General features: G+C 52.6%; 6 protein-coding genes, 2 long non-coding RNA genes and 1 pseudogene across 36 annotated transcripts; 5 read left to right on the top strand and 4 right to left on the bottom strand.

The window, feature by feature from the left end:
* Window positions 1-26,115: 26,115 nt before the first annotated feature.
* On the bottom strand, window positions 26,116-29,856 carry CRYAA (crystallin alpha A). Its single transcript, XM_033856390.2, has 3 exons — window positions 29,357-29,856; window positions 28,089-28,211; window positions 26,116-27,198 (listed from the first exon to the last, which is right to left on the bottom strand). The coding sequence occupies exons 1-3, from the start codon at window positions 29,666-29,668 to the stop codon at window positions 26,989-26,991; spliced, it is 645 nt and encodes a 214-aa protein (XP_033712281.2). The 5' UTR covers window positions 29,669-29,856; the 3' UTR covers window positions 26,116-26,988.
* A 32,887-nt stretch (window positions 29,857-62,743) lies between these two features.
* Window positions 62,744-75,736, top strand: U2AF1 (U2 small nuclear RNA auxiliary factor 1). Of its 3 annotated transcripts, none has more exons than XM_019922833.3 (8): window positions 62,744-62,900; window positions 66,363-66,450; window positions 68,955-69,021; window positions 73,258-73,307; window positions 73,460-73,558; window positions 74,121-74,254; window positions 74,333-74,425; window positions 75,455-75,736. In XM_019922833.3, the coding sequence occupies exons 1-8, from the start codon at window positions 62,857-62,859 to the stop codon at window positions 75,591-75,593; spliced, it is 714 nt and encodes a 237-aa protein (XP_019778392.1). In that variant the 5' UTR covers window positions 62,744-62,856; the 3' UTR covers window positions 75,594-75,736. The 3 variants fall into 3 exon arrangements, with proteins under 3 accessions (XP_019778392.1, XP_019778391.1, XP_073660657.1); XM_019922832.3 differs by lacking the exon at window positions 68,955-69,021 and adding an exon at window positions 69,837-69,903 and having other exon boundaries at window positions 62,745-62,900; XM_073804556.1 differs by lacking the exons at window positions 62,744-62,900; window positions 66,363-66,450 and adding an exon at window positions 69,837-69,903.
* Window positions 75,737-91,729: 15,993 nt separating this feature from the next.
* Window positions 91,730-122,174, top strand: CBS (cystathionine beta-synthase). 3 transcript variants are annotated; one of them, XM_033856162.2, is made up of 16 exons: window positions 91,730-91,860; window positions 95,507-95,714; window positions 98,900-98,997; window positions 100,956-101,090; window positions 102,456-102,535; window positions 102,615-102,749; window positions 103,290-103,359; window positions 104,614-104,705; window positions 105,477-105,602; window positions 106,243-106,327; window positions 106,633-106,738; window positions 114,439-114,516; window positions 114,680-114,814; window positions 115,522-115,630; window positions 119,343-119,427; window positions 121,322-122,174. In XM_033856162.2, exons 2-16 carry the CDS (start codon window positions 95,515-95,517, stop codon window positions 121,465-121,467), a joined length of 1,680 nt encoding a protein of 559 aa, XP_033712053.1. In that variant the 5' UTR covers window positions 91,730-91,860; window positions 95,507-95,514; the 3' UTR covers window positions 121,468-122,174. The 3 variants fall into 3 exon arrangements, with proteins under 3 accessions (XP_033712053.1, XP_033712051.1, XP_033712052.1); XM_033856160.2 differs by having other exon boundaries at window positions 98,900-99,006; XM_033856161.2 differs by lacking the exon at window positions 91,730-91,860 and adding an exon at window positions 91,972-92,102 and having other exon boundaries at window positions 98,900-99,006.
* Window positions 122,175-137,672: 15,498 nt separating this feature from the next.
* PKNOX1 (PBX/knotted 1 homeobox 1) lies at window positions 137,673-187,890 on the bottom strand. 3 transcript variants are annotated; one of them, XM_019922873.3, is made up of 12 exons: window positions 187,763-187,886; window positions 168,632-168,700; window positions 167,573-167,679; window positions 163,957-164,084; window positions 161,771-161,942; window positions 159,810-159,980; window positions 155,985-156,084; window positions 155,001-155,098; window positions 149,294-149,422; window positions 145,534-145,610; window positions 143,214-143,386; window positions 137,673-140,867 (listed from the first exon to the last, which is right to left on the bottom strand). In XM_019922873.3, exons 3-12 carry the CDS (start codon window positions 167,621-167,623, stop codon window positions 140,656-140,658), a joined length of 1,311 nt encoding a protein of 436 aa, XP_019778432.1. In that variant the 5' UTR covers window positions 167,624-167,679; window positions 168,632-168,700; window positions 187,763-187,886; the 3' UTR covers window positions 137,673-140,655. The 3 variants fall into 3 exon arrangements, with proteins under 3 accessions (XP_019778432.1, XP_019778433.1, XP_033712040.1); XM_019922874.3 differs by lacking the exon at window positions 168,632-168,700 and having other exon boundaries at window positions 187,763-187,890; XM_033856149.2 differs by lacking the exons at window positions 168,632-168,700; window positions 187,763-187,886 and adding an exon at window positions 167,930-168,583.
* LOC141278627 (small ribosomal subunit protein eS26 pseudogene) lies at window positions 167,661-187,341 on the bottom strand (annotated as a pseudogene).
* Window positions 187,891-188,465: 575 nt separating the features above from the next.
* On the top strand, window positions 188,466-208,691 carry LOC109547883 (uncharacterized). Of its 7 annotated transcripts, none has more exons than XR_012331646.1 (7): window positions 188,466-188,605; window positions 188,793-188,886; window positions 189,511-189,564; window positions 202,651-202,780; window positions 204,205-204,515; window positions 206,678-206,822; window positions 207,012-208,691. It is a non-coding gene; the product is annotated as an uncharacterized lncRNA (long non-coding RNA). The 7 variants fall into 7 exon arrangements; XR_012331651.1 differs by having other exon boundaries at window positions 188,793-188,895; XR_012331645.1 differs by having other exon boundaries at window positions 188,470-188,609.
* Window positions 208,692-218,178: 9,487 nt separating this feature from the next.
* Window positions 218,179-228,498, bottom strand: NDUFV3 (NADH:ubiquinone oxidoreductase subunit V3). Of its 3 annotated transcripts, XM_004314111.4 has the most exons (4): window positions 228,349-228,498; window positions 227,005-227,125; window positions 220,941-222,032; window positions 218,179-218,418 (listed from the first exon to the last, which is right to left on the bottom strand). In XM_004314111.4, exons 1-4 carry the CDS (start codon window positions 228,400-228,402, stop codon window positions 218,255-218,257), a joined length of 1,431 nt encoding a protein of 476 aa, XP_004314159.2. In that variant the 5' UTR covers window positions 228,403-228,498; the 3' UTR covers window positions 218,179-218,254. The 3 variants fall into 3 exon arrangements, with proteins under 3 accessions (XP_004314159.2, XP_019778589.1, XP_019778588.2); XM_019923030.3 differs by lacking the exon at window positions 220,941-222,032; XM_019923029.3 differs by lacking the exon at window positions 227,005-227,125 and having other exon boundaries at window positions 228,349-228,476.
* A 75-nt stretch (window positions 228,499-228,573) lies between these two features.
* Window positions 228,574-234,081, top strand: LOC117312192 (uncharacterized). The gene is made up of 2 exons (XR_004526462.2): window positions 228,574-229,605; window positions 232,384-234,081. It is a non-coding gene; the product is annotated as an uncharacterized lncRNA (long non-coding RNA).
* Window positions 234,082-237,489: 3,408 nt separating this feature from the next.
* Window positions 237,490-269,064, top strand: WDR4 (WDR4 tRNA N7-guanosine methyltransferase non-catalytic subunit). 15 transcript variants are annotated; one of them, XR_012331644.1, is made up of 12 exons: window positions 237,490-237,648; window positions 239,323-239,388; window positions 240,385-240,528; window positions 241,041-241,202; window positions 247,156-247,312; window positions 247,897-248,009; window positions 248,464-248,575; window positions 250,479-250,539; window positions 256,504-256,602; window positions 258,010-258,093; window positions 258,826-259,009; window positions 259,689-259,742. XR_012331644.1 is itself a non-coding variant. In XM_073804545.1 (12 exons), exons 1-12 carry the CDS (start codon window positions 237,560-237,562, stop codon window positions 260,804-260,806), a joined length of 1,407 nt encoding a protein of 468 aa, XP_073660646.1. In that variant the 5' UTR covers window positions 237,490-237,559; the 3' UTR covers window positions 260,807-269,064. The 15 variants fall into 15 exon arrangements, 14 of the variants coding, with proteins under 14 accessions (XP_073660646.1, XP_073660653.1, XP_073660645.1 ...); XM_073804545.1 differs by lacking the exon at window positions 248,464-248,575 and adding an exon at window positions 260,610-269,064 and having other exon boundaries at window positions 258,029-258,093; window positions 259,689-259,758; XM_073804548.1 differs by lacking the exon at window positions 248,464-248,575 and adding an exon at window positions 240,703-240,938 and having other exon boundaries at window positions 237,617-237,648; window positions 239,323-239,396; window positions 258,029-258,093; window positions 259,689-260,752.
* Window positions 269,065-280,915: the final 11,851 nt, after the last annotated feature.

Below are 280,915 nucleotides of genomic sequence, written 5' to 3'. Positions count from 1 at the left end.
GGGCTGGCATCTCCCGTAACTACAGTCACCCTGGCGCCGAGAGGCAACACCCCCTCTACACGGTGCCGGGTCTCCACCGTGCACCCGGCATCCCCACCACTCACACAGGACCCCTGTGCCTTTGGAGACCCCTCGGGGCTGAATCGTTGCTGCTAGGGGGACAGAAGCTTACACAAACCTGAGAAATCAAGCAAAACACAGGGAGCCTAGGAGATACTGCCCCTCCGTGAGCCAAGCCCAAGGTCCCAAGGTCGGACTCGAAAGCAGCCAGATGAGGGTGGAGTGAGGCCCCGGGAGTCGCCCTGCTACAGGGCTTGGGCTGTGGGCTGAAATGCACATGTTGAAGCCCTACCTCCCAGGGTGACCACGTGAGAAGGCAGGGTCTGTGAGGAGCTGATAAAGGGTGGACGGGGCCCTGAAGGGGCAGGGCCGGGCCCACACGAGGAGGCAGAGAGCGATGCTGTCTCTCTGCCACGTGAGAACACAGAGAGCGGAGTGGGGCCCCGCCGGACACCGGAGCGCTGGGCTCTTTGATCTCGGACTTCCAGCCTCCAGAGCGGTGACCCGTCGATCGATGTCTGCTGTTCAAGCTGCCCAGTCGTGGTATTTCGTTAAGGAAGCCCAGGCGACTGAGACAAAGGGGCAGGGGGCGGGGAGGGACCCAGCTGGCCATGGCTCCTCTCGGGGCCCTGCAGCTCTCCTCACACCACTCACCGCCACCGCTGCGGCTCCCTGGAGGATCCCCAGAGCTGAGAGGTGGCCCTGGCAGAGGAAGGCGCAGGGGACATCGGGCCCACAGCCTGGGCTCCCAGACACTCCGGCTGGGTGGACAGACTCCGGGGCTCCCCCAGGCCCAGTGCCCCGCCCCCATGGCCATGACTGGTGGAGACAGACGCCGGAAGACCAGCCCGAGGCAGGAGTCTCTCCATCCACAAAGGATGAGGAGCCGCCCCGCCCTCTGCTTTCACTCACTTGCACAAAATTGAATTGGGTGGCAGTCTTATACGGTACAAAAATTAGCGCTTCTCACATGAACATAGAACTAATTGCCGTTGGGAGGAAATTTACGGCTAGTGACTCAAAGGTGTAAAAGAAAACATTGAAGGCACTGCTGCCATTTCGCAGACGCAGCTCGCTCCGCGCCCGTGGGACAGGGCCCAGGAAGCGGGGGCTCGTGGGTGGTCCCTAGAGCGGAGCTGAGTCACCTCCCCCGGCAGCGGAGCCCTTCCCCTCCCCCACCCTGGACCAGCACATGGGCACCTTCCTCCTGGGGGCTCCGAAGGCCTCCCCTCCCGCCAGCACGCGGGTGTGCCCTGTGCCCACTGCCACCTCCTCTCCCACCTGCCAACCCTGCTCCTTTCTGCCACCCCTCCCCTTATACGTCAGGACTCTCAGTGGATTGACATCCATGTTCCTGCCATAGCCTCCTCACTCCTCGTTGACCTTTGGCTGTTAAGCAGAATGACGTCAGAAAATCCATGTTTCAAAGCAAAATTCTCTCGTTTACCGACAGGTCTGTGACGGGATGCCTCTGAATGCTGAACTCCAGCATCTCATTCCAAATATGGTTTGATTGACAGGAGCGGGTGTGGACCGCCGCCCTCCCCCACCCCTTGGCATCTCTGAATCAAAGCCTCATGGGTCTGGGCAGTGACGGGGCGAGGAGGGGGGCTGTCGCCATCGTGGTTTACAGGAACTACCTGTATTTTCGAATTTGCTGTTCACAGACTCCTCGGGAGGTGACAGTGGCAACACAGTCCCCAATCCACAGGTAACCCACAGGTAATCCACAGGTAGGTAATCCACAGGTGCCAGCCAGTCTGAGATCCTGCCGGCGCTCCTCTGGGGGGTGGGCACGGCAGGTCACGGTGGGCAGACCCCTTTGCTGGGGAGGAGCGCCAGCGTTTGAGCAGTGACACCTGGGCAGGTCCTTGCTGCCCTGAGGGACAGAAGGACAGATTACAGGGGGCCTGTGCAGGCTGAGCTAGTCTGGGAAGGGGGGAAGGACATCTGAACGTGGCAATGACCCTGGCCAAGACCCCTTCCATTTAGGGTAAGAACTCAGCCCAAGGAAGACACCAGGAGGAGGAACCCTGACCAGTGGTGACCCAGGGCCAACTCTGGGCTTGGATCCCCCAGGAAAGGGGTCACTGGAGCCAGCCACTCAGCCGGCAGCCACAGTTGGGGTGTCCATGAGAAGAGCTGCAACCTGAGAGCCAAGGGGGTGCCACAGGGACCCCGACCAGCAGGAACCACCCTGCCAAGTGTCCCCTGGGGGACACAACTGCCTCTGTTGAGAACAGCCAATATAGGGAAGCTTAGAAGTCAAAGAAAAAGGCCAAAACAGAGGACAAGAGCAGAGACTTCAAAATGAACCAACGGAAAAGGATACAACCTGTGAAAAGAGACTTGGCCTCGCAGTATTAGGGGACGCAGATCCTCGCAGCACTCACATCCCTCGTGACTGCAAACAGGACTGAAGCGGAGCTGCCGTTACCTGGTGCAGTGGAGCCAGCGAGTCCTGGGGCACAGCAGTGCCGTTCCCGGGGTCCAGGACACGGAGACCCAGGCTCACGCAGCATTTTCCGTCAGAGCCACAAATCAGAAACCACCCGCTGTCCATCCGCAGCAGGATGGGGAAATGGATTGGGTGTTTGTGGTCACAGACGTGAACGCCGGCGAGCGACACCCACGTGACGACAGGACGCGTATCACAGATGAGGACAGTGAAGGGGCAGGACCACCAGGCCAGGCACACAGTCCCATTGACCTAAGGTTCCCAAACGGGCAAACCCGCACAGGACATCGGGGACGCAGCCGGGCACACAGACTCTGAAGGGCAGCGAAGCCACGACCATCAAAAGGCCTTTTACCTGAGGGACCACGTCGGGCTGTGGGGCAGGGTTTTCACATCCTATTCACTGTGTATCCCAGACATGCAGAACGATGCCTGGCACATGGCAAGGGCTCAGAGATGTGCCGAATACATGGACGGATGGATGGATGGACGGACGGATGGAGAGATGAGATATGACCACAGACGGCACCCAGGCAGCTTCAAAGGTCCTGGTGATGCCCTATTTCTTCATCTGGGAAGAGGCCACACAGCCTTTAAAAGCCACACAGGTATTGTACACACGCCTCTGTATGTACTCTCTATTTCACAATAAAAATATAAAATTGTTTTAAATCACAGAAACATCTGGAAGAAAACAGTGTTGGGGGAGAACTTGTATTTATCGATGTAGAATAACTAAATCTACTAACACTACTGAAACTATCGAAGTAGAAGAGCTGAAGCACAGGGGTTCTGGTGCAGAAATAGACAAAAGTATCAGAAGAAAATGAGGACAGAAAGTTTAGGGAAAAAATATGGAATCATTATTTTTCTTTTCCGAGTTCCAGAAGAGCTCAAGAAACTGAGCTGGATTTTGCTACATGTTTGGCAAAAGTGGAGAAACGTCATGGGCTTGCCAAGGGAGGTCGGCACGTGCCCTCTTTGAGATATGCGGTCCTCCCAGACCTGGACGGGCAAGGAGGAAGCTCTGGCACACTGAAAGTCTCCAACTGCCAAGCTGCCCACTGGGATGGAAGCCAGTTTGCTAATTAGTGCCATTAGCAGAGAGGTTGGGACGGGCCCCTCTGGCTAACGTTTCTGCAGGGGGGAGGGAAAGAGGAGGGGGAGGGACGCATGGCTAGAGCACATGTGAGCGGGGTGCAGCCCTGAAATGAAAGGGTGATGAAACTACACCATTTCCACTCCACTCTATTCTGTTTCTTTTTTTTTTTTCTTTTTTGGCTGCGTTGGGTCTTCGTGCTGCATGCGGGCTTTCTCTAGTGGCGGCGAGCGGGGGCTACTCTTCGTTGCGGTGCGCGGGCTTCTCATTGCGGTGGCTTCTCTTGTTGCGGAGCACGGGCTCTAGGCACATGGGTTTCAGTAGTTGTGGCACATGGGCTCAGTAGTTGTGGCTCGCGGGCTCTAGCGCGCAAGCTCAGTAGTTGTGGCACACAGGCTTAGTTGCTCCGCGGCATGTGGGATCTTCCCGGACCAGGGCTCGAACCCATGTCCCCTGAATTGGCAGGCGGATTCTTAACGACTACACCACCAGGGGAGCCCTGGTTCTTTTTTAAGGAATGCTAGGAAGCTCCAAGTTGAACCCCAGCTCTGCCCTGGCCCAGTCGTCTTGGGCTCTGGGAGCACATTCTCAAAGTGTGGATGGTGACAGTGACACCCGCCGTGGCGTATTCACGGCCTGGCCAGTCCAGCACCTGGGGCCAGTGTATGTCAGGCCCCTGCCCCTTCCCTGTGCTCTGTCCACACCGAGCGTCCCTGAGCCCTGCTGCGGCACCTTCAGGGTTCAGCAGAGGGCTCTGAGGTCAAGCCAGTGACCGGCCACGTGGCCGATCCAATTTCATTATTTCATCATTGTTTCATCACAGTGACTGGACTTCACAGTGGGCAATCCTCCATAAACCCACGGTCAGGCCCAAGGTCACAAGCACCTAAATGCACCTGCCATGGAGTGATGAAAACGCTACTTCACTTCCACACCATGTGCCAGGTGGGAAGCGTTCGGCTTCAAGGAACAGGAAATCAGCCCCACTGGCTCACGCAGGATGGGGATCCGGGGGGGAGAAAGGAGACGCTGCTCCTCTGAGGCACCCCAGCTCTACCCTCTTCCACCTCACGCCGGTGGTCAGGTGTCTGCTGCAAGCCTGGTCCATGAGATGATGCAGGAGACGGAGGGAGCAAGGGGGCCTCTGGACACGCTCTTCCAAGGGCGAGGGCACCCCGTGCACCTCGTCCTGCAGCTCAGGGGTCTTCTGATGACGGGGTCCTCCCCGAGACATGGACCCCTCCCTCAGATGCCCCAGGGACGGGGGAGGCAGGGAGGCATCTAGACCATGCAACAGGGCCTCACAGAAGGAAGGCGTGGGTACCCAGAGGGAACCTCAGCACAGGCTCTCGACCTGAGCGCGCTGCTTCTGCGTCCAGGAGGGCCTCAACCTCCTTCTGCGCCAGGTGGTCAGCCCGCCACACCAGTGAGGGCTCGTCTCTCCCTCCCGCCATCCAGAATCAGTATAATTAATAATCGCTTTATTTCCGCACATGGAAGATTTCACTCCATGTCAGGGCTTCTGGTGAAAAGCCCAAGGTGTTTGCCACGTTCCTCTCACCTGATGGACGTGACCCCAAACCGGTCTTCCCAGCACCAGCTGGACACCCTGCTTTCTCCACTGTCCGGCGAGCACTTCCTCCTGGGCTTTCTGGAGTCCTGTTCATCCAGGCTCACTTCGGGGCCGGCCAGGGATTTGAGCGGAGATTGTGCCCGGTGTAGGGGCATCTGCTCCGTGGGGCTTTTCTGAGATTTCTCCCTAAACCTCCAGATCTTCTGGCAGCCCCGGACCTCCCAGCCCGACGGGACTGCCACTTCGGCTTGGGGTGTATCCGCTCTGGGGCCCAGAAGGGGCCCTCCTTTAACAGCTCATGCTCCTCTAGGGCTTTTCTCTCGCTTTATGCCACGTTCCAATGCCTTCAAGTACTTACTGCTTCTATTTCGTCCAGAGTTTATAATCAGCGGGAAGACAGGGGAAACAAGACCTTCTCCGGGAGCTGGGAGTCCGCGGTCAACTTTGTTTAACCTGGAGCGGTGCCACGTGGCACTCGTCAGAGCTGAAGTGGATTCAGTGACCTTGGGGCAGTGCTGGTGTCTCCAGGCCTCGAGACAGGGGGGCGGCTTCCCCCCGTCTTTTCTTCCATCTCCTTGCTGCTTCCCTCTCAACGCCCGGTGCTTGGAAAGGACCAGCAGGTCTCCCAGGAAGTGATGAATGAGGAAAGAGACACTTTATGTAAAGGAGACACAGACCTGCTGAAACATAGCTGCCACCTCCACTGGGGAAACCTTCACATCTTCCAAGAGTAAGACATGGCTCCTGGCTACACGTGCACCACCACCAGGCACGAGAGCAAGCAGACAGTCACCCCCACATGCAAACGCGAGTCTGTTCTGCACAGAAGATGCTCCTACAGCTTCACAGTGGGCGTTCTCTCCTCATCCAGGATGTGAGGTGCTTTGGGTCCGATCTCCCCCAGGGTCCCAGGGTCCCAGTTTTCTACTTCAGCTCTATAGGTGGCACAGTGGGTCCCTCCAACCATGGCGGTCACCTGGGAGGGCAACTTGAAACTCCAAGCCCCTAAACACAGGATGCACATCGCAGCAATTCTGCGTCGTGTGATGTTACTGTTGCTGTTGTTGTTTTAACCTCAACTTACCTGCTGTAGGACCATCCACATAGAACGTGATGGGGACTGTTCCGTGTCTACTTGATAATTAGCTACATTAATCTTTCTGTGATTTTTTTCCACCTCCAAATTCCATCCCAGGGGGAAAAAGTGCTGGATTCAGTCCAAGCATCCACGAGCGAGACTGTTAACGTGGCCAACCCCACGACCTTGTTTGCGGCAGGGACACGCAGGTGCAGGCCAGCCACGGGGACGTCGCCACCCGATGCCTCCGTCTACACAAAGGCAGCTGTTCTGGCAGCCCCGCCAGCCACAGGTGTGCACCCTCGGGGGCTCAGGGAAAGGCTGCTTGTTGGCTTGTCCAGAAACAAGGGTGAGCCGCAGAGCTTAGTCGAGTTCTGAGATCAAGAGGACAAACAGTGATGCCATCTTAGGGATCCTGCCCACGGGCCAGCCAGCCCTCCCGCCCCTGTGTCTCCCGCGATGCGCAGATGCCCAGGCTGCCTTCCTGCCACTCTCAGCCGTTCAGAGACAGCAGCGGACGCCTCACCTGGGGACCCACCCTGGATGAACAAGGGCGAGCTCAGCCCCCCAGCACTGCGTGTGCAGTGACCTTGAGGGCAGGAGGGAGAAGGGGAGTCAAATCACAGGAAGGCGCAAAACAGTCCTTTCCTCGGACGGGGAGTTACGAAAATGCACTAAAAACAAAAGGGCCCCATTAGTGATGGGGTGGGAGTGTTAGGGGCATCCAGAGGAAGGATGGGGTCAGAGAGAGCTGGAGTAATGTGGGATGTCTCCTCACCCACCTCAAATGACAATGCCATGTCCACTGTCCCCACTGGGCACCCCAGACATGCCTTTGGCCTTGGCCTGATGCTAAGTTATGGTACCCAGGTGAGGAACTGGATGCCAACCACACGTCGCCCCGTTCCACATGAGGGCCCGGTATCGTGTTACCACCGGTCCTCTTTGCTGACGTGACCCCCGCCCTGTGTGCTCACCCTCAGACGGCTGACACCTAACACCATCTCCGTGCAGCTGCGGTATTTAAGACATCACGGCATCACACACAAACGGAGCCCGACAATTGCTTCCTACACACGGATGACCTCAGACTCAGGGCCCTGAGTGCTCCATCTTCAGCAAGCGTAGCCCAGATAACCCACCCCGTAAAACATATTGGGATCCTATAGCCTGTGATCAAAGGCTGACCAAGGAAAATCTCCAGACGCTTAGCGTGAAAAAGCTTTCCCAGTTTTACCCATACAATGGGGGAAGAAACCAGCAGGGGAATATCTTTTCTTGGCCTTTTTAGGCAACCTTGGAAAACTAGAAGATGTAGCTGAAATAATTCCCCCTTTAAAAACGCTCTCACGGAGAGCCCGCTGTCTTAATTTGACCGCCTGGATAATTAGTCAAACGGGGCGAGCTATTCCCTTCCAGAGCAATCCTCGCCTCCGCCCGTCTGCATGCTAATTTGCCCAAAAGCTCCAACTGTATTTGCATGTTTTTCCATCTAATTTAGCCGGATCACAATTTAGAGCAGGTGCAATTCCAGCAGGCGACCGGAGCCATCCGCCAGGTCCCGCCGCAGGGTGCGCAGGAATTCGCTTAAAGGGCCTCTGCCTGTCTGCAGTTGGCACAGATCGCGCAGCAAGGCCATCCATACACGAGACGTGCATGCCATGGTGGTTCCCACCATCACCTCCACTGGGTGGGCACTGGGCACCAAGGACCCCTGAGGAGCTACGCGTGTACGAGGGACACCCTCTGCCCTCCACATCCTTGGATGCCACCGCTGGCACGACGTCATGGTAGGGCGTATGCTGAGATGCCGCGGGGGCCCTGGGGCCACCGCTCTACCTGCGGGCTGTCCGCCGGGGCAGCCACAGACCGCGCTCAGCGCGACTCCGCATTTAACCTGCACGGGTGTTGCTCAGCCCACAGCCAGTGCCACGGAAACCAGCCGCACGGAGCCTGTCCACCACAGCCCACCCATCCCAGGGCCCCGGCGCCCCCCTGCTGCTCCACCTGCCAGAGAAGACAGCCACCTTCCCACCAAGGTGCCCTGGAAGGAGTCCTCACCTCCTACCAACCTGCATGTGGAAATGACCCAGAGACCGGGGACCGGCCCAGAGGGGACCAGCTGCTCCGTCGAGACGGGAGGCCGACCCCTGGCTGCGCCCTAGAAGGGAAGGAACACTGCAAGCAGCCCCCTAGAAACCTTCCCAGGCAGCTCCGGGAAGCTGGGTGTTTAGTTAATGTCGGATGTTTGCCACCTGAGGGCCCACAAGCGCGGTGCTTTCCCTACAAAGACCAAGTGCCTGGGTCCCAGAGCGGTGCCCACTTCCTATGCTGCAGCCGCTCCCAGGTGCAGCGACACACACGCACTCACACACACAGTCACGTGCTCGTGGACAGGTGCACACACACACACACGCCCTCACGTTCATACACACTTGCACACCAATGCACAATCACGTGCTCATGGACACGCTCACACGTTAGTGGACACACACACACACCCCCCACCTAAGGTGCGTAGCTAGTGCGAACCTCGCTGTGGGGAAGCGCAGAGTCGGGCTGAGCTGACGCATAAACACAGCCTCAGGCTGTGCAGGCGGCTTGGCCGCGGGGAGGGGAAGCTGCTGAACGCTGGCACCTGCGTGGAGCACGAGGCGGCCCCCACCCCCAGTGTCCGCCCCCCTTGGACGTCATCACCCAGCTCCCGGGGGGGGGGGGGGGCCGCCCCCGCCCCCGCCCCCGCCCAGGCCGGCTGCCCCTGTGTCTCCAGGTCAGAATTCCCCTGGGACGCTGCTGAGCAGCCAGCGCTGCCCCAGCCCCGGCTCTGCCCACAGGGCACTGCGCCAGCCTTCCTCCCGGGACGCACCCCGCGTACACATACACACACCCCACATACGGATACACACATACACACGCTGAGATGCACATGCACACATAAACACACACACATCTATATATACCACACACACACAGGTACACACACACCACACACACAGACACACACACAGCCAGTTCACTGTGCTCTGAGTCCGACACTCTCTGAACTGAGAACTTCATCACAAAGGACGCTTAACCCTCTTTCCCATCAGCCTCACCCCTGGGCAGCCCAGGGCCCCGGACCCTCCTGACTCCCTGTTCCATGTCAGGGAGCCTGAGTCTGACGGGCCTGCCCAGCACGCTGTATGTAGCACCTGAACTTTCAGAAGGCCCACCATAGATCCCTGCTGGGTGAAGGAATTCAGAATCCACTCTCATGTTAATCCTACCACCACTTCCTTCTTCCTCATCTCCACCCACCACACCCCACACCGCATGAGCAATCTGTGGTCAGATTTTGTAGAGGCCAGTCTTTGGTCCCACCCCCTCTCTCTCACTCTCTTTTTTGCACCCTTGCCTAGACCACCAGAGGAGTACTAAGCGTTCGGGCAGACTGACCCAGCAGTGATGGCCATGGTGGTGATGATGGTGGTGGTGGTGATGGTGGTGGTGATGATAGTGATGGTGATGGTGGTGGTAAAGGTGATGGTGATGGTGGTGGTAATAACGATGCTGGTGGTGATGATGGAGATGGTCGCGATGATGGTGATGGTGGTGATGGTGATGGTGGTGATGGTGATGATGATGATGGTGGTGGTGATGATGGTGGTGGTAAAGGTGATGGTGATGATGGAGATGGTGGTGATGGTGGTGATGGTGGTGATGATGATGATTGAAGGTGATGGTGGTGATCATGTTGTTTCAATTCATTGAGAACTTAACCTTAAATTAAACCTTAAGTGTTTTATCAATATATCTTCTTTTAATATTTAAACAATTATCTGAGATAGACATTATTAGTGTCATTTTGCAGAAAAGGAAACTGAGACTTAGAGAGCTTCGACAACCTGCCCAAGTCCCATAGCTAACAACCATGGAACCCAGGCCCGTGCACCCCACAGTGTGTGCTCCTACCACTGCCCCTGCTCAGCGGGATGGAAAGAAGCCAGGATATTTCATTTAGGGCCCAAAGAGGAGTAGACTGGCAGGGCGCCTGGGGAAAACGTGGGTGGTAGCAAGGCGGCCCCCTCTCAGTGCTGTCCCAGTGCCCTGGGCCTTCCAGACTTCTCTGCAAGGAAACCCCATCCTTAGGTTCTCCTGGTCCTTCACCTGCCAGCCCCCGTGGAAACGTTTTATCCAGAGACCCATCCCGCCCACCCCTGTCCCAACCCCATTCCAAGGTGCACCCTGCTTTTTTTTTAATTAATGTATAATCATCATATAACATTGTATAAGTTGAAGGTGTACTGGCCTGTTGATTTGACACGTTCATATGTAGCAGTATGCTTGCCACCATAGTTGCTAACACCTCTATCCCTTCACATAATTATCTTTTTTTTTTCTTTTTGCAGTGAGAACAATTAAGATGTGATCTCTCAGCAGCCTTGAAGTTCATAATACAGTGCTGTTGACTCTAATCGCAGTGCTGTGGATTGGCTCCCCGGGCCTTATTTATCTACGAGAAGCAAGTTTGTGCCCTTAAACAGCACATGCTCAGCTTTCAAAGGCTTCAGCTCGGGACCTGCATCCTCTCCTGGGCCGTTCAGCATCCTTGGGACCGGGCTGAGCTCAACGCTGCCAGGATGGAGCAGGCCGCTCTCACCTCCTGCCTCGCAGCTGGTTTCCCCAGCTCCCTGTGTCATTTTTCTTTTTCTTGTCAGTTCTTTTCATCTGAAAAGGTCAGGGAGGCTTCAGGGGGTTCTGGCCCAGCAGGCCTCGCTCCGCGCTGTGGGGATGGAAGCTCAGGGGCAGAGCCCTCGGCTCAGCTCTCCCAGCAGAGGTCCTGACACCTGGAGAGCCACGCCGCCCCCACACCCCCTGGGCATCCTGTCGGTCCTGGGGGGCCCAGCTGGTGAGACACAGGGGTGGGGGTACGGTTCTGTGGGGAGCTCACGCTGCCCCCACAGGGGTGGGGCTAGGTGGTCTGGGTGACGGGGTGTCCTGCAGAACGGAAGGTCTCTCCCACCCCCGACGCTGAGGTCCTCCCACACACAGCCCATTTCAAAAACAAAGGAGCTAACACACCATTGTAAAGCAATTATACCCCAATAAAGATGTTAAAAAAATAAATAAATAAAAATGTCTGGGAGAAAAGGAAAAAAAAAGCAAAGGAGCCAGCCAGTTCCAGAGATCGAGGGTCCTGCCCTCACCCCAGCAGCAAGTTCTAGCCCCCCAGGCCCCCACCGCTGGGCACCCGACGAGGGCTGCCCCCTCGTCGCCCTTCCGGACGTCTCATGGGGGTCTCCCACACGAGAGCGAGTGCAGGTGTCTGAGCCAGTCTGCGGAAGGGGAGGTCAGATGTTCTCCAATCAGCCTTGTGCCCCCAGGGCTCTACCCAGAGGCCAGGGACCAGGAGGGCCATCGCCCCTTTCCTCCCGACATGTGCTCTCAGCCTGGAGCCAGGACAGGGCCCAGAAGGGGAGGCCTTGGCCCGAGAACCTCCCCCCTGGGAAAACTGCCCCCTGGGGCCTACCTCGAGGGTCCCCAGAGGTACCAAAGGCCCCACGCAGGGGCTGGGGGTCAAGCTCAGGAGGACTCCCTCTGGACCGGAGCTCCCCACTCCAGCCCGTTTGTCCACGGTGCCCTCCCTCCCCCACGCCCGGCCGTCCACACATGTCACGAGCACAGACAGATCACCGTGGAGAGAACACCCACAGGCCCTTGGCCAGCGGTGACGAACAGAGCAGAGAGGAGATGGGCTGGGCTGCAGATTTCAGAGCCAAGCCCACCAGAGCCCTGGCACCAGCTGCACCCTCCACCACCCACAGGTGACTCGAGAAGGAAAACCCACCCTGCACCTCCCAGACGCAGGACTCTCCTGTGTTGTAACAAGCATGGGGCGAGGGGAGGGCAGGGAGAGCCTGGAAAGCCCTGACAAGGGGCTCAAAACTGAGTCACGGTACCCCCGGGGCAGAGAGAAGCACCTTCCCTGGCTGGGCTCCCAGCTCACGTGCAAAACTGAAGGAGGGGAGGGGATAAGGGCCCCCCTCTGCAAGGAGGGTGTAAAGAGCCCTGGGGTGGGTAGACTGTGGCCCCAGTGTCCCAGGCCTTCCTGCATCTATGCTCTCTGAAGCGGGACCCTGCAGCTCCTCCACCAAGAGACGCAGGCTGGCCCCCTTCCCCTTGAATCTGGGCAGGCCTTGCACGGTGCCAGGCTGGGGCCGGAGACCACAAGCCCCATGTCCCTCTTCTTCACTCATGGCCCACCTCACAACAAGGGGCAGAGTCCGTTTCTCAGGAAGAGGTGCTGAAAATGAAGGGATGGACATAATGCCACCCTGTGAGGTCAGACAGCAACAACCAGAACTAAACCCTCGGCCCCTGTGTCGAGGCTGCTCTGAGGCCCTGAGATTTGGGCCTTGCTTGTTATGCAGCACAAGCAGTCTCTCCTGACTGCTGCAGGAAAAGATGCTGGAGGGCACATGGCTCCCTCCTCCCCAGCTCCGGTTAAGGCATCAGTTCCCACCGTAGCTGTATCTTTCCATCACTTCCCATGGTAGCTGCCTCCTGCCTCCCCCCACCACCTCCTTCCCTTCGTAGTAGAGCATTTTCCAAGGACAAGGACCTGCCTCCCCAAACCAGGCCAGCCCAGAATGCAGTAAATGCTCAATAAATCACTGGTGAACCAATGAATGGGTGAATAAGTGAACGAATCCAGTATCCTGCCTTGGGCGGAACACGCTACTCACAGCATGAACTGTGTCGGAGACCAAGGCACACATCCCCTAGCTGACCAAGCCCTGTGTGTGTTGAGCACACGGTCTCCTACACATAGGCTCACCGCACACGTCTACACATTCATAGGTGTGCTCACACACACACACACACACACATGCATGTACGTGTGCACGGAGGTGGTACAAATGCATGTGGGCACACGCGTACACACAGATGCACACACACTCAGGATCCCAGGCCCCATGGACTGCACCTCAGTGGACATGAAGGTGTGGCACTGCCCCTCCCTACTAAATGTGGCAGTGTGGGCGGCCTCAGACTCTTCCTGAGACGCTTCCAGCCTGTTTTGTTGAACCAAACGTGGGTCTGTGACAACTTAGTCAAGCGACAAGCGACACGGATCTTGGTGGCCAGGGCTCAACGGGCAGCAACGGGTGACTTCACCCTTTGGTTTCCACACACTTGCACACGTGTAGTGGGCACATGCGTGCCTGTGTCTACAGGCCAACAGACCTCACCCGGGCTGCACCCACAGGAGGCCAAGGACAGGCGTGGCTAGGGGACTGAGTTTGCAGGAGTGGTGTCAGCCCCCAGCACTGCCCCCTCAGGTGTGAGTTAAATGTGTCTACACTGCAGAGACGCGGGTGTCCTGGGACAAGAGAAAGCACAGGAACGGCCACGGAAGCTCTGCCAGCTCCTCCCCTGTGACAGGTGAGGGCACATGTGAGCCCAGGAGAACCAAGCCTGCTCCCCAGAAGTTCCTACCCTGTGTCCACACCCCCCTGCAGGTCTGTACCCCTCCCTTCCTGGCCCCAGGAATCCCCCAGGGCTAAGCCATCTCCACGGACCTGCCGAGTTCTGTCTGATCCCCCGAACCCCACGACTGTATTGGGATTCCCATTGGTCAGATGAAGGCACTGAGGCCCAGAGAGGCCAGACATCTTGGCCAAAACCCGGACGCCCCCGCTCGGCATGTGGAATAGGCTGGGTCCCCACAGCAGAATCCTCAACCCTCCCACGCCGGAATCCGCTTCAGTGGCTTTGCCGGGCAGCCAAGCTTTCTATTACCCAGGCCAGGCACTGGGCCCCCAGCCACACTGCTTTCTCCCCAGCGAGCAGGGCTCAGGACCCCCTGCACCCAGGCTGACCCGCCCCAGCAGTACAGGAGAGGGCCGTGCACGCAGAAGTCGTGTGCCGACTGCCAGGGCCGTTACGTGAAGATAGGGGACACCCTAATTAAGTAACGTTTTATTGAACTTTCAAATGGCGAAATGCATTAAAGTCACCACCTTTGATTTGTCACTTTCAGACTCAGTTTAAGGTTGTCACTCTTCCCCTTTCGAGGTGCAGGTCTAGGGTCTGTTCGCTCCTGCACAGGCTCCTTCCAACCTCCCGTAGGTCTCAGATTTGGCTGCTGCTGACAGTGACCTTGCAGCTTGCTCAAGGTCACCGGCTTCTAAGGCATGTGGTCCACAGACTCCCGAGGCACTGAGATGGGGCTGTGGGTCATCTGTTCCCAGGGGCCACACGGGGAGATTGACCTGGGCAGCAGCTGTGGCGTGACCAGGAGGGACTGGGCATAAGCGGTGTCTCCGAGCACTCGGGGACCATGGGCTGTGGGGATGAGCCACGTTTCAGCCCCCATCTTCCCCTTCTGCGATAGGGTAACCCCGTCTCTTGGGCACAGTTGTGAGACCAGCGGGCACGGAGTCACCTGGAGGCTTCGTTAGAACGCAGCCGCACCCAGCAGTTTCGGGGCCGCCTCAGACTCAGAAATCTCTGCCAGGGCAGGGATCTGCCTGGACACCCAAAGCTACAGGTCACTGGCAAGGTCAAGCCACAGGTGGGGAGGGCACTGTAGACCGAGAGCCGCAAGTGGGGATTCCCGTGGTCCCAGCGGTCAGAGCGTAACAAGAAGCCAGCCAGGCCCCGCCCCCAACCCGACTGTCATCACGGGGTCATCAGCCTCGGCCTGGAGCCCCCAGGTTCACCAGGCTGGGCAGGAACACCTGCTCTGCTCTTGGGGAGGGGGCCGCATCCTAAGTCCGGCCCTGAGAAACACCCAGAAAGCAGGAGCACCCTCCCTTCCGGGTCCCAAATATCGCCCCCTTTCCACCTCACCTCCAGGTCCTCAAATCACCCTCCCCGACCCAGACGTGCCCCCCAGGGACTTTCCTGGTAGTCCCAACACAACCTTCTTCTTTTCTCTCTCCCACCCAGGAAACTTTCCACTCCCTCACCTGCCTAACCCAGCACAGTGCTTGGAAAAAGAAGCAGTCTCCCCCACTAATTCAGACTCAAGAGTGAATGGCTGATGGGACCTGCCAGAGCTGCCGATGAACCTAAATGCCTCTCTAATTGGTCGAGGATTGAAATAAAGCCAAACCAGGGTCCTTGACCCCGCCTGCACGTGGCATCGCCTGAGGGTTTTTACCTGTGGAGGCCCGCCCAGATTATGTCCTAACGGGGAAGCCGGGCGGCGGCCCGGGATCAGTGGTTTTAAAAGCTCCCCAAGTATTGAGGACCAGCCGGGGCCGAGAACCGTGGGATTGGGGCAAGTTTCACACACTGAGGGGAACGGAGCCTTGTGGGGCTGACCTTCCCATGGGGATTTCCAGGACTCACCCAGCTTCTGGTTCTACCACCCGTCCACCCCGACCATCACCCCATTCATTCATTCATCCTTCCGGTCATTCGTTCCCAGCATTTATGGGGCGCCTTTGTGGTGCCAGGCTCTGCCCGACGCCCTGGAGGAGCGGCAGTGAGTGAGACGGACCCCCTACTGTGCTCGTGGGCTCGGGTTCTGCGGGGGACTCTGGGCTGTCAGAGCACGGGGTGCTGTGACGGGGTGGGAAAGGTGCTGTCTAGATGGGGTGCCCAGCCAGGGCTGTCCACCGGGGGGCTTGGGGCCGGGGGCGAGGGAGCCGTGCACAAGGGCCCTCCAGCCAGAGGGGCGGAGTGCGCCAAGGTCCTGGGGCAGGAGCCTGCGGTGAGGGGCAGGGCGGCTGGTGCAGAGTGCGACTGGCCCAAGCCTGGGACAGGAAGGAAGTGGGGACCCTGTAGGCCTGAGAGCAGGCAGAGGACGCTGGGCCACCCACGTCCAGCAGCCCCACAGGGTCAGTGTCAGCGTCTCACTTGACAGATTCAGAAACTGAGGCAAGAAGCCCAAAGCTCCAAGATTTGCCCAGACCTGCTGGCCCCGAAGGCAGGGACCCGGCTGTCCCCTCACGTCCTCACTGCGAGCACCCCAGCCCCCAGGTCTCCCCCCACAAGGCCCAGCAGCTCAGACTGACGCAGCGTCTGACAGCCTGCAGCCTCCTGGGTGACGGAGGCCGCAGATAAGGAGACCCCGGTGTGGCTAAGGGGCTCTGCTCCCCTCCCCCAGCCCCACCCACCAGGCACAGAGCTCGCGGGAGGGGCTGGCGGGGGGTGTCCGGGCAGGGTATGTGTAGGCGGCCGTGTGGCCGTGTCCTCCCGTGTCGCGGAGCCACAAGAAACCACTCCTTCCGGCAGCTTCCCTCTGGGGAGCCCCTCAGGGATCGGGGAGCAGGCAGAGGAGTTTCTGGGTGAACCCCCCGCCCCTTCTTAGCTGGGGCTTTCCCAGCTGGCAGCTTCGGGGGGCCCGGGCCCATTCCCTCCCTGCAGTTGGGCCCTCACCTGTCACCCCCACCGGCGGGGCCACGGGGATTTCTCCCCCAGCCCAGGGCTACGGCCATCCAGCTGCCCAAGTTCAGAGGAGAAAAGGCCCGGCCTGAATGAACTGGGGCCCCCAGGGCAGCACAGGCCCGCAATGCCCCGAGGAGCAGGGAACAGTGACCAGGAGCCGACTGGGGGCTCAGACCAGGGTTCTAGGGCCCCTGCCTCTCAGCAGCCAGACGCGACCTAGGAAGTTCCTTGACCCCTGGAAACCTCAGCTGGTGCTGTAAAGCGGGGCTGGCAACAGGACCTGTCCCCCGGCTCGGGCTTGAGGATGAGTGGACGCATTTGCAGAGCTGGCCTTGTGGGGACAGAGCCGTGAGCCTGGTCAGCGCAGGACTCCGGTGTCCCCAGCATCCTCCCTGCCCTGCCCCCCCACCCCCCCTGAGGATCATTGATGGGGGAGGGCATCCGGGCCCCACGGCAGGCTGCGTGTGAGCCCCAGACTTCCACAGTGCCCCCTACACCCGGCTGTCCCTGTAGACGCCCCGCATCCTCTTCCCAGCTGCACGGTCAGAAAGCAGGCCCAGGGTGACTGGGGGCCGGGACCGGGGAGGACCCCCTGCAGCCCTAACGCCACAGACCCGACTCAGACGAGACCCCTCCCTGCTAAAGTGCTGTCCACTGCGGCTCCTCCCCGGAGCTGGTTACAAAGCAGGGCGCAGCCTCCACCTGCCGGGCCAGAACCTCATTCTCAGGTGATGGCCAGTCACGTCGGGGAAGCGCTGCTCTGGAACGCAGAGTCCGGATCGAAGATTAAGCAGCTTAAATTCAGAAGCGCAAGCCCAGGGCAGCGACAGCCAGGAGGGAACTGAGGCGGGAGAAGCCGCGAGGCCTCAGACGCAGCGCCCCAGCAGCCGTCACGCCCGGGCACGTGGGCTCTGCACGCGGGCTTCCACGGGGGTGGCCCCCAGGCGGCAAGGCGCAGGTCCACCCCCTCCCGTCATGGCTTGCCCTGTGGAGCCTCGGCCCCAGCACTCGCTGCCCCGTGGGCCTCTCGGGATGGCAGAGCCCCTCCCGTGTGGTCTCTGGTCCAAGCCGAGCTCAAGGGGTGTGACACCAAGACGGGCACGGGAAGCAGCCAGGGGTCGTGGGGACACAGTGGCCGTGAGGCTGCCCCAGCCATTCACAGCCACTGCTCGTTTCCCACGGCCAGCACTCCTGCCCGCAGGTGGTGGGCGGGGCTCAGGACAGGTGAGCCGCTCCTGCAGGCCACCTGGGCCCGAGCTGCGCTCTCACACCACCTTGGCGCCTGGCTGTCCCATTCCCTCCCCGCGGGACCCCCAGGAGGAGGGGCCCATGCCCCTGCTCCACCCGGTGGGGGCAGCCCAGGGGCAGGGCAGCTGCGCCCCTGGTAGGGGCCCCCGTCTCTCACTCCCTGTCCCGCAGGCACGTTCCCGCCAGACCCAAGGGACAGACGCTCACCTTTCCCGCCGCCCACCTGCCTGGGGATGGGCTACGGAGAAGGCAGCTTTGGGTGAGGATTTGCACCTCCTTGTTTTCCAAAACGGAAATCCTCCCTCACACTGCGTCCAGAGGCCTGAGTTTATCCGTTAGCCCTGAGTCGCGTTAATTAGCCAGAGGAGAGGGAGTTGTGGAAGGCGCCCAGCGTGGGCAGAGGGAGGGGGCCTGGCCTGGAGCTCAGGGAGTCCGGTGGGTGTCCAGGTGACCTGGGGAAGAGGACCCGCAACGCCCGGGGGGCTCTCACGAGAAGGTCCAGCGCGGCGGGGGGCTGGGACCTGGTGCCGCCAGCTCCCCCAGGTTCAGCGCGCAGGAGAGAAGTCGCCAGCCACACGGGGAGTCACTTGGGGGCTCCCACAGCTCCCCTCCCCCAACCCCACCCCGACTCCATCACCCACTAAACCCCGGGCTCAGGGGTGGCGACCAGTGCAGCCAGGGGCAGGAACTGCTGAGGCGGGCTGAGCCGGGGGGCCTTGGGGCAGAGGGAGAGCCGCCCAGCAGGGCCAGGGCAGAGCAGGGGGTGGCCCCAACCCCTCCCCAAAGTGGGGCTCTGGGCGCCCCACTTCTCATCCTTTTCACCCCAACTGCAGGGCCGCCTCTGCTGCCCTCCGGGGCTTCCCTAGTCACGGCCCGGCCAACACACCATAGGGTCCCCGCGGCCGTCAGGCAGGGTGTAGGCTCCTGGGGCTGGCTGCTGCGGCCCAGGCCAAAGGCCCGGACGGCGCTTCCCCACCTGCTGAGGCGCGCTATGGAATGTTCTCTGCCACCCTGCAGCAGGTCTCGGCCCGTTCCCGGAGACCCACATTCCCCCCGCCAGGCACATCCAGCCCCGAAACACCCAAGTCCTCAGAGCACTGGAGGAAGCGGTGTCTGAGGGGCACTGAGTTTACCACGTGGGCCCTTCCCCATCTCCCCTTGACGTCAGGCCCCGTATACAGACACACACACAACCCACACGCCACTGCTCCCCTCTCCTCCGTTCTCACCAGAAGTGGGGAGCAGGGTTTGAGCCCCCATCACCCAAGGCCTGCTTCTCCTCTCTGGGTGGACTGGCCGAGGGTGGAGGTGTGTCAGGAAGCCCCCTGGGAGTGTCCGCCCCGGGGTTAGAGGCGACCCGGAGTCCCCTGGGCCTATCCCGGCCACCTGGGCCCCAGGCCTTCCCTCACCCTGCCCGCTCCCCAGTGCCCAGGGCCTAGCAAGGCCTCCTTTGCACTTGGCCTTGGGGGCCACATCCCTGGGCAAGGTTCCAGACCAGGTCCAGGACCGTCTTGCTGGCAGGGCGGGGATGTTCCCTGAGTGGCGCCCGCCGGTCTCCTGGTTCCTGGCAGGAATGTTTGGGGCCCCGTGGGCGGCAATAACCGGGCCCGGGTCAGCGGCTGCCCCACAGGTCTGTTAATAGGTGAACCATTGCCAGACACAGGACAGTGGGTCATCCATGGCTGGGCAACAGAGGGTTGCCATAGCAATGCCCAAAACAGAACCCCAGGCCTCCGAGTGTTAGGATGCAGGCTGGGCCCTGGGGGAGCCAGGGTGGGGGGCACCTCAGACGTACACATCCAACCCCAGCTCTTAAAGCAGAGGCGCGGCTGCTGAGATGGAGGCCACGGGGCAGCCTGGCCTGCGGGGGGCATCGCAGACCCCTCACTTTCCTTCACCAAGAAATCAAGGCATCACAGCATTTCCTCACAGAGGGACCTTAGGAGACCGCCCTTCCCTTCACAGCTACATCACCTCAGGTTAAGCCGGCCAGTGGCCAGGCGGGGCCCCCCACCCCAGGCCTCCTGCTGCCTGGCTCTACGTTCCTGAGCCTTTAAAGTGGGCTGGTGCCAGTCCTGCCAACCTCAGAGACTCCCTTCCTGCACCAGGAGGAGTGGTGCACCTGAAGAGCCCCAGCAGGTGAGGGCCGTGTGACCTGGGGGAGTCAGTCCTGGCCACGGGCAGAACAGTGACCCCTAAAGAGCTGTCTCAGTTCTAAACCCCAGAACCCGCAAACGCAACCTTATTTGGAAAAACCTTACATCTGTCTTTACAGATGTCATTAAGGTAAGGATCGAGATGAGATCATTCTGCATTACCCGAGCAGACCTTAAACCCAATGACTGGTGTCCTTAAAAGGAGAGCAGAGACACAGACGCAGGAAGAAGGCCACGTGACCTTGGAGGAGACGGAGACGGGACGGATGCGGCCACAAGCCAGGGATGCTGGCAGCACCGGGAGCTGGAAGAGGCCGAAGGACCCCACCCTCGAGCCCCCTGAGGCAGCGATGACCCGCCTACACCTCGATTTCACACTTCTGGCCTCCAAATAAATTTCTGTAGCTCGAAGCCGCCCAGTTTGTGGTCATCTGATACGGCAGCCCCAGGAAACCAGCACAGCCCTGCGGGACATGAGCTGCCCACCATGGGAAGCAAGTTCTACACTGGCTGCCGGACAGGCAGTGGAGAGAGTCAGGAGCACAGGAGACAGCTGGGATTCACACCCCTGCACCCCCCGGAGGCCAGGCGTCCTCAGACCCTTCGTTTAACTCGGTTTTTGACAGGAAACAAGCAGGAGCGGAAGCAGCAGCCTGGTGAGTCCCCACAAGTGAGCCCAGGAGTGAGCTCTCAGCACACAGCGGCACCAGAAAACCCCAAACATCGCTGTTAGCAGCCGTCGGGAGGAAATCGGCCCCCAGCCCCTCCAGGAACCGTTCCCTTTCATCATCAGCCAACCGCTACCAGGTCAGCGTGGGGCCGCCCAGGTCCCACCTCCCACCTCGGTGCCCCAGGTCTGACTGGTGTCCTTGGCCGGTGCCCGGCGTCCCACTCCCCAACTTAGCAAAACTCCGCAAACCCACCCTTGCGTGCAGTGAGGCTCCGTCTGAAAAGTCTTCAGAAAGCTACGTTGTGGAGCCAGATCTTTTTGTTTTAATTGATTTCCGGCTCCTGGCAGGTGGGGTGGGAGTGGGAGTGGGGGGAGTGCAGGAACGTGCTCACGGGGCCCCGAGTAGCTGACAGCTCCAGGGAAGGAGCAGGCGCCCCACCCCTCACACTGCTTCCCTGTGACCTTGGGGTGCCCTTGAGCGCACCACCCCACCTTCTCTCTTGCTAATCTCTAGCAGCAGAAGGTCATCAGGTATCTCGGGCCACACAAAGAACGTCGGGTCACCCTAAGAGCACCTTGATGGGAAATGGTCTGCTGACCAGAGCACACGGGAGGGTTCTCCTCAAGGTGGAGAAACAAGCAGGAAATGTCTTTGTGTGATGTGTCTTCAGGTACAAATCAGACACAGAGGGAAGCCAGTGAGATGTAGGAAACAGAGCCTAGAGCCTGCTCGTGTCTGTTGCAGGCACATGGGGGTGGGGGTGGGTGTCCTCTGTGTGCACATGTGTGTACATGTATGTGCAGGTGTTGTGCGTGTGTGTGCATGCCTGTGTGTGTGACTTGCTGTGTGTAATTGTGTGTGTGCGTGTGCGTGTGACTTGCTGTGTGTAAGTGTGTGTGTGACTTGTTCTGAGTGTATTTGTGTGTGTGCGTGTGTGCACATGACTTGCTCTGTGTGTGTGCGTGTGCACACGTGTGCGTGTCCTCTATTCAGTTCTGTCTTCCTGACAGCGGTCTGCACACACAGGTGTAGGGCCGGCTCCACTCCCCTGACCCTGCAGACTCAACCCTCCGCCCAGGACCGTGGGGTAACCCCGCAGCCTGGCGAGCTCAGCATCAGGGAGCTGACCCCGACGTGGGCCAGGTAGGGGCTGCAGCCTTCCACAGGCCACCCTCATCTGGCCCTGGCCTGAGTGGGAATCCACTTCCCGCACCTCCACTCCCGTGCTGAAGGCCGAGGCAGGTACTGGAGGCAGCCACCGGCCCCTGGAAACAGGTGCAGGCCTCATCCCTCAGGTCTCACCCCTCGGGCCCCCTTTCAAACTGAGGCCTGACACGTAAGCATGAGCCTCTGGGTGTCAGCCCGCCTCCAGGCGGCCACATGCAGCATGTGGCTGGCGGGACCTCTGACCCCGTGATCCGGCCGCCTGTGTCAGGCTCTGGGGCTGCCTGCCAAGCCGAGTCCCTTCCCGGGACGTGGCAGGACCAAGGCTGCTCTGAGAGTCTTCCCAGCAGAGGCCGCGAGGGCCCGGGAGGCCGGTGGCCTGGGAGGGCTGGCATACCACGTCATTCTGTGTGGGAAGAGATCCCGCCAGAGCCGCGGGGACCCCCCAGCACAGTGCTGGCCTGCCAGGCAGAGACTGCCTCTCTTTCAGATGATTTTGCAAACGAGAAAATGAAACAAAAACTGCTTATTATAAAGAAATACCACTGGCTCCCTTTGGGGCTCTTTGTGTCTGTTTCAGTGTCCCCTGCTGGACACTGGCTTCCTGGGTCAGGATGGGGCCTCCCAGAGCGCTGCGTGGCCAGCGCAGCCCACACGAGCGAGGCCCTCTGCGGATGTGCGCTGCGGTGCTTCCCGAAGGCTGGACCCCTGAAGGTGACCTTTGAGACAAGATCTGCGCCTCCTTCCGGCGAGGTCTTGGCGGCCAAGGGAAAGCCTCTGCTGCCATCTGGTGGTGAGTGTTGGAATCGCAGGACCCCTGGGAGACTCTAGCTCACCACCCTCGTGAACCGGTAAGGATGGGAATCTGATACTCAGAGGGCTTGATAAATCTGCCCGTGTTCACGCAGCGAGCCGCCTGCAGAGCAACCAGCCTGGCTTCCTCAGCGCCTCCTGACTTACTGGTTAGGGGTGGGGATAGGGGTTCCGAGGTAGGGGTTCCGAGTCCCGCCTTTGAGGTCAGGCAGAGGGGGTGGGTCCTGGCCAGGCCCTCACCGATGGGGAGCACCGGGCAAGGGACTCAGCCTCCAAGCCTGGGTTTCCTCCCTAACAGTGGAGCCTGTTACAGGCGGCTGCGCTGCTTGAGGGCTGCCAGCTGCCAGGGCGGTTGGCACAGTGCCAGGCACACAGTAGGTGCTCAGTGAATGCCCTTGCTGCTGCCGCTGCCGCCGAGGAGGACCCAGAGATCAATGTGACCTGAGCCCTGGGATGGGAGAGGCGGCCTCCAGCGAGACTGCTCTCCCCGCACTCGCCCCACCCACGGAGGCGACCACTCTGGCACGTCCCGGATTAGCCCGGTCGTAGGTGTCTCTTGGAGAATTATGGGACACACAGACTCCTGGACTCCAGCCCCGCACGGTGCGATTTGCTGGGTCTGGGACAGGGCCCAGGAATCTGTATTCGTGCAGCACTCTGGGTGGGTCCCAAAGGCCGACAGGTTTGGGGGCTGCTGACCCATCCCACCTTCATGGTTCTGGTAGAGGGGAAAGACACGTGTCCTAGAGCGGGCAAGGCCAGGCTCTGGTGGCCCAAGGCTGTCTGGGCAGTGTCCCCCCCAGGAGAGATGTGGCCAGAGGTAGACCCTTGTCACCTAACCTGGGTGAGGAAGGGCCGGCAGGCAGAGGCACAGCAGCAGGCGGTGGGGGCCTGGCACCTGCACAGGTGATGAGCTCCAGGCCCTGCATCAGCAGACGGACACGAGCTTGGGAGGAGCTTGAAGGGAGGGGGAGCAGACGGTCCTCTGGGTTCAGAAGTTCCTCCTGCAACAGCCCGAGGGACTGATACCGGTGGGAGTACCACGGTCAGGGATCTGGTGGCCGTCAGATCCCAGAGCGCGGCCGGGCAGCCGCAGCCCAAGCTGTGCTCCCTGCTTTGCATCAGTGCAGCCTCCGGTCCGGCAAGCGTCAGGCAGACTCGCCCTCAGCTCTGCAGAAGACGGCGGTCAGCTGGGTGCCTGCGCAGAGTCCGTGTGACTTGGCTGACAGCAACCATGGTGGGTGGGCCGTGCGGGGAGACTGTTCCAGAACAGACCCTAAGACGAGGAGGCTCGGACGCCAGCTGACACGGCAGCACCAGACGGGCGAAGGCCACCGGGATGCAGGCTGGGCCTCCCGGGCCCAGGAGGGGCCGACCCTGGCCCTCTGTCAATGGCCTCAGGAGCTGGTCGTGCCCCAGAGTCCCGGGCGTCTCTGAAGCTGCAGAGCAGCCGAGGGCCAGCCCTTGGGCCCCTTAGCTTGAGAAACGCCCAGGCAGGGAGGAGAGCAGGGAAGGGGCGTGTACCGCCCGGGGCCCTGGGAGGACAGCGGGACGAGGCTTTGCGTCAGGAGTCCAGGCAAGGTGGGGTCTCCCAGCGAGCTGCCATCAGGGAGTCCTCTCAGCTCCCCGCCTGGGCTGGGCCCCAGGGCTCTCTGCAAATCCCCAAGGAGCTCCATCCCGGATTCCCTGGGCCGGCTGCGTGACCTCACACCCCTCCCCAGAGGGCCAAAGTCTGCGTATTCAGGTCTGCATTAGTCAGCTCGAGCCGCCGCGAGGAATGCCGTAGACGGGGAGGCTTAAACAACGGAGGCTCATTTTCTCACGGTCCTGGAGGCTGGAAATCTGAGATCAAGGTGCCACAGGCGTGGCTCCTCTGAGGTCGCCCTCCTGGGCATGCAGACGGCTGTCCCCTCCCTGTGACCCCCTTGGTCATCCCTCTGTGTGTGTCTGGGTCCTAACCTCCCCTCCTTGTACGGCCACCAGCCCTATGGGGTTAGGAGCCACGCTCATGACCTCATTTTAACTTATTCACCCCTTTGGAGACCCTCATCTTCAAAATAATCACATTCCAGGGCTTCCCTGGTGGCGCAGTGGTTGAGAGTCCGCCTGCCGATGCAGGGGACATGGGTTCATGCCCCGGTCCGGGAAGATCCCACATGCCGCGGAGCAGCTGGGCCCGTGAGCCATGGCCGCTGAGCCTGCGCGTCCGGAGCCTGTGCTCCGCAACAGGAGAGGCCACAACAGTGAGAGGCCCGCGTACCGCAAAAAAAAAAAAAAAAAAGTCACACTCTGAAATGCTGGGGGTGAGGACTTACATATGGATTTGGGGATCACAGCTCAGGCCGTTACCAGGCCTGGGCAAGAACCACAGTGAACTCAAGACCAGCAGCATCTAATGACAGGTCAGTTCTGGCTGCGGCCAGACCGACAGGACCCCTCAGCCCCCCAGACCCGGTGCAGTGATAGGCCAGGCTGTACAAAATGGAAGGCGGCCTCTGGGGTACCCGGGAGGAACAGGGACCTCAGAGACTCTGATTTTCCAAAGTACCTGCCCAGCCCCCTAGTGCAGTGGCTGTTTACGCTGCCTACCCAGGGCATGCCCTTCTCCACGGGTGTGGATGCAAAGGCAGGGCGGCGGCAGGGGGGCTTCCTGTTGGAAGGAGCCTGGGTGGGGGGGTGGAAAGGAGTCTGGAGAAGCTCCCACGGGGTGAGGCCCCTTCCCTAGATGGGGCCAAACCCAGAGTGACCCCAAGCTACAAGGGCGCAAGTGTGTGTGTGTGTGTGTGTGTGTGTGTGTTCTCACACTGTGTGTTAAGCAGGGCTCACTTTTGGAAATTCTCCCATGTGCCCTCCCTGCTTGCTGTCCAGTTTCTCCCGGGAGGAGAAGCCTGGGCACCACCACAAGGAACATCCCGCTGGGCCCCATCAGGGCGCCCAGGGCCCCTGGCCTCCGCTGCCCGGGAGAGGGCCCTCCACATGGCCTGGCAACACCAGCAGTGCCCGTCCAGCCGGGACATCCGCTCGCTTCCCACTCCCGGAGGCCACATCCGGCCGCCCACTGCCCTCTACATGGTCACCGCGCAGCTGGCAGCCCCTGACTGATCGCCCGCCCCCTGCTGGCTCCCCCGGGAGGCTGCTTGTCTCCTCCCATAGCGGGGGAGTCTGGGCACACAGCACGAAGGCCGCCCCTCTGTGTGGGGAACACTCAGACCTGGTTGCCAGAAACCCCCGAGGGCCCCGTGCCTGTTTCAGGAAGGGGGAGCCAGAGTGAGGGGGGCCCCCAGGGTGTGGTACCTAACAGAGATGGACACTTCTGATTTCCGGGGAGCAAAACCCCAAGGGAGCTGGGACAGAAGTCCCCAGGGGGAGGCCAGCGGTCAGGAAATCCCCACCTGGCACCCCAGTTCCCACACAGGGTTAGAGAAGCGAGCCCAGATCCTCTCCCTCCCAAGTCCCCCGCCCCTCCCCCCCTCCCTCCATCCCTCGGGGCTCTTGGAGGAGTCCCTCCTTCCTGCACCGGGTCTGGGAGCCAGGAGGCGACCCGGTCACTTAGAGGCAGCCGGGGCTGAACAGGGACAGGCGGACCAGTCTCCCCCGCCCCTTCGTCTCTCGCATCCCCATTGCGGGTCCCCTCGCGCCTTCTCCATTGCTCTCCAACCCCCCCCTCACCCGCCACGAAAATAGTACGGCCAGCACACAGCAAGTTGCTTGTGTCACCTGCTCTTTATTGACTGCCACGGGCTGCCTTCTCATGGGTGACCAGATGCCCCAAGAGCGGCACTACATAGAGAAGGGTTGGAGGGGAGGGGGTCTGAGAGGTGCAGCCTGCAGAGAGCCCGGGCGCACGGGAGCCCCGCCAGACGGATCTCACGGCACCTGGCTCGGCCCCGGTGAGGGCGCCTGCCACCAAGGGCTGAGACGCACCTGGCTGGCCCTGGAGACCAGAGGCCACCCAGAGATTGCTCAGCGAGGGGTGTTCTCTGACCTCCTGGCCAGCCTGGACGGCCCGCAAGCCCGGGAGGATGGGGATGCCGTCTGAGAAGCTGGGATGGCGGTCACTTCCACCGACTGGCTGGTGTTGGAATCTGGGTCACTCTGAGGTCTGAGCACCTCAAGCCAAGGCCCCGAGCTCTCCAGGCTACTCTCTCAAACCCTCATGCCCTCGGAGAAAAGGAAAAGGAAATGGAGAAGGGGGAGGCAGGGGAGACAGACGCCCCACTTTCTAGGGTTCCCCTGGAGGGATGGGTGGCGGGGCCGCAGCGGGTGGCAGCCGAGGCCGAGGCCGAGCTTAGGAGGAGGGCGCGGAGCTGGGCTTCTCCTCCCGCGACACGGGGATGGCCCGCTCGCTGTGGCCGGCATCCATGCCAGACGTGACCTTGGGGCCGGAGAAGGTCAGCATGCCGTCCGCAGACAGCGAGCAGGAGAGCGCGGACTGGTCCACGTTGGAAGGCAGGCGGTAGCGGCGGTGGAACTCGCGGGAGATGTAGCCGTGGTCATCCTGGGGGGCCGGGGGAGGGCGCAGTCAGAGACGCCGCCACAGTGGGTGGCGGCCACCTCTCACAGAGGAGGGCATCCTGGACCGCACGAGGGTCAGACCCACGATACCCTCACAGGGCGTGGGCTGGACCGTGTCCAGGGCTCTGGGACCGCGCTGCATCCCTGCATACAGTCTGGGCTTGCCTGGGGCCCCTGGCTCTTCACGATAATGTCACCCCACCGTCGTGTGAGTGGTCCTGCCCCTGGCCCGGCCCTTGGGTCCAGCTATCCCTGCACCTCTGGCCTCACAGACTGCTTGGGCTCAGGTCCCTGCCATCCATCTAGCTGAGTCAGAAAGCCATGCCTCGACGTTCCCTTCTCCTGACGCCCTGGACCCAGCTTAGCCCCTGGCCCGACTCCCTCCCCTCCAGGTGGAAAGACCCAGAGCCTCGGCGTAGTGTCCGGGCATCTCCAGGGGCCCAGGAGGGGAGAACAGCAGATGCAGTGGGGTCTCTCCCCCGCCTCCAGCTTCCCCCCTACTGGACAAAGCCCTGATCTCTGAGCTGTCCTGGCTGGGCCCCTGCCCCCTCGAGATAACGGGCTCCGGGCACTCGGGCTCCGACACGAGTCAGCTGTACCGTCCTCCCGGGAGAAGCTGGTGTGAAAACCTACGTGGCTTGGAGCTCGCTCCCTTGGTGCTGGTGTCTCCTGGGGTCTTTCCTAATCCCACCCCGTGACCCAGGGGATTTGGACAGAGCCCGGGATGCCGAGTAGCTCCTGAGTGGGGTTCCCCACAGGCCCCGCCGGCCGTTCACCTGCTGCCCAGGCCTGCTGCGGGCCCGGGGCGGCCTCCTGTCACCAGGACGGGGCCTCGCTCGGGGGTGCAGCCCCTCCCTGCGGGCCCAGGCTCACCTGCCGCTCGTTGTGCTTGCCGTGGATTTCCACGAAGTCCTCCTGCACCTTCACTGTCAGGTCCTCGGGAGAGAAGTGCTTCACGTCCAGGAAGATGACAAACTTGTCCCGGTCGGATCGCACCTGAAACCAAGTGTCCGTGTGGGTCTCCACGGGGCTGCGGCTCAGGGAGGGGGGTGGCCGGGGCTCAGTCCCCAGTCATCAGAACAGAACCTGCAGTCAAGGCTCTAAGCTCTCCGTCCACGTGCCCGGGGGGCAGAGGGACCTGGGACTCAGGCCTCTGTGGCCACTGGGCTGATAGCCGGAGCCCCGGGGCTCTGCGGCCGCCTGGTGGGTGAGGGGCTGCCTGGGTGATGGGTGTGGGCTGCGCGGCCTGTTACACATTGGTTGGTTGGCTGCTTACGTGTTGTTTGGCTGGTCGGTGGGACTGAGCACTTGGAATAAGGTCGCGGCCCTGGGGCTCTGCCCGCCTCTCTGTGAACAGCCTGGGGCTTTGTCTCTGCACACGGACGTGCATGTGACATGCCGGCAGCCTACGCAGGCTGCCCAGCTCCTCGCACAGAAACTGCTTTCGGCCGCCTCCCCTCCCACTCCCCTCGCTGGGGACGCTCCCTTGGGCTCCGTCGGCCCCAGAATGGTCGGCGTTTCACCAGCTCCGAGCAGGCCTCTGTGTTTTAGGCAGTGGTGACCCCTGGCACCTCCAGAGCACTGGACCCTGGGAGGGAAGGCCGGTGGGCTGCCTTGCCTGCCCTCGGGGCCTGGCCTTGGCCCCCCGGGCGAACTCGGGAAGAGCCCACACTCCGCAGCTCCATGGCCGCAGAGGGCTTCAGACAGGAGGCCTCCTGCCAGACCTCGCTGCTGGAGGGAAAGTGCAGCCCCAGGCCACACAGAGCTCCGTCCACCAGCGCCCGTGCCCTGGGCTGTTCCGGGGGCTCCCGGCACATGGAGGGACGGCACCAACCACATACGGGCCGTGCACTGATGACAGGCAGCAGGCGGGCTCTTCCTCCCAGCACCCCGGGGGCACGCGAGGCTCTGCTGCGGGGTGGTCTGCCTGGCCTCTGTGCGTCCAGGACGGACGAGGTGGGCTGAGGCGGGAAAGTGGCCCCGCGGCGGTCACCAGCCGCTCCATGAAGCAGGGCGCGGGCACGCAGCGCAGGGGTGCCGCGTCTGCCCCAGGGCCGGCCCTCACAAGCCCCCGCTTCTCGCCCGGCCACGGCCCGGCCCCCGTGCAGCCGCAGGAGGAAGCAGCGCGCAGCGGGTCTTACCTCGGAGATGCCGGAGTCCAGCACGCTGCGAAAGAGGGACTGGCGGTAGTAGGGGCTGATGGTGGAGGACAGGAAGGGCAGCAGGTCGTACTCGAAGAGCCCCTCGCCGAAGAACTGGTCGAAGAGCCGGCTAGGGTAGAAGGGGCCCAGGGCACGTTTGAACCAGGGGTGCTGGATGGCGACGTCCATGGTGGGCGCGGACTCTGCAGGGACCCGGGGCCGGCGGGGAGTCAGGGCAGGGGCCTCTGGGCAGTGCACTGAGGACCCGGGGCGCACGCCCTCCTTATATACGGCGGGACAGAATGGAGGCATCAGGGGGATTTGTCTGGAAGGCGTGAGCTCAGGAGGGAGGCCGCCCAGTCAGCAGAAACGTGGGCTGGGCTGAGCGTGCACGTCTCCCAGCCCCGGGCTGCAGCGCTGACAGCCCAGAGCTCGGGGCGCCAGGGGAACGGCGTCCCCAGGGGGCTTCCCTGTGCGTGGCTCTGTGCCCCCCAACGCTCAGCAGGTGCTCAGCAAAGGCTCGCATCTCCCCTTTCCTGGGCGGGGGTGCTGTGTGCCAGGTAGCATGCCCGTGTCTGCATATGTGGTGCCCTGTGACCTCACGGCCACCTTACGAGAGGGAGCTCGTACCCCTGGTTCACAGACGAGGAGAGTGAGGCACAGAGGCTAGACAAGTGGTCCCCGAGTCCCACCGCCACGAGGCGAGGCTGCACTGTGTTTCAGAACAGAATTACCTCCATGACTTCTTCCTGATTACAAACATTATACGTACTTGTAAAAACTCTCAACAAAGACAGAAAATGAAGAGAAGAAACTAGAAAGCGCCCGTAATTCCAGCACCGGGGGGCCCTGCTGTGGCGTCTGTGTGCATCCTGAGGGGGGCAGCTTTGGTTTCACAAACATGGAAACCCTGCATCCCGGGGTCTCCTCTGGACACCATCCCTGAGAAGCTCGAGGCCTGGGAACAGACAGAGCCAGGGTCCTTAGAGCAGGTGCCCTGTCCCTGTTACTGGCCTGGTGACTGGTTTGCTCCCGTCTCTGTGGCCCATCCAGCTATGGCCCAGGATGCGTTCCGGGGGGACCGGCCACAGCTGGGGCACTCCTGGCTTCAAGGCTTTCATACTTTTCAGTGGCTTGGCCTCCGGGAACCTTAACTAACTCACCAGCCGCTCCACACCCGCAGCGCAGGAGGGAGCCGGGCCCGCGCCCTACCCGAGCCAGCTTCTTCATGCACAGTCCAGACGGTGAGATGCTTCTAACTCACCCTGCGTCTCCCCAGGTCCTCGTGCAGCTTCTGACCAGCGTCCACCTCCTGTTTGTGGGGTCGGTGCACCTTCAAAGCACTCAGGATCTTTGCAAATTGACCTCCAAGCCCTGGGCCTAGTGGGCCAGGAAAGAGCACTCACCTCGTACCTAAGTGGGATTTTGTCTCACACACCTAAGAAGCAACTGGTGTCAAAAGTGGGAATTTTGGCGCCTCCCTCACACAGCCCCTCCCTAACTAGCGGTGCACAGTATCAAAGCCCACCTCCCTGCCTTTCCGAGCACCTGTGATGTGCATCCAGCCAGTGGTAAAGGGCCCAGAAAAAACTGGAAATGCCAACCTTTGCCCTGCAAGTCTACGATTTCGGCAGGTAATTCCCTAGGGTGTCAGGCAACAAGGGCCAAACCAGGGGGCAGATAATCAATACTCTGAGGGGCGGAGGGCACTCTCCCTGCCCCAGGCCTGCCTGAGCCCACACTGATGGTGACCTCATGGTTCCTTGCAGCCACCCTAAACGGCATGTAGGTGCCAAGCCTCCCCCACTTCATAGAGAGGGAAAGTGGGGTACAGAAAGGTTAAACAGGTCACTTAGCATGGAGGAAGGGGGGGGGGGCTCTAGCGCAGGCTGCCCACCCAGGCTGGGAGTCAACCGGGGAATGGGCAGGGCTGTGGGCGACCCCACACAGCATGGGCTGCCTGCTCCTGGGCGTGGGACAGGGGGAGGAAGGGGCACAGGCATCCAGCTGGCTGCTGAGGAGAGGGTCCAGCTGGGCCAGGCACATGGTCCGTGCGGGCCAGGGCCACACTGAAGCTGCAGACAGAAGGCAGAGGCAGCAGTAAGGGTCCCGTCTTTATGTACAATTTGATATTTTGTTCATCATGGACTTTTTGCACCCATTTTGATCTGTTTAAACATCACATTAAGATGTGATGTACCCTGATGACTGCGTTTGGTCCCTCTGACACTTGGTACGTTCTCACCTGCACCTGGCTGTCTGTGTGGTCCTTCAGACACACTGGGTCTGCAGGTAGGGGCGGGGTACAACCTCGGCCCACGGGGTGCACGGCCCAGGGTAGCTGAGGGTCCGCCAAGGTCCTTCAGACACGTAGGGATGCCCAGGCACTCACCCATGCCCCCGACCCGTGGGCTGCAGCCAGCGGGAGCCCAGAGCTGGCCTTCAGAGTGAGCCAGCAGCAAGGTGGCAAACCCAACCACGCAGGCCCCGGACAGGGGGCCCAGGATGGCCGCAGAGCCCTCGGGGGCCTTTCCAACCCAAGGTGACGGTGCTGTACCAGTTTCCTGCAGCTGCTGTAACAAAAGACCGCAAACTTGGCGACTGAAAACAACACAAATGTATTACCTCGTCGTTTGGAGGTCAGAAGTCCCAATGGGTCTCACTGGGCTCAGATCAAGGTGTCGGCAGGGCTGGTCCCTCCTGCAGGCTCCAGGGGAGACTCCATTTCTTGCTTTTTCCAGCTTCCAGAGGCTGCCCATCCCTTGACCCATGTTCCTTTCCTCTGTCTTCCAAGGCAGCCGTCACATCACATCCCTCTGGCTGCCCCCCTCTGCCTCCCTCCAGTAAGGACCCTATGATTACTGAGCCCACCCAGGGAATCCAGGATCACTCCCCCAGCCTTACGGTGTGCTCTTTAAGGAACCTTATTACCCCCTTGCCATGTAAGGTGACACATTCACTGGTTCTGGAATCAGGGTGGGGAGGCCATTAACCATGCGCTGCAGGGAGGGAAGCACTGTGATGACAGGCGCCCTCCCTCGGGGCAGCTGGAGGGACCCTCCACTCAGGAAATGCCCACCACTAACGGCCAATACGAGCTCACATCACTCAGAGCCACCACCTCGTTCCGGTCAACTTACATCTCCGTCAGGTGTCTGAGCCCTTCCAACTTCCTCTCCGGTTTGCTGACCTCGCCTATCGGCCAAACCTGTGACTCACAGGCGCCATGGCAGGCGGTCCAGAGCTCTGCAAAGTGGCCACAGGGATGAGAGGTGATGCGGGATGGAGTGATGGGCGACCGGCTGTTTCCAGCTCACCCGTGTGAACTCACCCTGCCTCACACCTGACCCCACACAGCCCAGACCCTCCCACTCTGGATTCTTGGAAAACAAGACCCTTTTCCTCCGGGCCTGGGTTCCTCCTTGAACTCACGGCCATGTGCTAAGGGTTGCGCTGTCTGCATCTGCAGAGATTTAAAACAATAACAACCACCCAAAAGTCCGTTCTAATCATGCAGGTGGAAAATACGCCTCCTCTTCTGTTAGTCTGAGGTCTGAGCAATCTCTACGTAATAATACGGTCCATTTTCCTTATTGGAGGGAGTGATGTCCTATAAAGTCGCCGTGAACAGTGAGCTGGTAACTACGGAGCCATTTCTCCCAGGGGAACACAGGGTCGGGTCCTACCAGCCTCTGGTCACAACATTTGCATCAGTCACTACGTGAGCAACAGAATCTTCATCGATCGCTACGTGGGCAGCATCTTCACCGATCAATACGTGAGCTTCTTTGGTGTGTGTTTCTGTACAAACACAGCTAATGTCACACGTGTGGTTGATTCGTTGACACTGAACACACGCCAGCAGCCCCATAACTCACTCCTGTATCGAAGCTCACCTGACACATGTTTTCTCCGGGGAGGCACATCCCAGCCCTCCTGCACTTGGGACACTAGACAGCCCTTCCCACTGTGCTTGGGACCATGCAAACAGTGAAGCCACAAAAAGCAGAAAAATTGGGAAACGGGATACTAAACAGACCCTGGAAAGGACGCTGGTTGCAGCACGAGCTGAAACAAGCAGGCGGAGCCGCCCTGCCACCCTCGGCTGGGGACGTGCACGTCCGGCCACTCAGATATTTCACTTCTGCCGCTCTGCTCAGTGAATGACTGTGAAAACGGCCGTGAGCATGGATTTGAGGTCAGATTTCACAGAGCAGATATTATGGACTGAATTGTGTCCCCCTCAAACTCTTATGTTGAGGTCCCAACCCCCAGTACTCAGAATGTGAACTTACTCGCAGAGGGGTCTTTTAAAGAGGTGATCAAGCTAAAATCAGGCCGCTAGGGTGGGTCCTAGTCGAATCTGATGGTGTCCTTATGAAAAGAGGACATGAGGACACAGACACACACAGGGGAAGACCTTATACAGGAGGGGGCTGGTGTCCTTATAAGGGGGGAAGAGACACCAGGGGTCCCCAAACACATGAAACACCGTGTGAGGACACAGGAGAAGACGGCGTCTACACGCCAACAGGGAGAGGCCTCAGGGGTTCCAGCCCTGCCCACACCCAGATCATGGCTTCCAGAGTCCAGACTGAGAAATAATTTCTGTTGTTTAAGCCACTCGTGCGTGGTTCTGTGGTGTGGCGGCCTGGGCACCTAACGCGGGAGACATCCTCAAACGCGGGATCCGCAAATACAAGGAGAGCCTGCATGTGTGTAGTGTTCACATAAGCAGAGTGTTCTTTCTTCTCCTTCTCTAAACACGCGCTAAGTGGAGATCCCCTGGAGAACTCACGCGACACGGCCAGCTCGAGGCTGGCCCGCCCTGCTCCATGCCTTTGCTCTGGAGCCCGTTTCCAAGGTCAGGAACTGCTCAGGCTCCCGGGGCGCTTCTCACCTCCAGCCTCTGACTTCTGTGCTTAAACACGGGGCTTCAGGTTGGCAAATGACAGCCCACGTGAAGACGCAGCACCGGAGTTATCCCAGTTCTGTCACGCTGTGTGACTTCTCGCACTTTTATTGCGTGTTTAAAATATGAAACTGTGGGCTTCCCTGGTGGCGCAGTGGTTGAGAGTCCGCCTGCCGATGCAGGGGGCGCGGGTTCGTGCCCCTGTCCGGGAAGATCCCACATGCCGCGGAGCGGCTGGGCCCGTGAGCCATGGCCGCTGAGCCAGCGCGTCCAGAGCCTGTGCTCTGCAACGGGAGAGGCCACAACAGTGAGAGGCCCACGTACCACACACACACACACACACACACACACACACACACACACACACACATATATATAAAACTGAAACAGAGCACAGGCTGTGAGGTGTGATGTTTCAGTGCAAACGATAGTTCTCAATGGAATATTTCACTGATTTTGAGGAATACCTTTAAGATTGAAATATATTATATTTTATTGTTAATTGCTTGTTTTAAAGAACAAATCAGGAAACTCATGATTATTCATGATTATTCCCTGATTACACTGGAAATAACCGTCTCGTGTGGAGGAGGAGGGTCCCAGAGTGACCTGCTCTGGGTGCCACATGCACCAGGCACACCAGTGGCCTTGAGCTCTCTGCTGGCATCCCAGGAGCACCTTGCAGATCTGCAACAGTGACGTGGGCCCCGCAGCTGTTCAGGGCAGACCTGAAGCCCACCGTACACGCCCCGCTGCCTGCAGCTCTCCAAAAGCTCTTGGGTGGACACACACACGGAGCCCTTTGGCCAGGACCTCAGCTCTGCCTCTGTGAGCCCCAGGCTGCAACCCGCTTGGTCACCAGCAGCCTTGGGACCCCCCCCCCCCGGGCGGAGAGGATGCAGGCGGAGTTCACACCAGCATGTCACAAGAGTGAGGTGCCGCCGTTCCCTGCCTCTCGGTGGGAGGGTCACCTGCTAAACCAACCTGGGGCAGCGGCTCCGGCGCCACAGCCCTTAATGGCCAGACTCGAGCTCTGAGGACCACACAGCCCCATGGACGTCCCCGGGTGCCCGAGGCCCCTCTGCACTGTCCTTTCTATCGTTCCCACACACAAAGGAGACTGTTGACGAGGAGATGCTTTCTCGAGAAGGTCTTTGTGTACTAAGTTTTTAGAAGAGGATTGATGAACCCTGTGGTGTTCATTCTATTTCAAATAACATTGCTATTATAAAAGTGATCCGTTGTCATTCAGAATTTGGATAAATCCAATAAACCTAAAAGTGGGGGGATACCCATAAGCCTACCAAACCCCGAGTATTTATTACAGGCTGTCTCAGAGGAGATGGCGAGTCTTCCCCATTTTGGTTGTTTGGCTGTTTATCAGGGTCTTGGGAGCCGACCAAAAAAGTTGTGCCCGAGGGAAGCCGGAGCCACAAAATCCCAACGACGTGCTCCTGAGACGTGGAGGGGCCAGCGGCTGAGGACGCCCCAAGGGGAGGGGTTCTAGGGGCCTGACCACCCATCCTCTGTGTGACAAAGACACCCCCTCATGTCTGTGCAGGGACCCCCGCTGCCCTCGCGCTGAGCCCTGAGCCAGGGCCCCCCGGCGGCACCCTGCCTTGTGCAAATCCCTAGTGACCAGGACAGCTGTTCTCCAATGCTCCCATCCCTCCAGCCTGTCCTGGAGACACCAACAGAGAGCTTCCCACCCGGCCCCGCCATGGCATCTGGAAGGCCACAGAGCTGACCCCAAGGCCACCTGCAGCGCAGGCGAGGGAGCAGAGGGAGTGCACAGGTGTGTGTCTGACCTGGGCCAGGTCTGTGCAGGGACGGCCCCAGAGCTCCCGCCTGGAGAGCCTGGACCAGGCCCACGGGGGCCGCGGCGGGGGGCGGGGGGCGGGGGCTGGACCCTCAGCTCCCGAGCACGTGGCTCTGTGTGTGTCTGTGTGTATAGAAGGGGTGCACTGTGTGCCTGTATGTGCATGTATGTCTGTGTGTGTGTGTCTGTGTGGGGGGTGCGTGTGTGGTATGTCTGTATCTATGTGTGTGTATGGGTGTATGTCTCTGTGTGTGTGTGTCTTATGGGGGGTGCGTGTATGTGACTGTATGTGTATTATGTCTGTGTGTGTGTGTGTGTGTGTGTCTGTAAGGGGGGCTGCACATGTGGTGTGTGTCCGTATGGGGGGTACGTGTGTGTGTCTTTGTGTCCGTGTGTGCTTGTGTGTATGTCTGTGTGTGTGTCTATATATCGGGGTGCACATGTGGCGTGTGCTTGGGGGAGCGAGAGCCCCAGTCCCTGAGACCATCTTTCGCTAACATCTAAATGGATCGGGACCTGTCGGGAGTTTGGTACAGGACGCTGGCTAAAGCCCTGCGCCGGCAGGAAGTGAGGCTGGAGGGTGAGCCCCGGAGACGCGCCGGCCCCTCCCGCATTGTCTCCGTGGCGGGTCAAGCCTGATCTCAGCAGTTTTGCACCCCGCTGCACACCAGTTGAACGCCGGCCCTTCTCACACAAAGGCTGGTATTTGCTTTATCTACAGGATTCCCGGACGTCAGCAGTCTGCAGGCGCAGTCACAAAGCCCCGGCACCCCAATTTTCCACACCAGGGCCCAGCGGGGCTCACCCACGAATCTGCCCAACTCAGGCCAACAGGCATTGTTGTGGGTCAGCGGGCTGAGCCCTCGCTCGCCCCTGACCCTCCGTGAGGCCAGCAGGCTGGACAGACAGTCAGTCCCCTGCCCACACCCACTGCGGCCCCAGGGAGGGACGGGAGGGCCGGCCGTCCTCCTCCAGCCCCTTCCAGGACACCGGCATCGGCAGACCCCGCAGAGGCCCCCCAAACACCGCCTGAAGGGGAAACGAGCAAAGCTGGGGCCTTGAGACAGTTCTGTTCCAAACACACCAGGTCGTGTTTGACCCAGTGGGTCACTCACTTCTGCCCACGACACTTGGCATTTTCAATAATTTTTGTCATGAGAGTAAAGTACTATTTCAGTGAGTTTATTCTTGTTACAAAATTTTTCATACATCTAAAAAGTAGAAAAAACGGTACAATGAACCCCCACATACTCACCAGGCAGATTCAACAGTTGCGAGGATTTGGGCCCCAGTTGCTTCATCTTCTTTTTCTTTCCTAAACTATTTTATTTTATTTCTTTAATTTTTATTTTATATTGGAGTATAGTTGATTTACAATGTCGTATTAGTTTCAGGTGTGCAGCAAAGTGACTTAGTTATGCATATACATGTATCTATTATTTTTCAGATTCTTTTCCCATATAGGTTATTGCAAAATATCGAGTAGAGTTCCCTGTGCTGTAAAGCAGGTCCCTGTTGATTATTTTATATTATTTTATATTTTATATATATATTAGTGTGTGTATGTTAATCCCAAACTCCTCATTTAAAGCAGAGCCCAGGCTTCCTGTCATTTCACCCCTACATACTTCAGTAACTTCTCTTAAAAGATGAACATTTCCTTGTATCGGCACAAATTCCATTTCATATTTGATAGTCATCATTTCTCGGTATCATCTAACACCTGGGCCCTAATCAAACATCCTTATCATCTCAAACATGCTATTTTACAATTGATTTCTTTAAGTCAAGACCCAAACCTAATCCACTCCCTTCTTTGGTTGTTGGGGAGGTATGTTTTTTCCAAAGGTTTTTCTGCATTATGGAGAAGGTCTCATGTGTTTTCCTCATTTGATCTGTTAAATGGTGAACCATATAGATTCACTGTCTACTGTGAACCAGTCTACTGTTAACCAATCTTCCAAGGCTGGAATCAATCCAGCTGAGTTGTCTTAACCCAGGCTTCCCAGAAAACCAAGCAGGGGCAAAGCGTGGGTATTAATACTTCACTGGGAGGTGCAATCCCAGGGAAGCAAAAGTGGGGAAAAGGAAAGTGGGGAATGAAGGGATGCAAAGAGGGTGTGATATGGTACATGATATAGAATAGGATAGGATAGGATAGGATAGGATAGAATAGAATAGAATAGAATAGAAGAGTAGAGTATATGGTGGTACTCTCTGGGGCTGGCAGCAGCTCTCACAAGAGCACAGCTGGTAGAAACTCAGAACAGAATTTAACTGCCGGTTACTTCCCGTGTCATCGCTCTCATGGGCCAAATCTACCTCAAGGGGCACTAACTCCCTGAATTTCTGACCTGTCTTCCCTGGGCCCCTCTGGGCAGCCTCTGGAGAGCCCAGCCCCTGATCGGGGAAGTCGGCCTGAGGGCCAGAGCTCCCGCAGCCCCACTGTGTGGAGATGGGGGCCCAGGCCCAGCCTTGCCCCCTGGGCTCTTAGGAGACGGCCAGTGGGTTTATACGTTTGCTTAGTATGTTTATGACTTTGCATCTATGCTCCAAATGCAACTGGCCCATAATCTCTCTTTTACTCTCCTTACCCGGTTTTGATAAAAAGGTTATGATTCATAATAAAATGGGGGACAGGGTCATGTTTTCTATTTTTCTTTTCTCTGGAAGAGTTTCCTTAAACGTTGGCAAACTCACCTGTAAACACCTGGGCCTGATGCTTTCTATTCTGGGGACGTGTTTTCTACCTATTCAATTTTTGTAATTGTTACAGAGGACTTCCGATCTTCTATCTGTTTTTCCCTGAGTCAGTTATGGAACTCGTGGTTTCCCTTCTTTTTACACACAGTTTTGTGTAGGTGTCCAGAGTCCCCGGCATTAGGAGCTCCTGCTGGGCACGGACGGCACCTCCTCTGGGCCCCATGAGCACGACGGGGGGCCCTGCCCCTTTTCATTCCTCCTGCTGTGTACTTAGGTCCGCTTGCTTTTTTCCCTTGTTCATCTGGAGAGGTCTGTCAATTTTGTTTGGTTTTTCAGGAATCCGTTTCTGGCTTTGTGGTTTTCTGTTGCATCCGTTCCTGCACCTATTATTATATTCTTCCTTCTGTGTTTTCCGGATTTACGCTGCTATTAATTTCCTTAACGTTACGCGGTTACTTAGGTATTTGGTTCTTCCCTTTTCTTCGTCTCTCGTGTGGGGTATCAGCGTCCCCATCCCCTCAGCTGCATCTCGCAGGAGTCGGCGGGTCAGGCGCATGTGGCGGCAGCCGCGCAACCCGGGAGCCCAGCACACCGCCCAGCTCATGACACTCAGACGAAGCGCGAAGCAGGCCAACCAGAGGAGCCTCCGTGAGACCCCTGGGCCTGACTGGACGCCCACTTACATGTTTACCTTGATTCCACGCTGACCCCAAAATGCTCGGAGGCAGGTAATGAGGACTCAAGTCCTGGCATCCGCTCTGTTCAGAGGAACTAGCAATTCTGGGGGAGATGCTGAGAGGAAGGGAGAGGCCTTAGGAAAAGGCCCCGTGACAGTGAACTTAGCCACCCTTCCTTCGGGGTAAGTTTCCTATTTGAAGAGCGTGTGTGCACGTGTGAATAGCAAACGTTTCCCCATGTTGCCCCCACGCCTGGGGTGGACTCAGCGCTAGCATGAATGACGCGGCAGTCCCCATCCGCAGGGCGGGAGCCGAGGCACGTGGATACCAGGAGGCCCTTGGGACCCACAGGCGGGTTGTGTGTCTCGTGGTCCCAGCGTAAAACGCTCTGCTTCTCTGGATCAGTTATGCCTCTCTTACGCCAGTCATCACAATCGGATAGCCAGAGCTCACGCCACCCAAACCTTCACTTGACCTGCCCAGACTTTTCGGTGGACAATCTTATCGTTCCCTCCACCTGGATGGGAGCGATCGGGCGGCCGGCAAGAAGCAACATGAGCGGCTATCGGCCTGGCCGCGGCCGAGGGGCTGCGCGCGGCTGTGGACACACGTGGGTGCTGGCGCTCAGGGATGAGAGGAAGCGGGCACAGGGACTGGGCAGCAGCGTCCCAGGGTCAGCATCCGGGGAGGGAGGACAGGGCCGGGCGGTCAGCCTCTGTTTCCTGAGCCACAGACACAACTTCCCTAACCAGAGACTCTACCCCGCTGACTTCACACGGCAACCAGACGCAAAACAGGAGAGGAGTGTCTGCAGCTCTGTGTCTGCTTAGAAGAAGGAGGTGGTCAGCCGCGCACAGCATCTCCCAGCCTGGACGCTGCACCCGGAGAGCGGCCCTGACCCCTCCGTCTCTGTTGACACTGTCACGGAGAAGCAGTGACACAGGAGGGGGTCTCTGCCTGGCCCCCCAAGAGCAGACCCTGAGGGAAGGTACAGGTGCTGGTCCCTTAGCCAGGGGTGTCGGGGTGGGGGTGGGGACCCAGGAAGCAGAAGTGAGGCAGGGCAGTGAGACAGGAAAGGAGGGAAACCAGTAAAGTGTCCCCTGATGAGAGGGGCGCTAAGGTGGGGGGCTGGGGCTCAGGCCCCAGGGAATCATGTAGGATACACATCAGTATCTCCCCCTGACTGCGGGACAGAGCCGGGGCATTTATCCTGACACAGCCCCTCCTGGCTGAAGGCTGCTCCTGAGGACATCGACTCTGGGAGTTTCAAATGGGCTGAGTGGATGCGGGGGCCCTGAAAACAGAGAAGCAGGGGGGCATGCCCACCCCCCAAATGGTCCCTTAGCTGCGGTGGGTTCACAGGCTGCCAGGGGTTCTGGGCAGGGCAGCAACAGGATCCACCAATGGTGTGAACAGTCAAGGAGTTAAAGACCATGAAAGAGACCAAACCAGGTGTGTAAGTCAGGGCTCTCCAGGGAAACAGAACCAATAGGATGGATGGATGATGGGTGGATGGATGGATGATGGATGATGGGTGGATGATGGATGGATGGATGATGGGTGGATGATGGGTGGATGGATTGACGGATGGATGGATGGATAGATGGATGGATGGATGGATGGATGGATTAGGAAACTAATACACCTCCCATACCTGACTTTTCAACAAAACTTGTCACTTCTCCCTGCAAAGATTATCCAGAATTCACCTACTCCTCACCAGCCCCCAGCCCCCCATCTGAGACACTACCACCTCTTGCCTGCTTTTTCGCAGTTACATCCTCACTGGGCTCCCCATTTCTGTGCTTATCCCCCCCAGAAGCTCTTCACCCAGCGGCCAGGGTTATCCCTTAAAGTCACATAGGCCACTCCTGTGCTCCAAACCTTGCTGACTTCCCGTCTCACCCGAGTAAAAGCCCAAGTCTTTACCATGACCTGCAAGGCATTTCAGGTCTGGCCTCACCCTCCCCTCATTCCTGAAGCTCCAGCCACGCTGGCCCCTGGTTGCTCAGATGTGCTGCTGCCTCAGGGCCTTTGCACCTCCTGCCCCCTCTGCACAGAAAGCACTTCCTTCAGTTTCTGCATGGCTGGTTTACACACTTCCTGGAGGTCTTTACCCAAAAGCCACCTTGTCAGGGACAGCTTCCACTGTGACGTTGTCATGGTCCACTGCAGGCAGAGCTCACTTCCCCACTCCTCCAACTTGCTGCTTGGCATTGTGACTCTCTCTGGGTAATGAAGTGTGAGTAGACATAACTTTGGCCACATCCAACTGGAGGCTTTCGATGTGCTTGTGTGGTTTGATGCTGCACCATGAGAAGAGGATGTCCAGTGGCCACTGCTCCGTCAGCCTGAACCCCAGCAGAGAAACACTTGGAGCAGACCTAAACCTAACCTGAGGCCTGAAGCAGAACCCAGCCAAACCACAGGCTCACGAGCAAGAAATAAATGTCTGTGGTTGTAAGCTTGGGGTGTTTGTTATGCCGCATCACCACAGCAGTAGCTGACGGATACACAAGGGCTTCCCCCTCCCAGTTCAATTGTTTCTCAACACGCATTATTCTCTAATGTGCATTATATGCACCTTATTTATCTTCATTGTCTGCCTTCCCGACTGGAAGGTAAGCTCCATGAGAACAGGAATTTTCACCTGTTTCATTCACCACTGGATCCCCAGCACTCGACAAGAGGCACTGGGCAAATATCACTGAATGAGTGAATGACTATGATGGGTCTGACACTAGAGCTAAGTCCTGGGTGCACGGGGAACATATAAGGGGACCTGTAACCCAGCCCTGGAGATCAGGGCAGTCCTCACAGAGGAAGCAACAGAAACCCTAGATGGCCAGGTTGACCTACCAGATGAAGAGTTCCTGGAGATTACTCCTGTCCCCAAAGTGAATAAAACCACTGGGAATAGGTAGGGGAGGGTGACATTAACAAGGAGAGAGGGAAAACGTAAGGTTCCATGTGCATTATCAAAGGACACTCATCGGGCCGTCCGTGCAGCCAGGAGCAGCTCTCTCCCATGTCTACGTCTACGTGAACACTGTGAAGTCAGAAGGTGACTACACTTTAACGAAGCACCTACTGTGTGCCACACCAATTGAACACAACTATGAAAAGGACAGTCCCTGCCCTCAGAGAGTTTAGAGTCCCGTGGGAGAGACAGACATGCAGACGGCCTATCAGTCATGGAGAAACAGAAGCAACGGGACAGAGACGTGGGTGGCGAGTCCAAAGTCTGCAGGGCAGGCTGCTCAGCTAGAAACCCGGCAGGAGCTGATGCTGCAGGCTTGAGGCAGAATGTTTTCTTGCCCAGAAAGATCTCCACTTTGCTCCTAAGGCCTCTCAGCTGATCGAATGAGGTCCATCCAGATTCTCTGGAATAATCTCCTTTGCTCCAAGTCCACTGAGGGTAGATGTTACCCACATCTACAGAACACCTTCCCAGCACCACCTGGGTTACCGATGACTGAATCTCCGGCGTCTACCTGACGCACAAAACTGACTGTCATGTGCTGGTGACAGTCACACTACAAGGTGAATGTGCTTAACGCCACAGACCTAGACACTTAAAAAAATATTTTTAATCACGAAATTTTTTTTATTTTTTATCTTTAAATTTTTTAAAATTATTTTTAAACGACTAAATATTATTATATATTTCATTAAAAAAAAAAAAACCTGACCATCACAGGCTGTGATCAGGGTGAACGCTGACGCCTGGAGACCACCCAGAAGGTGAGACACACTTCACCGGGAGCCCCAGAAGACACCCCCGAGCCCCGCCGGCGATGGCTACGGCCAAAGGAAGTTCCCATCAGCAAACTGCATTCGGCAGCAGCGGCTGAGCTGTTTCTCAGGCTGAGCCTCAGCCCTGCGCGCACAGGGTGAGCTGCGCGGCATCCCTCCTGCTCGGACCCCAGCGTGTCCCTGCCTCTCCCTCACCAGCCGAGCAGCAGGGGCCACTTGGCTGCAGAAGCTGAAAGAATCGTACTGAGGTCACGGCTGTCTCTCCTTCCCAGTTGTTTTCGCTTAGCCGTTGTGGTCGGCAGAATAACGCCTCCTCCAAGATGTTGGGTCTTAATCCCCAGAACCTGCAACTGTGCTGTCTTGTCTGGCAAAGCAGGTGTGATCGCATTAAGTGGCTTGAGCTGGGGAGGTTACCCTGGGTGATCCGGGTGGGCCCAGTGTCATCACAGGGGAAGGGGGAGGAGGTGTGACGAGGGAAACAGGTAGGAGTGAGGCCGGGGCCATGAGATAAGGGATGCGGGTGGCCCTCAGGCGCGGGAGAACATGAGGACTCTTCCCGAGAACCTTGGAAGGAAGGCAGCCCTGTAAACACCTTGATTTCAGCCCAGCGACACCCATTTTGGCCACCTCACCGCTCCCGTAAGACACCACAGTCGTGCTGTTTTAAGCCACTAAGTTCGCGGTCATTTGCCACAGCCGCCACGGGACCCAGGTGTCGCTGCGCATGAGACACACTCCGGCTCCGTCTGCGAAGACTTGCAAAACATAGCAACCACGTTCAAGGTGTCGATCCTGATTCCAGTCAACTCGCTGTAAAAAGATAGCTGTGAGGCGATTGGGGAGATCTGGACACAGGCTAGCACGTGTCGTTGAGAAGTTATTGCTGATTTGGTCCAGTCTGTCGATGGTATCACGGCTCTGCACGTGGGGGAATATTCTGCAGCAGGGAGGCAGCGGGATGGCATGATGTCTGGACTTAGTTTGAAATACTTGAGGGGCGGGCGGAGTAAGAAAATGGGGTAGATGAAGGGGATATAGGCGTTGTGATGACTATGGAATTGCGTGACGTCCCAGGGCTTTTCCAAACCCTTCTGAGAGCCTACAAATGTGTCTCAGCGAAACGGCAGCCTGAGATTTCCACGGTTACCCTTTCTACGTCCCCAAGTGTAGCGGCTGTGGCCCTTTGGAGCCAATGACTGTCTACACCGACAGCTCACTCATGCCTGACACCTGACAGTTCGCGAGCCCCTGTGTGGAGTTGAATCACGTCCCCGCAAAGGCTGTGTTCACATCCCAACCTCCAGAGTCTGTGAATGGGCTTATTTGGAAATACGGTCTTTGCAATGTGGTCAAGTTAAGATGAGGTCAGACCGGGCTCGAGTGGACCCTAAATCCAGTGACCGGCGTCCCAGTAAAAAAAGAGACATTGCAGCAGAGACACACACAGAGGGAAGAAGCCACGTGAGGACGGGGCAGAGGTTGGGGTGAGGATGCTGCCGCACGCCGGGGGATTCTGGGCTTTGCTGCCACCACCAGAAGCTGGAAGAGGCACGGAGGGTGTTCCCCTGGAGTCTTCAGAGGCACCAGCCCTCCCCACACCTTGAATTCGGACTTCGGCCTCTAGACTGGGAGAGAGTGAACGTCTTGTTTTAAGCCACCCCGTCTGTGGTTCTTTGTTACGGCGGCCCCAGGACCCTCACACACGCCCCTTTCACTTTCCCCTGCAGGGTGTCATTGACCCCGTCCTCCCCGAGGCCCTAAGAGCTGGGTCCAGCACGGTGAGGGGTGAGCTCTGCCGGGATGGCCAAGTCCACACCCCGGGGGCTTCCGCTCGCAGCTGGCTGGCCTGGGCAGGCTCCGTCTCCGTTTCTGGGTCTCCGTTTCCTCTCCATAAAGCAGGGGGCTGGACCACCGCCGGGAGGTCCCTTCCATTCCAGCAACCCCAGTTCTGAGCAGGTCCCGCACCTCTGTGTGTTCCGACCGCAGTACCCCTCCCCCACCCTCCCCAGCGACGCCTGCAGGGAGGCACAGGTTAGACGGAGAGCACGGCCCCAGGGCTGCCCCAGCACCTCGGGTGGCTTCCGGATGGGGCGAGGTGGGAGCCACAGGCAGAGTGGCATGGCGGGTGGGGTGACGCCGCAGCCAGGGTGGGTTGGCTGCATCTCCCTGGGGCAGGGCTGCTGTGCAGTATGGGGCGCACGGCCCGGCAGTCGGGCCAGTGCCCAACACAGGGTGACGGGGACCGAGGGCCACCAGGCAGGCAGGCCTATTTGACAGAGTGACCTTGCTGCAGGGGGCGGGAGCAGGCAGAGCCGCGGCATCGCCACCAAGTGCAAACCTGCCGAAAGACAGATGGTTCCGGCTGCAGGGGCTGGGGCTCTGGTTCACATGGGCCGTCAGGACGTCGTCCTGGGAAGGAGGAGAGAAGCCCACTCTTGCTAGGGGGAGAGGGTTGTCAGAGGGGCAGGTTTCCAGCTGGGAGGCTGACGGCCTGAGACCCACGCGGGCAGCGGTACAGCGGGTGGGGGAACTGGCTGGGGGAACTGAGGAAGGCCTCCCTCTGAGCACAGCCCGGGGGCCCTGCCAGCCTCCACGCAGCCCCCAGCCAGCCTTTCTCTACCCCACATCCCACCCTGGAGGCAGCACAGCTCTGTACCAGCCTCTCTCCTGCTGGCAGCCCCCCAGTCCCTCTGGGCTCCTTCAGACACCCCGAAACCTAGGCTCCCTTGACACCCGGCATGGGACGGTGGCCCCTGCACGTGTGTTGGCAGGCGGCGGAAGGGAGGCTGCACAGGCAGTGAATCCCCCGCCACTGACCCCCACTAACATCCAGGGCGGGGAAGGACCTGGTGCCGCCCCTCCTGCAGCCCCCATCCCCACCCCCAAAGGCTGTGGCCCACGGCAGGCATCCCACTGGGGGTTCTGACCCAGGGCCAGAAGCCACCTGCCCACAGCGAGGCGGGGCCGTATGGCCCATCCAGGTCAACGGCCAAGAGGAGGTGAGCTGTGCCCTCTGCCACTGAAGGCCAGGCCACTGGGTAAATTAGACGATAAAGAGATACACCACTATCTGTTTAAAAGAATTGCTAGTAGCAACCTTGGGCCCTGTTTCCGACAGGGCCTAGGGCACGATGCCCAGGGAGAGGCAATGGCTGGAGAGCCCGTGCTGGGCCGAGGCTGGGACGGAATCACAGGAATCTCTCTGTCCCCCAAGTCGGTTTCCACCTTCAATACTTCTTCTCTACCCAAAACCCGAACAACCAGTCCTGTGCAGCATCTCTTTAGGAAACACCGTGCTTTTTTTCCCACTCGAGTCCTAAATAATCGCCTGCACAGCTACAGAAGCAGAGCATCGGGCTGAGCCTTCTCGCTGCCTAAAAGCAGGTGAATAGCTCCCCCTTGTGTCCATTTGCCGCAGCAAGCGGGGAGCTTCCGCTTCCGGGTGTCAAAGGTGCGGCGCCCACCGCGGCAAAAGTCTGAATTCTGTATGAAAGAGTCTGTCCGTGACTGCTGCCTGGTAAATACTCCCACGACCGTCACGCCATCACCCACGAGATTTGGCGCATCTGAAACCAGCTTCCAACAGCAGCCAAATGGAAAGAGTTCAAAGACACAGGTTTACAGAATTACAGAACCCCCGTCCGATGCAGCACTTCACCCGCAGGAACGCATCCTACAACGTAGAGTCGCACAGGTTCGCAGCAGCCGGTGCACGAGGTCACTGGGTGCAGCTGTGTTTGCGACAGCAAAAGCAGACCGTAGCTAAAGGCACATCAGTAGAGGGCAGGTGCAGGAAATTCCACCGCCAGGGATAGTCTGCAACCATCTAAAACAGCAAGGCAATCTGCACACCATGCCCACAGCAGCATATGCACAAAGGGAAGAGGCGGAAGCAACCCAGATACCCATCAGCAGACGAATGCATGAACAGCATGTGGTCTGCTTACATTTCTCAGCCTCAGAAAAGAAGGACATTCCGACACCTGCTACAACATGGATGAACCTTGAGGACATTGTGCTCAGTGACATAAGCCAGACACAGAACGACAGATACTGTGCGATCCACTTACTTGAGGTCCCTGGAGGAGTCAGATTCATAGAGACAGAAAGTGGGATGATGGGTGCCAGGGACAGGGGTTGGTGATGGGGAGAGTGTTTAATGGGGACGGAGTTTCTGTTGGGGAGGATGGAAAATTCTGGAGATGGATAGTTGCACACCAATGGAAATGAGCCTAATGCTGTAACCAGGCAGGAATCTGTGGGGTCTTCCTGGGACAGACCACCCCCCATGTCCTCCGCCTGCCTCTTGTCTGTAGAAAAACTTTAGCCTCCTGGGCCTTCCCCTGAGTTCCAAAGAATGAATTTAATCAGAGAAGTGAGAACATGTAGAAAATTCAGTCAAGCAAGACAAAGTAATAATAGTTTAGCCGTTAAACAAAGTCAAGGACCTTTAGTTCCTCCTCAAGGGCTATAGATAATATTCTGAGTCATGTCCTTTGAGCTGTTGCAGACACGGAAACCCCCATGAAGTGGAAGAAGTTCACTGTGTGCTGTCCACCAGCACGGAGACCCCAGACCAGTTGGAACCAGAAGGTTGATGATGCTGACTCCTGATTACCTCACCACCAGCCAATCAGAAGAACGTCCACGAGCTGATCACACAAGCCACGACTCCCTTCCCTCACCTTGTCTTTACAAACCTTCCCTGAAAGCCATCAGGGAGTTTGGGCCTTTTGAGCACAAGCTGCCTGGACTCCTTGCTTGGCGTCTGCGATAAATGCTGCGCTTTCCTTCACCACAACCTGCTGTCAGTAGATTGGCTTTACCGTGCACGGGCGAGCGGACCAAAGTCTGGGTCGGTAACAAGGCCTCTGAACTGTGCACTTCAACACGGTGAAGGTGGTAAATTTTATGTTATGTACATTTTACCACAATAAAAAAGTGAGACAATTCTTTTATGTTGTGATAGGGAAACATCTCCAAGTTATTACCCAGAAAACACGGTCGAGAGCAATGTGCATCGTGCGCTAACATTTATGTCAAGGAAACGCACGTGCAGCCACTGCATAGACTGTCTCTAGGACCCGCTGGAATGGGCGATGGGGCTGCCCTCGGTGAGGGGGATGCAGGGGGTCTCACTTCTGAATTTTCTACCGTGACAAGAGCACCCACACATAAAGTCACTTACTAAAGTACAAATGCAAGGAGTGAAGATGCAGGGCACACCCCAGAAAGCCATGGGGGCGGGGCGAGGTTGCGTGTGTGACGGGGGGCAGGCTGGGTGTGTGTGGTGTGGTGTGTACGTGTTGACCGTCTTTACTCTGCCAGAAATACTGGTGTCCCAGAGGCCCAGGTGCAGACCTGAAGACTTCTTTTTTTTTCTGTTTTCTCCCTCAAAAAAAAATTTTTTTATTGAGGTATAGTTGATATACAATATTATGAGATTTCAGATGTACCACACCCGAAAGCCTTCTTAAGGGTCCAACTACATGGTCTGGTCTATTACACATGCTTATAAAAGAAAACACAAACGTGCTTCTTTTGCTGAGACCAGGTTAACTGATTCCCCTGGACCGTTCAGGAGCTGGTGGAAATGAAGTTCTCGCCATCCCACTCCCCGCTCTCGGAGGCCCTGCTTTGCTTCAGGGCCTCCAGGGAGATGGACTCTACCTCCTTAAACATGACTGGGGGGTGAGGTTTCATGGCTTTCCTCGGACCAGGGAGGGCAGCTATGTTCCATGTCACAAAAACACTGAAGGAGGCTTTGAGAGGAGACCTCAGAAATCCAGCCCCATTAGACAGACCAACAAACCAAGACCCAGTGGAAGGAAGCAACTTTTCAGAGGCTCCCAGCTGGAAAGGCCCTGTCCCACCCACCACCACCACCCACCACCCACCTCCACCCCCACCCCCACCCCGCCCTCCGCTCTCACCAGGCCTGTGCTCAGCCTCCACCCACCTTTTTGCATCTAACCTAACCACAGCCTTGGAGGAGGAAACGTCATCCCCATCTTACACATGGGGAAACTCACCTGAGAAATGGACTCCTTCCACAGCGGAGCCAGGATTCAGTCTGGTCTGAGGCTGGGGGCTGTGCAGACACAAGGCCCCAGGACATTGTCCATCCTGATTCCTCGCACAGGTGCCCACCCTCCTGCCTGGGGGAGACACGCAGGCCAAAAACCTCTTCCTTTCACACCCTCGCCCTCCACGTCCAACCCATTAGCCTGGCCCAGCACCCCACCCCCGACTTGCTTCCTGACCCCGTCTGCTTCACCCCCCCTCCCTGCCCCCACCCTGGGCCAAACCAGGTCACCCTCCTGGGATCAGCGCCCTAACCAGTCTCCCCGCTGCCCTACCCCCAACACTCCAAGCTCTACTTTTTAAAGAAACAGTTTTACTAAGATATAATTCACCTATCACGAAGTTCACGCTTCTGCAGTGTACAATTAAGTGACGTTTAGAGTAGTCACAGAACTGCACATCTATCACCACTGGCAAATTCCAGAACATTTGCTTTACCCCAAAAAGAACTCCCATACCCATTAGCAGTCACTCCCTATTCTCCCCTCCCCCACCCCAGCCCTAGGGAACCACTAATCGACTTCCTGCTTCTACAGGTTTACCTACTCTGCACCTTTCACATAAATGGAATCTTACAATATGTGGTCCTTTTGTCTGGCTGGCTTATTTTACTTAAAGCCGTGTTTTCAATATTCATCCATGTCGTGGCATGTATCAGAATTCCCTTCCTTTTCGTGGCTGAATACTATTCCACTGTATGGACAGACCTCATTGTGTGTATCCATCATCCGCTGATGGACATTGGGTTGTTCTCACTGTCAACTAAAAACAGAACAAAACAACACCACAAAAAACGCACAACCAGGGCTTCCCTGGTGGCGCAGTGGTTGAGAGTCCGCCTGCCGATGCAGGGGACGCGGGTTCGTGCCCCGGTCCGGGAAGATCCCACATGCCACGGAGCGGCTGGGCCCGTGAGCCACGGCCGCTGAGCCTGCGCGTCCGGAGCCTGTGCTCCGCAACGGGAGAGGCCACAACAGTGAGAGGCCCGCGTACCGCAAAAAAACAAACAAACAAAAAAAACAAACGCACAACCTAAAAGCTGAGAGTTACGTTTTATTCATTACTGAGCAGTACAGTCTGGGAAGGCAGCCTCTCAGCTCTGAGCAACTGCTCCAGAGAGGTAGGGGATGAACCAGGACGTGCAGGAGTTATTGCTGAAATAAAAGTCATGTATTTGAACATGAAAAGATTACTGCAAATCACAAAAACCAGACGTCTCAAGTTAATGACTTCAGTGCTTTTCTCTGTATGGGAAGACGCAGGAGTCCGGGCTCCCTGAAATCACTCCTTGATGTGCACCTCAGCTCTCTGGGGCCGGCGTCCTGTACCTTCTCATCCTGGTCTCCGCAGGGCGCATTGCTGTGGGGATGGGCGGTGAGCTGCAGCGGCCAGCGGCTTGATGGCGGGCACCTGCCTCCACCCGACTTCTGGCTGCCGCGTCCTCTGTCTACCGATATGACAGAGGCGCTATTTTTCATACGCAGCAGGCAATGTTTTCTGTGCGCATCACCTACAGCTACTGTGAATAACGCTGCTGTGAACATTCAGGTACAAGCTTGTGTGAGACTAGAGGTCATTCTGAAATCAATATGTGCCCCTGGGGAGTTTGAATGATGTGCTCCACCCTTGATGCTTTTAAAAAACATGGATCAAAAAAAAACAAAGAGAAAAAACATGGATCGGGTCTCAGTTCTCCTCCTTCATCCTCCCCGGTGACACCTATCGATTTTGTGGGACTCGAGGGACATTGTTCCAGCTAATGATTAAGAACTCTCCAGACAATAGGGGCTTCTTAGATAATGGGTGAATTTCCAGGATGTCCGGCCCCCTTCCGAGAAGGAGGGAGATAAACAAAATGTAAAAAAGGTATCTGTCAAAGACCAATCAGGAAGCTGGGGACAAGTTCCCTCTCTGGTCCGAGCCTAAGCCGGGACCAATCAGCAGGAAAACACAACCAAATCTATAATTTACATACGGGGAAGTGGGAACCTATAAAACTGACATATTCGCGCCCAAAAGGGGTTCCTTCTTCGACCTCCTGCGTGAGGACCAAGGAACCCCGGTGCACCGGCCTTTAATAAACCTCTTGCGTTTTGCGTCGGCTTCCGACTCTTGTTGTTTCCTGCGCGAGTCGAAACTCCTAGGAGACCGCGAAGGTCTAACAATTTCACAACGACATTCAATCTCGGGGTTCCGGCCACCTGGCCTGGCCGGAGCACATCTCCAAACTCAGCCAGCCTCGCCTTGCCCTCCGCTCCCTCCCCAGGTCCAGGGACGCTGGTTGTCCGCTGAGCACCCCCTCACCAAACTCCCTCCCTCCCCGGGTCTCTGCGGTCACGGTTCCCTCTGATGCTCATTCCAGCTCTCCACACCTGTCAGGTCTCAGCTAGAATATCAGGACCTCAGAGGCCGCCCTGACCCGCGCAGCTGCCGGGGTCCTCCTCCCGGAGCCGGGCCTCCAACCGCTCACTCCCTCTTAACTCCCTTCACAGCTCTCGGCACGGTCTGAAGTTAGCTCGTGCTTTTTCTTCCTCGTCTTCTCTCTTCCCCTGAATGAGGGCTCCCTGACATTTTTTTAAAAAGCAGCAACAGGTCCCAGATGGGGCCATTTACACACCCTCGACGCCACACCCCACCCCCAGAGAAAGGAACCAAGACTTAACTGCAGTTTCAACCCCTCCCAGGAATGTGACCATTAAACAGGTGATCGGAAATTTCCGGATCAGCAAGAGTGAGGCAGTCCTCAGGGTACAGACCCTGCCGTTCCCTCCCCCAAAGAAGGTGGGGGGCCAGAGAAAATCCTTTCTTTTCTCCTGCTAATACCTTCTTGCCCTGCCCTTCCTCTGTGTATCAAAAACCCCATTTCCTACAACCCCCTCGGGCCCTTCTGTTTACTAGACGGGATACTTCTCGACCAGGAGTAGTTGAACAAAGCCAATTAGCCCTTCCAATCTACTCAGGTGAGCTTTGTTTTTTAACCCTGAGGACAGGACCTGCTCTCACACGCCCTGGTGTCCCCAGTGCCTCCAGCAATGAATGTGTGGTCCTAGAGGTGCCGGGAAAACAGGGGACTCTGATGAAGAAATGAAAAACAGAAGGACTGGAAGCTCCTGCAGTCCTAGCCCCGCGGAGCTGCTTTGACCGTTACCGAAGCCCGCTGTCCACTTCCTACCCCGCCTGGTGTGTTTGTATGTGGTCTTGCTTGCTGGTTCGGTGGTGATTTTGATTTGGGGGCTTCCTCCTGTGTCGTGAGAGCACATCCGTCCTTCCACGCAGAAAGATAAACTCTCCTCCGTCAGGCCTGTATGACTTGTAATGCAGCAGGATACGGGTGCTACCAGCATGTGCACACAGCGTTTTCTACTCCGTTAAACGTAAAATGAGAAAGACACGGCTTTGGGATGGAAATGACTGCCCAGCAGACGCTGCGAAGGCACAAAGCAGCCTGTCAGTTCTGCCAGGGGGTCATTCCCACCCAGGCGAGAGAACGTTTGGCTGATGTGTTCAAACTCCATCCCCCTGGCAGCTGTGGGCGCCAGCGCCCGGTCCACATCTGCTGCATCAGCTCCTGATGTGTCTGCCATCACGGCCAACACACACTGTGTTATTGTCTCCTCAACAGTCACAGAGGTGGGTGTCAGTGGTCAGGTCAAGCGGACACCAGTCCCTGGGTAGACCTATCATTACCACGATGGAACTAGGGTTTAATTCCATTTGAAAGGCCAGATGTGGCCAAGAGCCTGTATCAGCTATCTTCTGCCACAATCAACGCTGCGTAACAAACCACCCAAACCAACAGTGCTTTTATTAGCTCATGATTCTGGGGATCGACTACTGAAGCTGGTCCACTGGGGCTGTCCACTGGCAGCTGGGCACCCTCACATCTGCCATTGGTGCAAGTGGGCATGGCTGCCCTGGGCTCCGGGCTCCAATAGGGTGGCCCCCACGCTGGCAGTCCCTAGAGCGTAAGTGTGAAGTCCTCCAGAGGACTTGCCAGGCTGGGAACCACACCGCACCCCTTCTACCACGTTCTACCGCATAGAGCAATTCTCCTGGACGTGCCTCACTCGCGGAGAGGGGACACAAGACGCCACGGCTTGATATGAGGAGTCATGGAGTCACATCTCTAAGTGACGGAGTCCGCACACAGTCTTGCAGAGGCAGAGCACAGAACCAGCCTCAGGTGCCGTCAGGAGGCCTGGAGCTTAACCTGCAAACTCCTCTCTCCCACTTCTGATCCTGTGGGGTGAGGCCCGGGAAGCTGTGTGCTTAGCAAGTGCCCAGGCCGTTCTGACATGAGGGGTCCTTGACCACACGTTAAAAGACATGGACCCAGGCTGATGTTTCTTAACCCAGATCCACAGACCTCAGGATGCTCGTGAACCCCCAGAAATGTACAAAGTTTCATGCTTCGGACCAGAGCCTTTATTCAGCGTGGGAAAGGGCTCGATGACCCGAGAGAGGTTAAACTCGCCCATAATCCACAAGTACTCACTTTCACCCTGGTCTTGACCCTCTTGCCCAAGCCAAGGTGTGACACCCCAGCTCCCCCTGCCACACACAAAAAGGTGAGGACGGTTTGCCTGATTTCACACGCACGCTTTTGTAGCCAAATGCCTCAGGTGTGTGGGAAGGAAAGGGGGTGGCTTCAGGGCACGTCCAGTGGGGCTGTTCTGGGGGGGGCATGGATGGGCAGAGGGGCTGCGGCTGGGGACCAAGGAGCAGCCCCTGTAGACGGCTTACAGAACACGCTCAGGTGGACGAAAGTCTTTGTAGAGATAAAACCCTCCTAAGGAAAAAAGAGGCCTGAGGATTTTGTTTCCTCATCTAAAATGACCCAAGGCCTTCGGTTTACTGTCCCAGCCCCACTGCGGCCATCTGGTGGGGCTGCCGGGGGCGCCCTCGGTTGGGCCAGACGGAATCCACGTGGGTGGAGCCGTCATGAAAGGGGCGTTGTCTGTCCACACTGGGGTGAGAATCACGTGACTTCTCCAGCACCCCCCCCCACCTTAGGAATTGAGTGGGGTGTCTGAGTCTCTAAAAAAACCTCTGTGTCACCAGATTGTGACCTGTAACCTGAGTAGGACATCCCTGGTAAAATCGGAAAACAGACCTTCTGGGGAGTTTTTGCAACAAGTGTGGGCTCGAAATGCTCCCGTTAACCCAGACCCTGGAGGGGTCAACTCAAAGGCCGACACACCGGGCAGCTCCAAGGAGGGGCTGCCGAAAACATACAGACTCAGAGGCCCCAGCATGGAATATCGGCTGAAGCTGAAGGACACCAGGGGCTCTCCCAGGGCCTCTAGGGGCCCTGCTATTCCCCCAACTCCGCCTTACTGGAAGAAGCCCAGAACCTGGGTCTCGGGGCCCCCTCCCAGCCACAGTGAGAGGCAGGGACCTCCCCAGAGAAAGGCCAGGAGAGCCCAGAGGGGTTGAGGACCATCCCTGAGGATAGCCCGCGAGGCCCTGGAGCCCCCAGACTCCTCCACTGACCAGACCAGGCCTCCTTCCAAGACCTTCCGGCTGACGAGGGAGCCGGGCAGTGGCTGCCCTTGAACCACTGGCCCCGGTCTCCTGCTGGAGATCTGCAGGGCGTCAGCGCCAGCTGGTGACAGGTTTTAAGGTTGTCAAAAGAAGAAAGACCCTCAGAGGCCCCCCGTCCCCTAGTCTAGTCACACCCATCTGGATTTGTTTTTTCTCCTGCTTGAAACTGTAGGGGAGGGAAAATTTCCCCCGTTACCCCTCTTGGGTTCTTAGGGATGGACTGATAGTAAAATTGACACAAGACAGATTAGCAGGAGAGAAAGAAACCAATTTTAATTCATGCACATGGAGGTCTCATAGACATGGAACCCAAGAAGTGGGCAAAGCAAGCAGCTTTTATATTTTTTAGACAAAGAAATGGTAAATTTGTGAGGAACTGAAAGGACAAAGAAACTTGCGTTTGGGTGCCCAATTCGTGAAGCACCTAAACAGTTTGGGCTTGGGGCAGTCAGTGAAAGGAGGCACGGGGTTTTTTATACAGGCTTCTCGGCCCCTAATTCCCTGTCTCTGGTGATAAGGGTGTCCTTCGACCTCCAGGTGCAGGGGGTGCACCCTTCACATGGGAGACTTCTTTCCTGCTCTCAGGGAGACAGAAAGGTCAGAGCGTCCCTCTTGCATTGGTCGTTCCTTAAGCGACTTTAATTCAAAACAATATACCATCGAGGCACATTTGGGGGTGGCCTACTGTGGGCCCCACGATCCTGAACCACTGGAGTCTGCATAGGAGCTGCCTCCTCTGATGTGCTGGAGGGGACACCGTGCGTCTGTGGGCTCCCATCCCAGTAACCCAAAGTTCCCAAGCCCGCCTCCCGGGGAAAAAATCTCGCATCACGTTCTCTGCATCTCTTTACCGCCAGCCCCAGGCTGGCGCAGCTTCCCGCCCAAAACCCAGGAGACCTGGCTCCCCCGTTTTCCTTCAGCCAGGGGGCTGGTCAGTGGTAGCGAGGCTGTCACATGAACACCACTTCTCAGGAGGTAGACAGTGGCCTAAGGAGCCCTGGGGAGGCCTTTGGGTGGCATTGGGTGCTGGCAGCCTTATTCCCATCAGAAAGAATCATGCCAGCAATCAAAACAGAGTCCCCTCCTGAAACAGAGAGGCAGCCTAGGTTAGAGTGGAAACAGAAGTCTGAAGATGCTTCACACCTGGCCGGCAGGGTCCAGTCAGGAGACAGAAACCACAGGGTGATTTGAAACGGAAAGTTTATTACAAAGAATTATGAAAAGGGCATTGGAGTAACAGAGAATTGGCAGCAACAGGTACAGAGAACACTGAAGAGTACAGGAAGAGCAAGACGCAGGGAGCAGCCCTCAGGCTGACATGGGGCACCCAAGGGAGACCCCACCCCAGGCCGTGCTGGAGCAGGCGCGGCGTGGCCCGGTGTGGCCGGCAGCGTGGGGCAGGCACGGAGCTCGCTGGCTGGTGGAGAAGTCATGGGGGACCTCACCAGCGGGGTCGCTGGAGGCTCGTCCGCTGGGATGCCAGGGGGTGCCGTGCCCCAGAGCTCTCTACCAAGCCACCCCCGGGGATACAGGAGAAGCTGCTCTTGGGACCTGCCTTGCCAGGTCACTCCAGTGCAGAAACCCTGGGAGAAGGGCCAGGGGAGGTGCTGGCCACTGTGCACTGCAGGGCCTGAACACTGGAACAGCAAGAGAAACCCTCCCTCCGGTGTCCCTCCGCGCTTCTGTACTGACGAGGCTCCTCACAGCTCTGGCCCCAAAGCAGAACCATTTGCAAAGCCCAGAGCAGGCAAAGAAGGGAGGATCTGAAGCTGAGAGGGAACAGACGGCGAGCTGACACAAGCCCACGCGCCGGCGAAGTCTGCCCCTACAGTCAGCCATTCCCCCCACGTCCACCGCGTGCATCTCGAGGCAGCCCTGAGCTAGGGGGCCGTCTGCAAAGGTGACTGAGGCCCTCGCGAGGGTGCCAGATTTAGTACCTAAAAGTGCAGGACAAAGCTCAGATAAATGAGATAATTTGTTAGTATAGATCCCATGCAACGTTTGGGACATACTTATACTAAAACATTGTTCATCCTTTATCTGAAATTCAGATTTAGCTGGGCATCCTGTGTTTGTTTTTAACTGAAGTACAGTTGATTTACAATGTTGTAATAGCTTCAGGTGTACAGCAAAGTGATTCAGTTATATTTTTTTCTCAGATTCTTTGACACTAGAGGTTATTACAAGACACTGAATATAGTTGCCTGCGCTATCCAGTAAACCCTTATTATCTATTTTACATCGTTTATATCTGTTCATCCCAAGCTCCTAATTTATCCCTCCCCTCCCTTTCCCCTTTGGTAACCGTAAGTTTGTTTTCTATGTCTGTGAGTCTGTTTCTCTTTTGTAAATAAGTTCATTTGTACTATTTTTTAGATTCTGTCTATAAGTGGTATCATATGATATTTGTCTTTCCCTGTCTGACTTATTTCACTTAGTATGACAATCTCTAGGTCCATCTATGTTGCTGCAAATGACAGTATTTCATTCTTTTTTTACGGCTGAGTAATATTCTATTTTTTTATATATACACACACACACACACACATACCGCATCTTCTTAAACTAATTGAATGTTAGACACTTAGGATGCTTCCACGTCTTGCCTATTATAAATAGTGCTGCTATGAACATTGGGTTGCATGCATCATTTTGAATTCGAGTTTTCGTCTTTTTTCCGGATATTTGGGCGTCCTGTGTTTTACCTGACACTCTGACCCCGGCACTGCCCTCAGGGACACAGAGTCTGATAGACACGGTAAGTCCCATCAAGGCCTTTACTTCGGCATCTTCTGTTCACAAGAGCGTCGGTCAAGTACAGAGACTGGCTGAACTGGCTTATTCCCTGTGCCCCTACCCCCTCCTCCCCAGGGGCTGGCCCGGGCCATGGCTCCTTCCATCAGAGTGTCTGTCATACCCCACAGTGATCCCCCCTCACTAGGCTTCATTCGCTCACAAATATTTCCAGGGATGCTTTTGCCGAGCTCCAGGCCTGAGTCTTCCGGGGCCAGCTGGGCTTCGGAGTTCAAAGCATTCAGGGCCAAAATAATAAGAAGAAAAGGACATACAATATATTGTATAACCTCCATCAGGGCCTGGGGCAGGACCGCCAGCATGAAATACACTAACACTTCTGCAGCCAAATCTGTCCCACTAAGTGGGATAAATACCCCATAAACAGTATTACACCTTGCTTCCGGCTGACTTATACAGCAATAAAGTGGCTCGTGAGATGCTGAGATAACTACAGACAATAAATTCTCTAGTACTTCTTACTCTCAAGGAAAATGTTCTAAAGCTTCAAGCTTATGCCAGTTCAAGCGAAGCTCAGTGCCCAGACGTGCCTGTGCAGTGAGTCACCTCCAGGCCTGGCTGCCCCAGCCCCGCGAGGAGGCCCAGCAGCGCTGCGCAGCCTCGGTCAGCAGGCTGGAGGCAGGCATTGGAGAATTGTCATCTCAAGCCACGACGCAGCCCCAGAAACATGGTGCCTCTCGGCACGTCTCTGCGCGTCACCAGCTGAGAACTAAGCCATCTCTTGGGCTCCGTGACTGCCTGCTTGCTGATAAATGTCCTCGAAGCCAGTGATGGGCAGGTCACACGTCATGACCTCACAGTCCCCGGGGGCCTCCCCAGCATGCACAGCGCCCCGCCTCGTCCTCATCTGTATTTAACGCAGTCCACAGGCGTCTCCATCCCTCAAGGGAGGCAGGAGACCTGCTCCATTCCCATGCCCAGCATCTCTTCCATGTCCCTTTCCCCTGACTTAAGCCCTGGTTTACGTCAACTGCAGGAAGCATTCACTTACCCACCCCCCACTGCACCTCAAAAAAAAAGTTTTTATGGGGCTTCCCCGGTGGCGCAGTGGTTGAGAGCCCGCCTGCCGACGTAGGGGACACGGGTTCGTGCCCCGGTCCGGGAAGATCCCACGTGCCGCGGAGCGGCTGGGCCCGTGAGCCATGGCCGCTGAGCCTGCGCGTCCGGAGCCTGTGCTCCGCAATGGGAGAGGCCACAGCAGTGAGAGGCCCGCGTACCGCAAAAAAAAAAGAGTTTTTACATTCACTCTTCATGGGGTGTAAAACTCCTGTCACAAATCGGGGGAAAATGAATGTCAGAAATCTTACTTTTCGAAAAACATTCAGGAAGGCACCGTGTGCAGGAATAATAAAATACCCGTTTTCTCCCAGTCTGGGGTTCTCTCAGTGAATTCATGCTGCTGATTGAAAGGGATCATCAAGCCAGGCAGAAAACACTTCTTGGGTTACCAGTACACGTTCGTTTGCATAAGAGGGCACACACAGGGATGCATTCGCCCGCCACCTGGGCCTTTTTCCAATCACAGCCAGCTTCATCCTGAGTCGGCCTGTGCTTTTCATCCTGCAACCCTGCCTGCACCCTCCTCAACCATTCTAATGCCTTTCTAGAAATGCACTACAGGACCCAGCTGTTTCCTCAGCTCTGAAGCCTAGTGCAGACTGAGGTTTTAACCCGAAGCAATCTTAGCAAATCCACCACTATGATTTTCAGATGGTTCCTGAAGAGAAGTTTTTCTATCAGACATTCAGATTGTTTTACATCACTGCCTAAATCTCTACAGCCAAGCTTCTGAATATTCATGCTCACCTTTACAAATCAGTTCTTCCCGTGCTATCCAAGCTGTTTCGTGAGCAGCAAATGCCATTTGGCATACGCTGGCGTCCTCACTGCCAACCCCACCATCCACTTCTGTCAGCATCCCTGGCCCCCCATGCAGTGGTTTCCACGTCTCACTGGGTCTTGGTCATCACCAATCCTGCAGAACTTCAACTGCCCGCCCTTTGATTTCCAAAGTCATATGTCATGGTGGGTCCCAACATCACTGGCTTCCTGATATCACCAAGGACAGTGTTATCTGTGTCCCCAGCAAGCAGTGGGGTATCTTTAACTCTTTTTTCAGGCATGAATAGTATGACTGAACACGAAGTCACAAAAGGAAAAATAAACTTTAAAATTTAAAACACACACATCAGCAACGGATAGAGGCGCCTGCACCCCTGGGAGCACTGGAGTGCTACAGTCAGGTCAGGTCAGCTTTGCAGCGAGGTGAATCTTGGCACCAAACTTATGGGAAAAAAAACTTCTCAGTGTCCAGAGCTTTCTGCATTTTGGAATTGCAGATAAGGGACTGTAGGTCTGTTCTACCGGGGAATCAAGGAAAAGACAGAACCAGCGTCTTCAAAGAGCTCCCAGTCCAACAAGGAGAGCTGTCTGCAAACAGAGCACAGTTCAGTGGTGAAAGCTGCTATTCCTTCCGGGTAGGAAGACCTTACCCTCTACCCTTCTAGGGTTTTCCAGCTGCTCTAAGAATTAAATTGACCTGAGACAGATTAATAGGAGAACATCAAACAAAAGTTTAATAACATGTATACATGGGAGAGGCACTGGAAAAATGAGTATCTCACCAAAATGGCTGAAGCCCTCACTTTAAACACCGTTTTCAGCTGAAGACAAAAGAGCACGTTGAGGGTAGTGGTTCGGGACTTCAAAGGGGTGGAAGGCAATTCACAGAGATGGAAAAGCAGATGTGTGGTAAGCAAATGTTCGTGGGCCTTGCAGAGACAGTGGGACACAGAGTGGACTCTGACCTCTAGGTTTTCCCACCACATTGGGCCATGTTCTTTGTAGACATCTGTGGCGACGGCCCTATTCCAGGAACAGGCCCTTTATCTAAATTCTTTAGGCAGCTAAGGGGGGGGGGGTGGTAAAAAGAAACACTTTCTGAGTCTTTTTTCTTAAAAACAATCAGCCTAAATTAATCCTCATGCCAAAGGGACACATTTTGGGTTGGCACACTTTGCTTAGCTAGAGTGAGCACCTACGAAGTGGTCCCTCCAAGGCAAGCATTGCTGGTCCCATTAACAAATGGAAACTCTGAGCCCAGAGACGTTCATAACCAAGTGCTATAAAGACTTACATCTCCCCCCTCAACACATTTAAATTCTAACCTCCAATGGGGTGAGGGCCTTCGGATCACAGTCAGGCCATGAGGGAAGAGCTCTCACATATGGAATTAATGCCCCTATAAAAGGATCCCAGAGCGCTCTCCCTTCCCCCACGTGAGGACCGTTGGGGCCCAGGACAGGCCATCTCAACATGTGCCTTAATGGCATATTAATTATTTTGAATTAAAGTACTTAAAAAACGGCCAATGCAAAGGGACACTCTGATCCTCCTTTCTGTCTCCCTGAAAGCAGGACATAAATCTTTTCTGTGAAAGGAGCATCCCCTGCATCTAGAGGCAGGACACCCTTATCCCCAAAGATGGGGAACTGGGGGCTGAGAAGCACAAACTTCATTCTTTAACTGGCACCCCAAACCTAAGTTTCTTTGTCCTGTCGAGTCCTCACAAATGTATTGTTTCTTTGTCTAAAAAGTATAAAAGTTTCCTGCTTTGGCCACTTCTTAGGTCCCATTTCTATGGGGCCTCCATGCACATGAATTAGAATTAGTTTCTTTTTCACCTGTTAATCTGTCTTGTGCCAACTGTACTATCAGTCCAGCCACAAGACTCCAAGAGGGGTGGAGGGGAAGTTTCCCCCTCCCCAAGAGCACAGATAGGATCATAGCCCCGGCTATGACACTCACCAACCAAAAAAGTGGTTCTCAGACTGTGTCCAAAGGAAACCAAGAGGCCTCAGATCTGCTGTGAGAGCTACACAAGGACCTGATTATCTATTTTTACCCTTCACCTGCAACCCATTCTCAAATGTGTTCTATAGCAAATTTTAACACACTAGAGACGGCCAAAATATTAACCATTTCTGCCAGGATAACTCACTTTTGTATAGGCCTCCCCCCAGGATAAAACTTTGTTGCATTCTCTTGTTTAGTTATGAACACCCAAGACTGCAGAGCTTGGTTGGCAAACACACCAGGTGTGCATTTGCCCCAAATACAAAAAGATGCCTGCAGGAGGCCACTTGTTGCAGGACTGCTAATGGAGACGAGACTGGATCAACCCATGGGCCCATCAACAGGGGACGGGTTGACCACACAGTGGAGCTCTGCACAGCTACAAAAGCAGTCAGGACCTTGACCACGTATCCTATGAAGCCTCCTCAAGGATGGACGGTTACATGAAAAAAGGCAAGGAGGAGGAAACATGGATAGAAAGGAGGGTCCTCCAAAAACCGGAATAAACTAAGAAAACCGGAGGTCGGTAGCGCTGGGGGAAGGACCTGGCGTCCCCGTAGGTCTGTAACCTCTGCTCGGCTCCCGACCGGCCCCCTTCCCGCGGCGGCCCCTGCGCTCCAGCTCTTCCGCGGTCTTTAGGGTTTACGTGCGGCCGGCCTTCTGGGTATCGGAGGCTCTCCGAACCCGCCGGGCTTTCCCGGGACCGGGCCCAGGCGGCGCACCTCCCGGACCGGGGACGGCTGGGCACCCAGATTTTGCTCCCCGCCTACGAGTGGTGCTCGAGGAGGGATCTTCCCGGAGGAAGGGTTCCAAAGACGGTGGGGGTCCCAAAGGGAAAGTGCGGGGAGAGGGCGCCTGTCCCGCTGAGAACCCACGGAACCCGCCCGCGCGGGACAGGCGCGCCCCGGGCCCAGCCCCAGGGACAGCGTGGAGAAGCTGTCCGCCGCCTCCTCCTCCTTGACCGCCGTTTGCGCGCTCGGCTTCTCTGGGCACCGGGGGACGCCGGCGGGGGTCTTAGGGCCTCGGCAGTGGCGCGAGGAGCGCGGGAGAGTGGCCGGAGATCGCACGGAGCGCCGCCGGAGAGCGCAGGGAGCGCCAGGAGGGGGCGCCGGGAGGGGCTCAGGCGGGCGGCGCGCGGGCTCCTGGGCCGCGAGGGCGGTGCCTCGCGCGCGCCAAGCCCCGCCCACGCGCAGGCAGCGTCTCTTCCGATTGGGCAGCGCCTCCAGGCCGTCGGGGTGGGCCGAGAGTCGTCGCGTCCGGGTGACGTCTCCCGCGGGCGTCGGGAGGGGTCGTCGGCGTCCGCACCACTGTCGGCGGCCGCGGCGGCGGGTGGGAAATGGCGGAGTATTTGGCCTCCATCTTCGGCACCGAGAAAGACAAGTAAGTGAGAGCCGGCCGCCGGGGTCCCGGGCCAGGGGGGCGGGCGGTGTGCGGCGAGGCTCGGCGGCGGGGCCCGGGAGGCGGCGGGAGGCCCGGCGGGCCGGCGGGGGGAGGGGCGGGCGGCTCTTCCGGCCTCGGGAGTCGCGCGCCGCCGCCTCGTGCGCCCGGGCGGGCGGGCGATGGGCCGGGCGGGTGGCGGGCTTCCGCTCAGGCGGCGCGGCCTCTCCCGCCGGGGGCTCCTCGGCGGCCCACCTACAGGCGACCCTGGCCCCCGCGACCCCGGCACGCGGAAGCCGCCTCGAGTTGTGCTGAAGTTGTCAACATTAACGATTCCCCCAACTTTCATCTTTTAATGTCGAGTCGGGCAAGCGGTAGTACAAGCTTCGCCCGCGTTAAATCGTTAGATAACTTAGGGTCCTAACTGTTAGGGTTTTATCCGCTTCACGAGCCTCTTGTGTGAGTTAAGCGGTGATCGGGCTGATCATAAGGACATTTGATGTGAAAAAGTATTTTGGAGATTATGGGCTTAACTAACCGTAAAAGACATAATCTAATTTTAAAATACTTTAAGATGTAATTCCAATATAATAGTAAGATGGGTGTTTTTTTTTATTAGGTTGTATATCTTTCGTAACCAATTGTTAGATTAAAAGTAAAACATATAATTTTGATTTTGCCACGTATTAATTTCCAGTTTATTCACTGAAATTTAGACTAAAGGAAATGTTTCCAGACATTTTGGAGGATAATTCTTATTTGAAAACCCAAAGATTAAGCTTAATCTATTCTTTGAATAAATGGTTAACATCTTGGGATTCTTTAGGGCTGTACAGGGCTTACGTGAATATGTTTTTTAATGATAAACTCCTAAGGGTGCTATAGATAATGTTTCAATACCACTTGATCAAACACTTTAAATTGTTTCTGTTTTCCAGGATGCAGTCTATCTTGTAAAATGTCTTCTTTTACACATTCTAGAATTTCCTGTGTTGTTTGGAAGAGGGGGTTATATTTTTTCCTAGCAAAACTCACAAGACAAAAGCATCAGTCATACTCACTCCAGAAACATTAATTGAGTGTCAACTCAAGGCCAGTCTCTGGGGACTCAAAGATGGGTAAAACTTGGATCTTGTTCTCAAGGAACTCAAGGAGTGAGGGGGTACTTATTGTGTAAAGGATAACTAAAGTAAAACACATTAAAATGTATTAAGTGCTATGGAAGAGGTGTGTGCCCCGAAGGCTGTGGCTCCAGAGGCGGCAGCTTGGGGAACATGATCTTGAATGGATTGGCCAGCTCTGCTGGAAAAAGAGGCTCCTCGGAGTTTGCTGAAGAGCGTGCAGTGTTAATTTCACTCTTGAGCTTATGTTAGTGTGCGCCATGACTTATGTCCCATGCAGTGTTTTTCCATTGTTCTGGTAAAAAGCTGCATAAGGTGGTGTCTTCACTCTTTGCTCTATGAAACTCTTACTTCAGAGGTTCATTTCAATGTTTTTTATATTCCTTCTATAAATAACCACATTTCAGTCTGTTGGTGCTGTATTGTAAAAATCATGGCTATAATTCAGGAAACGAGTATTTAATCTAGGTTTCTCATTTCAGGGAGACTTGCGGGGTTTTAGTTTCCAGGAAACATCTCGACTCCTAAAAAATGAAGATGATGATTCCCGCTAACCTTTTAATTTTCTTTTTTTTTTTCAATTTAAGCTGGAAGTAAAATGTAGGTCTGTACCAATTAAAAATATCTAGCTAATTACACATGTGAGGTTATGGACAGTTTCTAAATCTAAGCATAGATTAGCCTTTCTGATATCTTCTCTGTGATAGTAAATCACGTGTTTTACGTCTTTTCATTTTATTTCAGTAGTTTAATGAGCACACTAGAAAAGTTTTGACTGATAGACTAAATTCAGTAATTAACTGGGCATCGTGAAAAGAGAGTCATCTCTGGAAGTACAGGACCAAGGGTTGTTTTAGTTATATGGAATAGTTGGGTATTAATTGTTGAGATGGGTTTTGTCTATTCTGAGATCTTCTTAAAATAAGCTCTTTATTTTCAAGTGACTTCCTGAAGATGTAATGTTATATACTCAAGTGAAATAATCTGAAGCAAGACCTATAAGTTTGCAAATACATGTAGTAATCATTTTCCTCTCCTGGTACATTTAGACGTTTCCACTTGTATTGCCATCCGATAATAAATCAATGGCTAGTTGACCTTAATGGTCCGTCAGATTTCACTGAGGCCCTTTGACCTTAGCTCTGGGTGGCCCTTGCTGAATACTTGAATCTACAGGGTAACTTTCCCACCTCTGCGAGTCTAAGTTTGAATGGGGCCCCCTAGTAAGAGTGCATAATTCATCATGGATGGGTTATGCTAAGCCACCTTGCATTGCTCTCACGCTGGCTGGAGTGCTGGTTTTGATTTTATCCGGATGGCCCAAGCATTGGAGCTTTTTAAGGGAGGGCTTTGTGATATGGGGACAGAAGGTGGCCTTGTGTAGTTCCTGCAGACGGGGGGGGGGGGGGGGGGGCGTTCCCCAATAGCTTGTTTTCAGTGTATTGAAACCAGGAGGACCTCTTTTTGGAAATTTCTTTTGGAAACCAGACCTCTTTTTGGAAATTTCCTATTGGTCTGGTGTCTTGGGTGAGGGAACCTGGACTTTGTGATTATTTAGATAATAATGACTACGTGTAATGAGCACACAGATGGTGCATCTGATTCTGGTGCTCGGAACAGTGCCATGTTGGCATTTTCCTCAGTTTACAGATGGCTCCTGAGACCTGGACAGGGGCTGGCTACTGGCCCAAGTCCAGGCAGCTAGTAGCCGACTCAGGATCTTGACCCCTCGCTACACCGTGTTGATGTCCTCAAGAGAGAATTTCATCGTGGAAGACTAAAGAACAGATAGGTTTTAAGTTAAATACAGTTTTAGATTAACTTAACATACAGTTTAAGAGGAAACGATAGAGAAGTACAGTTGACCTTTGAACCACGTGGAGGTTGGGGTGCTGACCCTCTGCACAGTCAATAATCCAGTCTGAGTTTAACTTCTAGTCAGCCCATGTCTGCTGTTCCGAATCCTACGATTCATCCAACCATGGGTCGTGCAGTACCATAGGATTTAATGACTAAAAAACCTGAATATAAGTGGACCTGCATAGTTCGAGCCCGTGTTGTTCAAGGGTCAACTGTAGTTGAAAGTGGAGGGGATTCCAATGCAGAGGAACCAGGTTAGAATTAGAGTGTTCTTCACTGAAAGAGTACCATGTTTTTAGAGGGGCAAATTGAAGCTGAGTAGTTCTAAAATATGGGAAGGTACCTATTACCAGTAAAAACAATGTGCCTATGTTTTTGTGAAGTAAAAGAAACGTAGTTTGATAGCATTTATCATGTTGATGACGTGTTTCCATCTATTTGTTGTCTTCCCAGCAAAATAATCAGTTCTTATTTTCCCTTACAGAGTCAACTGTTCATTTTATTTCAAAATTGGAGCATGTCGTCATGGAGACAGATGCTCTCGGTTGCACAATAAACCGACCTTTAGCCAGGTTTGTTTGTTTTTCCTTTTTTTTTTTCCGTTTTCATGTAAATGATCAAAACTTAATGTACTTTCCAGAGGCAGTTAATTTCCATGTGTTAATAAGCAGGAGGGTTTTTTCTATAGTTTTATTTTCCATTTGTGTTCATAAATGTGTTTGTTTAAATGAGAATGAGGCAGGTGAACCACCCCTGGCGGAAGGTCTGAGAGCACCACCCCTGGCAGAAGGTCTGAGAGCACCACCCCTGGCGGAAGGTCTGAGAGCACCATTCCGTTTTTATCATTAGAAAACCTTACGGGTTGTGACTGGTTTTCACTGCCTGACCACCCTCCCTGCCTCTAACAGGCGTGGGCCGGGAGGGGCAGCCGGGCCTGCGCTGCCCTCGCCTCTGCTCCAGGCGCTGGTAGCTGCAGAGCTGGCTTTCCGCTTGTTGCTCTCCAGGCAGTAGAGGTGGATGGAGCCCCCTTAGAGGAGACGCTGGTGTGACTGTCAGCAGAGCCGTCACACTGTGCACACAGGGGCTCTCCAATACCCCTGGGTGTGTCCCCTCTGAGACCCCAGCCAAGGACACAGCAAGTTGTATCATGTCATTAGAAACATGAACAATGAAAGTTAACATTAGAAGACAGGCATTTACTTTCAGTTATTCGTGGCCAGTCTGTTCAGTTAATTGAGAGATGCCTGTTACCTTGGGCTTGGCTATGTTGTGAGTTCAGATTGGTCAAAAATGGTGATTTTTGATAGTTTATTTTTGGCTAATTGAAGAAAAGGCAAGGGTTTACACCCTGCAACAGATCCAGTGAATTAAAGGGAGAAAGCACCTCTGGGAGGAAGAGAAAGCTTCTGTCCGTGTTTACCTGAATGTTTGGATTTGAAAAGAATCTATCCTTCAGTCTTTCCAGACTGAGGGCTCTTGAGCTCCTTCAAGCCGCCCGTGAAGCCTGAATGTGCAGCCTCAGAACCACTGTGTATAAGTGTTTAGGAAGGTCAGCCAGTTGTTGTAAGAAGGAGACAGTATTTTCTAATTTAATAGCTTTGAACATGTCTCTTTTGAAATTCAGAATATTGGAGGATTCGCTTTACGTTTTCTGTTTGTTGAAATTTTTTTTTAAGTGCTTCCGTTTATGAACGAAATCTCCCTCACTAGGCCAGTGGCCGTGATTCCGTTAGAGTTTGGTGGGGTCGGGTGTATGTGTTCACTTGAACATCTTGTTTTGATTCGTTTGGTTGGCTTTAGGTAATCCTGACCACCTGTGATTTTAATGGAACTGAATTACTCCCTTTAAGTGAAGTTTCTTTTATTATTAAACAGCCACTGCCAGATGACCTGAGTGAGAGCTAAAATGAATTTCCTGTTGGATCACTGGGCTCAGTATAGCTTTCCATCAGAGCTGCCACACACTGGTGATTCCAGTTAAAAACCAAGTGCGGTTGGCTTTGGGAACGTCGGAGTCCTGAAGTGGTTGACTTGGGGCGGTATCAGTGGCTTGCAGAGAGGCCAGGCCCTGGGGGTGGGTCTGTGTGGTGACAGCTGTGCTGTGTGGCTGGCGGGCATGCTCCCAGGTGGGTTTCCCAGAGCAGACCTGCGGCTGAGGGACCCGCACGACCATTCCCCTTGACCCCGCAGCTAGAAGCGGAGGCGGCCAGTTCTGTGAAACCACTTACAAAACTGCTCTGGATACACGTTGAGACTGAATATTTATTTTCTTAAATCATGTGGTTTATTGGTTCAGCTTGTAAATCTAGCATAATTCAGTGTGGGTTTCTTTTTAAGCTTCTTACAGTGATGTGGACATTAAGATTCATGTAATGCTAGCCTACTAACTTAAACATGGTTTGTTTTTTCAGACAACTTGAGTTTGAGAAGAACGGTACAATGTAAGGTTTCACGTCTGCCTCATCCAGCTTAAAGCACAAGGGCTAAAAGGATTTTTTCCCTTAAAAGAAGGATTGGAAAAGAGCAAATGTTTTAAGCTATTGTATTATGTAAACAGAGATCCCACCAAGAAAATGTAAATACGCTAGGTGTCCATGAGAGTTAGGAAGCCCATTGGGTGCGCCTGTTTCCTACGAGATCAAGAGAGCTTGATGGACTGCATATACTTGGCTTATGCATTTGGTTTAAAAAAATTTTTTTCATATGGGGAATATGATTATAATGTGACTTTTTCGACATCACAGTGTCTGCTAGCTTGAAGTATGAGGAAATGTTAGCGTTCTATTATTTACCGTGTCTTAAAACACTTCAGTGACATGGGACTACTCAAAGTAACAATTACAATTTCTTCTTGGTTGCTGGCTGACTTGACCTAAGTCACTTGACCTAAGTCACCGCTCAAACTCTGTTTTCATAATATGATGGTTTGGGTGTACTCTTCAGAAGACAAGTGTCTGACTTGCAGGAAACAAACAGCAGGCGTTGAGCCATTTGCAAACAAGTTGTCTCTTTGCAATTGTCTAATATATGCACAGCAGCCAGTAGAATTCCCCTTTTTATTTTTTTTTCCCCGCAGACCATCTTGATTCAAAACATCTATCGTAATCCCCAAAACAGTGCACAGACGGCTGACGGCTCACACTGTAAGTCCCACAGTTGGAGAAATTTTTTTAAAACAATGGTGTTAAAGAGCCCACTCTTAATTGAGACAAATAATGTTGGCTTCTGAGCTGCTGACATAGAGCTGTTGCAAACAGGACACGGTGCCGGAGGTCCTTGGCGCACACAGCAAGAACTTGATACTTGGCTGCGTTCAGCAGGCTGGCCGGGAGGTCACTGGCCGGACCTCTTCCCACCGTGGACGTTTGTTAACGAGAGGGGTCCGGCCCTGTGACACCCAGACGTCACCAGCCAGTCATTGGTCTTCACAGTGACTGAACCCCTGGCAATTATTAAGTTCTTTCTGTGAAATCAAAAACCTTAGGAATATTTAGGATTTCATAAGGTAAGTTGCCCAATAAGTGTGGGTTTTATTTCACCATTATACTTTTTCCTCTAGGAAGTAGAGATTTCATGATACGTAATTATTGTATTTCTCTAATCAGTTTATACACGCACCCTTTCTCATTGTTCATTAAAAGTTTCCTGTAACAGGAATGTTTTGGTAGTAGCCTGCCGAGTTGTGTGCATTCTTAACTGGATTGGAGCTTCGAAAGGGAGAATGTTTACAGTCTGTGACAGAAATACAATATGAACATGTCATGGGATCTCTGTTGCATCGCAGTGTCAGGGCGCTCCACGACAGCCACCAACTAAGAGAGAACACCTCTGCTTCGAAAGAAAATAACTTGCTCTTTTTTCAGCACTGGGTCTTGACTGAAGTGATCGCCACAGGAAACCGGTTAAGTGTTTACATTTAATTTTCCATGATATAAAGTTGTTGCGTTTTGTATTTCAGACCATTGCCCTCTTGAACATTTACCGTAACCCTCAAAACTCTTCCCAGTCTGCTGACGGTTTGCGCTGTAAGTTCATACAAGTTCCTTCCCTGGTTCCCTGGGCTTGCGTGTCAGAGCTCAGCGTCAACTCCATCTGGTCTGCCGCTGTAGTGTCAAGGACCACCTTTCACTAGAGGTGTCGAGAGCTTGTGTCCCACTGACCCCATGGAGAGCTCTGTTTGAGATTGGAACTCGTGCCCACTTACTTAGGAAGGAAAAAGTGACTGGAGAGGGTGCCCTTGACAAGAGCATGGCGCTGCTGCTCTCCCTTCCGGCCCCTTGGCCGTCATCGGGGGGGTGTGTGTGCACGCTCTTCCCGCTGACAGGGAAAGTTTCTCTGACTTAAAAAAAATTGTTCTGAAATTGTTTTTCAGATTTTATTTCTTATTAGACTTTTTTCCCCTTAAACTCCATTTTGGAGATCATGCTTTTAACTGTGAGAGCACTGTTCTGAGAATGTTTCCCAAGTAGGGTCCTCCAAGTTGCACTGACCCCGAGTGCAACACCAGTCCTGTGTGGACTCCTGTCTTCATCAGATACTTTATGTAGGTATTTCCGACTTCAGGAGTTAGTTTATTACATTGGGGAAATAAAGGATCCTTGGTAGGGAATAGCTCTAGACCGGGCATTCAGTAGACATCACTGGTTTCTTCAGGTCATGGGAGATGCTGAATTTGAGTTATGGATGTGGTATTTACTGCGGGGTATCTTTTGGGGAACAGGAGAAATACTGCTATCTCTGGAAAGTTAAACTACAGTTTAAGTTTTACAGCTGTTGAACCGTAGAGTGAATTTAGTCATCTGAGGATAAGCTGAAACGAACATCCTGGACTCGTGTTAAAATCAAGGGGTCCAGACCAAAGGGTAGATGCTTCTCATTCACCAGTTTGTTTTGAAGCTGTAAAAACTAGATCACAGAATAATACCACGAGGTACCTTTGGACAGCCACAAACCTGGACCAAACACACCCTTGGCCCGGAGCCCCTCAGCTTATAGGGTGACCTACAGTGGGTGAAATGGTCCCAGCAGCCGCCACCTCCTCACGCTGGCCCCAGACTGGGCGGCCTTCCAGTTCCGTGTGTGTGCGTGCACGGTGCCTGTGTCTGCAGGGGAGGGACTGGTACATTTTTCCTGCCGAGACACTAAATGTTTTTCGACGCTAATGCTGACCTGATAGAGAATTAATTTCTTTCCCTGAATCTGATGGTAGCAGGATTTACTTGGTAGCCCTTGATTTAAAATACCTGGTTTTCTGTTACTTAAAGAAATAAGATCAATGGGTGGAAGAAACTGTTTCTCTATGGACTGATTAAATAATTTTGTAACAGCCCTACCCTGGGGTAGAAATGAATGAGAAGTAGATGACTGAGTTATGACAGTTAATCACTCTTTGCCCTGCTTGTTTTTTCGGGGATGTGTATGCTTTATTGACAGAAGAATGTTGGAGTAGTTCTCTGTGTCTATATTTGCGATTCACAGGACTCTTGCTTTGCATATGCTACAAAATAAAAGTTTAGCTGTACTAAAGACTACAATTCTGGGGTCCAGATTGTACAAATTAAACACAATTCTGATTCTACAATTTAGCTAGGTTCATCAGTTTCCTAAAATTACTGGCTCTTTTTAACGTACCCTTTTATCTGTAGAAAAATAAGCTATCTCTGCTCTGATTAAGCTCAAAAATGAACCCCAGTTTAAGAGCGTTTCTGTAAGAAAACTGGGTACTTATTTAAAATATATTGAGTCGTGTAAATACTTTCTTAATTGAACAGTTTTTTAATCACTCATCTCTGCCTTTTAGGTCATTTTGATTGACTCAGAAATTTTAACCAGAGTATAGGAGATGAGATATGCCCACCATCAAGCATTTTAAAATATGAACTTTACATAAATTTTAAAATACGATATTCTGTTATATGGTAACAGAATAGGAATTCTAAGAATATAGCCAGTATTTTAACAGCCACCAAAATTTGATTCTCAGTATTGCTAAAACTTTTTGAGTGTGTAAATATTTTCTGTCTTCTCATTTTTTCTAATGTGGAGAAGGAAACTGTAAACATTAAAATCTGCCCTTGGAATGGGTTTCACTTGACTAGCTTTTCTGTTGTTTAGAACTTGATTTCTGGTCAGGGAAGAAGGTACGTTCACGATAGCTTTTAAATCGACACGAGCTGTCGAGTAGCCATTGTTGCCTAATGCATTCAGTAAGTTCTGTGTTCTGATGCAAGCTGGATTCCTAGAAATTCAAAAATAACTAAAATGCAGGGACACCCCCCCGCCCAACTCCAGTGGCAAGAAAGTGAACTTAAATCATTGTCAGGATCAAAAACTGAAGTTAGTTCTTATCCTTGAGGTAAAAAGTTTTCCAGCGAGCTCGGGACTCGCAGGCAGCGCAGTGTGGATAGAGCCCATGGCCACAGCCCAGCGCCCTTGGCGGGTGCCCAGAGGGGGCCGCCAGTCCAGGAGGTGGCCTGTGGAAGGTGACAATTAAAGACAGGCTGTCCCAGCCTCGAAGCCACTCCCCGGTCTGGCTGTTTGGAACGTCAGTTTACTGACACACCAGCTTTGTGTTTTCTCAGATTTAGGTTCAGAGAACGTTAGAGTTTGATGGTAAGATTTGGTAGGAGGATGATGAGGATAGAATGTAAATTTGCAAAATCTATCCACAGAACTGACTTGATTTCACTTAGTGCATGTGAATTATGAAGAATAAACTTGATGAAAATAGTTTGAAATAGAAAATAATGCTTTCTTCAGCGAAGCATTGTAACTTTCCCTTTATGTGAAAGAGGGCGTTCAAAATACTGTAATTGAATTTGGTAATTATCCTACTGAGTCTTTATTTTCGGTCATTTGGGTTTTAATCGCATCAGAAAGAACTTTAATGACATTTTGTGTGGCTGCTAATTGGTGAAAGAAACTAGTCAGGAACATCAGCTTTTAATCATTTACCCTGATTTCAGCTTTCATTTTAACCTAATAAAGGAAAGGAAAAAAATCAGTGTGATTACTTGGCCTGTATCTCAAATCTAAAAAGGAAGAAAATTTTCACTTAAAAGTTTCTTAATTTGAGAGTCAACCTTTTCCTCACACTTTCTGAAAATGTTGGCCCTTTGATGCTGATTAAAACTTGTTGTGATTTTAACATTTTAATAGCCAGAATTGAGATTGTCATAAGGGGCATTTAAAAATCTCACCACACTTTAAAATTTTAACAAGTGGCTGTGTAATGCAGTGTCTTCAGTCTCCAGTAGAGCGCAGCTCTCGTTCTCTCTCTAGATAATCTGATGTGTGTTACGTAGCAGTTTGAGTTTAAGCACAGAGCTGTCTCGGTCACGGTTCCCTGCTCTAACCAGCAAGATTTCTGTTGTTCACAGGTGCTGTGAGCGATGTCGAGATGCAGGAACACTATGATGAATTTTTTGAGGTGAGCTGTTGACTGAAACCCACTGACCTGTTGTTCACCCTCTGTATATGGAATTAGGACTTTTCTCCATTAATAAAAATGCCTAAACGTGAGTTATGTTCAGTTACTCTTTTATTTCTGTTGTGATCCTCAAACCACTGTCCTCCCTTCAGGAGGTTTTCACAGAAATGGAGGAGAAGTACGGGGAGGTGGAGGAGATGAACGTCTGCGACAACCTCGGAGACCACCTTGTTGGGAACGTGTATGTCAAGGTAGGAGTGAGACGGCAGGTGAGGCTGAGGAAGGGTTAGTGCCCTTAGCCGCTAGCCTCGAAGTTCCACGTGCTCGGCCCTGTCCATGAATTCGATGCGCTGACCGGCCCTCGTTGGCTGCGGCTTGGGTCCGGTGGCCGGCCTGCGGGTGCCGGGAAGGCGCAGGGAGGGCCCCGGTCGGCGGGTGTCTTCAGCTGTTGGTTAGCGGCTGTTGGACTGGGGAGAAGAAGCTGGTTTATATGTTTGGTTTCTTCTCCCCCCCACCCCTTTTTTTAAATAAAAAGCTTTCATTGCCTGCATAAATCATGACGTGTTCTTTTAACCAGTTGAATTTGAAAACCATGGCAACATATGTGGCATGAGCTTGGACCGTAGCAAAATTAACTCATTGTAAATAAAGGGTGGGCTGGTTCTTAAATTGCTGTCCGACATTATCCCACCCGAATTACTTTATCCCATCTGAATTACTTTACCTGTGAGCGGGTGACGCATAGTTGAGTCAGTAGTTGAAGACGTTTGTCATTGAGGTGTGGGCGGCAACGTTTTTGCCTTGTCTTTTCAGTTTCGCCGTGAAGAAGATGCGGAAAAGGCCGTGATTGACCTGAACAACCGCTGGTTTAATGGCCAGCCGATCCACGCCGAGCTCTCCCCCGTGACCGACTTCAGAGAAGCCTGCTGCCGCCAGTACGAGATGGGGTAGGTGTGTGCAGGCCCCAGGGGCGCCCTGGGCGGGTGGGGGGCACGCACCACATGACCCCGTCTGTTCTCCCGCAGGGAGTGCACACGGGGAGGCTTCTGCAACTTCATGCACCTGAAGCCCATCTCTCGGGAGCTGCGGCGGGAGTTGTACGGGCGCCGCCGTAAGAAGTGAGTACTCGAGTGAACCGTGACTGTTTCTTAACCAAAATACTGTTTTCAAGTAAAGCTTGGCCTTCGTGTCATTTCTCTTTAAAAGGCACTGCTTAGAATGTAGTGCGTATTTTAAAATATAACATGTACTCTTTGAAGGACATTTTCCACGCACACACGGCTTCCTCGTCAGGTCGAGATCAAACCTTAATAACTGAGGGAACCGTTAAGCTGGTGACCACTAAAATTAGGTTTGTTTACACGGTGTTCTCAGATATCTGGACTTCCGTTATGTGCTGCCTATTTCCATTGGGGTTTCTTGGTTTTTATTGGCTTGGGCAGGTTTCTTTGGCTGGGGGTGGGGGCACCACCCTATGGACCACCGACAGTTGGGCACCGTTACGTGTCTGGTCCTGTTGCTTAAGTGCAGGTGGTCGTGTCACCAAGCAGAGAAAAGGCCAAGGTGTCAGTGTGACGCGTCTCTTCTCCTACTCAGATCACTGAGTTCTGACCCCAGAGGGATTCTCATCCCTCTCCTGTCAAACAAACATTTGGAAATGCAGACCTTACTGGTGATTGTTTCATTGTCAACAAAAAGAAGCGTAGGAGAAAAAGAACCCTGGCCTCCCCTCACCCACAGCAGGCCCGACGGACACCGTCGCTGAGCTGCGTGCGTGTCAGGGCGGCGGCTTGGCTGGGACGGGACCTGAAACTGGGGTCAGATGTGGAGTGAGGGGTGTGTATGTCCCGTTCACTCTGGATTAGGGTTTCCCCCAGCTGTTTGAGTTGGCGCCACAGGAGGATATGATAGAGAAGATGGCGTAGCTCTTCAGTCTTCAGGTGCCCCTTTTTATCCCTGACACTTATCGTCTGAGACGAGGGCACATCTTACAGCTCCAGCTTGTGGCTTCATCGGCAGCATTTTTCTCCTTTGTTGGCCTCATCGGCGCGATGAGCTGCAGTGTTCAGACGTGTCAGTCCCCCCGTCCTGTATGTTGCGTGCTGCGGTGTGGGTGCCACGGTGTCCTTTTCTGTCCTTGCTTGCAGGCATAGGTCGCGGTCTCGCTCTCGGGAGCGTCGCTCTCGGTCTAGAGACCGTGGCCGCGGCGGCGGCGGTGGTGGCGGCGGGGGACGGGAACGCGACAGGAGGCGGTCGAGAGACCGAGAGAGGTCTGGGCGATTCTGAGCCGTGCTGTTCTTGCCGCGTGTCTGCTGGGAAGCGTCGTCCGTCGTTGGTTGACCGAGCCAGTTCATAATGGGAGTTTTTTTAAAAAAAACAACAAAAAAAACAAAGATGGGTTTCTGAATAAAATTTGTAGTGATACAGAATTCCTGTGTGACTGATTTCTTGTGCCAAGTCTTTGTTTCCAGTCTCTTCCTTTACAGACCTGTGCATACATCATCAGCCCTTGAGGTGAAGGTATTACATCAGGCACTTCGCGTATAAATGACACACCTACCGGTTAAGGGAAAACTCATGTGCGAAAAAGGCCTGTTTCCTGCGATCTGCACGTTAACAGGTAATCCAGTGTTTCTCTCCCGAAGCTGTCAGCAGACTGGAGTGGAAGCCCTGCAGACTGCGCTGGCGTCTGCAGGAAACTTGATCTCGACCAAGCGCAGTCCGTGGAGCCTGCAGTGTTGGGCTCTTATCCGTGAGCTTCTAGTTCTGCCCCAAGGGCTGCCTTGTGTCCTGAGGCACGGGTGGCATATAACACGGGGATGCGCTCAGGCACTCGCGTTTCTGTTTCACCGACTGATGGCTGCGTCGTAAACCACTAAGGGACAGGAGCACAAGCCCTGTGATCACATCTGCCTCGGCAGAACCCTCCTGTCTGGTGTCACCTTCCCAAACCATCTTCATCATGGCAACGCAGGGCAGTGTGACTCAGGGCAGCCGTGGAGTCGTGTCCCGGCTCCTGCCGTGGCTGCGCCTCGGCTGAGAGCACAGAGATCCTCTTAAGAGAATGTCTTACCCAAAGGCAAACCGAAACACGCTTCCAGGTGACCAGCACACGGCACTGCGTGGCATCCCCGTGTTTCCTCAAGACAGCCCCAAGCACAGTTGCCCGCAGGCGTCCGACCCTCTTAACCATTCCTGAGAGGTGTGCCTGCTGAGTGCAGGGAGACACATTACTTCCCTGACCAGTTTGTTTCATGGAAGTCAGCTTTTATCTGATAAATTATAAAAAGTGATTTAGTGATTATGTTAGTTTTGTTCAGGTTTGCAGTGTTGAAATTTTGGGGTTTTTTTGTTTTTTTGCAGTAGTAGGCAGATGATTTTGGATAAAGTGGCACTTTGAGTCGGTGGTCTAGGAAGTTATCTTTAAATCAGTTTTCATACTCGCAAAAGAGTCTGTACCAGTACTTCAGATTTTCTATCTAAGTTTCGTCAGAGTTGTAGAAATTACTGAGTCATTTCCACTGCATCTGAAGGAGGCAACGTGACAATTTTTAATTTGTATTTCCTAACTTTGATTAGAGTCACCTTTTCCTGTGAAAGTCTCTAGTTTCAAAAGTAAATGAAGATCCCTGGTGGTCCAGTGGTTAAGAATCCACCTTCCAACGCAGGGGACTCAGGTTCGAGCCCTGCTCGGGGAACTAAGATCTCACATGCCACGGGGCAACTAAGCCCGCGCGCCACAACTACTGAGCTCGCGTGCCTCAACGAGAGAGCCCGTGTGCCGCAACTACAGAACCCACACGCCGCAGTGAAAGATCCCGCGTGCGGCAACTAAGACCCGTTGCAGCCAAAAATAAGTAGACTTTTTTTTTTTAAGTGTCTTGAAAACTTTGTCACCAAAGTCAGAAAGAGGAGCTTACAAAGTAAAGGGAAAGGAACCCTGCTGCCCCGCCCTCCACACCCTAATGCAGGTCTGGAGTGAAAGGCCGTTGAGGGCAGTTTGGGCCTGAAGCTGCCCCGTGTTGCCACTGGTTTGGGCATGCTTGGACCTACCCACGTCAGCAAGGAGCAGCTCAGTAGATAAGCCCAAGTAAAGGTTGGTAGCAGCCAGGTCCAAGGGGATTTTTATTTTATAAAAATGGTGGGGAGCTTCCCTGGCGGTGCAGCGGTTCAGACTCCGCCTTCCAGTGCAGGGGACATGGGTTCGAGCCGTGGTCCGGGAAGATCCCACATGCTGCAGCGCAGCTAAGCCCTTGCACCACAACTACATCTAGAGCCTGCGCTCTAGAGCCCACGAGCCACAACTACTGAGCCCGCGTGCCTAGAGCCTGTGCTCCGCAACAAGAGAAGCCACCACAACGAGAAGCCCGCGCACCACAACAAAGAGTAGCCCCCACTCGCCACAACTAGAGAAAGCCTGCGCGCAGCAACAAAGACCCAACGCAGCCAAAAATAAGTAAATAAATAAATAAATTTATTTTTTTTTAAAAAGCCACTTGAAATAATTGATTTGTAATGAGGACGGGCCCAAATATTACTGGAAAAGTTTCTTGTCCTGAATATTACACGATGTATAGTAAGACTGAAACCAAATAGAGAACAGCTGCTGAAACAAACTCAAATACGGTATCAACACATTTAATTCAACAGTTGTGTTGAATTACTTCAATTAACTTTTACAGCCTTTGTTTTTTTGCTTGCTGTTTTGACACACGTATAGCAAGCTTACCCTATGCATGTGTATATATATAATAGTTGAAAATCATTTTAAATATTTCAAACATTGGTGTTTGAGGTCACCACCACTATCGATTGGAGAAAATTCACTTCCTTTGAACAAGATAGTATTGGAGAAAGGGTTGCTGGTGTGGTCACTGCAGTATCACTTTTTCCCTTCTCAGTTCAGGAGTCCTTATTTACCAAAAGGAGATGAAGCAGCAAATGATTTTTCTTTTTTAAAAGTCTATTCAGGGGCTTCCCTGGTGGCGCAGTGGTTGAGAGTCCACCTGCCGATGCAGGGGACACGGGTTCGTGCCCCGGTCCGGGAGGATCCCACATGCCACGGAGCGGCTGGGCCCGTGAGCCATGGCCTCTGAGCCTGCGCGTACGGAGCCTGTGCTCCGCAACGGGAGAGGCCACAACAGTGAGAGGCCCACGTACAGCAAAAAAAAAAAAAAAAAAAAAAAAAATTCTATTCAAAACACTGGTATTATAAATGTACTTCTAGAGCCTTTGTAATGGAAAGTCAGGCTGGGGTCTTGGCAGTCAGAGTGTCACACGGGACTCAGCGTGGCTGGCCCTAGCGAGGTTGGCTTTGTGTAGTCCAGTGGTTCCCAGTCTTGGGGGTTCTCAGACCATTTAGAATTTTCCAAAGAAACAACATAGGATTGTGGTCAATATAAGATTCTCAACTTCTAGTGTGCTAAGTGGGACTTTTTTAATTGCTCTCATCAAATTTCACCCATCATTTGCTGAAGGAGCATTTCAGTTTTTTAAACATATTCAAAAGTAGAGAAATTGTGGTGAAGCCCCAGGTACTTAAACCTTGTGTACGTAACATGTTTGCATCCCTGAAACGTAAGGACTTTTCCATGCTGCCACCTCAGGAAAGCACAGCCCGGAATAAGCTTGGCTCCATCAGCCATGGTGCCTTGCCTTTCCTTTCGTATCTCCTAGGGTTGGGGTGTAGCAGCACGTCCATCAGGGTGCTGTGACGTGTGTGTGTGTGTGTTTGCACACACGCTTGTGCACCAGCCAAAAGTGAGCAAGGTGGAATAAATGCCTTGTTGGCACTTGGCATTTTCGGCTGGCATTTCAGGGCAAGAATAGGCAAAGCTCTACACTTGAGAAAAGGATGCTCAACTGGAAGAGGCGCTTCAGAAGACCAGGTGCTCCGAGAACTCTTGGGTCCAGCCGAGCAACTTGGGAAGAGGGCTGAGGTCTGTCTAGGGGCGCGGGGATTAGGTTCTCAGAGGGCTTTGGAAGTGGCAACAGGAACTAGCCCTGGAGGCCTAATTCCTGTCCCTGTCAATCCAGACACAGGCAGCATGGAACAAAGCAGGAAGAGAAGGCACCTTGTTGGGTCAGGCTTTTTATTCCAGTTGATCTGCATAACCTTTTGAGAGATAGGAGGGGACAGCTCTAGAAATCAGGTAAATTGAGCAGGTTGTCCCAGTGCAAGTAACAGCAGATACGGTGAGCTAGTTCCATCAACAAAAATAAAGGATGTATTGGCTGTGTTGACCCAAAACACATAGACTGCCAGTTATTTCTCCAGCAAAGATGGGCTTTTTCAGGATAAGCAGAGAATCCAACTGGGGTCTGTAGCCGTGAGGAGCCCTGTGCAAGTCCCCGCAGTGCTCCAGCTCTAGTTCTCTGCCTGCCCCACCCCGTAGGGGTTTGCATCGCCTCAGCTTCTCCAGGCTTCACGTTCCAGAGCAAGGACACCTTCCCCCAGGACACCCAGCACCTGGCATCTAATTGACCCAAATTGTTACTGCGTATAGCTTCCAAATTCTTCATATGAAATGAGTACGGTACTGATAAAATCTCTAAGAAATGGGACACACACACACAAAACTCAGTTCTGAATATGGATGCAAAAGTCCTAAATACGGGCAAACAGAATCTAGCAGCATATTAAATATGCCACAGTTAAGTGGGATTTATTCTAGGAGTTAAGGATGAATGAAAACAAATATTTAATTTGTTCTATTTAAGTTTTCCTAGGAGAGTCCCAATCACATCTGTGTCGTGTCTCTTAGCCGGCTCCATAATTGTCATCTTTTTAATGAGCTGCGAGATGCCCACCGCACAGTACTTAGAGAACTGTTACGAGGTGAGCCCCCAGTAGGTCCTGCCCAGTCAAGGAGTAGCTGCACCGGCCGACGCCCAGACCAGCCTCCCAGCCACAAAGCACCTCCCTCCTCGAGAAAACGACCATCTCAACACGTGTGGCCATCGACCATCTCAACACGTGTGGCCATCGACCATCTCAACACGTGTGGCCATCGACCATCTCAACACGTGTGGCCATCGACCATCTCAACACGTGTGGCCATCGACCATCTCAACACGTGTGGCCATCGACCATCTCAACGTGTGGCCATCGTCTTGTTTCGATTTGGTTTTATTATCTTAAACACTGTACATAGATGGACCTAGAGATTATCATACAAAGTGAAGTAAGACAGAGAAAGACAAATATCACAGGATATCACTTATATGTGGGATCTAAGAAACCAATACAAATGAACTTATTTACAAAACAGACTCACAGACATAGAAAACAAACTGTGGTTACCAAAGAGGAAAAGGGTGGGGGGTGGATACATTGGGAGTTTGAGATTAACAGATACAAAATATATAAAATAGATAATCAGTCAGACTTCCTGGTGGCGCAGTGGGGAAGAATCCTCCTGCCAGTGCAGGGGACACGGGTTCGAGCCCTGGTCCAGGAAGATCCCACATGCCACAGAGCAGCGAAGTCTGTGCGCCACAACTGCTGAGCCTGCGCCCTAGAGCCCGCGAGCCACAGCTGCTGAGCCCTCGTGCCACAACTACTGAAGCCTGCGTACCTAGAGCCCACGCTCCGAAACAAGATAAGCCACTGCAATGAGAAGCCCACACACCACAATGAAGAGTAGCCCCCGCTCGCTGCAACTAGAGAAAGCCTGCATGCATCAATGAAGACCCAACGCAGCCAAAAATAAAATTAATTAATTTTTTAAAATCAAAAAAATAAAATAGATAACCAACAAAGACTTACTGTATAGCACAGGGAACTGTATTCGATATAATAACCTATGATGGAAAAGAATCTGAAAAAGAATAAACATTGCAAATCAACTATACTTCAATAAAAACAAAACTAAAAATCTAGGGGGGTGGAAGGATTTGGGAGATTGGGATGGACACATATACAATATTGATTCTATGTATAAAATAGATAACTAATGAGAACCTACTGTAGAGCACAGGGAACTCTACCCAATGCTCTGTGGTGACCTAAATGAGAAGGAAATCCAAAAAAGAGGGGATATATATATGCGTAGAGCTGATTCCATTTACTGTACATTAGAAACTAACACAATATTGTAAAGCAACTGTACTCCAATAATAATTAAAAAATCTACATAGGCTTCACCAAACATTACGGTTTTGCCTGTTTTTGAATTTTATATAAATGGAATCATTGCGTATCGCCTTGCCTTGCTTTGACTCAGCTTGTCTGCAACGTTCAGTATGTTTTTGGACGCCGCTGACTTGAAATTGCAGCTCGAGGCATATGAATCGAGTAGTTAATACCTGTTACTGGCACAGCTGGCCAGCTGGAGGAACAGAAGGAGGAAGAGGAGGGGGGGCCGGTGGGGACGCGTCCCCTGAGGAAGGAGTGAGCTTGGACGTGCCTGGATCAGGAAAGACCGGCATTAGGCTGTGCTGTGGAAGCACGGGGCCCTCATCCCCCGTCACCCCACGTGTCGGCCGAGGGCCAGCTGCTCTGACTCCCAGCACCGTCATCTTCCCTGGGGCGGCTGGTGGGGCAGCCCCACCTGGATGGAACGTGGCCAGCCCGCGGGTGCAGAAAGGGAGGAAAACCCCTTGCCGGTTCTTCAACTCTGATCAGAGAGACACGTGAACTTCCTTCCACACTTCGTGGGTCAAAGCAAGTCACAAGGCCACTCAGCACTGCAGTGGGAGGGGCGCCAGAGGGAGGGGTCCTGGGATGCTGGGTGGACAGCAGCGTCCTCCAAAGTGCATTCAAGGCACAGCACACGGGAAAGAGCGTCAGGGCGACATTGTACAGGGCCTCGTGAGTTTGGGAAGGACCTGGAGCTCGTTCTGAGTGGTGGGAAGGATTTGAGCACGAGGATGATGCATTCTGATTCGTGTTTCTGAAGTAGTGTCTCACCGCAGGGTGCTGGAAGGGGACCAGAGTGGAAGCTACTGCTGTGGTCCAGGCAGGCGGGGAGGGCAGCTTGGACTGTGGCAGGTGTTGGGGGCCGTTGAGTCTGGGACAGACGGTCTCTGTCCCCTTTGCCTTCTAGCTCTTCCAGTGGCTGCAGTGGCAGGTTGGCAGGTCCCTGGCTTCACCTGGCACGTCCACAATGGACGGATGAGGTTGGTGCCTTTTCGTGCCATTGGCCATTTGCGTGTCCCTGTGAAGGCCCTGCTCAAGTCTCTGCCCATTTTAAAATCAAGTCGTTTGTCTTTTTCCTGTGTATTTCTAGGAGTTCTTTACACAGTCTGAGTCCTTTGTTGAAGGTTGCGAATATCTATCCCGGTCTAGGGCTTCCTTTTCCCTCTCAGTGGTGGGATGAACGCATGTCTTCCCATGTAACTAGTCCAGTTCAGCAATATGTCTTCTGTGGACGGTGCTTTCTGGGTCCTGTTTAACACACTTTTGCTGCCGAGTTCCTGCTGATACTCTGCCTCGCCATAAGCCTATCGTCTTAGCGTGCACACTTGGGTACACGCAGGATTGCTCTCTGATCGTTTTGTGTGTATGGTGTAGGGGCGCTTGTCATTCTACAGGGTTAGCCCATCGTTCCAGCAACTTTTATTGTGGAAAGAGCCACAGCCTTCCCTGCAGAGCTGAGGGGGCCTCTGTTGAATCAGGTGACCACACGTGTAGATGGGTCCGTTTCCAGCTTCTCCAGTCCCGGGTACCTCCTTGTGCCTCACGTATAGTCAGAATGAAGGAGAGCCCATAGGACCTGCTGGCGGTCAGATGTGGTCAGAGAGAAGGTTCCAGGTCGCCTCCACGGGCTTTAACCTCAGCAGATTTTTTTTTTCTTTATCAATTTCATTACTGATAAAGCTGATTGGAGAACATGAATGTGGGTTTTAAGGCCCGTAGAACTCGTACTACCACCTCCATCCATGGTTTGACCTTGGGACAGCCCACCTGAGGGACAGCCTGTGTCCGCAGGACAGGCACAGTCTCCAGGATACTGCCAATGCCAACCTGGGGAGGGGACAGGAGAGTTGGTCCCCAGGGTTCGCACCTTTTAAACGGATCAGTGTCTTGCAGTCGGGAGAGAACGGACAAGTCAAGGGCCTCCGCCGAGCAGACCACCACTCTCCTCTCCTGGGAAGGAGGGGGCATGGGAGGGGAGGGGAGGAGGCAGCACTGTGATGGGTGCTGGTTCCTTGTGGAAACACAGTACTGAGCTAAAGGGGCGTCACTTCCCACCCCAGGATTCCTCAGAGCTCTCTCCCAGCTCCCTGGGAGGAGGCAGGTGGGGTCCAGAGTGGGCTGGGGAGGACTCACCCCTCAAGGCTGCCCTCCGTCAGGCACAGGCCATGTCCCCAGTACCCCTACCCCTCCTGTTCCACGGATGGGCGGTTGGCTTCATCCCAAGAAAGTTTGGAACAGGTGAGAACCGTGCAGTAATCAACTCAAGGGCCGCCCTGAGGTCAAGGCTGAAACTTCACTCCCGAAGCATCTGTCTCCCCTGAGCCTCGGTCCCACTGTCCAGAGAGGCTTCCCAGCACCTGTGCGGGAGACCGAATGAGAACAAAGCCAGCAATCTGAAACTTCGGGAATTGAGAAAGTGTAACCCTCCTCCCACATCAAATCCCTAAGAGAGGGTAGTCCAAAGCCGCAATCACCTTCCCCCATAAAGTTCAAAGACATTGAAGCTCAAGGTCTCTTCCTCCTATGGCATCTCATGTAATGGAAGCTTCTCAACCAAACAGTCCTGAGGCCACCAGGTGGCTGCCTTCCCTTGCACCTGTTCCAGGAAGCAGGACGGGCCTGAAAACACAGCCCGGCAAGTCCACGTGGCCCGTCAGGAGAGCTCCCTGCCCGTGATGTAAGAGCTGCACCTGTCCCTGGCGGCGGGTTCCTGGTGGCCGGATGACTCACGTGGATGGCACCGTATGGGTCTCGGGGGGACCTACCATGCCCCCCCCCCTGCTTGGGACTTACTGTTAGAGTGAGCTCAGGAGCTCTCACCTCCGAAACGGGGCCCCCATCTCAGGACAGACTGTGGCCTTTTGCTCAGAAGATGCCAGGTTCATCCAGGTGAACTTGGCTCACTCCCAGCTGGAGCTTCCTTGGCGTGCGTGTTCAAACCTTACACAGCAGAGCCTTAAACTCAGACAATCCCCACCTGCATCTGGTGAACAAACATTCAGGCACCTGCTTCAAATCCCAGGTCTTTTTATTTCTTTTTTAACAAGTTGAATCAAATGAAATTGCCATTTTTTTTGTAGGTTAAAAATGGTCAGACATCAGCAGTTTCATGTGGGCCAACCTGACATGTCCCAGGGTTGGGTTGATTGCCATTGCAAGACGGGCAAGAAAAGCAGAGATGCAGGCGTCCGACTGCCTGGGTCGAATCCTGGTTCTGCTCCCCTTTAGCTGCAGACCTTGGGCAAGTCACCCAACCTCTCCTCCTAGGGTAGTTATGAAGATTCCATTAGTTAAAGTTAGGTAAAGTTCCTCGAACAGTGAGTGGCACGTACATAGTAAGTGCCCAAGCAGGGCTAGTTGTTGTTATTAGTGGTAACACTATTCGTAGCTGAAGGTAGGACATGGTGGTACGGAGAAGGACAAGCAGAGGAATAACCAGGAACCCTAATAGGCTTGTTGTACAAGGTGAGAACTTGACAGGTGGTATAAGAAGTTACTGAGTACAGGCCTATATGGAAAAGATCTAAAAAAGAGTGGACATATGATTCACTTTGCTGTACATCTGAAACACAACAATGTAAATCAACTATACTCCAATAAAATTATTTTTAAATAAATATAAATAAATAAAATTTTTCAAAAAGCAGTTACTAAGTACAAAACAGACTCTGAAATTGACAAAACATTGTTGGGAAAACTAGAGTAGCGCTAAATAAATAAATAAATAGACCTCCCATGTTCATTCATGGGCTAGAAAGTTTATTCCCCAAGTCAAAAAGAATCAAATACTTAGGAACAAATTTAATCAAGGAAGTGCCAGATTTGTACACTGAAAATGACAAAAAAATTGCAAAGAAATGAAAGAAAAACTAAATAAGTGGAAAGTTATCCTTTGTTCACAGATTGGAAGGTTTAATGTTGTTAAGATGGCAGTACTCCCCCAAAACAATCTCCAGATTCAGTTCAGTCCCTCTCACAATCCTAACAGCCTCTTTGTGCAAATGGAAAAGCTGGTCCTAAAATTTTATGGAACTGCAAGGAAATCCAAATAGCCAAGGCAATCTTGAAAAAGAAGAATGAAGTTGGAAGACTTGCACTTCCTGATTTCAAAAGTTAGTACAAAGTTACAGTAATGAAAATGGTGTGGTACTGGCATAAGGATTGATGTATAGATCAACAAAATATTTAGAATTGAGGGTCCATAAGTAAACCCTAACATCTATGGTCAATTGCTTTTGACAAGTGTCAAGACCAGTCAATGGGGAAAGAATTATCTTAAACAAAGAGATAATCCCTGCGCCACCAGGGAAGCCCAAGCATTTTTTTTTTTTATTTTTTTTTATTTTTTTGCGGTACGCGGGCCTCTCAGTGCTGTGGCCTCTCCCGTTGCGGAGCACAGGCTCTGGACACGCAGGCTCCGGACGCGCAGGCTCAGCGGCCATGGCTCACGGGCCCAGCCGCTCCGCGTCATGTGGGATCCTCCCGGACCGGGGCACAAACCCGTGTCCCCTGCATCGGCAGGCGGACTCTCAACCACTGCGCCACCAGGGAAGCCCCAAGCATTTATTTTTATTGTTAAAATAGATATGGCCTAAAGTTCATAAATCAAGAAAAAGAAATACTGGATATTGTCTACATTATGGCGATGAATACCATTTTAAAAATGGCCAGGGCTTCCCTGGTGGCGCAGTGGTTAAGAATCCGCCTACCAATGCAGGGGACTTGGGTTTGTGCCCTGGTCCAGGAAGATCCCACACGCCATGGAGCAACTAAGCCTGTGCGCCTGTGCTCTAGAGCCCGCGAGCTACAACAGCTGAGCCCGTGTGCCACAACTGCTGAAGCCCACGCACCTAGAGCCCGTGCTCCGCAAGAGAAGCCACCGCAATGAGAAGCCTGCGCGCTGCAACGAAGAGTAGGCCCCGCTCGCCACAACTGGAGAAAGCCCACACGCAGCAACGAAGACCCAACGCAGGCAAAAATAAATAAATAAATAAAATAAAATGAAATGAAAATGGCCAAATAAATTGTCTCTGAGACCTGGAACTGGGGGTGGAAAGAGACTCCAGTTTTATTGGCGTATAGTTGATTTACATTGTTGTGTAATGCTTCTACCATTAGCTCTTCTCCTGCGTTTGCTCTGTCACCCTGTGGATGAGAACCATTTCCTCCTGCTGCCCTGTAACTGGAGGGGCCAGCCAGCCATCTGCCACCCAGACTCACCTCCGCAGGAGAGTTCACACGTCCCTCATCTGCCTCAATGTCCTGCCTCTTCCTGAGCTGCAAGCCCTTTTGCTGGCCCCTAGGGCCCTTGGGTGCAGGGACAGCAAACTCCTCCACAACAGACGTTTATTTTTTCACAGTTCTGGAAGTCCAAGATCAGGTGGTTGCAGGATTGGTTTCTCTCTCCTTGGTTTGCAGATGACCGCTTTCTCCCCGTGTCCTCATGTGGTCTCCCCTCTGTGAGTGCACCCCTGGTGTCTCTTCCTCGTCTTATAAGGACACCAGTCAGATTGGGTTCCAGCCTGCTATGGACTGAATATTTGTGCCCCCGTCCCCCAACCAGAAAAACCCCAAAGTGACAGTATTTGGAGGTGGGGCCTTTGGGAGGTGATGAGGTCATGAAGGTGGAGCCCTCGTGATGGGGTTAGTGCCCTTATAAGAAGAGACACAAGTGAGCTTGTCCCCTGCTCCTTCCCCCAACGTCTACAAGCCAGGAAGAGAGGCCTCACCAGGCTGATCTTGCGCTTCTAGTCTCCAGAACTATGAGAAATAAATGTTTGTTGTTTAAGCCGAGCCCCTACTCTTGTTAAAGAAAATTATTCTGACACTTGTAAAAAGGGTAAAGAAGACGTTATTTGAGACTGTTGCAATAGGAGAGAGAGATGGGGCTCAACTCCAAGTACAAGGAGGAAGCCGGGGGATTTGCTGCCAAGGAGCGGAGTGAGGGCTCAGTGGATGGAAGACTACTAGGAGACATCAAGGCAAGGAGATTCCTTTTTTTTTTTTTTTTTTCTTAATTTATTTTTGGCTGCGTTGGGTCTTCGTTGCTGCACACGGGCTTTCTCTAGTTGTAGCTAGCGGGGGCTACTCTTCGTTGCATGTGCGGGCTTCTCATTGCGGTGGCTTCTCTTGTTGCGGAGCATGGGCTCTAGGCACACGGCTTCAGTAGTTGCAGCACGCAGGCTCAGTAGTTGTGGCACACGGGCTTAGTTGCTTCACGGCATGTGGGATCTTCCAGGACCAGGGATCGAACCTGTGTCCCCTGCACTGGCAGGCGGATTCTTAACCACTGCGCCACCAGGGAAGCCCTAAGGCGGGGAGATTCTTGATAGACAGACCTTGTAGAGTTCTTGCTAAAGGCAGGCCAGGGACTTCTACATCAAAAGAGGGGGGACCTTGATCGAATGTCAAGGGTGATCAGATATGGGGTGGGGCAGTCTCTCTAAACTGACTTAGCAGGATTCCTGCTAAAAGTGGCCTAGGCAGGCCCAAGACAAGGTGTTGGGGGGATGCTAGTGGAGAAGAGGGCTCAGAGGAGCCTGACCAAGGTTTGGTCAAGGAGTCTTAGTTACCCTAAAGGCCTCTTTTTCACTTAATCACCTCTTCAAAGACTTTATGCACAAATATAGTTACATTCTTAGGTGTGTGTTGGGGGGCGGCACTTGACATATGAACTTGGGGAGGTCACAGTTCAGCCCATAACAAGGACACATTGTGCAAGCAGATAGGGTAGGGGGTCCCTGGAGAAAGAGAACCAGGCATGGCCTTCTCAACACAAGAGAAGCCATTTTTGGCCTAAGCCACTTTGTTTTTTTCTGTTTGTTTGTTTTTGCTTTTGTTTTAAAATTGTATTTTATTTATTTATTTTTTGGCTGCATTGGGTCTTCATTGCTGTGCATGGGCTTTCTCTAGTTGTGGCGAGCGGGGGCTACTCTTCATTGCGGTGAGCAGGCTTCTCATTGTGGTGGCTTCTCTTGTTGCTGAGTGCAGGCTCTAGGTGCTCAGGCTTCAGTAGTTGCGGCACACGGGCTCGGTAGTTGCAGCGCGCAGGCTGTAGGGCACACGGACTTCAGTAGTTGTGGCGTACAGGCTCAGTAGTTGTGGCTCGCAGGCTCTAGAGTGCAGGCTCAGTAGTTGTGACGCACAGGCTTAGTTGCTCCATGGCACGTGCAACCTTCCCGGACCAGGAATCGAACCCGTGTCTCCTGCATTAGCAGGCAGATTCTCAACCACTGTGCCACCCAAGAAGTCCCCTAAGCCACTTTGTGATCTAAGCTTGGCCACAGTGCTTGCTCTTAAACTGGTCTCAGTAATTAATGATCTTTGGGGAAGTGAGGGAATGCAGGAACACAGGAAAATCAGTAAGGAAACAATAGTTCAGACGCTGACTTAGCACCACTGCTGTGGTCTCCATCCAGAGTGCATCCCCTGGGTGGAATCAGACCAAACCAAGGACATTCTACAAAATCCCTGGCTTGTACACTTCAAAAATGTCAGTGTCCTGGGGATTCCCTGGCCGTCCAGTAGTTAGGACTCCACGCTTTCACTGTTCAATCCCTGGTCAGGGAACTAAGATCCCACAAGCCACACAGCACAGCCAAAATAAAAAAGGGAGGGAGGAAGGAAGGAAGAAAAAATGTCACTGTCTTAATACAAAGAATAGCTAAAGAGACTGAGCCACTGAATGTGGCATGTGGTCAGGGACTGGCTATGCAGGACACTGTGGGAATGATTGGCCAACTGAGGAAGGTCTGTTGGTTAGATCATAGTTTTGTATCAACGTTAACTTTTTGTTTTTTAAAGTCTTTAATTTTTTCAAAGCAGTTTTAGCTTAACTTCTTGATTTTGACAGTTGAAATATGATTATAGGAAACAATTCTTTGTTTCTGGGAAATACACACTGAAGTAGTTGGGGGTAAAGGGACATTGTATCTCCAACTTACTCTCAACCATTCAGAAAAAACAGATAGATGGATGGTAGATAAATTGATGACAAAGACTTAGATACACACTTTATATGTAAGAATCTAAGAGAGGGAGACACAGAGAGAGAAGTGTAAAGCAAACATAATAAAAATTTAACATTTGGAAAATCTGGATGAAGGGCACCTGGAAATTCTTTATAGTATTTTACTATATACTATACCACTATAGTATGTACTATACTATAGTGTGTGTGTGTATATATATATATATATATATATATATATATAGTATATATATATACTATATACTATACCACTTTTCTGACATTCTAAAATTACGTTAAAAATTTTTTTTAAATTTTTATGCTTGCCCTTTAAAACAACACAAGTTCATTGTCTCTCACAGCTCTGGAGGCCAGAAGTCCAAAATCACGGCGCCGCAGGGCCGTGCTCCCTCTGAGGCTCTGGCGGGGGTCATTCCTGCCTCTCCAGCTCCTGTTGCTTGCGTGTTCTTGTCTTGTGCCTGGATGACTTCAGTCTCTGCCTCTGTCTTCACATGGCCATCTCCCCTCTGTGGGTCTGTGTCCAAATTTCCCTCTTGTAAGGACACCAGTCGTACTGGATTTAGAGCTCCCCTCTTTATTCACTATGACCTCATCTTAAGTTGATTATATCCTCAAAGACCCTATTTCCAAGTAAGATCACACTCAAAGATTCAGGGGTTAGTAAAAGTTTAACATCTGGGAATCTTTGAGTATCTGGGAATTCTTATACTATTCCCGCCACTTTTGTGGCAGTCTGAAATTATGCCAAGATAACATAATTCGGAGCGTAATTTAAAACTCCCCACTGGAAACCCTCCCAAGCGCCCCAGGTCTTTGAGGCTAAAGTCCAGATCGTGGCCTGGACTCCGCCTCCCCTCCCACCTCTGACCGCACCTGCTTCTGCTCTGGCCACAGTGACCTTCCCTGCTTCCCCGGACACCCTGCTTTCTTCCTGCCCCAGGCCTTTGCACTGGCTAACTTCAGCCGGGGACATCCTTCTCCAGGACAAGATGTGGTGCCTAAGCTCTCTGCTCTAGGGTCACCTGTCCACAGAGACTTCTGACCACCTGATCTGGGACTCTGCCGCTCCTGTCTTTCTCCATTCCCCGCTGTATCATTCTTTATTATCAGTGTCATTAGTGGAAGTTTTTTTATGAAGTGAGGTCTGTTGAGCCCCCTCCCCTAGAACAGCAACCCCACAGGCACAGAGGCCATTTGTCTCAGCCTGCTCTGTTTCCCATGCAGCGCTGGGAGCAATGCGGGCACGTGGCCAGCGCACTAAACAGTTGGGTGCTGGGCCAAGTAGCTCCATCCTGTGTGTCTGCCCAAGCCTGGCGGCTCCACCTTTCACTTAGTCACTACGGTGCAGGAGAAACTCAAGGGTCAGGGATTCTCCATTCAGCTCGGAACCTCAAGAGGCAGGCAGGCTCTTTAAAAGTCGAGAGCACCCAGTCTGGAATATTGTTATTAGCGGTCGCCTTCCCAGCGACCAGGGCCATCCTGGCCGTCAGCCTTTGGCGCCTTAGGCGCCCGTGAGAGCCTGCCGGCAGCCCGGCTCCCAGCGGCTTTGTGGCTTCTGGCCATGTCCACGTGCGCTCAGCTTTCCTCCCGGGCTGGGCAGACAGAGGGGCTCGGCCGGCGAAGCACTGTGTATGCTGGGCCCTTGGACCGTGAGGGGCAGGAAATAAGTCAGGACAAACCCGCCGTGGTGGATCCGAAGCCCAGGTGCAGAGCGCCTACTGTCTGCGCGCTGGGTCCGCCCGCAGCTTTCAGCCCCCTGGGGTCCCGCGACCAGACAGAACCGTGTCCGGTGGTCGCGGGACCGGGCCAGCGTGAGGGGACCTAGCAGTTGGGATGCGTGCTGAGGCTCATCCTCAGGGCCTTCCAAGTCCTTCTTCTCTCCAGACCGCACGTTTTTAACTCATCAATCAATATTTATTTATTACACTCCCGCAGAGCAAGGATTTACCCAAGTAAAACAGAATCGGGACATTGGGTACAGTGTTCGCACACCCCTGGATGCGGGGTTCGGGTTGGGGTCCCGGGGCGGGAGGTGGGGAGAGGGTAGGGGTAGGCGGAGCGTGCTGGGGTCCCGGGAGTGAGGGGAGAAGAGCGGACAGAGGCCAACGGCCCACGGCTGCGTCAAAAGAGAGTAGGTAATGGGGGTGGGGTCTTGACCCAAGGTGCGGCAGTGGGGGAGGGGAGGGGGCGTGGCGGGTGGGCGTGGCGAGAGGCGGGTACGAGAGAGGTGGTGGCCGCGCGATCCGCAACTCGGGATTGGCCGGAAGCCGGCCCCCGCCCCTTCCTCTCGGCCAATCGCCTTCCTTCCACTCTGGCCGCCCGGTCCCCGGGGTGCCACCCAGCCCCGGGGTCGCGCTTTCCGGGTCACCGCTCGCCGCTCCCGGACGCGCCCAGCCCGCCGCTTTTTCCCGGTCTCGGTCCAGGTGAGCACTTGCCGGACCGTGACTCGCTCCACCCCTAGGCGGAGGGATCTGGCCGGGGTCTGGGACGGGGTCCTCGCCTCGGCAACCGCTGGGCCGGTGTTGCATCATCTACATCTGCCAGCCGCGGAGCTGGCCACGCGATCCCCGCGTCCAGGACCCTCCCCTTATCGAGAGTCCACACTGTCTTGAAGCTGGGGGTTCCGCGCCCACGTGGCCCAGGGCCTTCACTCCAACTCCTGCGGGTGCGGAGGGGACGGCAGGGGGCGCGAGCCGGGGGGCGTCGAGCTGAGACTTTCGGAAGATGCGCTCTAATGGTGGCATCATTGATTTTTCGCTGCATTTTGGATGGGAAATGGTTGTCTCGAAAATTGCTCTTTTCTGCCAGTTCTGTGGAGTGGGCGGGGGGGGGGCGGGGTGTAAAATATTGATGTAGTTGCGTAGGCTGCGCGGGAGGTGGCTGCCCGCGGTGGGAGGGAGCGCAGGGCAAACAGGGCCCTGCCTCCAGCACGTACTAAGGGGATGGGGGAGGGTGAGACCCTGAGACCCCCACTTCGAGCCCTAGGCTAGGCGGATGGCTGAGCTGGAGAATGGGGAGTGGTAGTGGGGAAGGAGCGGGAGCGCAAAACTTAGCCTCCCAAGAGTTACCTGGGGGTGTTTATCCCAAACGGTATCCCCAAAGGCCAGGTGACCGGGCGGTCTCCAGATCCTCTGTAGCGTCTCAATTACCCGCCTGAAAAGTCTCCCTTTGAAACGGGAGTTTACTACCTTCCGCACCCTTGGCCCTAACTGGCCCCCTTTGGCCGACTGGTGCGCGCGTGCAGGGCGCTGGGGGGCGCGGGGGGCGTGACCCCAGGAGGGTCTTGGGGTTTGGAGTGCGGCAGGAGCCAACAGGACCGCGCCAGGGGAGCCCGCCTTCCCAGCACGCACGTGCGTCGGCGCGCAGGGCGCTGTGCCCGCGGGGAGCTGTGCCCGCTGGGAGCTGAGACGGGCTGCACTGGACTGAATCCGCGGGTTCGAACCCGGGTCGCCCAGCGAGGGTCCCGCCGAGTGCCTGTGGGTTCCACGGAGGCTCTGTCGGTCTCGATTTGAGTTCCAGCAGCCCCTTACCTTTCGGGAGGTCGCTACAGGCGAGGCAAGTCGCCACATAGGAGGCGCAGGGCTGCCTGCGTCTGCGTGGCAGGTCTGCGGGGTGTTCTGGCCAGGGGGCTGCCGGCCTGTCGGCCTCTGATGGGGAGAGAGGTATACGACAGGGGCGCTTCTGCACGACGGAAGAACCACCTACCCGTGGGCGCACCGCGGAGCGAAGGCAGTGTTCCGCTTACCTCGGGGGCTTTTTGAAAGGTGGAAGAAGGACGCGGGGACGTCCCTCCGTGGTTTCACGAGGGGAACTGAACGCCCGAAAAAGTACTTGCTGATCCAAAGACTTGAAGGAACCTCTGCTCTAGGCACGTTTGGGGGCAGATCGGCTGGGAGGCTGGTTTCTCCCGGAAAGCCGTGCGCCGCGGGCCTCGTGGATTTGAAACGGATGTGATTGCCAAGAGTGGGGGTCTCCGCTTCCCCGGCGCGCAGGCTCCGGCCTGGGCATCTGGGGCGACCTGCTGGGCGCTGGTCTGCACCTGGCCCTGCGCTGGGAGACAGGGAACCAGCTGGGGCGGCCTCTGCCCTTGCTGATGGTGGCGGTACCTAGATGGGGCCGCTCCCGAGGAGAAATCCAGCGGGTCCACGAGCCTCCATGTGCACCTCCAAGTGAGGGGCCCTTTGCACCTTCAGCCCAGTTCCGCCTGGGCCACCGAAGCTTTTCACAGCAAACTGCCTGCCGAAATGTCCTGGGGAGCAGAGGGGCAAGGCTGGGGGCTGGAGGAGTGGTGAGGGCTGCACTCAGAGGTCACCCCGAGCCACATCCCCTACCTTGAGCTCCTCGCACGGGCCTTCCAGACCCACAGGGCTCCAGAGACTTGGGGTGGGGGGAGCTTTAGGTTTACAGAAAAGTTGAGGAGAGAGCAGAGTTCTCACGTACCTCCCCCCTCACACTCACGGTTCCCCCTATTATTACCATCTTACGATTTTTACAATGAATGAACATGATGGTTAACGAAAGTCCCTACTTATTCAGATTTCCTTAGTTTCCCCTAATACCCTTTTCTGTTCTGGGATTCCATCCAAGACACCTCATTCCATTTCGTTTTCACTGCTCCTTACGGAGTTGGAGCCGTGGTGAGTGTTCAGTCATCAGCCTGGTGAGTGATGGCTCCGCGCCGGCCGTGGACCGGTCCTCTGTTCAGTGTGGGAAATCACAGGGCGGCAGCCGAGCGGCTGAGCTCAGTCCTGGTTTCTGAAGATGAGAGGTGGGCGTTTGCTCATCGTCACCAGAAGGAGCTGGGCAGGGCTGCAGCCTCTTTGAGTGTGCCCATTCCCTTTCCTTTCTTTCTTTCTTTTTTTTTTTTTGTCATCTATTTTAAGGTTCCATGAGATTTTTAATTGATAAAATACATGTAATATACTGTTTAACTATTCATAAGTTTCTGAATTCAGTAGCAATGCACACATTCACAATGTTGTGCACTATTATCTGTACCCCAAACTTTTTCATCATAACTCTGTACCCATTAAACAGTGACTCCCCTCCCCCTGCCCCTGGGAATCTCTATTCCACTTCATGTCTCTCTGATTTGCCTATTCTAGGTACCTCATATAGGTAGAGTCATGCAATATTCTTCTGGCTTATTTGACTTCGCAGAATGTTTCATTCCTTCTTTTTTAGGGTAAAAATATATTTATTAACATCTTCATCTTCCTCTTGTTATTTCCATCATATAAATGTAGTCTTTTAAAATATATATATTTATTTATTTGTCTGCTCCGGGTCTTAGTTGCAGCATGCGGGATCTTCACTGTGGAATGCGGGATCTAGTTCCCTGACCAGGTATCGAACCTGGGCCCCCTGCATTGGGAGCGCGGAGTCTTAACCCCTGGACCACCAGGGGAGTCCCTAAATGTAGTCTTTCTCAAACAACTTTATTGAGTTCTCTTTGATATATAGAAGTCATATATATATTTAAGGTGTACAACGTGATGTTTTGATTTATGTATACATTACAAAAAGACAGCACAATCAAGCTATCAAGATGAATAACACGCATCACCTCTACATAGTTGCTGTGTGTGTGTGTCTGTGTGTGTGTGCATGCGCTCACATGTTGAGAAGATTTTAAAACTTCATTGGTTTTTCATGGCCAAATACTCTTCCACTGTGTGGGGAAACCACATTCTGTTTATACATTCATCCGCTGACAGACACTTGGTTTGTTTCCAGGTTTTTGCTATTGTGAATAGTGCCGTTATGAATGCGGTGGGCACATACTGTATGTTTCCATTTTTTTTGGCTATATGCGTAGGGGTGGAATTGCCGGGTCACACGGTAGTTGTATGCTTAACCCTTTGAGAAGCTGTCCAGCTGTTGTCCACAGCAGCTGGTGCCTGCGTAGTTATGCCTTTTCCTGCCGAGCTACTTGAGTGAATGGAGCTCCACGCCCAGTGGGGGCCGGGCGCGCAGGATTCCCAGGACAGGCAACAGAGAAGCAGGCCCTTCTGCAGGTGTTTGGAAACTGCCCGAACTGATGGCATCTCTTCCCCTTGCCTTTGACAGATCCCACCATGCCTTCTGAGACACCCCAAGCAGAAGAGAGGTCTGCAGGGTGCCCCCACCTCTCAGGGGCACACCTGGGGAAAGGAAGCCTGGAAAAGGAGCCTCCGGGAGACAAGGAGGTCCTGTGGATCCGTCCCGATGCCCCGAGCAGGTGCTCCTGGCAGCTGGGCAGGCCTGCCACCAGCTCTCCACATCGCCACACTGCTCTGTGAGTCCCTTTATGATCATAAGATGGGGGAAGAGTTTGCTACCTGAAGCCAGGTAGCCACAGGGACCTGGGGTGTGAACCACCACCCCACCACCCCCGTCCCTTGCAGTCGCTCTGGATGGATGGTGAGCTGGGGTGGGAGGTATTTTATAGCTGAGTCCCCCAAGGCTCAGAGAGGCCAAGGCTCGTTTGTGCTGTAGCGCAGCACCTAGTTCAGTGCCTCCCAAGAGCAGATGCTCAATAAATAAAGGGATGTGCCCAGGTCCCACGCTCTGAGTGACAGGTAGGGGGGAGGTTTCTGATCCAGATCCGTCCGGTTGCACACTCTTGTAATTAGGATCATGCCTGCCCTTCTCTGCTCACCTCCAGGCTGTGAGATATTTTTCTGTAGTGGGGTCTTTGTGGTTGGACTGAGACTGTTGGATGAATAAACTGCGACTTTGAGCCCTCTCTTGGGTATTCGTGTGTCTGCAATGATCTCATTATGAATAACTGCAGTGGAAAATGCAGTTCATTTAGTCACAGCACCTACTATATGTGTGCCCTGTTCTAGGTGCACAATCAGATCAATCAGTGGGAAAAAAAACAAAAAAGGCAAAAATCCCTGAGCCATCATGAAACTCGAACTGAGTTCACTAACTCTTAGGATTATCTTTATTTCCTTAGTGTTCTCCCAGAAATACAACAAAGGAGTCGGAAGGACATGCCTTTTGGATGTTTGGTTCTTATCCTTCACACACTGCTGTACCAACGTTTATGATTATTGATTTTCGATTCAGAACTGGGGAGGGGGAGGGGGAGGGGGAGGGGTGTTCTCCTCACTGGGGCCAATGGACCGAAGTAACATTTACAAACCCAGAAGCTCCCAGCGTTAAACATACCTCGATTCTGGGAGCTCAGGAGGCCAAGTTGGCCGCCGGCCATAGGGCATGAGCCCCTGCTTCCAGAACAAAGCAGGGGGTGAAATGGCTCCGTGAGCTTCTCACTGGGCCTGGGGTGGCTGGGACACCATCCTATCCAGGCTGCAACCTAGCATCACACCTGCACTTCACGTGGTGGCCTGACCCTCCTAAAACGCCCTGGCGGGGTTGCTGTCCCATCCTGAAACTGCTTGTCCCAGTTCAGGTTATGAGGAGCTGGGCCCGGGCCTGAGGTTCTGGGGCTCACCCGCTGTCAGGACGCTGGACCCGGGTCCCTGGACGAGGCAGCCTAGGCGATCCCGGTGGTGAGAGCACAGGGGTGATGAGACGGGTGGCCTGGGGAGACCTCAGAGCCGGTACCTGGATGGGCAGGAGGTGCCAGCCCTGTGGGTATCTGGGGAAGGGGTTCCAGACGGTTCCCAGGTAGGGTGGGCTTAGAACGGGGAACAGAATGGGAGCAGCGCGGGGGGGGGGGCGGCTGCGGAGGGGAAGCAGAGCCAGGCGCCCTGCCAGGCGAGGGGGTTTCAGGTTATTCCAGGGGGCTGTAGGGCTCTGCTCCCAGAAGCCTGCTGGGCTGTCGCAGGGAAAGCAGCTGAGATAAGGTGTTAAATTCCCTCCCCAGGCCCGGCCCAATCGCCTCAGGCAAGCTCCCCAGGTGACTTTCTGCACCCCCCCACCCCCCCCACCCCCGGCCTGGTGCTGAGTCAGGAGCCCTGAGTTCTCCGCAGGGGCGGGCTGGGCCTCCCCGTTCTCAGGCCGCTACAACCTCTGCTGGGGGTGGATGACTCAGCCGCCCTCCAGTGCTTCCCAGGTGTTTACCCCTCCTGCCCTGGCTTTAACTAGTTAATAAGTCAACCCCGAGGTCGCCCCTACAGCCTGGTCTCCCTCCAAGTCTGGGGTCAGGAGCCCTTTGCCCCCGCCCCGGCTCTCCCCTCACGCCAACTTCCGCACCTCTCTTGGCCAAGCCTGCCTCTGGGGGGGCTCGGGGCGTCCGTGCCACCTTGGAGGGTGCAGCTGGGCTCTGGCCAGGCCGTGTTGCTGCCCGTGTGGGCCCCGGGGCGGAAGGCGGCATTCCCGGGGAGCGGGGAGGAATCTACATGGTTAACGGGTCCCTGCAGTGGGGACCGCGGCTCACGCAAGCGTGAGAGCCGTGGGGATGGCACCTGAGAAATCCAGGGTGTAGGAAGCCATTGAGTTTCTTGGAACTCACGTCAGTTTTGCATATTCCGGGATGAATAGTCGGTCCCTGAGGATGAGGATGGAGGCAACATCGTGGGGGCCACTCAGGAAATGCAGGTATCACAGCGTGCACAGCTGAGCAGCAGCTGAGCTGTCCCACACCTTCCTGTCACCTGTCACCGGCTGCTCAGCTGGAAGAGCGACTGGGGAGGGGGGGGCAGTCACTCCAATGTGAAGGGGGACAGTTGGTCCATGAGAAGCGAATCCCGTTCTGGGCCTGGAGGCCCACCTGGGAATTCGCCTGACCTTAGCCCCAAGGACAAGAGATGACCCGCCAGAGGCCTTTGTTCTTTGGTCTGAGTATCAGGCTTCCTGCCACCTGTGCCAGACACTCTGAGTGATGCCAGGTGCCTGGGTGGGCTCTTTGCAGTCACTGTCACTGTCACTGCCCGGTGGCCAGACCGTCTGAGGGGGTCTCTGTCCAGGGGTCCCCCCCAGTTTTTTCATCGAAGAAAAGGAAGGGAGGTATCCCAGGAGGCAGGTGCTGAGAGAGGAGATGAATTGAAAACCAAAAACCTAAAAAGATCGGGACTTCCCTGATGGTCCAGTGGCTATGACTCCGCCTTCCAATGCAGGGGGCGCGGGTTTGATCCCATATGCCAAAAAAAAAAAAAACCTAAAAAGGTGGACCAGGACGTGATGTTTTGAAATCAGTGTTTGTTTGTTTTAACTTTTTTATTTGGAAATAACACTCAAATGAAGTTGCAAAAATCATACAGAGAGGTCGTGGGGACGTTCGCCCAGCTGCCCACTGATACCATGTGTTACCACAGTGCGTTTTCAAACCCCGGAAACGTTGGTGCAGCTGTTCACTAAACTGCATTCGTTTTCATAGGTTTTGAGGTGAACTTGCCCGTGCATGTGTGTGTGACCTTTCAGCAAATGTGCATTCGTGTACTTGCCACCCAGTTCCTCATGAAAGGCAATTCTTGGCTTTACTTCTTGATTTATTTAAAAGAATGTGCGGGCCTGCCAAGGCTGGTACCATTTTGTTTTTCTGAGTAATCGTGGACTCCTCTGTTTTAGGGAGAAGTCTCCCAAAATCCTGCCAGACATCCTGAAGAAGATTGGGGATACCCCGATGGTGAGGATTAACAAGATTGGGAGGAACTTCGGCCTGAAGTGTGAGCTCCGTGAGTGCCGGCTTCCTGCGCGCGGCTCGCAGGCCGGGGGCGCGGGTGGGCCCCTCACACCCTGCGGGAGGGGTGTTTGACCACGTCAGGTGAGGTCGGGAAGCACACAGGACAGGGCGGGCTGCTGGAGGGTGAGCGAGCCCTCGCCGGAGTCGGTGTAAGGGGGGCCGTGGCCTGTGAGCTGAGGCCTGGATTGTGGAGGGAAGCGTGTCCGGGCAGATGTTGGGGGCAGAACCCGAGCCGGGAAGGCGGTGCTCTAAGCCGGCAACTGCAGGAGCAGAGCGGCGCCGTTCTGTCTCGGACTCTCGTAGGGAGGGGCAGCCATGCCGTGGGTGGGGTGGGCTGACCTGAGAGCCGGGGCGGGTTTTGTGATGAGGGTCCCAGCCATCAGCCGGGCAGGAACTGGCTGCCCCGGTTCTCAGACAGACAGTTCGCGTCTCACTTAGGAGACACAGTGGGGATTTGGGAGCTGCGTCTGGTACACGTGGGGATCACCTGAGAGTCTTATCCAAGTCCTATGGAGAAGGGACTTCTTTGCAGGAGGCTGTTTCCAGGAACACAAGAGGGTGGGGGCCTTTCTTCACCGCCACTGTTCTCCCAGCTCGGAGCCCAGGTAGATGTCAGCCTTGTCCCAGAGGAAGTGACAGGTGCAGAGGCCCTGGGGCGGACCAGGCCCGGTGCTGCTGGGGCAGAGAGAGCTGGGGAAGGGAGAGCGTGGGGGTCCTTGGGGGTCAACACCTCCTAGGGGAGGGACCGAGGCCACGTGGTCGATTCACCCCAGAGGCATCACCATCAGAGGCTTCCCGCGCACGCCTCTGGTGAAGAATTGTCTCATAAGTAACAAGCAGTACACACTCCCAGGCGCTGCTGGGGGTGTATCAGAACAGCCCAGGAGAACTATCTGCTCTGTGCTCCTCCATCAGATAACAGAGACCAGTAACTAGTACCCCGTAGGCATGGGCCTGCTGCGTGCGCGTCAACTTGGCAGGAGCCCCTGAAGTAGGTTTTACTGTGTCCATTTTACAGATGGAAAAACCAAGCCCCCGGTTGGTTACTCGGCTTGCCCACGGCTGATCAGCTTGAATCCCTGCGTCTCTGTTGGCTTTCCCAGGGGCTCATTAGAATTTTCTAACAAGTAATTCAAGTGTGTGACCTACAAGAGTCTGGGGTGCAGGGCTCCTCAGCGGTCAGACATTCAAGAGCCCCTCCTTCACTGTCCCGGCAGGGGCCTCTCTGGGTCTTGTGGATTTCAGAAACCAGGACAAAGCAGGAGGAGCTTGTTTTGTGGGTGCTGCAGGCCGGCCTGGTCCTTCAGTCACATTTGGTGCCACTCTCCCCCTTTTATAAACACTGCGTGTTTTTGAGAGGTGGGAGGGAGCCCTCCCCCAAGGGAAGAAGAGCAGAAGCAGAGGCTTAGGCACGGGAGAGGACGTCGTATCTGCTAGGTGGGGAAGATGGCGGGAGGCGGGTGTGGAAGGTGTGTGGGTCCTGGTCTGGGGGTGTGACGAGCGAGCTGTGGCTTCAGGACATCAGGTCCTCTGTCATGATCCGCTGGGTACGTTGGGGCTGGCTGTCCTGATTTAAGCCTGGGCTCCAGTCGGCCGCCCCCTGCACGCCCAGCAAGTCTCTTCGGGACTGTGCTGCGTCACGGGGGTGGCTCTGCTCCATCCATCCAGCTGGATCCTCCTTAGGCTGCTCTGTCTCATGCACTTGGAGTTGCCACGTGGTCCATGGGGGGTGGGACGGGCAGGTGGCAGAAGCTCCCGTGGGCAAGCACCCTCACCCACGTCAGGTGTGGGAGGTGGCAGTGGAAAGGCGATGATTTTCAGGACCACCGAAGCTTGTCCCTGCATCCTGGGCGTATCGGGTGCTGGGGAGGGGATGGCACAGCAGGCATCCCTTAGCGGTCGGGGTCCTCTTCCTCTCTCATGATGCGTCTCTGGCTCCAGTGGCCAAGTGTGAGTTCTTCAACGCGGGCGGGAGCGTGAAGGACCGCATCAGCCTGCGAATGATTGAGGATGCTGAGCGCGAGGGGACCCTGAAGCCTGGGGACACCATCATCGAGCCGACGTCGGGGAACACAGGTGGGCGCTGCCACGGGCCAGAGCTCCCGGCCTGGGTGACCCGGGGCTGCACGCGCTGGCCTGTCCGGCGGGCCCTTCCCTTCCCTCCACGCACTTCGCTCGGCTCCTGATGCCTGTGTGCAGGTGTGTGGCTGTGCCCAGCTTTCTCTGATATCTTGCCGTCCCAGCTGCATTGGTGATGTTGGAGTCTGTTATGTGGGCAACTACACCTTGTAGTAAAAATCTGTCCGAGTTTCCTTTGGCCGCGGTAATAAATGCCACAGCCTAGGCGGCTTAATCAACAGACATTTATTATCTCGCAGTCTGGAGGCTGGACAGCTGACATCAGGTGTCAGCAGGGCGGGTTCCTCCTGAGGCCTCTCTCCTGGGCATCTTCTCCCCGTGTCCTCACGTGCGTCCCTCTGTGTGTGTCTGTGTCCTGATCTCTTCTTATGAGGACACCAGACATACAGGGTTAGGGCCCACCCATATGACCTCGTTTAACCTTAATCTCCTCTTCAAAGGCCCATCTCCAGTTAGAGTCACGTTCTGAGGGGGTTGCAGGGTAGGACTTCAACAGATGAATTTTGGAGGGACACAGTTGAGTCCATAACACTCCACCCTCTGGCCCCCAGAATTCATGTCCTTCTCGAATGCAAAGTACATTCACCCCCATCCCAACAACCCCCCAAAGCCTGAACACGTTCCAGCACCGACGTTAAGTCTCATGTAAGGATCACCTAAGTCAGAGGCGGATGAGACCTGAGGCTCGATTCCTCCTGAAGCAAAATTCCCCTCCGGCTGCGAACCTTCAAACCGGACAATTTATGTGTTTCCAAAGCACAGTGGCAGGCCAGGCACAGGACAGACATTTCCATCCAAACCCAGAAAGGGGTCGTGGGTCCCAAGCAGGTCCGAAGCCGAGCGGGGCAAACTCCAGGAGATCTTGAGGCTCCAGAACCCTCCTCTCTGGCTCCGTGTTCTGTCTTCAGACTAACTGGGGCGGCCCCTCCCCTCAGCCCTGGGCAGCGGCCCTGACCCCTTTGGAACCAGGGAGGAGGCGTCCGGCCCGGGCCTGTGCCCCGGCCCCGCGGTGGGGCTGGGGACGGGAACACGCGGGCTCCACAACGTCTGCTGCTATCGTCACCTCCCAGGCGCCCAGTAAGAGCTGGAGGAATTGGGGTTCGTGGTGGGCAGCCTGCTCTTTTCTCTGGGCGCACTTGCCTTTTTATCTCTGCCTCCGCATTCTCCTCTTATCCCCTCATTTGAGGGCAGAAGGGGATGACGTAGGGCATTTCTGCAGCGCCCTCTCCCCTGGGCCTTTGGGGCTGGAAGCGGGGTCTCGGGGGCACTGTGGCCCCCTCTCACTGCATGTGCTGTCCCCAGGGATCGGGCTGGCCCTGGCTGCCGCGGTGAAGGGCTACCATTGCATCATCGTGATGCCAGAGAAGATGAGTACTGAGAAGGTAGGCGGGCATCTCCCCGGCCCCTGCCCCTGCGCTGTAGGCCCGGTGGGGAGGTGAAGGCCACCACGTACCTCTGCAGGTGGACGTCCTGCGTGCCCTGGGGGCCGAGATCGTGAGGACACCCACCAACGCCAGATTCGACTCTCCTGAGTCACATGTGGGCGTGGCCTGGAGGCTGAGGAACGAGATCCCCAATTCTCACATCCTGGACCAGGTGAGGGCTGGGCCCTGGAGGCGACTGTGTGCCCAGAGGCTTGGGACCAAGTGGGGCCTTCCCTGGGGGATGTCTCCCGGGGGCTTCGGGGTGGTGTCACATCTGCAGCAGGAGCAGAGGCTGCAGAGGGACCGACGCACTGGGACGCGGCCACTGGCCTCTCCCAGCCCAGCGTGTGGCCGGCAGGGTCGGCCAAGCCTTTGGCTCTGCTGTCTGTGTGCTGGCTTCGAGGGCTCAGCTCAGTGCGCTGGAACGCCCTTTGCAGAGGACCCAGGAAGCTCTCTACAGGCATAAAATACATGCAGACCTTTTGACTGGAAGCTCTTCTTTGTCACTCACTCCACGTCTGGGTTAATTCAGAAATCGCATCTTGTGGAGAGCTGGTTTTCGTGCTTGGTGTCTGTTGAGGTGCCCGGGCCATTCCCCGAGCTGCCGGCATCCTCTCTGGCTTTGCACTGAGCTGTTTGCCTGGTGCCCTGGGGCTGCTGCCGGCTCTGTGCCTCGACTTCAGCACGACTCCTTTGCTCTCTTTCCTTGCAGTACCGCAATGCCAGCAACCCTCTCGCTCACTATGACATCACGGCCGAGGAGATCCTGCAGCAGTGTGACGGTGTATACTTCTAACCCTGCTGTCCATCTTGACTGGGAGTGTACAAGTCACTTACCCGCTCCTTCGTAAACTCCTTTTAATCCTTCAAAACCCAGCTCCAATGTCCCTCTCCGTGAAGTGCTTTCTAGAACATTTCTCTAGAGCGGTTTCCTCCCTCTTGGACTTTGCCCGTGCCTCTCCTATAGCGCCAAACATACCATGTGGTTGTATCTGTTTACCTAGCAGTCTTTCCTCCAGACCTGTAGGAGCTCCTGAGTGCAGGGCACAAGGGTGTCCCAGGCTGGTTCTGGGCTCACAGCTGGGGCTTCACGTTGCTGAACGGCACTTGGTCTCAAGTCCCAGCCTGGGCACTGAATTCAACATTGGGGTTTTCTCATCTGCAGAACTGGGGTGGTGACATCTGCAGTTAGCTTACTCTGTACAGACATGAGGCTGCTTGGAACCTCTCCGCACAGTTGGTGCCAAGGCCGAGGGGGTTGCGATGTTTTCTGACGGGCCGTTTCCGTAAGAGGTCTTCGGGAAGAGTTGCCAGGGGCTTGGCACCCCTGGCTTCCTGTTTGGAGCCTAGCGTTGGCTTAAGTGCCCTCGTTCCGTGCCCAGGAGCCAGGCAGCAAGGTCCAGGCATTTGCTCACCCAGGTCTTATGTGTGAGAATCCTCTCATTCGGTAAAAACAGCCTTTCTGCCTCCGCACGGGTGCCCGCGCTGACTTGTCTGCAGGTGCCTGAGCTGGCCGCCGGGCACTGAGAGAGCCCAGACGACGTCTGAGCCAAGCTGAGCGGTTTATTCTGGTCCCTTTGATAATTCAGTTCACTTATCCACGTCGTCTGAACCAAACAGCTTAAGGAAGCGTGAAGAGCCTCCCTGTCTCAGCCCTCAGCCAGCTGGGGCCCACCCCCTGCAGGAAGTCACCTCGTTCACGATTCATGACAAACAGGGATTTCAGGGACTGGCTGCGTTTAGCCTTAAACGGGGCTCCCTGGGGCTCTGTTCCTGTGACTGTGTCTCAAAGATGAAGGACTGTGATGAGAGGCTTTAAATTTGAGAATAGGTTTGCTTTTGCCCTTTCTGATAACTTGCCTTCATTGTGGTTGAGGACCTTCTTGCTTCTTATTAAGAGTGGAGGGCTGAGCAGAAACTAACACACCATTGTAAAGCAATTATACTCCAGTAAAGATGCTTAAAAAAAAAAAAGAGTGGGGGTCGGCCGCTCCTGCCTGAGGATGTTCTCCCTGACATGCCTTCTCCCCTGTCAGGGAGGCTGGACATGCTGGTGGCGTCGGCGGGCACGGGGGGCACCATCACGGGCATCGCCAGGAAGCTGAAGGAGAAGTGCCCTGGATGCAAGGTGAGGGGCTGCGAGGGCGCCACCCTGCCCCGCCCAGGAGATGTGGGCCTGGACGTGTGCGCGTTTCCCACCTGCGGCCTGAACTGCAGCTGGAGGCTTAACTGTCGGGCTCCTTGGCCTTGGGCCCACAGAGTGGCCTCTGCTTTAGAGCCGGAAGTTCCCATTTCTGACACTTCTGCGTAGATGGCCTTGCATCTTATATGGGGGGGGGGGGGGTGTACCTGTGCCTGCCCCGGGGATAAAGGACCCAGCAACCTGGACGCCCAGATGAGCTGGGGGTGGGAGAGTCCATTTGGGTGGCCTTCAAGGGTCATTCCAGAAGCCGAGAGCTCTCAGGTTCAGGTCCTACCGCTGCCCCACTGGGGCTCTGAGAGTAGGGGAGGGGCACCTGAGCCTGGGGAGGGGCTCAGAGAGACCCCCACTGGAGGTGCCGAGCGCACCCTTCCTCTCTGCCCATTTCTCCGCCATCCAGGAGAGGTCAGTGCTAGCAGCCCCCTCGCCCCAGGCTCCCGCTGTCCCGGGGCGTCTCCTGGGGCTGTCCTCGGGCACCCCGCGCAGGAGAAGCTTTCCAGGACGCCGCTTCCCCCAGCCTCGTGCTGCCCCTCGGGTGCCCTGAGCTGGACATTCATTTACCTTGCGATCTCCCAGCGCCCGGGCCTGGGTTTGTGGGTTTCGAGCCTCGTGCCCGAGGTCCGGGAACAGGGTCCGCGCCCGGATGACAGCCGGGTGCGTCCAGGTGAGACTTGAGCCCTAAGGCTGCCCACTCTGCAGATCATCGGGGTGGACCCCGAAGGCTCCATCCTCGCAGAGCCCGAGGAGCTGAACCAGACGGAGCAGACGGCCTACGAGGTGGAAGGGATCGGCTACGACTTCATCCCCACCGTGCTGGACCGGACGGTAGGCGGGGCGGCAGTGACAAGCCCCGCCCTCAGGCCACAGCCTTGCCTAGCTGGGCACGGTGGGGGGTGGGGGCGGGCCTGGCTGAGCGGGAACAGAGACGCGAGCTCCGCGCTGCACGGGGCAGTAGTCTCGGGGGTCATGACGTGGTGACTCGCGGTACTTTACCTGAGGAGCATGTACCACGGCCCTGTTGGGCAGACACAGAGGCCGTTGGGGGGTGGCAGGTGGCACAGACCACCCCGGCAGGGGGAGGGAGCCGGGTGGCTGGAGCGGGTAAGCAGGCCGACGTGGGAGAGCTAAGGACCCCAGAGAAGGCTCCTTTTAAGGACCCTAAAGGATGCTTCGGTCAGAGACCTAGACTAGAAGTGTGGCCCTCAGCGGGGCTGCTGGGCGGTTTTACTGGCCACGTGCACAGTGTGCTGGACCCGGGGGGAGAGGGTGGGGCGCGACCTAGGTCTGCAGATGCGAGTCCTGGATCCCAGACAAGGGGCTGGGCTGCATCCCTGGAGGGTCACGACCTCCTGGACCGAGGTCCTCTGTGAGGTTGCAACCTGGGCGGTGGTGCCCACGCCCACCACACCCCCGCTGCCCAGCGCCCGGCGCTGCCCGGCCTGACCGCCTGCCCTCGGCCCCCCAGGTGGTGGACACGTGGTTCAAGAGCAACGACGAGGATGCCTTCGCCTTCGCGCGCATGCTGATCGCGCAGGAGGGGCTGCTGTGCGGTGAGTGGGGCGCCGGGCGCTCGGCCTCTGCCAGCTGCTGGGCCAGCGCCGGAAGGACACCCTCGCTCTGGGGCTGCCCGGCCCACCTGCACCCCATCTGCTGCAGGGCTTGGAGGTTCTGTGCGAGGAGGGTTTGGTCGTGACAGTCGGTGGTAACGAGGAGAATGTGGGTGGACAGTGAGAATCGGGGGTCCTCCCAGCACCCCGAGCCCGGTCCCTCCACCGAGGACCCCTCCAGAGCGTGCTGGGGCGTGCGCACGCGCATCGCACGCCCCCGCCGCGTCTGACCCCGACCCTCCCGGCAGGCGGCAGTGCCGGCAGCGCCATGTCGGTGGCCGTGAAGGCCGCCCAGGAGCTCAGGGAGGAGCAGCGCTGCGTGGTGATCCTGCCGGACTCTGTGCGGAACTACATGTAAGGAGCAGTCCCTCCGGCCCCGCGGCTGCCCGCACTCCGCCCCCCAGGCGCCTGTGCCGGCTCTGCTGCCCGCCAGGCCTCCCCGAGACGCGGCAGCAGGAGGGAGGCGGCATGGGGGTCTGTGAGGCCGCGGGGGATGCGGAGGAGGACGCAGCCGCCCTAAGAGCGCCTCCGCAACCGCCGCTGCAGGGAGCAGCGGCTCTGCTGCTTCGCTCACGCTGCAGCCCCTACCTGGCGAGACGCAGGCTGGGCTCGGCAGCCCCGGGGACGGGCTGTGCGATGCCTGCCTGCTGGCCTCTGAGGCCCCTTCGAGTCCGATGGTGCTGAGTATCTGCACACCTGCCCAGGTGGCAGCTTGCAGCCTCCTGCTTCCAGTTCCCGTCCTCTGGGCCGATGGCGCCCGTCTGGGGCCACCGGCTGAAAGAGCCAGGGTTGCTGTGCGGGAACAAGGGCACGGGGGGCTAGAGACCTCCCCCACGGACCCGTGGGCTTCCTCCCTGGCCCAGGAGTGGCAGGTTACATACCTCGGGTGAGCTCCGCTGCCCCTGGTGGGCGCCCGTTCCAGCAAGGCGTGAGGCACGTCTGGGTGTCCACTGCCAGGTTGCCCTGAGCATGGCCGTCCGCTCACACCGCACGGTGCGTGAGAACGGCCGTCTCCCCGTGTGCTGGGCCGGCCTGCTGTGCGTGCGCACTCCTGCCTGTGTGTGTGAGAGAGAAATGGCGAGAGTGTGACTGAATGATCATGTCTCGGGCACACACGTCTAGGCTGGGGGGCTGGGGGTCCTCCCTGCTCCCCACTTTCTTGGTCCTCGTCTGCCTTTTTTTTTTTCTAACATCTTTATTGGAGTATACTTGCTTCACAATGGTGTGTCACTTTCTGCTGTATCACAAAGTGAATCAGTTATACATATACATATGTTCCCATATCTCTTCCCTCTTGCATCTCCCTCCCACCCTCCCTATCCCACCCCTCTAGGTGGTCACAGAGCACCGAGCTGATCTCGCTGTGCTATGCGGCTGCTTCCCACTAGCTATCTACCTTATGTTTGGTAGTGTATATATGTCCATGCCACTCTCTCACTTCGTCCCAGCTTACCCTTCCCCCTCCCCGTATCCTCAAGTGCATTCTCTATGTCTGCATCTTTATTCCTGTCCTGCACCTAGGTCTTCAGAAACTTTTTTTTTTTTTTTAGATTCCATATATATGTGTTAGCATACGGTATTTGTTTCTTTCTGACTTACTTCACTCTGTATGACAGACTCTAAGTCCTTCCACCTCACTAAAACTAACTCAATTTCGTTTCTTTTTATGGCTGAGTAATATTCCATTGTATATATGTGCCACATCTTCTTTATCCATTCATCTGTCAGTGGACACTTACCATGTCCTGGTTATTGTAAATAGTGATGCAGTGAACATTGTGGTACGTGACTCTTTGAGTTATGGTTTTCTCAGGGTATATGCCCGGTATTTGGATTGCTGGGTCATATGGTAGTTCTATTTTTAGTTTTTTAAGGAACCTCCATACTGTTCTCCATAGTGGCTGTATCAATTTACATTCCCACCAACAGTGCAAGAGGGTTCTCTTTTCTCCACACCCTCTCCAGCATTTATTGTTTGTAGATTTTTTGATGATGGCCATTCTGACCAGTGTGAGGTGATATTTAATTGTAGTTCTGATTTGCATTTCTCTAATGGTTAGTGACGTTGAGCCTCCTTTCATGTGTTTGTTGGCAATCTGTATATCTTTGGAGAAATGTCTGTTTAGGTCTTCTGCCCATTTTTGGTTTGGGTTGTTTGTTTCTTTGATGTTGAGCTGCATGAGCTGCTTGTATATTTTGGAGATTAATCCTTTGTCAGTTGCTTAGTTTGCAAACATTTTCTCCCATTCTGAGGGTTGTCTTTTTGTCTTCTTTATGGTTTCCTTTGCTGTGCAAAAGCTTTTAAGTTTCATTAGGTCCCATTTGTTTATTTTTGTTTTTATTTCCATTTGTCTAGGAGGTGGGTCAAAAAGGATCTTGCTGTGACTTATGTCATAGAGTGTTCTGCCTATGTTTTCCTCTAAGAGTTTTATAGTGTCTTGCCTTACATTTAGGCTTTAATCCATTTTGACTTTATTTTTGTATATGGTGTTAGGGAGTGTTCTAATTTCATTCTTTCACATATAGTTGTCCAGTTTTCCCGGCACAACTTACTGAAGAGGCTGTCTTTTCTCCATTGTATATTCTTGCCTCCTTTATCAAGGATAAGGTGACCGTGTGTGCGTGGGTTTATCTCTGGGCTTTCTGTCCTGTTCCATTGATCTGTATTTCTGTTTTTGTGCCAGTACCATACTGTCTTGATTACTGTAGCTTTGTAGTATAGTCTGAAATCAGGAAGCCTGATTCCTCCAGCTCCGTTTTTCTTTCTCAAGATTGCTTTGGCTATTCGGGGTCTTTTGAGTTTCCATACAAATTGTGAAATATTTTGTTCTAGTTCTGTGAAAAATGCCATTGGTAGTTTGATAGGGATTTCACTGAATCTGTAGATTGCTTTGGGTAGTAAAGTCATTTTCACAGTGTTCATTCTTTCAATCCAAGAATATGGTATATCTCCCCATCTGTTTTATCTTTAATTTCTTTCATCAGTGGCTTATAGTTTTCTGCATACAGGTCTTTTGTCTCCTTAGGTAGGTTTATTCCTAGGTATTTTACTCTTTTTGTTGCAATGGTAAACGGGAGTGTTTCCTTAGTTTCTCTTTCAGATTTTTCATCATTAGTGTATAGGAATGCAAGAGATTTCTGTGCATTAATTTTGTATCCTGCTACTTTACCAGATTCATTGATTAGCGCTAGTAGTTTTCTGGTAGCATCTTTAGGATACCCTATGTATAGTATCATGTCATCTGTAAACAGTGACAGTTTTACTTCCTCTTTTCTGATTTGGATTCCTTTTCTTTCTTTTTCGTCTCTGATTGCTGTGGCTAAAACTTCCAAAACTATGTTGAATAATAGTAGTGAGAGTGGGACAACCTTGTCTTCTTCCTGATCTTAGTGGAAATGGTTTCAGTTTTTCACCATTGAGAATGATGTTGGTGGTGGGTTTGTCATATATGGCCTTTATTATGTTGAGGTAAGTTCCCTCTGTGCCTACTTTCTGGATAGTTTTTATCATATGTGGGTGTTGAATTTTGTCGAAAGCTTTTTCTGCATCTATTGAGATTTTCATATGGTTTTTATCCTTCAATTTGTTAATATGGTATATCACATGGTTTGATTTGCATATATTGAAGAATCCTTGCATCCCTGGGATAAACCCCACTTAATCATGGTGTATGATCCTTTTACTGTGCTGTTGGATTCTGTTTGCTAGTATTTTGTTGAGGATTTTTGCGTCTATGTTCATCAGTGATATTGGCCTGTAGTTTCCTTTCTTTGTGACATCTTTGTCTGGTTTTGGTATCAGGGTGATGGTGGCCTCGTAGAATGAGTTTGGGAGTGTTCTTCCCTCTGCTATATTTTGGAAGAGTTTGAGAAGGATAGATGTTAGCTCTTTTCTAAGTGTTTGATAGAATTTGCCTGTGAAGCCATCTGGTCCTGGGCTTTTGTTTGTTGGAAGGTTTTTAATCACAGTTTCAATTTCAGTGCTTGTGATTGGTCTGTTTATATTTTCTATTTCTTCCTGGTTCAGTCTTGGAAGGTTGTGCTTTTCTAAGAATTTGTCCATTTCTTCCAGGTTGTCCATTTTATTGGCATATAGTTGCTTATAGTAATCTCTTATGATCCTTTGTATTTCTGCAATGTCAGTTGTTACTTCTCCTTTTTCGTTTCTAAGTCTGTTGATTTGAGTCTTCTCCCTTTTTTTTTCTTTATGTGTCTGGCTAATGGTTTAACAATTTTGTTTGTCTTCTCAAAGAACCAGCTTTTAGTTTTATTGATCTTTGCTTCTTTCATTTCCTTCTTTTTCATTTATTTCTGATCTGATCTTTATGATTTCTTTCCTTCTGCTAACTTCGGGGGTTTTTTGTTCTTCCTTCTCTAATTGCTTTAGGTGTAAGGTTAGGTTGTTTATTTGAGATTTTTCTTGTTTCTTGAGGTAGGATTGTATTGCTATAAACTTCCCTCTTAGAACTGCTTTTGCTGCATCCCATAGGTTTTGTGTCATCGTGTTTTCATTGTCATTTGTTTCTAGGTATTTTTTGATTTCCTCTTCGATTTCTTCAGTGATCTCTTGGTTATTTAGTAGTATATTGTTTAGCCTCCATGTGTTTGTATTTTTTGCAGATTTTTTCCTGTAATTGATATCTAGTCTCATAGCGTTGTGGTCAGAAAAGATACTCGATACAATTTCAATTTTCTTAAATTTACCACGGCTTGATTTGTGGCCCAAGATATGATCTATCCTGGAGAATGTTCCATGAACACTTGAGAAGAAAGACTATTCTGTTGTTTTTGGATGGAATGACCTATAAATATCAATTAAGCCCATTTTGTTTAATGTATCATTTAAAGCTTGTGTTTCCTTACTTATTTTCATTTTGGATGATCTGTCCATTGGTGAAAGTAGGGTGTTAAGTCCCCTACTATGATTGTGTTACTGTCGATTTCCCGTTTTATGGCTGTTAGCATTTGCCTTATGTATTGAGGTGCTCCTCTGTTGGGTGCATAAATATTTACAATTGTTATATCTTCTTCTTGGATTGATCCCTTGATCATTATGTAGTGTACTTCTTTGTCTCTTGTAATAGTCTTTAGTTTAAAGTCTATTTTGTCTGATATGAGAATTGCTACTCCAGCTTTCTTTTGATTTCCATTTGCATGGAATATCTTTTTCCATCCCCTCACTTTCAGTCTGTATGTGTCCCTGGGTCTGAAGTGGGTCTCTTGTAGACAGCCTATATATGGGTCTTGTTTTTGTATCCATTCAGCCAGTCTGTGTCTTTTGGTTGGAGCATTTAATCCATTTACATTTAAGGTAGTTATTGATATGTATGTTCCTATTACCATTTTCTTATTTGTTTTGGGTTTGTTATTGTAGGTCTTTTCCTTCTCTTGTGTTTTCTGCCTAAAGAAGCCCCTTTAGCATTTGTTGTAAAGCTGGTTTGGTGGCGCTGAATTCTCTTAGCTTTTGCTTGTCTGTAAAGGTTTTAATGTCTCTGTCGAATCTGAATGAGATCCTTGCTGGGTAGAGTAATCTTGGTTGTAGGTTTTTTTCCCTTTCATCACTTTAAATATGTCCTGCCACTCTCTTCTGGCTTGCAGAGTTTCTGCTGAAAGATCAGCTGTTAACCTTATGGGGATTCCCTTGTATGTTATTTGTTACTTTTCCCTTGTTGCTTTCAATATTTTTTCTTTGTATTTAATTTTTGATAGTTTGATTCATATGTGTCTTGGCATGTTTCTCCTTGGATTTATCCTGTATGGGACTCTCTGCACTTCCTGGACTTGATTGACTATTTCCTTCCCCATATTAAGGAAGTTTTCAACTATAATCTCTTGAAATGTTTTCTCAGTCCCTTTCTTTTTCTCTTCTTCTTCTGGGATCCGTATAATTCGAATGTTGGCGTGTTTAATGTTTTCTCAGAAGTCTCTGAGGCTGTCCTCCATTCTTTTCATTATTATTTTTTTTATTTTTTTATTTTTTTGTGGTACATGGGCCTCTCACCGCCACAGCCCCTCCTGTTGTGGAGCAGAGGCTCTGGACGCACAGGCCCAGCGGCCATGGCCCACGGGCCCAGCCACCCCGCGGCATGTGGGCTCCTCCCGGACCGGGGCACGAACCCATGTCCCCTGCATCGGCAGGCGGACTCTCAACCACTGCGCCACCAGGGAAGCCCCATTCTTTTTTCTTTATTCTGCTCTGCAGTAGTTATTTCCACTATTTTATCTTCCAGGTCACTTATCCGTTCTTCTGCTTCAGTTATTCTGTTATTCAGTTATTGATTACTTCTAGAGAATTTTTAATTTCATTTATTGTGTTTGCTCTTTAGTTCTTCTAGGTCCTTATTAATCATTTCTTGTATTTTCTCCATTCTATTTCCAAGATTTTGGATCATCTCTACTATCATTATTCTGAATTCTTCTTCAGGTAGACCGCCTAGTTCCTCTTCGTTTGTTTGGTCTGGTGGGTTTTTACCTTGTTCCTTCATCTGCTGCGTATTTCTCTGTCTTCTCATTTTACTTAATTTACTGTGTTTGGGGTCTCCTTTTCACAAGCTGCAGGTTTGTAGTTCCCGTTGTTTTTGGTGTCTGCCCCAGTAGGTAAGGTGGGTTCAGTGGGTTGTGTAGGCTTCCTGGTGGAGGGGACTGGTGCCTGTGTTCTGGTGGATGAGGCTGGATCTTGTCTTCTGGTGGGCAGGACTGCCTCTGGTGGTGTGTTTCGGGGTGTCTGTTAACTTATGATTTTAGGCAGCCTCTCTGCTAATGGGTGCAGTTGTGTTCCTGTGTTGCCGGTTGTTTGGTGTGGGGCGTCCAGCCCTGGAGCTTGCTGGCCGTTGGGTGGAGCTGGGTCTTAGTGTTGAGCTGGAGATCTCTGGGAGAGCTCTTGCCGATTGATATTACGAGGGGCCGGGAGGTCTCTGATGGACCACTGTTCCGAACTTGGTTCTCCCACCTCAGAGGCTCAGGCCTGACACCCGGCCAGAGCACCAGACCCTGTCAGCCACGTGGCTGGTGAGGGTCAACAACTCTGCTTTGCCCTCTGGGCTTCAGTTTCCTCACCCCTGGACTGAAGTCACTCTGGGCTTTCAGTGGTCTTCCCTCCAAGCCTGCCCCTGTAGCTCCAGGCCTAAGCAGCTGTTTGTCAGGTGCTTTCTCATCTGCCTTTTTAGGGCAGGTCTCTGGCAGACCCCAAGGCCTGGTCTGGTGTCCTCTGAGCCCAGGTGGGATGGGGTCCCCCATGCCCCTCTGCCAGAGCAGACATGAGGACAGCCAGGGAAGAGGCCACCCAGGAGCCCCGAGGGGACATGATGGCGCAGGATCCGGGACAGAACTGTTACCCACCTGGGTTCTCGGACTCTTTAATCAATAGAAATTAATAAGAGGCCAGACGAGAAATTCAGGCAAGGCTTTACTGGGACTCATTCTGTAGCAGGCGGGAGTGGAAACAAGTAACAGCTTCCCTTGCTCTCTCGCTGAGGAGGGGGTGAGCTGGTCCCTTAAGTGGGGTGAGGGAAGGGGTGGGTCCAGGGGTCAGGAGGGGTGGCTTAGGTGGTCTGCCCACCCCTTTGTGGTACTGTGTACACGGGGCATTTGCAGGACCCTGCTTTTGCTCCCAGCAACTCAGAAGTGGCAGTTGGTTTTTGGTTTTCTTCTATCTTGTTTTGTCCTTAATTTGCCCCAGCTGTGCTGTGCATGCAGTTATTTTTAGTCCCTCATAGTCGCTTTGTATCTGTTGCTTGAGAAGACGTTTGTCCAGGTGCAAGCACTGCAGAAAAGGGTCCCAGGTCCCAGGTCCCAGCGTACCACAGAACCTTCTGCTGTGCTCTGAGCTCATTCAGCCCTGGTTGACCAGATGCCCCCATAGACCACAGTTCCCTGGGGGGTCTTTCTGGAATCCGGCTCTCAGGCCTCTTCGTGGAGCCTCCGGCCAGCCCCTCTGGGGTCTCTGCTGGACCGTGGGGCGTGGGGAGGGATGCTGGGCTTTCCCTCTCTGAGAACCTCCACCCTCAGTGTGGGCAGAGGTGGTGGTGAGCCCCTGGTGACTCGTGGTGCCGCAGGTCCAAGTTCCTGAGCGACAAGTGGATGCTGCAGAAGGGCTTCATGAAGGAGGAGGACCTCCTGGTGAAGAAGCCATGGTAAGGACGCCTCTGAGCAGAGCTGTCTCCCCACCCGCACGCGTGTGGCTCGGGACTTGCGTTCCTGGTACCCAGGGCACGTGTGCTGTCCTGCACCTGGCTGGGCGCCCCTGCAGTCTCCCTGTCCTGGACTCAGCCTCCCTGGCCCACTCTCTTCCTGCAGGTGGTGGCACCTCCGAGTTCAGGAGCTGAGCCTGTCGGCCCCGCTGACGGTGCTGCCTACGGTCACCTGTGAGCACACCATCGACATCCTCCGGGAGAAGGGCTTCGACCAGGCGCCCGTGGTGGACGAGTCGGGGTCAGTCTCAGCCTCCATCCAGAGCTCTGCCCTCTGCCGGGCGCCTTCAGCCTGTGCTCCACGCTGCTCTGTGTCCGCGGTGTTGGACGGGGCAGCCCAGGGGACCCCACAGCTGGCCGGCTGGCCTTGGTCACTTTGCACTCAGATGCTCAGAGTCTTGGACGGCTGGTCCCTGAGCACCGGCCAGGATGGGGGCTGCTTATATTAACCCTTTGGGCTTTAATGCCTTGGTCCCAGCCCATTGCACCCAGCATGTGCACAGGAGGCCGGTGTGGGGTCCTGCCCTGGCTCTGGGCATGTGCCTGACAGTGGAAGGCCGTGACAGACGTGCCCTGGTGACAGTGACCCACCATCAGGGCTCTCCCGGGACTGTCCCAATTCTAGCACCGAAAACCCCATGTCCCAGGACACTGGCCAGCTGGTCACCCTTGACACCTGTCAGAATGGAGATGCCCAGAGGACTCATTGGTTTCCCGTTGCCTGCACTGGACGGTCAGCTCCAAGGGCAGGGTGTTTGCTCACTGCTCGGCTCCTGCCACACGGAGACCCTGGGTAGATAGTGGTTGGTTCTAAGAGGAGTTCTGGGCTTGACCCTGAGGGTGGCTGTGCTGGACTCTGCTGTCTTGGCAGGGGGTGGGGTGGGGTGGGGCGTGGAGAGTGCGGGAGAGGCACCAGTGCTGACTCCTGCACCGCCTCTGCTTCCCCAGGGTGGTCCTGGGGATGGTGACCCTGGGGAACATGCTGTCGTCCCTGCTCGCGGGGAAGGTTCAGCCTTCGGACCAAGTTCGAAAAGTCATCTACAAGCAGTTCAAACAGGTACGAGCCTCGTGAGGCCTGAGCAGTCAGTGCTGAGACCAGCTCTGTCCCGGGAGGCAGGACCACGCGTCCCTCGGCCCTGACCCTTGACACCACCCCAGACCCCATCAGACCCCTAAATCTGACAATTCGCCCCAGCTTCACAAAGCGAGAAGCCCCAGGTGGGTAAGGCCAGCATTGGTGAGGGCTCACCCACGCCTGTACTTTGGCAATGCCTGTGGTCACTGGCAAGCCCAGGGACCGTCATCACAGCCGAGCCGGGCATCTGCCAGCATGACTATTCCCAGGGCACCGGGCCCTGATTTTGTCCTGTGCACACCTCATTTAAGATCACCTGGCACGCCTAAGTATTTAGTAAGTACTAGAACGTTCTGGGGGCTGAGCCGGGGCTGGTCAGACCCCGTGGTCATCCTGAGATGATGGCCACCCTCGGATGGGCCAGGGCAGAGCCGACTCTGTGTCCCCGAGGGTGCCTGGGGTCAGGGCAGCCCCTCTCCCTGGTCTCCTGGCATTCCACAACCCCTTTCTCCTCGGACCCCCAGGGAGTGGGAGTGCTGGGTCGCTGGCTGTCTCCCGCTTGAAAGGCTAGCGGTGGAGCCCAAATCTAGGAATGGATTTGATTTTCCTTTTTCCCCACCTCACACGTAGCCGGAATGTCGCCAGAATCTGTGCGTTTCTCCCCATATCCACCGCGCTGCCATCGCCTCTGGCGTGGTCCCTGCATGGCCCCTCACTCCTGGCCCTAACTCTCTGCGGCTGGAGAGACCACAGGAGACGTGGGTGGGGTCTTGCCCCTTCCTGCCAAGCCCAGCCGGGAGGGTCCCGGCCCTGCGACCCCGGCTGCCTCCACTCCTGCCGTCCACCTGCCCTGGTTCTCAGACGGGCCGGTCCCTTCCTGCTGCCTTGGCACCGCTGTCTCTGCTCTCCTGCCCCCACCCCCCGTCCCCTCCTCTCGGCCTCTCTGACCCCCAGGGCCCAAGCACCTAGCACACGGGGTGTGTTCTTGGAGCACTATTGCCCCCCAGTCCAGTGGAGGCTCCAAGAGGCCATCCTGGCCCCCGTGGGCCCTGAGTGGGGAGCACAGGGCCCGGCGTCACATGCATGTGGGTGGCCAGCCAGGCTGAGCAGGGGCAACCTTTCCGCCCATGCCATTGCCCACCAGCCTTTCTGGAAGTTTCTGCCCCTCCTTCGCTTCCCTGCGTGGAGCTGAACATAGCGTGTCGCATTTGATGATTTTGAAATGAACACACACCCGCGACACCACAGTCAAGAGTGAGCGTCTCCATCCCCTCCCCCACTTCTACCCCGGCTTCCTCTCCCCTCCCCGCACGTCTGTCCTGTCCTGTAGACTGTGCGCCCTCCCCGGGCTCGTGCGCATGTGCAGCCCCACCGTGTGTACCTTGTCTGGCTTCTTTCATGCAGCAGAGTGGTTTGTGTTTTTTTTTTATATATAAATTTATTTTATTTTATTTTTGGCTGCGTTCGGTCCTCGTTGCTGCGCGCAGGCTTTCTCTAGTTGCGGCGAGCGGGGGCTACTCTTTGTTGCGGTGCGAAGGCTTCTCATTGCGGTGGCTTCTCGTTGCAGAGCACGGGCTCTAGGTGTGAGGGCTTCAGAGGTTGTGGCACACGGGCTCAGTAGTTGTGGCTCGCAGGCTCTAGAGCGCAGGGCTTAGTTGCTCCATGGCGCACGGCCTTAGTTGCTCCATGGCATGTGGGCTCTTCCCGGAGCAGGGCTTGAACCCGTGTCTCCTACATTGGCAGGTGGATTCTTAACCACTGTGCCACCAGGGAAGCCCAGCAGAGTGTTTTGAGGTCCCTCCGAGGTGTGGTGTGCATGCTGTCCACCCCCTCCCGTGCCTGAGTCCAGTCCTGTTGTGTCTCTGGCCTCTCCTGCTGATTCTCTGCTGTGTGTGCCCTTCCCTCCCCCAGGGAAGAGCCGAGCGCTCTAATGTTACTGAGTCCAAGCTTGCTCTGCTTGCCGCACGACAGGCCAGTAGATCGGGAGACAAGGTGTCGAGGCTATAGGAATACAACTTTATCTGGAAAGCCAGCAGACGGAGAAGATGGCAGACTGATGTCTCAAAGAACCATCTTCCCGGGGTCTGGATGCCAGTCTCTTTCACAGAACAGAGAGGGGGAGGAGGTGAGGAAGTAAAGTAAAAAGGCCCTAAGATATGCAAATGTCCCCTGGAATGGCCAGCCTCGGGGAGGGGATGTGGGGGAGGGGATGTGTTCGTTTCTTCTTGCAGCCATCCACAGGTGGGCAGGGTCAGGACGTTTCCCTGAACAAAGGCACTTGGGTTTAACATTCAGGCAGAGGGGCGGGGTTCCCCGAGGCAGGCTGTCCTTTTAGCGAACAAAAGCAACCGGAAGCAAAAGTTAAAGTAAAAGAAACAGATGCAGCCTGTAGTCAGGATTGGCTCTTCCCTGTTCCACTCGGTCACCCCCCTTAGTGCCGAGGCTGACCTCCAGCTGCAGCCTGCCACCGAGATGTTGGGTGGGGCCGTGTGTGCCTGCTCTGCTCCAGGAACCAAGCGGTGGGTGTAAGCGGACACAGGACGTCCTTCAGCAGGGTCCCCGGCATCCCTGGTGCAGACAGTGTCCCGAGGAGAATGCGGCCCCGAGGAAACCTGGGTGGGTCCTGTCTCCTGGGTACACCCTCCGCCTCCAGGGCTGCCCCTTCCTGCCGCCACGGGGGTCTGGCCGCCGGCAGTGAGCAGCAGGGTGCCCATGGAGCTGTGGCGCCCCCTTTCCGCCCTGTTCTCCTGGCGAGAGGAGGAATCCTGACCCCCGTGGCCTACTGACCACACCCAGCGTCTGACCTCATAAAGGCAAGCGTGGGGGAAGTTGCTTCCGCAGCCCGGGCCGCTGTGTTGTGTACCGCTCAGCTGCTCTAGTGCTTGGCGGGCAGTGGTGCCCAGCCCTCCTTACACAGGTTAAGGCACTGCTGGCGCTTTTCCTCCCACCCCCGAGCTTGCGTCCTCTCCCAGGGAACTTGCCTCCATTGCCGGAGCTGAACTAGAAAGGGTTCCAGTGGGGCTCAGCTTTGGAGATCGCCTTGGGCTTTGAAAGACGGATCTAAGTGTCCTTTTCTTCTTTTTCTTGGAAGCTCTCATCGTGTGTCTACTGAGCAGATGGCCCAGAGTGGGCGCTCACGTTGCCCGCCCCTCGCCAGGCCCTGTACCCCCGCCCCTCACCAGGCCCTGTCCTGTCACATCTTGCACTGATGTAGGATTTGTTCCGATGGATGGCGCATGTTGCGCTGTTCGTAACTAAAGTCACTCGTTTACTGAGGGTTCAGTCTTTGGGTTCTATAGCTCTGCGGGTTTTGACAAATGTACAGTGACCTGTACCCATTACAGCATCGCACACAGTAGCGTACGTGTCCCACGTGCCCTGGATCCCTGTACCCATTCCCCACTGCCCGAACCGCCAATCTGACTAGTTTTGCCTTTTCCGGAAATTCATAGAGGTGGAATCATACTGTGGGAAGCCGTCCTGCTGGCTCTTTGCAGAGTGATACGTACGGACTCTTCCAGGTCATCCAAGTGTCCTTTCCCGTGTGTCAGGGCTCGTTCAGGTTCTAAGTCAGCAAGAGGCTCCAGAAGAACCTTCTGGAGGGACGCCGGCCCCTCCTGCTGCCTTGTGCTTTCCTCGGGCCCCGGCCGAGCTGGGCTGCCCTGGCGAGCGCTGACCGCGGCTTCCCTTCCAGATCCACCTGACGGACCCTCTGGGCAAGCTCTCACACATCCTGGAGATGGACCACTTCGCCCTGGTGGTCCACGAGCAGATCCAGTGTAAGTGGGGCCCTCTGCGGGCTGGGGGCGGGGGCGGGAGCCCTGTGGGGTGCTGGCCGCCGGGCCCCCGGGCCAGGCTTGTGTGTGCGCTTTCCTGCCGTGAGCGCACAGGGCGTCTGGGAGCTGGAGAAGCTGATCCCCAGCCTTGGGTGCAGATCTCAGAGGGACCCCGCTGTGGGCCAACCTGGGTACCAGCTCGCGGTGAGATCACAGGGCTTTATAGCCTGCTCACAAAGCCCTTCCCGGACCTCCTGGCCGCATCTCTGGAGGCCTGGGATGTTATTCTGGTGCCGGGAGAGGACGAGGGTTATACAGATCCCGAGAATTGGGGCCGGTGGCGGGGGGGCCTTGGAGCCCGCCCTCCCGCCCGCCGAGGGCTGGTCCCGGGTCCTGGGCGCCCCCACCTAACCCTCTCCTGTCCTCGGTTCCTGGGCGCGGGACCTGGCCTTGGGGATGGGGGGACCTGCAGGTGTGTACGCCCCGCCCAGCCCTCGAGCTGGGGAGCGGCGCTGCGGTCAGCCTCGCAGCCCCCAAGTGCCAAGGAGGGCGTCCAGGCCCCGGCTCCCCTTCTTGTGTCGCACACTCGTGTTTGAACATCTACACACCCTGACGTGGGATCCGGTTTCAGGGTCTGTAAATAGTTTCCTTTGACACCGCCCTGTCAGAAAGCACGGTCAGTGGCGCTTTCGTGCTATGTGGGCGGAGCTGAGGGGTCATAACAGAGACCCTACCGCCCTTTACGGAAAGTTTGCTGACCCAGCTCTGGCCAGTATCTCCCGGGGCACCTGGAGACTGCTCCGACTGCCCGCCCCCGTGGGGCCCAGTGCTCCAAAGCTGCCCCTTTGCCTCGAAGCCCCTCATCTCTTCTGGGTGCCCCTTGCTTTCTCCTGAGGTGCTCCGAGCCGGCCAGTAGGGTGCCTGGCCTCTCTGTGTCTCCAGCAGCCCACCCTGTGTGACCTCTGCCCTCACAGGCGTGAGGGACAGACAGGGAAGCGGGGTCTGGTGGAACGGGGTGCGACCTGGGCGTTTGCCACCGGCTGCTCAGCTCTGCCCGGCCCAATGTGTGCTTCACAACAGCTGTCAGTCAGGGTTCCCCGAAGAAACAGAACTAGTAGGATGTGTGTATACAGAGATTTGCTCTAAGGAACGGCTTATAGCCTGGCAAGTCCCAAGGCCTGCGGGGCTAGTGGCCAGGTTCAAGGTCCCAAGAGTCAATGTTTCCGGGTCCAAAGGCCGGACGTTTCCATCTTACTCGCGTTGGGTCAGCCCTTTCGTTCTATTCGGGCCTTCAACTGACTGGATGAGGCCCACCCTGGGGAGTGCAACCTGCTTTGCTAGGTCCATCCAATCAAGAGTTGATCTCATCCAAAGACACCCAGAATGTTGGCCCAGTAGCGGGGCACTCCATGGCCCAGTCGAGCTGAAATGTAAAATATACCGTCTCCATCCCCCTCTCTGCCCTTGGGCGGCAGGGCAGGGGGCCAGCGGCCTGCGTTCATTCTAAGCCTGAGAGAAAGGCATGGGTTTGAACACAGAACGGTAGGCCAGAGATGTGAGCCGGTGGTGTTGGGTGTGAGTAGGATTGGAATTTCGTGCCACGACTCGGGCCTTGGGCACCAGGGGCGACCCCCGGCTGTTCTGAATGAATGTGGCCCTCGGGCGTCCCTGGTGGGCGTGGCTCAGCGGGGTCAGGGCCCTGCTCTCTGCAGCTTCGCCCAAGCGGCTTGCGTTGGGAGGGGACGGCACTTGTGCTTGGGCCGCCAGGGCACACAGGTGCCCGTGGACACGGGGCATCCTCCCCGCACACCCCCCCACCCTGTGCCTGCGGGCGTGGCCGTCTCAGATCCGCTCCGTATGAAGGCCCCTCTGAACCTGCGGCCTTGTCCCCCCTCAGACCACAGCCACGGGGAGTCCAGTAAGAGGCAGATGGTGTTCGGAGTCGTCACTGCCATCGACCTGCTGAACTTCGTGGCCGCCCGCGAGCGGAACCAGAAGACAAACTCGGGAAGTGGAGGTGCCGGGGCCGCAGCCCAGCTCTGACGACCCCCAGGGCTGTGCGGCTGTTCTCCTTTGCTTTCGTAAACACTAAACAAACACACACATGATTCTAGCCACCTGGCACTGGGCGTCACTGTCACAGTGGGTGTCAAGGATGCTTAGGGCTTAGCCGGGGCCCAGCAGAGATGTTACAGGTCCCCGTCATTAACACCTGGCCACCTAAATGAATCTATGTATGATTTATTCGATTAGATGTGTTCTTCTTTAACTAACTTTCCCTTAAGATGTTTCAGCAAGCAAATCTTTTCAAAGAGAACTCAGCCAGGCGGATGGACCCCTGCCGTGACTGGGGTAGGGGGACTGAAGACAGAGGCCAGTGCCTTTCCCAGGAGTCCAGAGGGGGGAGCAGGAGAATGGGGCCCAGGAAGCGTGCGCCGGTGCCGTGGCCCTTCTCCCAGCAGCGTGGTCCACTGGGGGATGGCTTGGTTGGAGTGGCTTGAGTGTTTGGGGTTTTTTAATTGAGGTGAAATCCACTTAACCTAAAATGATCAATTTTTCAAAGTGTAATTCATTAGCGTTTATTAGAGGTCGTCCAGCCACCACCTCTGTCGAGTTCCAGAACATTTCATCCCCCATTAAGCTGTCACTCCCCTCTCCCCTCCTCTCCTGGCACCCTCTACTCTGCCTTCCATCCCCACGGCTTTACCTGTTTGGGATATTTCATATAAAAAGAATCGTACAATCTGTGACCTCGTGTCTGGCTTATTTCACTTTGTCTGATGTTTCTGAGATCCATCCACGCTGCCGCATGAATCTGCTTCATTTTTGTGGCCGATCAGTATTCCTTATACGCACAGACCACATTTTGTTTATCCGTCATCCGTTGATGGACATTTGGGTTGTTTCCACTCTTGGGCTGTTGAGCCTAGTAGTGCTATGCACCTTCGTGTACAGGCATTTGTTTGAACACCTGTTTTCAGTTCTTTCGGTTCTATACCCAGGACTGGAATTGCTGGGCCACGTGATAATTCTATGATGAATTTGGGGGGAGCCACCACATTGTGTTCCACGGTCGCACCATTTTACATCCCCACCAGCAGTGCATGAAGGTTCCAGTTGCTGCACGTCCTCACCAACACTTATTTTCTGCGTTTTGTTTTTTACAGCCATGATAGTGGGTGTAAAGTGTTATCTCACTGTGGTTTTGATTTGCATTTCCCTAATGACTAATGATATTGAGCATCTTTTTATGTGCTTGTTTGGTCATTTGTGTATCTTCTTTGGAGAAATGTCTATTCAAGTCTTTTGCCCATTTTAAAATTGAGTTGTTTGCGTTTTGTTATTCAGTTGTAGAAGTTCTTTATATATTCTGGATACTAGAGCCTTATCAGACATGTGATTTGCAAATATTTTCTCCCATTCTGTGGGGTAGCTTTCCTCTTTCTTGATAATGACCTTTGGTGTACAACAGTGTTTTGTTTTTGATGGTGTTCAATTATTCTTTTGTTTCGTTTTTGGTATTAATATCCTTGCCAATCCAAGGTCATGTTTTCTTCTAAGAGTTTTATAGTTTTAGCTTTTACGTTTAGTTCATTGATCCATTTTGAGTTAATTTTAGTACATGGTGCAGGGCAGGGGTCCAAATTCATTCTTTTGTATATGGCTGTCCATTTGGGGAACAGACATTCTTTCTCCATTGAATGGTCTTGGCACTCTTGTGGAAAATCAGTTGGCCATAGATGTATGGGTTTATTTCTGAACTTCTGGTTCTGTTCCACTGGTCTATATGTCTGTCCTATGACAGTACCACACTGTTTTAATTACTGTAGCTTTGTAGTAAGTTTTGAAATCAAGAAGTGTGAGTCCTCTGGCTTTGTTTATGTTCAGTATTGTTTTGGAAATCGTGATCTATCTTTCTTCATGTTTCTTGTGCTTGGAATTCTTTGAGCTTCTTGGGTTCCAATATCTGGTTTGTAGGAGTTCCAGAAAAGAGGAAACAACAGAGAAGGAATCACCAGTGAAATAATTCAAGAAACTGTCCCAGTCTGAAAGACACGAGTTTGTAGATTGAAAGGTTCCACCTAGTACTCAGCGCAACAGATGGAGAAAGACCCACACAGGGACAAGAAGATCAGAAAAAGTTTCCACTTAGGGGTGGGGAAACCCAGCTCACAGAGAGAGTCCAGGGAATGAGAAAGGGATCCAGCTTCTCCATCTCTAGAATGTGGAGGCTGGGAGACAAGGGAGTGAAGCCTCAAGACATCTGAAAGAAGGGACGTGGGCCAGAATCCTGGGTGCAGGCACGCTCTCCCTTAACCCTGGAGGGAAGATGTAGACGTTTCCCCCGAGGCAGGTGGCCTCCGGGCCCAGGGGAGCACTGGAAGATGCACTCCACCAAAATGAAGGGGGAAAACAAGGGCCCCAGCAGGCCATCAAGACAGGTACCCCCAGAGTGACGGGGAACAGGGCTGGGCAGCCATAGATATTTCAATAGACGGACACAGCGTGCAGGACATGCTGAAGACGCAGCCCTGAGGGCCCACTCTTGTTTCCTACACGCCGGAGCCCCTTCCAAGGCCTCAGACCACGTGGGCAGGCCGAAGATTCGACGGGAGAGGCCACCGTCCCTTGGGAGCTTTCTGGCGGGGCTGGGCTGTGTGGAGGGGGTGCTCACAGCTGCCTGACCCTGTCCCGGCTGCCGCGCTCCATCTATCTTCCGGGAAAGGCCTCCTGTCGTGGACGCGGCTTCACTCCTCTGTAAAGAGCCCCAGGTACAGCTGGGTGTGCCTTTTGGGAACGGCCAGTTCCTTAGTCATCAGCTATGTGTCTCTAAGACCGAGGCTCCTTCCGGGTGTTCTGCAGCCCTGGGCCCCCGGCAGCCGCGAGCAGGCCACACGCCACTGTCCCCCGGGGGCTGTGCGGGAAGCCGTCCCGGTCCCCACAGACAACCTGGCAGGCGGAGGCCTTCCCCACCAGGTCGGAGGAGGGCCTGGGACTGCACAGATCTGGCGGGAGATGTGCTCTGACCTCAGGGGGGCTCATTTGATAATTTGACTGAGGATGGGGAAGTTTTTTCAAAAAAGTATTTTTCAGTAGAACTGTGGTAGGACAAGTAAGAAATATCAGGTCCTAATCCCTGGAACCTGAGAATGTTCCCCTCTTTGGAAGTGTTTGCAGGTGTGATGGGGCGATTATCCTGGGTCATCCAGGTAGGCCTAAAGGCCCTCACGTGTGTGACAACAAGGGTCCCTCTAGGGGAGAGGCAAGTGGAGACCTGAGACTCACAGACAAGAGGAGGAGGATGTGGCCGTGGAGACGGAGACGGGAGGGATGCGGCCGCAAGCCAGGGATGCCTGGAGCCCCGGAAGCTGGAAGAGCCGGAAGGACCCGCCCCCAGAGCCTCCAGAGGGAGCACGGCCCTGTGACACCCTGATCTCAGACTCCTGGCTTCCATACTGGGAGGGAATGAAGGTCTGTTGCTTTCAGCCCCGTTCGTGGTGCTTTGTTTCAGCAGCCCCAGTGTATCATCAGATTATACTCTTGTATTTGACTTCTTTCACTCAGCGTAATATTCTGATTTTAAGGGAAAATTTCAGACATACAAACAGGTGGAAAGAACAGTAACCGCCCCGCTGAAGAAATAAAACCTCACAACAGCAGCTGGAGCCCCGCGTGGCTTTCTGATGGCGCCTGTGTCGTCTCGCTACACACGCGTGTGTCCCTAGATGGCGTGCGTTACCGGTATCATAGGTACCGTTGTGCCGCCAGCCTTTTCTGCTCAGCTCCGCGCCCTCAGGATGGTGTGTGTTGACGGTGCCGCACCGGCTCACCCACTTCCGGCCGTGTCACCTTCCGTCAGACCGCTTCGCCCACCCACACGGACGGGCTTGTTTCCAGTGCTTTACTGTGACACGTGGTGCGGCCACAAACATCTCTGAACGCAGTGGCTAAATCTTACGGATCGCTATTATGAACTGGCCATTGCTCTAAGCATTTCATGTGTATTCACTCAGTTGAAGTCCCGTGATTTAACCTCTAGACTTCTATGAGAGAGAAAGACACTCATTCCTCTGTTGCATAGGCCACTGTTACTCTGGGTCTGTGCTACTTACAGGTGGGCCCGACCCTCTCTGGGATGCTTAGGCAGGAGGAGGGGGGCTGCTAGGAGTGACGGTGTCTTCAGTTTCTCCAGAGATAGACGGCCACCTGCCCCCCACCCCGCATTAGCTAGAGCTGGTGTAACAAAGTACCCCAAACTGGGCAGCTTAAACAACACAAATTAATCCTCGCACAGTTCTGGAGGAAAGAGGGCCAAGATCCAGGTGTGGGCAGCGTTGGTTCCGTCCGGAGGCTTTTTCCCAACTTCTAGGGGTTTGCTGGTAACTCTTGGGCTTCCCTGGGGTGCAGAAGCATCATCTTGACCTCTGCCTCCATCTTCACACGGCGTCCTCCCTCTGCATGTGTCTGTTTCCAAGTCACCCCTTTTTATAAGAACCCCAGTTATCAGGTTAGGGCCACCCTAATGACCTCATCTTAATTAACTGCATCTATAACTACCTCATTCCAAATAAGGTCACATTCAGAGGTGCTGGGTTAGGACTTCAACCTATGAATTTGGAAGGGACGGAGTCAGCCCCTGACTCCCCCGACATAACCTGCCCTCATCCCTTTGTTGACACTCCTGACATCATACCCGACACTTCCACTTGGATCCTATTGGCTGATCCAGCTGCCAGCACACAGGGTACCTTTGAGGGAATTTGAAAAAGGCAATCCCTCTGCTAGATGCAGCCCTGGGGGCACACAGCTTGGCAAGGCGACAGTGCCTTTGTGCAAATTGTGCTGGGACTGTTAGACCCCAACAAGCATTGAGTCCTGCAGAGAGCAGCGCCCTGGGCCCAGTTCAATCTGGGTTTGAATCCTGACTCTCCCACTTATCAGTGCGGGGTTCTTGGGCAGATTGCCCTGATTTCTGTGTCTGTAAAGAAGGAGGTAAGTTCGACCTCACTGGTATTTGGAATCCAATCAAACTAGATCAGGGTCCACCCACGGTCATGGTAAGCCTCAATCATGGTAATATTACCATCCCTCTCCCCCTGTCCCGCTTCCCCGTTTGCCCCTCCTCAGGGCACTGCCTTGTGGGACATGCCCCTGTGCTTCCATGCACTCACTTCCCAGAACTTGCACACCCTTGGGACTTACATCAACCCATCACTATGCGATGGGACTAAATTCAGACTGCAGGGAGCAGTTCCAAAAGCTAGTTATTTGAGGACAGATTTTTTTTTTTTTTTTTTTTTTTGCGGTACGCGGGCCTCTCACTGCTGTGGCCTCTCCCGTTGCGGAGCACAGGCTCCGGACGCGCAGGCTCAGCGGCCATGGCTCACGGGCCCAGCCGCTCCACGGCATGTGGGATCTTCCCGGACCGGGGCACAAACCCATGTCCCCTGCATCGGCAGGCGGACTCTCAACCACTGTGCCACCAGGGAAGCCTGAGGACAGATGTTTTTAAACACAGTTGAGAGCCTGAAACCTCACGGTATCTATGCCTGAGACAGTTGACTCTTTCCCTCTCCCACCCATTATTGAGAAATGGAATCCCAGGAACCCGGAAGGTCTCCAACCAATCACTGTGGATTAAGTCTTTAGAATGTATGCTTTCACATGTGTTCATTATTGAGTCATAATTTGTGTGGTGCTGTCACCCCCAAACGCTGTTCCTCTAAATAAAGGGACTCCTAAGGGGTAAAGAGCTGGGTGGTGAGAGAGTTCTGTGGTTGACTGTTTGGCAAGCACTGGGGAAACAGTTGTTTTTTTTGCAGGACTTCTCAGAGCCTTCAGTTTGCTAATGAGCATCAACACTCTCTGTATCACTTATAATTCGGTTCTCCTGCAAGTGATAGAAAACCCAGATGACAATGGCTCCATTCAGGTTAGAGGAGATTCTCTCTCTCTCACTGAATCACAGTGCAGAGGCCAGCAGTTCCATCAGCAGCAGAAACCCAAGACCTTTCTACCTTGCTGCTCCTCCATCCTCAACACAGGCTTCTACCTCATGATCCCAGATGGCTGCTGGAGCACCAGCCATTATGTGTATGCTCCAGCAAGCAGGGAGGAGAAGGGGATAAAGAAGAGTGCCTGGGCTTCCCTGGTGGCGCAGTGGTTGGGAGTCCGCCTGCCGATGCAGGGGACGCGGGTTCGTGCCCCGGTCCGGGAAGATCCCACATGCCGCGAAGCGGTTGGGCCTGTGAGCCATGGCTGCTGAGCCTGCGCGTCCAGAGCCTGTGCTCCGCAACGGGAGAGGCCACAACAGTGAGAGGCCCGCGTACCGCAAAAAAAAAAAAAAAGAAGAGTGCCCCCATCCCTTTGTTGACACTTCTGACGTCATACACGACACTTCCACTTGGATCCTATTGGCTGATCCAGCTGCCAGCACATGAGGTACCTTTGGGTGAATTTGAAAAAGGCAATCCCTCTGCTAGATGCAGCCCTGAGGGCACACAGCTTGGTAAGGCGACAGTGCCTTTGTGCAAATTGGAAAAATGGTGAATTAGTCCATCGCTGCCATTTCTCCAGGCAGACCCAGGACGCAGGCCTGTGCTGGGGACCCTCTAGTGAGCAGAGGTGGGCCTGGAGTCAGCTAGCCTCACCGTCTCTGCTCCACACCCTCGCTCTGGCCACAGCAGTGTTAGCACAGGAGGCTGCCCTGTCCACTGGCCTGAATGTGGGAACGTGTCCCACCTTAGCTGCAAGGGAGGCTGGGCAGTGGAACATTTTTTCCGTGGCCACAGGCTCAGCTTAAAATGGGGGGGGGTGTCTAAGGAAGTCCTAAGGAAGAAGAAAAAGTAAAAGTTGGGTGCCGGTTTCAATCTCTGCCATACCCTCACACCTTCCCAAGGTGCCCTTTTTAATAAAAACCCAAATGACAGAGAGAGCTGGCTCAGGACACTGGTGTCCCAGAGAGCAAGCAAACTGATGGAGCTCCTTGGGTCCAAACCCATGGTCAGCCCATGTGGCTGGTGGACCCTCCCTCCCCCGAGCTGGGGTGGTGGACATGGGTCATGCCTGGCCGTGCTCAGCAGGAAGGGGGTCTTCCTGGGTTGTGGATTGCCTCGTCTCATGACTCAAGTCCTGGGGGGAGACAAAGCCCACCTCCTAACCTCTGGACCGGAAGCGCCAGCCACTCCCGCATCATCCCTTGCAGCTAGGGTGCAGGCCCCCCGACATGCCTGGAGGATGAGATTCGCCACCCCGACCAGGTCCGGGGCCAGGGCCACCAGGAGGGAGGAGGGACGGCGAGCCTCTCTGCAGGGTCCGGCCGGCATGCAGAGGGCAGTGCCGTCCCACCCACTGGTGGCAGCAGCGTGGCCCCCTCCCCATCCCTGGTGTGACCAGCCATGGGTGGGTGGCCAGCCTGAGCCTGGCCCTCCCACTTCGTGGCCATCAGTCAGGCCCCCCTGACAGTTCCCCTTCTGCCGAACAAGCCGCGGGCTGTGCCGGTTGCAGCAGGAGCCCTGAGCAGGGACATGTCCCCTCCACCGCCGCCAGGGATGGCTGGGTTTTCATCCCGCCCTCATTCTCCCTCAAGCTGAGCGCACAGTGGGTTCCAGAACCCTTCCCGCTTCCCGGAGCCAAGCCAGCTGGAGAAAGAAGCAGCTGTTCTCCGTGGTGGTCTCGGTAGTGCTGGGAAGACTCCTGTCCCCGTTAATAGAGCTCTTCAGCTTGAAATACTGTCAGCAGCCCCCCAGCTCCTTAGGAGACGTGCCTCCACGTGTGCGCAGAGACCTGCAGGCTCACAGCGAGGCTCTTCTTTATCTACCAAATCGGTCAGCATTAGAGAGGAAGCAGTGGGAGGTGCTGGGCATCCCTGCCCACCCGGCGTGGGCCTCCACCAGCTCCCGATGAGGGCAGATCAAACCGGGACAACCCCCGGGGAGGGCGGCTTGAGAGCAGGAGCCTTAAAATTCTCCCTCATTCGCTCACTCGCTCACCAGATAGCCACTGAGGTCCCACCACTGATCAGGCACCGGGGCCTCCCTGCTCGTGGGAAGAATCAAAGAAGAAATAAAACAACTGCAAAGGCGATCTGTGCCACCAGGAAAAAGCAAGAGACCTATGGACGATGGATAAAAAGCGCTGTCTATGCACGCGGTAGAATAGTATTGGGCCTCGAAAAGGGGCATCTGACACACGCCACAACGTGGATGAGCCTGCGGGACATTACGCTGAGTGACATCAGCTGGTCACAGAAGGACAGGTACTGTACAGTCCCTAACTCACAGAGGTCCCTAGAGGAGTCAGATTCATAGGGACAGAAAGTGAAAATAGTGGGGACCCGGGGCTGGCGGGGGGCAGTGACAGGGAGCGAGTGTTTAACGGGGACAGAGTTTCCGTTTGGGAAGATGAAATAAACTGTGCACTTAAAAATAGTGAAGATGGTACATGTTATGATATGTGTATTTTACTACAATTTTTAAAAAATTTATTTAATTAATTTATTTTTGGCTGCTTTGGGTCTTCGTTGCTGCGTGCGGGCTTTCTCTAGTTGTGGCAAGTGGGGGCTACTCTTCATTGCAGTGCACGGGCTTCTCATTGTGGTAGCTTCTCTTGTTGCAGAGCATGGGCTCTAGCCGCGCAGGCTTCAGTGGTTGTGTCGCGTGGGCTCTAGAGCGTGGGCTCTAGAGCACAGGCTCAGTAATTGTGGCTCGCAGGCTCAGTAGTTGTGGCTCGCGGGCTCAGTAGTTGTGGCTTGCAGGCTCTAGAGTGCAGGCTCAGTAGTTGTGGCTCATAGACTCAGTAGTTGTGGCACACGGGCTCAGTAGTTGTGGCTTGTGGGCTCTAGAGCGTGGGCTCGGTAGTTGTGGCTCGTGGGCTCAGTAGTTGTGGCTCATGGGCTCAGTAGTTGTGGCTCAGGCTCAGTAGTTGTGGCACATGGGCTCAGTAATTGTGGCTCGCAGGCTCTAGAGCAGAGGCTCAGTAGTTGTGGCTCATGGGCTCAGTAGTTGTGGCTCAGGCTCAGTAGCTGTGGCACATGGGCTCTAGGGCACGGGCTTGGTGGTTGTGGCTTGCAGGCTCTAGAGCACAGGCTCAGTAGTTGTGGCTCAGGGCTCACTAGTTGTGGCTCGTGAGCTCTGTAGTTGTGGCACGCGGGCTCAGTAGTTGTGGCTCATGGGCTCTAGAGCGCAGGCACAGCAGTTGTGGTGCACAGTCTCAGCTGCTCCATGGCATGTGGGATCTTCCCGGACCAGGGCTTGAAGCCGTGTCCCCTGCGTTGGCAGGTGGATTCTTCACCACCACGCCACCAGGGAGGCCCTCAGCGCAATTTTAAAAAGAAAGAAAAAGCAAGGAAAGGGTTGAAGATCTCTGGGAGGCAGAGTGGCCGCGTTTCTCAACAGACTGGCAGGGCTGCCCGGTGGACAGCAGGGGAAGAGCCCAGCAAGCTGAAGGTACAGAAGGTGCAAAGGCCCTGGGGCAGGAGATGCTCTCCAAGTCAGGGCATGGGCCGAGGACCAGGCGCGCAGCGGGAGCAGGTTCAGAGCCGAGTCAGAGGGCAGCCCCGCAGCTGAGGTGGCCCGTCGCTTCTGGCTCGGTGCTCTGTTTCCCGCAGGAGCACGTCTGCCCTGGTCTGAGCCATGCACCCACCAGAGGCTGGCTCTGGTGGAGTTCACGTCGGCTCTTTGGTGAATGGAAGCCCCGTGTGGCACGCGTGTGCGCCGGTGCTCTGGACAGGGCAAGTCCACGGTGTGCAGAGGTCTCGCCGAGCATCTCCTGATGCAGTTCTTACAGCAGAGGCCACGAAACCACGAGAACAGAGGAGGGGTCCAGGCCGGCAGGCGTCGTCAGAGCTGCATCGCCAGCTCCTCCTCAACCCTTTACCACAGGGGTCCCCAGCCCCTGGGGGCCGCGGCCTGTTAGGAACCGGGCCGCACAGCAGGAGGTGAGTGGCGGGCATTCAGGCGAAGCTTCACTGCTGCTCCCCGCCGCCGGCATCACCACCTGGACCGTCCCCCACCCCACATCAGTGGGAAAACTGTCTTCCACGAAATCGGTCCCTGGTGCCAAAAAGGTTGGGGACCGCTGCTTTACCAGAATGGCTGGGAGGACAGCAGGGGAGCAGAGAGGGAGGCCGGGCCGTGAGCAGGGCCAGGCAGGGAGAGACAGCCCGGCGTCTGGGAGCTGGGGAGAGCCAGTGGGTGTGATGAGGTCGGCTCTGTATGAAGGCTGGCCCTGCCTCAGAGACTGCCCCCCGCCCGGGGTCCCTAAAAGCTGGCCGTGGAACTGGAGCTTTGCCCAGACGGCTCAGTGTGCCCCCCAGGGTCCCCTGGGCAGGATGCTCGCGTGGGCTCTGCCAGTGGACACACCTCCCTCGAGTCCAGGATCCCCACCCTTGAGTCACCATGGCAAGGCGGGCGGGCGGCGTGCCTTTGGGAGTCGATCTCCTCAGAACTTTTTAAGTTCTCTAATTTTTTTGAAATTTAAAATTAAGTGAGCATTTCAGTATTGTGTAATAATAACAAATACATGTCAGCTATTTTTAACTTAACTGGGTGGGTAGAATTGAAGAGTGCAGTATTTTGGAGCACGTATTTACCTGAAGGTTTACAACTTGAAAGAAAGGGGGAGATGGACGAACCACGTGTGCCACTGGAAGACTATGGGAACCGTCAAAGGCCAGTTGATGAGCCCCGAGGGGACGAACACACCCCGAAGGGGGGCAGCTGGGGAGGAGACGAGGAAGTGCTGCGGGACCATCAGATCTACCCCCTCCACGTGTGACGCTGCAGCAAGGGGAACACGATGCAGGGTGGGCCCCGCGGAGGCACCGCGTCCCCTTGCTTCCTGGCCGGGGTCTTGCGGGAGCCCCCAAGGCAGGACAGGAGGAGGAAGCCAGGGTCCTGGACGCTGCTGAGGGGCTCCCCCAGCCCCCAGCCCCTCCCTACAGCCATGATGTTGGGGATGGGGGCGGCAGTGACTCCCCCACCCGGGGAGGGGCCTTGGCTCGGGCAAGCCCTTGGTGCCTACGTCCCCGGCCGGGAACGTGACCTCGCAGGACGGGCAGCCCGCAGCCCCAGTTGCTGCGGCTGCCACTGCAGGACATGGAGCCTCCTGGGCAAGGCAGGCACTGGGGGGTCCGCGGAGGGCGGCCACGTGCGCATTTGTGCAGCCGTTGGTGGTTCGAGAACACGCATCATCGCTTCAGAAACGCAGCGGCACTTAATCGCCAGGACGCGCAGGCTGCTCGTTACAGACGGGCCGTAATTTAAACAAGGCCCTAAAGCCTCCGTCCTAGGGACACCTGATTTGCCGCTGGCGCGTTTCTTGTGCGCTTTAGCGACAGGACTGGTCTCTCTGCAGTCTATGGCTCAGCCTTCTCATGGACGCCTCCGGCTCCCGTGATCTAGCCCAGCCATGTCCCCCGGTGGGGCCGGGCCGGCCCACGTGGGGATGGCCACATCCACCTCCTCCATCGGGTCAGGAGTGTCCCAGGCAGGCCCGGCCTCCTGCAGCCCCAGGGCTCTCAGCAGGCAGGGTTGAGTTACACGCGCACCAGTCGGGAGGGAGCGGGTGGGAAGCTGAGCCCCTCGCTGCACAGCCCCGGATGCCTGTCCTCGCTGAAGACACCACCGCAGGGCCAAACGTAAGCTCCGCACCCTGGACAAGGCAGGTGACTGGCTGGAGGGCGGCGTCCCTGGCAAGATGGGCCCTTCGAGCCCCTCTCAGTGCCTCTCCTCGGGCCCAGTATCCAAGTGGGGGGAAGGTTAGTGACTGGATCCAGACCAGCATCAAAATCGACGCGGCTCACTCTCTTCTCCTGGGTCCAGTGCCTGACGTGGTGAAGGAGAAGGGGCACCGCGAAGGCAGGGCACCGCGGAGCGCTGGCACCGGGGCTGCCCAGGTAGGCACCCCCAGCAGCATCGGGCAACGACGACATCTACCTGCTCACACTTCCCACGTCTAGCAGCTGCCCCACCTCCCAGCGCAGCTCCCAGCGTCTGCGAGGCCACCCGCCCGTGCGTGGCAGGAGGCTGATGCCGTGCCTGGAAACTCTGCACGTGGCCTGGGCTTCCTTACAAGGGCACGCGTCCCGAGTGGTACAGCGCCAACAGGACGCTGTCTACTTTTGTTCTAACCTCAGTCACCAGCGTCACAGACACGCATCCTGCCTGACGGCAAGGCGGAGGAGCCAGACCTCAGCCAGTTTCTAGAGAAGGGGACTTGCTCGACGGACAAAGTTCTAGAAGAGCACATGGGCCTGGAAAGACTGCTGTGCCACTGCGGGGAAATTAACCTGTGGAGACCCCAAGGCTTGCCGCGAACCAGCATTGCCGGGCAAAGAAGCAAGACGGGAACGGCTTTAGGTCGCTCAACAGTAAGGTGGGAGGCGACCGAACAGCCCCTTCAATTCCCAATAAAAACAGTCTCTAGGCACAGTTCTTCCCACTCCCGATTCCCATTTTTAATTCCTGACCTGCGGTGCAGAGAGCTCGTTGTGCACTCCGACCCTGTCTGGACAAGGCCCCACCTCATCTGAGACGGGCTCATCCTCAGGACCCACTCCTAACGCCTCCCTCCCCCCTCCCTCCCAGGCATCCTCCCTGGGACCTTCAGAAAGATATGTATCCTTGAAAAACAGCGTTTCGTACATTTCCCATGTGCCTAAATGGTGAAACAGGTCTGGTTCCACTTCCTTTTTCTCCACTCAAACCGATGGTAAAATCTTGTTTTCAGTAATCATTTTGGGGCCCCAGTTCCATTTTGGATGTAGAGGCCATGAGAACACTTCGCAGCCTATCAAGGATTAAAAGTGGATAATCTACAACATCTTTAATGCTGCTTGAGCTCAGAGAGCTGCGGTTGCAAGGCGAGCAGGTGACTGAATCCGAAAGAGGGACAAGCCCCCCAAGGCGGGAGGCGGGGTTGCAGGCTGGTTCCCCTTTGGCATAGCCGGCAGCCCAGCTGCAAAGGGCACCGCCTCGGCCGGCGAGCGTTCTCTCCCCCGTGTGCCGGGGAGCAGGGCAGGGGCTGGAGACCTCCCCCACACCCCCAGCCCGGTGCCCCGGGGGAGCAGGCGTGAAACGCCACCCACCACCTTGACCCTCCCCTCCTTCGAAGCAAAGCCTTAATCCAGCGGTGGAGGGACAACCCCCCGACCCCACCCAGGTGAAGGCTGCTGCTTCTGGGGAGGAGCAGGGAGCCTCTCAGCCCCGCCCCAGGGACACGCCCCCAAACCCCGAACCACACCCAGACGCGAGGCAGAGGCAGCGGCAGCGGCAGAAGCGGGAGGGGGCAGGATGGCTGGAAAGGCTGACCCCTGGGCCCCAGGACGCAGGACCTGCCTGCGACCGAGCCTGGACTAGGAGAACACCTGCCTCCACCTGGGGGGCGGGGCGGGGGAGGAACAAAGCAGAGAGACCCGCCCCCCCTCGCCCCCGCCCCCGCCCCCGGCAGTGGGCAGGCAGAAAGCTGGAGGCCGGGCAGGAACACGGACGGAGGCCACGAAAGCAGCGACCAAACTAAACCCCAAACCCAGCACGAGGGCCCAACAGACGGACTCAGCCCCGCACCGCGAGCCTGCCGCTGGCTGCACCCACTTCCGCGCGAGGCCTCTCGGCTTTGGTCTCTGCCCTTCTACAAAAAGTGTCCGGCATTCGGCCACGTAGCATGAGACACGTGGCGAAGAGAAGACAACCCCTCGTCCTCAGAACCAGCCCCGAGAGTGTCCTCGTGCCGCCCGTCGCTGTCCGAGCCCGGACCGCACAGCCACTCCACTCGGCAGGGACCCCCAGGGCGCTTCCCTGACTCCTGCCGCCACGGACAGCACGGCCGCGGGCACCTCTGCAGGTCCTGACGTGACCCTGCAGAGGAATTCTGGCAGAGCCTGTAGGACCAGAGTCCAGCTCCATCTCCTTGGGGACGGCCATCCCGGTGAAGCTCCCACACTCGGTGCCACCTTCCGAACCGCTGCCGGGCAAGGGGCAGAGTCTCCTCGTGGTCTTGGTTTAGTCTCTGGTGGCGGTGAGGCCCAGAACGTCTTCACGTGCTTGTTGGCTGCGCGGGTTTTCCCTTCAGTGAACTGACTTACGATCCTCTGCCCTTTTCTTTTGATTTCCGAGAATTCTCCCTTTACCCTCAATATGAACTCCTTGCCAGCTTTGGATGCTAACAAGGAAAGCGAGGGAGCCGCGTTTCTCCCCGAGTGTCGCCTGTCGGCGGCCAGGCTGCCGCCCTTTTGCTTTGGCCGCATCCACCAGGCCTCGTCCTCTGACTCATGCATTCGGCCTCGTAGGTCCTCCTCGCCCTGTGGTGATGACGGTGAGCTCCTCCATTAGCTTCCGCTGGCTCCGTGGCCACCAGCCCTGGGAGCCCGGCCGCCCGGTTCGGCCCGGGCCCCGCGTCCCTGAGGCTGGGCGCCTGGGGCCCCGCCCCTCGTCCCCACACTCCGCTCCTCCTGGAAACACCCCTTCCTTGGCTTCTCTGGCTTATGCCGGGGAGCACTTCCTGCAGCTCCAGGGCTGTCCTCCTGCAACAGAACTCTCTGGCTGGAAAACTCAGGTCTACACTCAGAGCATAAACTACAAAGGTCTTCACCACTTACTTGGATTGACTGCAGTGTTAATATCAAAAAAAAAAAAACAAAACTGAGTTAACATAAAGCAAAATATTTTTTAAATATACCTGATTTTTTTCTCCCAACCATTTTCTAAAATTGTGTAAGCAACTAGAGCCATCAACATCACTAAAATGTTCCTCTTCAAAGACACTGGGATAAAAGAATTCCTGATTTATCCCTGTATGTTAAAGCCATTATTGGCTTTTATAGGGTGCTCTCTTGGGTTCGTTTAAACAGTGACATAAAAAAATGGAAACATCTGTGCGAGAAATGCCTTCTCAATACTATTTGTATGTAAAATACTTACCAAATTATCTCATTAAGCAACACTAACTAGTCCTTTATAGACTAACAAGGAAGAGCTGGAAGAGATCTTGCTGAGCTGAGATGGCCCTGGACCCTCCTCTGCAGAGGCCGGGCCTGGGCTGGGGGTCAGTGTGATGAGCGGAGCAGGCTCCCAGCCGTGGGCAGAAGTGCCCGCCCCCTAGGCCAGCATTCATTAAGTGATTAAGCTATGGCTCTACTGTTTTGCAAATTTTAGTTTTAAAATGGTCCGGAGACCTTAGGTCTTAGTGAAAATAAGAGGATCTGTTTGTAAAAGGGCAAAACTAGCTTGTGCTAAGAATTTCTTAAGAGTGTGTATGACAGCACGTGGGCTAAACATAACACATGCATTGTTCAGGACATCTCCTACTGCAACAGGACGCAGGAACACTGGGCACTTGGTCCAAATTCAGTTCTTACATACATTGTTCAGGACATCTCCTACTGCAACAGGACGCAGGAACACTGGGCACTTGGTCCAAATTCAGTTCTTATTTTCACGATTTGCTAGCTCATTACTTATTCACTCACCTCTCTCTAGGTAGAATTTTATTCATCAAATATTACCTTGAGCTAGACCATATCTTATAAACCAATTTCTTCCTTTGATAAACCAACTTCTTCCCATTTACAAATGAAGCCCTTGAAGCCCAGAGGGGCCCAGGGCTGAGCCAAGGTCTCACCTGGTGAAATTTCACGCCTACCCTCTCACCTCTGACCTCAAAAGAGTTGGAGAGAGAGGAGGGTGACTCCCTTTTTCCGTCAAATGGATCCGAACAATGTCTGGGAGCAACACATTTCATAGCTGTCACTCCTCATTCCAGCCAAGTTCACGATTTCAGATGCACTTTACAAAATCACTTAAGTCTGCTGACTTTAGCTTGTAAGTATAAATGGTTTGGGAGTTAAAACTCTCTGCCAGTGTTTCAGTGGACACCCCCCTTCAGTATGTCCGGCAACTGCTCTGGCGGGTAATGTGACAACGTGAACCATCGAAGGCAATACCTGCTAATGAATCATTTTCTCATTACTATCAAAGTAATTAGATTTGTGGCGAACTACAATAAAAAACAAGTAAAAACTTTCCAGTTTTTCTCCTGGAAAACCAATGACGACCTGAAGAAACTTAGAAAAGATTCTTGAAAATGTAACCGGGCCCGAACGTGCCAGGGCGGTGCGGCCCTCATTTTAAGGATGCGCGGGGCTCACCGCGGACCCCAAGCGCCACCAGCAAGCACGCCAACATCTGAACGTTGTTCTCAAAATGGAAAAGCAGCTGCGGTGACACGGACTCTAGAAAATCAAACGTCCATGAAGCATGTTTCTGTTTTTAATTTTTTTGCTTTGATAGATCAGTTGCTTCACAAAAATCCCTTTCAAAGACAACAATCCGAGAAAACAATTGTTACAGTATTCACATTTAAAGATTGTCAGTTCATAGACCAAACAACGGAAACGGGAGGACGGCGGAGTTATTCCTGTCCCTAACTGCCAGAGGTGGACCGTTCTCACCTTCCGGGGATGTCTGAGCTTGTCTAAAAGAAAAAGTGCTCCAACACTTTGTCGCCCAGGTAAGAGTCGGGTCACGGGCAGGTTATGCAGAGATGACTCCCGGGACCCTTGGGGCTGAGGTTCCAGCATCAGGGCTCTGTGGTCTGTGAGCGAGCTGGGGCCGGGGCCCATCTCACTTTGCATGCTGGATAAATGCTTACACTGTCTTATTTCTGGAATCAAGACACGGAAAGCTCCGTTAGTGCAGCAGCTGGAGCGTGGCCAGGGCACGGACCAGCCATCCGCTACCGGCTCGCAAGCTGAGCCGCAGGTAACATACCACGCTTAACCTGGGTCTCAAACCACCGTCAAAAGCATCCTTCACAGGGAAAGAATTTAACAAAAGCAAAGTCAAGGTCGAATTTGTTCATTTAAAATGAAAGCTCAACGGGTCGTGCTCTCACAGATGCTCTCAAAAATCCGAGGGCTGGAAAACGGGTATTTATTAGGGACCAAGTGACCACCAATACGCCGGGCAGCGGTTAACAGTCTGCCTGTCGGGTTGTTTCAAATCCCCTTGGTTACTCAGGGGAAGGGCTTAAAGGAACCTCAGGCTGTGTCCAGAGCGCCCTCTCTCGAGTGGGCTTCATCCTTGTCCTCTGACTGTGGCGAGCAGCACGCAGACTTCGGCTGGAGGGAGTGTGGCCGAGACCCCGGGCACCGACGGCTGGACCCCCACGCGGCCCCGTGTGAGCACTGCCGTGGCCTGTGCAGCACGCATCCCGGGACAGGATTTCTGCTGCAGGGAAACGGGGACCTGGAGCGACCACCTGCCCCTGTCACTGATCTGAGCCCAAGGGCAGAGGGATGGGGGGGCGCGCGGGGGGTGGGGGGGGAGGCGAAGGGAGGGAGGTGGGAGGGAGGGGCTGGCCGGTTTCCACAGGGCCTCGTCTTAAATTCTAACTTCGTTGGACTTCAAATGATCTTTTAAACTGGTGTAGACTTGACTTAAAATATTTGAAATTGTTTACAAATGAGGGACGCAATAGCTGCTTTATAATGTTATTTTCTCCCCCAAAAGAGTCGAGAATCAAGTTTTTCTTTTAAACCTCCTGAAATATTTTAAAAGAAATTCCTGTGTGTTTCTTGCTTCCTTCTGAGTTACCTAGGAAGTGCTCTCCTATGAGTAACTTTAATTATTAATAATTTCGGGGGGGAAAGTCAGTTCCAGAAAACAACGTGCACCAGCTCAGAATACCCCCATGTAGCCTTGGTCCACAACCAGTTACTGTCACTGCTTCTCAGGAGCTGACGACCTTCCCGACCGTAAGACTGTCCTTGGGAAGTGCGCTGAGCTTGACGGTAACACGAAGATTTCCTCCGTGAAACCAGGGCCTCTGCTTCCTCTCTGAGGAAAAGCCCCACTTGAAAGCAAACCAACAGAAACAAATCAAAACCCAAGGACACAAACCCAGTCTGCTCTGCGGTTCGTCTGGTCACCAGGAACCGAAGTCCCAACACTACTCCAGATCTGATGTGATCGAGTCAGAGGGAAGGACCACGTGCAGGAGAGAACACAGACCCAGGACCAGCGTGAGACGCGGCGGCAGGAGGGCCACCGTCACCCCGTCCTCCAGGCCCCACTCGTTCCCGTCCCGCAGGGGATGTTTGTTAATCGTGGAACAAAGCCGAGGGCTTGCTCTTTACCCCGGCTCTGAGCCAGCGGGATAGAGGACACTTCATATTAGTTTATCATAAACATTCTACACGTAACATATGGCTGACTAAAAAATTCTAAAACAACACCCAGCTAACATGGTACACTAACCATTTAACTGTGGTCAAATTTAAATTAGACTGAAATATGTCAGTAAGAGCTTTGAACTGACCACTGGCTACCAGTTCTTGGCTACCTAAGCTCTTCCTAGCAAGTACCTTTAGACGTTTGTTTAAGATAAGTGTGGGATGCAATCTGAGCACGTACGGACAGACTAAAATTTGAAGATATCAAACCTTCATTAAATAGGTGTTTCTTTTATAGGAGTAAATGTAAATTGCTACCCTGGGATAGCAGAGAGCCATGGAATGCTAGCTAACTTTGGGCAGGTTCGTCAAATTTGGTCAATTCAGAACATTCCAAATTGAGACAGTAAGCAGGTACTGTTTCTCCTCTAGAAATTTTATCCTCGATATAGTCATAATCCAATTCATAACGAATTTATAAAAATAGCTTTTTATCCAATAATTCCAGCAAGGTAAAAATAGGAGTTTCTTTTCACATACAGCAAATGACACAGGCTCACGGAACACGAGCGAACGGAACCGCGTTGAACTCGCCATACATTCGCCGCCAGGTCGCACGCGGTTTGTTGCTGTGTGCTGTCATCCGCCTCACACCGGCACTTTTCAGGGCCAGAAGCTGCTTCCTAGTCCGCGGGCTCCGTCAATAAAGCAGCCCACTGAGGCCTGCCTTCGCCACAGAGCTAAATCACAACTGCGTGACCTTCTAGAGAATGCAGCACTATTCCTTAATCTAGTCGGGGTTCAGGGGGCGGGGGAGGGGGTCTGTCATTCATCATACTTTTAGCGTTAAACCTTGAAAGAATTTCCTTAAAAACACGCACACGCACGCACACACACGCACACACACACCTTGAAAGAAGTCGCTGCACCAGCAAAGACGCCCTGGAAGCTTACTAGGAAATACAAAAGTGCACTCTTCTATGCCTACATATAAAACATATTAGAAATAAAACTGTGTAAAATGTTTGCTGTGCCAACTATAAAAGGCGGGGCGGGCAGCCCTACTGCAGGGAGTCGCTGTTCTCCAGCACCAGCCCGCCCAGGTGGCCGGGCGCCAGCGCCGCCCCGCCGTCCCCCGTGCTGTCCACCGAGTCGTCCTCGCTCTGCTCGGCCATCATCACCTGCTGTACCGCCAGCGTGGCCCCGTCCGACGACAGGGACTGCAGGCTGTCCACGTTCATGCCCACGGGCGCGGTGATGGTCACGACGGCTCCTGCGGCACAAGGCGGCTGTCACCACACCATCGGCGCTCGGATGCCAACTGTTACCCCTCGACCTGTGGGGCCGGGCTGCCTGACCTCCCGCGAAGCCCCCTGCCCATACCTGGGACCATCCGCAGGGAGTTAAGGACCCGTGTCTCTAGGATGGGCCCCAGACCCTGCGCGGCTAAGCTCTCAGTCTACAGAGGGTCCGAGGGTCAGGACGGTAAAGGGCACAGATGCCCGGGGTGCAGAGCGAGCGCCACACAGAGGACAAGAGACCCAGGACACGGGGGAGAGGCCTCGAGACAACAAAGCAGGGAGACGGGGCGGGAGGACTGGGTCAGAGGAAGGCAGGCCGGTCTGAGACGGAGACCGAGAACCTGCGACACGCGTTCCTGCTCCCCCAGCCAACAGCGGAGGGGGGAGAGCACCAAGGGCCCGCGAGCGGGACGCCGATGAGACACGCTGGGCCGAGGACTGCGCTGCGCTAGGGAACCCCACATGGTGGGTCACACGTGCCCGTCCATAAAAATCTGCACAGCACCAGCGAGTGAAGAAAGCAAGAAGGTGTCATCTGGGGTTTACATAATTCATGTAGCGTTACGCTTAGGAAACTTCTAAAAATGATTCATTCATGCATTCATTCTTGTCTGTGCACAGACCACGGCATCAGACACGCACTGGGAGCCTCCACGGGAAACTGGTACTAAGGGTTGTCTCTGGAGAAGATAAGAAGCCAGGGTGGAGGAAAGAGTACTTCTCACTGGATATCCTTGCCTGAAGTTCTTCCCCAGTGGATAGGTATTGCCTTTTCCAGGAGCGGGGCAAGGGAGGGGGAGAGAGAGAGGAAAAAAACCTTTCTAACTAATCCTTGAATTAAAAAGGAAAACAAAAATGGAAAATACAAATGATCTAAGTATGAAGGTAAAGCCACTGCCTATCAAAACCCAAATAAAGAAGCCAAGGCTTTACAGGCCCATCCCGTGAGGGGCCCCTTCCGAGCCCAGGGCCAGCCCGGCTCTGGGACACCCTGAGCATCGGCAGAGGACAGATGAGTGCATGTGCGCAGGAAACAACCGAGGCCAGGAAGAGAATCAGCCCCAAAGATCACAGAGCACAGTGTCCAGAGCTGGCAGAGCTGGACTGGACACACCCTGGAGCACAGGCCCTGGGCCGGGCACTGACAGGTCTTGCCTCTGTCGAGGGGGAAAAGCAGGCCAGGACCCAGCACTGCCGGGACCACCAGGCAAGAACCAATTGCAAAAGCAAAGCCCAAGAGGATCAGAGAGTGCCCAGTAACCTGACCGCTAGAACATAGCTCAGGGAGACCCGGAGCGACACTCGGAAACACCCATCCCCCGATAAGGTCACACCCACAATGTCTGGCCTCTAGTCAAAGATTACCAGGCACGCAAACAGGCAGGAAAACAGCCCATAATGAGAATTCAGTCAACAGAAACAAGCCCAGAGCTGACAGATGTTACAAGTAGCAGAGGAGGTCATCAAAACAGTCATTGGAGACTGTGTGCTGTTTGTTCAAAACTTCAGTAGACCGTGAAAGATACGAAAGCTCCCACGGAGCTTCTAGACAACGTCCAACATGAAAGACACAGGGATGGGATTAGCGCAAGGTCAAACATCGCGGAACACAAGACTGGGGAAGCTTAAGAATAGAAACAGAGAAACTATCCAGGACGAAACAGAGAAGAAGAATCCAAAATCCTGGAGAAAGCAGCAGTAACTGTGTGAGTTGTAACGCCCTATCATAGGGGCAACTGGAGCCCCTGGGGGAGGGGAGCTCAGAAAATATATTTGAAGAAATAATGGCCCCAAACTTTCCCAACTGAATAACAGTAAACTGCTGAGCGGAAAACGTAAGAGGAGAACGAGAAGGTAAGAATGCGATAATAACACAACTTATTACATTTAAAAATACACACACACAACCATCTTAAGTGTGAGGAACTCACACACACAGAAGATGCTCGTCAACTAAACACAGAAGCAGCAGCCCGTGATGAGGGGACGCGGGTCAAAGGGAAGAAGAACAGCTGGATGAGGGCCGCAGGGACAGAAAGGGTGAAGCGCCAGGCGGTGAGCGCACGACACGTCCACTCGCTGCACCGAAGCAGGAGGGACAGAAAGAGGCGGGAGGGACCTCGGGGGACTGGCCTGGGACCCGGCTCTCCCGGGCACACCTGCACCCCTAACAAGCACCGGGACCAGCGCTCTCTCGTGGTCAGATGCAGAACGACCACTGCCTGCCCTTGGTTCACAGCCTCACACCCCCCCCAGCCCCCAGGACAGCGGCCGCCCACCGGCTGCTGCGAGGGCACAGGCCCGGGCCCGGTCCCCACCTTCGGACACGGTCAGCTCGCTGGCGGCTGGCTGTGCGGCTCCTGAGGCGATGGAATCGGGCCAAAACCTCTGGACGGGTCTGTTCTGAGCAGTTTTCTTCTTTGTTTTTGGAGTTTCTGAGCAACTAGAATCCAACATCGGCTGCAGGATTCGTCTTCTCGCATTGATGAACCTGCGAGCAGGAAACAGGTCAAAACGGCCTTTCCGAGGTCGCCCAAGGCAGTCACAGGCCCGCCTGACGAGCCACACGAGCAGGAACACGTATTCCCTGTTAGAAGCAGCACTCGGTGACGACACGCATATTATCTAAATGTCCAGAGAACAGGGCTGCTTTTAAAGTGATTCATCTGAATACAGACCAGCTCTTCCATGGGGCCTTTCCTCCACTGTAACCGACGTCTCCCTGTCGGTGAAACTGCTATTCATAATGACACTGATGATACTGTCAACGTTGTGAATGCGGCATGATTTTCTCTGAGGAAGAGGAAGGTCAAAGCAGCAAAACTACACGCCCTGCAGTCGTGACGCCCGAGGCCTTGCAGGCTGTGCGTCTCCTATCTGAGGGTCCCACCCGGCCAAGCCCTGAGTGTGGACAGATGTCTGGCTCTGAGGTTGCCTAACTTCAAAGTCCTAAGATTCAAAAACATCTACAGTTGCACTAGGACATATTCTAAAAATACAAATGACCGGGCTGGCGCCTCAGAGCTTCGTTCAGCGTCGATCTCTGGTCCCTGCAGCTGAGCGTGAGCTGGACTCCCCGGAAGCTCACCGCCGACCCCAGCGCCACCTGGGAAGGGGCACCCGCTGCTACCTTTCAATCTGTCTCTTTATCCATCTTTGTCAAAGCTGCTACGAGGCAGAGGCCTAAGCTAACGATGAGTGTTGTCCAATCTCGCTCCAAGATATAATATTTGCAAATATAAAAGGAAAGAAAGTCAGAAGAGGTAAAAATAGCTTCAAATATTAACTAAAAGACTTTAGAAAGTTTAGAATTTATAAAAGTCATGTTTTAAACGGTGATGAATTTCAAAATTAAAAGTTGAGGTCAAACCTTCTAGATAAGACAATTCTCTTAAGACAGCAGAGGAGCAACTTAGGGAAGGGCAGGGAGCCCACGAATGAGGAACAAATAGCGAGGAGAAGGCTGATTGGCGATAAACACACCAGAACATCCAGAGACGCACCTCTGCGTCTCTCATCCCTCAATCCATCCATCACTAAACCAGACACAGTCTCTACGTGGGACCGCAGGAAAATAACGGAGAACATGCTAAGACATTACAAAACTCACAGCCACACAGTACTCGAAACTTTTGAACTCCTGTTAACACTCTATCTAAAAGGTCTAACAGGAGCTGATTCAAAGGGTATGGTCTATTACGGCTAGCTAAGTAAAAAGTACTGGCCCAAGTGCAAGATACTGGAAATACCTGATGCAACGCCAAAGCACACCTCCTGCATACACAACTGCCCAAAACGGAAGAATTTATCATTTATGTTGGAACTCACCTGACCTTCAAGTTTAAATTTTAACAGTTAAAATGAAAAGATAACAATGTTTACAAGTGGTAGAATCTGTATTTCCTTTTCTTTTACGCGAGCCAATTTCATTAACCTGAAATCAATTCCTACATCTGAATAAGAAGTAAATAAAAATGAGGCAAATGACTGCAAGCAGAACGCAAGTGCACACCCAGACCTCAACGCCGCTCAGTGATGTGAGCGCCTCTTGTGTGAGGGGAAACCGTCACGGTCAGGGTCCAAGTGTCCACACTGCCATGTGACACGAGAAGCAGAACAGGGTGTTTCATAAAGAAACGCTTCCCTCTCAGGACCCTGAGGCCTCCTGTGGGGCAGGACCACCGCGCGGCCGGCCGGCCATGGGACTCCCTCCCCCAGTCACTGCTGAACAAGTGACACGGGTTTCAAAAGGTGTGAGGGGTGCGGAGGGGCCACCGGGGTGAGGGGAACTCACCTCGGCCGTCCACCGCCCAGAGGAGCTCGTCCACAGAAACATGGTGTTTGTGAGTGGAGGCTGGGGTGAGGGGCGCTGGCTAATGCCCTGGAGAAACCCATTTCTAATCGAGGGAGGGGGATGTCAGCCAAAGGCCCTTAGTGGGGTACTGAGCATTGAAAATTTAAGGTGAAAGTGTGTGATTTACGCTTACCTGGCTGCCACCGATTCCAGACTCTGATAACACAGGAATGCTAGTTAAAAGAACTCATGTACTTCAACCAAAATCTACTACCTATTGGCGTGAGGCCTGCAGGCACTCCGCTGTGCGGACGGCACCCTTTCGGAAAGCAGGGGCAGCTTACCAGTTGTTCACCTGGAGTAGCGTCAAATTTGTCTGAGCAGCAATCTGTTTTTTCTCATCTTCTGTCGGGTAGGGATGCTGAAAATAAAAAGAAGGGTCACCGTGAGCTCCAGCTCTTAAAAAGGAACTCAAGATCATCCTGGTGAAACAGAGGCACACAAACAATCGTTAGTAAAAACCGGCGTCAAGGGTGCTCGCAGCTAAAACCTAGCTTCAGTCTCATCATGTTTCCCAGAAATGCCTAAAGCAAATGAAGCCTTTCTCCCAGCAGCCCCAGAACACAGGTGTTGCAGCAGCTAGTGAAAGCCCAGGCAGAGGTGTGACGCAGACAGGAGTCCGCACACTCAAAGGCCACGGCGAGGGGAAGGGCGCGGGGCACGCAGAGGGGCTCCTGGGCTGCACCAGCTGCTGCCCTAAGCACCCGACCCAATCTATGGCTTTGCATCAATGTTACAGGTGTAATTCAAGGACCATAAACCGCAACCATTTAAAGCAGATAAATGGCTGAGTTCCGACCCACAGCAAGACAGAGCGCGCAGGTCACCCCTGTACATCCTACGGAGATTCACTGATTCCTCACGGACACAGAGCTGCCGCCACCGTGATGTTACGATGAGGAAACTGAGCAGGGCAGTGCACACCCTCCCCGCATCCTGGGCCGGCTGAACAAGAGGAGGCAGGAAGCGGATGGGGCTGCTCCAGGCCGCCACACTCAGGCGACACGTTTCCGTCACGGGAAGCGCCAGCACGAGCTGACACGGATGCACGGGTGTCACCTACGGCGTCACTAGACTCGCGTGTGCGGCTGGCAGAGAACCGAACTGAGGGCTGGGGACGGGGTGTCTGCTATTTACTCTTCATTTCACGTATGACCGAAATATTTCACTCAGAAAAAGCCAGAAGTATAATAAATACAGACACACCTAGGAAATACTGCAGGTTCAGTTCCAGACCACCTCAGTAAAGAGAATATTGCGATAAAGCGAGTCACGAATTTTTGTGTTTCCAAAAATGTTATATAAAAGTTATGTTTAGGCTCTACTGTAGTCCATGAAGTGTGCAGTAACATTACATCTAATAGAACAATGTACATACCTTATTTTAAAATACTTTATTGCTAAAAAATGCTAACCATATCTGAGCCTTCTTGCAAAAGTCACATCACAGATGACTGAGCACAGATCATCATATCAAATATAATAATAATGGAAGAGTTTGAAATATTGAGAGAATTACCAAAATGTGACACAGAGATATGACGTAAGCAAACGCTGCTGGAAACAATGGCACCGATAGATGTGACCACGCAGGGCTGCCACAACCTTCAGTTTGTGAAAAACGAACATCTGAGAAGCGCAATAAAGTGCAGTACGCTTGTACCAAAATTCACAGACGAACCAGAGGAAAACACTTTCTATCAGCAGTAACAAACAACTTCTCCAAGGTCGGTTACCATCTGCCTGTAGAAACCAGTACGACATTCACTCTAAAACGTGCACGCACTGAAGGCCCTTATTTTGCACCGAGCAGGACCCCAGGGAGTGACTGGCACCGACAAAGTAAGGAGGTGGGGGTCTCTTTTGCTTTTTAAGCGAACATTCCGTGTGTCCGGAAGGGCACTATGCCTTCTGGGATATATAACCGCATTTATCTCAACAGCAGTGGTCCCACTCCTCACACTAACCCACAGTGACTCACTTTCATTCTATAGGTGAGCATCTGGCCCCAAGGGAGAGTTTATGGAAACAGAAATATTGTTCTTGTCCTTTAAAAAGCTCGTAAAATAGGGGCTTCCCTGGTGGCGCAGTGGTTGAGAGTCCGCCTGCCGATGCAGGGGACACAGGTTCATGCCCCGGTCCGGGAAGATCCCGCATGCTGCGGAGCAGCTGGGCCCGTGAGCCATGGCTGCTGAGCCTGCGCGTCCGGAGCCTGTGCTCCGCAACGGGAGAGGCCACAACAGTGAGAGGTCTGCGTACTGAAAAAAAAAAAGGCTCGTAAAATAAAAAGGGGGCAGGAAGCAAGTACACAAACCAGAAAACAAAACAAAACAAAACAAAACAAAAACCCACCAAAACAGTAGTGAGTGCTGCCTAGAGTGTCAGGAAAACTACAAGGAAAGGACAGTATTTCAGAGAAATGAGGTCAGGAAGAAGACACAGGAAATGCTTCATAGGAAAAAAAGAGGCATTTTAATTGAACCTCTGAGCAGGGTCTATTTTAGAAATGATTAAAACATTAAAGGAAACTTAACAGGAAAATAGCCAATTCCACCACTTACTTGTGTTGTAGTCCAATCACTACATTACAGACACATTTATCAGTTGTAATACTCACAATGTATTTAGAAACACGTACGTTCTACTTTTCCACTTACGCCCACGCACCTACAGCTCCCTAGTGCTTTTGGCCCTCGCTTGTCGCGCTAACGCGCTGCACAGCCTCCCTGACGCGCGCACCAGCCCATCTCCCATTATGGCAGCAAACAGCACTGTAACATTCTGTCCCTAAACGTCTCCACTGCGCGGGACCCTCGCTAGGACCAGCTTAGTCCTAGTCCTCGCTAGGACTAGGCGGGGTCGCACTGCCGATGACGACCGCGTTCTCCCGCGGCACGTGAGCCGCCCCCTCCGGGCCGGGGCACAGCCCGCAGAACCCAGCTCCGGGCAGAGGAAGGGGTCTCAGCAGCGACCAGGGCCAAACCCCAGGGGGACTGGAGGCAACAGCCGGGTGAGGATGGAGGCGGGCGCCCAGGCACGGACGCGGCCGCAGCCCGGGCGGCGGGCGCCCCCAGGGGCAAAGGGGCGCTGCGGAGACCCGAGGGCACCACGGCGCACGGGGTGGAGGCGGGGAGGCCGGGGCAGTGAGGACGCGGCCGCAGTGGGTGACGGCAGCGCTGACGCCCAGGCGCAGGTCCGGGCCGACCAGCTCAGCCCTCAGGAGCGGCCGGGCCGGGGCTGCGGATGGACAGGTCCGCGGAAAGGGGTTTCTCCCTCCCGGCCCTCCAGACCCTCTGGACCTCCGCATCCGCCCGCACGCCGCCTGGGCCCCTCCCTCTGCCCGCACAGGCCGTACCCCAGCGGTGCGCCCACCTTCCCACCTCCATCCTACCGCGCCCCCCGGGGCCAGCCCGGTCCTTCCCAACACAGCAGCAGCGAGAAGGCTGTCACTCCTGGAAGCTACTCGCGGTCACACCCTCCCCCGAGGTCGGGGGCGTGGGGACTGGGTTCAGGCGGGGAACCAGCCAGCCTTCCCCAGAAATCGGTGGGCAAGCGTGCACCCTGAGACAGGACGGCTTCAGGGGGACGTGCCGAGGTCCAGGTGAGGAAAGGGGGCGCGCAGCCTAAGGCACACCAAGCTCCCCTTCACGGTCACGGCCACGTGCCGCCCCTCCGTCCACAAGCTCGACTCCTCATCTCCCTCCCAAATCCCACGTATCAAACATCGCTACTTTCCAAGGTTTTGCCCCAGAGCACCTCTCCTCTGCCCACTTCCCTCATCAACCTCACCTCCCCGCAGGCACCCTCCACGGGCAGTTTCTCTCACGGGCGCGTACCGTTAACAGCGGCTGAACTTACTCCCTGTCACCAGCTTTTGGGTAACCCTCCCTTCTGTCCTGTGCTCGACCCATCATGGACAGTCAACAGAACACCGATTCTTAAACCCAGGCCTACCAGCCCACATAAGTCCATTTTTTCTAGAAAATAAGCCAGAAAGAAAGCATCACGGAGGTCTGGCTAGTTGCAGAGCACGTGTGTCCTCACCCCGATGTGCTGGAAGAGCCAGGACCTCATCACATTGGTGGCGTGCTTCGGCAGGACCCCCCTCTTGTTCTTAGATGAACCGTCATCTTGATGCAAGATGCTGAGATCCTGGTTTAACTGTAACTGAAGCTTTTAAACAATTGAAAAATAACGTTAGAAAGCATAGAAAATGATGACATACCCAAGTAGCTTATGAGTGCAGGTGTAGAGAATAACCAAGGATCTTACAGCTACGTCTTATTTACAGGAAAGGCATAAACACTGGGACCCCGTAGGGCTGATTTTCCGAGGATGTGGCCCCTCGCGTTGTAACCCTTTACACTCGCGTCTCAGCCGCGCAGGGGACCCCTGTCTGGCGATGCAGGTGGGACGGGCACCGAGAAGCCCCGAGTGTCCCACCCTGCACGCAGCCGAGCCCCGCCCTCGCACACACTTGTCCTCAGCTTGTCTCCTCTGGCGACAGATGAGACAACAGCCCATTTCCTGGCCTGGAGCAGGATTCAAGCAACCGACAAGGATGGACAGGGAAGCTGGAAGGGCCACTAACTAGAGGAGCCCAGCCAGGAGAGAAAGAAACACACAAAGTGCGGACAGAGCGACCACAGAGCAGAGGGGCCAAGGCGATGACCTCTGCCCAGACGGCTCCACGGCCACTCAAGACACTGCCCCCCTCACCCTGAGAAGAGCCTGAGATACAGCCTGTTCATTCCATCTCGGAAGGAGAGGACACGTGTGTAAGTCCCCTTAGATGAGCGTCCGTCCGCTCACACAAACACGAGGAAAGAGCATCATGCCCCAGGCGTCCAGCCAGGGGCTGCAGAGATGGTGCCAGTGGCGTTCATCCCCCAGACCAGGGAGAAAACCAACACCCCGCGCTGGGGCCTCCACACAGACACATCGGGACCTCTCCACTGTGATCCATGCTTTACCTTAGAACTTCTGTGTGACCACCTAGAGGGGTGGGACAGGGAGGGTGGGAGGGAGGGAGGCTCAAGACGGAGGAGATATGGGGGTACATGTGTGCATATGGCTGATTCACTCTGTTGTACAACAGAAACTAACATAGCATTGTGAAGCAACTGCATTCCAATAAAGATGTACTAAAAAAAAGAAAAATCAATAAATACGCATCAACTTCTGTAGGTCAGTTTCAGTATAATACAGTCATAAACCTCATTTACAGGATTTGGAAGTTTATTTTGGAGAGGTATCTATTATTTGTTCTTCCTCTAGATTTACATCATTTTGGATAATTCTTTAAAAGACTGAACACCAGCATCTAAACAGACAGAATTTATGACTTAAAGGAGACATTACAACCACTAACTAAAATTTCTTAAAACCTAAGATTATTACTAAGGGCATAACTGTTTTCTGGAATGCATGTGTTTGTTCATTAAAGGACTGAACAGTATTTTTTTTTTAAAGATTGATTAATTTTTGGCTGCGTTGGGTCTTAGTTGAGGCACGAGGGATCTTTCGTTGCAGCGCTCGGGCTTCTCTCTAGTTGTGGCGCGCAGGCTCCAGGGTGCGTGGGCTCTGTAGTTTGCGGCACACAGCCTCTCTAGTTGAGATGTGTGAGCTCAGTAGTTGTGGTGCGCAGGCTTAGTTGCCCCGCGGCATGTGGGATCTTAGTTCCCCGACCAGGAACCGGACCCATGTCCCCTGCACTGGAAAGCGGATTCTCTACCACTGAACCGCCGGGGAAGCCCCAAGGACTGAACAGTATTAAGCAAATGCCTGTATGCTCACACTTGTGTGCAACGGGAAAAAGAATGAAAAATGGGCTTTTAAAACTAGTTCCACTAGGGCCAAAATGGAACCTGTCTGCTGTGTTTGCCTCAATTTAATACATGACCTTCTTCATGCAATGTGACATGTATTTCATTTTCAGTGTTGCTTTTTTTGTGCAGGGTTAAAACAAATGTGGACTCATGAACAGGGAAAGTGACAGCTGGCCACATGACTCGACCTCACAGATGCCACCAAGGGGGCCTGGGGAGGCCAACGAAGCCGAGGGCCTGCGGGGGGACCGGCCAACCGGCCCACCGCCCTCCAGCAAAGCTGAGCCTGCGCGTGGCAGGGGGATTGAAAGCCTAGGAAACTGGGTGAAAACCCATTTAAGGAGCAGCGGGGCCCCCATACCACTCCCCATCATTCTCTGCGGGTGACTGATCTGCCCCCAGCCCTGCAGAGACTCGGGGTCTCTTTCCCAAAGAAACAGACCAGAGGCTGAAGACCGAGCATAGCTCCAGGGTGGGAGGAGGGGCGAGGCCAGAACGAGGGTGAAGAAGATCTGCACACAAGGTGGGAGACCCCGCCCACTCCTGCCCCTGCAACTATGCTTCCGCCCCAAGCAAGAGATCAGAGTCCTGCTCCGGGGAAATGAAGGAAGAAAAGGCCGAGGGAGCGCAGAATTTGGAGGCCAGGCCACAGAGGAGCCGGCCCGCCAAAGCGCAGCACCTGACGAGCGCCAAAGAGCATTCCAGTGCCTTGTGTTTACATTTAGAAGGACAGCCAACTGCCCCCAAACACCTGAACGCCTCCGTCACAAAAAGCCAACAGCAAAGCAAATGAATGGTATGACGTGCGTGGGGGAAACAGGGCAAGTGCAGAAAGCAAAGCACGTGCCAACCATCCGTGAACCAAGGGCAGGAGAGCACAGTGGGCAAAGACGAGTCTCAGAAGTTACAACCACACTGAAATGTAAAACCTAACAGATGCGTTGGAAGATAAACCATCCGTGAACCAAGGGTAGGAGAGCACAGTGGGCAAAGAGGAGCCTCAGAAATTACAACCACACTGAAATGTAAAACCTAACAGATGCGTTGGAAGATAAAAGGCAAGTTCTCGAAAGCAGATAGAAAGTAGACAATGGGAATACAAATATAAAAATACAGAAAAATCAAGAGACTCGGTTCAGAAGGTCTAGCGTCCGATCAGTAAGGGCTCTGGAAGGAGAGAATGTGCAGGTTGGGGGCGGGGGCGGGGCTGTCACAGAGAGGTCAGGAAAATGTCCCAGCCTCAAGGACACGAGGTCCCTGGCAGTGCCCAGCGCAGCCGACAAACAAGACCCGCGCCAAAAACTCAGGGGAAAGAGACGCATCTGACAGAGGAGAAAACACCGAAGACGGGAAAGCGGAGCCACGCTGACCTCCTCGAAGGCAGCGCGCCTGCTAGAACACACTGACGGCGCCCGGGGAGCCCCTTCCCGACCTGGAATCGTACATGCAAACCAACTGCGTGTCAAGGATGAGACCAAGTCACTTCTAGGTTTGCTAAGTCCCAACACGAGGCACCTCCCACACATGTTTTCTCCGCAAGTTCTCGAAGGGGCAGTGAAGCCTAGAAAGTAGAAGACGTGGGCTCGCGGAGAAGGGGCTCCTCAGGGTGACGCGCCGGATGCCCGACGCACGACGCCCGGCCGAGGTGGAGACCAGGAGGCCGAGAGCCCCGAGGCCACGCGGCCCCGACCAGCTACCTGACAGGGACACTGAAAGCATGCTAGGCATCCGTGAGGATTCAGCCGCCGACGCCGTGGAAACTGTGCAGGGGTGGGTGGGGGAGAACCCAGCTGCTACCTCCCGCAGCGTGGTCACGGTTACACACGCAGCTCAGCAGAAACCAGCATTTACACGCTCATGAGGATGTTCACAATGAAAACGCATCAGCTGCACTGTGTCTACGTGGACGGCATCCTGGCCAGGGAGGGGACGGGAGAGAGCACAGCCCCCAGCAGGACAGAAAGCCCAAGCTACAGGTTGTACGGGTGAGTTAGGGGAGGGGATTTTATTTCAAACACGGAGGGAACAGCAGAAGCAATGGCCAGGAGGCCTGAAAGCGGTCACCCAAGGGGAGCGAAGGTGAGGGTGGGGGCTGCTGTGAGTCTGGTCCAGGCCTCTCAGCAACGCAGGCACAGGGCGACCTGATACCAGAGAGTCAAGCATCACTGTAAATCGCGAAAAGGAGGCGAAAACTTGTCACACGTCAGACAACAGCACAACCCCGACCCATACGAATAACGGTTTTGTACAAATAAGACTAACCCGGGAAAGGGGAGCAGGGTGGGGCGAGGAGAAATCAGTGGAGTCTCACTGCCCTGGCTACTTCTTATTTTCTCGGAAAAAAATGCTTTTAAATGAGTATGTACTGCGAGCACAACGGGGGACCCTTCTGTAGAGGTGGCGCAGCCCAGGAAGAGCGTCCGGCTCCTCCGTGTGACCGGCGCCAGGTCAGAAAACGCCCCCGTGGCCAATGCGCCCGGCGCGGGGAGGGGCCGGCCACCGCCGTGCGCGTCAGAGACAACCGCGCGCTCTCTTGACCTCCAGTTTCTAGAACGCAGAAGCCGTCACTGCTGAGGGACTCACCCTAACTACCTGCAGCCCAGCAAGAACCCAGACGTCGGCCAAATGAGAAGGAAAAACGCCCGGAGTGACCACAACAGCTCTGCAGGATCACGTACCTACACATGTGGGCTCCCTGGTCACAGAAGGCCCCAGCCGGGCCCCAGCCTGTCTATTTACTCTTCTGTGAAACCCCCCGCCCGCCCTGCGCGGGGCTTGTCTCTCCAGCTCCCCAGCCCTGCCGCCCTGCAAGGGACAGACACCAGGGTTGTGACTGGGAGGGGACAAGTGCAGGGTGGGCTGCGGGGTCACTGAGGACCAGAGCAGAGGCGGCTCCTGGCCAGCAGCCTCAGGGAGCAGGGGCTCCGCGGACGTGACCCAAACTCTGCACGTCTGCTATGTAAACTGCTATGTAAATTCTTCCTTAAACAGCAGAACGAATGAGCCTCCACTGTACAAGCAAGCACTGGACTTCACAGTGTTTCCTTCCGCTAAAAACAGTTCACTGTGAGGCCAGGAAACGCTCTGAAAACCAGCTTTCTGTTTCCAGCCACTGTAAATGGAAAACTTCAGGCACGGCGGGCTGGCCAGGGATGGCGGGCCGGCGCTGGGTGGCTGGGCCTGGGGGCCACCTCGTGTCCTGGCCTCAGGTGTGCCCAGGCGGCCCCTGCCCCAGGCCCTCTCACACCTGCTTCTGATTTAAGAAAACACTGACATCCCCAACGCCGGGCCTCAAAGTGGTTAAGGAGGATGTACCAAGCATCTGTGCAGGCCAAAGACAAAGAATAACATAAAGAATGAATCAATGGTCTTCAGTAAGAACTGACGGCGAAAACACTGCTTCTGATTTAAACCTAGCTAAGTGTAAAACATTAAAAAAATGTGTGTGTATATCCCTAGAACGTAGAGGGGACTGGTCTCGCGTTACCACAAAGGCACAGGGAGGGTAAGACGACCCCCAGGTCGGGGCACGTCGCGGCACTGCCAGCGCTGGCGTTCTGCCGGCCCAAGCCCACCCCCTCAGCTGGAGGCCTGGGTCGGGGTGAACGTCCGGGGGTCCGGGCAGGGCGCGTCTACGCAGCCTCCGCCCTGCTGAAGCGGAGACAACCACACAGCCCCGCGTTAGACGGGACAGCAGTGGCCCCTCGCGGGGAGGGACCTTTTCCTCCTTCCTTAGGCTTCTCTGAACTCTGCAACAATGTGGAAGATGAACCGTGAAGAAAACGCACGACACCGACATTCAGGTTAACTGGAGACCGCCCGCATGGCCTTCACGCCGAGGGGACGGCTGGAGCCCGGGCCGCCTGTGCCCCCGTCCCTGTGCTAACACACCCCCAAGCACCCCGCGGGGCCAGCTCACGGACCTGGGAGTTCTGGATCCGGATCGTGCCGGGCGACAGCGCCTGTGTCACCACCTGGCCTTGGGGAGTGACGACTGTGACCGGCTGATAGACTGTGCCCCCTAGAAAGGAACACGAAAAGCTGAATCACTCTCCAGTCCTAACGGTTATAACCGCTCTTCTCGGTGTGCTCACCGAAGAACAAAATCTGTAGCTGATGAGCTCTGAAAATCATTTCGAACGACAGCAGCACTTGGCTGGCTGACCCTTCACTTGGGCGGTGGGGGGCGCGTGAGCCAGGGCCCCTCGTGAGACAGCACAGGGCGGGCGGCTGGGGGTGGTCTGTGAGTCCCCTGCTTCGCTCGCCTCCATTTCCTGGCACGTATTAAAGGACTTGGCCAAAGGTGTTAGATAACAAATATTTTTATTCTAGTTATTTTTTCCATCCAACGTGCTTTCATCTTCCTGCGGAGGTTTCCCTTTGTGTGATTATGGGGAGGGTTTTAGTTTACTTTCTCCCCCTCCTTCTGTGCCCATTCCATTTTCATGATGGTTCTGTATGTGCAACGTACAAGAAAAACCATCACAGGAAGAGGACGGATTCCAGAGTTCCCTGGTGCATCCGAGACAAGTAACACTAACGCTAAGGCTGCATTTTCACCTGCTTATCATCGACTTCTGACGCTGCTTAAGGTTTTCCAGGTGCTGCTAAGAGCACAATTAAAAACTATGTTATTTGAAAATTTCTGTTCGTTTTTGCTATATGTTTTCACCTCCCATATAAAACCTTTCCTGCCAATATTTTTTGAGAGGGAAACACAATTTGTATAAAATATTTGTTACTGAGAACGAACAAGAACCAGGCATTCAAGGAGCTCTAGACATTGACACTCCTGTATCGGGAACTGGCATTAATTAGAAACCACGCTGATGCACTTCTTCATTCTAATATAAAGGCCTTCTTTCTGCAAAAGCTCGAGGCAAGTGTCCCTTTTTCTGTCGTCATACCTGCCACTGTTGCCATGGTGACGCTCCCCTGCTGCAGAGCGGATGCTGGTACCACGATTCCTTGGGGGCTGAGAGTGCCTGTGATGGCGCTTTGAACCTGCTGTAAGTCATGAACACACAGCGAACGGGTTATGTTATCAGAAGACAGAAAACCCATGTTTAAAACTCCAAAACACGTGGCATAATGGCATCATCAGTAAAGGAAAGACGCTTGAGGCAAAGAGCATCATCAGAGGACAAGCCTTCGTAAGGCTTGCGTTACAGACGTATCTGGAAGCAAGAGGTGCCGAACTGACTGCGTGTTAAATGTGATCAACACTGAGGTATTAGTTTCAGCTTAGCTTCCAAAAGATGATCTCTCACCTCCTCCGCATACTAAACACCCTACAGCCCTGGAGGTATAACTAGGAAGACTAAAATCACCTGATCGAGTCACACACCTTCTCCATTCAACTTGGCTCAGAGTTTTCCAAGAACCAAAGCCTCCTGGACAGGATGAGCTATTCAAAAGATGATGCCACAGGCTGGGGAGCCCCCCCGGGGGCACAGCCTGTACCTGCCCTTCCCACAGCACAGAGCACGCCGGAGCCCCCAGTGTCCACGTCTGTGGGGTGCTGGGTCTGGGCCTGGCCTACTGCAGGCTCCATGCAAGTGTCCGTAAACACCATGTCGGAGAATCTACCCGTCTGAAGTCAGATGCAAATGGGCCAATGTATCCATTTCCTGTGACGGCTGGACTGGGAGCCGGCGAGGGGCGGACCTCCGCACCCGGCATCCAGCACGGGGTCTGGCACACAGCAGGCACCCAGATGCTTGAGCGGTTAAACAGCCTAAGTAGAGAGCCTTCAAAGACAATTACCCTGTGGGCTATCACATCCACTTGAACGTATAAGCTTTGCTAGGTCTACGTGAAGCTTGCTACATAAACTTGGTCAGGATAAAAATTAAGCAATCCAAATCAGTATTCTAAGCTCCCACAACAAGAACCTAGAAAAAGAGGAGGCAAATGGAACCAGAGCAAGCAGAAGGAAGGAAATAAGAAAGATGAAAGCAGAAATCAATGAAACTGAAAACAGAAAACCAGAAAAATCAATGAAATAAGAGCTGCTTCTTTGCAGAGATCAATACAGTGACAAACCTCTAGTAAGACGGACAGAAAAAAAGAGAAAAAAAACAAATTACCGATATCTGGAATGAAACAGGGGAGATCACTACAGACCCTGAAGATATCAAAAGATGAAAAAGGAATACTACTGTAAACCACTCGACACACGTAAATTTGACGTCTTAGACAAAATCCAACGTGAAACAGATAATCTGAATAGCCCTTTAAGTAATAAGGAAACTGAATTAGTAATTTTAAAATTCCAAAAAAGAAATCTCCAGGTCTAGGTAGTGTCACCAGAGAATTCTACCAAGCATTTAAAGAAGAATTAACACAATTAACCAATTCTACATATTTCTTCCAGAAAACAGAAGAGGAGGGAACATTCTCCAATTCATTTTATGAAGCTTATACTATCCTGATACCAAACCTAGCCAAAGACTGTACAAAAAAAAAAATAGCTACAGACGAATATCCCTCAATATAGACACAAAAATGCTTAACAAAATTCAGGAATCTATACAAAAAGAATTACATGCCAGGGCCAAGTGGAGTTTATTTCAGGAATGCAAAGCTTGCTCAATATTCAAAAAAATCAAGTAATGTAACTCTACCACATGAACAGGTGAAAGAAGGAAAATCACATATCAACCTATGCAGGAAAGCATTTGTCAAAATTCAGCATAATAAAAACTCTCAGAAAAACAGGACTAGAAGGGAACTTCCTCAACCTGAAAAAGAGCATCTAGAAAAAAAAACAAACCTACCACTATTCCCCCGACACTGGGAAGAAGGCAAAGATGTCCCCTGAATCCCATTCCAGATAGTCCTGGATGTTCCAGCAGAGCAGTAAGGCAGGAAAAGGAAACAGAAAGTGTAGAGATCAGAAGGGACAAAACAGAACTGTCCCTATTTGCAGATGACAAGACTAAACAGGTAGAAAATCCTAAAGAATCTCCTCGGACTAATAAGGAAGTTCAGCCAGGTCCCAGGATACAAGATAAAGATACAAAAATCAACTGGATTTCTACATATTGGCATGGATTCTGAAGTTAAAAATATAATAAATTTACGATTGTGCAAAAGAGTGAAATACTTAGGTATAATTCTAAAACCACGTGTGCAGGAATTTTATGTCAAAAGCGAGAAAACACTGATGAAAGAAATCACAGAAGAGTAAATTAGTGGAGAGAGCGCCGCGACTGTGGGCTGGGAGAGTCAACACAGTAAAGGTGTCAACTCTCCCCTGGGTGGCAACTCCTGTCAAAACCTCAGTAACATTTTTTTGCAGATATAGACAAGATTATTCTAAAATTCATGTGGAAAGACTAAGGAACTAGAATAACTAAACTAATCTTGAAAAATAATAAAGTAGGAGGAATCGGTCTACCCGATTTTGAGACTTTATAGCCACAGGAATCAAGACTATATGGTCTAGATACACAGATCAATGGGACAGAACAGAGAACACAGCAACAGGGCCTACAAGTATGACCAACTAGTTTTTGACAATCGTGCAAAGGCAATTCCACGGAGGAAGGACAGCCCTTTCAACAAACGGTGCTGGAGCAAATGGACGAACTTAGGCAAAAAAAACCCAAACCTGAAAATGGGCCATGGATTTAAATGTAAAATTTTTAGGAAAAAAATAAGAGAAAGATCTTTGGGACCTAGGGCTAGGCAAAGAGTTCTTCGACTTGACACTGAAAGTATGACTCATAAAAGGAAATTTGATAAATGGGATTTTATCAAAATGAAAAAGGTTTGCTCTGCAAAAGACCCTGTTAAGAGGATGGAAAGATACGCTAGAGACTTGGAGAAAATACTGGCAAACCATATATCCAATGGAGGACTTGCATCTAGAGTACTCTCAAAGGTCAGCCATTTTTAAAAATCCAATTAGAAAATGGACAGAAGACACGAGCAGACCTTCTACCAAGGAGGATACCCAGATGGGAAATCAGCGCGTGGAAAGATGGTCAACACCGCTGGCCATCAGGGAGATGCGAATCACAGCCACAAGGAAATGGCACCACACCCCTTCCGAACGGCTAAATATTACAGGGCTGCAACACGGACGGACTGGAGGACATTATGCTAAGGAAAATAAGCCAAACACAAAGGGACAAACACGGTATGACTGCCCTTACATGAGGTACCGAGACTAGTCAAGGTCACAGAGACAGAAAGCAGCATAGTGGGGTCCAGGGGCCGGGGGGAGGGGGAGGGAGAGTGAGGAGTCAGTGTTGCAGGGGGACAGGGTCGCAGGTTGGGAAGGTGAGAAAGTTCTGGAAAGGACGGTGGTGATGGTCGCACAACAATGTGAATGTGCTTCATGCCACTGAGCTGTGCACTTTAAAATGGTTAAAATGGTAAGTTTTGTGTTATTTGTGTTTTACCACAATCTTAAAAATTCATTAAAAAAAAAAGAATTAGAAAGAAATGACTGGTACACTGGCCTCCAGAAACATGGGGTCCAGGATCCAGGACACAGAGTGAAGCCTCCCTTTTTCACCCAGGAAGCCCAGGTGGGCTCTCTCTCTGGCCTGAGGGAACACATTCCCGGCACAGGCCACGTTCAGAAACCCAGAGGATCCTCAGAGCAGGAGAGCCGAGGGCAGCCCCACAACCTGAAAGGGCTGCGGCCTCAGACATCAGCACGTTTCACCCTTGCCGACGCTGCAGGGACCAAGCAGGAGCACAGGGCCCGCCGTAAATACCTGGGACTGGACAGGGGAGTACGGGCTGCCAGGTTCCCCGCTCAGGAGAGTTTCACTGTTCATTTTCGTTTTTAGACAAGCAATATAGCGACTGCAGAAATCTTTGCAGAGTTCATTAACCTTTTCCAGCTCAAGAAGATGAATACGCAGAACCTGGATTGCTTTTACCATCTAGAAGCAAGAAAATGAAGACTTTCAGACCAGAAAAAGGGAGCATGACGGTAAGTTATCATTATCACCACACGACTCTCCTTGGTTATGAGCTTGGTAATGACTCAGCTTGGTTATGAGCCAGCCAAGGCCACCTGTACCGCCAGTAACAGGAGGAGAAAGACACCAGATGTTACGCAGAACCACCAAGCATTCCAGCCCCACCGACCTGTGGCTTGTTGTTTCGGCTCCACGTGGCTGCAGGGACAGAGGCGGTCACAGCTCTGGAGCCGCCGGGCCTCGACCTTGGCCTCACCTAGCGACTCACCCTCTCCCCGCTACTGCTCCTTCATCTGTAAATGGGGATGAGTCCGTACGCACCTCCCGGGTGGTTCTTAATGTTGAAGAAGTTCAACTTACCAACTCTGCCTTTAATGGACTCTGCTTTGGGCATCAAGTCTAAGAACTATGCCTACCCCTAGATTAGCCCCAGATCCTAAAGAATTTCTCTTACAATTTTTCTAAAAGTTCTTCGGTTTTATACAAAGTCACTACATTTGGGGGTAATTCGTCTCCCAGCAGTAGATAACGGACACTAGTGATGAACCATTACCATAAACACCACTTCCTGTGAACGAGCAACCTAAGACTCAGCTCCTTCCCCGCGACCTTGCTGGTGACAGTGCACACACCTCTGTGGAATCAACCAGCCAGCCAGCGAGTAGTGAGAATGACTACTAAGCACCAAGCTCTGCTAGGCCCTGTGCTAGGGCACCAGGCAGGAGAGCCCTGGTCCCTGCCCGCCTGGCCCATGCTGGCTACGCCCGTTCCCTCCTTGCTGATGGCCGCATACGGAGATGCGGAGGCAGAGAGAGCATCAGGCCCTCATCCCCAAAAGGCAGGCACTGTTGGTCCCATTTCGAAGACGAGGAGACAGACTCAAAGTCAGGCAACTCACCTATAAAATCTATTTGGCTGTAAGGGTGGAATATTAATGAAAAATTAAAAACAGTAACACCTAAGACCAAGGCAGTTTATTCAGGGAAAAGTTTTCCAAAGACCCTTTCCTGCTGATGAGGGGCCTAGGGCTCTGGTCTGGGAGCTGGCCAACTCTAGTGGGAATCCAGCCCCAGACACAGGCTGCCAGGGCTGCCCGGTGCTGAAGGATGCCACTCCCCTTGGGCATAGCAGTGATGTCAGCCCAACGAACTCTCCATTGCTGTCGGGAAGCACAGAGAACCCAAGGTTTTGGAGCACTGGACCTGGGAGGGGGGCACCCGCGTGAGCCAGGCTGGCTTCAGACAGGAAGCCTAAGGGAGGCCGTAAGGGGTGTCGGTCCCTTGATAGGCCCGTCCCTGCTCTGTGCTCACAGGCCACTCCGAGTCATCCACAGTCTGTCACCCACCACCAGTGCCAGCCTCCAGACAGAGCTGTCTTGGAGAACAAAGTTGTGGTCCACGATCGGGGAAGAGCCAACACCTGAAGCTGGGCCCAGACACGTTCCCAGGAAGCAAGCCACAGGGCACGCCGACCCCAGTGGACCTTCCTGAACATACAGGAGGGACTGAACCCCCAGCCCACTCAGGATGCAGGCTCAAGCCATCCTGTTGGATTATTACAGGAAGGGGTCAACGGAGAAGGCTGGAGACCTGGCGACATTCAAGTCACACACGGAAAATTATCTCACGAATTGTACAGTTCTCCCCTTCGGCAGAGCCACAGACAATCTGAAGTTCTAATTAGAAATTTAAAATTTATCGAACAGATTAAATTTAGAAGAAATAAAAATTAAGACCATGTATGTTACTTACTAAGTTGTCAGTTTCTGGATCCTCACAAAAGAAGGGCTTTCCTTCCTTCTCTTGCCTCCTTACGAAGCTCTCGATGTCCACGTCAAAGCTGGCAGAAGTTGTGCCTTCCGAGCCCTGTGTGGACTGCTCACATTTTTCAAACAACAAAGCTAATAGTGGAAACAGCGGATGCCTGGGGGGAAAAATTTAAAAGATGTGTTCTACACTTCCATGAAAATGTTCTAGCATGCACATGTGCAATGTCTTCTGTAACAGCTTTGCTGAGATATAACTCACACGCCACACCATTCATCTCTTTCCAGTTTATAGTGCAGCGGATTTTCGCATAGTCACAGGGTTGTGCAACCATCGCCACAGTCGATTTTATACTATTTTCATCCCCCAGAGAACCCTGTAACTGCCAGCAGTCACTCTCCATTTTCCACCAAACCCCGGCCCCAGGCCACCACTAATCTACTTTCTGTCTCTGCAGATTGGCCAGTTCTAGGCGTTTCATATAAAAGGAGTCATATACTATGCGCCCTTTGGTGTCTGGCTTCTTTCACTTAGCGTGATGTTTCCTAGGCTCATCAGTGTTGTAACATATAACAGTACTTCGTTCTTTTTTATGGCTGCATAATATTTCACTGTATGGTTAACACCAGTTGGACAGTTTTAAATTTTACTTTCAGATCCATACTCCATTTTGAGTAGATCTTTGTAAAGGATGTGAGATTAGGTCAAGGATCTTCTCTCTGCATGTGGATGTCCAATTGTTCCAACTTGGACAATCTGTTGGAAACTCCACCTTTCTCCACTGAGAAGATCAGGTAGACTGATTCTTCCAACTTTATTCTTCTTTTCACAATTGTTTTAGCTGGTCTAGTTCTTTTGACTTCCATATAAAATTTAGAAATAACTTGTCTATATGTACAGAAATATTCTGCTACAACGTTAATTGTAATTGCTATAGAGCAATTTTAGGAGAAATGCCATCTTTACTATGTTGAGTCTTCCAATCCATGAACATGGTATGCCCTTCATTTAGGTTTCCTTTGACTGCTTCCATGGGCATTTTATAGTTTTCAACATAAAGGTTCTGTATGTGCTTTATTAGAATTATACCTACATTTTTTTGGAGCTCTCGAAAGTGGTATTTTCTCTTTAATTTCAGTTTCTAATTGTACATTACTGGTAGAGAAATAGGATTGGTTTCCATGTGTTGCCCTTGCAACCTGTGACCTAATTAAACTCACTTATTTAGTTCTGGAAGTTCTTTGGTACACTCTTTGGGATTTTCTATATGTGGACAATCATGTCAGTTGTGCATAAAGCCAGCTTTATTTCTTCCTTTCTAACCTGATATGCCTTTTCTTTCTTTGTCTTGCCTCAGTGAACTGGCTAAACGTCCATTACAGAGCTGAACAGGAGGAGTCAGGGCGGACATCTCTGCCTTATCCCCAAACTTGGGGGAAAACATTCCGTCTTCCGCCATTAAGTATGATGCGAGCTGCAGGGTTCTTTTGTAGTTTCCCTACATCAGGCCAAGAAAGTTCCCCTCTATTCCTGCTTCACTGACAGTTTTTAATCATAACTGGCTGTTGACTTCTGCCAAATGCTTTCCTGCATCACTTGACATGATCACATTGTGCGTCTCACTGGCTGATCTCTGAATGGTGAACCAGTCTCACATTCCTGGGATGAGCTCCATTTGGTCACTAAATAGTCTTCTCTCTACACGTTACTGGATTTTACTTGTTAATATTTTATGAATGATTTTTATGCCAAAGTTCATGAGGCATACTAGTCTTTAGTTGTTTCTTTTTTTATATTGTCTTTGTCTGGCTTTAGTATCAGAGTGATGTTCAATTCATAAAATGAGTTCAGAAACATTCCCTCTTCTTCTACTTCCTGGAAGAGACTGTGTCGACTTACTGCTTTTCCTTCTTTTTGGTAGAATTCTCCAGTACAACCATCTGGGCCTGAAGATTGCTTTTTGTAAGGTTGACTAAAATGTAGATTTACATTCCAAAACTTTTTTTAAAAGATATTAGGAATAACATTGTAATCTGAGAAAACTTTTACACCAGTAGTTATCACATCACGCCTCACTGCTCTGTCTGGCTAATAGCTCACGTTCCATTTAACCAGATTTTCCATTCTCTTTACTCCTCTGAACACCCACACGCTTCACATCGCATTGCTACCTATAAATGGCCTGCTTGTCTGCGTCCATCGGGGTCTGGGACCCCACAGGGGGAGGGCTCACTCCTTCCACATCTGGTTCAGAGCAGGTGGGGTCTTGCTCCGTTTTTAACTCTGTTACTACTTGCATCTGTGAAAGGAGGAAGAGAACTTTTGTTACTAGAAAGAAAATAAGCTGCTACCAAGTACAGTAAGTCCCCTACGTACGAACCTTCAAGTTGTGAACTTTCAAAGATGCGAACAGACTATAAGCCTATTACAGTACAGTACTATATAGCCAATTGTGTTAGTTGGATACCTAGGCTAACTTTGTTGGACTTATGAACAAATTGGACACGCACTTGCTGTTGGAAAGGAACACGTTTGTATGCAGGGGACTTGCTGTATTCTATTCTCAAACAGAAATGCAGTGGAATGGTAAACTGCCAGACGGTTATGACAGGCAATAATACGGAAAGAATACTACCAACAAAGTCCTTTGAACTTAATGTACTTCTAAACGGCTAAAACAAAGGTCAAATTTCCAAAACATTTAAAAATTGAGAGGACCGCTATCTGTGAAATGCTTATGATTTTCAAAACCGTAATAACTCTACATCCCTGAAGGGAACTGGTACACATGCAGTCTTTCTCGTCTGCCTCTCCTTGTTATCTGTCCTCATGCTGAGTAACGTTGCAGGAAGAGAAGAATAAACAAATAATCCAAGCTTTCTTATCTTGTCACAAAAACAACTCAAACCCAAGATGCTCCATATTTGTGACAGGGCTGAAATTCTCCCTTACCTATCCTTAAACTCAGGAATACACAAGCTATAAAAATGTTACGGGGACTTCCCTGGTGGTGCAGTGGTTAAGAATCTGCCTGCCAATGCAGGGGACATGGGTTCGAGCCCTGGTCCGGGAAGATCCCACATGCCGCGGAGCAACTAAGCCCGTGCACCACAACTACAGAGCCTGCGCTCTAGAGCCCACGAGCCACAACTACTGAGCCCACGTGCCACAACTACTGAAGCCCGCGCACCCTAGAGCCCACGAGCCACAACTACTGAAGCCTGCACACTCTAGGGCCCGCGTGCTGCAACTACTGAAGCCTGCGCGCCTAGAGCCCGCGCTCCGCAACAGGAGAAGCCACCGCAATGAGATGCCCACACACCACAACGAAGACCCAATGCAACCGAAAGTAATAAAATTTTTTAAAAAAATGTTAAGGAAAGTCACTGCATCCAGAAAGCAAAGACCAGCTGTGTTTAAAGAAACAGTGTTAAACGTAAGAGGAAGCCTTAAAGATATTACCACTGAAATTGCTTTAAACTGGCTGTGTTGTTTGTAACATCTGGGGAAAAGTATTTAAATCCTTCAACATAAAGAATTCAGTTTACAAATAAAACAAAATCGCTACAGTAAACTTCTTGTTATCCCTGAGTAGATCACCGCCCTCCTCGGCTTCTTCAGGACTGGGGTATCTGGGATGCACCTGCCCCGCCCACAACTGCCACCCCCCGCCCCTCAGGGAAGCAGCCTGTTGGGGAACCTGTGGTGGGGTGTGGGGTGGGGGGAAGCTCATCCACGGAGATGGGAGAGCCTGCATCCTGCCAGGAACCCAGCCTGGTGCTCGGGGCTGCAGCCGAGAGAGCAGCCCTGCAGGTCCGGGCTCGGGCCCTGTTCTCAACTCTCCAGCAGGCCAGAGCGAGCAGGTTACTTCCATTCTGCTGCCTTTAGATGGAACAGTATACTTGGGAATTGCTTCTCTCTTAAAAAAATAAACCTGTGCGCCACAACTACTGAGTGGGACTTCCCTGGTGGTGCAGTGGTTAGGAATCGCCTGCCAGTGCAGGGGACATGGGTTCAAGTCCTGGTCCGGGAAGATCCCACATGCCGTGGAGCAACTAAGCCCATGCGCCACAACTACTGAGCCTGCGAGCCACAACTACTGAGCCCATGAGCCACAACTACTGAGCCCACGTGCCACAACTACTGAAGCCTGCGCAACTAAAGCCCACGTGCCGCAACTACTGAGCCCACGTGTTGCAACTACTGAGCCCGCGTGCTGCAACTACTGAAGCCTGTACACCTAGAGCCCGTGCTCCACAACAAGAGAAGCCACCGCAATGAGAAGCCTGTGCACCGCAACGAAGAGTAGACCCTGCTCACCCCAGACCCAGTGCAGACAAAAAAAAAAAAAAAAAAAAAACAAAAGTGACTGACTAAAGCCCAATCAAACACAGTCCTTCTGGAGAGAAGTCTGACAGTATTATAAAAAAAAAGCCTTAAAGGATTTATTTCAGGATTTTAAAAAAATGATCGTGAAAAAAGAGAAATCTAAATGTTCAACCTCAGAGGACCGGCTAAGTAAATGCGGTCTGTCTGTACTGTAGGAGATCAAATCCTTACTGAAAGGAATGCTCACAAGCGGTTCTCCACGTCACGGGAAGTGCTGAGCTGTTACAAGCGAGGCCTTTCCCCCACTGCGCCCAGCCCTGCCCTGGACTCCCTGCATCAGGGCAGGGACCAGCTGGAGGGAGACGGACACGTAACAGGGTGTGTCAGAAGGTGATCACTGCCACGGATAGAGAACAAAGATCAGAGGAAGGGACCGGGAAGCGGGTGGCAGGTGGGGAGCAGGCCGTGGGAGTAACCAGGGCCGGTGGGGGGTCCTCGCAGAAAGCGGGGCGAAGCAAAGACCTGCAGGACGGAGCGGAGCAGAGCCAAGGGGCAACCAGAGCCAGGGCCCCGGGGCAGGCAGAGGTGAGAGCCTGTGAGGTCGTAGGGCCCTCCGGGCAGGGAGTCCACGAGGAGCCACCGCAGGGCCCAGGGACAGCGAGGACATCGTTAGATGTGCATTTGAGAAACAAAATCTCTTGGAAATATCAGAGGACTTCCTGGTGAAGAGAGCAGCCTGAAATAGAGTTCCCTACCTCTAAGAAGCAAAAACATTTAAAACATTTTTTTAAATCAACAAAACCAAAATCACTGCAACAGGAAACATTCCAGGAATGGAACAAAACTGTCCATCAAGGAAAGACCCGACTTGAGAAGGGGACAGGGTCGCAGCTCAGGTCCTACACACCCCCTGAGTCTCACCAAGTGGGGAGTGACAGGTGGGCGAGGCGCCCCAGGCCTGTGGGGGGGTGTCCCTAAACCCTTGAGCAGGGAGCCGGGCGTCATGACCGTCTCCTGCAGGGGCAGGAGACGTACAGACAGCACCGCTGCTGCACCCCACGTGCCATCGGACGGTCCCCTCTGCCACCCACATGCAGGGGAACGAAACCGCACAGCTCCCGCCCAGGCCAGCAACTGGGCAACACGGGAGTCTATGATTATCACCACAACCTTTAAGAGCAACGATACTTACTAACACTGACATTAGAAAGGTAAATTCCCAAGAAACTATGACTTAGGGGACTCAAAATTACTGGCAATCTTGGTGTCATTTAGGAAACTACTTGAACAACTCTACCCCTAATCTTTCTGAGCACCAAGATATAATAAATGCACCAAACGTTCAACATTGAACCTGCACCCTCACGGAAACTAGCTTGCTAATACACAGGGCACTGTTCGTGTTTCAGTACTAGGTCGGCTGACTACTTAGGATGTGGACAGAGCGCCCGTGCTCACTTGTTGCCCATCTTGATAGCTGTCTATGCTCAACGTCTGTGTAGCCATCATGGTGAGTGAGTTCTTTATAAAACATCAAATCATCTTGAGTCAAAAGCAAACGGTGTCTGGGAAGACAAAAGCAGAGAAGCATCGGTTAATAACTCAGAGCATTTCTTGTCCCTTATTCCACAGCACCCGTATACCTTTTTAAATACATATCTTCACACGGAGAGTAAAAGCCATCCTCCACACTACGGTATAAGCCAAATCCTACTCAGCAGCCCCGCACCTGCCTGGCGATTGCGTGTCTGCACTTGCCCCAGGCCCGGACACGTTATCACGTCTCCAGGCATTTGGGTTTATTCCTTCACTCACCCAGCAAACACCTAGTAATGTCTACACGTGCGGGACACTGTCCTGGGCCCTGCGGCTTTCCTGGGGCCACAAGGAAGAGGAAGGCCAGGCAGCACACGGAGGGCGTAGGGGCGCTCAGGCAGGGTGACACGACAGAGGGTGAGCACGCAGCTGGCAGGTCACACGGCTGCGTGACGGGGCAGGTGCACTGACACTGAGCCCGGGGAGGCCGACCTCAGGCAGGAAGGACACAGGTGAGCTCAGGGAGGCTGCGCTGGGCATCGGCTCACATCTGCATGCGATGCAAAGGTGGGAACGCTGTCATTCACCTGTCACCACGCACACAGGTAAATGAGACGAGAGAAACCAGGTGGGGATGCCACCCGTGCCCCCCGCAGACAGGAGGACAGTGGAGCCACGTGCAGTGGGACAGCAGAGTTGGGGGGCAGTGGGGGACACGGGAGCAGGTCACACCCACTCATGGGCCACGTGGAGACTGTGCGCCTTCTTGGGGCGGGGGAGGGAAGCCCCAGGAAAGTCTGACCAGAAGGGCCCTGAGGCTCCCGGCTCGGGACGGTCCCTCTGACGGTGTGCAGGGCAGGTGAGAGACTGTAGGGCCGAGGAGGGCGGAGGCCGTGTGGCCGGGGCCGATGGGAGCACAGGGCGTGCAGATGGCCCGGGATGGGCAGGGGGGCAGGTCCGGGGAGGGTCGACAGTTCCCACCTGAGCCACCGGCAGAGCAGAGCCGCATGTCCCGAGGTGGAGCCAACGGCGGGGAGCGGGGTCTGCGGCCTGGGAGGAGAAAGCGAGAGATGGGACGTTGAAGGTTTGAGACGCTTCTCAATACCCACGAGGGAATTCTGGACGAGCGAGTCTGGGCCACCAGTACCAGCCCGGTAATCGTCAGGGCGTGGCCAGCACGTGCAGCGGTGTAAACGTGTCCTCCAAGATAGCCCAGGTCCTGACCCCCAGGCCCTGCAAGTGGGGCCTTACTTAGACACAGGGTCTTTACAGGGGTAATCACGTTAGGGGTCTCGAGAGGCGTGTCCTGCCGAGAGGGGGAGGGGAGAGGCGCCGAGGGCGTGGCCACGTGAACCTGTGTGAATCCGAAGCAGCCTGGAGTGGTGCTGACACAGGCCGAGGACACCCAGAGCCGGTCCTGAGCCCAGTGCCGGCAGGGGCCCGAGCTGCTCGCCTACAGGCGTCCACCTGACAGTGGCTTCCCAACAGCTGACCTGAACAAAATGCACAGCAGAGGCCCTGGAAGGGCCTCGACCAAGAGGGCAGAGCCACAGCCACGTGGGTCTCGGCTGGGGGCCAACTCTCCACGGTCACTTTCCAGCATCCGGCCGGCCCGCCCCACGAGATGACACTGCGGTCAAGCCCACAGCTGCGGGATCTAGGCAGTGGCGGATCACTCTTCCAACTCTGGGGGCTTTCAAAATGCCCATAATAAATAGTGGGGACAAGTCAACGTTTCATTTTAAAAACATATAGATGTGTAGTCCTTCTCTCTACCAACCTGGTTGAAACTTCAATATCTGACATAACTTGGTACAACCGTTCTAAAGGAAAAAATTTGAAATTTGCGTCAAAAGCTTTGAAAATACATACTTCCTCTACAATGGAACACCACGCAAGAAGTGGAAAAATAAGGAAAAAGAGGCAACTCCATATGACTAACATTTTGTTGAGTAAAAAGGTGGGGACAGAGTGCCAAGGTCCCACTCCCGCAGGACACCGAAGGCGCCTGGAAGAAGCTGCCAGCAGATGGCGCCGTCCGCTTGAAAGGGTGGTCCAGGCCCGCCGGCAGCCATCTATCTGCAAAGTCCTCAGGTGCTCAATTCCAGGCTGCAGCAAAATGGTCCTCCATGTTGGGGCAGAAACACAGCCTGGCACCTGCAAGCGGGCAAACAGCCCCCAGCAGAATTCACAGGCTCACACATCCCGCAGAGCTGCCTGGGCTTGGGAGGAAGCGCGTGCCCTGGTCCAGGCCTCTGGCAACCTCAGCTACTCAGCTACAGGGCCTCCCAGCCCTGGCCAAGGCAGGCCCAAGACAGAACCTGAGTGACTAAGGGAAACCTACCATTAACTGGGAAATAAAGCATCCAACCCAAGGATGAAAGGTCAGCAGGCTCATCTTTGTTTAGCAAAAACTCTTCTTTTAGGCATTATATGAAAACCAAGGTTAACTTGAGATTTCTAAACAATCAATTAATCCCTAATTCTCTCCCCCATTACACAGAAAAGTAAGCTTCTATTATATTCAAACTCAACAACAGTGTCCTCACTTCTTTTTTTAAAGGTTATACTCCATTTATGATTATTAAAAAATATTGGCTACATTCCCTGTGCTGTAAAATGTATCCTTGTATCTTATTTATTTTATACCTAGTAGTTTATGTCTCATAATCCCCTACCCCTACCTGCCCTTTCCCTCTCCCCCCTGGTAACCACTAGGTTGTTTTCTATATCTCTGAGTCTGTTTCTGTTTTGTTATAGTCACTAGTTTATTTTATTTCTTAGATTCCACGTATAAAGGAAACGTACAGTATTTGCCTTTCTCTGACTTATTTCACTTACGTAACACCCCCCAAGTCCCTCCATGTTGTTGCAAACGGCAGGATTTCACTCTTTTTTATGGCTGAGTCGTACTCCATTGTGTAAATATATACCACTTCTTTATACATTCATGTGCTGATGGACACCTCAGTTGCTTCCATATCTTTGCTACTGGAAACAGTGCTGCTATGAACATTTGAATCAGTGTTTTCATTTTCTCCGGATATACGCCCAGGAGTGGGACTGCAGGATCATATGGTAGCTCTATATTTAGTTTTTGGAGGACCCTCCATACTGTTCTCCATAGTGGCTGCACCACTTTACATCCCCAGCAACAGTGCACACGGGTTCCCTTTCCTCCAACTGTCTTCAATTCTTAACGTCACGCAAGGCTCTAAAATCCAAGTCAAAGAACTGCCAACCCAACAGACTTAACAACACCATGGTGTTGAAGGGCGAGACACGGTTTTGTCCATTTTATGGCTACAAGTTTCATCCAGCTAAAAAAGAACACATTTATGGACACTGTCACTTTGGTACCCTTTCAAGAGTTCCAGCCAGACTTGAAGAAAACACAACTTTCCAATTTTCATGTACAGAAACGTTAAAACTAAAAGTAATTAAAGAAATACAAAATTTAAAATTATACATCCTTTCTCAGCTAGCAATTATTAACTTTAAAACAACAGTGCGCCACTTTGCTAGCAAAGACGAAGTGAAACCCAGCACCCTGCAGGAATCCTAGGTCTCACAAACCGTGTAATTGGTTTGGAAGGCGATTTGACCACATGTATAGTTACCCATAAAAAAAAGTTACACTCTTCTCAAACTCAGCTAAGAAGACAGCATTAGTGTTGCAACCTGAAAGGCAGACAAAAAAATGAAAGGTGAGCCAAATCTAACAGGCAGGTGTTTTAATATCTCTAAGCATCTAGTCAAGGACGACTGACAAGTCAGGGAAGAACCAGAGGCAGACAGACTGGCTGAGTCCCACCAGGTGGAGAAGGCCTTCCTGCTCAGAGCAGACGGTGAGTCCGGGAAGGTCCAGGACGGCTCAGTCTGCAGAGACAGGAAGAGGAGGTGCAGCATGCGGGTCAGATGGTGGAGGGGGCCCCAGGTCAGCAGCACCCCAGCTCCCCTCATCCCAGCCCACGTGGTCCCTGAGATGAGAAGCCCGACTCGCCTGAGATGACTTCCTTCCTGCCTTAGCGGTGTCTCTAAGGCCTGTGGGAGATTTAGATTTTAATATTTTTGTGTTTAGCTTCAGAATAATCTATGTATTTGACATTTAAGTTGTGTGCAGTACGCAAGAAATTTTGGCAAATTAATCTTAGGTTTTAGCCTTGATTCCAGTTTAAAAGTATAACTGAGTTACTGGCTTTACACATTTCTTTTTTAGTGAAAAGGCACAAGAAATCTACTAAGATTGTAAACATTACTTCATTTATGCAAGTTTACCGACTGCCAGGGTCTATTCTAGGTCCTGAGGGTGCAGCAGTGAGCAAAACCAAGTTCCTCATCCGACGAACGTCACTCCCTGGTAGAAGGTCTGGAAAGTTTGAGAACTTGAGATTCACTACATGTGCAATTCTAAGTTACGAGATCTACTGAGAAGGTTTTATTTATTTGGTCAGATATTTAAGGTGCTTAAAACAAAAAGTGTATCTACTAAACTTAAAACTAGGGTTCAAAATGCATAAGGAGATTTAAGTTGTATATGGGACTGATCATTAAAAATGGTGCATGTAGTCTGATCATCTTGAGTTGATCAAAGGCTGTCTTATGGGTGAAAGATCAAAATTTACTAAACTTATAAAGAGAAAAATGAAATCTATAAATTCTAACGTAAAAGCATAGAGAGAAAAACAGGGCTGTAGCTTTGTAGCCTTAATAAATGTTGATTTAAAAATAACCTCAAGGGGCTTCCCTGGTGGCGCAGTGGTTCAGAGTCCGCCTGCCGATGCAGGGGACACGGGTTTGTGCCCCGGTCCGGGAGGATCCCACATGCCGCGGAGCGGCTGGGCCCGTGAGCCATGGCCGCTGAGCCTGCGCGTCCGGAGCCTGTGCTCCGCAACGGGAGAGGCCACAGCAGTGAGAGGCCCGCGTACCGCAAAAAAAAGAAAAAAAAAAAAAAAAGAAAAAAATAACCTCAGGGCTTCCCTGGTGGCGCACTGGTTGAGAGTCCGCCTGCTGATGCGGGGGACACGGGTTCGTGCCCCGGTCTGGGAGGATCCCGCGTGCCGCGGAGCGGCTGGGCTCATGAGCCGTGGCTGCTGGGCCTGCGCGTCCGGAGCCTGTGCTTCGCGGCGGGATAGGCCACGGCAGTGAGAGGCCCGCGTACCGCAAAAAGAGAAAAATAAAAAAATAAAATAAATAAATAAAAATAACCTCAAATAATCTCTTCTCAAAAGAGAAAAGCTCAAAAGCCTCATTTCAAAGGGCATTAAAAACTCACGGCAAGCAGAACAACTAAGCCTGTGCGCCACAACTACTGAGCCCACGAGCCACAACTACTGAATCCCACAAGCCACAACTACTGAGCCCACACACCTAGAGCCCGTGCTCCTCAACAAGAGAAGCCACCGCAATGAGAAGCCTGGGCAGGCCAACGAAGAGTAGCCCCCGCTCGCCGCAACTAGAGAAAGCCCGCACGCAGCAACGAAGACCCAATGCAGCCAAAAATAAAATAAATTAATTAAAAAAAAAATGAAGCCTTTTGTTTAAAAAAAAAACAACTCATGGCAAGAAAGTCAGAGGCAAATAATGTTTCTTATCCACATTGATAGAAAAGAGAACAAGAACCTACACGTCATCCATAGGGGAATGGTGAAATCCATTACGGTTCCGACCATCAATCACGAACATGAAGGTTAAGTCCAAGGAAAAAGTCTCATGGGTGCTGTCAAGTGGAAAAGCAGGGCACACAGTCTGCTGTGCACGTAACTGTGCCTTTCATTCAATCCACAAATGTTTACTGAAAGTCTTCTCTGGGCCAAGCTCTGTTCTAAATGCTGGGTATGGAGCAGCAAACCAAACACAGTCCCTGCTGTCAAGAAACAACTTTACAGGCTTCCCTGGTGGCGCAGTGGTTGAGAGTCCGCCTGCCGATGCAGGGGACGCGGGTTCGTGCCCGGGTCCTGGAAGATCCCACATGCCGCGGAGCGGCTGGGCCCGTGAGCCATGGCCGCTGAGCCTGTGCGTCCGGAGCCTGTGCTCCGCAACGGGAGAGGCCACAACAGTGAGAGGTCCGTGTACCGGGAAAAAAAAAAGAAACAACTTTACAACAATGTTGAAAAAGTATTTGGAAATTAATGTGGGGAGAAGAGACAGCTCTCTAGGACCAAGAGCGTGGGGTCCTCTCCTACATCCTTTATTAAGTTTGATGGTCCGGGGACTTCCGTAGTGGCGCAGTGGTTAAGAATCCGCCTGCCAGTGCGGGGGGCAAGGGTTTAAGCCCTGGTCCGGGAAGATCCCACATGCTGCGGAGCAACTAAGCCCGTGCACCACAACTACTGAGCCTGCGCTCTAGAGCCCTCGAGCCACAACTACTGAAGCCCATGCACCTAGAGCCCATGCTCCGCAACAAGAGAAGCCACCACAATGAGAAGCCCGCTCACCGCAACCAAGAGCAGCCCCTGCTCGCCGCAACTAAAAAAAGCCTGCGTGCAGCAACGCAGACCCAACGCAGCCAAAAATAAAAAATAAATAAATTTATTTAAAAAATAAAATAAAATTTAGAAAGTTTGATGGTCCTCTCTGTGGAGGTCTTCTGTAGCCCTGGTTAATTAATCCTGAAACACATCATGGTTTTTCTTGCTACTGTCAAAAGTATCTCATTGTCACTCTACTTTCTGGTGGACTGCTGGGTGAGAGATGCCCCCAGTCTGCGCAGGCTAACCTTGTACCCGTCAACATTCCCAACAGCTCGTGGAGAGGCTGCTGGTGTTTCTCAGCACACGCAGATGCAATCCCAATCAAGATTCCTGCTGTTTTTGAAAAACTCAAAAAATTGGAAAACATCCTACAAGGCCACAGGTAACAACTAAGAAGTGGCTAACGGCACAAGAACAGGTAAACAGGCCAATGGAACAGCAGAAGTGAGACGCTGGACTCGTCAGGGCTGGAAGGAAAAGTACCAAAGATGCAAAAAGCTTTGGAATTTTGATGCTTTTACAAACACCTCTCTGAACTCATCAATTGCTGCGAAGTGCTGGTGAACGCGGGCTTTTGGTGTTGCTCCACACACACACTGTACGTGATCAACCACGCGCTCCCGCTCAGCCACGGGCACGCGGACTCTCGGCCACCTAGGCGGGCCAAGCAGAAGCTCCCGCAGGATCAGAGCTCTGCATCAGAGTCCTGTTTACGGGGCCCACGCTAACGCAGAGACGCACAGAGAACTGGTCCGGGAGGGTCCATCTGCATTTGCACTGCCAGCATCACAGCGGGGCTTAGCGAGGGCAGGAAGGAAAACGAGGGAGGAGCTATCTCCCAGGGTCTACATATGTGCAGACCTAAGGGAGGCACTTTCAGAGCACATCCCCAAACCGCGACACTCCTCCCGAGATGGGGTCTTTGTTCCCTCCTCTTCAACGTGGCCTACGCTCAGCGACTTGCTGGGAAGCAGGAGAGCGCATCCGGAGCAACGCTGTGTGACTCCAGGGCTGCGGAAGCTCCCGCCGCCATGTTCACCGGGACACTCACTTCCGGAGCCCCGAGAAGTAAGAAGTCTGACTAAACAGAGCGGCCCCTGCGCTCACTGTGAGGAAGCCCAGGCCACAGCGAGAGTCCACGCAGAGGTGCTGTGCTCAGCAGCCCAGCTCACGTCCCAGCTAACAGGCAGCAGCAACTTCCAGATTTGAGGAAACCCCTCCAAAAGACTCCAGCCCTCAGCCACCCAGCCATCCGCGGCCCGGCGCCCTCCTAGCTGAGGACCCCAACCTTGTGGGGCAGAGACGGGCCGTTCCCACCGCAGCCCTTCCAAACTCCTGGCCCCCAGGCCCGTGAGCAGTGAGGTGTGCAGCCTCCTGTGCCCCCGCCAGTAGGGACCGGAGCGCTCGGCAGTCTCTGGAGCCCTGCTGATGAGCAAACAGGTGCAAAGAGGTGGAGCGCCTTTGAGAGGCCGATCTGCCTGGCTCGCAGGCCCTGCCATTCCCTCTATGTGCTACTTCAGAGAACACAACAGAACTCTGTCTTGTAAAAATTAATAAACAGAGCCCTTAATTAAATAGAGTTGGGGGCTTCCCTGGTGGCGCAGTGGTTGGGAGTCCGCCTGCCGATGCGGGGGACGCGGGTTCGTGCCCCGGTCCGGGAGGGTCCCGCGTGCCGCAGAGCGGCTGGGCCCGTGGGCCGTGGCCGCTGGGCCTGCGCGTCCGGGGCCTGTGCTCCGCGATGGGAGAGGCCACAACAGTGAGAGGCCCGCGTACCGCAAAAAAAAAAAAAAAGAGTTGGGAGGGCAGCAGGCGCACTCCCACACCCCGACGGTAGGGCCACCCGACAGAAAGTGGACAGACTCCTCTTCCCGCCTGGCAAGGCCTCAGCCCAGGAGACGCTGCCCCAGCCCAGCCCAGCAGTGAAAAGCCGCGGGAGGGACCCATTCCTCCGGCGGACTCTCGACTCCAGAGTCGAGAGCTCTTTAAAAGAGCTCTCCTCTCCTGGCCACGCAGGGACTTGCACGGGCGCCCCATGGTTGCAGACCCCAGATTTCAATTCTTCGCTGGTCCCGAATAAACCCAATTTTGCTGGAGAAGTAACCAGCAGTCTATCTGTTTTATGGCAACCGTTTCTAAGATAACTGTAGAACTCACAAGGAAATCAGGCAAGTGTTTGACAATCTGACAGCTCTGATGCCTACAGATGTTAATTACATCAGTTCAATCTATGAATTATAGTGTCATTCAAAACGGGAAACACTAAGAGAACGGATGAAGAAGGTGAACCACCAGGTACACACCACAAATGACCTCCAGTCATGTAACATTCAACGCTGCACACACAGGTAACTCTGCTTTGCAAACAGTAACGAGTCTAAAGAAAATGACGGCCCGGTGCTAAGTGTACAAGTGGCATCTCCCAGTAACAGCCAAGGTTTGCAAGTCAGACATCTCCAAAATATCGTTAACAATTACTGAAAAGGAAAGGAACTCCTCCTTCCTGCCCGATCAACATGTATGAGAAAGACATGATGCAGCCACCGTATGTTGCCAGCACATGGTAACGATACTACCCATAAGCATGTAAGAGTTGAAATGCTGGGCGATGAAGACCCCAATTGCAACCGTAAAGTTTATTTTCCAGAATTCCACTTTGGAGAAGAGCCATCTGGTGTTGTTGATCCAACAACTAAGCTTACAGAACAATCACCAACCATCACACCTCCATCCCCTGAGCTCCCCGTAATGCCTTCGGACCTCTCCCCCATGGCCACTCTTCCCAACCCCACCCGTCCCCCAAGTCCATTCTCCACACTGCAGCCCCAGTGATGGGGTTTCTTAAGGCTTGCTGCTTTCCCTCTGCTATCAATTTTCAGAGTAACGTGCTGGTTCCCTAGCGTTCTCAAATAGTGACCAGTGAGGCTGTGATCCACGGGTTTAAACATGTAAAAAATAAGTACAGGGCTTCGCTGGTGGTGCAGTGGTTGAGAGTCTGCCTGCTGATGCAGGGGACACGGGTTCGTGCCGCGGTCTGGGAAGATGCCACATGCCGCTAAGCGGCTGGGCCCGTGAGCCATGGCCGCTGAGCCTGGGCGTCCGGAGCCTGTGCTCCGCAACGGGAGAGGCCACAACAGTGAGAGGCCCGCGTACCGCAAAAAAAAAAAATAATAAGTACAGCTTTTTTATATATGTATATATTTTCTGATGTTCCAAATTATCCCATCTTTTTCCAATGTAAGCCCCTTCAGTTACCTCCTACAGCTTTTAACGCACTCTACTAATTCTTTTTTTTTTTTTTTTTTGCGGTACGCAGGCCTCCCACCGCTGTGGCCCCTCCCGCCGCGGAGCACAGGCTCCGGACGCGCAGGCCCAGCAGCCATGGCTCACGGGCCCAGCCGCTCCGCGGCACGTGGGATCCTCCCGGACCAGGGCACGAACCCGTGTGCCCTGCATCGGCAGGCAGACTCTCAACCACTGCGTCACCAGGGAAGCCCTTTTTTTTCTTTTTTTTTTTGTGGTACGCGGGCCTCTCACTGTTGTGGCCTCTCCCGTTGCGGAGCACAGGCTCCGGACACACAGGCTCAGCGGCCATGGCTCACGGGCCCAGCCGCTCCGCGGCATGTGGGATCTTCCCGGACCCGGGCACGAACCCACGTCCCCTGCATCGGCAGGCGGACACTCAACCACTGCGCCACCAGGGAAGCCCTCTAGTAATTCTTGATAGCTTTCTTGCTTTCAGGTAAAACGAGATACTCCAGGCTCATATTGTTTATTTTCTATGTCAAACCCAGACTTTGCCATTGATCCAAGGGGCTTTGATTCCAATGGGAAATGATACGTAGAAACCACAATCCAGGTGCTGTGTGCTCATTGCTATTGGTTGGTCACTGTTTCTAGCCTTTCCAATGGACAGAGATAAGAAATGTTTTCTCATAAAAATTTTGTACAAACAAAATAACACTGATACCTCCAATTCAAATTTGGGATTACAGGGTATTTACTTTACTTCAAATTAATGTTTGTATATCTCTTTTCTTACCCTGAAAATAATTTCCAAATGACAGTAACATAATGACCTATTTATCACTTTATATGTGTGTGTGTGTGTGTATATATATATATATATATAGTTTCAAAATAATATGAATATTACTACTAACAATACAAGTACTAAAAATTGTTTAAGATTTCTTTGTAGTTTCTTTGTCTTTAGGATTTATCCCACTAGGATAGATGTACAATCCAAGTTGTTTTGAAGTCACTGGAAATAATAATTCTCTGTGTACTTAAGCCACCAATTCAATTCCTAGTTAGGTTCTTGTTCTTTCTTTCTTTCTTTTTTTTTTTTTGGCTGTGCTGGGTCTTTGTTGCTGTGCGTGGGCTTTCTCTAGTTGCGGCGAGCGGGGGCTACTCTTCGTTCGTTTTGGTTCGTGTGCTTCTCATTGTGGTGGCTTCCCTTGCTGCAGAGCACGGGGTCTAAGTGCACAGGTTTCAGTAGTTGTGGTGCACGGGTTTAGTTGCTCCGGGACATGTGGGATCATCCCGGACCAGAGATCGAACCCATGTCCCCTGCGTTGGCAGGCGGATTCTTAACCACTGGACCACCAGGGAAGTCCTCTTTTCTTTTTTTTTTTTTTAAGTATAATTTCCATGTTATTGTGTTTTCAGAGAATAGTATTTCTTCAGTCTTTAAGGACTTAGCTCCTTACTTGGGCTCTGGTGGAGGCCATGGGGCAGCACCCGCAGGTCTAAGTCAGGGTGGGAGTGTTCCAACCTTCCGGCTTCCCGAGAACCATTCTTGACTACCATGCTGTGCTCACACAGTAACGTACTTTCACATATAGCTTGGGAAGCACACAGGTGTCGAAAACACTTGCTTCGGAAAAGTCCCTGACGGCGTCGGCCTTTACTATGTTCCCAATGACGAACTTCTTAATGGGCTTATTCTTGGGCATGCATTGGGCACAGCTGGCTCGGCCCCTTTTGACATGACCATTTTTCCTTCTTTTCTTGGTCATCTTAGAAGCAAGGAGGCAAGGGAGCCCTAGTTAGATTCCTTTGATTCATTTTGCTTTAATTTTTAGGTAGTCCTCCCCCCTCCTTTTGATTTAATTTTACTATAGAAGATACGTTTGAAACCTAATCTATAACCCTGTCCCCTCCCTCTCCAATAAGGAACCTCATTTTAATAGTCTGGGGTTTAAGCTTTTTTATCATAAGCAAATAGTCATATCCTCTCTCAGATAAGAGTGCACACTCTTCTCAGCTCCGGGCCTTCCTTTTCTCACTTACCACATCCTAAAGGTGCTTCCCAGCAGGCTGTCATCACCTTCACTCCTGTTTACAGCTGCAGAGTGAGTACTACAGGTGTAGCAGACTCAGTGCAGTTATTTAACCAGCCCCTCTGTGGACATGGGTGTGTTTCCAAGTCTTCAAAGGGATCTTCTGGAAACCCAAATCTGATCAAGACACACCCACTTAAAACCCTTCAGAGGATTCCCACTGCCTACAAGATACAGATGATAACTTGTAACGCAGCATGACTGGGTCATTACTGTGCTCCTCCCTCCCCGCCCCCATCGCCCCACTCTCCGCACCGCAAGCATACCAGGCCCTTCCAGGTTCTTCAGAGCCCTGGGCTTCCCCCAACCCCCAAAGCCTCTGAGCACAGTTCCCGCCCCCATCTGGACTGGTCACCCTAATCCTCGTCCCCTCGCCCACTCCTGTTCCCCTGGACCATTCACATCAGTCATCCCCATCTTAGAAGAGCTGCCCCTGACCTCCGACCCACATCTCAGGGCAAAACATGCCTCCCTTTTACAGTCTTTCCTACAGCTGTAATCTTACATTATTCTGATGGGCCTCGGATTAACTTGTGCCTTTACTACTTCCTGGCAGGAAGGAGCCGTGTCTGTCTTTGTTCACCATTATACTCCCCACCGCCGTGGCAATGTCTGGTACACAGCAGGTGCACAGTCATTTTGTTAGTGAATGGTTGTTACATGTAACACAGTAAGTATCTGTTCCATGAAAATCTGACCTAACTCACGCCAGTGCCTTTTTAAAATGATAAATCTTGGGACTTCCCTCGTGGCACAGTGGTTAAGAATCCGCCTGCCAATGCAAGGGACACGGGTTCGAGTCCTGGTCCGGGAAGATCCCATATGCCGCAGAGCAACTAAGCCCATGCGCCACAACTACCGAGCCTGTGCTCTAGAGCCCACGAGCCACAACTACTGAGCCTGCATGCCACAACTACTGAAGCCCGCACATCTAGAGCCCGTGCTCCACAACAAGAGAAGCCATTGCAATGAGAAGCCCGTGCACCACAACAAAGAGTAGCCCCCGCTCACCACAACTAGAGAAAGCCTGTGCGCAGCAATGAAGACCCAACACAGCCATAAATAAATAAATAAAATTTTTTTTAAAAAGAATTACTAAAAAAAATTTAAAAAGATAAATCTTGACTACCTTTCTCCATTTCATCTAAAGTTGCTGGTCTGTACAAGTTTTCTACCTCCAAGTTCAATTCTTATTTATTTATTTAGTTGCACTGGGTCTTAGTTGTGGCAGGCGGACTCCTTAGCTGCGGCATGCAAACTCTCAGTTGCAGCATGCATGTGGGATCTAGTTCCCTAACCAGGGATCGAACCTGGGCCCCCTGCATTGGGAGCTCGGGGTCTTATCCACTGCGTAACCATGGAAGTCCCTCCAAGGTCAATTCTGATCATTTATATCTTCTTCATAAACTATCCACAGCTTTTCAAATTTACTGCCATCAAATTGTACATGGATGTTCTCACTTGTAAAATTTTCATATTTGTAGTCATATCCCTTTTTATTTTGTTTTAAATTTATTAATTTATTTTTGGCTGTGTTGGGTCTTCATTGCTGTGCGTGGGCCTTCTCTAGTTGCTGCGAGCAGGGGCTACTCTTCGTTGCGGTGCACGGGCTTCTCACTGCGGAGCACAGGCTCTAGGCGCGCAGGCTCAGTAGTTGTGGCGCACGGGCTTAGCTGCTCCGCGGCATGTGGGATCTTCCCGGACCAGGGCTCGAACCCGTGTCCCCTGCACTGGCAGGCGGATTCTTAACCACTGCACCACCAGGGAGGTCCCCATCTTCTTTTTCCTCTAAAATGTACTATGTATGGCTCTAGGGCTGTACAAAAACAGGCCACAGTGGGACGTGGCCCATAGGCCTGCAGTTTGCCAACCCCAGGCCTAAAGTTTAGCTGTCCCAAGAGACATGTTATACTTGACAAATATAACCCCAGCTACAGCGCACTCTCTAACTCAGTTTCGGTGATGTCAAGTCTCTTGCACTTTTCATTTAATCCACACACATGCTGGTGCGTCCAGGCAGCTCCCTCCCTCCCAGGCTGCCACGCCCACCCAGCTAGGCTTCAGTTTCCCAGCAGGGCACCTCCCCAGCTGCTCTCAGAAGCTGCTCTAAGAGTTCCACCAATTCCACTAACCGAGAAACACAGGAAATTCTGGGGTAATTTCAGTCTTAGTGGCTGTGAGACACTGGTTATGAAGCCAGAAAAGAGCTGGGAGACAATACAAACTATATCTCTAGATTTTAGGGGGCAGTTGCTTATCTTTCCCAAAACATTTAATTGATGATCCTTTTCTAAACCAAACCTGTGCACTAATAAAGCTAAGAAAGCTGTCAAGGAACCCAAGACTCTCAAAATCCTATATTCAAAACACCAGATCCTTTCTGAGACACCTTGCAGGACACCAGCTGTACGTCACTACAGTGCAATCAGTTTTCCTCCTGTGTGTGGGGTTGAGGTGACGGCCACTCGAGAACACCAGCCAGATGTCCCCTGCTTTCTGTCCTGGCTCCATGTCCCATCCCAGGGCGGTGTTCAGTCAAGAACTCATTCTGAGGAAAACATTTATCAAGATATCACTTTATTTTTCAAGCAAGATTTTGGGAGGTACCACTTGAAGTTTAATATTCAAATAAAATCAGACGTTAAATCCTGTTAAAATCTATCCCCCCAAAATATTTCCAAGCCAACCACCTATGTCCCCAAGAGACACAGCAAAATTCTAACAACAAAGGTGTTTAATGGTTTCAGAACCCATTTCAGTAAATTCTGGGCTGAATGGCCTTTCACAGCTGATAGATTCGATTCACACCACAGCTCTGTCTTTAGGGCCATGACTATCACCGGCATCACTAAACACTGCTATTTAAAACTTTCATGACATACTTGCCACTGACGGTCAATGAATATGTTGTAGGAAAAACAGGAACCCCCACCCTTCAAGGCAAGGGCTCTTTCTTGGGACCATCTTTTCCCTAGGGCACCGTCTGAGCTCAGGGACAGAGCACCGTGGACGTCGGCCTGGCAGCACCATCCCTATCCTGATCGGGCTGGCGCTCAGCTTGGCAGCCCAGAGGATGATCAAATAAACATGGGAAACAACAAGACCTAAACGCTTGAAAGGCTTCACAACATCGGGCACGGCCAGAAAATAAAGAGACTGTAGGCAAATATTTAAAATGAGAAATGTGTCAATTATGTAAATACATGAAAACATATGTAATAACACTGACTAAAAACACAACTCAAAGGAGCTGAACTGATGAATTTGTAAAAATTTATGCCCATCCCATGAAACCCGGGTTCCACACAAGGCATTTTGGGAAATGCTGTTCTAGGTCAGTACTTCTCGACCAGGGGGGATTTTTGTCCCCCAGAAAACACTTGGCGATATCTGAAGACATTGTTGGTCGTCACAACTGGGGGTGGGGGTTCCTCTGGTATCTGCTAAAATCCCACAACGCACAGGACACGAAGTACCCAGCCCCAAATGTCAGCGGGGCCCCAGCTTTGAACGCCTGCCGTAGAGGATCACAGGGGTGTTTCACTTAGGCTGCAATAAATTGTACTGAAATAAATATTTGTTTTATAGGGTTCTTTTTTATTTATTTATTTTTGGCTGCGTTGGGTCTTCGTTGCTGCGCGCGGGCTTTCTCCAGTTGTGGCAAGCAGGGGCTACTCTTCATTGTGATGCGTGGGCTTCTCATTTCTCATTGTGGTGGCTTCTCTTGTTGCGGAGCACGGGCTCTAGGCACACGGGCTTCAGTAGTTGTGGCACGTGGGCTCAGTAGTTGTGGCTCGCAGGCTCCAGAGCACAGGCTCAGTAGTTGTAGCACACGGGCTTAGTTGCTCTGCAGCATGTGGGATCTTCCCAGACCAGGGCTCGAACCCGTGTCCCCTGCATTGGCAGGCGTATTCTTAACCACTGCACCACCAGGGAAGCCCACGTATTTGTTTTTTAAAAAAACTGTGCACAAACACATAACTGAACTTAGACTATCGCAAAGTTAAATTCCTGATTTTTAATGCAAAAAAAATACAAACTTTGGGGGCTTCCCTGGTGGCGCAGTGGTTGAGAGTCCGCCTGCGGACGCAGGGGACACGGGTTTGTGCCCCGGTCCGGGAAGATCCCACATGCCGCGGAGCGGCTGGGCCCGTGAGCCATAGCCGCTGAGCCTGCGCGTCCGGAGCCTGGACTCCACAACGGGAGAGGCCATGACAGTGAGAGACCCGTGTAGCGCAAAAAAAAAAAAAAAATACAAACTTTGGTAAAATGTCTCAGACAACATGTGACATATAGTGAGGGCTTGCCAAACTCTCGTGAAGGCATTGTCTCTGCAAGTCCGATCAGACTGTTCAGGAAGCTGCGATCACAATTCCTACCATCCACAGTCCCTTCCGAGTGACCCCACCCACCACTGCAGATCCTGCTGAAAGGAGCCCACCCCTCCCTGGGGAGAGCTCGGGGACCAGGAGCCCCTGGCGCCCAGGTCAGCACCTGGGGGACACGGTGGAAGGCGAGAGAGCTGTCACCCTATCTCCAGGATGTGCGCTGGGAAACAGGAAGAGGATGAGGTGGGCAGAGCTGGGAAACAGAGAACATGCAGCAGACAGTGTGCAGAAGCAGTCAGTGGTTAAGAGCAACAGTGGAAGTGGACAGGGAAGGTCAAGACCAGGGTGGCAGCCGGATCCCGCCAGGGCCCAAGCCGCAGTTCCATCAGCCCCAAGGCCCAGCACTACCTTGGTCCCTGGACCCCGCTGGATTCCATTTTTCCTTATTCCTGTGTGACCCTAAACCCCCGGACTTGAAGTCGGCCCGCTCCCTGCCGTCCTGGGGCCTGACTACAACAGCCAGGTGTCCATCAAAGACAGACACAAACGATAAAGGCAATTCCCACCATGTGCCCTGCAGCCTGCCACCAACAAGGCTCTGCTAGGCCAGAGGTTACACCAAATGACACACACCGTTTGGGTGGCAGGGTCGCCCTGAACAGAAATAATCCCCCAGACAGGAGCGCATCACCCCATACTGAGCAGCTCACCCTGAGGGGAGGGATGACAAGGCCTGCTGCTGGACCCGTCAGGACGAGCACACGCCAACACTGAAGGGAAGACTCAAGACAAAGGGCGTCTGAAAGGTTCACTAACTCACTGGCCCTCAATCCTGCAACGTGACTGATCAGTACTTTTCAAGATTCTGACAAAGCTGTAGGACCCTTTCCCCAAGGAATCCTAGATGGAAAGAAGCAGCCGCTCTGTCCCCTCCCCAAGTCCCCCAGACACATCCTCAGGGCCACAGTGCTTCTGCATCAGGAGTCTAAAACCACCTCGTCAGACGGCAGGTCTGCTGGGTCAGTACCAGGCCCTCTGTGAGTGAAACTCCCAGAAAGAGTGACTAGACCAGCGGGGCTGACACACCGACACTAGGCGCGGCTGCTGGCGAGGGCACCCAGCAGCCAGGCGCCCTGTCCACTTGCTGGAGGGCAGACAGCACGGCCGGAGGGGCCTCATTTGATGCGGCCCTTTGCAGCCAGGCCTTTCCAACCAAACAACCATGCCTCCCAGCCCTTGAATGTTTATTCTAACAATTTCCAAACTGAACCTCTTCTACACTATATTTCACTTTCCACGTCTTCCTAAACAGATTGTACAAGACAGAACAGTAACCCATCACAGTTGTGAGTCATCACAACTGGTGTCAGGCAGTAAACCCACGTGGCCTCACCCCACTATGACCCCATACTGTGAAGCTTTGGGTTCCCTCGCTGCACTGTTTTTACTTCCTCGTCACCCTTGCCATCAGTATAAGCATCTGAAGAAGGAAGAAGGAGGCACATACATATTCCTACTAAGGGATGGGCTGAGAGTAAACAGCCTTCCAGTGCAGAGGTTCTTAACTTGGTCTCTGTGAACCTGAATGAGAAAAAAAATCACATCTTTATTTGCAATAACATCTGGCTGAAAGTTAACACTCACTCAATTCCACCGGCAGACGTGAAATCCTGGAGAGCACCTGTGACTTCTTCACCAACAGAAACCGCAGGTATTTGCACAAAGCATTAGCATCATATACTCAAGAAGAAGTTATTAGAGCCAGTGTTCAATCTGTTACTAAGTGAGCTACTAAAAAGCATGTAAAGAGATTTATCACCAGTTTGGTTCAGTATTTTGGTAACTGTCTTTCAGTGTAATAGGTTCTCTTCTTGATCCTCTCTTATTTTTTCTAAACCGTTTGTAGGAGGAGAGGAGGAGTCTGGAGACGAGCAGAGCGCAGGGAAAGGTCCCCTGGGGCGCATGATTTGCATCAGTCCAGAAGTTTCAAGGTTTTCTTCTAAACAGTTTCAATTAGTTTGAAACAAAAGCGAAAGTTAGAACCAGAATGTTACCTTTCACTAATCCTAAGTAATACTTTCCTAAAGTCACAAGACACTGATACGGAAATGTAAATGCAGGACACTGAGGACAGCTGTTTGCACCCAGTTCCATTAGTGCTGACACTTAAATCCTCAGCACAGAACGTTAATCTTCCGAATCGTACTTCACCTACCATATTTCAATTCCCACTTGTAAATCTCTGAAGCAGGAAGAGTCCTTCCACTGCTGCCTTCGGAAAGCCCTGTGTCAGTCAATATCACACAGCCGTGCATCGCTGATTCAACCAAATACTGTAACTGAACGATCTACATACCACTCTCCACGCTCGGTATATTAAGAAAAAAAATGATGTAAGGCAGATCTGAGTCAGTGAGCCATCTTCCAAATGCATGTGCAACTAGACTTGAGAGTATCACCAGTAACTGACTGGCAAAATGCTTACATTTCACTGCGATTCTTCCATACAATATTCAAAATACTTCATATAAAATTATGTATTATATAAATACATAAATCCCTTTTCAATATGTCAGGAAAAATCATACAAGTATACCCAACGAAAGCTGAGGGTTTCATTTACCATAAAGTAGAGAGCACTCCCCTCCTAAGGAAAAACCAGTAGTTTCTATTAAAAACTAAGTCTTGGGGCTTCCCTGGTGGCGCAGTGGTTGAGAGTCCACCTGCCGATGCACGGGACACAGGTTCGTGCCCCGGTCCGGCAAGATCCCACATGCCGCGGAGCGGCTGGGCCCGTGAGCCATGGCCGCTGAGCCTGCGCGTCCAGAGCCTGTGCTCCGCAACGGGAGAGGCCACAACAGTGGGAAGTCCGCGTACCGCAAAAAAACAAAAACAAAAAAACCTAAGTCTTGGGATCAAAATTAATTTTAACCCTCTTACGAATGGCAAATCTATCCTGGATGGTTGCAGGTGTGCGATCAAATTTACCAAATGCATATTCGCGCATGTATAGGTATCCCCCCCGCAAGGATCTGCCTTCTGCCCTTACTTGCGCCCCCAGTCCGCCCCGCCCCGCGCCGCCCCCGTCCGGGACTCCGACCCCAGCAGCACGCGCTGATACGCATTCTAGGAGTCAAACTTCAAGAAGGAGAACCTGGCTGGCCGAGCCTCGTAACCGCTAACAAAACGGCGTTTCAACAGCCCTGACGATGATATAAAGCAGACTAACGCTCCCTGCCTTTTCTGAAGTGACTCACGATCTCTTTCTAAAGGAATGTGGAATTCCAGCGAGTGGCCGGACCGTGCCTGACGCGCCCAGGCCTCTACTTCACATCGGCTGTTTATTACTCGCGACGCATTTGTCACTCATTCCAGACACCGGGCACCCGGCTCCCTCCCAGCCTCGGACTCGGCGACGGCCAACGCAGTGCCTCGGTGACCCCCCGAAGCACCCCCGCCGCCCCCGCGACGCCGGCCCCGCCCCCGCGCGCGCCCGCTCCAGGCCCCGCCCCCGCGCGCCTCCTCAGCCTGGGCCCCGCCCCCGCCGCGCGCCCCCGCGCCCCCCGCCCCGCCCGCGCAGGGGCGCGCGCCGCGCTCCGAGAGGGACGGTTAGGAGCGCGCGCCTCACCACGGGCCCCGCGCGGCGGCGGCGGCGGCGGCGGCGGAGCCTTCCAGAAATTTCCGCGTCCCTAAGCCCACACCGAAAAACAAGCGGGGCGCGCCCCCGCGCCGGCCCGGCGGACAGCGCCCCTCCCCGCTGCCGCGGCTCCCCTCCCCCACCCGCGCCCCCTCCCCGCCCCCTGCCCCGGGCGGCGGGTCTGGCGCGGCCCTCCCGGGCGGCGGCAACCCGCGGAGACCCGGGCGGCGGCGGCGGCGGGGCGGTGGCCGCGGCGCCTGCAGGCCGGCGTGATTGATAGTGACGGGGCGGCGGAGCGGCGGCGGCGGCAGAGCGGTTGAGTGACAGCTTACCTGGGTGCCAATCTTCATCACACTGACAAGCGGCTGCAGCAATCGGGACCCGCAGTGCCGCGCCCGCGTCCAACCGTCACGCCGACGCTGGGCCACGCGACACAGCCTCGCTCAATGGGAGGAGGGCGACGCCGACGCGCGCCGCATCAATATTCACAGAGGGGGCGGGGCCTTCCGGGCCCGGGCCCCGCCCCGTCCCGGCGCCGCGGCGGCCGGGGGCGGGGCCTGGCGCCGGGGGCGGAGAGTGAGCCGGGGGCTGGCGGCGGCCGGCCCCACCCCCGCCTCGCTCCCCAGTCGGGCCCCGCCCACGACCGCTGCGCCGCGGCGCGAGGAGAGGCCCACCCCGCTGGCCGCGAGCCCCGCCTCACTACTACGCAGATGGGGGCGTGGCCTTATCTCGCCGTGCCCCCTCCGCTCGCCCCTCCTCGGCCAGGGGAGGTGTGTGGTGGGGCTCGGGTGGGCGAGACCATTCGCGATGGTCCGGCGGGGAGGGCGGGCTGTACCATCCGCGGGAGGAGCCTCGGGTCCTCTTCGCGCGCCAGGGCGCCGCGGGGCCCGGCCCCCCCCGGGCTGCCCTCGGAGGCCGGGCCGCGCGGGCGTTTGGCGCCCAGGCCCCTACTCTGCGCAGCGCCCTCTTTGTGTACAGGCCCGCGGCAGCCCCCCGCTTTCTTCCCCGCGGATGCGCACGTGCGTCCCGAGCGCGGCGGCTGTGCCCAGAGACCCGCCTGACCCCGAGCGCCCTTAGCCCTGGTCCGGGCTCCAGCCACTGCAGCACGCTCGCCTCCGGTCTCGCGCTCTGCCCTCAGGCACCTGTCCCCCGGTGATCCACGCAAGGCCCAGTCTGTAGGTGAAGTGGCCTCCCTTAGAGCGACCCGGAAAGTGTGGTCGTATTTCAAGGTGGACTTTCAAAGGCAGTGCTGCCTTGCGTCCGCGGGCCCCGCCGGTGGCCGTGCGCTCCAAGACGTGAAGGGAAGGGCAGGCCTTCCCTAGTGCAGAGGCACGGGGCTTGGCTGACTGTCCATTTTTGCAGAAACCTTCCTCCTGTGTGGGATCGCTGTCTGGAGAAGGGCTCCCGCGCTGCTCCGGGAAGAAGCAGACCCAGGACGGGAACACGTGGCTGAAAGGTGCCTGGGGTGGGTTCAGTTGTGAACAGCTCGTCAGGACATCCCTCCTCTAAGTCTTCAGGGTTCCAGCAACACCAGGAAGCCACAGACAGTCTGTGTGGCCCTGCAGAACGGCTCTGTTTTCCAGAGAGTAGGTTGTAGCAGCGCTTGGGCTCAGGGGAGGCCAGTGAGCCACTGACCAGTGGAAAGTTGGAGGGAGGGGACCCCAGAATCTCAGTGATGCAGACCAGCTACCTATATGTGCAGGGCCCAGTGCAAAATGGAAATACAGGTCCCTTATTCAAAGGATATTAAGAATTTTAAGGCAGGGACAGCAGAGCATTATACGAAGCTCGGGCCCAACCGTCTGCACTGGTCACAGGCGCGGTGCAGCAGCCCTGGCCTCACTGGCTTCATCCTAGTGCTGGCCCAGGGCTGAAGCTTTCACCTGGTTCCCATCAAGTGTGTGAGGCAGCAGGGGTCTCGGACCAGGAAGACCTGGGGGTGTGCAGCCCCCTGATAGCCAGGTACAAGTCACCAGGCAGTTGAGGCCCAGGCCCTGCACGCCAGTCTGGCCTCTGCGCCTGGTCTCCTCTACCCGTGCCCCCCATGATCTGGCCGCTCTTTCTTTCCTTCTCTCTACAGGGCCATCTCCAGAAAAGAGGAAGAGCTGCAGGTGCCGTCGGTGATCCCCTCCAGGTTTGCGGCTCTGAGGCTCACACATTTGGGGGCCCTCTTTAGGAAAAATAATTTAAAATGAGGTAGAAGTGGGGTCACGGAGGGCAAGGCTTCCTTTGCTTCCATTTGCCTCCCTCCACAGCCTGCCCCCTAGTATTGGCACCAGGGTGGTTTACTAACAGAAAAGGAACGTTTGTGCACAAGCAGCTCTTCTGAGTACTTTCCTTCCAATTTCTTTTTTATAAAGATTTGCTACTATTTTCCCAAGGACCACGTCTAGGTGTGTGAAATGAAAACCCTCATATAATTGTTTCTAGAACTGTCCAGATGACAGTAGGTGCTGTGAGGCCGGGAGGGGGGGGCACAGTAGGTGGGCACAGGCAGGGAGGCGGAGGAACGCTTTGAGGGACCCACAGGAAAGGCAGAAAGAACTCTGCCAAGGCGCCGGCCAGCCTGACAGAGCCCCTGTGCAGCGCTGTCTCAAGCTGGAGCGGGTTGGGGAGAATGTAGGAGAAAGGCGAGCCTTGGACCCTGCCTGGCGGAGCTTATGAGCCCGTGCACAAAGCCTGTGGCAGCCTGGATGGGGTGCAGGGAGCTGCACTGTGTGGGGGAGATTACGGGGTGAAGGCTGGAGGAGGTGACGGGGGCAGGCAGGGCTTGGGCCATCCTCAGAGGATGGCTGGGATCTGGGGCTTTGGTAAGAAAAACGAGTGAGAAAAACACCTAAAAATAAGGGCAAGTCTCTTGGCTTGTTATGGCGGCCAGTGTGGCTGATGTGTGTAAGCTGCTTCAGTTTGCATAGGTGAGCAGGAAGTCACCAGCGATGAGTAGGGGATGATCCTTTTAAAAATATGTCAGACCTCATCACTGCTGTGCTCAACCCATCGAGTGTTACCCATCTCATTCAGAGCAAAAGCAAAGTCCATGCAGAGCCCCTGAGGGTCTCCCGGATCTCTCTCCCCTCTGCACTTCTGACCTCAGCTCCCACCATCCTTCCCCTCACCCACTGTGTTCCAGTCTGCCACCTTGCGGCTCCTTGCTCTCTGCAAGCATGATTCAGCCTCAGGGCCTTTGCACTGCCTATTCCCTGTGCTTGAAGCACTCTTCCCAAAGATATCTGCATGGCTTTCTCCCTCACTCCCTGAAATCTTTCTCAACATCACTTTCTCAGAAGAGGTTTAAAATTGCAAACTCCCAACCCATTCCCTGTCCTCACCCTGCTTCCTCCTCTGTGGCACTTGGGTAGATACATGTAACATATGATGTAACTGTATAACTATGTAGCTTGTTTGTTATGTCTATCATCCAACACTCCCACCCCCAACACACACACACATAAACACTAGAATCTGCTCTCCAGGAGAACAAGAATTTTACTCTGTTTTGTTCACTGATGTATACCGAGCACCTGTACTAGTGCCTGGCAAGGACATATTTGTTGAATGCATGAATGAGTGCTTCTGAGGCATGGTGTATTGGTTAGCTATTGCTTCATAACAAATTATCCCAAACTTAGTGTCTGAAAACAACATACATTATCTCAAATTTCTGTGGGTCAGGAATCTGGGCGTGTCTTGACTGGGTCCTCTGCCTCAGGGCCTGTCACGAGTGGCCGTCAGGGCTGGGGTCTCATTTGAAGGCTTCACTGGGGGAGGATCCATTTCCAAGCGCACATCATCGTGGGCAGATGGACTGAGGGCCTCAGGTCCTTGCTGGCTCTTGGCTGGAGGCCCCTTCAGTTTCTTGCCACATGGACCTGTCCAGAGAGGAAAACAGCGGCTTGCTTTATACAAGCCAGCAAGGAAGAGAGTCTGCTAGGCAGACAGAAGTCACACTGTTATGTAAGGTAATCCCAGAAGCATCTTCCCATCACCCTTGTCTAGTCTATTGGTTAGAAACAAGTCTCAGGTCCTGCCCACACACAAGGGGAGGGGGTCACAGGAAGACACAAACACCAGGAAGAGAGGATCCCCCAGGACCATCTTAGGGCCCACCCAAGTGGTATTTCTTTTTCTGTGTAAAAGAGAGCACTGTGGTGTAGTCAGAAGAGCCCTGGGCTTGCAGTCCCCAGTGCTGGGGGTGGAGTCTGGCTTTGCCACTTGCCGTGTGAATGTGGATGAGAGCGCTTGACCTCCCTGAGATCCAGCTCCCTGCCTTCAGTGGGGACTTCGTACATCTCTCAGGGGATTCTGCAGAGGAGGCAATGAGCTGCGTGTGGAAGGCTCCCAGCACACAGTGGGTGCCCAGGGCCGAGACTGGAGGAACCACGGTTCTTCATGCCTGAGCCCCGTTTTTTTTAATTGTGTAACTTTTTATTATGAAACATTATCTATCTGCAAGGGAGCAGATAGCATATACGTACATTTATATAATAATAAAAGGAATATAAATATACTTATCAATCAATAAGTATATTTATATTATACTTATATACTTATATATACTTAACAATGCCATTACCTTTCAAACCCACTGTCTCCTTTCTTAAATGCTTTTCTTTTTCTCTAACCAGAAATAAACATATCCTGACTTCTGTTTTTTGTTTTGTGATTCCTTTGCCCTTCCTTATAGTTTTACCATCTAGATTTGAAATCTCAAATAATATATATATTTTACTTTTCACTGTTTTAAAACAATATTTGAATTTTATTGAGTCTTGTTCTTTTAACCTAATCTTTGGTTTGAGACATCCATTTATGAGTCTGCACAGTACTGAGGTTCACTCGTTTTAAGGGCTGTCTACTATTCCATCTGTATAACCACTGTTTATCCAATCTACCCTTTTTTTTTTTGACATCTTTATTGGCGTATAATTACTTTACAATGTATAACGAAGTGAATCAGCTATATGTATACATATGTCCCCATATCCCCTCTCTCTTGCATCTCCCTCCCACCCTCCCTATCCCACCCCACTAGGTGGTCACAAAGCACCGAGCTGATCTCCCTGTGCTCTGCGGCTGCTTCCCACTAGCTTTCTATTTTACATTTGGTAGTGTATATATGCCCATGCCACTCTCTCACTTCTCCCAGCTTACCTCCCCGTGTCCTCAAGTCCATTCTCTACATCTGCATCTTTATTCCTGGCCTGCCCCTAGGTTCATCAGGACCTTTTTTTTTTTTTTTTAGATTCCATATGTATGTGTTGGCATACAGTATTTGTTTTTTTCTCTCTGACTTACTTCACTCTGTATGACAGACTCTAGGTCCATCCACCTCACTACAAATAACTCAATTTCGTTTCTTTTTATGGCTGAGTAATATTCCGTTGTACACATGTGCCACATCTTTCTCCATTAATCTGTCAATGGACACTTACGTTGCTTCCATGTCCTGGCTATTGTAAATAGTGCTGCAATGAACATTGTGGTACATGACTCTTTTTGAATTATGGTTTTCTCGGGGTATATGCCCAGTAGTGGGATTGCTGGGTCATATGGTAGTTCTGTTTTTAGTTTTTTAAGGAACCTCCATACTGGCTGTACAAATTTACATTCCCACCAGCAATGCAACAGGGTTCCCTTTTCTCTACACCCTCTCCAGCATTTTATCCAATCTACTCTTAATGAGGTTTAGACTGTTCTTTCTTTGCAAGGATTATAGACATGATATTAATATTCTTTTGCATGTCTCCTGGGGTACACGTGCAAGAACTTCTCAGGGGTGTGCATCTAATAAAGAATTGTTGGGGGCTTCCCTGGTGGCGCAGTGGTTGAGAATCTGCCTGCCGATGCGAGGGACGCGGGTTCGTGCCCCGGTCCGGGAGGATCCCACGTGCCGCGGAGCGGCTGGGCCCGTGAGCCGTGGCCGCTGAGCCTGCGCGTCCGGAGCCTGTGCTCCGCAACGGGAGAGGCCACAGCAGTGAGAGGCCCGCGTACCGCAAAAAAAAAAAAAAAAAAAAAAAAGAATTGTTGGATCATAAGATATAATGAGTGGCTAAAGAAACTCCCAGATGAAGTTGCCATTGAATAACACGGGGAAGGCTCTGGCAGAGATGGTATTTGGGGGAAATGCGAAAGTTCAGTTTTGTGCATGCTGACTTTGAGGTATTTTCAAAATGACTTCTGAGAATAACAAGTGAGTGTTTTGTAAACAAATCTGGAGTTTGTGAGAGAGGTTATAGGTCGAGATACAAATTTGGGAGTTGTATCAATCAGGAAGATTTCAAGAGCGGTTTAATAAAAGTACTATTTTAAAAAGATACTTAAGTATCCAGGGGACTAATTAACAACAAACCACTGTGAACTCCTAGGCTGAAGGGAAAGGGAGAGGAATCAGTCACTAGAACGCTGAAGAAAGATGTGCGTTCCTATCTTTCTATCTATCTACTTTATCTCTCTCTGTGTCTCTCTCTATTTCATGGCCCGTGGTTTTGTTTTTATTTATTTTATTTTTAAAATTTTAATTAACAATAATTTTATTTGTTTACTTTCACCTGTGTCAGCAATTTGGGGTTTTTTGTTTGTTTTGGGGGAGTGTTTTGCCACTGGTTATTTTATTTATTTATTGACTTTATACAGCAGGCTCTTATTAGTTATCTGTTTCATACATGTTAGTTGTATATATGTCAATCCCAGTCTCTCAGTTCATCCCACCACCACCCCCCCCCGGAGCCCCGCTTTTCTAAAGAGGACAATTCCAACAATTAAGTCCCTACAAGATCAGGGTGGGAGACGCTGCCCCCAGCTGTGACGGTTCCTCCTCAAGGATCCCAGCACAGCGCAACAGGGACGTGGCAGCCACGGCCAATGTCAAAAGATAATGTTGACCAAAGAAGGAATCGTGACTCTCAGGCAGACGTGCAGTCAGCAGGTGGCCAGCAGCTTCCTGAGCTTGTTAGTTGAGCGAGGGAACTGGTAAGACGCTCCAGCCAGTTCAAAGGAAAATGCAAAGAACACACACCTATATAGGCAGGAATATTGGGGGAACTTGCAAATTGTGCAAATCTGGTCTTGGGTGGGAGGATTTGGGGACCGTGGGGTGAGGGCTGTCCCTCCATCACAGAGTCCAGAGACAAAAATAATTTGCATCGTCACTCGTTCTCTACAACCATAAGATAGCTCAAAGGCAAGGAAAAGCTAGAATCAGATGACCCAGAAGGGTGAGCTCCAAAGAATGCGCAGTTGCCCACTGGAGACGCCCAGGCAACGTTTCTGCTTATTCCAGGTGTCCTTACACCAGGTGTATTACTTTGCTAGGGCGGCCGTAAGAAAGTGCCACAGACTGAGTGGTTTAAACAACAGAGAGTTATTCTCTCTCAGTCTGGAGGCCAGAAGTCCGAGATCAAGGTGTCAGCAGGCTTGGTTCCTTCCGAAGCTGAGCGGGAGAATCTGTCCCAAGCTCTCCCCCAGCTTCTGGTCGCTTGCTGGCAAGCTGTGTCACTCCTTGTCTTGTACAAGTATCACCCTGATTTCTGCCTTCGTGGTGTTCTCCCCGTGTGCCTCTGGGTGCCCAGTTTCCCCCCTTTTTTAAGGAGATCAGTCATATTAGATTAGGGCCTACCCCAGTGACCCCACTGTAACTTGATAAAGACCCCGTATCTCCAAATACAGTCACATTCTGAGGTCCTGAGGGTTAGGACTCACCATATGAATTTTGGGGGGACACAATCCAACCCTCACACCAGGAAATCCTACCCTGGAAACACAGCTGGCCAGGCAGAATTGTGAGGGAGACTAGGGCCTGAGCTCTGGTCACAGCATCAAATCGCACCAGGTCTGTGCTGTGTGGGTCCCTTCCCCACCCATAGGTCAGCGTGGTCCCGTGGCCTCTCCTGGCCAGTGGGCTCCAGCCCTGGCACCAGAACGACTCGGCTTATTGGGGTGACTCTCTGTCACTAACTGAAAATCTGCTCATCAGGAAAATGTTTCCTGAGGCATTCTGGGGGCAGGGGCGCTGCAGTGGTCCTTGTCTCCCAGGCTGGTCTCCTGGCCAGGCATGCTCCCCTGAGACGAAGCCAAGGATACGAAATACCAGTCAAAACAAACAGCAGATGCTACAGGGAAAAGCCAGCTTCCTCTTGGTTTTATCCTGACCTTTTATTAACCAATGTTTTAAACTAAGTCTTCTTACATAAACACGTTCCCTGATGCAACCTCACGTTTTTTGTTTTTTTTGTTTTTTTTTTTTTTTTTTTTTTTTTTTTTTTTTGTTACGCGGGCCTCTCACTGTTGTGGCCTCTCCCATTGCGGAGCACAGGCTCCGGACGCACAGGCCCAGTGGCCATGGCTCACAGGCTCAGCCGCTCCGCGGCATGTGGGATCTTCCCGGACCGGGACACGAACCTGTGTCCCCTGCATTGGCAGGTGGACTCTCAACCACTGCGCCACCAGGGAAGCCCCAACCTCACGTTTTTAAGCCGTGAAATCAATTTTCTCTTCATCATTTTCAGGCACCCGGAGCTTTAACTGAAATACCGGATCGTTCACTAGATTTTTGCTACATTAAACTGTATTGTCCAGTTAAAAAAACAAAGTACGAAACACCGTGGTAGAGGACGATTCCTGGCTGTCCCCTGGCTGCACAGCCTTTGGACAACTTTGCCAGTGAAAGCTCTGTTCCAACCACCTGCCCCAGCGCAGCCGTGCCGATGGCACGACGCTTCGTTCCGCAGCTCCTGTTTCCCAGCGGTCCCTGTCCCTGGCCTCGTTGTGCGTCGCACCATGATGGCTGCCCACCCCTCAGAGGGACCACAGGTGCTGGAGTTGACTGCCCCCGAGGAGAGCGGGTGGCGACTTTTTTGAGCGGGACCAGAACAGGCCTCCTCGGGCCGTGCACCTGGAAGTGGCACCGTGGCCCAGCTGCTCGCTTGCAGCCGGCGACTTTCCCAAACCAGCAGCTGCTTCAGCTTCCTTTGTGATCGGGCCAGTTTCTAAACTGGGTAACGGTCAAGAGGCATGGTCTGTGCTGTCACGTATTTAAAAATCTGTTTCTCGTTGAAGTTACAAAAGTAATGGCAACACGAGCTTTCGCAGGGCCGAGCTCGCTTCGTTTTGATCGTTGCCGCCGGCGTAGGGGGTCCAGGGCGGTGGGTGGATGAAGCCCACCTCTGCCCGAAGCATCCAGCCAGGCTGTGCATCCACGTCCTGGTCTGAGAAACAGAACTAATAAGCAGAATACAACTTCTCTTTATTGTTTGCTGTGAAGAGTGATCTGATTTAAGCATTGCTCGAAGGCCCCTGCTTATCTTACCAAGCACAATGTCCTCAGCGTTCCTCCATGTTGTAGCAGGTGACAGGACTTCCTTCTCTTTCAAGGTTGAATAATATTCCATAGTCTGGATAGACCACATCTTGTTCATCCATTCACCTTTCAGCGGACACTTGGGTTGTTTCCACCCCTTGGCTAGTGTGAGTAATGCTGCTCTGAACGTGGATGTACAAATATCTGTTTGAGTTCCTGCTTTCAGTTCTTTGGGGTCTATACCTCGTGGGCGTGAGGCGGTATCGGTGATTTTTAAGACTCCTTTGCTTCCCAATTTCTCTCCCCTCCTACCTTATGGAATACTTAAGAGGTTAAATGTGTAAGATAAGGAAATTCCCAAAAATGAGGAATTGGGAAGTTTAGACTTACATTTCCCAGAGGGATTGGAATGAGTCCCTTTTTACCACCCTGAATTCTCCCAGCCAGAGCGAGCCTGCCCTGTCTCACTTCACAGCTGTCTTTGGGTTCATGAAAACATATACAATATTAGAAATTAAGACTAAAAGATTGTTTTTAAAAGATTTTTATTCATTCATTTAAACCTACAATAAGAAACCGATTCCACGTTACTCAACAATAAATAACATTTTATGAAAAATCATTATTTTCAAAAAATGGTTAGTGAGAACAAGGGACTTGTTTCATATTTTTGCAGATCTCTTTAATGTCTAGCTTGATAAAAGACAGCTGGATTCTCATAGCTGCTTCTGTGTTCAGTCTCTTGTAATATATTGTTTTAGTTGATGTCTGTGAAGAAAATTTGACCTCGCAGGGATGTGTAGCAGGAAAGTGGAGGAGCGTTTATATAGGTTCTCCACCAAAACTGACACATGGATGTTCCTTACAGGTTCATTGCAATGTGGACTCCAGCAGCGCTGCAATGTACCTTTCCTGCTGTTAGACTAAAACCCACTGGTCTCTCTGGCACTTTGGATGGATCTATGACCCACACATGATTTTGTAACATGGCCATTTGGTCATTTGGAAAATATTAATTCACTGAATGGTGCAGTTATTCCAAATGTTGACCCATTTCACTAGACAATGTTAAAAATCACAGTTGTGCGGAATGTAAATTGGAACAGCCACTATGGAAAATGGTAAGGAGACTGCTCAAAAAATTAAGACTAGAACTACCATATATGATCCAGCTAGTCCATATCTGAGTATTTATCCAAGGAATACAAAAACACTAATTTCAAAAGATAGATGCACCTCAATGTTCATGGCAGCATAATTTACGATAGCCAAGATGTGAAAACAACCTAGGTATCCATCAACAGATGAATGGATAAAGATGGTGATATATATATATATATGTACCATTGTGTCCCCGCAAAAAGGCAAGGACCGTCTTAGTATTATTAGAAAAGTAGTTTTTTTATTAATACCAGTTATCTTTTAATTGAAGTATCGTTGATTTACACTGTTGTGTTAGTTGCAGGTGTACAGCAAAGTGATTCAGTTATACGTATATATATTCTTCTTCAGATTTTTAAAAATTTACCGAAGTATAGTTGACTTACAATGTTGTGTTAATTTCTGCTGCACAGCAAAGTGATTCACTCATACAAATTTCTACTCTTTCTCAGATTCTTTGCCATTGTAAGTTACTTATAGTCGCTATACAGTAGGTCCTTGCTGTTTACCTATTTTATATATAGTAGTGTGTATGTTAATCCCAAACTCCTAATTTTTAAAAGTAGCTATGGGCTTCCCTGGTGCCGCAGTGGTTGAGAGTCTGCCTGCCGATGCAGGGGACACGGGTTCGTACCCCGGTCCGGGAAGATCCCACATGCCGCGGAGCGGCTGGGCCCGTGAGCCATGGCCGCTGAGCCTGCGCGTCCGGAGCCTGTGCTCCGCAGCGGGAGAGGCCACAACAGTGAGAGGCCCACGTACTGCAAAAAAAAAAAAAAAAAAGTAGCTTTGACCCTAAACTGCTGAACCCTGAACGGGTCTGGGGGCCCTTGGGGCCCATGGGCCACACATTGAGAGAAGCTGGTTAGACGTGCGTGCCGCACGGAAGACTAGTTAGTTCCCCGCAGGACCTCTTCAGCATCGTCTTTTCCTCCTTTCCATCGTTCACCTGCTATTGTCCTGTAATTGAGAGCCCGCGGGGTGTGAGGTCCCGTGCGGGTGTTCAGTGATCGGTGTGACCCTCCCTCTTTTTATTCTGAGCGGAGCCCACGTTTCATACACCCCTCCAGGGCCTCTCCCTCCACACGCCGGGAACCGTACAAATATCGTCATATCGTGTCCACTCCAATCGTTCTGCGTATCACTCGATTCTGTAATCCTGTAAGAGACCCTTTGCTGAGGAGGTCTCTGAGCAGTGGAAACATGGCAACAACAGCAGGACGGAGCAAGCCAGCAAGTGCGGTCAGGTGTCCGGGAATTTAAAAGGATTCCAGTCGTACAAAGCCCGTCCTCCCACCACAAGGGAACTACACTACAGATCAGTAACAGAGAGATAATGGGAAACCCCCAATATTTGGACACCGTATTACACGCTTGGGTAGAATACGCATAACACAATGTTTGCCTTTCCGACTGTGTGCAGGTGTCCAGGTCAGTGGCCTGGCGCACGCGCGCTGTAGTCCTGCCATCACCGCACATCCAGAGCGCTCTGTCGTCTTGCAAGGCTGAGGCGCTGGGCCCTGGAAGGGCAGCTCCCCGCACACACCCCAGCCCCTGGGGGTCACAGCTCTGCCTTCTGTCTCTGCCTCTCGGGGGCCTCATCTGAGTGGCCTCGTCTTTTGGTGACTGGTTTATGTCACTGGGCACGGTGTCCTCAGGGTTCATCTGTGTTGCGGCATGGGTCAGAATTTCCTTCCCTTTTAAGGCTGAATAATACTTTTGCTTTATTTTTTATTTTTTTAAAATTTATTTTTAGCTGCGTTAGGTCTTCGTTGCTACGCACGGGCTTTCTCTAGTTGTGGCGAGCAGGGGCTACTCTTTGTTGCGGTGCACGGGCTTCTCATTGTGGTGGCTTCTCTTGTTGCAGAGCACGGGCTGTAGGTGCGCGGTCTCAGTAGTTGCGGCATACGGGCTCAGTAGTTGTGGTTCGCGGGCTCTAGAGCGCAGACTCAGTAGTTGTGGCGCACGGGCTTAGTTGCTCCGCGGCATGTGGGATCTTCCCAGACTAAGGCTCGAACCAGTGTCCCCTGCATTAGCAGGCGGACTCTTAACCACCGCGCCACCAGGGAAGCCCAATTGTGCTTCATTTTAAAAGAGAGACAACGCCCTCAGGCCGGAGGAAGACAGAGGCAAGAGCTGTGAGATGACCCAGTGTAGGCAGCTGGCACTGGGCATGGGCTCAGCTGCATTGGGTCAGGACAGGATTTCCTGGGCTTCGGCACCTGGGATGGTTAGTTTCCTGTGTCAGCGTGGCTGTGCTGGGGTGCCCAGTTGTGTGGTCACATACCCGTCTAGATATTGCTGTGAAGGTATTTTTCAGATGTGATTAACGTTTGAATCAGCTGACTTGGAGTAAAGCCAAGCGCCCTCGTAATGCGGTGGACCTCATCCGACCAGCTGAAGGCCTTTAGAGAGAAGACTGAGCTTCCCTGAGGAGGAAGGAATTCTCCCAGCCGACTGCTTACCAGAATTTCTAGCCTGCCAACCTGCCTGCAGACTTCAGGCTTGCCAGTACTCACGTGGCATGAGCCACTTCCTTAAAATCAATCTCTCTCTGTCTCTGTGTCTGTCTCTCTCTATGTGTGTGTCTGTATCTACCTATCTGTCTGTCTCTCCATCCTATTGGTTCTGATTCTCTGGAGACCCCTGAGTAAGACAAGTACCCTTTCTGTCTCTAGTTAGGCCCTGAGAATGGCACATTGAGGCCACCACGAGAACAGGCAGGCTCCATTTACTCGCTGCACCATTTCGTCCTTCCCTACCGTGGATGGCAAGGTGGCCGTGGGAGGACCCTGGGAGGCTCAGCTCCAGGTTCTTCCTACAGGAATGATATAGCTGAGGCTCGGCCTCAGAAGACGTGCTTTCAAGTCCTGCTTCCTCTCTGCCCACAGCCATCCGTGTCCTTGGGAAGGGTGCCCTCCTGCCTGAGGAGGAGTGGGGGCGGGTAGAGAGGATGAGGGGGGACAGAGAGATGGTGGCCTAGCTGCGGGCCCCTCTCCCACCCCTGCCCGCCGGCTGGCTGCACTGGCCTTTGCAGGGCCTGGCGTCTCTGTGGCTCATCGGGGAGGCTGATGATGGAGGCCCAAGGGGAGAGGGAGGCGGAGCTGGCACGCTGTCCTCCTGCCCCCCCCCCCCAGAAAGCACGAAATTAGCACAGAAAGGAGCATGAAAATGAGAAAACGTTTCTCTTTCTTCTTGCCGCCTCATTCTTGGCTCTCTTCCTGATCTTGCTGAAATGAATGTTTACCATCTCTTGAGACATCAGAGAACAGAGCTGCTGCTTCTGCAACATATTTTCAATGAGAAGAAAAGAAAGAACCAAGCCTGGCTGGGTGGTGGGCTGTGCCGCCCTCCCGCTGCCCGTCGGGCTGGGTGGCCCCATGTTTGGCTGTGTCACCATGTATGACATTATCTAAATGCACTTTTATTTTTTTTTACTTTATTTTTTTAACATCTCTATTGGAGTATAATTGCTTTACAATGGTGTGTTAGTTTCTGCTGTATAACAAAGTGAATCAGCTATACATATACATATGTCCCCATATCTCCTCTCTCTTGCGTCTCCCTCCCCCCTCCCTATCCCACCCCTCTAGGTGGTCACAAAGCACCGAGCTGATCTCCCTGTGCGATGTAAATGCACTTTTCTTACGTGCAAATATTAGTCAGGATCAGTGGAAAGATTAAAGAATAGATTTGTTACCCGAAAACAGAAAGTGCTCATGTAATGAGAGACCCGGAAGGAAACCCGGGGTCCTTTCATGGGAAGAAAACTGGACACGTTGAGGGCTCCCAGCAGTCCCGAAGGGCCATGAAGCCGGGCCGGGCCCTCATCCCGGGCAGTGGTCTTCACGGCTTAACCAACTGGGCGTCCCCTTTTACTGCCTTCAGAGTGAACGAAGAATACAAACGCTTCCCTAGTAAGGATTCAGAAGGCTTGTTTAGCAGTGGGGTGGAATCACTTAAAATCAGCTAAGCTTTTGCCAATTGTACGTAAAAGTTTTCAAAGCCTTTAATAAAGCATTTCTTACTTATTCTGATTCCACTATAGGCTTATCTACACCATCGTATTATCTCGTGGCCAAAAGGTTTGCTAACTAATGTAAGCTTTCACTCATGCCTTGTTCCAATCCTCAGCCATCCTGCATTCCCAAAGGCACGTTAGCCGTTTTTAAAAATTAGGGGGCTTCCCTGGTGGCTCAGTGGTTGAGAGCCCGCCTGCCGATGCAGCGGACACGGGTTCGTGCCCCGGTCCGCATCTTTCCAAGCAAGGGCAGGTTTGTTGATCTGCAAGGACACGCGTTCCTCTGCTGCACGCACGCTGATGCTCTGGGTGTCGCCGACCACGCTTGGTAGCCTTGGTGTTGAGATGAGCGCAGTTTCCTGGATGTATTGGCCTCTCCCGCGGGCTCTTGAATCCCCACCGTGAGTCAGGCTGGTGGGAATTAACCAGCTGCTGCAGCTTGTTTTTATTCTGTGTGCTCATCTGCCTCTGGGAACCAGTGATTTATAAATAAACATTTATTATTTACAAGTTCGGAAATGTTACATTTATGGAACTCCAGAAATAAACTGTCAGCGACCAGGAAACATATTTTTGATGTATTGCAAATGTACTTCCCACGTCAACGATTTGCCCAGATGGCCCTCCAGTTTGTCAGTTGAAGATGAGCTCTTTCCTCGTAGCATCCGATGCTTTGAAAGTTTGTCTTCCTCTTTCATGGCCATGCTTCCCGCGGGGTCTAATCTATTTTCTGTCTCCTTGTCAAGAATACCTCAAGGTGTGATGCAGTAATCTGAGGGCCACGGAGTAGTAACTCGGTCTTGTGTTTACGAGGCATCCTTCTCCAAGGGAAGCAAGGTGCTCTAAGGACAGCTCATGTGCGGTACACAGGGGCAGGTATTACTGTTATCTTTTTAACCTTTTCATTTTGGAAATTGTCACAAAAATTCACAAAATTTTTTGCATGCGCAGAAGTAGAGGGAAGAGTATCATGAACCTGTGTGGACTCATCATGCAGCTGTAAGATTACCAACATTTTGCCAATCTTTTTTTACGACTTTCTTCTTTTTCCCCCAAACAAACAACCCTTTATTGCAGGTTTTTTTCTTTTCTTTTTCTCTGGCCGCTCCATGCAGCTTGCAGGATCTTAGTTCCCCGACCAGGGATCGAACCCATGCCCCCTGTAGTGGAAGCGTGGAGTGTTAACCACTGGACCGACCACCAGGGAATTCCCTGAAGTATAGTTGATTTACAATGTTGTGTTAGTTTCTGGTGTACAGCAAAGTGAGTCAGTTATACATATATATATATATATATTCTCTTTCAGATTCTTTTCCATTATGGTTTATCACAGGTTATTGAATATAGTTCCCTGTGCTGTGCAGCAGGTCCTTGTTGTTTATCTGTTTTATGTATATAGTGTGTATATGTTAATCCCAACCTCCTAATTTATCCCTTCCCCACCCTTTCCCCTTTGGTAACCGTAAGCTTGTTTTCTATGTCTGTGAGTCTATTTCTGTTTTGTAAATACGTTCACTTGTATCATTTTTTTAGATTCTACGTATAAGCAATAGCATATGGTATTTGTCCTTCTTTTTCTGACTTACTTCACTTAGTATGATAATCTCTAGGTTCAACCATGTTGCTGCAAATGGCATTATTTCATTCTTTTTTATGGCTGAGTAGTATTCCATTATATATATACACCACATCTTCTTTCTTCATTCATCTGTCGATATTTTGCCAATCTTGTTTCATCTATTTCCCATCCTTTTTTCCCCTTACATAGTTTAAAGCAAATCCCAGAGATCATGCTATTTCACTGCAGTAGGATGCAAGTGTTAATAATTCCACTTTATGGGAAAATAGAAGCACTGAAAAGTATCGCCCAGAATGATACACTGAGTCTGTGGGGGAAGGTAGGTACCAGAAGCCAACTTCCCCCCCGTCCTCAACTTCCCCCTGTCCTAACTGTGCTCCTGCAAACTGACGCAGCCATCCCACACACAGATTGACTCGGGCATGTAGAGAGCATGTCACCCACGACACAGTGTCAGCTGGGACAGAGGTCTTCAACCAGATCCATCACATGGAGAGATTTATCTCAGCCCACAACTATTTAAATAAATTAAGAGCTTACTTCCAGAAAGTAAAAATCAGAGTCCCTCTGAAGAATAACTAGGAAGCTAAACGCCCCAAATTGCATTTACTCAGAAGAATGTTATTTAAAATCCAAACATATGGAGTCATAAAGAATAAATGTATGACCTTTTGTTTAACTGCAACCCTAAAAATACTTATTTTTGTTGTTGCACTGGCAGCTCCAACGTTCCTGCGAGGAGGATGACAGCAAACACCATCTCCCGCCAAGACGTCTTGAGTGTGTGGGGTTTTCTGCTGAGCTTTGGATGCCGCGGCATCCAGGAAACTTTGCCAGACGCGTCGCCCCCTCCGGCCTCCCCACAAGGGTGGGGCTTCCGGGGCAGCTCCCAGAGGCTAGAAGGCCAGTTCGGGAGTTTCCTCGGCGCCTCGAGGCACCCCCTGGGCAGCTGTCGTACGACAAGAATTCAGCCGTCTTTGTCTCCGGTTCCGGCTCAACCCCTCAGACCACACCTGAGTTTATGCTAATGAGGTGACTAACCGTGGCCCCTTGAGAGCTTCAGGTGTGGGCGGGGGGCCCATCATGCCAGAAAGATCTGGGTTTAGAGGGTGGGGACCTGGTGTCGAGTGACATCAGGCTGACCTCTGACCTCCAGGGAGAGCGAGGGGGGGGGCTGGAAACTGGATTCAATCACACGATCAGAGTTAAATCACGCGTGTGTAACAAACCCCTAATAACTCCAGGCGCTGGAAACTCAGATGGGCGTCTGGATCACGTGGCTGTGCTGATGGGCGGAGGGCGCGCCCAAGGGCCCTCCCGGACCTCACCTGTAGTCATCGGGACCTGCTTTCCTGAGTTCCGTGAGCCATTCTGGCGAACCATGGAACTGGAGGGGGTGCCGGGAACCCCCAAATTTGTAGCCAGTTGGTCAGAAGCACGAGGGGCCTGGAACCCCCAAAGTGCAGCTGGTGTCCGGAGTGAGGACGGTCTTGTGGGGGGCCGTGTCCTCAACCTGCAGGGTCTGCGCTGAGCCCGGAGTTGGTGTCAGAGTCGTACCGCTCACCCCAGCGCACTCGCCCTGGGCCCAGGCGCCCGGTCCGGATCTGTCCTGCGACCACCCCCAGGTCTCAGCATGGCACCCCGGGGGCCTGGGGGCCACGCCCTAAGAGGAGGCAGTACCTCCAGCCTCACCGCGAGCGCGGGGATGGGCGGGGATGGGCCAGCTGCCCTAACGTCTCCCCCCGTCGCCGCTTCGTGTACGTTTGGGAATGGACCAGTTGTAGTAGATTTTGTTATCGAATAACACACGTCGTTGAAAGCTCAAATATGGAAGCAAACAAAAATATAGACTCCGATAAATGAAAATACCCCCAGTGTCCCCATGGGCTGTCGCCGTGCCCTGGAAGAGGTGCCCTTTTCAGGGGAGAAGGAGGAAGCCGGCCCGGTTCCCGCAGGGAAGGCGGGGATTCCGCACCCGCCCCCAACCCTCCCCCTGCCCCCTCCTGCTCTGTGCCCTGAGGGGCCATCGCACTGGCTGCCCCCAGGATCCTCCTCTGGCTCCCGGGTGGGCTGGCCGATGTGGGCACCTTCAGAAGGCAGAGGGTCGGCAGAAAGCGAGGGGTCATGCCTGGGTCACCGTGGGTGCAGGGTCCTCGCCCGCTGTCACAGCCCCAGGCATCCGCCTGCCTCCCGGTTCTGGGACCGCCCCTCCCCTGCCCTCCCTCTGGGGGCTCTCAGCTCTCGATAACCAACCCCATGTGAGGAACCAGCGGTGCCTCATCCCTCGGCCCCAGCTCGCAGCCAGTGCCCGCAGGAAGTGTCCTCAGATGACTGGGACTGTGTCCCGCTGGGAACAGGGGAGGGGCCCAGAAAGCAGCCTACGCCCCGCGGGAGCCGCCGCCGTCCGCCCAGCGCTGAGGCTCATGGCGGGGAAGCCCGGGTGGTTCTGGTCCGACCAGGCTGGGGTGAGAGCGGGCAGGCCCGCAAAGGTCACTGAGGACAGAGGGCAGAGGGCAGGTACCCTAGGCTGGCAGACCCTCTGTGCAGCGGGGACAGGGAGGCCCCGCCTCCATCGTGGGCCTGGGGTCTCCCCAGTGTCAGACGTGGGAGACCCACCTCATGGGCCGACAGCAGCAAACGCTGGAGAGTCTGGGACACCTGCACCCCGGTGTCTCAGGTTGTCACAGGACCAGGAGATGGCGAAGGTGTTACCAGGGCAACACGGGCCCTCCAGCCTCTCTCAGATGCTCCAGGGGGAGTTTCTCAACGTCTGGTCCAGTCCCACCTGCCTCTCAGTCACTGAGCGTTTGTTAAGGTGCGGATCGTTGGTGCTGAGCCCCAGGAAACCCCCTGCCCCACACGACTTAGGTAAGTCCGCGCTTCCTCACGACCCCGTAGGACTCGCAGAAGATGCCCCTTTTTTTTTTCTAGAAGATGCCCTTTTACACACAGGCCCTCCAATGTCCCGTTCTTTGTCTTGTGAAGGGTGAGCTGAGATTAGAATTGTCCCTGTGAAACCAGCTGGACACAGAGACAAACATTTCCGTTCAGCGAACTGAGCCGTCTCTCGATGGCCCTGCCTGTAAAGCCCAAGGCAGGCCCCCTCCGCTGAGCAGCTCTGATCTTGGGCGTCCCCTTACCTTTATTAGATTGAATAAAATCAATCTCCACTCTCGTTTGTTTTGTCCCCGCAGCTCCCACCCTGGGCCCAGGAGTCACCGGCACCCTTGGGTGATTCCTACGGGGTCAAGTTTGAGCAGCTCAGCCCTAGAGGCAGCAGCATCAGAGCATCTCGAGGGCTGCATGGTCTGACCTCAGACGGACACTGTGCACAGCCAGGTGAGGGGCACGCGGGCGTCAGGCTGGGGGATCCGCTCTCCAGATGCAGGTGTGTCCTCGGACTCGTGTTCACGGGCCTCTCTGATCTGCTCCAGGGGGCAAAAATTGGACTTTGTAAATAGAAACTGATTGAAGTAAGTAAATCAACGGTAAGCATTTTGGGGTCAAAACAGCCTCTTCACTCCCCAGGGACCCAGACTTCTATGCTCACCAGGTCCTGCCCATGCAGCCTTTTATTGGTTTGCCATCATCACCCCTGCTGACAACGAGTGATCTCCCTGGGAGGATCCCAAGAACTGTGGTGGCTGCCAGGCGCTTTGGCACAGAATTCCTCTCTGAGTCGGAGCCCGAGGCCATTAGCGCGGGGGAACAGCTGCGAGGGCCACACCTCCTCGAGTCATTTGAAAATTTTATGACGAATAAAAACGATCCATGACACAGACGTATGCATTATATATTAACCTAATACCTCTACAATTACACCACCAGCAGTCTTTTGTTGCACACATATTTTCCTAAGGACGCTCCAACTCCAATAGTAAAACGTTGACTCCAGTGACACTACATAAAATTTCCTCCTTCTGTGTTGTCAAATCCTTAATAACAATGACAAGTCTAACATTCAGTGAAAGGAGGAGAGCGAGGTGGAAACCCCAGGAATGCTAAAAGTGTGGAAAAGAGAATTATGCGTTTTAGATTAAATAACCAAAAGACTGAGCAGAAATACAGGGTCAAAAGATGCTGAAAAATAGGGCTTCCCTGGTGGCGCAGTGGTTGGGAGTCCGCCTGCCGATGCAGGGGACACGGGTTCGTGCCCCGGTCCGGGAAGATCCCACATGCCGCGGAGCGGCTGTGCCCGTGAGCCATGGCCGCTGAGCCTGCGCGTCCGGAGCCTGTGCTCCGCAACGGAAGAGGCCACAGCAGTTAGAGGCCCGCATACCGCAAAAATAAAAAATAAAAAAATAAACCTTAAATATGGTTGAAGCACCACAAGCTCTTTAAGCTGCGCCCCGCGTGCAGGTGACCTTCGTTTGCAGCAGTACACCTGGCGATGCCATCACGATGCTTTAAAGGACCTGGTGGCACAGTGAGAACGGGGAAGGTGGGAACCGAAAGCCGTGAGCCAGAGAAGGACCTGCTTAACTATTACATTTCAAATGGATAAACAACAAGGTCCTGCTGTAGAGCACAGGGAACTATATCCAATCTCCTGGGATAAACCATCATGGAAAAGAATACGAAAAAGGACGTGTATATAAATGTAACTGAGTCACTTTGCTGTACAGCAGAAATTAACACAACATTATAAATCAATTATACGTCAATAAAATAAATTTAAAAAAAAAAGAAAGAAAAGGATCTGCTTGGAGGACCACGAGGCCCAGGCTGGAGCTCGTCCTGCCCACAAACCTCGCTGTGCAGTGAGCACATGTTAACTCTATCCAGATCTATCTCCTTCCCTTCCCGGTCGCCATCTCAGGTAGGACGGTCAGGTCGCCAGCACCCAAGTGAGGTTTCAGCAATGCCTTTCCCCCTTGCTGTTTCTCATTAACTCTGTCATTTAACAATTCACTCTGAAGGGCTTCCCTGGTGGCGCAGTGGTTAAGAGTCCGCGTGCCAATGCAGGGGACACGAGTTCGAGCCCTGAACCAGGAAGATCCCACATGTCACGGAGCAGCTAAGCCCGTGAGTCACAACTACTGAGCCCACGCGCCTAGAGCCCGTGCTCCGCAACAAGAGAAGCCACTGCAATGAGAGGCCCGCGCACCGCAACGAAGAGTAGCCCCCGCTCGCCGCAACTAGAGAAAGCCCACGTGGAGGAACGAAGACCCAGTGTAGACAAAAATAAATAAATTAAAAAAAAAGAAATCTCAGCTTAAAAATTCGCTCTGCAAACAGCATTTGGTGGCATGAAGCTTTGTCTATTTCCATGCAGTAAACCCACATTTTAATTTCATGCCAGAGCATCCTTTCTTTCCTGATTTCTCCCTATGCTGGCAGCAGCGACTGGCCATATGCTCAGAGGGAGACGGTGTTTTCCTTTGGCTTCCCCCAGCTGGCTCGGAGCAGAGGATGATGTATTTTAAGCCCCACGCTTTAAAAACCTTGGCAAGACTTCTGATGAACAAAAGACATCAAGATACACTTGTAACCTGGGCCCCGAGTAGCTTGGATTTTGTAAGGTTTTAACACCAGTGCTTAAAAGAGAGAAGAAAGGACTGGGGGAGCCCGGGCCACAGGTCGGACTCCACCCCTCGAGGGCTGGTCCCGCTCCGGGGCAGGACTGGCATCCCAGGACAGAGCGTGGTGGTCCAGGAAGCCGCTCCGTGGCCCTCAGAGCCTGGAGGCAGCTCTTGCCAAGGGGGTGCAGGTGGTCGGTTGGCCTCGACCACCTAAGAAAGCGCAAAGAAGCTTCTCTCCAGGCTGCCCAAGTTTGCCCCTTTAATGTGTTTGCCGGGTTGCCTGTTTTAGACGTTAGACTGGCACGGCTATGCCTAGCCATATTCTGTCCCTGATTTGTTCCACCCATGACGTCCCTGCTCAGCTGGGGATTCAGCAGGCGGGGTCAACAGAAGAAATAGCTTCAACCTCATTTGGTAAAAAGAGTTGCTTCTTTCTTTCTTTAAAAATTTTTTTCCAAAGATTTAAAATTTTATTTTTGAGTAATAAATTCTCATACTTCAAAAATCCAAATGGATAAAAGGAACATACGTGGAGAATTTGTGTTCCAACCCACGTCTCCATCTGCCACAGGCATAGTTCTAACATGGACCTAATCGTTCATGCTGCCCTAGTATCTGTTTTGTGGAAGGTCCTCTCCTTGCGTGTGGGTAGACCTTGCTTAACCGGGTCCCGAGCAGCCCACTTTCTGGGACACCCATTTCCGTCTTCACCCACCGCCCGGCTGAGGTACTCCACCACCCAGCCCCGCAGTGGCCGAGGAGCTGATTCGGTTTTACTGTTTCATTTCCGGTATTACTTAGGTTAAGACTTGATTTGTAAGTGTCGAACCCGGTATAAATGAAAGGTATTTTAATATGCGCTGGGCAGCAGGGACCGCTTGGGGCACAGGGCGTGGGTGGTTTGGAGGGCAGAGTCTGCACCCCTCACCTTCCCCTGGGTCTTCCTGTGCCCTGATGTCTGGAGAAGGCTGTGGTGGGTGCCTGCCCTGTCCATCTCCCCTTTCACCAGCACCCTGTTCCCCCCACAGAAGGAAGGCTGGCTTCTCACTCATCTGGGGGACTGCTCGGATACATCATCCCAGAGGTGTTAAAAAAAAAAGAAATCTCCGGGGCACCCCTCAAAGAAGCAACTCACAATGTCAGAGGGCGCCCCACTAATCAAGGCCCTAGCGCCGCACAGCGGGGCTCCCATCTTCCCTGGGTTTATATGTGTATTTCTGTTATGAACAAAACGTAGCATCAGACACAGACATTTTGGCCTGTGTCACGACGTTGGGTATTTGAGGGGGGTGGTGGGCTTGAAAGCAGTGGTCCCATGTAGCTGTGCCCCTTCCATCTCCGATTAGGGAAGAAGGACGAGGGTCCTCAGACAGCAGAGCAGACTCAAAGTCAGACCCCCTCCCCTGGCTCGAGGGTACGACTCCCGGCTTCATCCAGGCGATAACCTTTGGCAGGTCGGAGATCCCACCTAGCCGTGTGTGCGTCGCGGAGCTGGGCTACTCAGTATTTGCGGGATACAGGGGCACCTGCTGCACGTTTCCCACAAGGAAGTGTGTGGTGAGTGCTCTCACTAACTGGGGTTCAGCTGCACAGTTTTCATGATTTCAAGGAGGCGGGGAGAAGTCCTCACTTCTGACAGATCAAGGTAACATCCTCAAGTAAAAGAAGCAGATACCGGAGAAAACTGAATGTTTCACGTGTTCTCCAGACTCGGGAAAACAGTCACTGATTTTTGCCAAAAGGTAACTGGTTACTATAAATCCACACTCTTTTATTTTTCTTTTTGACATGGGGCAATCTTGCCTGCTCTCACTCACTCCTGCCTGCACGAATGTATGTGTTACATTTAAATGAGCTTAATGGGAAGTGCTGAGGCTTTTGTGTGAAGATGTACTCAGCCATCATCATGGCACGTGTGCAAGCTGGACGCTGACCCCAGCCCAGGGGCGGCTCCCCCGTGGCTAAGGGGACAAGCCTCAGGCCCCTCCCGGGAGCAGTGGAGGGGCCGGCCAAGGCTTCACACAGTCAGGTGGCGTCAGACTTGCGAAAGGAGGGTATTTGACCACAATCACTTAAGACCACAGTCTCTTGGGACTTCCCTGGAGGTCCAGTGGTTAGGGCTCTGCACTCACACTGCAGGGGGCACGGGTTCGATCCCTGATCAGGGAAGTAAGATCCCACGTGCCAAAAAAACCAAACCAAGCCACAGCCTCTTTCCACTGCAGGGCCCTCCATCACTTTCCGCTCCTGGCCGGCTTGGAGTGGCTGTCGGGGCACACTTTGTCTGGGTTTAGAGGCATGTCTATGGGTTCACACCGACTTCCTGTGTGGCCGAGCTACTGAGAGCTGTCTGCCGTGGGCACGGCCTCCGGGGACACTCCTGCTTGCCACCGAGCCGACCCGCCAGGCACGCGGATGTGAAGGTGGTGACCAGAGGGGAGACTGCAGTATGAGCGTCACGGACATGTGCTATGACCGTGTCCCATGACCGTGAACATGTAGCATGCTTACAAACATGTGACGTGAACGTAAGCTGTGACCACGTCCTGAGAGGTTTGGCAGCAGCGGTAGGTGGGGAAGGAGGAGAAGCAAGTTTTTATTTTTGTCTTTTTTAACGTTTATTTATTTATTTATTTTGGGCTGCATCGGGTCTTAGTTGCGGCACACATGATCTTCCCTTGTGGCGCACAGGCTTCTCTGCAGTTGTGGCCCGTGGGCTCCAGAGCACGTGGGCTCAGTAATTGCAGCGCACAGGTTAGTTGCCCCGCAGGCATGTGGGATCCTAGTTCCCGGATCAGGGATTGAACCCGAGTCCCCTGCTTTGGAAGGCAGAGCCTCAACCACTGGACCACCAGGGAAGTCCTGAGAAGCAAATTTTGAAATGCAGGGAGCCAGAAACTAGTCGTGGAAAATTCTTTACATCATGAAATACGGCATCAGATTTGATTCCCCTCCATACCTAGACGAACAGAACTTCTCTCTGTGGGGAACAAACTCCATAATACAGTACATGCAATTAAACACAGGCCTTGCTTTCTCTTTTTTGATGGGAATCATGTGAAATTATATTGATCAGAATTCCTGTGCTTGAAGCAGTGCTACAAACAGCGAGGATGTCAGTGTGCGGTCACAATTTTTACGTGTCCAGACTAAAAACAAATTTTGATCAAGCCTGCAGGTGGAAAGACTGAATTATCTTTCTCTTCTATCAAAATAGTACTATAAAAATGCCATGTGAAGAAGGATTCAAAAAGTGTGCGACCAAAAATTATTTTTTTATTAACTGCTTGACACATAAAGAGGTATGTCAAGCCATGAATCAAAAGATCATGTTATTTTTCTGGATTTTGCGAGGTTTACAGTATCTACCAAATTTTAAAATTTGTAAGCTAGTTTTTCCTCATTCTAAATAATATCACCTTCATACCTAATTTTGAATTCATAATTGTGCATTATTTTTATTTAAGAGCGCTCCATATTCTGTCAGATTTAGGCCCCACAAAACCTGAATCAATCCTCAAGAGTGCGCTATACTTTCTCTCTTTTTTTTTTCTGTTAATTTTCATTGAACCTCTTCTAGCCTTAAGTACTAGTCATTCATGGATATAGGAACTAATTGAGAAAAATAGTTTCAATACAAATCACTAAGAAATACGTATCCAGTAAAAACTTACTTTATAAGTTTAGAAATGTTTGTTAAAATTGGACTTTATAAGTAAGTTACTGAGACTTGTAAAAAAATGCTTTAAGAAAAATTAGGTTTTTATTAAGAATACTGTATTTTAAAAACTTTAATGTTTTCAAAAAATTGTTTAAATTTTAAAATATTTTTTTAAAAATTTAATATTAATTAAAAAAGTCTCTTCTGTACAAGAATCTGTCAGACATAAAAGAACTCATCTGACACTTTCAAAAATAAAAAGCATTAAATTATTAAATTTTAACAGATGGAAAGAAATTGAAGTAAAAAAGGAGTTCCTAAACGTCAGAAACACATTTTTTTTCAAGACACACTGGTTCCTAAAAATCCCACTGGATCCAGAAACAGCCCGTGCGAGCCCTGCAGAGCCCGGTGGCTGTTCTCCGAGTTTCTGCTCTAGGTCCCAGCTAACTTGCTCTGAAGGTCCAGCTGAGTCACTCTCTCAGGCTTCCCCCCGACCCCCCTGCCTCCTCCAGACCCCTTGACTTGTTTGATTCTTCCTTAGTCGAGGTTTCTGACAGTTCCATTGTCTTGCCACCCTGACCCCGTGCTCTGTCCTAGCTCTGTGCAGAGGGGCTGTGTGGTCAGCCCGGCCCTCTCCACGCTCTCCAATCCCTGGGTTGGAAACGAGCTCATTCATCTCCGAGCAACTGGATTTCACTGCCTAGTTTTTTTCCCACCAAGGGCGCGGGGTGATATGCTGTCTGGAGAAAGGAGTTAGAAGATGGTAGATGTGGGGACAGACGGAAGGGCTATCACCGAAGGCTAGATGTCCAAACACATGGAAAAGAAAGAGAAAAGGAAATGTATTTATTTATTTATTTATTTATTTTATTTTATTTTTTTATTTATTTATTTTTTAATAAGTCTATTTGTTTATCTGCAGCTGTGTTGGGTCTTCGTTGCTGCGTGCGGGCTTTTCTCTATTTGCGGCGAGCAGGGGCTACTCTTCGTTGCAGCGCGCGGGCTTCTCACTGCGGTGGCTTCTCTTGTTGCGGAGCACGGGCTCTAGGCGCGCGGGCTTCAGTAGTTGTGGCACATGGACTTAGTTGCTCCGCGGCATGTGGGATCTTCCCGGACCAGGGCTCGAACCCGTCTCCCCTGCCTTGGCAGGCAGATTCTTAACCACTGCGCCACCAGGGAAGCCCTGTAAAAGTCTTTTTATTATGAAAGTTCCCAAGGACTTAATAAGTTGCAGAGAACAGAATCGTCGATCACCCAGGCTCAGCAATTATCATTTTCCCATTCTTTTATCATCTCTGCAGCTCAGCCCTTCCCATACTTTTTGTCAGAATATTTCAAACAAATTACCAGTTAAAAAAAAAATAAAACCAGACAGTGAAATTCTTCTCCTACAGGACAGAGCCTGTTGTGGACTGAATGTTTGTGTCCCCCTCAAATTCATATGTTGAAGCCCTAACCCCCGATGTGATGGGAGGAATTAGGACTAGAGAGGCCAGGAGGGCAGGGGGGCCCAAGATGGGATTAGTGCCCTTATAAAAAGAGACACCAGAATCTTACTCTCTGACTCTGCCATGGGAGGACACAGGGAGAGGGAGGACACAGGGAGAAAGCGGACACATGCAAGCCAGGAGGAGGGCTCTCACCAGACGTTGAATCAGCTGGCACCAGATCTCTTGATCTTGGACGTCCAGCCTCCAGAACTGTGAGACAGTGAATGGGTGTGGTTTAGCCACTGAACCTGCTGCATTTTGCCGTGGCAGGCGGAGCCCTGGCTGCCTGGTTCAGCGCCAGCACTTACCACATTAGCAATGCCAAAGGACTTACAGCTTCCTGAAAACACAACGCTCTTCCAGCATCCAGGCCCGTGCATCACACCCCCCCATCCCCCGTGCCTCGGAGACCGACCTTCAGGGCTCCCTCCACCAGCTACACCTGCACCGGTGCGTCCCTGGCCCCCTTCCAGCATTCAGGTGAGACATCACGCCCCACAGAGCCTCCTCTGATGAACGCCCACCCTCACCTCTTCTCCATACAGCTGACTCATGTCGTGAGACTCGGCACGTGGCCTACAGTGTGCCTCACAGGCCTCCTTTCTCTCTCAGGCTGTGAACTCGGGAGAGGCCGGCGGCCTTTACCATCTGTGAACCCGAGGCCCGGACCCGAGCCCAGCGTGGAGCAGACATTTAGACTGATGTGGATTCCAGGCCTGCCAGAGAGAAAACTACTCCCAAAGGAGCATCACTTCGGTGGTTAATATTTTACACCTTAGTCTCTGTTTCAGACCCTTCTAGAATAAAGGCCAGAGGAGGGCGGAGGGAAGGAGGGCAGGGGAGAGGGCAGTAGAGCTGGGGCGCTGAGCATGTGGAGAACGCCACTTAGCTGGCCTTTCACTGAATCAAATGATCTGTGGCCGCCGCATAACACTGGGGTATGAACACTTAAAACTGCAGCCCTCAGACAAACCCCGCTCTCCGCGTCTTTCTGTAAGGCCCACAGCAAGAATGGTTTTTAACATCTTTAAAGGGTTGAAAAAAAAGAATGACTGAGCCGCACTGACTGTATGTGTCAAAGCCAAAAATATTTACCATCCGGCCCATTTCTGGAAAAGCGTGCCACCCCCCCTGCTTTAACAGACTGGGTCGGTGTGCATCGTTTCTAGCTCATGCAGCCTCCCTGCAGGGTGAGGCACATCGTGCCGTTGGCGAACTCATTTTACAAACCTTTGCCTGCATCCGGCACGCAGGGTACGGGGCCACGGTCACACAGCACTGGGGGTGAGCGAGGAAGCGCCGAGCACTTTCTTGGGTTGGGAGACAAACAGAACGTACAAACTATCAAAACACAAACCTCGGGCTTGGAAGCAGCATCAGAAAAGCCACACGATAACCTGCTGAGTTTCAGGTTAAGCAGCGGCCAGTAAGCATTAGAACCAGGGTCCACAATAAGCAGGGCCTGGACTTAGGGTCTCTGTACAGCCTCCTGCGGTCCCAGGGTATGTGTTGTAACAGGTGTAAGAGAACCAACATCTAGGAAGATGTCAGAGTTCAGGTGACGTGATGGGAAAAATATAAAAGGAGGTAGAATCGTTACCTTATTGAACTCAAAAGCATATTAAGCCGGTTTAAAAATCTCACAGAAATGAGAGCAATGCTTGTGCTCATGAATCACTTATGATCATCAGCTTCGCTTCTGGAAATTCATCGTCAAGAAACAATACAAAATACAAAATGAGTTACATTCACAAAGGTGTTTCTGGTAGCACTCTTTAAAGGAGAACATGGGAAATTACACAAATCCAAAACGCTGCACTTGGCGGGTAACCACGGTGTTGCCCCCAGATGGAGGACCAGGGGGTCTGAAGACAGAGCCACACCCGGTGCTGTTTATCGTGGCCGCAGGAAGCCTTTTCAGGGGGCGGGGCAGAGGGAACCAAACTCCCAGAGAGACTGAGAGATGAGCCCGACAGCACTGGTTCCAAGGGAAAGCTTCATGCAACTTAAAATATATTTGGACTGGTTTTTATGTAAAAAGAACTTCAACTCTCCGTGGTGTTAACAGCCCAGGGAAACACACTCCGTGGCATCAGAGTCCATGCCCACCCCCCCAACACCACAGAGCACAGGGGTTCTGTGGGCCAGTGTGAGAAGCAAGCTATCCAATGAAAAAAAGCCCCAGAAGGATAGAAAACTGTACATACATTATATGGTCATATCTAAACAAAACCACCACCACCACCAGGAAAACCTGTTCAGTGTTAATAATGGTTGGGTTAGCAGAGGGGATTTTAGGTAATCTTAGTATTTTCCATTTTCTTTCTTTTTTTCTTTTTTTTTTTTTTTTGCGGTACGCGGGCCTCTCACTGTCGTGGCCTCTCCCGTTGCGGAGCACAGGCTCCGGATGCGCAGGCTCAGCGGCCGTGGCTCACGGGCCCAGCAGCTCCGCGGCATGTGGGAATCTTCCTGGACCGGGGCACGAACCCGCGTCCCCTGTATTGGCAGGTGGACTCTCAACCACTGCGCCACCAGGGAAACCCCGTTTTCTTTCTTTTGGTAATGGGGTTTTAGTGCTATTATAATAAAAAACGTGATTAGAAGAATCTTGCAGAGTTGCTAAGCCTCCAGGGTGGTAACAAAGTCTGAGACATGTGATCACGATATTAGTTTTCAACACCATGTTTTCGGTCCTGGTATCCTTACTTGGACTCATTTTAAGAAATGCAGGATTACAGAAATGTGAGTCAGAAGTTATAATACCCTGTACTGTTTGCTATAAATTGCCTAGAGGCCAAGAACCAGAATTGAAATGAAATAAGGCCCACGAGTTTGGGCACATAAACATCAGGGAAGTGTGAGAACAGGCAAACCAGGAAACGTCCCCGGTGTGCAGACGGACATTCTGCTTCAGGGGGGGACGCGAGGCCCCAACAGATGGGTGCAGTCTCTCAGCCCAGCAACACCTCATCTGGATTTGTTACTTCTCAGAGCGGACTGTTTATTCCGGCCTCACAGGGGCCTGGTGCAGGCACCGAGTGACACACGGGAGCCTCCTCACACAGCGCACGTCCCCAAGCCTGGGTAATGTTCCCGCAAATGACAGTTATTCGGCCAACCCAGAAACCCTCTGTGGCTAAACGAGCTCAGTCTGCCAGGCCACCTGGGAACCCAGCTGCTGCTGGACCCTATACGACCTTCACCTGTCTGTAATGCCACCGCTCGAAACTTCCCCGAGTTTACATCCCATGCCTAATTCAAGTGAGCAAAAGAACTCCCATCCTTCTGATAATAAAATGCCATGATTTAGTAACTTCTTTGCAATGCAGCAGGTAGTTAACGTGTGTAAAACTCCTATTTCCAATTCATCAAGAACTAGGTCTCCCAAATCAGAAGGCCCTGCTGCCCTTATCAACACCTTGCTGGTGAACCAGAAAACGCTGAACTGACCAGGGGCCCAGCACAGCAGAATCACAGAGGGAAAGCACCTGCAGTTCTCTAATTGTGTGGATCTGTCCAGTGACCCATACTTTATAATTAAGGAAAAATTCCCCGACTTCTCTGGTGGCACAGCGGTTAAGAATCCGCCTGCCAGTGCAGGCGACACAGGTTCAAACCCTGGTCCAGGAAGATCCCACAGGCCGCGGAGTAACTAAGCCCATGCGCCACAACTACTGGGCCTGAGCTCTAGAGCCCACGAGCCACAACTACGGAAGCCCGTGCTCTAGAGCCCGTGCTCCGCAACAAGAGAAGCCACCGCAGTGAGAGGCCTGGGCAGGGCAACAAAGAGTAGCCCCTGTCACCGCAACTAGAGAAAAGCCTGCGCACAGCAACGAAGACCCAACACAGCCAGAAATAAATAATTAATTAAAAAAATTTTTAATGTAAAAAAAAGAAAAATTCCCTGCACATAGATGCATCTAAACACATGGTGAATAAATCATCAGCAGGACTGCTGCCAATTCACAACTCACTATGAATGGTGTGGAAGGGAAAGCAATCCTACACACCAGGCCGCATGACCACTGAGCAGATTTTATTTTCGCATGCAAGAATGCAGAAAGACACCGAAAGGTTAATCTTTAAACTGAGCTCTCAGTGGCGAGGTGACTCTCGTCCTGAGGAGGGCTGAGGCATCCTGAACTTCAAGAGCTCCAGGTTTAGGTCCAAGAAGGTGTACGTGCTGTAGTCATGATGCTGGAGATTCTTGTAGGTGGTGTTGTCAAATGGCTCAGCGGGGGTGGCGGCCAGCGGGGACTCTGCGGGGGAAACACAGCGCAGGTGAGGACCTCCGGCAGGGAGGGAGCTTCTGAGTGAGTCAGCGCACACTCACTCACTCACTCACTCACACACACACACTCACATACCAAGCATTCTACATGAACCTTTCCTGAATGCACTGTCTACTTAGAAAAGCCCATAAAGCAACACTGTCTTCAAAAGCAAAATAAAGAAATTAGCTGAAAATTTATCCTAAAACATACAGCCTCAATAATGTAAGAAATGGAATAGCTTTTACAACGTGCCTTAACATCTTAACTTTGTATACCTCTAGCCTTGAAGATGCCAAGAACAGTTATGGAGGGACTTTCAGGTCATTTAAAGATGCAGAAAAAAAGCAGATCTATTAAAAAATGTCTCTAATAGAAATAAACCATTCACAGAAGAGAAATTTAAAAGCAGAAACTAAGTGAACCTTTTAAGTCTCTAAACGCAAGAAAATTAGATAAAGCCCAGTGGTTATAGTAATAATGACACAGTTAAGGGGAACTGGAAATGAGATGTGTAAGTTCTGTTGTTTAACTTTTTTTGAAGAAGTTGTTGGTATACTTTAGATTCACAGACTAAGAAATACTTAGCCTTATTTCTCTAAGTGGAAAGAAGAATTAAAATCCACACGCCTACACAACTGCTGATCTTAGAACTAAGCGTGGATGAAGCACAAGACGCCCGGCTCTCCTGCAACATGACACGCGACACGATGCAGGCACAGCAAAGCTGGCGTGGGTGACGGCTCAGCCTGGTTAAGTTCTTACTGACCCTAAACCACTGCCGTCGGGACTCTCGCCACTCCTACTCATGCGGCACAAAAAATAACTACAGTTTTCCACTATTTGGATTCATACCAAAAGTTTTGGTTTTCATTTTTTTGGTTGTATTAGAATAAATGATGTCTTATTTAAATAAACGATTGTCTTTCCAATCTCAACACGCAGAGTATCTTCGATGTGGTCCAGGGACATCCCAAGCAGATGCACTCTTACAGCCCAGGTGGGGCAGGTGCTGACTGGAGGGAACGAGGGTCTGGAGAACGCTTGTCCAACACCAATCCCCCGGGAGGGCCAGGAGCCAGGCAGCTGGGCTGGGAGAGCTACGAAGTCGGCCCCCCTGTAGACGCTGCCCCTGCAAGTGAGCTGCACTCTTGGGCAGTGTCTTTAGCCTCTGAAGGGCAAAGAGAACACTGGAAAAATAACACAACCATGAAAAAGTAGGGGCAAATTGTTTTCAAAAGGATTGCAGTCTGAAAACCCCCAACTCTCTATGTTATCATCCTGAAGGTTTTACAAATTTACAGCAGAATGACTAAAGCAGCATCAGGAAAGTGGTTCTTGACGTCTGGAGAAGTCTGGCAGGGGCTGGTACTTCGCATATTTATGAAAGAGAAGATGGAGAGGGAAGAAAACACATCAATCCTGTCAACATAGTGCAACCCGTAAGTATAATTACAGGTAATGTAAATTAGGCAAGGGGGGTGCTTTAAAAAGAAGAGAGCAAACAGGAAGGAGCGGGGTTTATCAGTGATGCGTTTTCAAGGGCCACAGATCCTAAGACAGGAGACCTGCTTTACAGTTTTGCCATGATCCACCTAGAGCACACTGCATTTTATGAAGTTCAAAGGGCAAGAAAATGGTAAAATAATAGGAATAAAGTTTCCCTTTAAAAATTTACGGTAGCAGGGCTTCCCTGGTGGCGCAGTGGTTGAGAGTCCACCTGCCAAGGCAGGGGACACGGGTTCGTGCCCCGGTCCGGGAAGATCCCACATGCCGCGGAGCGGCTGGGCCCGCGAGCCATGGCCGCTGAGCCTGCGCTTCCGGAGCCTGTGCTCCGCAACGGGAGAGGCCACAACAGCGAGAGGCCCACGTACCGCAAAATAATAATAATAATAATAATTTAGGGTAGCAAAAAAGCCCTTCATAAAAATTCAATATAGAAAAAGCAGCCCGTTGTGCTTTTTAGGAGCAGGAACTGTCTAGTGTAAATTAGACTCGTGCATTTCATGGCTGCCTCCATGTCACGGCTTTACTCCCTAAAATGCGATTTTCCCTTAGGCATAAAGATGCTGAAAGCCACAGCCTGTCTGGCTCACCTGAAGACCATCAGTACAGCTGGAACTATCGCTCCTCACCTGTGGGAGTTTAATAGGACAGCCCCCCCCCCCCTCCACTCAGTGACATGCTCTGCAGGTTCAAGAAATGAACACTTAAACACCCTCAAAAGTTAAGGGTGACGACGTTAAATTGCCTATTTTCATAAGTTACACTGGTTAAGGGACAGTCCAAGAGTGCCAAGGGCATACTCTTCCACTGTGATATAAATTTCAAATGTTTCAGGAATTTTTATCCATAACTAACATATATCCCTCAGCTTATCTGAGACAGTGCTCTAGGCCATATTCCTATTGCAGAATCTGATCAAGCGTAAGGCTTCTTCAGATCACACAGCTCTTCAGTCTCACCCACCACCACAGGACAAGAGCTCTCAGCCCCAAATCAAGGTATACCCTGTGTGCCGTCCTGGCCTTCCATCTGAGTTGCTGAGTCTTCGATGATTCCGCCCTTTTCCTCAAGCTTTAGTACTGCTGTCTTTTCATCAAAAACGTCTTTATTGTGAACAGGGACTGGCTTCAAATTTTTCACTGGTAACTGATCTTCCAAAACCTCTTCCTTAGCCTTCAAGATTCCTTCTGCTACTTGCTTTCCCAGATTTTCCTTTTGGAACAGGGAAAGAGCCACCTCCCCATCAGGCTCTGGTACTTGTTTTTCCAAAAGCCTTTCTGTGGTCTCAGGAGTCGCTGGCAGCCGTCGTCCTGCTCTGGTTTCCGCAGACTGAGTGGGCGCTGGGCTGCCATGCGGTCGCGTGGATAATCCTGATTTCGTACGGTCAGATGAGGTTTTTTTAACTTCCAGTGGCTTCTGGCTTTCCTTATCTATTTCATTGGACGCAGATACTTCCTGCCACTGTTTTTCCTTTACATCTTGCTCCATAAACTTTCCACCTGCGTGTGACTTGGGTGCTGTGGTTTTTGGTTTGGGGTCTTTTCTGTCCTCTGATGGTTGACGGGAGGCCCCTTTCTTCGCCCCGTGGGGCCTCTGTGCAGAGACGAGGTCCGGATGCGGCTGCTGTGATACACTCTTCTCTTGTGCGGATATTTCAATTCGGGGGGCCCCACCTGCAGAGGAATGGGAGGCCTGTGCTACGGGGAACCCTCCTCTGAGCTTGCTCTTTGCCTGAGGACCCGCTTCTGAGCTGTCACCCTCCTCATCTGACTCGGAATCAGAGGAGCTGGACGAAGATGAAGACGAAGATGAATCATCTGTCCCTTTCCTGCCCTGCTGGGTTCCTTCTGAATCAGAACCCTGTTTTCTGAATGGAGGTGCAACTTTCTGAGGAAACTCTACCAAAGTCTTTCTTGGCAAAAACTTCAGAACCCCTTGGTCTGTGAGCGGCATGCTGGCATCGGGGTTAGGGCCAGCTAGCACCCTGCCTTGCTTCACAACTGGTGGGGAAGAAGTGGGTGAAGGTACGTTTTTAGACAATTCATCTGCTGTTGGGGTGGCTAGCTGCTGGCCCCTCTCCTTTGGCTCCACTACATCTAGGAAATGGCATAAAGAGGAAGATTATTTTTAATATTTAGTAAAACAGTGAAAATTCACCAAGGCCACAGACATTTCATTACATATCACCTTGTTACTGATAATATCTTCAACATAATCATCTTAGGAACTGTTCCGTCGAAACCCATTCTTAAGTGAAAGGCAAGCCACACAAGACAGAGAACAGTAAAAAACGTAGATGTTTTTCTCGGTAGCTGAAACTTTTTAAGATGGGATTTTTACCAATAGAAGTAACAATCTTGTCTCCATTTTTTTGCAGCGAGAGCTTCTGGATGGTAATTTTTTAAGCTACTATTTTCATCTAAATTTAAGATAAACTATAATATAAAGATATTTTCAGATAATGAAGTTTTAGAAATGTATCATTTCTTAAATCCCTAAAAAAACTGGTGCACCTCAAATATTTTAAAAAATTACCCGTATTGTATGAATTTGAACTTTCTGAACAAAACGGCAAAGCAGAAGTAGAGACAGTGGCCTGGGGTGAGCATATGCATGAGTCTAAGAGTGGGAGATCAGACGGAGGGGGTAATGTGATTCAAGTGAAGATGCTGGAGAGGATGGGAAGTCCTGCAAAATCATACCATTTGGGGATTTCCTCTGCCAAGGAAAAGTATTACAAGACCAGAAAAGTCTAAAATAATTTAGTATCATATATATCATGGGAAACAATGAGTTTTAAGCTGTTACAAAAAGATGCTGATATAAACGTCTTAGACTTTGTAGAGTCAGTTACAAAAGAAAACGAAAGCCCGCCACAGTACATTCATGAGAGCTCATTTCATTCAGTTTTCTCAGGTGCTAAATCTCTTTTAACCATACAGATTAGAAGAAAAATACAGGACAAGTGTTTATAAATTAAAATTACTTTTCAAATCTAAAGCAAAACTTTATAAAGTGAATTTCAGATGAGCAAACGCTAAATGCATTCCTTACTTTCAAGTCTAGGAGTCTACTTTATACTAAAGAGTATACTACTTCTTTAAAGTGGAAAAAAATGTATTTCTAACTTTACCATCTTACTGGTATCCAAAAAAGTTTCTAATTGTTTTCTGAGCTCAGGAACTCTCTCTCTCTCTCTAAAACAGAATGATAGAAAATGGTCAAAGAAAACTGAGGAATAACCAGAAATAATGAGAAATGGGCCAGAGAGAGGTTAATGGGCAGTGTAAGAGGATATGACTGAACAGCTGGAGCAGTGGGTCACTGCTTAAAAAAACCATCACCGTGTCACCTCCACCCCCCCCACCTCCTCTGCCATGCCCTGTCTGATTCTGTGGCCGTGTGCCACCCCAGAATCTGCATTCTGACTACAGGAGCAGAACAGAGCTCCAGGATCGTGTTAAACATAAAGCATGGCAAAGGCATGCACATGCACTTGAACTCTCTCTCTGTCTTTCTAAACCATACCTGATATAGCCCAGAAATTCCTATAAGCAATGGGTAACATAGGCTGGTCTACAAACCCTGCTAGCCTGCTCACCTGTATCATTACTACACTTTTAGGCTGAGCATGAATTTTCCAGTGTGAAAAATTAACTAAAAGTAAGGCTTATTTTAGATAGGCTGCTATCTAATTATTATGCCTCAATCTTCTAAAATTTATTGTGGAGATTTTTAAAAATGTAAATAAGTTATTAAAACGTTAGAGTTTATCACCTATTGAAAACAGGAAGAAGACTTCAAATGATATAGTTTATTTTGTTTGAAAAAGGAAACTTCTGTCTTATTTAATGTTATAAGAACATTAATGCTCTTATTAACATTAACATATAATGTTAATAAGAATATTAATGTTTTAAAATATCTTTTATTCAGGCTTAGTTATTGGGACAATTCCATGGAAAGGCTAATAGAATAAGCCTCAGTAGCATATTTGCTTTTTATTAAGAGCCAACCTCTGACCTGCTGCAGCACAGGCCCAGCGTCCTCTGTGACTCAGCAGGAAGCCTGCCACGACGACCTGTAGCTGCCACCAGTGACCTCTGTGCCAAAGTGCCAGTGTGGACACCACACCTGCATTCACAGTGCAGGATGTCACCTGGAGACACAACCATCGGGTACAGGAACAATGGCTCTCACTTTGAATATAAGTATGACTTTACCTGTTTGTTTTCATGAAAGCTCTTGCGTGTCTAGAGGCGGGATGCCTGCATACTCTGAAAACGTTTTAGTTTCAGTGTGACTTTCCTTGAAAGATAAATATACGAAAACACAAAGCTACTTAAATAAGACTAGCCATGGAGACACCCCTCCCAGCACAAGAGGGGGGCTTTCACGGACGGTTTCGAACCCTCAGAGACCATCACAACCCACGTAAATAAAGGTCTACGAACACTAGTGACAGCGCAGAGACAGGAGTTCTCTTATTGCTTCTCTATCTCCTCTCAATTTGAATTTCCTGAATTTCTTTCCTGCTCATTGAAAAGCAAGGGAGGGCATGACCTTCAACGTTTTAGTAGTCCCCTACTGAAAGGAAAAATGCCTTTGGTGTTTGAAACAGGTCAGCAGCCTTACAATACCGCCACATCTTGTCAGTGGGTCACAAAACTAATTTCAGAAACAAAGCACATTCAGAAACAAAGGTGCATTTCAACAAGATGTGAAAGACTAGTTATTCAAATTCTGTATGGTAACTAAAACCTCTTTTTACATGCTTTTTACTATTAAAAAAAGTTTTGTTTTGTTTTTTTTGGTTTTGGTTTTAATGAACATGCGAGAACCGAGACCTTTTTCAGAGGCAAGACAGCACATTGCTTATAAATATGGGCTGTGGGGACTTACTGCCTGGGCTCAGACTGGGCTCCACTACCGACATCTGTGTGACCTTGGGCAGCCCAGGAGTCCCCCGCCCACTTTCTCATCTATAACCCAGGGATACTAATGGTACCTTCTCATGGGGTGTGGAGGGGAGATACGGAGTGCTTAAAACAGTGCCTAGCAACACTGGTTAGAATTAAATACATCAAATTCCTATTTCCGGAGATTCCTCGTTTCTCAAACTGGAACAGGGGCTTGAAGCAGATAATGAACTTTGGCTTCCTGACAGTCTTTAGAAAACCACATAGGAGTTATTCTGTCAATGGTTTATTACTGATTATTGCAAAATTCAGCCTAGTGATGGAATTCACCAGAACATCAAAGCTGGCAAGCCAGGCAGCTGTGCAGGGGAGGCACCCACTTGGAGACCCGGATTCTGATGTCTGTGCTCGCCATGCTGGCAGCTCCCCTCAGGAAGGAAGCGTTGGCTACGATGAGCTGCGCCCCAGGTGGAACAATGGAGAGCATGTTCACCCCAGATGCAGATCCCCGGACTAGATGTGAACCCAAGGGTGAGCGCTCGGGGCCCGGTCTGCACGCAGGGAACTTTCCCTCGAGCTTCCAAAACCACCCACAGTGGCAATGCGCCACTGGCGGGCCAAAGCATTTCTGTATCTTACACTCACCAATCACTGACACTTCGGGAGAAATACTGAGGCCTGCACATGTTGACTTAGAAGCATCATTTCTTTTTCTTCATGGAGGGACTGTAATTATTTTTTAAATTCTGAGATACAAACAATGTGCATTAAAGACGGTGTAGCTCTAAAAACTGTCCTCCCACCTGACAGCACATACACATGACACGCCGGTCGTCAGTCTCACATCGACCAGGCCAAGACTGGCATGCTGATCCCGCTGAGGGCGGCAGGGCCCGCCACGCCCAGAGGCAGAAGCTACATGAGCCCGAGGCCAACTCCCAGCTCAGTGTTCCCTTCTCGTAACTGCACCCCAAACCGCCACAGGATGAAGTATTCCATTTCCACTCATATGCAGAAGCATGTTTGTAAAAAGGGGGATCTTTGGAAAAAAGAAGAGTCCTTATGTTTAAGATACCTGTTTAGAAACGTACAGATTAAAATGAAAATGGAATTCTGGCTCTAAAAACACAGCAGGCACAGGACACAAAACAACGCTCCTGCTGCATTCGGACGGGAGCGCGTGGACACCACGGGGAGGGCACACCTGCTCAGCGTGGACGGATGGCGTGTGAAAGGCGGTGGGCGGCTGGCTCTCTCAACAGCGCGCGCACGTTTTATAGGCTGCCCATGTCTCCGTGGGCAGATGAAGGGGGACAAGTGTCTACACGCTTCTCAAGCATTCAAACTGAGTAAATGATATTTTGATGAAAACAAGACAAACTCCAATTATCCTTCTAAACCCCACACAGTCAAAGCTTTATAAAGAGACTGTATATATCATATGCATGTATTAAGAGTTAACTAGGGTTTCATCAGTTAAGACTAAACGCGGTGGACCCGGATTATAACCAGGTTTACACTGCTGCATTTCCTGCTCTCCTCCTATGAGGATACACTACATTGGATTCAGGGGGAAAAGTCAAAACTGGTGATAAAAGTCAAAATGACTGTGGACAGAGCTGGAAGCAGATTAGAATCATGCTTCACCAGAGTCATAATGGAAGACGGTACCTACTCCTAACTCTCTCTCCACAGTCGTAAAAGGATGCCTGCAGTCCTGGGCTATGCCCAAGCAAAGCCTGGGAGACTACGGATAAGTCCCAGAGACACTGAAAAGTCACAATCAGGGAAGAAAAAAAAGGAGGGGTTCACAGCTACTTCACGGGAGTATGGGATCGGTATTAGGGCCACCTAAATGCCACAGAGCCTGCATACTCTGCAGCCCGTTGCTATCCATGGAGTTTGGCATTTAGAAAATACAGAGAGAACAGTTCAGGGCTAATCGTTGAGTTCAGCCTTAACAGAGTTAACTTATGTTACTGATGTGTTTGGTCTAAAGCCTGTTACAGATACTATGTCTGATTATAACCTGGACACTGCTAGAAACAAAGAGTCCAATTATGTAGCTAGTAAACTCCTTTTCCTGCTTGGGAAGCTGACTGATTTACTCTGTATTCTGTCTCCCTTAAAACGACCACTAAAATCTTACTTTTTGGTGGACTTTGCTTCTTGGGATTCGGTGGCAATCCCTTTTCCTTCTTTCCTGATTCTGCAGAGAGAGAAACTGTAGAAGCAAGTCCTCGAAACACTCCTGCTTCTAGGAGCACAGTCTGACAAAAGAACGGCACAAATACGAATATTTTAGAGTAATACCGTTTTTAACAGCTATTACGACACGAATACTACGTATTATTATGACATATAAATGCTTTGCATACATATGGCATATTTCTAGCAGTTATTACAATTCTCTTAACCTATGTGTATTATGGAAATTTGAGAAAATACAAAAAAAGCTGCAAGGAAAAAACACCTGAGTTCAAGGACAGTCACTCTTAGCATTTGGGTATTTCTCCAACCAGACTTTCTCCTGAGCGTACTGTTTTGTACTCTCCAATTACCTATCAACCTACAAAGTACTGATTCTTTTCATAAAATGTTTTCCTGTACTTAGAATATAAAGTAGAAGCACTATCTAGCCATGAAAAATAATGTAGATGAATAATAGTTGCTTCCAAACTGCCTACCATATGTCATAAGTGGAAAGCATTTTACAGAGCGTTCATTCACTCAGCATACATCTACTAAGGCCTGCTATGTGCCGGGCACTGTTCCAGATGCTGGACACAGAAGAGAGGTGCCCACAGTCCATGTACGAGAGTGAAACATTTGCTTCCTATGGTTATGACGTCAGCACGTGCGTATATGTATACATGAAAGCAAAAACCGAAATGAACTGGGACTAGATATGCAGAGGTAAATAGTGGCCTCTCTGACAACAGATCTCCCCTCCAACCATCTGTACTTTATTTTGCCACGAATAGTTCTTGCTTTTGTAATAAGAGCCCCCTTTAATTTTAAAGATAGTGAAGGGGACTTCGCTTTTCCTATATGGAGAAAGCCCTTCTTTCTTCCTTTTTTTTCACAGATGAGGTAACCTAAGTTGGCTTCACATGGCTGCCTCGTAAGTTACCAGGTCAACCAGGTGCCTGAAAGTGCCCTTATTTCCTCGCGGGTTAAATAAGCAGTAGAGACACTGTCCTCAAGGGTTCGGACAGGGCTCGGCGCGGGGCACCAGCGGCCCCCACGTCTGTCGGAGGCCCGGACCGCACACCGGAGCTTCCCGGTGATCCAGGACCAGAGGGAGCGGTGGCCGGGGTCGCCGGGACCCTCGCCACTCCCCGGGCCCGGCCCCCGACCAGACGTCCTCTCCTCGGCCCAGGAAGTGGGGTCAGCGGCGTCCCCGGACGGCTGGAGGTGACCGTCAGGGCCGCGGCCCTCGCCCCGCCCTCCGCGGGCTCCCGGGCGCCGGCCCGGCCCGGCCCCCCTTTACCTTCAGCCCCCCGGCTAGTCCTTGCCGCAGCAGAAACGAGGCCGCCATGGCCATGACGGGGGCGCGGGCCGGGGAACAGGCCGGGCGGAAAAAGGTCACACCTAACAGACGCGGCCGCAGCGCGCCCTCTGCCACCTGACGGCCCGCCCCCTAGGATGAAGGCGCCAATCACAGGCAGGGACGGGGCGGGGCGGGGGCTCCGGCTGCTGCGCGCGCACCACGGCCGAGGTCCTGCGCGCGCATCCTGGCGGCCTCCAGGTTCCCCGCGCTGCGCCTCGAGGCCACGCCCCCGGGAAGAGCCACCAATCACTGGCGGTTGGGGCCCGCGGACCCGGACGGCGCGGCAGCCTGGGCGCTGGGTCACCGAAGTGATCATTGTGGGTGCCATTTCCTGTACTCCGTCCGGAGTGGTCACCTGTGGTCACCCTGCAGGGCAGCCTCAGGTGGGACCGTGGACGCTCTTTTGGCCTGTGACCGCACTAGTCCCGTAGCCAAACAGATCAGAAGTGCAAGCTTTAGTTTACTTGAGTGTTTATAACTTGCGGTGCAGACTCCCCCCAAGTTAGGCATAGACATGGAGTAGGTGTAGTTAGTTATTGGCTTCCTTCTCCCCCATTGATCGTGCCTCCCCACTCCTGCCCATGCCCGGTGCCAGGAAGCATTCCACCAAGAGGAGCATACCCACACCTCAACTCCACCCGGGAGAGGCTCCCCACCGTGGCTAAGGCTGGAGACTCATACAAGTGCCAGATAAATGGGTAAAACAGATACCCCGTGAAACCGTGCCCCATAGGGTTAAAAAAAAAGCATCCCGATAGGATTAACAGAAACTGGTGACTAACAGAAATACCTGCGCTTGTCTGACAGAACAGCAGCTAAAGGAACAGCTCGCTAAAAACTCTGCTTCTAACGTGCCTTCACTGACCAAGCTCACCTTAATTACTTCTGACTCCTTAGTCACGCCTAAAGATAACACCTCTGACCTATGGGTCACTGTAGTAATGGAGGCTTTAGTGGCTTTTCAAGAACTTTAGTGGTTTTTCAATGACCACTTCTGTGACCCAGCGCCCAGGCCGCCAGCGCCGTTTTTCAGGAACTTGGGGTGGGCTCCTGTCCAGTTCAAGCCGGCTAAGACTGGTTGGGATCACCAACCCTAAAACTGGGCCCGTGCCAGGTGTCGGACGAATGACCTTTTGAGATCAGAGGGTGGAAAACTCCACCCTCAGATCCTGCTAATCAGGAGGAACAGATGTCACCGTGAGTAATTTTAGTGCTTTTCTAGATATTTGGCTCATAACATCCGCTGCAAATCTCTAACTATCTGAGGGCCTGTTCTGCCAGTTTCTCCCAGAGCACAGAGGGCCTCATTCCTGATCTCCACCCTGAGCTCCTTTCAGGGGGTGTAGAAGGTGAGTGGCTGCAGTGGAGGATGACCTCATCTTTGTAGAGGCAGATGGCAAGGGACAATTTGTAGTTGGCACCAGCACCTAAGCCTGGGGGGAGCAGGACCTCCTTGGACGCTGCTGCAGTCAGGTGGGGAGGTTAAGCAGGCCTACACGACATTTGGCCAGAAGGAACAGAAGCAACAGTGCCAAGTGCAAGAGGCAAATAGGAAATAGAAAAATCAAGCAGGGGCCAGAGAAAGGGCCGGTGGTTTCACAGGTATTTGTGGAGAGGAGATTATATCTTATTTCACAGTCAGCTGGAAAAGTGTAGGCTAGATTTTGCTGCCAGTGGGGGTTGTTCGTCAGTTGTTAATTCTCTGCCCTAGTCGTTCTGCAGGCACCGTCACCTGTGCCTGAAGTTCTAGCAAGTGATGATCCAGCGTTTTTAGGCAAAACCTCAAAAACTTGTGTTTGTCTATATTCCTTAATGAGTCACATAAAATTCTATCTAAACTATTAGGAATCCACCACCCACCCAACCAAGGGTGAATTAAACTTCTTTTTAAGATAACTGGATAACTTGGGCATCACTTGGACCAGTGATGGGTCCTGAACTTAAAGGTGTTTGGGCCAAAGAGGAAAATTAACATACTCAGCTATCACACCTTCCATACGCATGACCTCACTCTGCATCCTGGGCTAATATGTACATACTTCGTAAGCCCCAAAGGAAATGTATTATGGCATTATCCTATATAAATAAGTATGATTTAATTACGTCTTAAATTAAGATTTTTTTAAAACAAAGCTTTCAGTAACAGTGTAGTTTCTAAATTTATTTTTATTGAAGTACAGTTGATTTACAATGTTGTGTTAGTTTCAGGGGTATAGCAAAGTGATTCAGTTATATATATATTTTTTTTTTCAGAGTCTTTTCCCATATAGATTATTACAAAATATTGAGTATAGTTCCCTGTGCTATAGAGTAGGTCCTTGTTGTTTATTTTATGTATAGTAGTGTGTATATGATAACAGTGTAGTTTAAAACTATTGTTTAGAATGACCATACATAGCATGCCTTACTAAGTTAGTAAGATAATTTTCTTTTTAATAATCGAATAAAAAAACCAGATTGCTCAGCAAACAGGAAAAGTAAATTTAAAAGCTTTTACATAAAGAAAAAATAAGAAAATAAAGTTGAAGTTATACTGGATGTACCTAAAACTGTGTTTTAAAACATATGTAATGACTTCTATTTCTGGCAGTATGTGGCCACGAGACGTAATGAAGAACCCTCGGGTTACAAAACATGTAGCAATGCTGGGTACAGTATTACAAGCATAATTTCAAACGACCGGTTCCGTTCTCACGCCAGTTCTGCTTTCCGTGGCCTCTGCTGGCTCCTGTTCATGACTGCCGGGCAGTGATGTACTGGGAGCTCGTGTTTCTGGGCTCTTCTCTGTGGGGATTCCCAGGTTCCGGGTTGAGTGTGCGTTCCTCCCGAGTGGATTTGGGTTTTTCCATACCCTTCTTAGTGCTGGTTGTCTTGGTCGAGTGTGATCATGTTTTTCACAGTCTGGAGTGTCCTGGACCACAGGAAGTGTGTGTCTCCGGGGGCCAAGAAACAGAAGCCAGAAACGACAAGAAGCCAGCACTGCCCTGGGAGCATTTGCTGATCTCAGTAAAGCCAAAGCATTGGTTTAACTGACATCAGAAGAGGAGACAAGACTTTGGCCCTGAGGACACTTGGGAGTGGGCTGGAGAGCATCAGAGGAAGCCCTTGCAGAGCTCCCCTCAGTGACAGGGTGAACCTGGGCAAAGCCACCCGCTAGCAAAAAAATCTGCAAAGAAAAGTCCACAGGAAATGTGTCTATGTCAGGTGGGGATACATACCTCAAGGCCTGTTCTCTCTTGAGTCTGGGGTTAAAACATACACATACCTCCCATGGTCCAGGACATGCCAAGCCCTAAAATTAAAATTTCTCTCTAGCGAAAGATACTATAAAAAGTGAAATGACAAGCCACAAACCGGGAAATCATTTAACTCGTGAGGAATTGGTTCCCAAAATACATAAAGTGTTTCCTACCTTTTTTTTTGTTTTTTTTTTTTTTGCGGTACGCGGGCCTCTCACTGTTGTGGCCTCTCCCGTTGTGGAGCACAGGCTCCGGACGCGCAGGCTCAGCGGCCATGGCTCACGGGCCCAGCCGCTCCGCGGCACGTGGGATCTTCCCGGACCGGGGTACGAACCCGTGTCCCCCGCATCGGCAGGCGGACTCTCAACCACTGCGCCACCAGGGAAGCCCGTTTCCTACTTATTAACAAGAGGGACAAGCCACCCAAAAGAATCAGATAGGGGCTACCTCTGGAGGGGATTTGGGAGACTGGAGTGAGGCCTACATGGAAGGGAGCCTTGGGGCTTCAGTTCTGTTTGTAATGGTTAGTTCTTAAGGTATATTGGGGGTACAGGAGTGTTTGTTCTCTTATATGCATGGTTTTGATTTGTAAGAAATATTTCATCATGCATTTTGATGAGTTAAAAAACCCCACAAATGTTTTGTTTCATTTGGTGCTTCAAAGTTATAAGATTGTTTTCTTTTCTCTCTTCTTTTTTTACTTTTTGACCATGCCGTGAATCACGTGGGATCTTAGTTCCCGAATCAGGGATCCAACCCGTGCCCCCTGCAGTGGAAGCACAGAGTCTTAACCACTGGACCACCAGGGGAGTCCTGATATGATCGTTTTAGATGCCCACTGTTTCATGGAAAGGATGTAGATTCCAACGATGCTACTAGAAAGGCTGTCTTCTTGTACACTGACGTGACGACTAGGATTATCCAGCAAGGTCCTGTGTATATGAATCCTGCATATCTAAGCATGCTCTAACTCATTCTCGATGGACCAACTGGGATAAAACCTGCATCCAGCTTGGAAGATCTGCTTTCACGTTTCTCCCGCCTCACCAAGTGGCTGTTACTGGAGACTTTCCAAGCGTCTGATGGACAAAGGTCGCTACCAACTAAGCGAGAAGCTGAGTGCTGCCACTAAGAACTTAGTTGTTATAATACTAGTGTCCTCAAGATGAAAACACGTGTCGTAGTAGCCTGCAGGGGCTGCTGTAACAAAGGACCACAAACTGGGTGGCTTAAAACAACAGAAATTTATTGTCTCACAGTTTTTCCTGGAGGTTGGAGTCCTAAATCAAGGTGTCAGCAGGGCCACGCGCCCCCTGAGATCCTGGGTAGAATCTTTCCTTGCCTCTTCCTAGCTGTGGTGGCCAGCAGTCCCTGCTGTCCCTGGGTTTCTGCTGCATCAGTCCAGTCTCTGCCTCTGTTTCCACAAGGCGTACTCCTTGTGTGTCTTCACTGAGTCTTCCTTCTGTGCATGTCTGTGTATCTAAATTTCCCCCTATTATAAGGACACCAGTCGTATTGGATTAGGGCCCACCCTGATGACCTCATTATAACTTGATTACCTCTGTAAAGACCCTCTTTCCAAATAGGGTCATATTCTGAGGTCCTGGGGCTTAGGGCTTCCATATATCTTCAGTATATCTGGGGGAAACACAATTCAACCCATAACATATGTCAAAACCACACCAAATGGGAGATTATGAGTGACTTTATTTTTTTAATGGAAAAAATTGTTAAGCTTTATTGAGATATAATTGACAAAACATTGTGTAAGTTTAAGGTGAATAATGTAATGATTTGACGTATGTACAGTTGACCTTTGAACAACAGGCTTTGAACTGCATGGGTCCACTTATACCTGTATCTTTTTCAATAAATATAGTACCTGTATTTTCCTTTTACAGATCTTTACATTAACTAAGTGTAGGGAAAAGTTTGTGTTCGATTAGCAATCCCAATATGCGGAATCAAAAGAACTGGGGTTTGAGTCCTGATTCGGAACAAACTGCGTCAGCTTCCTGCCCTTTGAGGCAGAGATAGCAGTACATGCATTTCGACTGCACAAGGGGTTGGCACCCCTAACCCCTGAGTTGGTCAAGGGTCAAGTGTATATATTGCAAATTATTACCACAGTAAGTTTAGTTAGCACTCCCCTCGCCTCACATAGGTATAATTTTTGTGTGTGTGGTGAGAACTTTTAAGATCTACTCTATTAAATTTCCATTATGCAATCCAATATTCCTAACTATGGTCACCATGTTGTACATTACATGCCCAGTGTTTATTCATCTTATAACTGGAGGTTCGTAGCCTTTGACCACCTTCACCCATTTTCCCCTGATTCCCCACTCCAACCCCTGTCCGTGTCAACTGCCAATCTGCTCTGTTTCTATGAGTTTGGTTTTTTTATTCCACATATAAATAAGATTATACAGTATTCATCTTTTTCTGCCTGTCTTATTTCACACAGAATCATGCCCTCTAGGTTCATCCATGTTGTTGCAATGGTGCAGTGGCAGGATTTACTTCTTTTTTATGGCTGAATTATATATATATACATATATATACGTATATATATATATATGTAGCATTTTCTTTTTTCTTCTCTTTTCCGTAAAATTTTTATTTTATTTTTTATTGAGATATAGTTGACGTATAACATTGTATTAGTTCCAGGTGTACAACATAATGATTCAGTATTTGTATACACTGTGAAATCATGACCACAGTAAGTCTAGGTAAAATTCATTACCACACATAGTTGCAAACTTTTTTTTCTTGTGATGAGGACTTTCAAGATCTATTCTCTTAACTTTTTAAAAAATTAATTAATTGACTGATTTTTGGCTGCATTGGGTCTTCGCCGCCGCGCGCAGGCTTTCTCTAGTTGCCACGAGCGGGGGCTATTCTTCGTTGCAGTGCGCGGGGGCTTCTCTTTTTGTGGAGAATGGGCTCTAGGTGCGTGGAGCACGGGCTCTAGGTGCGTGGGCTCAGTAGTTGTGGCTCTCGGGCTTAGCTGCTCTGCGGCAGGTGGGATCTTCCCGGACCAGGGCTCGAACCCGTGTACCCTGTATTGGCAGGCAGATTCTTAACCCCTGAACCACCAGGGAAGTCCCTTCAATTAGATTTGATTAAAATTAAAAAGGTAGATGTTATCATGAAATTTGATGAAAAAAATCTTGAGGAAAATAAGTCTTGTTGGCACAAGTACTATAAGAATTCAAAGTATGAGGCAAGTGATTTATCAACTCAAAAACTTCAAAATGCTTAAGTTTTCTTTACATCTGATGGTCAAGTACAGATCTTTAAGTTTTCATTTATAGCTGCTCTGCGTCTTTTGATACAATGCAGTAGTCCTCTTAAGTCTTTATTATTTTTCCTCCAAATAACAAATAATAAAGACTTAAGAGGAATAGTGCAACCCCAAAAAAATTGTAGTTATTTCTCGAGGTTGTAACCTATAACATGAAAGTAGTGAAGCTTCAAGGTCAGTTTGGTGTTTGGTTTTTTGCGGGACGCGGGACGCGCAGGCTCAGCGGCCATGGCTCACGGGCCCAGCCGCTCCGCGGCACGTGGGATCTTCCCGGACCGGGGTACGAACCCGTGTCCCCCGCATCGGCAGGCGGACTCTCAACCACTGCGCCACCAGGGAAGCCCCAAGGTCAGGTTAAATACGCACATTACAGTTAATTGTACCTGTTAGAATGTGTGTTACAGAACATTTAAAACGATGTAAACCACGATTGTAAAGAAAGTTAAATTTGCCTGCAAGCCTGTGATGACTGGCTGCCCCTTTCTAGGATCTCTGTGCTCTTGGTATTGTTATCCCACCCAGAAGAGAAACTGTAAATTCACCTGCGGGCCTGAAAAATACCCCAGACCATGAGTATGGACTTTCACTGTACCGGCTAGGTTAGCTGAATAGAAGTGATGTTTATAGCCGACTCACCTTCAGAAACACTGTGGAGCCTCCTGCTTCCTCTGCTTTCTGCCCAGCGTCAATCCCTCCTTGGAAGCTCCCTTGCGATGATCTCATGTGAGTCTCCGGCTTAGCTCCTGCCCCTTCTCCCCACCCCCAACCTCCCGCCCCCAGCCCTCTGCGTTCTCTGTTCTGTGATACAGACTCTCTTCCATCTTCTGCCTCCATGAAAGCCCCTTTTACCTCATTGCCTTATAGGAAGCCCAGCTTTTCCCAAGCATTCTGCTTTTTTTTTTTTTTTAATATTTATTTTATTTTTCGCTGCGGGTCTTAGCTGCGGCACGCGGGTTCTTCCTTGGGATCTTTGTTGCGGCACGGGGGATCCTCCATTGCGGCATGTTGGACCCTCCACTGCAGCGCGTGGGCTCCTCACTGTGGCACGTAGGCTCAGTAGGTGTGGCGCGCAGGCTTAGTTGCTCCGCGGCACGTGGGATCTTAGTTTCCCGACCAGGGATCGAACCTGAGTCCCCTGCATTGGAAGGCTGATTCTTAACCGCTGGACCACCAGGGAAGTCTCCCAAGCATTCTGCTTTAAGTCTGGGTGTCAATTCATCCTTGAATCAAACTGGAGGTGGGGCTGAGTCAGGCAGAGTTTCCATGCCTCATGCCTATCGTAATTTGTCTTATGCAAAAATAGCTGATCTTTTAAGACTGCCAATTAGTTGTTCCATTTATTTACTTAGCAAATATTGAGCACTGACTTCATGCCAGGTTTTGTGGTGCAAGCTGGGGCATCGATCGGTGACTTGCCAATTTAGTAGGCATCAGTCCCTGCCTTCATGGCGTTTGTAGTCTGGAGACAGACATTAAACAAGTTATCACGGTGCCGTGGATGCAAATAATGGAAAGTCAGGAGAGGCTTCCCTGATTAAGTGATGACTCCACTGTGATGAAACTGAGTGACTGGAATTAACTAGGGACATAGACAGGGTGTGGGGAGAACATTTCAGGCGGAAAGAATAGCACGCGCTAAGGTCCTGTGGTTAGCAGAACCATTGTTCCAGTGAACGGAAGGGTAGTCACGGCTAGAGCACTGAGACTGAAGCGGGCCTGGTAGGGAAGGAGGCTGCAGAGTCGTTAGGAGGCAGACCACACTTGGTCTCATAGTGGAAGATTAGGATTTGGTTTCTGTACTGAGAACAATGAGAAGCCACTTGTTGATTTTAAGCAGGGAATTGGAACTGTGTTCTGAAAAGGTCCCTCTAGCTTCAGTGTGGAAACTGCATGAGGTGGGGGTGGCGGGGAGACAAGGGCGGATGTGACACCAGTGAGCAGTGAGACTCCTGTGGGCTGTGTCGTGGCGGAGGCCACGGAGCTGGAGAGAAGGGGTGTCCAGGAGGATTTATGAGATTAGATGAAGAGTGTGGAATATGGGGGCGGAGAGTCCCGAGAAATCATCCCGCATAACTGATGCCTGGTGACCCACTCCATGAGCATAAGAACACAGGAAAGGAGCCCTATCTTGGGTTGAAAAATAGCAGTTCAGAGGCTTTGCGTTTCGGGCGCGTCTGGCTTATCGTCCCTCAGCTCTGAGCCCACCTCTGACACCGTGTCCTCGACCTGGAGGCAAACTCAGACCCTCTCACTTTTTGAAGGACCAAGTAGGTACCAGGCCGGCCAAGTCGCCCGGCCACAGCGTGAGAAAGATCCAGAACTGGCCTTATGCAGTCTGGAGGATGAGACGAACACTAAACAAGCAAGTGTATTCCATCCGGACAAACGCGATCAGCAACCGACCCCAAGCCACCAGAGGCGCGCAGGCCAGCTTGCGAGTTTTAGGGCTAATGCACCTTCTGCGCATGGCCGGGGCTGGCGCGTTCGCGGGGCCAGCCCGGATGACGTCTCCTCGCGGCGTCTACGTCTGACGTCACTTTTCGGCGCTGGCAGGAAGAGGCGCTAGGCGGCGCACGTGGGTAGCCGCGCGGCGGGTGGGTACATGGCGGGTTCTGCAGGGCTGGCGCTGTGCGGGAATGAGTTGGTGGTGCGGGGCGGCAGCCGGTTGCTGGCCACCTCCACTTCGAGCAGGTGAGGGGTCTGGGCCTGGAGCAGGAGCCAAGGCTGCGGTCGCGCGTCGGGGCCCTGAGACGCCGGCTCTCCCGCACAGCCGGGGTTGCACCCGCCTTGGGGTGACCCCGGGGAGCCCCGCTACTACCTGTGAGCTCTCCGTTGCCACCTGGGCCCGGCCGCGTGCCTGCGCCGCGGAATGTCCGCTCTCCGCGCCTTTCTCCCAAGACCCGCCCAGGGGTCCCCTAGCCGCCTGCCCAGGGCCCCGCGCCCTCCGCGGCGGGTCTGCGGCGCTCTTTGAGGGTTCGGCGCGAGACACTTCCGGGCTCTGCGGGGTCCGGGGGACGCTGGTCAGACCCTCTGTGGAGAGAGGGGTGGAACACTTCCGGGCTCTGCGGGGTCTGGGGGACGCTGGTCAGACTCTCTCTGGAGAGAGGGGTGGAAGGCAGCCCTTGGGGAGAGGGCTTTACTCCCGGCCACCAAGTTCGGCGCACCCCCTCTCTCCCCTCCCTCTTCCTGCGTAGGTGCCTGTTTCCTCCTCCCAGCCCACATCCCTCGACCCCGCCCTACTTGCCCTTCGGGGCTGGAGGGTTTTATCTGACACCTCCTCGCTCGGGGGGTACTCCAGAGCCACTGCGCGCACCTCCCTAGTGGCCCATTACAAGGTCTTGCTTTTGCTTTCCCTAATTTCACGCTCCTTCCTTATCGTTCCCGGGATTTTTAAATCAGTAAATGTTTGTTGATCGAATAGTCTTGACCCAGGAGCTTCTTGGATATTAGTAGTGGTAAGTTTCGGCCCCTGTTTTCTTTCCCAGGGTAGTTTTGATTCTTCCATACTTGAAACAATGTGTCTCTCAAATGTAAAGATACTCTCTGTGTTCTTTGTTCAGTGTTCGGTTTCAGAGATCCAATAAGATGTTAAGTTTAGATTTCACAGATGTATTCACAAAGCTGTTGTCTGGCCCAGGTTATCTCGTTTTAGAGCCTCGGGGTATCTAACACATGCCACAGTGAGAGACGGCTAAATTAGACTCCATCTGGTTGCTTCATTCCATACCTTTTGAGGAAATCTAGTGGCTGGCTGGCACAGTTTCTGGCTTGGAGGACTGTTTCGCTTCCTGCGCTGCAGTGTGCCACGTGGAAAGAGTTTGGCTGCAGTCACTTTAAAGGCTATAAATTTGCACGATGTCTTCTCTGTGCCAGGCACTGGAGGGGGAGCTCAGGGTCTGATAGGGAAGGTGGGCGGCTTCTATACTGGTAAATGCTTGGCAGCCATGGGAGCTTTTCTGGGGCAGATGAGACATTTTTCTAAACAAGTAATGGCGGTTTTAAACGGGTGCAAAAGACCCTCTGAAAACTCAATAACATCAGAATATAACTTGTTCTTACATAGCCATCTTGTACTGATGTTCTGGTTATCAAAGAACGGTATATTACTTCCTGTTGAATTTTTGTCTTCATTTATTTCACTTAACTGACTTTTATGGACAGACCATATCAGTTATGTATGGCAAATATAAATAGGTTAAGCAAATAAAGCTCCTTAACTGTTCCCTGAAATATCTTATGGAGACGGTTTCTTGTGGATAAGACCCTTATGCAAATATTGTTTTGATCCAGGTTAAAAAAAAAGAAATGAACATTATAATTACCGAAGTGCTTCCTTTAAAATGTTTTTGTTATTTTTTTCTTTAGTGATGATGACAGCCTCTTCATATATGATTGCAGTGCTGCAGAAAAGGAGGCACAAGAGCATAAAGGGTGAGATGGTAGGGGAGCCTCTTCAGGGCTGATGCATGGTTTGAATAATGGGACCGTTCAGTCTAATGAGTAAGCTGTTGTCTTATTTGCTGAATTCTTCATTTCTGTTACCCGGCTGTGTGGATAAACCAGGGACCACCTCAGGAGAGAAATGTGGAACTACCTTTCAAATTCATCATTAAGAATATTAGCAGTTTTTAAAATACTTTAAATTCGTTTTTGTCAGTAGTTAACTATTTTATTGGCACTTTGAAATAACAGGGCAATTTTAAATGCATTGAAAGCAGGTATATGAAATTAACTTCAGCTAATTGAAAGATAAAAGTAGAGTATGGTTTTTAAAAAATTTTTTATTGGCGTATAGTTGATTTACAATGTTGTGTTTCAGGTGTACAGCAAAGTGAATCAGCTGTACATCTATATATATATCCACTCTTTTTTAGATTCTTTTCCCATATAGGTCATTACAGAATATTGAGTAGAGTTCCCTGTGCTCTGCAGTAGGTCCTTATTAGTTATCTATTTTATATATAGTAGTGTGTATATGTCAATCCCAATCTCCCAGTTTATCCCTCTCCACCTTTCCCCCCTGGTAGCCATAGGTTTGTTTTCAGAGTACGGTCGTTCTGTATGGTGGTTTTCTTTAGAAGAATCAGGCTTGGGGCCCACTTTATTTTTCTTAATATGATTTGATCCCTGCCTCTAGTTGTAGATCAGTTCATGTCCTTGAGGGAGTGGGCCCCTGAGGGTCTTTGCAGCTCAGCCCTTGGGATTCTGGTGTGCATGCTGAGAGACTTTTCTGTTTAATTAGCTTTACTCCTTAAAAATTAGAGTGGTCTTTAACCTCTCCGTGTCCCCTTAATATGTTTTATGTTCTGGCTACGTGAAGCTCATCACATTTTCCACGTCCGATCGCGTTATAAACGTACAGGGCTGGCCTGGAGGGCGCAGCTCACTTGCTGAGGTAAGGCCTGACCTGCCCCCTCTCTTTCTCAGGGAGGACGGACAGCCCGTGGATAAGGGGAGTGACACGGTTCTGGCGTCCACCTTCTCCACGTCCGGCAGCTATTTCGCTTTAACTGATGACAGTAAGCGTCTGATTCTTTTCCGTACAAAACCATGGCAATGTCTGAGTGTCAGGTATGAAATGCTAACGTGGAATCATTACGCTGTTGAACGCACGGCTTACACTTGCATGCCAATAACAATAGTGACAGTAGCGATAGTGTAAGAAGCTAACACAGAGCACCAGTTCTGTGCCAGGAGCCGTTTCGAGTGCTGTACTTGTGTTAACTGATTTAATTCTCATACCAGGCCCGTGAGTGCGGCGGCGCGGGGCGGGGCGGTGTTCTCACCCACACCACAGCTCAGGAAACTTTGAAGCAGCTCCAGTTACTCAGCTCAGCTGGACCCTGTCCTGGTCACTGGCTACAGAGTCTGTGCCCCTGGCCACTGTGCCGTCGTGCTTTCCAAACACTGTTTCTCCAGTCTTGTGGTGGCAGAAATAGAGAATGCCAGCATGCCCCCTGGGAGTGTGTCGGGGGCTTCGTGTAAGTTAAGGCACCTGGGCGACGTTTTTTTTTGTTTTTCTTTTTTTTTTTTGCGGTACGCGGGCCTCTCACTGCTGTGGCCTCTCCCGTTGCGGAGCACAGGCTCCGGACGCGCAGGCTCAGCGGCCATGACTCACGGGCCCAGCCGCTCCGCGGCATGTGGGATCTTCCCGGACCGGGGCACGAACCCGCGTCCCCTGCATCGGCAGGCGGACTCTCAACCACTGCGCCACCAGGGAAGCCCTGGGCCACGGTTTTAACTTGGTGAGTTTTTAAGTCGGTGCACTTACTTGAGTATCTCAAGGGCTGGGGGCTCAGCATTGATGGGAGATGATGTCAGTAACTAGCAAGAACATAGCTGTCACTGGGCCTGGGTGTTTCCTCTTACCCAGCAAAGTCCTGTGCATGCTCTTCCGACTTATTCTTCTTCTCCTGCATCTCTCTCCATCATTTCCTCAAAGGGAGGGGGCACTGTGGTTTTCTGAGCGCTCGCTTCCCGAGAGCTTCTTTGTCTTTGGAGAGGAGGTGGGTGATGCTGACAGTCGGCTGGGGGCAGATGTAAATGCCCTTTGGCTTTGATACTCTCTTAACTTGCACCTTCTCTGTTTCCTTAGGAGGGTGCAGGTGGGCTTTATTTTGATCTTTGACATTGATGGAAACACCCACACGGAGCAGAGCCGGCCCTTCCCCTTCTTCTCGCCTCCCTGCGGGCTGCAGGGTTTAACTGCCCTTTCATAATCAGAGATAAACGTGTGCGGTTATAACGCTCTAACTACTGAAGGGCCAAGGTCAAGGAATTTCCTGTTGTAGCCGACTCACACCTGTATTGGGACAGCTACACTTCTAAGATTTTTATCTCATCTTATTTGCTAAGAGAAGGATAAAAAGCCAGATTCCAGGTGGCATCAAAAGCAAGGAGTACCCACTCTGCCCTCGATTCCAGTCAGGTTAAAAATAAAGTCCAGTAACATTACTTCGTTTTTACCTTATACGTGTTTTTGTGTATTAGGTGGGCAATAGATGGTCATGTTTTAAAAGCTTAAAACAGAAAATTAAAAGGATGTACGGGGAATCTCCCTGCACCCGCGCCCTCCAGCTACTGCCCACAGTCAGTTACAGTTTCCAGCCCCAGAATGACTTTTTTTTTTTTTTTTTTTTTTTTGTGGTACGCAGGCCTCTCACTGTTGTGGCCTCTCCCGTTGCGGAGCACAGGCTCCGGACGCGCAGGCTCAGCGGCCACGGCTCACGAGCCCAGCCGCTCCGCGGCATGTGGGATCTTCCCGGACCGGGGCATGAACCCGTGTCCCCTGCATCGGCAGGCGGCCTCTCAACCACTGCGCCACCAGGGAAGCCCCCAGAATGACTTTTAAATGTGTGTTGCCGTGTAGCCACAGGATCATTGATGATGAACTGCTCCTTCCTGCCGATGTGAATTCACGTCACCCTTACCCGGAGAGACCTGTGAGGCAGCATCTTCCTGCCAACGTAGCCGGAACATCAGCGGGTCACTTAGAGCACAGACGATGTCCTGTGTTTTCGGGGTTCAGCATTGCCGGGAACGTTGGGGTTTCTGACCCTGAGCTCCCCCACAGGGATCCTTGCGGGTAGCCTTGGTTTTGCTTCCACAACCTGTAGGGAGCGGGGAGGGCAGGCCCGCGACAGTGATGGCAGGTGATGGTGGCTGATGAGGCAGCCAGGGCTGCCGTAACGAACACCACAGCTTCAGCAACAGGTATTTAGTCCTCACAGTTCTGGGGCTGAGGTCCAAGATCAGGGTGTCAGCAGGATTGGTTTCTCCTGGGCGTGGCTTGTAGATGGCCACCCTCTTGCTGTCTCTTCACATGGTCATCCCTCTGTGTGCTGTTTTCCTCTTGTGCCCATCACACTGGATTGGGGTCCACCTGGACAGCCACATCGCACCTGAATCACCTCTCTAAAGGCTGTCTTTCCAAATACAGCCACATTCTGAGGTCTGGGGGGGTTTTAGATTCCAGCATGAATTTGGGGGGGACACAGTTCAGCCCGTAACAGTAGTTAATCTCCTTTCTTGACCCTGACTGCTACTTTTGTCTGTGGAGTCTCCATACCTTACGTCAGATTCTCAGAAAGGGGGCTTTGCCCCAAAAGATGGAAATCAAACGATCTAAAGGCATCTGGCAGTAGTTCTTTTGCTAAAGTAAAGGCTGCCCGGCCGTGCTTCTGGTGCGCCCCCCAGGGTGCCTCGGGGACATGCAGGCTGACTCTGCCTGCAGCGGGATGTATTAGAGCTCTGATCGCCCTCCAGGGACATCCGGAAATCTGCGTCTGACCCCCAGGTTGCCGAGGGGACCTGGGCAACGATCAGAGGACCCAGGGGATCAGGCCTGGGTCAGAGGAGACTTGGGGTCTTGAGGACTGAAGGGCGTGTTGGAGGTGCACCCGAAGGAGCTGATGGCAGAGATGTCTGTGCTGGTCAGTGCTTTGTGAAGAGGAGCAACTGCGTGCAGTCCCGTCGTTTTCTTGACCTTCCCTCTTCATGGACGTTTCTTACCTGCGTTTCACTTGTTCTGCTCTTTCAAAAAGTGCTTCAGTGAATTATCATATTTTCTCAGACGTAACTTTTCTCATTTATCTGTAAAAGTTGCCAAAACTGAATTGCCAAGTCTGAAGATGTATATTTGTAAATTATGTCGATGATCACAAATTGCCTTCCCAAGGGGTTTTCCCTTTACCCCCGGAGTGCAGGAGCAAACACCGCACCCCCCAGCGCTGAGTAGCATCTAACCTTGGGCCTGGGGCCGTGTGAGAGAAAAGTGGGACCTTGCGTGCTTGCCTCGTTAGGAGTGAGGAGAGCAGCCTTACCCTGAAGAACTGCTTGTACCTTGTGAGCTGTCTTACGCCCTTCGCTTTTCCGCGGGGTGGTGGTTCCTTTTCCCTTTGATTCTCTGTTGGGGAACTTGGGTTTTTCCCATTTGTGTTAAACGAGTCCATCCACTGCGGCTGCCCTGTCACCCGGCCGTCCCACATAGCGTCGCGTGCTGAGCGAGACACTACGGGTGAGCCTCGGCCGACAGGCTCCCCCAGGCCGCCGTCCAGAGCTGCCACGGGCGTGCTTGTGTGCGGACCTGCCCCTGTGGGGTCTGCGGGAGGGCAGCTGAGGGCAGGTTCGCAGGTGTCCTGTCTGGTCCCTGGAGCAGTGTGGTTTCCTACCACAGCAATTTTTTCCATTCTCCCCCTTGAATTTTTGTGGTTCATGTAAAAATTTGGGAACCTCAGAGAAGGCCAAAGTGGGAACAAAAACAAGTCACTCTGAATCTCATCATCCAGAGGTCCCTAGTGGGAGACACCGCGCGGCACCTGCCTCCCCCTGCGACGCTTTCTTCGCGGGATCTGTTTCTGCCCCTGGAGACCTGTTTTGTCGTCCTAGAGATCACCTCCTCCCAGGCCGTGAGGCCACGGGCCTGACCTCTCTTTGGATGAGGGTGATTCTTCACCGAGGGGGTGTGCCCACTGTTAGGGCTCTTGACCCCTGGGTCCCTCGCAGTCACACTGACCACTCCTGCGGGGCTCTGGCTGTTCTAGAAGGGTCCTGGCTCGTGCAGGGTCTGAGGAGGGAGCAGGGGTCTGCGTGGCGTCGGGCTTCTTAATGAGAGAGTTTAGGTGAGGCCTCCCCGGGCGCGGGGCAGGGCGGGTGTTCAGACGCCTGGCCCCGTGACCGTGCCTGGGTCCCCCTACCCCGAGGCCTGTGGGTGTGGACTGAAGGGAAGGTGCTGTGTTGTTTTGTCTCTGGAAGGTTGTGTGTCGGGGCTTCTTTCCACGTGAGACCCAATAACGCTTGGGGCCGTAGACCTTAGTGGTCTCGGTGCTGGGCGTTTTCCCTTTAGTCGTTCTCTCTTGGCTTTTAAGTTGATATCAACAGAATAACTTTGTGTAGGAAATGCTTGCATTAGGTGGTGTGGAAGGCATGATGTGATTGGAAGAAATTAAGGAACCAGATTACAACTGCAGGACCTCCCTCGTGTTGCAGCCTTTGGATAATGGGGCCAAGGGGCTGGGCCGGGGCGAGCCCAGGGCAGGGGTCGCGTGTCTCCCGTTGCCTTTTCCTGTGCGTTTACCCTGAGCTCAGCGCCTTTCCTCTCTGATTACGCTTTTGCGGGAGAGCAGGGTGAGTTGAAGTCGCCGGGGCGATGACATGCAGTGGGCGGTCCCCCCCATGCTGGTCTAGTGGACGTCACCCTGGAGGGGGTGCAGCAGCTCTTCACCTTTGGGGCACAGACCCCTTTGGGATCTGATGGGCCCCCTCAGAACGGCACCCACCCTCAGTACATCTGACGTCCAGTTCATGCACATTTGACCGGCCAGGGCCCCGAGCGGCTGTGGGACCTGCTCACGGCTCAGAGCTCGCTCTAGCGGCCCTTCCTCTGTCCCTGGCAGGGAGGAGGGGGCCACACCCACCCTGGGGGGGCCTGGGCCTTGAACCCAGTGACTCTGTGGAGCGAGGGAAAGTGCTGAGGCCCCAGACCCCGCGGAGGCCGAAGGTTGGTGCCCCCGGGGCTCGTTCTGCTGGGGCGGCATGGCCAGCCACCGACGGTGCTGTCCGCCACCTGTGTCCTGATGCCCACGGGTCCCAATTCCTACACTTGTCCTGCACAGCTGAGCCACGTCCTGGAATCGTTGCCAGGACGGTTTAGCCTGAGAAGCTGGAAGCCCCCAGCTGGCAGAGGACAAAGGGGCGAGATGCGAGTAGGAATGGGGGGGCTGCAATGGGGAGGGGGCCGGCTCTGGAGGGCTCACTTCCTCCTGGGGTGGGCGAGCTCATTGGGATGCAAGCCTGTTGCCTCCCGAGGACTGTCCTAGGCCGGTGTCCCCTAGGAGGTCGTGCCTCCCCCTCCGGCCCCCCCCAGGCCGTGGCCGCGCTCCGCGCAGATGCTCAGTGGGCCCGTTAGGCTGTGCAGCTGTGTTGCTGGTGCAGCACAGGCCGTGCGAGTTCTGATCAGTCTTGACCTGGGGTCTGATTCCCTTTCCTTGTTGTTGTTTCCCCGCGTTCATGGCATCACGCCTCCTTGCCGGGCTGCACGGGACCGAGGAGTGGGGGCCGTGCAGCAGCAGCCGAGCCCGGTGGCGGCGCCTGGAACCCAGCAGGGCCTCCCGCTCTCTCCTCTGTCCTCTCGCCCCTCCCTCCCGGAAGGCGGAAGGCGGGCGGGGCTCTGATGGGCCCTGCGTGGGGGGGCGTAACGTTCAGTTTCCGTTTCAGGCTGACGTCTGGAGTCCGGCTGCTGTGAGCTGGGTGTCGTCTGCACGGACGTTAGCTCTTTATGGGGACAGTGGGTCTCCTTCCAGCCCTCGGGTGACGGCAAAGCTGAGGCCGGCCCTTCTGTGAAGAGGCCACGCGTGTAGATAAACGGAAGGCGTTTGTGTGTAAAGCAGCGTTATGGCTTGTCTCTAACGTAGGATGAAAAATACGGGCACCTTGTCTCTCCAAACTAGGCTTAGAGAGCCTAGTTTGCTACCTGGAAGACGTCCCAGTAGAAACAAAATGAAAAATGGTAACAGGAGGAACCGGCATGACCCCGACCCGGGGCGAGCGGGCCGGCGGTGGGGCCTGTGTCACCACTTGCGGTTTTGCTCCTCGTGGCTGATGTCGTTACTGAACCAGCTCGCAGACGTGACAGCTCTTGTGGCCCCGGATCAAGGATCTGGACTTGTGATGCGCCCCCAGCTCTCAGCATCGCAGCCCTCCCGTGTGCTCACGAGCAGCGCGTGCAGGATCCCGGTCCAGGCGGCAGAGCCGGCGGTGGGTGGGCGGCGCGGAGGGCGGGGTCCTGGATGGGAAGCCACAGGGGCAGGAGGGCCCTCCGCAGCTGTGGTCGCGGCCCAGAGCGCACTGGCGTTTAGGAAGCTGGCTGCTGTTGTGTCCCCCCCCCCACGCACGACGCGCGGGGGAGGCCGGAGAGCCCCGCCCCCAGCGCTCTATCAGGACAGCCTTCAAACACACCGTCAGGCTGAGCGGGTCTCACGTTGGCCACGTAGAAACCCACCGCTCAGATTCTGCCATTAGCACATTTTCAGAAGAAAAGATATTGCGAAAGTCAGTTTTGTCGGAGGCCTTGGCTCTGTCTCCATCCCTGATGTTTTTGGCACCGTCTTCGGTGCCGCCACATGGCGGGAGCCTTGCGGGTCAGCGGGCGGCCCTGGCGCCGACCCGTAGAGGCGACCGTGGGCTTCTCTGGCCTTGTAGGACTGTGGTGAGGAGGTGCACAGCCCTGACCTTCACGGCCTCTGAGGAGAAGGTTCTGGTAGCAGACAAGTCTGGGGACGTTTATTCCTTTTCGGTGCTGGAGCCGCACGGGAGCGGCAAGCTTGAACTGGGACACCTGTCGATGCTGCTGGATGTGGTACGTGGGCGACGCGCTTCATTGGCTACAGTCCGGCTCAGGGGACGAGGAGGGGGCGGCCTGTGTGCCAGGTGGGCGGGTTTGGGCTCTGCTGTGGGCAGGGCCCCGATTTCAGAGGTGAAGCTGGCAGCAGGCTGAAAGAGGACGGTCAAGTTAGGGGCAGCTGCGTGGTCTAGACGTGGGGGAGGCCCAGGTCGGGGAGACGAGGGGGAAGGGTGTGGAAAGAGCAGGCGTCCTCGGAGCCCCCGAGCTACGAGCTGCGCCCCCAGGGGCCCCGAGAGGCCCACGAGGGCTGGGCTGTGGCCAGGGGCGGCGGGGGCGGGGTGGGACCCTGCAGGGGCTCACAGGAACTGGGGGGGTCGTGAAGGACAGATCACCAGGACTCAGTGGCGGGCTGGACATGGGGACACGTGAAAGGAAGGAGAGGAAGGCGACCAGGTGCCGGAGACAGGAGTGGGCGCGGCCGGGCTGGGGCGGGAGCAGGTGGGGGGCAGCTGTGGCCCTCGGGGGACACGTGAGCTGAGGCCTGGGGTGGCGGGGGGAGCCGGCCATGCTGACCCGCCCCTTCTAACCCTCGTGCACAGGCCGTGAGTCCCGACGACCGCTATGTCCTCACTGCCGACCGGGACGAGAAAATCCGGGTGAGCTGGGCTGCGGCTCCGCACAACATCGAGTCCTTCTGCCTCGGGCACACCGAGTGAGTGTCCCCCGTCCCCGTCCCACACCGAGTGAGTGTCCCCCGTCCCCGCACCGAGTGAGTGTCTCCCGTCCCCGTCCCCACACCGAGTGAGTGTCCCCCGTCCCCGCACCGAGTGAGTGTCCCCCGTCCCCGTCCCCACACCGAGTGAGTGTCCCCCGTCCCCGCACCGAGTGAGTGTCCCCCGTCCCCGCACCGAGTGAGTGTCCCCTGTCCCCGCACCGAGTGAGTGTCCCCCGTCCCCCCACTGAGTGTCCCCCGTCCCCCCACTGAGTGAGTGTCCCCCGTCCCCCGACTGAGTGACCCCATCCCTGTCCCCCCACCTAGTGAGTGTCCCCCGTCCCCCGACCGAGTGACCCCTGTCCCCGCACCGTGTCCCCTGTCCCCGTCGCCCCAACTAGTGAGTGTCCCCCGTCCCTGTACCCCCACCGAGTGAGTCCCTCACCCTCCACAGAGGGAGGCTCAGGTTTGAAACGCAGGTGGACCCTTCAGCTGGGGAAGCTGGTGGCGAAGTGAGAGGTGCCTCCTGGGAGGAGGGGACCAGCCTGGACGCCTGGCCTGCATCGGTTTGCTTCCTCCTGGGCCCCGTCTAGCTCACCCCCTGGTCCCAGGGCTTCAGAACCTTCAGGACCTCCTTCCCTGTTCAGAATGCATTTCCCAGAGGTTTTCTTGGTGGTACCGAGGTCTCAGTCCCCAGTGCGTGGTCACCGCAGGCCAGCATCGATGCCCTTCAGCACCCGGCAGTAGAGTCAGCGGTCAGTGGGGGTGTGTCGGGGGACGAGGAACAGGCTTCAGCAATTGAAATCGTCCAGGCAGGCGTTGTTGCTCTGTCATCTGTCTTCTGGCAAGTGGGCGCTCCTTTAGTAAGTGAAGTTTGACGTCATGTGAGGGTGGCGTTTCTGAAGAATGTCGCTCTTCTGAGGCAAAAGGCTGATTACAGTTTGCAGGAAGGAAAAGCACTTAGTTTAACTGGCTGAAGTGTTTTAAACTGTGTTATTTGAGGCAGGGGAAGAATTGGAGGGATTTAATTCAATTCTGAGATCGCTCCTGTTTCCTGGTTTTTGAATGGAACGTTGACCTTGAAGGGCGATGGTTGCTGGCTTTGTACGTCACGATAGCGTTGTTTTAGCTTTTATTCAGTTGTCTAGTAATCCTGCGAGCAGAGTTCCTGTGGCCGGCCAGCCCCCCGCCCCGTTGCCGTCTCTCGGGGGCTTTTGCTGCTCCCCACCCCACTGGGCACACTGTGCCTCGGGGCCTTTGCATGTGCCATTTTCTCCACCGGGCAAGCTCTTGCCCACGCTGCCCAGTGCCCTCCTTCACTCAGCTTTCCGCCCGATGCCACCTGCCCTCTCAGGAAGCGCCCCTCCCCCCGGCCCCTCCCTGCTGGGCTTCTCAGCCTGTGCCGGCCAGTTCAGAGCCGTGAGCCGCCAGGTCTCAAGTGAGAGGTGCCAGTAGTTAGTGTAAAACGCCTGATTCCGGAGACAGTGTGAAAAAACAGTGTAAAAATAGCTCCTTATTAATTTGTTACATTGATTGCAGGTTGAGATGATAACATTCTGGGTATATTGAGTTAAGTCAAAACATAGTATTAAAATTAGTCTCACCTGAGTCTGTTTACCTTTTTAGCGTGGGTATCAGCCAATGTAAAGTGCCCTTGGTGACTCACGTCATGGCTGCGGCCGTGTTTCTGCTGGACGGGCCTTTCTGAGCCTCCGCGGACACCCAGGGTCTCCTATGGCCTGTCTCCCGCCGAGTCCTAGACTCAGTGGATATTTCGGCGAATAAATGACCAATCGTTGCTCCTTAAGAGTCTTGGTGAAGGCCCTGGAAACTGTGGTTTCCACTCCTTTCCTGTAAAGACATCAAGGTGGCTCGTACCCGCTGTCGTGGACGTGCCATTGCGGGGGACACAGGCTGCATTCATCCTGCAACGTGTTCTTGTTCCTTTTTGAGGGCCTTCGGGGAAGGCTGTCCTGGGGAGGGAGGATGGCTGCAGCCAGGCCGGGGCCCAGGCCGGGTGAGGCTCCAGGTGGCTGGGATGGAACCGGTGGAGGCGAGGGAGCCACGGGGGCCCCTCTCCCAGGGTGACAGCGTTAGAGACGCTGGTGCGCGCCTGCAGCCCCGAGGCTGCCTTCTGGGGGGGCTGGGCTGCTCGGCTGAGGCCTGTGGGTGTGGCCCTGGCTGCGGTCGGTGGCGCTGCCCCCCTTCCACCCGGCCCTGCTCGCGGGTCACCCTGGTGTCCCAGACCCCGTTGAAGCGCGTGGTTGGGCAGCTCCCGAGCAGGGCAGAACCCCGGGGGCCTTCCTGGCTGGCGCGGCCGGGGACTGCCTCTGGGCCCGAGGGACGGGGCGTGCTCCCCACGCAGTCACGCTACCCCTCTCGGCTTCTGCTGGGGTCAGGCTCCGAGGTGACACGGGCGGGGCAGAGTCACAGCAGCCCGGCTCACCCGCTGCCTCTCTCCACCTGCAGGTTTGTGAGCCGCATCTTCGTGGTGCCCGACCACCCCGAGCTGCTCTTGTCCTCGTCCGGGGTAAGTGCTCTGCTCCCCACGGGCGCCCCGGCTCCCCGTGGTGGGGGCGCAGCCTGGAGCCTCGGCTGGGGGAGGACCTGTCAGCCAGCAGCCTGTCTTCTGTTCCCAGCGTGGTTGGGAGGTCAGCACGTGCCTTTCCTGGGTGGCCGTCCACTAGGTGGTGCTTGTGGTCTGCAGGGTAGAGCCGGCCGGCTGCTCCAGGGCTGTGCGTGCCTGCGTGTGTGTGTGTGTGTGTGTGTGTGTGTGTGTGCGTGCGTGTGTGTGAGTGTGTGTGTGCGCGCGCGCGCACTGAGCCAGAACCGGTGTGCAGGGACTCCGGTCTGAGGGGTCCTTACAGCACCATGACCTCGTCAGAACGGTTGGTAGACGGCCCTTTCCGAATCCCAGAGGGACCTGGTTCCCTCCGGTCCTGCCGCTCTCAGCCCTTGTCCCTGACCCACCCCTGTGTGAGCGCGTGGAGAGGGGCCAGGCACTTGGCCGTGGTGGAAGTTTGATCAGTAAGTACAGCAGCTCTGTCCCAGGAGCCGGAAGCCTTAACAGCTGAGTGATTGGCGGCATCTTTCTCTAAGGAACACTCTTCAGAAGGATCATCAGGCAGTACTTTTGCTGAAGTGCAGGTTTTGAGTTCCTAACTGGCTCTGATTCTTCTTTTCTTTTCAGAAGCTCTGCCCACAGCCCTTTATCTTTGTCTTTCCACCCTTTAGCTTTTTATGCAACTCAGGGGCTTGGGGTGGGCTGGGGGCCTCATGGACTCCTGACAGGCAGGCCTTCCAGGCGGTGGCCACGTCCCATTTCCTTCACCAAGTGTGGTGTCTCACAGGTTTTTACTTTTCCCTTCTCTTGAAAGTGACTTGTGAAAGTAAAGAGAAGAAAATAAATATGCTGGAGTTCCCAGAGATAGCCAGTTTCTGTGAATTGTGCTGTAAGCCTCTTTTACAATAAAAAAAAATAGCCACACAGAAAAGCGTAGTGACCACCTTTGGTCTTACCACTTAGCTTTGTCAAGTCCAGCGTTTTGCTTCTACTCCTTTTTACAGAACTGCAGTAGGGCTGGCGCTGGCCGTCCTGGTGCCCCATCCCATTGCCTTCCTACCTCCTCACGGGCCGCCCGGCCCAGGCGTGGTATGCTGCGTGCCCTGCATGCTGTGAAGTGCAGATTGTATGTTTATTTAAAGAGTCAGATGCTGCTGTAGGCTTAGAGTGGAAACTAGCACTCCACCCGCCGTGGCCTCCAAGGCAGGCCCTGGGAGCCTTCGGCTGTGTCCTCTTGGTGGCCGGTGTTTCCAAACAACGCGAGTCATCAAGAAACAAGCACGAGCAGTTTCTTCGTGTCAGCTGCTGCCATCTGCATGGGCATCAGCAGTGTCCTGCCTGCGTCCCCTCCCTCTTTGCTGGTGGGCTCCTTGTCTCCAGAACGTGCCCCCCGACCTTGTTTGGGGTACATGTCATGGGGCAGCTTTCTGAAGGTGCAGGGAGGGTGGTTAGGAAGGAGCCTGCCTTTCGGGAGGTGCCCTTCTCCCGCCCCCAGCACTCGGTTATCAGGCAGGTGTATGATGCTCAGTCAGGTGTTTCCCTGCAGATTGTCAAGCTGTTGCTCCAGGCTTTTCTCTGGTTTTTAGATTGCTTGGTTTTCTGCCTGCTTTTTCTTTTGAGAAGTCTGCGGCCATTGAGTCTGGGTCCTTCATGTGGGCTCTGATCGCCCTTCTCTCTGGCCGTGTTTTGGGGGCCTTCTCACCCCGTGCTCTGAAGAATGATGGAGCAGGGCGGGGGTGTCATGGGGGCCCTGAAATTAGCTGCACAGTCAGTGGCTCTGTCCGTTCTGAGTCTTCAGGTCCACAGACCTGGGAGTTTCCTTAGGCTCCCTCCCTCTGGAGCCGTCCGCGCCTCACTCTTCCTGGGATTTGTGCAGTTGGATGTTTGACCCGCTGACTCTTGATTCTTCCCTTTCATATTTTTTCTCTCATGTGCCTGCTCCCTGTTCTGCTTTGGGGGAGATTTTCTCAACTTTATTTTCCAGCCTTCTGTGGGCGTGTTCATTTCCGCTGTGGTTTCTGCTTTCCAAGAGGCTCTTTCTCGTCCCTGGGATGTTCTCTCTTCATAGCCCCATCCCTCATAGCCCCCATCCCCCACCTCCTTGAGGTGCTGTGACGTGTGTTTTTTTTAGGGATTTTCCTGTGTGTGTTTCCTTTCCTCCCTGTGTGTCCCATACCTTTCCAGCTGGAGGTTTTCCTCGATGTCTGGTGGTCCGTCCGCTTATGGCATTGGGGCTGCTGGGTGTCAGACTCGGGTACCTGGCTGCATCCCTCTGGGAGCCCTCCTGGGTCAGTCAGTCCTCCTTTTCTCATGGGGGTGGGGTTCGGTGTCCTGTCTTCACCCTTTGTGGGGAGGGGCCCCTTGTCTCTTCTCTACATGTGTCCCAGCGTCCCCGAGACCAAGGCCTCTTGTTCCCATCATCTGTCCCCAGCATCTGGGTTTTGTCTGCATCTACCCGTGATTGGCTTTGTCCTGTAGGGCTCTGCTCTAAAACACCCCTTGTCGCCTGGGAGGACTAGGGGCGAGTGGGGACACCTGTAGACGTGCGTTCGTCTCCCTGTTTATCAGCCATATTGACGGCAAGGCATTCATACTCACGTCCCAGCACCCGGAGATTCCCGCCTTAACCATTTGGGGGAAGTTAATTTTCCTCTTTCTCTCTCGGTCGTTTAAATCACACAGAGGTTCTTCTCATCAGACTTCGTATTTGCTCCGCAGGTGGATGTGGCCTGTGCACGTCTGGTTTCAGTAAAGGGATCCCACTCACAGGAGGGGCTTTTCTGAGGCGGATGCTGGCGTGGACCCTGCTTCGTTTCACTCATTGTCTGGTCCTTCTCCTTAGATGTGTGGTTCTATTTCCTGCCGTCTTAATGAGTGTTGTAACAAACGTTCCTTCATATAACCCTCTCCTCTTTTTTGTATTACCGAGGTAACGTTGGTTTATAACGTGTACGTTTCACGTGGACAACACTGCAGTTTGACTTCTCTATACATTACAGTGTGCTCACCACCGAAAGTTTAGTCACCATGCGTCACAGTGCAGTGCAGTTGACTCGCTTCACTCATCTTGCCCTCCCCCCACCCCTTCCCCTCTGGTAACCACTGCTCTGTTCTTTGTATCTGCATGTTTGTTTTTGTTTTGTTTGTTTACTTTTTGTATTCCACGTATGAGTGAAATCATATGGTATTTGTCTTTCTCCATCTGACTTATGTCACTGAGCTTAATACCCTCCAGGTCCATCCATGTTGCTGCAAATGGCGAGATTTCCTTCTTTTTTATGGCTCAGTAATGTGTTGTGTGTGTGTGTGTGTGTAGCACATTTTTCTGTTGATGCGCACTTCGGTTCCTTCCAGATCTTGGCTATTGCAAATAATGTGGCAGTGAACAGAAGGGTGCGTATATCTTTTCAAATTAGTGTTTTTTGTTTTCTTCTCAGGGGTGGAATTGCTGGATCATATGGTAGCTCTATTTTTAATTTTTTTTTTTTTTCGGTACGCGGGCCTCTCACTGTTGTGGCCTCTCCCATTGCGGAGCACAGGCTCCGGATGCGCAGGCTCAGCGGCCATGGCTCACGGGCCCAGCCGCTCCGCGGCATGTGGGATCTTCCCGGACCGGGGCACAAACCCGTGTCCCCTGCATCGGCAGGCGGACTCTCAACCACTGCGCCCCCAGGGAAGCCCTATTTTTAATTTTTTGAGGAACCTCCATACTGTTTTCCACAGTGGCTGCACCAGTTTACATTCCCACCAACAGTGCACGGGGGTTCCCTTTTCTCTACATCCTTGCCAACATTTGTCATTTGTTGTCTTTTTGGTAGTAGTCATTCTGGCAGATGTGAGGTGATATCTCATTGTGGTTTTGATTTGCATTTCCCTGGTGATTAGTGATGTTGAGCATCTTTTCATGTGCGTGTTGCCCATCTGTATGTCTTTAGAAAAATGTCTATTCATAGTCTCTGCCCATTTTTTTTTAAATAAATAAATTTATTTATTTATTTATTTAGGGCTGTGTTGGGTCTTCGTTTCTGTGCGAGGGCTTTCTCTAGTTGTGACAAGCGGGGGCCACTCTTCATCGCGGTGTGTGGGCCTCTCACTGTCGCGATCTCTCTTGCTGTGGAGCACAGGCTCCAGACGCGCAGGCTCAGTAGTTGTGGCTCACGGCCCAGTTGCTCCACGGCATGTGGGATCTTCCCAGACCAGGGCTCGAACCTGTGTCCCCTGCATTGGCAGGCAAATTCTCAACCACTGCGCCACCAGGGAAGCCCCTTCTCTGCCCATTTTTAAAGGTTTTTTGTTGTCGCGTTGTAGGAGTTCCTTATCTGTTTTGGTTATTAACCACTTATCAGATATATGATTTGGAAATATCGTCTCCTATTCGGTTGGTTGTCCTTTTGTTGATCATTTCTCTTGCTGTGTAGAAGCTTTTTAGATTGAAATAGTTCCATTTGTTTATTTTTGCTTTTATTTCCTTTGCCTGAGGAGATATATTCAGAAAGATATTGCTAAGATCAATGTCAAAGAGTGTACTGCCTGTGTTTTCTTCTAGGAGTCTTATGGTTTCAGGTCTTACGTGTAAGTCTTTAATCCATTTCAAGTTCATTTTTGTGTATGGTTTGAGATTGTGGACCAGTTTTATTTTTTTGTATATGGCTGTTCAGTTTACCCCACACCATTTATTGAAGAGACTGCCCTTTCTCTGTTGTATGTTCTTTACTCCTTTGTTGTAAATTGTCCATAAGTGCATGGGTTTATTTCTGGGCTCTCAATTCTGTTCCATTGATCTGTGTGTGTGTTTTTCTGCCAATACCATGCCATTTTGATTATTGTAGTTTTGCAGTATAGTTTGAAATCAGGGAGCGTGACACACTCTAGCTTTGTTATTCTTTCTCAAGATTGCTTTGGCTATTCTGGGTCTTTTGTGGTTTCATATAAATTTTAGGATTTTTTTGTCTTATGTTTGAAACATGTTGTGATTTTGATAGTGATTGGAGTGAGTCTTCAATTGTTTTAGTTAATAATGTACATTTTAACAATGTTAATTCTTCTAATCCATGAGCAGGAATATCTTTCCATTTGTTTGTGTTTTCAGTTTCTTTCTACAATGTCTTATACTTTTCTGAGTACAGGTCTTTCATCTCCTTGGTTAAATTTATTCCTAAATAAATTGTAAGTGGGGTTGCTTTCTTAATTTTTCTTTCTTTTAGTCTGTTGTTAGTGTGTAGAAGCACAACAGATTTTTTACATTGATTGTGTACCCTGCAACTTTGTTCTATTCATTTATTATTTCTAGTAGTCTTTTGGTGGAGGCTTTTCTATATATAAAATCACATCATCTGCAAACAGTAACAGTTTTACTTTTCCAATTTGGATTTCTTTTCTTTTTCTTGTCTGATTGCTGTGGCTAAGACTGCCATTACTGTGTTGAATAAAAGTGGCCAAAGTGGGCATCTTTGTCTTGTTCCTGATAAACCCTCCTTTTTTTGCATTTATGTTATTTTTGGCGCACACATCAGGGCCATGCCAGTTGACACTCTCATGGGTAACAAACGGATGTCCTCTTTTCACCCATTCTTAAACAGTGATGTGTGGACAGGTGTCACATGCTCATCAACCCCATGTGTTTCTCCTTGTGCGAATGCATGCTCATTGATGGGTCTGTGTGTGTACGTGCGTGCATGCGTGTGTGTTCACTCCCAGCCCGAGCATAGCAGGTGTTGTCTTTGACCTCCGGCATGTGTCTTGTGTCCTTGCCCATTTGGCTGTGTGGGGTCACCCATGTTTACTTATTGGTTTGTGCGACTCTGCACAGTTGTTACTAAGCAAAGAGCCTTTAGCTGGGAGAGAGGTGCAGTGGACATAGCTGAGTTATTCCCACTACCCGGTGAAGCCTGGACGCCTCATTGGGTGCTGACCCGTCCTTGGTGTGTGCAGGACCGCACCCTGAGACTCTGGCAGTACAGAAGCGGCCGCGAGTTGCATTGTTGTCACCTGCCCAGCCTGCAGGAGCCGTCGGAGCCCTGGAGCAACAAGGTAACCTCACGTTTGTCTCTGGTTTATAGGGCGTCTCTCCAGTCATGGATCCTGTGGAAAAAATTCGTTTTACGTTGGAAAAGTGTTTTTCCTGTCAATGTAAACTTCTTCCAGCTTGAGAGGAATCGTGTATTTCAAATTCTGAAGGCACCTAGTCATGTAAATGGGAAAAAATTTATATCTTACCATGTTTGCATTCAAACCACTAATTTACAGAAAGGTCTCTAATCCTGCTTGGAAATGGAAAAAATAGTGGTGCCTGGCGGGGAGCTGAGCATGCCCAGGATTCCCTACCTCTGTCCATCGTGGGTCAGCCTCATGCCCCCAGGATGGCGCACTGGCCAGTGCATCCCCAGATCAGGTCACCTGAGCCTTCAGCTGTCAGGGGATCTGCAGGGGAGAAGGTGTGGGCTGCCTTTCAGGCTCTCGGGGTTCTTCGCTCTGATGCTCCCGGGCGGGTGCCCTGTTTGGCTAGGGTCCAGCTGATCACACGTGGACGGTTCTGGCAGCTTCCAGAGGCCCAGCTGGGCCTGGTGGGGAGGGAGGGTCTGCTCACGCGTTTCCAGGGCCTGCAGAGCTGGCCTGGGGGCTGGGGTCATGATGCGCAGGGTGGCAGCCCGTGGCACGGGGCTTTGCTGCGTGTCTAACGAGACCTGGGCCTGAACTGAAGGGCTCTCCTCCCTCGTCCTTGGCTTCTCGGTTCTCTCGTCCACCCCGAGACCTCTCTGTAGCACATGGGCAGGTAGGCCTGACGTGGGTCAGAGCCCCAGGACCCCAGGGCCACGGCCACCCAGCCCAGTGGCTTCAGGGCCCTCTGGGTCAGTGGCCTCCAGCTGCCCTGGCTGCCCCCGTGCGCGCCTCCGCCTTGGGTTTCTGCAGCCACGGTGCCCCCGTTAGAGCTGCAGCAGAGAGAGGCCTGCTCGTTCTACCTTCTTCCCGTCTGCGCTCTGCTCACCCCTGACGCCCCTGGACGGCGAGGAGAAAGCGTAGAGGGGAGCAGCGGCCAGGGCAGCCCCCGAGAGCTGTGCGTGGGCCTGCCGTGCCCCCTGCGCCTCTGCTGGCTCCCAGCCCAGGCTGCTTCCTCTGCCGGAGCGTGTGGACGCTCACGTGCACGCCTTCCTTTCCTCCCCGTGTGCTCTGTCCTCCCTCCTTTTTGAGCAATTCCATTGGCCTTGGAGATGTGGCACAGCTCCGGAGGGAGGGCCAGAGCCACGGAGCGGCCTCTGCCGTCTGCCCTGTGTGTCGGAATTCCCTGTGAGCTGTGCCCTCACTGGTGTGCAGAGAGTCCTGCAGTGTCTTCTCTTTGCCTGTCATGGACCACACGTGGGGACCGTCTGTCCTGCAGCGATGCTCGCAGTTGGAGCAGAGCAGCCGGCGTCAGGTCCTGCCAGGCTGACACCCCTGAAGCCACTGCTTTTCCTTTCAGAGGTTCGCTGCGTCCAGGATCACTTACTGGCGCCAGGAGGACTGCGTGGCGCTCCTGTGTGACGGGTGAGCCCACGCGGCCCGTTCGGGAGGCTTGGACGGCGACGCTGGCGCGGCGTCTGCCTGCAGTGAACTTCGCTTTACGAGCCCTGCTGCTGCGGGCCGGGCGGCTCCCTTTCTGTGCGCTGCATCTTAATCCGCTAGGGTGAAGGGAGCAGCGGCCCCCGGCTGGTCTTTTGTGCAGATAGAATCCCAGCGAAGGGTCGGCTGTGGTAGAGTTCACCTCAGTCAGTCCCAGTTGGGCATGAGAGACCCGTGGGGGGCTGGCGGTGCTGACGAGGTGGGTGTGGGGGGCACGGGCCACTCAGCGTTCCCTCCTGGGCCTTGTCTGCGTGCCGGGGGGGGGCGTTTGGGGGCCTCCCACATTGTCACTTGTCCTGACAGCAGGCCTGGGGTGGGCGGCTGAGCTCATGTTGGAAATGAGGACGCAGGATTAGAGGGTAAAAAGCCTGCTGGGGAGGGCTGAGCGCGGCCCGGGGTCCCATCCGCTGCTTGGCGGGCAGGGCGGCTGTCTCATCTGCACGGCTTCGACTTTGCTGCCTAGTAAGCTGTCCCCGGACTTCGGGACTGGAGCGTTCGTTAGCTCACGGTTCCCGGGGTCGGGGAAGCAGGAGTGGCTTGGCTGGGGGCTCCGGGCTCAGGTCGTCCCGAGGTTGCCGCTGAGGTGTTGGCGGGGCTGGCCCGGGGCTGAGTGCCCCCGTGGGCGCTGTCGTGATCGTCCCCTCTCTCCCTGGGAAGGCTGCCCGTGGTCTGCCTCTTCCAGCTGGATGTCCCCCGGCGGCAGCTGGTCTACCAGCAGCAGCTGACTTTCCAGCACAGAGTGTGGGACGCCGCCTTCGAGGAGGCCCGGGGGCTGTGGGTCCTGCAGGACTGCCGGGAGGCCCCCCTCGTGCTCTGCAGGCCTGTGGGCGGCCAGTGGCAGGTGAGATGGGCGGCCCCGCTGTTTCCGTCGACTACGCCCGTGCCAGCGGCTGTGTCCTTGGGGGACAGCGGCCACAGGGCTTGCGGCGTGGGTGCAGGGAGCTGGGTGCCTGGCCGGGTTCTTCAGTGTCACGGTGCCTGCACGGGTGTCTCGGGGTGAATTGCTGTCATTGGTATGTATTTCCTGTGATTGTTCTGCTGACACGTCTTTTTAGGAGAAAAGCCCACAGTTGGTGAGCCCTTAACATTTGCAGCCTCGGCGCAGCCTTGCGCTGGGGCAGTGGTCCCGCTGGACAGTGAGGGGGCCCCTCCTTGCACGTGGCCTGGGTGAGCCGTGCGTAAAGCAGGGATGTCACCTCGCGCCTGTCCTGTGTCTAAGGTGCCATGGGGAGAAGCAGGTGACACCCGCAGAGCCTTTGCAAACTTGCACGGCCTCGACGAGTGCTCAGAGCGCCTGGCAGCTCGCTCGGGGGTCTTTATCTGAAAACTAGCGGTGAGTGGTGCCGCCAGCTGGCACCTGCCAGGTTCCAGACACCTTGGGTGGAGTCCTGCGTGGCGAGCTGCGGTCGCTGCCATGCCTGATGAACCGGGGAGAGCGGCCTTTCCGCCTCCTGTGAGTACAGGGGTCACCACTGTCCACCGGCCTCTTTCCAATAAAGGTTTTCCGTTCGTCTTCTCAGTCTCTTCCTGAAAGTGCTGTGTCGAAGAGGGTCTGTGCTCACCTTCGCGAGAACTGGGCCATGTTGGAAGGTGAGGACCCGCCCTGGCCTGCTTTGCAGGGTCATGTTCAGCCGTGGGCGCGGGCGGACGCTGGTTCCAGAGCGCGGAACGCAGCAGGAAGCTGTTCTGTGGGTGAGGGTGCAGGGCCTGTGGTGGGTGTGGTGTGTGTGTCTGCGTCTGCGTCGGGACAGCAGAGCTGCTGTGAGCCGGGGCCTGGTTGGTTCCCTTAGCGGAGATTGAGGTGCCGAGAGCCCCTCCGTTTGTACTGGCAGAAGGCAGGCTCTTGGGACGCAGCTTCTGGCTGTGTCAGGGGGTGCTTTTAACTCAGCCCTGGAACTCAGGTGCCTTTACTCGAATAAAGAAATGATTGCTCAGAAGACTTCTTGGGAAGACAAGCCACCGTCCAGATGGAGGCCTGGGTCCTCCGAGCTCTGGGGACGCAAACGCAGCTTCGGTGTGTATAGACGCTAGAGCGGCCCGCACGTCCCACTGTTTCTGTGGGCCCTGCGGGGTCTGCATCCGGCCGCTCGGTGGTTGGCAGATTTCAGGTCCCCGCTGGCTGTTGGCTGGAGGACACCCCAGTCCCCAGTGCAGAGGAGCAGGGGCGCGGTGCCGACAGGATGCAGCCACAGCCTCTGCACCTGGCCTCCCGGGGACCTCCGGGCCCCACATGTCCTGTTAGAAGCGAGTCCTCGGTCCAGCCAGGTGTGACCACCAGGAGGTGGGCATCCTTGGGCCCATGCCAGAGGAGGCGCCACAGGTCCACGGAGAGCCGGGTGGTCACTGTCACAGGAGGGTCCCTCCGGCCCACCACGTCCCCCGCTAGAAGCAGAGCCCCTGCGCTCCTGTGGCACACTGGCACCCATTCTTGTTCCGCACAGGCTCTGCTGGCACGGACAGTGGCTTCAGCAGCCTCTACAAGGCCACCTGCGACAACATGACCACTTACCTGAAGAAGAAGGAGGAACGGCTGCAGCAGCAGCTGGAGAAGAAGCGACGCAGGGGGCCACCGCGCGGGTCCAACGGGCAGACCAAGAAGATGAAGGCGGGGCGCGCACCACGGAGCTGCTCGTCCTAGCTCGGCTCGGAGCGCTCCTTGGGGGTGCTCGGCGCCTCGGGGCGGCGGGACACTGTGCTCGCCCCTCCTGCCCGCAGCGCCCTGACGCAGGCAAAGGGGGGACCTCATTCCCGACTCGGGCTGGGGGGCGGCGAGGTCCATCCCGACTCAGCGGACACCTGGGGCCGTGCCAGGTAGCTGGATGCGGGACCCTGGGCTCTAGAACATTCTGTTGCTGAGCAGAGCCCTCTGGCTGGAGGGAGGCCATGCAGCGTGTGAGCCGCTATGCCTGAGCAGTGAGCGCCTCCAAGCCCCTTCCCTTCACACTGGAGGGCACGTCACCCTGCAGCTGTGGCGCTGTCCTTTCCTGCTTGTCCACGCGGCTTCCTCTAGGGGAGCCTGGACGCGGACGGATGTCTTTCCAGCAGTGCGGTGCACACCCGCGCTTTTCTCCAGTCCCCTCGCCCTCCTGGATGGTCCACTACGCTGTCCAGCAGGCGGCTGCGCACCGCGGGGGCCGTAAACCTGAGGGGAGTTAAGTCCTCGGTTCCCTGGGCAGCGCTGGCTCCGGTGCTCAGGCCCCTCGGGGTGCGGAGAGCTCCTCGCCGGCGCTGGTGGAGACGGGAGCTTGTCCGCGACGCGTGTGGACAGAGAAGCCCGGCTGCACGCTTACTCCGCAGGGAAGTGACGGGTGATGCTGTGTATGTTTGATTTCGGTTTGCACTCTGTGCACGTGCTGCAGAGCAGGAGGGTCGGCTGAATTCTAATTACTGATCAATAAAGATGAGCTTTTTTGCAGCTTCTAGAAATTTTAGCAGCAGCACCTGGAGCTAATCTCAGAATATATTGAGTGGAACCATTTGTGATGAGTGCGCTGTTTCCGACCGAAACATTTGCCTTTTGATTTGAAGAAAAACATTTCTTTGGTTTGGGGTTTCACAGGGTACTTGGACACAAATCATTTTGTGTATCAGAAGCTGCAAGGCTTCAAACTTCCTAAGTGCCTTATTTTACTTTAAACATTGATCTGAAAACAGTGCTGTTTGTGAACCGCCCGGGGTAACTTCCCACAAGGGACATCAGGACCTCCCCAGATGGGGGGCTGTCTCGGGCAAAGGAGAGCAGAGGGGGTGTGCCTGGGATGGAATGGGGTCCCCAGGGCAGAGTGGGGTGCCCTGGCCATGGTCCTGGAGGGGGAGCCTGACCTCGTGAGCACTGCATCGGGCCCAGGAAGGGTTTGTGATAATAGTCTGCTCTGAATTCTTGGTTTTAGGAGCAATTTAGGTTTGTTCTTTTTGGTGTCTTTGTCTAAGATAGGGGTCAGCAAACGGGCTCGCAGGCCACATGCTGCCTGTTGACCAGTTCTGTGTGGTCTGTGAGCTAAGCGTAGTTTTTACATTTTTAAAGGGTTGGGAAAAGTCAAAAGCAAAAGATTTCGAGATGAGTGTCCATCACTGAAATTTTACCGGGACACGCCCACGCCTGCTCGATTGGGGGTGGACGACGTCGGCTTCGGGGCTGCAGCCGCAGAGGGGGATGGTTGCCTCGGAGACCGGATGGCCTGCCCAGTCTACAGCCTTGATTTTCTGGTCCTCTACAGAGAGCCTTGCCAGTCCCTACCGCGCTCTCTCAAGTCTGTGCAGTGTTTTAGAGGAACTGGTTCATTTCACCGCGTTCCACGTGGTCCCTGAGGGCAGCTAGGGGAGCAGCCTCTGGAACCCCGGTGTCCCAGCTCCGGGCAGCAGGGGTGGCGCTCAGGGGTGTGTGAGGCTGGCCTCTTGCCCCTGATGGGGAGGCTCAGACTTAACGACAGCGGCAGTGCCAGGCAGCCTGTCTGGGAGAGCAGAGCACGGTGAGAGGGGCCACGAACATCTCCCGCCTTTCCGGGGGTTGCTTTAAAGTTACTTGCGTTCTGATCGAAGCTACACACGCACGTGTCAGAGACCAGGCTATACTGACGGGCTGACTGTGACTGTGGTCTGGTCTGCTGCTTCTCCCACACAGCCCCGCCCCACTTGGTGATCCGTGCCTCCGTTCCCAGGGCTTCGGCCGTTCCCAGGGCTTCGGCCGCTAGAGGCCCGGCAGCAGGTGTGGGGGGGGGGGAGGGGGAGATAGGCAGCGGCCTTCTCTTCTGCTGTGGTGCCCGTTCCCGTGGGCTGCCTCCCTCTGGGACTGTCGCCTCCTGGGGGCCCTGGCTCCACCCAGCCCCAGGGGCAGACGTGGCTTCTTCTTGGTCCCGAAACCCCGTCCGCGTCCCTGGAACTAGCGTCTCCATCAAAGGACCTTAACGAATCTCAGGTGAGTGTGAGCTGAATTCTCGCTGGAAGCCTGACTTAGGAGCCGTTCCTGCTCATGTGCCCCCGGTTGTCCCGAAGTTTCTCCCGTGGTTGGCGGAACGCAGACCCGCGAGGAGCCAGCTGTTGGATTTCCTGGGTTTTCGTCTTTTCCGTCTTCACCCGTAGCAGCAGCGTCCCTGCTTCCCTCCGTGGCTTTGCCTTGAGAAGGCCGGTCCATCGTCCTCTGATGAGAAGAGCGGCTTCTTTGGGTTCGTCTGTTGAGCCGAGGGGGCGGAGGAGTTGAGCTGGCTTTCTTACCCCTCTACTTAGCTCTGTTTTCCGTCCTTTCTCAGTGTCCGTGTGTTTTGCGTTTGGGGAGATTCCTTGGGCTTTGTTCCGGCTCATTTACTGATTTTTTAAAAACCTGGTCACCACAGTTGTGAATTTGAAGTGGTTTTGTTCCTTCGTTTTCATCCTAGTGTACGGCTGGCAAGTGTGCCCGGAATGGGTAACAGTCCCAGCCAGAGCCGGGACGCTCAGCAACAGCAGAGTGGTCCCCAGGTTCCCTCCTGGCAGTTACCGCCGACCCCCCACCCCTACCCCCAGGCCAGGCCGACCCAACGCGCTGGTTCGCCGCCTCTCATGCTGTTGTGTACGGCTGTGGTGGTCACTCTCACTGCTCCCTCGTGTGAAAACACCACAGCGCGCTCACCCCACTGTCACGTGGGCATTTGAGTAGTTCCCACTTCTGGGCTGCGGGGAGCGAGCTGGTCGCTGTCCTGGAACACGCGTAAGCGTTTCTCTCGGGAGGGCCCTTGCTGGCCCGCAGGCACTGGGACAGCGCCGCCCACCCTCGTTCATTTCAACCCCTACCGGTACATTCTCTTGCTCAGCCTTTGAGGTTTAACTTTGCAAAGGGGCAGACTTGGAGTTATGGGCCGCTGTGTGCGGGCCAGTGAAGCAGCCCACTTCGTGTCGAGGCTTAACCTTGACCCTGTTCTCAGCAAAGGCGCCTTAACAAAGCGTGGATCACCGCTCCGGGGGAAGCCGGCACTCGGTCGTGGGGACATTCAGGCCTGCCAGCAGATCACCGTGGCGGGGAGCTGAGGCCTCCTGTCTTGGGAGAGCTTTCTTGTGTAAATGTGGAGAGAATGCTGCAGATTTGTTTCCTGCAGCACTGATTTGAGTTCTGTGCGTGTTGCCATGCATTTTTCTTTCTAATTTCCATTGTGATTTCTTTGCTGCATGGGCTGTTTGGAAGTGTGGTTAAATTCCCAAACGTTGGATGTGTTTTCTTCAGATTTTTAACATTGATTTCTGGTTTTGATTCCATTGTGGTCTCGATATACTTTGATTCCTTTCCTTTTAGATTTATTGAGCCTTGGTTTATGCTCCAATATGGTGGTGGTTTCATGTGCCCTTGAAGAGAACATGTCCCATCGTTGCTGGCTGGAAGCGTGTTCTGTAAATGTCCATCAGGTCAAGTTGGTGATGCTGTTGGTTGTTACCAGTTTCAGGAGCACAGCCATCCTCCTGGTTTCTGTGTACCTCTCTCACGTACTGAAAGCAGTACTTAAATGTCTAATTGTGGAACTAATTTTCCATTGTTCTAGTGGTTTTTGATTCTGATATCAGGTGCGTACACACGTAGGAGTAGTGTGTCATCTTGATGAACGATGCCTTACCATTCTGAAATATCGCTCTGTCCCTAGTCCTGTTCTTTGTCCTGAAGTGTAGGTTATCCTGTGAATGCAGCCACTCCAAGTAAAAAGTTAGTGTTAGCATGGAATTCCTTTTTTCATCCCTTCTAAGCTATGTATGTGTTTATATTTAAAGTGGTTTCTTTTTGTTTTTTGTAGACGATCTCTTCTTATCCTCCAAATTCTGGATTTCAGTGGGAATTCAGCTGAGCCACATATGTAATTTAAAGTGTTCAGTAGTCACTTTGAAAAGTTTGAAAAAGATAAAATTTTGAGAATAGTCTGTTTAACCAAATACAGCAAAAATAGTGTTTTAGCATACAATCTATATAAAAGTTATTCATGAGCTATTTTACGTTCTATTTTTAGTCTTAATTGTCAGAAATATGGTGTCTACTGTACATAAGGTTCCTCTTTCAGAAAGCCCTGGTAGCCTAGATAAACTGACTGCGTGAATGACCTTGCTTTGCCCTTCCCACAACCTAATTCCCACTCTTAAGCCTCAAAGTAGCCAATAAACAGTGAACCCTTGAAGCCCTAGGCACCCCAGCGTCGACCCCAGTAGAGGCAGTGCCCCAGGCTCATGCGTTTGCACGGGCCCCGCTGTGTGGCCCTCGGGCGTGCTGTGCCCTCTAGGACTGAGTAATCAACCTCATTTCTCAAAGTTCCCTGATGGCTTTTGCTGAAGCGCGTCCTGCAACCGTAAGAACCAGACAGGCTGGTCCAGCCACAACCTTGGCTGTGGTGGGGAAAACGTCCGGGGGCTCGCTCTAAGCAATTCGGGTTGTGTGAAGCACACGTGCGGTTTTGGAAGGAAGCCCCGTACCGTTTTCCAGAGTGGGTGTGTCATCTTACATTCCTCTGGGTGATGCGCGTTGACCCAGTTTCTCTGCATCCTCACCAGCATTTGGTGTCATCACTGTTTTATCCTAAGTGAGTTTTGAGAGTTCTTTATTCAAGTTATTTTTTATTCTTCTCCCAGGGCGCAATTCCTTTTTTCATCCTTTGAACACGGGCTCTTTTGCAAAGCAAACACACGTGATGTTGATGGGCTCCAGTTCATCAGTTTTTTCCTTTGACGGATGGTGCCTTTGGTGTCGAGAACCCTTTTCCTAGCCCTAGCCTCTCAGGATTTCCTCCTGTGATACTTCTGGATGTCTCATGTTTCCCGTTTTACATTTAAGTCCGTGATTCATCATGAGTTAATTTGTATGTAAGATGTGAGTTCTGTTCTTTGACTGTGGACGTCTGCCTGCCCTGGTGCCACTTGTTGGAAAGGCTGTCTGTCCTCTGTTGAATTGCCGCTGTGGCCTTCATTGTGGAAGGATATTTTCACTGGATGTAGTTCTTTAATTTTTGTTTCTTTGGAGATGTTCCTGCTCTGTCTCGGGGCCGCCCTAGTCTCCCCAGTGACTGTTTTCCTCTGTGCTGGTGGCCTCAGTGTCTATGCACAAGTCCGTGCGTGCCCCTGCAGCTGGACCCTCTGCCTTTGCCTTTGCGGGTTGGCACAGTGGCGGGCATGGTCAGTGGAGGGCACTGGGCTGGGCTGGGGGGGCACTGCAGGAGGACGGGGCTGCTGCTCCAGGGCCCAGGGTCCTTTCTTCCTGGGCTGTGATATGCCGGCCAGCAGCACGGGGTGCTCTGTGACACCCCAGCGGGCTCGCAGTGAGCATGCACCGCACCCCAGCAGGAGGCGTCCTGGCACGTGCCCTGGTACCACGTCCAGCTCCCAGGGAGTGTGTCTCCTGGTGCCCCAGTGAGTTGCTGGAATCCTGGCAGGAGGCTTTCTGCTCGCCAGCGCCACCAGCTGGCACATCACAGCCGCACCCCCTCAGACAAGGTCCAGTCCCCACCCCAAACCCCCAGAGGGATGCTGCCATCTCCCCGAGGTCCACAGATGCCACGCTTCTCCTGGCTTGCTCCCTCTGCATGAGTCCTGGAGGTGCCGGCTACTCCCAGACCTCAGATTCCTTTGCTCTTTAAAGTTCTTCACGCTTTACTCAGCAGCCCTCTGTTCCTGTTTAACAATTCTTTATATTAGCGTTTTCCTCCTTAAATTGTCTGTGACTTCCATCTCTTGACCGATACACCTTCTTTTCCCCACTGTACGTAATGTGTCTTCTTTTCCTGGCTTTTAAAAAGCTTCCTCCTCATCACTGGTCGTCTGTAATTTGATCATGATGTGCTTTGGGGGCATGTGTGTGTTTGTCCTGTTCAGCATCTGCTGAGTTTCTTAAATCTGTGGATTTATCGTCTTTGTCAAATTTGGGAGTTTCCAAGTATTATTTCTTCAAATATCTGTTTCCTTCCCCCTTCTCTCTCTGCCTCCTGCAGACTTCAGTACTTGCATTTCAGGCTGTGTGCTGCGGGCACTAGGGTCAACCAGTCTCAGCAGTTTCTCTTTGGGCCTTTTTCTGCTTCTGCTTCATTGTGGATAGATTCTTTTTTTAAAATTTATTTTTGGCTGCGTTGGGTCTTCGTTGCTGCGCGCGGGCTTTCTCTAGTGGCGGTGAGCAGGGGCTACTCCTCGTTGCAGTGCACGGGCTTCTCATTGGGGTGGCTTCTCTGTTGCGGAGCACGGGCTCTAGGCGCACGCGGGCTTCAGTAGTTGTGGCTCGTGGGCTCAGTAGTTGTGGCGCACGGGCTCTAGAGCGCAGGCTCAGTAGTTGTGGCGCACAGGCTTAGTTGCTCCGTCACATGCGGGATCTTCCCGGACCAGGGCTTGAACCTGTGTCCCCTGCACTGGCAGGCGGATTCTTAACCACTGTGCCACCGGGGAATTCCATGGATGGATTCTATTTCTCATCTTCACGTTCCCTGATCTTTTCTTCTGTGGTGTGTAAGCTGCTGTCATTCCAAGGCTGAGTATTTTCTGAACCAGACATTGTATTTTTCATCTCTGTAATTTCGATTTTGTTCTTTTAAAAGTAGCTTTCATTTTTCTCATCATACTCATGAAAAACTGTCCTTGAGCACACGGCGCATACTTAAAATGGTGGTTTTCTCTTACATCGACTCCACCTTCCCTGTCGTTTCTGGCCTGTTTCTGCTGACTGGTCTGTCTTCTGCTTATGCACCTCTTTTCCTGCTGCTGTGTCCAGGAGGTTTTCTGTAGGGTGCCTGATATGGTGACACTGTCACGGTTGAGTGCTCAGCTCTATTACCTTCCTTTAGAGAACGTTTCGCTCCTCTGGGCAGGCTGTTAAGCTCCTGGGGATGAAGTCGATCCTTCTGGGGTCTGTTCTGGAGCTCACCGGGGCAGGTCTGGAGCAGCCTTTAGAGGGACAGTGTGCCCTGCTTTCTGAGGCCGGCCCACCTGGCATCCCTGGGGAGCACCCTGTACGTTCGTGAAGTCTCCCCATGCTGGGCTGGCCGGAGGGGCCTCGGGTGACCTCTGGTCTGGGAATCGTCCTGTCCTCAGAAGTACTTGTGTGAGCCTCGTGGGGTTTCACCACACGTGAGCAGGGTGGTGTTGAAGCAGAGACCCGAGGGGACCCGGGCAGCGCCCTCTTCTCAGGCACCCTGTCCCAGACTCAGCTGCCCTGCCTCCGAATTCCCTTCCACCTGGACCTGCCCCCACTGTGCTGCGGCCAAACGATTACTTGAGGCAAAAAGTCCTCAGGCCCGTGTCGCCAGGTTTCCAGTTGGCCCTGGGGGGCGGGGTGTGTGTCTGGGCCCGCCGTGTTCCCCATGGTCTGCGGTTGAGTCACATTTGTCCTGTGACGAGTGAGGCCTGGCCCCTCGTCTCTGACCTGCCTGTGGCCGTCCTTGGCCCAGGTGCTTGGCAGTGTTTCCTGGGGGAGGGGGCGCTGAGCTGAAGGACATCTTCCTAGCCTTTCCTCTGTTGTGGGAATTGCGCATCTTTCCCAGTTTGGCTTCTGGCTTTGTTTTAGATATTTTCTTTTTAATATGGCCTTTTCTGGTAGTCGGATTCATCCATCTCTTTATGATTTTTGGGTATCACACTGCATTTGGGAAGGTTTTCTCCACCCTGCATACCTTTGAAACAGCTGGTTTAGGAAGCGGGGGGGCAGAAGCGTGCGACCAAAGACAGGACAAGCCCGCCTGACGTGGGGGAGGAGCGTGTGGGAAGACTGTGATTTCCGTGTCAAAAGCCATTTGTTTTTCCCCCCAAGCCTGGCTTTTTACCCGTGAAATGGAGGCAGAGTGGTGCTAAGATTCACAGTGGGATTTGCCAATTTTTGAAGCAGAAAATCACCAGCCTGACATTTGATGTTATGTTTTGCTGGTTCCAATTCCGTGACAAAGAAATGAAAGAAAATAAAAAAGCTGTGCTCATGGCTCCTCTGGGTGATTTGTTTTGACTTTTGCTGGCCTGACGGGGAGGGGAGGCGTCTGGTGGGGGAAGCGCCTGTGAGCGGCCAGCGCGGCTGAGAGGGCACGGGCAGTAGCCAGGTGGGCAGGGGCGGCCACAGAGGGGGTCAGGGTTCCTGGAAGCCTGCGGTTCCGGGCCAAGCGTCTCTTAGGTCAGTGTTCTTTGAGGTTACTGGCTCAGATGGACCATTACCCAGAGAAATCAAAAGGCTATGAGACATCTGTCATGGCGACCCTGCTCGGAACATCTGCCCCTTTTGTGAAATATTCCGATGACAGTGAATATTCCAGTGAAGTGGCTTGTTCTGCCCAGCAGGCGGGCAGACAGCGCCCTTGACTGAGGGTCACGTGATGAGCTACCTCAGCTCTCGAGCATTCTTCATCTGACCCGAAGAGCAGACAAAGCGGGCCCCCCACTTGTTGGCCCTGCACCCGTGAATCCTGCCAGGTCAAGTCTGACTGTACAGCACCGTGTGCTCAGGGCCCCTCTGCAGCTGAGCCTTGCTGGGAAGCTTGCTTTGAAGCTTAACAAAGTCCAGTATTCAAAAGACCCCCGAAGCCACCAGCACAGGTGAGAGCAGACTTTTCTCTGGTAGGTGCGTGTTGGAAAGCTCTTCACTGTATGTGGTTAAATGAGGATGACAGCATGTTAGAAATAAGTATACGTAAGAAAGTTATTAAGGAACTACCCCAGAAAAACCACAGGCCCAGACCTTCACAGGGGAATTCTACCAAACTTCAAGGACCAGTTAGTCCCAGAGCACCATAAAGTGTTCCAGAGTGTAGAAAAGGAAGGAAAGCAGTTCCTGATTCCTCTTGTGAAGCTAGTATAATATCAGATACTTAAACCAGATGAAGACAGTATAAAGGGAAAAACCTGTACACCAATATCACTCATGAATTATCAGTGCAAAATCACTAAGTACTGGCAGCTGGAATCTAACATAAAAATAATACAATAGCATTACAAAAATAATACATCATGACTGAATGGGATTTATTTTAAGAATTTAAGGTTTGTTCAACATTAGTATCACTTATCACATTAACACATCTAAGAAAAAAATTCATAGTTCTCTCCATGGATACGTCTTGTACAAAATTCAGTACCATGATAAAAGAATGGGAATCGGGGGAAAAAATCGTGGTAACATATACATACAATATGCCGTTTTAGCCATTTTTAAGCCTACAGTTCAGTGGCAGTAAGTACGGTCACGCTGTTTACAGCCATCTGACACGATACACCTTAGTCCTAAAGCCAGCACCTTACTTTATGAAGAGGCACTTAGAGGCATTTCCATTAAGATCAGAAAAAAGGCACGAATGCCCACTACCTTTTCTACTATCCTGCACGTATCAGACAAGAGGAGTCAATTAGAGGCATAACAATTGGTAAAGAAGAAGTAAGACCTTCTCTATTTGCAGATGACATGATGGTGTATCTGGAAAACCCTTAGGGGATCAATGATTTTAAACAAATATTCAGTGAAGTAGCTGGATACAAAGTTAATATTAAAAAGTCAGTAGCCTGCCTACGTATGAACAATAAGAGACAATACGGAAAAATTCCATTTACAATTGCAGCAAGGTTTGCTCAGGGATAAATTTAACCAGAAACGTGGGGAAACCTCTACAATTAACATTTTAAAGCAGTCTTGAAGGACACAGAAGTGGACTTGAAGAAATGGAAAGACATGTCTCCTTTTGCATGGGATGACCCAGCTTTACAAAGACGCCAGGTCTCCCTAACTTTACAAATTCAGAGCAGTCCCACGAAAAATATTAGCTGTTGTATGGAGCTCATATGGAAAAACAAACAAAAATAGCCAGAAAAACATGGAAAAACGATGAGGGGCCCCAGCCCAGCCAGCATTAACACCGTGAAGCCTCTGTAGTCAAGACCGTCTGGTGCAGGCACGTGAACAAATAGAGCCCAGAATAGGAGAGACAGTGCAGAAGTAGCCACGAGTGTATGTGGAAGCTGAGTGAGTGACAAGGTGGTGTCTCATATCATTGCGTAAAGATGAATTGTTTAGAAAATGTCCAATTGGATTGCCATCTGGAAAAAGGTAAAATTAGATCCTTATCTCACTCCATACACAAGAATGAAAGCCAAATAGATTAGCAAGTAAAAAATGAAACTACACAAGTAATGGAAGAAAACATAGGTGGATTTCTTCTTCACTTTGGTGTAGGGAGGGTCTAACTATGACCCCAAATCCAGAGACAATATGAGAAAAGTATTGATACATTTGACTGCATACAAATAAAAAAAAACTGTATCAGAGAAAACACCATAAACCAAATAAAAACTGAACTGATAAACTGAGAGGAAATACATGCAACACAGACCAAAGAGTTGTCTCTTTGTAAAATCTCTAACATATAAAGAGCTCTTTAAAAACTTGAGTGACAAAAGGATTAAAAACTGGGGAGAAATGGGAAAAAGACATGCCCAAATAATTTACAAAAATGGTATAAAAATGACTCTCAAACATGAAAAAAATGAAGTTCAGACTCATAACTAGAGAAATGCAAATTAAAACGACAATGACATACTGTTTCTCACTTACCAGATTGCCAAAAACTTAAATAAAATGACACACTCAGTGAGGCTCTGGGGAAAAGCCCTCCTGTACATTGCTAGAAGGAATGCAAATCGGCACAACTCTTTTGGAGGGAAATTTGGCAATAACTAGCAAAACCACACATGCACTTCTGTTCTTCTCCTCCCACTTCTTGGGATCTACGCTGAGGACACATGTCCAACAATATGAGAATACACACCCATAAGGTTATTATTGAGCATGATTTGTCATTGTGAAATGTAGGAACCAGTGCAAATGCCCACATAGGGAGGGTTAAATAAACAGGGTATCCCCACACAATGGAGCCTGTGCAGCCGTAGTGATGAATGAAGAAGGTCTATATGAACAGACACAGTGATTACCAGGACATACTGTTACGTGTAGGACACCACGCACAAGTGTCTGTAGCATGATCCCTTCACGTGAGAAAGATGAGGATAGAAGAAAAGACACAGGCACCTGCTTATTTGTGCCGAAGAAATACAGGATAAACCAGCAACTAAAGAGGGTGGTTGGTTACCTGCGGGGGTGGGGGTTGGGGGGGAGTGGGAGCAAATTTCGTCTAAGGATACTTTGTTTAGTTTTGTTTTGGCCGCACGGTGTGGCACGTGGGATCTGAGTTCCCCAAGCAGGGGTTGAACCCATGCCCCTTGCAGTGGAAGCACAGAGTCCTAACCACTGGACTGCCAGGGAACTGGATACTTTTTTTTTTTAAAGCTCCCATTCTTAGAACCGTAGTAGTGCACCCACAAATAAATGAGGAAAACCAAGCACTTTATGGGGAGAAAGGAATACGAACAGTAACAAATGAACCTAACTCTTCTACAGCGAGTAATGAACCCCGGTGACGGAGGCCAGGAAGGAAAGAACCAACTTAAGTCACTTTGGAGAACAGTATTTTGACAGGATACTGCTAAGTCTAAAGACAAAAAGAATTGGACAAAATACTGTCCTTTTGATAGTAAATTTGTTTCACGCAGGGCTATGGGTTAGTAATGCTGAAACTACTCTGTGTCAGAAAATACCTAGAGACAAAGGAAAATGAAAACAAATTGACAAATCCTATGGGATGCTGCAGAAGCAGTTCTAAGAGGGCAGTTCATAGCGATACAGGTATTCCTCCAGAAACAAGAAAAATGTCAAATAAACAACCTAACCTACCACCTAAAAGAATTAGAAAAAGAAGAACAAACAAAACCCAGAGTCAGCAGAAGGAAGAAAATAGTAAATGTCAGAGAGGCAATAAAGAGATGAAAATAATATAAAAGGTCAATAAAACTAAGAGCAGTGTTTTTTTTTAAAAAAAGGTAAACAAAATTGACAAACCTCTAGCAAGGTTCACCAAGAAGAAAAGAGAGAGGACCCAAATAAAATAAGAAATGAAAGAGGAGAAATAACAATACCACAGAAATACAAAAACTCATAAGAGAACACTATAAACAAATTGGACAGCGTAGAAGAAATGGACAAGTTTCTAGAAACATACAGCCCACCAAAACTGAGTCGAGAAGAAACATAATTTGAACAGATTGATCACTAGAAGTGAAATAGAATCTGTTAGAAACAAAACAAAACAAACAAAAAACCCTCCAAAACTCCCTGCAAACAAAATCCAGGACCTGATGGTTTCACTGAGGAATTCTACCAAACATACAAAGAAGAATTTATACCTGTCCTTCTAAAACTATTCCAAAAAATTGAAGAGGAGGGAACCACTCCCAAATCAATTCTTTGTGGCCACAGTTACCCTGATACCCAAACCAGACAAAGACACTACAAAAAAAAAAGAAAATTACAGGCCAATATCTTTGATGAATATAGAAGCAAAAATCCTCAACAAAATATTAGCAAACTGAATCCAACAACACATAAAAAGGATCGTACACTGTGATCAAGTTGGATTCATTCAGGTCACAAGGATGGTTCAGTATAAGCAAAATCAACGTGATACATCACATTAACAAAAGAAAAGACAAAAACCACATGATCATCTCAATAGATGCAGAGAAAGCATTTGACAAAATTCAACATCCGTTCATGATAAAAACTCACCAAAGTGGGTATAGAGGGAACTATCTCAACATGATAAAGGCCATTTATGATATACCCACAAGCAACATAATACTAGATGAAAACATTCCAGCTAAATTCAGGAACAAGACAAGGATGCCCACTCTCACCACTTCTATTCAACATAGTATCGGAAGGCTTAGCGACAGCAGTCAGACAAGAAAAAGAAATAAAAGGTATCCAAGGGACTTCTCTGGTGGTACAGTGGTTAAGAATCCACCTGCCAATGCAGGGGACACAGGTTTGAGCCCTGGTTCCGGAGGATCCCACATGCTGCAGAGTAACTAATCCTGTGTGCCACAACTACTTAGCCTGTGCTCTAGAGCCCGCAAGCCACAACTACTGAGCCCGCATGCCACAACTACTGAAGCCCATGAGCCTAGAGCCCATGCTCCACAGCAAGAGAAGCCGCTGCAATGAGAAGCCCGCGCGCTGCAACAAAGAGTAGCCCCCGCTTGCCGCAACTAGAGAAAGCCCGCATGCAGCAACAAAAACCCAACACAGCCGAAGATAAATAAATTAATTTTTAAGAAAGTATCCAAATTGGAAGGGAAGAGGTGAAACTGTCACTATTTGCAGATGACATGATACTCTATATTGAAAACCCTGAAGTCTCCACACAAAACTACTGTAACTAAAAAATGAATTCAGCAAGGTAGTAGAATACAAGATTAATACACAGAAATCTATTGTGCTTCTTTACACTATTAAATATCAGAAAGAGAAAGTAAAGAAGCAATCCTGTTTAAAATTGCATAAAAAAATACCTAGGAATAAACTTAACCACTGAGGTGAAAGACCTATATGATGAAAACTCTAAAACATTGATAAAGGAGGGACTTCCCTGGCGGTCCAGTGGTTAAGACTCCATGCTTCCAGTGCACAGGGCGTGGGTTTGACCCCTGGTCAGGGAACTAAGAACCCACATGCCACGTGGCAAAATCCAGCAAAAACAACAACAAAAAACACATTGATAAAGGAAGTTGAAGATGATTCAAAGAAATGGAAAGATATCCCGTGGTCTTGGAATAGGAGAATTAAAATGGTTAAAGTGGCCATACTACCCAAAGCTATCTACAGATTTCATGCCATCCTTAACCAAATACCCATGACATTTTCCACAGAACTAGAAAAAAATAATCCTAAAGTTTATATGGAACCACAAAAGACCCAGAATTGCTGAAGCAATCATGAGGAAAAAGAACAAAGGAGATACAACCCTTCCAGCCTTCAGACAGTACTACATAGCTACAGTAATCAAAAACAGCCTGGTACTCGCACAAAAACAGACACACACAGATCAGTGGAACAGAATAGAGGGCCCAGAAGTAACCCCCCACACATACGGTCAACTAATCTATGACAAAGGAGGCAAGAATATACAATGGAGAAAAGACAGTCTCTTCAGCAAGTGGTGCTGGGAAAACTGGACAGCTACATGTAAATCAATGAAATTAGAACGTTTCTTCACATCATATATAACAATAAACTCAGAATGGTTTAAAGACCTAAAATATAAAACATGACACCATAAAACTCCTAGAAGAGAACATAGGCAAAATATTGTTGAACAAAAATTGTAGCAATATTTTCTTAGATCAGTCTCCCAAGGCAAAAGAAAAGTAAAAATAAACAAATGGGACCTAATCAAACTTACAAGCTTTTACACAGCAAGGAAACCATCAACAAAATGAAAAGACAACTTATGGAATGGGAGAAAATATTTGCAAACAGTGCAACTGACAAGGGGTTAATATCCAAAATGTACAAACACCTCATACAACGCAATATTGAAAAAACAACCCAATCAAAAAAATGGGTACGAGACCTAGATAGACATTTTTCCCAAAGAAGACATACAGGTGGCCAACAGGAACATGAAAAGATGCTCAACATTGCTAATTATTAGAGAAATGCAATCAAAACTACAATGGGGTATCACCTCACACCGGTCAGAATGGCCATCATCAAAAATTCTACAAATAATAAAAGCTGGAGAGGGTGTGGAGAAAAGAGGACCCTTGTACACTGTTGGTTGGAATGTAAATTGGTGCAGCCATTATGGCAAACAGTATGGAGCTTCCTTAAGAAACTAAAAAAAGAGCTGTTATGTGAGCCAGCAATCCCACTCCTGGGAAAAAGTGAAAATTATTTTGAAAAAGATGCATGCACCCCAATGTTCATGGCATCATTAGTTACAATAGCCAAGACATGGAAGCAACCTAAATGTTCATCGACAGATGAATGGATAAAGAAGCTGTGGTATATTTATACAATGGAATATTACTCAGCCATAAAACAGAATGAAATAATGCCATTTGCAGCAACATGGATGGACCTAGAGTATGATGCTTAGTGAAGTAAGTCAGACAGAGAAAGACAAATACTATATGATGTCATTTGTGTATGGAATCTAAAAAATAATACAAATAAATGTATATACAAAACAGAATCACATAGAAAGCAAACTTATGGTTACCAAAGGGGAGAGGGAGGGGAGAGGGACAAATTAGGAGTATGGGATTAACAGATACAAACTACTATACATAAAATACATAAACAAGGATATATTGTATAGCACAGGGAACTATATTTAATATCTTGTAAAAAATTACTCTCTGTGCACATTAGGACTGAAAAATAAATACATGGTGGTGAAGGAGGCCAGGATTCTTACTGTTGGAGAAAGACGTTACAAATAAGGAAAGGGGAAGCTGCAAGGAACCTGGTGGTATTGGATTGTTTCTGAGAAATCAGTGTGAATCTGTGGTTTTTGATACACGGGTATGTAGACACGGAAATCAATACAGAGTGTGCATGTGCTTGGGTTAGCATATCTACATGTTTTCTAGCTCTCGTTGCTCAAAGACAATGACACCTCAGTCACAGTGAGCTCACCTGGCGCCCAAATCTTGGTGTTTAAGCACCATTCTCCAATGTCAGGAACCAAGGGTCCTTGGAGAATTGGTTGATTCCAGGACTGTGGTAGGGAAATACAAGCTGAGCCTGAAACATCTTGTGGAACGAGAAAATAAGGAATCGCTTGAAAAAGAGGGGCATTTGTTGAAAGTACACAGGAACCAACCTGCAGGAGTTCCCGATGGCCAAATCTAGGATAATCTGGACAACTAAATAAATGGTGATTGAGTTGTATTATGACCCTAGCATAAAAGAGGTATCCACAAGCTCATATAAAGTATTGAATAAATAAATAAATGGTGGAGGAGAGACAGTTCTTCCTTGCAGAAGAGTTCCAATTAAAATGTAAAAAGAAGGACTGAAATTCCAAATCACCGCTAGGCACACGCCACCACGATAATCATTGCCAGCAAGTCCCACCGATGGATGCTCCGTTCAGAGGGCAAAAGTCTGGAGAGCAACAGGAGAGTCGCACAGTTTTAAAGTACCTCCTCCGAGATATTTATTCATCACGCAGGGAAACTATACCTTTACAGTGGAAACCCCCAGCAGACACCCCCTAGCCTGGTGATCAAGGTCAGCCTCCCCTGTAATCAGGCTCGTGGACACCACATACCCCCTGACCTGCCTGATGCACTGAGCAGGACCATGATTATGGCTGTGGAGCTCCTGCCAACATGAGTAACCCATGAAACAATGTCAGACAAGCCCCCTTGGAGGGACAGTCTCCAGGGCTCACCCTTCCAAGGCGTCACGGCCACGACGGACGGGTGGACTGGGGACAGCCTCAGTGTGGAGGTGAGTGGGGACCCAGCAACCCGGGGGAGTGTGGGAGCCTGGCGTGGATCCTGGAACAGGAAGAGGACGTCAGTGGGACACTTATTAAACACGGGAGGTACCTGGCCTGGTGTGTGTTTATGGGAATGGACTGGCAGAGGCGGGGCAGTTGATAAGGAGGAGAGAGGGGAGGGCCGCAGGAGGGAGTCCACAGGAAGGGGAGCCGGGTGGGACCAGTGGCTGCCTGTCCTGCCTTTGTGGAGCTGGTTGCATTTTGGGGTGGGGGTTAATTTACACACGGAAAGACGGAGCGCTCCGTGATGCTGTTGGGTGAGCACTGACAGACGTGCACACCACACACCATCATTCAAACCAAGCTGAGGGCTTCCATCCCTGGAGACTTTCCTTGGGCCCCTGACCCCAGTACCTCCCCAGGACCACGCTTGGACCAGGGCAAGTGGAACCCCGTGCCTCAGGCGTAGGCTGATGGTTCAGCAAATAAAAATGGTTTGGGAACCCTCCCGGGGGCCCCACACCTTGAAGTGCCTTCCTCTGAATTGTCCAAGTACTTCTCGTGCTTGGGAATGGCCGATCCCCATCTTTCCCTTTGGGGTACTTCGTGATCCTCTGTACTCTACCTCCTGGGATTGCCCAGTGCATCCCTCGCTCATGGGCTGCAGCCCTACGTATGTGTGTGTGTATGTCTGTGTGTGTGTGTGTGTGTGTGTCTGCATGCCCAACTTCTGCTTGCCCTTCCATGTTCCACTGCTCAGGTAAAGCACCCAAGGGCAGCAAGATGGTGGGGGGCCTCCTTTGCCCTGTGTGCCCGCCCTGGCTGTCAGCAGGCAGTCCTGGGAGTGGCCACACCCATCTACCCTGAGGGCCGTGAGACCCTTGCTCCCATACCTTTATCCTTTCTGGTCTCCAATCCAGGCAATTATGTCAGGCTCACCCTGTGGGAAAAGTCATGGACCTTCCTTGTGCAAATGGGCCATCTCTTCTGGCTCCACCCTGGCCCCTCTCCTGGCCTCCCCCTGGTGGCCGTGTGGAGGGCATGGGTGTGGCAACATTGAGAGAGTTCTGGGAGTGTAGCGATCACAGCTGGGGAGGCCGGTTGGAGACAAGACTGGAAGGCACCTTGTCCTACATGAAATTTCCAACAGTAAATCCAGTACGGCCAGAAAAGGGACTGTCGTTCACATTTGCATTTGCGGTCACCATTAACCACACGTTTGAAAGCCATTGGAAACCGCTATTCACGGCAGCAAGATGGGTGGTACAGCAACCCAAGTGCTGGGGGAACCAGCATGAAATAAGTGGTCTTAGGGAACTGGGCAGCAGGAAGACCTAGATTGTTTCCATGAAAACAGGTTCCCAAGGGCCACTGCACTGTGAGTAATGAGGGCACTGATCCCATTCACGGGGGCTCCACCCTCATGACCTCATCACCCCAAAGGCCCCACCTCCTAACACCATCACATCAGGCATTAAGATGTCAGTGTATGGGACTTGACTGGTGGTGCAGTGGTTAAGAATCAGCCTGCCAATACAGGGGACACAGGTTTGATCCCTGGTCTGGGAAGATCCCACAGGCCGCAGAGCAACTAAGTCCATGTGCCAGAGCTACTGAGCCTGCACTCTAGAGCCTGCAAGCCACGACTGCTGAGCCCACATGCCACAACTATTGAAGCCCACGCACCTAGAGCCTGTGCTCCGCAACAAGAGAAGCCTGTGCACCACAATGAAGAGTAGCCCCCGCTCGCCGCAACTAGAGAAAGCCCGTGCACATCAACAAAGACCCAACGCAGCCAAAAATAAATAAATAAATAATTTATAAGAAGAAAGATGTCAACGTATGAATTGTGGGGAGACAGTCTGTAGCAGAAGGCTTAGACGAGATAACCAGTGTCTCGTCCATACAGGGAGGGCAAGAGGAATGCCCACTTGCTAGAGTCGCGAAAATTACATGTAGGAGAAACCACATATATTCTTCTGTGTCTTGCTTAGAACAGGGCTTGGCACATAACGAGCTCTTAATAAATGTTAGCTCATTAGATATAGACTAAGAAATATGTGTGTTGTATATATTGCTATATGTAAAATTGAAAACTGGAGAAAACTATATTAAATCACGGAAAAAATAATCACTGAGCTCCCACTGTGTGCCAGCGCTGAGGATACAAAGCTGGCCAGTGGTACAAGCTTTTGGATCGTTATTGCAATTCTAAGCCCGTTCTTAATCTACATGTATTGAGGGAAGGGAAGTATAGGTCATAGGAAGTTGTCAAGAGGTGCCGCAGACCTGCAGCAATGGATTCCCCTGTGGACAGACGGTCCTGCCTCTTTCTCTGAACTTCTCTTACTGAGTGTCAGGCTGGGGGGGGGTGGGGGGATGCCCATGTAACCAGAGGTAACCTGCAGTGGGGGAGGGTGGTGATGCGGAGCTCAGATGTCATTTGATTGAGACTGTGCAGCCGTCTGGAATGCGTTCTCACGCGAGGGCTGCAAGTCTGGTCTACACCTGTTGGAAAGCGTGTCATGCCCATATGATTTGTGTCTGAGTCAGCCACCTGAGCCCTCGGGACTTCCCATGTCCGTGCGCCAGCTGCCTGTCCCCTCTAATTGCAGAGCCAGCGGGCATCCACGGGTGTCCCTCCCAGACCCCACTGGGGCAGCGAGGTTTGCTCTCAGTACTGCAGCGGGTGTCCGCCAGGAGTGCTGTGCTGGGATTCAGCACTGCACACTGGGCCAGATGCCCTGCTCTTTGCTTCTGGTCCAGAACAAACAGCCTGTGCCCGTTGAATCCTGCTCCCCAGCCCTTTCTATTTTTATCTTTTAACCTGAAAATGTAAGTGGGCCCGTCTGTTGCAGCACACGCCAAGCTTGATTTCTCATTGTCCCGACCACATGTGTAGTCCACGTCAGGAGACAGGGTGCCAGCAGCAGGAGAAGCCCCTCTCCCCTCGAGTCTTCTTGGGCTCACTCCCCTCCGCTCCCCTGTAACCACAACCCTGATTTCTGACATCATATATTGTTTTGTCTTTTTTGAACTTGACATGCATGGAATCCTTTATTATGTTCTCCATTGTGTCCGGCTTTTTCATTTTGCATCACGGCGTGCGATTCATCACGTTGTTGGGAGGATGCCTTGCCTCACAGCTGTGCTGGCTGGAGCGTTGGGCCACTGCATCTGAGCCGCTGTGACTGTCCTTGCGTGTGCCCTGCCTGATGCATGCCTACGCATGTCCTTCCTGGTGTGAGTGTGGTCACAGCACAACTGGAGGACTGATTGGATGGATGGAGACCCGGGATTACATTTTCAGGTTTAAAGGTTTGGGAACTCCTATGTAGTTCCTAGGTTTTACCTAATGTTGGGCAGGTCTGGCTTGTCCCCTGGCAGGCACAGGGCACACCTATCCGTGGGAGCACAGCAGCCTGGGGCAATCGGCTGTGAGCGGTCAC

This window comes from Tursiops truncatus, chromosome 4 (assembly GCF_011762595.2).
Source record: "Tursiops truncatus isolate mTurTru1 chromosome 4, mTurTru1.mat.Y, whole genome shotgun sequence".
Taxonomy (NCBI): Eukaryota; Metazoa; Chordata; class Mammalia; order Artiodactyla; family Delphinidae; genus Tursiops; species Tursiops truncatus.
The sequence above is the reverse complement of the archived record's forward strand: the minus strand, read 5'-3'. Positions and strand labels throughout refer to the sequence as shown.

Excerpts from the sequence above, each read along its gene's own strand:
- U2AF1 (XM_019922833.3), top strand. The coding sequence starts at position 62,857 with ATGGCGGAGTATTTGGCCTCCATCTTCGGCACCGAGAAAGACAA. Across the intron at positions 62,901-66,362 it reads TTCGGCACCGAGAAAGACAA|AGTCAACTGTTCATTTTATT; the intron begins GTAAGTGAGAGC and ends TTTCCCTTACAG. Across the intron at positions 69,022-73,257 it reads GACGGCTGACGGCTCACACT|GTGCTGTGAGCGATGTCGAG; the intron begins GTAAGTCCCACA and ends TGTTGTTCACAG.
- PKNOX1 (XM_019922874.3), bottom strand. The coding sequence starts at position 167,623 with ATGATGGCTACACAGACGTTGAGCATAGACAGCTATCAAGATGGGCAA. Across the intron at positions 161,943-163,956 it reads GACAAGCAGGCCATTTATAG|GCATCCGCTGTTTCCACTAT; the intron begins GTAGCAATGCGA and ends TTTTCCCCCCAG. Across the intron at positions 156,085-159,809 it reads ACTCCCCTGTCCAGTCCCAG|CAGGTTCAAAGCGCCATCAC; the intron begins GTATTTACGGCG and ends CATGACTTACAG.
- WDR4 (XM_073804544.1), top strand. The coding sequence starts at position 237,560 with ATGGCGGGTTCTGCAGGGCTGGCGCTGTGCGGGAATGAGTTGGTGGTG. Across the intron at positions 239,389-240,384 it reads GAGGCACAAGAGCATAAAGG|GGAGGACGGACAGCCCGTGG; the intron begins GTGAGATGGTAG and ends TCTCTTTCTCAG. Across the intron at positions 256,603-258,028 it reads CGGAGCCCTGGAGCAACAAG|AGGTTCGCTGCGTCCAGGAT; the intron begins GTAACCTCACGT and ends TTTTCCTTTCAG.
- NDUFV3 (XM_004314111.4), bottom strand. The coding sequence starts at position 228,402 with ATGGCCATGGCGGCCTCGTTTCTGCTGCGGCAAGGACTAGCCGGGGGG. Across the intron at positions 227,126-228,348 it reads GACTAGCCGGGGGGCTGAAG|ACTGTGCTCCTAGAAGCAGG; the intron begins GTAAAGGGGGGC and ends TTCTTTTGTCAG. Across the intron at positions 218,419-220,940 it reads AGGCCAGGACGGCACACAGG|AGTCCCCGCTGGCCGCCACC; the intron begins GTATACCTTGAT and ends TTTCCCCCGCAG.
- CRYAA (XM_033856390.2), bottom strand. The coding sequence starts at position 29,668 with ATGCCTCCATTCTGTCCCGCCGTATATAAGGAGGGCGTGCGCCCCGGG. Across the intron at positions 28,212-29,356 it reads TGGACTCCGGCATCTCCGAG|GTGCGATCCGACCGGGACAA; the intron begins GTAAGACCCGCT and ends ACTTGGTTTCAG. Across the intron at positions 27,199-28,088 it reads GCAAGCACAACGAGCGGCAG|GATGACCACGGCTACATCTC; the intron begins GTGAGCCTGGGC and ends CCGGCCCCCCAG.
- CBS (XM_033856160.2), top strand. The coding sequence starts at position 95,515 with ATGCCTTCTGAGACACCCCAAGCAGAAGAGAGGTCTGCAGGGTGCCCC. Across the intron at positions 102,750-103,289 it reads ATTCTCACATCCTGGACCAG|TACCGCAATGCCAGCAACCC; the intron begins GTGAGGGCTGGG and ends CTTTCCTTGCAG. Across the intron at positions 105,603-106,242 it reads CCACCGTGCTGGACCGGACG|GTGGTGGACACGTGGTTCAA; the intron begins GTAGGCGGGGCG and ends TCGGCCCCCCAG.